Here is a 280,876-nt window from a genome sequence, read left to right on the forward strand (position 1 = left end):
TTTTCACTCTCCTCTTTCACTTTCATCAAGAGGCTCTTTAGTTCTTGTTCACTTTCTGCCATAAGGGTGGTGTCATCTGCATATCTGAGGTTATTGATATTTCTCCCGGCAATCTTGATTCCAGCTTGTGCTTCCTCCAGCCCAGCATTTCTCATGATGTACTCTGCACATAAATTAAATAAGCAGGGTGACAATATACAGCCTTGACATACTCCTTTCCCTCTTTGGAACCAGTCTGTTGTTCCATATCCAGTTCTAACTGTTGCTTCCTGACCTGCATACAGGTTTCTTAAGAGGCAAGTCATTTTACAATATACAAATATCAAGTCATTCTGTTGTATACATAAAACTAATACAATGCTATGTATCAATTATAGCTCAACAACAAAAAATTATTGCAACAGCATAGAATTTCTTAAGTTTGGTAGTTTTTAATATATATATTTTACTGAAGTATAGTTGATTAACAATGTTTCAAGTGTACAGCAAAGTGAGTCATACACACATATATTATTTTTCAGATTATTTTCCATCATAGGTTACTACAAGATATTGAATACAATCCCCCATGCTATATAGTAAGCCCATGTTGCTTGCTGTGTATCTATTTTATATTTAGTAGTATTTATCTGTTAATCCCATACTCCTAATTTATCTCTACCCACTCTTTCCCCTTTGGTAGCCATAAGGTTGCTTTCTATGTTAGTAAGTCTATTTCTGTTTTATAAATAAGTTCCCTTGTATCATTACTTTAGATTCCACATATAAGTGCATATCATATGCTATTTATCTTTTTCTGTGGGGCTTACTTCACTCAGTATGATCTCTAGGTTTATTCATGTTGCTGCAAATCACATTATTTCATCCTTTTTTATGGTTAAGTAATATTCCATTATATATATATTGTACCACATCTTCTTTATCCATTCATCTGTCCATGGACATCTATGTTGCTTCCATGTTTTACCTATTTTAAATAGTGCTGCAATCAACATTGGGATGCATGTATTTTTTTGAATTAGTTTTGGTCTTTTTCTGAATATATGCCCAGGAATGGGGTTGCTTGATCACATGTCACTCTGTTTTCAGTTTTTAAAGGAATCTCCATATGGTTCTCCATAGTGGCTACACCAATTTATCTTCCCACCAATAGTGTAGGAGGATTCCCAAGCATAGAAGAATTTTATAAGCATGATGTCAAGTAAAATAAGGCCAGACACAAAAAAATTCATACTAAATGACTGTATTTACATAAAACTCAAATAGTAGGAAAACTAATCTAAGGTATTAGAAGTCAGGATAATGGTACTACTAGAGAGGAGGGAGGGGTTGAATATGGGCAAGAGAGTGGCTTCTAGGGCACTGTGTGTGCTCAATCACTCAGTTGTGTCCAGGTCTTTGTGGCCCCATGGCTGTAACCCACAAGGCTCATCTGTCCATGGAACTTTATAGTCAAGAATACTGTGGTAGGAAGTGGTTGCCACTTCCTACTCCAGTCTAAGGCATTGGTTATGCTCTATTTCTTGATTTGGGTGGTGGTTACATGGGAGTGTCTACTTGTGATAATTCATCAAGTATACACTTATGACTTAGATGTTATACTTCAGTGAGAAGGTTTGTTTGAAAAGCATAAATGGAATAATATGCATGAAAGTGCCCAGCTAACTACCTGCCATTAATAAGTACTCAATACATATGTATTATTTACTATTTGTCATTGGACTCACAGTAATCCAAGTCCATAGGAGGCACTTTGTCCATCTATCAAGTCTACAATTAATCACCTACTGAACTATGTATATCAAATCCCTAATGACTATACAGTGGAAGTGAGAAATAGATTTAAGGTGATAGATCTGATAGACAAAGTACCTGATGAACTATGGATGGAGGCTTGTGACACTGTACAGGAAACAGGGATCAAGACCAACCCCACGGAAAAGAAATGCAAAAAAGGCAAAATGGTTGTCTGAAGAGGCCTTACAAATAGCTGTGAAAAGAAGAGAAGCGAAAAGCAAAGGAGAAAAGGAAAGAAATACCCATTTGGATGCAGAGTTCCAAAGAATAGCAAGGAGACATAAGAAAGCCTTCCTCAGCGATCAATGCGAAGAAATAGAGGAAAACAACAGAATGGGAAAGACTAGAGATCTCTTCAAGAAAATTAGAGATACCAAGGGAACATTTCATGCAAAGATGGGCACAATAAAGGACAGAAATGGTATGGACCTAACAGAAGCAGAAGATATTAAGAAGAGGTGGCAAGAGTACACAGAAGAACTGTACAAAAAGATATTCATGACCCAGATAATCACGATGGTGTGATCACTCACCTAGAGCCACACATTCTGGAATGTGAAGTCAGGTGGACCTTAGAAAGCATCACAAAGCTAGTGGAGGTGATGGAATTCCAGTTGAGCTATTTCAAATCCTGAAAGATGATGCTGTGAAAGTGCTACACGCAATATGCCAGCAAATTTGGAAAACTCAGCAGTGGTCACAGGGCTGGAAAAGGTCAGTTTTCATTCCAATCCCAAAGAAAGGCAATCCCAAAGAATGCTCAAACTACTGCACAATTGCACTCATCTCACATGCTAGTAAAGTAATGCTCAAAATTCTCCAAGCCAGGCTTCAGCAATATATGAACCATGAACTTCCAGAAGTTCAAGCTGGTTTTGGAAAAGGCAGAGGAACCAGAGATCAAATTGCCAACATCCACTGGATCATCAAAAAAGCAAGAGAGTTCCAGAAAAACATCTATTTCTGCTTTATTGATGATGCCAAAATCTTTGACATATTTGGATCACAATAGACTGTGGAAAATTCTGAAAGAGATGGGCATACCAGACCACCTGACTTGCCTCTTGAGAAACCTATATGCAGGTCAGGAAGCAACAGTTAGAACTGGATATGGAACAACAGACTGGTTTCAAATAGGAAAAGGAGTATGTCAAGGCTGTATATTGTCACCCTGCTTATTTAACTTATGTGCAGAGTACATCATGAGAAATGCTGGGCTGGAGGAAGCACAAGCTGGAATCAAGATTGCCGGGAGAAATATCAATAACCTCAGATATGCAGATGACACCACCCTTATGGCAGAAAGTGAACAAGAACTAAAGAGCCTCTTGATGAAAGTGAAAGAGGAGAGTGAAAAAGTTGGCTTAAAGCTCAACATTCAGAAAACTAAGATCACGGCATCCGGTCCCATCACTTCATGGCAAATAGATGGGGAAACAGTGGAAACAGTGTCAGACTTAACTTTGGGGGGCTCCAAAGTCACTGCAGATGGTGATTGCAGACATGAAATTAAAAGACGCTTACTCCTTGGAAGGAAAGTTGTGACCAACCTAGATAGCATATTAAAAAGCAGAGATATTACTTTGCCAACAAAGGTCCGTCTAGTCAAGGCTATGGTTTTTCCAGTGGTCATGTATAGATGTGAGAGTTGGACTATAAAGAAAGCTGAACGCCAAAGATTTGATGCTTTTGAACTGTGGTGTTGGAGAAGACTCTTGAGAGTCCCTTGGACTGCAAGGAGATCCAACCAGTCATTCCTAAAGGAGATGAGTCCTGGGTATTCATTGGATGGACTGATGCTGAAGCTGAAACTCCAATCCTTTGGCCACCTGATGCGAAGAGCTGACTCATTGGAAAAGACCCTGATGCTTGGAAAGATTGAGGGCAGGAGGAGAAGGGGACGACAGAAGATGAGGTGGTTGGATGGCATCACCGACTCGGTGGACATGGGTTTGGGTGGACTCCGGGTGTTGGTGATGGACAGGTAGGCCTGGCATGCTGCGGTTCATGGGGTCCCAAAGAGTTGGTCATGACTGAGTGACTGAACTGAACTGAACTATGTATACAGGGTACAGAATGATGCACAAAACAGACATAATTCTCGACCTCAGAGAGTGTAGAGTCTGATAGATGAAAAGAGTCATTTTAAGAATTAACATAAAACAATGCATAATTACAAACTGCAATGAATGCTATAAGAAAAAATCAATAGGGAGAACTAATTTGAATTGAGGAGTCTCTGAGAGAGTGGCGTATCTTTATGATTGATTACTGAATCCTAGGACAGCAAGTCTTCTCCACAAAGCACTTGAAAATGTGTCTATACCAATCAAGGCGCATTACTCCTACTAGTTATTATGGGAAAGGTCAATAAAAATCCACACTTCTTCCTCAAAATGCCAGGAAGTATCTAAGAAGTGAGGAAAGTGAAAGTGAAAGTAGCTTAGTCGTGTCCAACCCTTTGTGATCCCATGGACTATTGGAATTCTCCAGGCCAGAATACTGGAGTGGGTAGCCTTTCCCTTCTCCAGGTGATATTACCAACTCAGAGTTTGAACCCATGTCTCTCACATTGCAGGATGATTCTCTGCCAGTTGAGCCACAAGGGAAGCCCAAAAATACCAGAGTGGGTAGCCTATCCCTTCTCTAGCAGATCTTCCTGACCCAGGAATCAAACTGGGGTCTCCTGAATTGCAGGCAGATTCTTTACCAACTGAGCTATCAGGGAAGCTCAAGAAGTGAGGAAATGAAGGATAAAGGCAGAAAGGCATATGGTTAAGAACATGGACTCAGGAGTCAGACTGTGTCCAGGTAACAGTCAACCCTAAGTCTGCCACTTACTTACAGTGTGTTCTTGGGCAAGTGACTTAACCTCTCTATGCCTCTGTTTATGCCTCTGTTAAAAATGCTGCAGAGCGACATCCTTGGTGGTCCCAAGGCTAAGACAATGGGCTCCCAACACAGGGGGCCTGGGTCCAATCCCTGGTCAGGGAACTGGATCCCACATGTCATAACTGAGAGTTGGCATGCTGGAACTAAAGATCCCACATGCTGCAATCAAGACCTGGTGCAGCCAAATAAATTTTTTTTAAGTTGCATAAAATCTCAGGAAGTTCACTAACTAGTCCTGCACATGGGTTAGGAACTCCTTTCTAGAGATTCCTTACCCTCAGACAAAGAGGTCAGCTCATAGTCTGTAGAAAGGCTGAGTGAGACCCAGCAAAAAATGATTACTTTTCCAAGGTCACTTAGTTTCTGTTAGGAAAGGCAGTCTTGGGCATGCAGTCTTCCAACCTCCACTCAGCTACACAAGAACAGACCTTGGGCCTTGAAACACTTCATTACCAAGAGATAAAGAGCCCATGAGCCTATGTTGGACTTATTACCCTGTGTGGGACCATCTTCCCCTGTTTCAGACTCAACGCATACTCCTTGGTTCTGCTTAAGTATGTTCATCATATGATATCTGGCCCACTGCTATATCTGTCCCCTGCAAGGACAGATACAAGGTCCTTCATTCTGTGGCACAGGAGGAGTGCATGTGGACCAAGGCCCTATGTCACTTGTCACTGGCTTCCTGACCTCCCACTCTGAGCTTCCAAATCTCTGATTTTGTCTCCCTAGGCATAGAATCCTGCCTCCTGAGAAATGTGTATGCAGGTCAAGAATAAGAGAAATGGACATGGAACAACAGACTGGTTACAAATTGGGAAAGGAGTACATCAAGGCTGTATATTGTCACCTTGCTTATTTAACTTACATGCAGAGTACCTCATGAGAAATGCCAGGCTGGATGAAGCACAAGCTGGAATCAAGACTGCTGGGAGAAATACCAATAACCTCAGATATGCAGATGACACCACCCTTACGGCAGAAAGCAAAGAAATAAAGAGCTTCTTGATGAAAGTGAAAGAGGAAAGTGAAAAAGTTGGCTTAAAACTCAACATTCAGAAAACTAAGATCATGGCATGCCATAGTCCCATCACTTCACGGCAAATAGATAGGGAAACAATGGAAACAGTGAGAGACTTTATTTCAGGGGGCCGAAATCACTGCAGATGGTAACTGTAGCCATGAAATTGAAAGATGCTTGCTCTTTGGAAGAAAAGCTATGACCCTAGACAGCATATTATAAAGCAGAGACAATACTTTGCCAACAAAGGTCCATCTAGTCAAATCTACAGTTTTTCCAGTAGTCATGTATGGATGTGAGAGTTGGACTATTAAGAAAGCTGAGTGCCAAAGAATTGATGCTTTGGAACTGTGATGTTGGACAAGACTCTTGAGAGTCCCTTGGACTGCAAGGAGATCAAACCAGTCAATCTTAAAAGAAAATCAGTCCTGAATATTCATTGAAAGGACTGATGCTGAAGCTGAAACTCCAATACTTTGGCCACCTGATGTGAAGAACTGACTCATTGGGAAAGACCCTGATGCTGGGAAAGACTGAAGGCAGGAGGAGAAGGAGACGACAGAGGATGAGATAGTTGGATGGCATCACTGACTCGATAGACATGAGTTTGAGCAAGCTCTGGGAGTTGGTAAAGGACAGGGAAGCCTGGTGTGCTGCAGTCCATGGGGTCTCAAAGAGTCAGACATGACTGAGAGACTGAACTGATGAGGCACAGAATATATCAACTTACTTCATTGTTAAATCCCTGGGAGACCATTCAGGTCTGAACCCATAAATCTAAATGGTACACAAATCAAAGCACAGAGTAACCTAAAGATTCAGCACCACCCCAGGACACACCATGCTGAGTCATGACTGCACCTAGGTGCTGCCAGGAACTGAGGATCCACTGAAGGTGCCCAAGCTTTGAATAGTGGTCCGGAACAAAGCCTTCAATAGGGAAGAAGAGCCAGTTTCCCAAAACCAGTCAGAATCACCTTGTAATTAAATCTAATACCCATTCTACTTGTCCCACTGATCCACATGAAAGTGCACACTGCTTTCAGTAATCCTGACACTGATGACAGACTGCAGTAGCTCAAGAATTCTACTAATTAAGAGAAAAGTGCCCTTATAGACCATCTCCCTGTAGAGATGTGTAGTCTTTATCCAGATAAGAATATGGCTTTGGCACCTTGTTTTATTGAACATCATCCTGCCTGACACCTGCCCTCTGGTTTGTAGAGTAGGAAGCTCCACCATTCTTGGCTTTGCTAAGAACCAGCATGCTGGTCTCATCCAGGACACTCCTGCCAGGAATGATGTTGACAGATGACTGTGTTATTGTTCAGTCACTCGGTCGTGTCTGACTCTTTGCAACCCCATGGACTGAAGCATGACAGGATTCCCTGTCCTTCACTATCTCCCAGAGTTTGCTCAAACTCATGTTCATTGAGTCAATGATTTCATCTAACTATCTCATTCTCTGTTTCCCCCTTCTCCTCCTGCCCTTGATCTTTCCCAGCATCAGAATCTTTTCCAATGAATCGGCTCTTCACATCAGGTAGCCAAAGTATTGGAGCTTCAGCTTCAACATCAGTCCTTCCAATGAATATTCAGGGTTCATTTCCTTTAAGATGGACTGGTTGGATCTCCTTACAGCCCAAGGGACTCTCAAGAGTCTTCTCCAGCACCACGGTTCAAAAGCATCAATTCTACAGTGCTCAGCCTTCTTTATGGTCAGCGTGTAAGAAGCACTAATTCCCACTCCTCAATTAGCACAAATTCTACCCTTGGCCTGAGCTAAATCCCAAGAAGGCCATATACGGAGACCACATTCGTCTATGCTTCAGAATTGCCCTCACTGAGTTATATTTTAAAGTCACATGCCCAATTTTTTTTTTCATTTATTTTTATTAGTTGGAGGCTACTTACTTTACAATGTTGTAGTGGGTTTTGTCATACATTGACATGAATCAGCCATGGAGTTACATGTATTCCCCATCCCGATCCCCCTCCCACCTCCCTCTCCACCCGATTCCTCTGGGTCTGCCCAGTGCACCAGGCCCGAGCACTTGCCTCATGCATCCAGCCTGGGCTGGTGATCTGTTTCACCCTAGATAATATACATGTTTCCATGCTCTTCTCTTGAAACATCCCACCCTTGCCTTCTCCCACAGAGTCCAAAAGTCTGTTCTGTACATCTGTGTCTCCTTTTCTGTTTTGCATGATTATCATTACCATCTTTCTAAATTCCATATATATGTGTTAGTATGTTGTAATGTTCTTTATCTTTCTGGCTTATTCACTCTGTATAATGGGCTCCAGTTTCATCCATATCATTAGAACTGATTCAAATGAATTCTTTTTAATGGCTAAGTAATATTCCACGGTGTATATGTACCACAGCTTCCTTATCCATTCATCTGCTGATGGGCATCTAGGTTGCTTCCATGTCCTGGCTGTTACAAACAGTGCTGCGATGAACATTGGGGTGCAGGTGTCTCTTTCAGATCTGGTTTCCTCGGTGTGTATGCCCAGAAGTGGTATTGCTGGGTCATATGTCAGTTCTATTCCCAGTTTTTTGTTTGTTTGTTTGTTTGTTTAGCATATTTTTTAAATTTTTTTTTATTAGTGGAGGCTAATAACTTCACAACATTTCAGTGGGTTTTGTCATACATTGACATGAATCAGCCATAGAGTTACACGTATTCCCCATCCCAATCCCCCCTCCCACCTCCCTCTCCACCCGATTCCCCTGGGTCCTCCCAGTGCACCAGGCCTGAGCACTTGTCTCATGCATCCCACCTGGGCTGTGATCTGTTTCACCATAGATAATATACATGCTGTTCTTTCAAAACATCCCACCCTCACCTTCTCCCACAGAGTTCAAAAGTCTGTTCTGTACTTCTGTGTCTCTTTTTCTTTTTTGCATTAGGGTTATCGTTACCATCTTTCTAAATTCCATATATATGTGTTAGTATGCTGTAATGTTCTTTATCTTTCTGGCTTACTTCACTCTGTATAATGGGCTCCAGTTTCACCCATCTCATTAGAACTGATTCAAATGAATTCTTTTTAAGAGCTGAGTAATATTCCATGGTGTATATGTACCACAGCTTCCTTATCCATTCATCTGCTGATGGGCATCTAGGTTGCTTCCATGTCCTGGCTATTATAAACATTGCTGCAATGAACATTGGGGTGCACGTGTCTCTTTCAGATCTGGTTTCCTTGGTGTGTATGCCCAGAAGTGGTATTGCTGGGTCATATGGCAGTTCTATTTCCAGTTTTTTAAGAAATCTCCACACTGTTTTCCATAGTGGCTGTACTAGTTTGCATTCCCACCAACAGTGTAAGAGGGTTCCCTTTTCTCCACACCCTCTCCAGCATTTATTGCTTGTAGACTTTTGGATAGCAGCCATCCTGACTGGCATGTAATGGTGCCTCATTGAGGTTTTGATTTGCATTTCTCTGATGATGAGTGATGTTGAGCACCTTTTCATGTGTTTGTTAGCCATCTGTATGTCTTCTTTGGAGAAATGTCTGTTTAGTTCTTTGGCCCATTTTTTGATTGGGTCATTTATTTTTCTAGAATTGAGCTTCAGGAGTTGATTGTATATTTTTGAGATTAATCCTTTGTCTGTTGCTTCGTTTGCTATTATTTTCTCCCAATCTGAGGGCTGTCTTTTCCCCTTGCTTATAGTTTCCTTTGTTGTGCAAAAGTTTTTAAGTTTCCTTAGGTCCCATTTGTTTATTTTTGCTTTTATTTCCAATATTCTGGGAGGTGGATCATAGAGGATCCTGCTGTGATTTATGTCGGAGAGTGTTTTGCCTATGTTCTCCTCTAGGAGTTTTATAGTTTCTGGTCTTACTTTAGATCTTTAATCCATTTTGAGTTTATTTTTGTGTATGGTGTTAGAAAGTGTTCTAGTTTCATTCTTATACAAGTGGTTGACCAGTTTTCCCAGCACCACTTGTTAAAGAGGTTGCCTTTTTTCCATTGTATATCCTTGCCTCCTTTGTCGAAGCATGCCCAAGTTTTTAATACCCATCAAATAACAACTCCCACTCACATCCTCAATTTTGGTGAAAACTGCAAGAAACAGACAAGTGGAAAAAAAAAATCACTGCTTTGGTTGTCAAAACGCAGTTGAGAATTTTGTCCATTTCATCATGAAGTGAACACCTTTATAAAGCCCCACATGAGATGTATTTTTTTAGAGTTTAAACCTAAGAAATGCTTTATTTTCTCATAAAATGGATGACAGTTTGTGACAGTGGATGACAGTTTACTTTACAATCATGAGGACCATATTTTGGAACTGACACCAGAAAGCCTCAAGTATAATAACAGCAATTGCACTGTTGGTGTCTTTGAATTCTTCTTTTTCCTTAGTTATAATTTTCTACTTTAAAAAATTGCTAGTTTATTTTTTATGAGTTTTACTACAAATAGCTTTAAATCTACCTGAAGAGGCTATACATAAATAAATACTTAAAAGGAAAGAATAATTTTCTCTCAAATATTATAAATAGAGAAAAAAGACATACTCTAGTTTATATACAGTGATATATATTTCCAATTTTACAACTGCTCAGTAACAGGACTATGTTTATCAAAACTTAAATTAGGATGGAGGAAGAAAGATCCAAGGACACTGAGACATCAGTCAGAGATGTCACACTGCTTCAAGCAGGAGCCTAAATTTCACATAAAGGACCCAAATGCAACTTCCACTAGCCAAATCCACTCTGTTCTTAGAGTCAGTTTAACCCCACCAGAAGTTGCAATCCTGATCAGTCAGTCAATAAGTAGTTGTTGACTACACACCATGGCTCTACACTCAGCAACTTTCAATCCTTTTGTGGAACAAAAGAGTAAGGAAAAACAAATGAATAATTAGTGATGGAATTCAACACCATTTCAAGTATTGAGTTGTTAAGAACAACAAAATTTGACTTCTACACCCAAGAAGCTGACAATATAATTCAGGAGATAAGATGTGCTCAGGAAACAGCTAGAAAATATGCAGTGATGAAGGTCCAGATAAGGTATCATCATTCAACTTTTGCCAAGTGCCTCAGCACATGCCTGGCTACACACAACAGAGACAATTGGTATAGACATTACTAACAAGGGCAAGATTATGATACTTAAAAGCACTATCATAGTTAGAGTTGCGTCGTATAGTCAGAAACCCCTAGCCATATTTTTTCTATTTAACCCCAGATTTTTAGAACTCACATAGCACTGGTTTTTACATAATAATGTCTTTAATAAGAGGGAAAAAAAGAATCACTAATTTATTCATTCAATAAATATCTACTGCATGTGTCTACAACCTAGTAGGCACTTTCTAGGTGTTGGGAATAGAGCAATGAACAAAACAGACCAAGTCATGCCCTCACAGAGCCTATATTCTAGGCAGAAAAATAGAAAATAAATAAGCAACTATATAGTATGTTAGCTGGAATCAGTGTGAGGGAGAGTAGAAAGCCAAGTGAAGGAGTGGGCAGGAAAAATGAGTGTGTTGTCATAAGCAGGATGTGGGGGGGGGGGGGGGGAGTTGCAGGAGGTGAGGAAGAGAACCAGACTGTGGCCACTAGGGGAAGAGAATTCCAGTGGAGGGAACAGTGTGTGCTAAGGCCCTGAGATGGGCTTGCCTAGTGTGTTCAAGGAGCAACAAAGAAGGCAATGTGGCAGGAAGAGGGAGCAATACTAGACACAGTGGAAAATGAGGCCAAAGGCAGTGCAGCCTCAATCAATCATATCACCAGAGAATGGTCTCAAGGAGAAAATGGAGTTCAGGCAGAAGGAAAGTCAGCTCATGCTCTCAGGTCAAAGGGAGCACCATGAACAAAGGCTGGGAGGCAGGGAAGAGCGCAGGGAGCATGTGTAGCCCTGAGAGCCTTGTGTGTGAAGTCAGTCAGACTCCCGATGTGATGCGTGAGGCATATAGCTAGTGGTAAGCTGCTGTATAGGGCAGGGAGCTCAGCTTGGTGCTCTGCGATGACCTAAAGGGATGGGATGGAGAGGTGCGAGGGAAGCTCAAGAGGGAGGGAATATATGTAGACATACAGCTTCCTGGTGTCTCAGATGGTACAGAATCAACCTGCAATGCAGGAGACCTGGGTTCGATCCCTGAGTTGGGAAATGTCCCCAGGAGGAGGGCAAGGCAACCCACTCCAGTGTTCTTACTTGGAAAATATCTTGATTTCTTGGGCTTCCCTGGTAGCTCAGATGGTAAAGAATCTGCCTGCAATGCAGGAGACCAAGGTTCGATCTCTGGGTCAGAAAATTCCTTGGAGAAGAAAATGGCAACTCACTCCAGTATTCTTGCCTGGAGAATTCCATGGACGGAGGAGCCTGAGAGGCTACAGTCCATAGGGTTGCAAAGAGTCAGACATGACTGAGCAACTACCATACACATAGCCAATTCACGGTGTTGTGCAGCAGAAACTAATACAACACTGTAAACAATTATGGTGGTGGGTTAGTCACTAAGTCATGTCCAACTCTTGCAACCCCGTGGACTGTAGCCTGCCAGGCTCCTCTGTCCATGGGATTCTCCAGGCAAGAATACTGGGCTATACTCCAATTAAAAAATTAATTAAATTTTAAAAGTTTTCAGATGTGAGTAAACATGAGAGAAGTTTGAATGGTGGGCAAGGGCCTGTGATGAGAACCAGACTCAAGCCTTATTTCTCGGGAGATTTTCAGAAAGCTCTCGGGCAGGGGTAGCAGCCCCAGCACTGTCATCTCCACTGGGATCTGAGAGGGTCTCCTCTCCAGGCACCGCTTGGGAAAAGAAAAAAAAAAGTAGAAAGAAAATAGAATGGTTTGATGAAAAGACAGAATTCTTCCATATGCGTTTGGTGGCATATATTGCCTATAGGAGCAATGAGGGTCCCAAGAATGTTAAGGCTGCTGCTGATACTTCCAGGAAACATCACAAAGATTTTCCTCTGCTCTCTATAAACCACTGAAGGAGAAATGGAGGAAGATTTCAGAGCCAAAGCTGAGATCAGCTGACTAGGTACTACCACCTCTGAAGGGACGACTTCTTCCTGGAAAGCAGAACACGAGAACACCCGAGGGGCAGGGACAGTGCGGCATAAGGCCGGTGAAGAGGCGACACAAAGGCGCTTTTCATCACCATGTTTCAGTTCTTTGAAGAGAGTCTGAATAAATGTTAATTCCTTTGGATCAAGCTTAAAGCTTCAAGTATTGTCAAAATCCAGGGGACAACAGTTCAGTTTCCCACTGGGTGAGGAGCAGTGGTTTTGAAACAGAGAACCTGGATCTGTTCCTAACTTTGTAACTAACTCTACTGCAGTAAAATGCTGTAAATCATTTCTCTCAAACAATAAGATTTTAGTTAACTATTCCTCACCAGCACACACACACACACACACACACACACACACAACCATATAGGCTTGCGGGGAGGGCGAGTAAGATCAAACAGAAGATATAGTTTCTGGTTCAAGAAGCATACAATCTGCTTCAGGAGACAAGGCTAAATCAAAGGGGGAAATATGTGGAGATCTGTAATCCATATCCTTCTTGGTTTCCTCTATCCATAAAGATGAACAGGCAAATATATATATATATCTAAAAGAAAAACACCAAACTGATCACAGTTTTTACCCCTGAGAAGGGAGAAATAGGACCAGGAGGAATGGTACTTTCAAATAAGTCTTAGAATGAATAAGTAATGTTTTAATGTTTTCAAGAATCAAGAATTTATACACTGTGTTTAAATAAAAATTACTTTGAGCCTTCCACCATGTGAGGACACGGCAAGAAGATGGCCATCCGAGAACCAGGAAACAGGTCCTCACCAGACACCAAATCTGCCCATGTCTTGAACTTAAGACTTCCCAGTCTCTAGAACTGTCAGAAACATATTTATGTTGTTTATGAACAAAAAAATTTACTTTGAGATCTGCAATGACATAAACATGTTTAAGCCATGAGAAAGGAAATCATACCCCTTACTGACTTGTTTTAAAATCCTTAACAATCACAGTTACAGAAATAGTTCCTCAAATATAAGAAGAGTATTAAAAAGCAGAGACATCACTTTGCCAAAAGTCTGTATAATCAAAGCTATGGTTTTTCCAGCGGTCATGTACAGATGTGAGAGTTGGATCATAAAGAAGGCTGAGCACTGAAGAAGTGATGCTTTCAAATTGTGGTGCTAGAGAAGACTCTTGAGAGTCCCTTGGACTGCCAGGAGATCAAACCAGTCAGTCCTAAAGGGAATCAACCCTGAATATTCACTGGAAGGACTGATGTTGAAGCTGAAGTTCCAAAACTTTGGCCACCTGATGGGAAGAGCTGACTCATTGGAAAAGACCCTGAGGCTGGGAAGGACTGAAGGCAAGGGGAGAAGGGGACAACAAAGGATGAGATGGTTGGATGGCATCACCAACTCGGTAGACACAAATTTGAGGAAACTCTGGGGGATAGTGGAGAACAGAGGAGTCTGGCATGCTATCATCCACGAGGTTGCAAAGAATCAGACACAACTTAGCGACTGAACAACAACAACATAAGGAAAGTCAGTTAAATGTACCTATTGTTTGGTCACTGAGTTTATGATCTTCTATCAAGAAAAACACAAGGATAAGGATTTTCTGACTTTTCTAATTTCTGATCGAGAAAAGTTTGACTGACTGAGCTGAGCAAGGACACATCAGGAATCTCGGCATCCCCCTCATCCTCCCAGTTCATTCCTGATTAAGAACATGTTTGGGGAAGTCTTAAATTCTGTAATTACTGGCCCAAGTGTATTTAAAGGAGCCTCATTCAGATGGAACAAAAGCTTCACATTTCATCATGCCAAACCCCGTATTTAACATAATAACTGGGATTTGTACTGAGCTTTTCCTCAGATGAGCTTAAACCACACCACAATACAGCATTCCCTTGAGCCGCAAGGTACCCTAGGCACACACCCAGGAAGTGATGACCACTTGATCTTGCTGCTGAGCTTCAGAGAGATTTCTTAAATTGTTGGACGTAGCATAGCAAGCAAGGTTAGAATGGGACGGGAGCCGGGTGGGCTGCCGTCTATGGGATCACACAGAGTCACACACAACTGAAGTGACTTAGCAGCAGCAGCAGCAGGGTCCCAGGAGGCATTTAGAGACCTCAGTGCCAGGGGGCATGACCGTATCACTATAAGGTTGTCACAGAAAGAGCTATGCTTACAACATTGGACCAAGGACTCTGGGTCAAAAAATGTCGTCTCCATAGAGGCAGGGTTGAGTAGAATGCAAGCAGCATGGACCCCGGGAAGCAGTCCTGGGCTGAAGACCAGCTCCCCTGCTGTGTGACAGGCTCTCTATCCCTCTAGGGCTGGCAGAGTGGGCACTCAGTAAACGTCACTGTCCCTTCTGATAGCAAGAACCAGACATGTTAGTTAACAATGTGCTTTGCTTTTATTTTCCCTGATAGAAAATAATAAATTTTTGATCAAGAGGATGAAAGAGAAGACCAGTATGAATGGAGATTTCAAATATTCTGGAATGAATAGGGTGGGAATGAGGAAGTAGAAGAGACAGAAGATAAGAAAGGAAAGGAACAAAAACGACAACAACAACAACAACAAAGATTGAAAGGTTGAAAGGAGGGGAAGACGAAAGGAAAACAGAAAAGAGACCATCAGAGTATGAGAAAGATGGAGAAAGGAGGAAAGCAAGAAGACTCCAGGCAGGGACTTCCTTGATGGTCCAGTGATTAAGAATCTGCCATCCACAGTACACTCTTTGACATAAATTACAGCAAGATTCTCTCTGACCCACTTCCTAGATTAATGAAAATAAAAACAAAAATAAACAAAAAGGACCTAAAAGAACTTAAAAGCTTTAGCACAGCAAACTAGAAACAAAATGAAAAGACAACCCTCAGAATGTAAAGAGAATGTAAATGTAAAGAATGCCTCTTTACAAGAGAAAATAATTGCAAGTGAAGCAACTGGCAAACAGTTACTCTCCAAAATACATAAGCAGTCCATACATCTCAATATCAGAAAAACAAACAATCTAATCAAAAAAAGGGCAGAAGGCCTAAACAGACATTTCTCTAAAGAAAACATATAGATGGCAAATAAACACATGGAAAGATGTTCAACATCACTCATTATTAGAGAAATGCAAATCAAAACTACAATGAGGTATCACCTCACACTGGCCAGAACAGCCAACATCAAAAAATCTACACACAATAAATGCTGGAGAGGATGTGGAGAAAAGAGGGAACCTTCTTATACTGTTGGAGGGAATGTAAACTGATACAGCCCTTATTGAAAATGGAGATTCCTTTAAAAACTAGGAATAAACCTACCATATGACCCAGCAATCCCACTACTGAGCATATACTCTGAAAAGTGTTAGTCACTCAGTCATGTCCGACTCTTTGTGACCCCATGGACTGTATGAGAAGCCAGCCAGGCTTCTCTGTCCATGGAATTCTCCAGCAAGAATATTGGAGTGGGTAGTCATTTCCTTCTCTAAAGGATCTTCCTGACCCAGAGACTAAAACTGGGTCTTCCCACGTGGCAGGCAGATTCTTTACCATCTGAGCCACCAGGGAAGCCCTGAGGAAACCACAATTCTAAAACTCACACGTACACTATTGTTCATTGCAGCAATATTTACAATAGCCAGGACATGGAAGCAACTTAGATGGCCATCGATAGATGAATGAATAAAGAAGTTGTGATATATATATATACAATGGAATATTACTCAGCCATAAAAAAGAACTAGTTTGAGTCAGTTGAGGTGAGATGGATGAACACAGAGCCTCTTAGAGTGAAACAAGTCAGAAAGAGAAAAAACAAATATAGTATATTAACACATATATATGGAATCTAGAAAAAATGGTACTGATGAAACTAGTAGAGAACAGATTTGTGGACTCAGCAGGGGAAGATGAGGGTGGAACGAATTGAGAAAGTGTCATTGACGTACATACACTACCATGTGTAAAATAGTTAGTGGGAAGTTGCTAAATAACATCGGGACCCCAGCCTGGCACTCTGTGATGACATAAAGGGGTAGGATAGAGGGAAGGGAAAGAGGTTCAGGAGGGAAGGGTATATATATATATATATATATATATATATATATATATATATAAAATTACGACTGATTCTCATTGTTGTCGGACAGAAACCAGTGTGAACTTGTAAACCAATTTCCCACCAATTAAAAAAATAAAAATTTTTTGAAATAAATTAATAAAAACCTGTCTTCCAATGCATGTAAGAGGGTTTTGGTCCCTAGTCAGGACACAGACAATAAATAAATCCCTTCTTAGAATTTCCATTAAAAAAGAGAGAGAGCGACAACCCCAGGCGTAAGATAATCCAAACTCAGAGTCAAAGGAGGTTAGAGCACGTGCATCAGCGCCAGCAGCCCCAAGACCACACACAAAACCCAGAGGCAGCACGCCTGGCTGCCAAAGGCTGATTTGCCAAGAGGGTGGGAAGACATTTACACAAGGAAGTTCCTTCAAAAGCAAGAATTATTTGTATTACTGTTATTAATCACCTCAACAATGGTAACTCATGGCCACAGGAAGCACGCTCAGCAGATCCCTGCCCTCCACACACACAAGGTCAGCAGCTTCTCCACAGTCATGTGGGGAACATGGCCTGTGTGAGGCTGGGGGGTCCAGCCACCCCCTCATCCGCCTTCAGTAGCCAGGAAACCCCTCAGCCCATACGTGGGAGCCCTCTGAATGGGGGCATAACATAGTTTTCTACACACATTCAAAAATAATGAAATATTATTAAGTCAAGTATCTGGAATGCCTCTTTACAAAAACCTTTTTTGTTTTGCTTTATTTTGCTTTAATAAAAAATATATACTTTCTGCATTCCCAGAAATAAACTGCACAGTGTGTGTGCGCTTAGTCACTCAGTCAAGTCCGACTCTGTGTGACCCCATGGACTGTAGCCCACCAGGCTCCTCTGCCCATGGATTCTCCAGGCAAGAATACTGGAGTGGGTTGCCATGCCCTCCTCCAGGGGATCTTCTTAATCCAGAGATCAAACCCACATCTCTTTATGTCTCCTGCATTGGCAGGTGGGTTCTTTACCACTAATGCCACCTGGAAAGTCCCTGAGCCACCAGGGAAGCCCCCAAATTGCCCAGGGCTACAGGCATATTCACCTGCAAGGATATCAAACCAGTCAATCCTAAAGGAAATCAGTGCTGAATATTCATTGGAAGGACTGATGCTGAAGCTGAAACTCCAGTACCTTGGTCACCGACTCATTGGAAAAGACCCTGATGCCTAATGCTGGGAAAGATTGAAGGCAGGAGGATGAGATGGTTGGATGTCATTACCAACTCGATGGACATGAGTTTGAGCAAGCTCTGGGAGGTGGTGCTGGACAGGGAAGCCTGGCATGCTGCAGTCCATGGGGTCACAAAGAGTCGAACATAACTGAGCAACTCAACTGTACTTAACAGGCACATTCAAGGGAGAAACTGAGAAGAATCGACATTTCATGTTTTTGCTACAGACTTTGTGAAAAAATTCAAAATGTCTTTACTACACACAACACAGCAAGTCACATAAGTGACTTAAACCAAATTGGAGGTAAAACAATTTGGGGTCTAGGTCTGTGATTCATTATGTTACTGTGGGTAACATAACATACAACCTCTTGTGTTCTCAGTCTGTCCTTCTGTGAAATGGAGATGAAAGTGTCTGCTCTTCAAGCTATTCTCAACATCAGTTTAGCTAGCAAAAAAGGATCTATTATGTTCCCCAGAAAATAAATTCACCTGTACTTACTTTAACTGATTTTATAGTTCTTATCAGCCTGTCATATCCACAAGACAGAGGTTTCTTTAATACAGTTTACCTTGTGGTTGTTGGGCTTTCCAGGAGGCTCAGTAGTAAAGAATCCGTCTACCAATTCAGGAGCCGCAGGAGATGCAGGTTCAATCCCTATGTTGGAAAGATCCTCTGGAGGAGAAAATGGCAACCCACTCCAGTATTCTTGCCAGGATAATCCCTTGGACAGAGGAGCCTGGTGGGTTACAGTTCATGGGGGTCACAAAGAGTTGGGTGTGACTGAGCACACACACATACACACACACACACACACACACACACACACACACACCCCTTGTAGCTGTTAAGATTAATGAGGACTAGATGTTTCTAAAAGAAGTCTACAAAATTTCTGCAATAAAGATAAGCAGAAATTCTTTTTATTGTCATTAAACATTCTGTGAGAGTACATCCACCTATACATAATTTCTTTAGAAACCAGGGAGCAATTTGTAAGTTGGTGAAATTGAAAATAGTTTTTAATAATAATGAAAAACTCCTTCCTTCCAGGCTTATGATCCTTAAAGTGAATGAGTGAGTGTTGTGTGCTCAGTAGTGTCCAACTCTTTGAGACCCCATGGACTGTAGCCTGCCAGACTCCTCTGTTTATGGGATTTTCCAGGCAAGAGTGGAAATGCTGGAGTGGGTTGTCATTTGCTTCTCCAATGCTGGAGTGGGTTGTCATTTGCTTCTCCAAGTTAAAGTGAATATAACCTAAAGAAAAGGGTCCCAGGTTTGCAAAATTCCATAAAAGCAGTGAAAGCACAATAGACCACCAACACTGTAGCTCATAGATTCTCTCCTGGGTCCAACATTATGCTGCTATGATCATCAAAAATAAATGTATTCTCTGTAGTCCACCTTATGCTTTGATGGCAGATGAACACAGAGAGGGGGGTCATGAGGAGCAGAGTCAGCAGCAGAGGGAACAGGCCAGGTGGGAGTTAAGACAGACAGTATTTGTGTTTATCACCACATGGCAGCAAGCATCAAATGTAATCGACACTTCAATCGCATCAAAGCCAAACCAAATGTACTGTTGCAAACTGTGCAAGAGACCTTGTTTGGGACTGAAATGGTTCGGATTAAGAATGCACATACTTTATTTCATCAGGAGATGAAGCCACTGTTGACTCACAGAATTTTTCTGGAGACCAGTTCAGCACATTGACAGCACATTCTGATGAGGCTATGGTCACACAGTGGGTGTGAGATGGAGCTGTCCCTCAGGGGCCAAGCTGTACAGACAGAGAATACAAAACAGGAGTGGTGTTCAAGGAAATGCTGAGATAAAAGGCCCGCTGGAGAAGAAACAAGTGGAATGGGGTTTGGTTGACCATGAATCAGTCCATTATACACCTGGGGCGTTGTCTGCAAAAGACGTCTAGCTAAAAGGTGCAATTAAAAACCCCTATATAAGCACTGGGATCCCTGAACCCAGTATCACAAGCTCTCAGCCTGAGTCCTCCATTTCTCTTGGCAACTCAGGTAAGTTCTTCAAGAAAAAAATCTATTTCTGTTTTTCTAAGAGTTTTCTTTTCTTGGTACTCTCACACAGACAAACTGTGCTGTTGTAGTTTTGCCTTTCTGGAGAATTCTATGACACTGCCAACAAAGACATGTTCTTATTAGAATGAGAGGGACAAAATCTTAGTGTATTCTGCTAAAAAGCTAATATTTTGAGAATATTCCTCTATTGTCTTCAAGAAGGATGACATCTAATGGACCGTACCTATCTTGGCCTCCAATCATTGCTTGGTGCCCACTATTGGGCTTGAACGTGACAACCCTGTATCTTCTCTTCTAGCCACTGCATCCCTTGAGGAAAGAAACTGTTTCTTATTAATCTCACATTTCTAGAACACACCACAGCAGTGGCACAAAAGAAATAGTTAACAAATGCTTGTTGAAATGGTTAATTCATCCCTATCGCTATCATAAAATCTTCTGGCTGCCAAAGGACCTCAGAGCTCAGGTAGTCAGTGACTCTTGAAGTTGCATCAGAATCAGCCAGGAACAGTTTAAACGTAGACTCCAGGGTCCCACTACTTACCCACTGAGTCACTATTTCTGGAGGGAAGACCTGGAGTCTTCATGTCTCTAAAGGTCCCCCCTGGTGATCGTTTCTTTTAAATTTGACTGTGTCAGGTCTTAGTTATGGGGTATAGTTCCCTGACCAGGGATCCAACCCCAGTTCCCTGAACTGGGAGTTTGGAGTCATAGCCACTGGACCACCAGGAAAGTCCCTCTTATTGGTAAAAGAAAAACCATAGCTTTGACTATATAGACCTCTGTTGACAAAGTGATGTCTCTGCTTTTTAATACTCTATGTTTGTCATAGCTTTTCTGCCAAGGAGCAAGCATATTTTAATTTCATGGCTGCAGTCACTGTCTGCAGTGATTTTGTAAGTGCAAGTGTTAGTCGATCAGTCATGTCTGACTCTTTACCACCCCATGGACTGTAACTCACCAGTTTCCTCTGTCCATGGAATTCTCCAGGCAAGAATACTGGGGTGGGTTGCCATGCCCTTCTCTAGGGAATCTTCCTGTCCCAGGTATCAAACCTAGGTCTCCTGCATTGCAGGCAGATTCTTTACCATCTGAGCCATCAGGGAAGCCTAGAAATTTTGGAGCCCAAGAAAATAACTGTCACTGCCTCCACTTTTTCCCCTTCTATCTGCCATGAAGTGATGGGCCTGGACACCATGATCTTAGTTTTTTGAATGTTGAGTTTTAAGCCCCTCTTCTTTAACCCTCATCAAGAGGCTCTTTAGCTCCTGTTCACTTTCTGACATGAGATTGATATCATGTGCATATTTGAGTTTATTAATATTTCTCCTAGCAATCTTGATTCCAGTTTGTGATTCATCCAGCCTGGCATTTTGCATGATATACTCCACATATGTTAAATAAGCAGGGTGACAGTATACAGCCTTGTACTCCTTTCCCAATTTTGAACCAGTCATTTGTCCCAAGTTTCATTCTGTTACTTCTTGACCAGCATGCAGGTTTCTCAGAAGACAGGTAAGGTAGTCTGGTATTCCCATCTTTTTAAGAATTTTCCAGTTTGTTGTGATCCACACAGTCAAAGGCTTTAGTGTAGTCAATGAAGCCGAAGCGGATGTTTTTCTGAAACTCCCTTGCTTTCTCCATGAGCCAACAAATGTTGGCAGTTTGATCTCTGGTTCTTCAGACCCTTCAAAACCCAGCTTGTACACCTGTAAGTTCTTGGTTCATGCATTGCTGAAGCCTAGCTTGAAGGATTTTGAGCATTACCTTGCTAGCATATGAAATAAGCCCAACTGTACCACAGTTTGTAATTCTTTGGCATTGCCCTTCTTTGGCATTGGAATGAAAACTGACCTTTTACAGTTCTGTGGCCACTGGTTAATTTCCAAATTTGCTGGCATATTGAATACAGCACTTTAACGGCACCATCTTTTAGGATTTGAAACTGGAATTCCATCACCTCCACTAGCTTTGTTTGTAGTAACACTTTCTAAGACCCACTAGGCTTCACATGCCAGGATGTCTGGCTCTAGGTGAGTGGACATATTTTTCCCTTTCTCCCTTGCCTTTCACTTCTCTTCTTTCCTCAGCTATTTGTGAAGCCTTCTCAATTTCTTTTCTCGAGGGTGGTTTTGGTCACCACTTCCTGTACAATGTTATAAACCTCCATCCATAGTTCTTCAGGCAATCTGTCTACCAGATCTAATCGCTTGAATCTATTTGTCACTTCCACTATAAAATCATAAGGGATTTGATTTAGGTCATACCTGAATGATCTAATGTTTCCCCTACTATCTTCAATTTAAGCCTGAACTTTGCAATAAGGAGCTCATGATCTGAGCCACAATCAGCTCCAAGTCTTGTTTTTGCTGACTCTATAGAGCTTCTCCATCTTTAACTGCAAAGAACATAATCGATCTGATTTCAGTACTAACCATCTGGTGATGTCCATGTGTAGAGCCATCACCTGCATTGTTGGAAAAGGATGTTCGCTATCACCAGTGTGTTCTCTTGACAAAACTCTATTGACCTTTGCCCTACTTCATTTTGCACTCCAAAGCCAAACTTGCCTGTTATTCCAGGTATCTCTTGACTTCCTACTTTTTGTATTCCAATCCCCTATGATGAAAAGGACATCATTTTTTGGTGTTAGCTCTAGAAGGCCTAGAAGGTCTTGTAGGTCTTCATAGAGCCATTCAACTTCAGCTTCTTCAGCATCAGTGGTTGGGGCACAGATTTGGATTATTGTGATGTTGAATGGTTTGCCTTGGAAACAAACTGAGATCACTCTGTCGCTTTTGAGATTGCACTCAAGTACTGCATTTCAAACTCTTGCTAACTCTGAGGGCTACTCCATATTTTCTAGGAGATTCTTGTCCACAGTAGTAGCTACAATAGTCATCTGAATTAAATTTTCCGATTCCCGTCCATTTTAGTTCAATGATTCCTAAGATGCCAGTGCTCACTCTTGTTGTCTCCTGCTTGACCACATCCAATTTACCTTGATTCACAGACTTAAAATTGCAGCTTCCTATGCACTATTGTTCTTTACAGCATCAGAATTTACTTTCACCACCAGACACATCCACAACTGAGCATAATTTCCACTTTGGCCCAGCTGCTTCATTCTTTCTGGAACTTTTAGTGATTGTCTTCCACTCTTCCCCAGTAGCATATTAAACACCTTCTGACCTGGGGGGCTCATCTTCCATATCTTTTTGCTTTTTCATACTGTTCATGGGGTTCTCACAGCAAGAATACTGGAATGGCTTGCCATTCCCTCCTCCAATGGACCACATTTTGTCAGAACAACTAATGTGTCCATCTTGGGTGGCCTGGCTAATAGCTTCACTGAGTTACACAAGCCCCTTCACTATGACAAGGCTGTGATGCATGAAGGCGTATATATTCTAGGCACTAAGATAAATATAAAGTATATATGATATGGTCCTGGTCCTCACAGACCCCAATCTCTACAGGTGTGAGAAAAGAAACAGCAATTAATATACAATGTGACATGTATCATAATAGGATTAAGTATAAAGAAATAGATAATTTAATGCAGATGATTCTCTTGACCTGCTTTTTACTTCCTGATCAGGTAGTACAGTGTTGACAGCCCTTCCCATTAGCACTATCCACAGGGGATGGAAACAGAAGCTGTATATCTTCATTCCAGGTGACTTCCATGCAGTGCATTCATGACTACAGAGCCAAGGGATCCTGTTCAGTTTCTGTCCTCTTCTGTTTAGGGATCATAGTAAAAGCATTATCATTGCAAGTGAAATATTGGGTTGGCAAAGAAGTTTGTTTGGGTTTTTCTGTAACATCCTATGGAAAAATCCAAATGAACTTTTTGACCAAACCAATACAAACTAAAAATGCCAAATTTCACAAATTCCCAAAGCCAGCTATACAACTGAAATTACAAATAGGCCAGATCTTTACATTGTAATCTGCTTCCAAGATATGGAGGAAGAAGAGATACGAAACAAGTTGGGAATTCTTCGTCCTATTCCAGGTACATTCCAGTTGGCTAAACAAGATGACTCACTGTCTTCTGAGAAGCATCATCAGTATCATTGATGCTTTCCTCTCTAATGCAAAGAGTGATGGAGACTATCAGAGGCTGAACAAGACAGAACTTAAGAAACTTCTCCAAGAAGAGTTTGGAAATACTCTGGAGGTAAAAAGGACCATCTTCTTTGTTACTTGGGACTTTTATTGGATCCAATGGCATTACCCTCTCTTGGTTTTCCTCCTACTGGTCCAGCTATTTCCTCTAAGGATTATTTCAAGTTCCTGTCCCTCTGTCCATTACTTAAGGCTTGATATTCTCTGGGATTCTCTTCTCACTTCACGCATTCTCCTCAGTAATTTCGCTAACACTCTTTGTTTGAACCACTGTCTGTATGTTGAAGATTTCAGTCACTTCATCAGTTCAGATCTCTCTCCTGAGCTTCAGATACATTGAGCATCTCCCCTGGACATTGCATTTAAATTTAACCTTTGCAAAACTCTAAGGTTTGATCCTGGTCAGTTCAGTTCAGTTCAGTTCTGTCGCTCAGTCGTGTCCGACTCTTTGCGGCTCCATGAATTACAGCATGCCAGGCCTCCCTGTCCATCACCAACTCCCGGAGTTAACTCAAACTCATGCCCATCGAGTCGGTGATGCCATCCAGCCATCTCATCCTCTGTTGTCCCCTTCTCCTCCTGCCCCCAATCCCTCCCAGCATCACGGTCTTTTCCAATGAGTCAGCTCTTCGCATGCTCCTGGTCAAACCGGCCAATTTCTTCTACCTGTGATATATCACAGAGATGTCACCAAAGCAGTTGGATGTATAAGTATGGAGCTCAAAAGAGGGATCTGGTCCAAGGACAAAAATCTGATTATCATTTTCTGATTGATGGTATGAAACCACAGGAATGCATGATAATGTTAAAAACAGGGTAAGAACAATGTCCACAACTAAATTCTGAACAACTCTAATATTTAGAGATGAAGTAGAAAAGGAGAAATGAAAATAGGAAATGGAAAGGGAGGTTAGAGATATAAGAGGAAAACCAGGAGAGTAGGATAGTCATGGAATCCAAGAGAAGAGAATGTTTCTAAAAGAAAAATTAATTATTTGTGCTAATTGAAGCTGAGAGGTCAAATAAAATATGGGTTGAGAAGGGTCCATTGTGTTTCGCATTAAGGAAGACACTTGGTGTGGTGGTAAATGTAGATGCAAGAATGACACTACAATATTGTAAAGTAATTAGCCTCCAGCTAATAAAAATAAATTTAAAAAAAAGAATGACATGGATTGAAGGGTGAACGAAGGGCAAAGAAGTGGATACATTTGCAGATAATTTTCATGAAGCTTGGAGATAAATGATAAGAAAAGATAATGGATGGTAGACAGAAAGAGATGTGGAATATAGTATATAAGAAGATTTTTTAATATGGCAACTAATAAAGCATACTGTTACAGTAAGATAACCAGTGAATACGAAAAGATTTAAAAGTCAAGAGAAAGAGGGATTATGAGAAGCAATTCAGACTTCTAGACAATAAAGGGAATTAACTCCAGAGCACACATAGATGGATTTGTCTTTGACTGAAACAGGTGAACTTCCTCTAATGTCTTAGGAAAATGATGAGAGAGTTCTACTTTGGTGACTTGTACCTACTTTTGAATATGAAAGAGTCTTCAGTAAGAGTTGGAGAGAAAGGCATTAGTGATAAATATATAATAAATATATAAATAGATAATAAAATATATTTAAATATTATGCTTTTGTAATACATCTTAGGAATAAATACTTTATTCACTGTGATTCCAAATTATGAAACTATACATAATACTGTCATGGAATATTATTAAGGGAGGCAACTAATTAAAAAAACAAAAAAATAGAAAACAGAAAGTTCATGTGTCCCTTAAGAAATTTTCTAGGTAACAAAGAAGGAATAAGAAAAAAAACAATAACAAATGATGAATATACTACCTATTTTCTTGTGTCTCCTTCTTTTCTTTTTCTTTCTTTCTTGTTCTTTTCTTCTCTCACAGGAATCAAATAATTCTGAGACAACAGAAAAAATCCTCCAGCATCTGGATCAAGATGGTGACCAAACATTTGATTTCAGTGAATTAATCTTGCTCATATTTGCAGTCACAACAGCCTACTACACACACATAAAACCTCTTCTCTACCCCAAAATAAAAGGAAGGGAGAGAAGATCTGTAATTCAAGAAAAGCAAGTAACAGAACTAGAAGGCAAGCAACTGCAAAAAGAAAAATTCCAAGAGAGAGATCAAGGCGAAGAGTCCCCCAATGTGCAGAGACATAAACTGAGAGACCAGAGACCAACACCCAGTGATGAAAAGAGTCATGGAGTGAGAGACCAAACCCTAACACCAAGGGATGAGAGGAGACTCCAAGTAAGAGACGTGAGACCTGAAGTTGGAAATGATGAGAGAAGCCAAGACAGGGAGCAGAGACCAGCTCCAAGAGAGGATGAAAGGTTCCAACAGAGAGACGAGATACCTTCAACAACAGATGATGAGAGCAGTGAAGTAAGAGACGTGAGTCCAGATCCCAAGAGTGAAGAGAGACACCGCCTTAGGGAGCAAAGACCGCAACCCAGGGCTGATGAGAGAAGACAAAGTAGGGACCAGAGACCAACTGCAACAGAAGACGAGAGACTGAGAGTGAGAGACCAAACCCTAACAACAACAGATGAGAGGAGACTCCAAGTAAGAGACGTGAGACCTGAAGTTGGAAATGATGAGAGAAGCCAAGACAGGGAGCAGAGACCAGCTCCAAGACAATATGAAAGGATCCAACATAGAGTCCAGATCCCCTTATCAAGGGATGATGAGAGAAACCAAGGGAGAGACCCGAGTCCTGAATCCCAGAATGATGAGAGACATCACCTTAGGGAGCAAAGACTGGACATCAGGGGTGATGAGAGAAGACAAACTAGGGACCAGAGACCAACTGCAACAGAAGACGAGAGCCTTGGAGTGAGAGTCCTAACACCAAGGGATGAGAGGAGACTCCAAGTAAGAGACGTGAGACCTGAACTTGGAAATGATGAGAGAAGCCAAGACAGGGAGCAGAGACCAGCTCCAAGACAGGATGAAAGGATCCAACATAGAGTCCAGATCCACTTATCAAGGGATGATGAGAGAAACCAAGTGAGAGAACTGAGTCCTGAACCCCAGAATGATGAGAGACATCACCTTAGGGAGCAAAAGCCAGAACCCAGGAGTGATGAGAGAAGACAAACTAGGGACCAGAGACCAACTGCAATAGAAGATGACAGATTTGGAGTGAGAGATCAAACCCTAACACCAAGGGATGAGAGGAGACTCCAAGTAAGAGACGTGAGACCTGAACTTGGAAATGATGAGAGAAGCCAAGACAGGGAGCAGAGACCAGCTCCAAGACAGGATGAAAGGATCCAACATAGAGTCCAGATCCATTTATCAAGGGATGATGAGAGAAACCAAGTGAGAGACCCGAGTCCTGAATCCCACAATGATGAGAGATATCGCCTTAGGGAGCAAAGACTGGACATCAGGGGTGATGAGAGAAGACAAACTAGGGACCAGAGACCAACTGCAACAGAAGATGACAGATTTGGAGTGAGAGATCAAACCCTAACACCAACAGATGAGAGGAGACTCCAAGTAAGAGACGTGAGACACGAACGTGGAAATGATGAGAGAAGCCAAGACAGGGAGCAGAGACCAGCTCCAAGACAGGATGAAAGGATCCAACATAGAGTCCAGATCCACTTATCAAGGGATGATGAGAGAAACCAAGTGAGAGAACTGAGTCCTGAACCCCAGAATGATGAGAGACATCACCTTAGGGAGCAAAAGCCAGAACCCAGGAGTGATGAGAGAAGACAAACTAGGGACCAGAGACCAACTGCAATAGAAGATGACAGATTTGGAGTGAGAGATCAAACCCTAACACCAAGGGATGAGAGGAGACTCCAAGTAAGAGACGTGAGACCTGAACTTGGAAATGATGAGAGAAGCCAAGACAGGGAGCAGAGACCAGCTCCAAGACAGGATGAAAGGATCCAACATAGAGTCCAGATCCACTTATCAAGGGATGATGAGAGAAACCAAGTGAGAGACCCGAGTCCTGAATCCCACAATGATGAGAGATATCGCCTTAGGGAGCAAAGACTGGACATCAGGGGTGATGAGAGAAGACAAACTAGGGACCAGAGACCAACTGCAACAGAAGATGACAGATTTGGAGTGAGAGATCAAACCCTAACACCAACAGATGAGAGGAGACTCCAAGTAAGAGACGTGAGACACGAACGTGGAAATGATGAGAGAAGCCAAGACAGGGAGCAGAGACCAACTCTAAGACAGGATGAAAGGATCGAACATAGAGTCCAGATCCATTTATCAAGGGATGATGAGAGAAACCAAGTGAGAGACCTGAGTCCTGAACCCCACAATGATGAGAGACACTGCCTTAGGGAGCAAAGACCGCAACCCAGGGCTGATGAGAGAAGACAAATTAGGGACCAGAGACCAACTACAACAGAAGATGAGAAACTTGGAGTGAGAGTCCTAACACCAAGGGATGAGAGGAGACTCCAAGTAAGAGACGTGAGACACGAACGTGGAAATGATGAGAGAAGCCAAGACAGGGAGCAGAGACCAGCTCCAAGACAGGATGAAAGGATCCAACATAGAGTCCAGATCCACTTATCAAGGGATGATGAGAGAAACCAAGTGAGAGACCCGAGTCCTGAATCCCACAATGATGAGAGATATCGCCTTAGGGAGCAAAGACTGGACATCAGGAGTGATGAGAGAAGACAAACTAGGGACCAGAGACCAACTGCAACAGAAGATGACAGATTTGGAGTGAGAGATCAAACCCTAACACCAAGGGATGTGAGGAGACTCCAAGTAAGAGATGTGAGACACGAACGTGGAAATGATGAGAGAAGCCAAGACAGGGAGCAGAGACCAACTCCAAGACAGGATGAAACGATCGAACATAGAGTCCAGATTCCCTTATCAAGAGATGATGAGAGAAACCAAGTGAGAGACCCGAGTCCTGAATCCCAGAATGATGAGAGACACCGCCTTAGGGAGCAAAGACTGGAACCCAGGGCTGATGAGAGAAGACAAATCAGGGACCAGAGACCAACTGCAACAGAAGATGACAGATTTAGAGTGAGAGACCAAAGTCTAACACCAAGGGATGAGAGGAGACTCCAAGTAAGAGATGTGAGACCTAAAGTTGGAAATATTGAGAGAAGCCAAGACAGGAGGCAGAGACAAGCTCCAAGACTATATGAAAGGATTGAACATAGAGACCGGATCCCCTTATCAAGAGATGATGAGAGAAACCAAGTGAGAGACCTGAGTCCTGAACCCCAGAATGATGAGAGACACCCCCTTAGGGAGCAAAGACTGGAACCCAGGGGCGATGAGAGAGAACAAATTAGGGACCAGAGACCAACTGCAATAGAAGACGAGAGAATTGGAGTGAGAGATCAAACCCTAACACCAAGGGATGAGAGGAGGCTCCAAGTAAGAGACGTGAGACCAGAAATTGGCAATGATGACAGAAGCCAAGACAGGGAACAAAGACTAGCTCCAAGACAGGATGAAAGGATCAAACATAAAGTCCAGATCCACTTATCAAGAGATGATGAGAGAAACCAGGTGAGAGACTTGAGTCCTGAACCCCAGAATGATGAAAGACACCACCTCAGGGAGCAAAGATTGACCTCAACAGAAGCTGAGAGACTGGGATTGAGAGACCAAGCTGCAGCACCAAGAGATGACAGGAGTTACCAAGTGAGAGATGTGAGACCAGAATCTGGGAATGATGGAAGAAACCAAGATAGAGAGCAGAATCCAGATGCAAGATTGTATGAAAGACGGCAACAAAGAGACAACAGTATCCCCTCTTCAATGGATGATAGAAGACACCAAGAGAGAGACCTGAGCCCAGAACCCAATAATGATGGAAGACAGGAATTAAGACTAGAACCCACGAATGGTGTGAGAGAAGAGGTTAGAGAGCAAAGGCCACCTTCAGGAAGGGATGAGATTCATCTCAGAGGCAACAATGAGAGCAGCTCTGGAAGAAGGCTATCTGTTAGGGAATCCAACTATGAGACAAAAGAGAAGTTAGGGAAAGTACAAGATCTAAAGCATTTTCCCAAGCAGGAAAAAGCTGATCTTGAAGGTCTAGATCCTCAGGAGTCTGCATTCACCAGAAAAATTGGGCCAATAACCTGTGAGGTATACTTTTTTTCCAAACAGAACGGTAACTGGTTATGTTACTGTTTGCATGATCCATCAGGAATTGGAAATGCAGGAAATAAGGAAATCACTTATCCAGATTTGGGGATGTTTAAGGATCACAAGAGTGGAGGAAGCTATGTCAACTCCCCAATCTGGGATCCAGAAGAACAGCTGCACCAAAATGAGGAAGAAAGACGGAAAGATAGTGATGATGACCAGCAGAACAAATCTGGCAACCACAAGTCTGAGAAGAGCTCTGAGGTCTCAAGTGAGTCTAGCTCCTCTGAAGATTCATCTTGAAGTCACTTCCAGATGTTCCAAGAAATTCGTTGATTGAGCTGGTTGATTTAGGATTCTTGGCTTTTTCTTTTTCCACATATCTCAGACATCTAACTGTAATGTGTAATGGGTGGAATTGCTCAACTTTTGGTTTCTGGGCCTCTAACATCTTTAAGGAATTGCTTATAGTGGAAAGAATTAAATATTTTATAATATCCTCCAATAACTCTATGATTTTAACTTTAATGAATAACTCTCAAAGCTAATCTGAAGGGACTGCCTATTCAAATTATAAACCTTGTAAAAATTAGCAATAAATAATTAGCAAGCATTCATTTCTCCTTGGGTTTCTTCTGTTTTTGGAAATTTGTCATTCTGATGTTGAAACTGAGATCAAGTATGATAGTCACAGCCTCTAGAACAGGATCTATTTTTCACTCAGAAAATATGTGTTCTTTCTTCAATTCATTCAGTAATATCCATTATAATATTCATACTCACCTATTAGAGCCCCCCAAAAAGCCAAAACAAGTCCTGCTCTATGCTTCTATGAAAGAAACCTCTAAAACAAACTAAACACTCTGAACACTCAGTCTAAATGCTAAAGGAGGAACAAAATAGACTGTGTAAATGAGAGTAAATGAAGGACAGGTCACAATATTAAAGTCAGATCAATACAATTTAACATGAAAAGCAATATACGGGGGCTTCCTGGGTGGCTCAGTGGTAAAGAATCCACCTACCAATGCAAGAGCCATGAGTTCAATCCCTAGGCCAGGAAGATACAACATGCCATGGAGCAACTAAGCCCATGTGCCACAACTACTGAAGCCTGCACACCTTAGGGCCTGTGCTCCACAACAAGAGAAGCCACCGCAATGAGAAGCCCAGCACACCACAGCTACATAATAGTCCCCACTCACTGCAGCTAGAGAAAAATCCATGCAGCAGCAAAGACCCAGCACGGCCAAAAACAAACTAATTAATTAATTAATTAAAGTATTTTTATTATTTTATTTTTCAGTGGGTTTTGTCATACATTGACATGAATCAGCCATAGAGCTACACGTATTCCCCATCCCGATCCCCCATCCCACCTCCCTCTCCACCCGATTCCTCTGGGTCTTCCCAGCCCACCAGGCCCGACCACTTGACTCATGCCTCCCACCTGGGCTGGTGGTCTGTTTCACCACAGATAATATACATGCTGTTCTTTCGAAACATCCCACCCTCACCTTCTCCCACAGAGTTCAAAAGTCTGTTCTGTACTTCTGTGTCTCTTCTTCTGCCCTGCATATAGGGCCATCGTTACCATCTTTCTAAATTCCATATATATGTGTTAGTATGCTGTAATGTTCTTTATCTTTCTGGCTTACTTCACTCTGTATAATGGGCTCCAGTTTCATCCATCTCATTAGAACTGATTCAAATGAATTCTTTTTAACGGCTGAGTAATATTCCATGGTGTATATGTACCACAGCTTCCTTATCCATTCATCTGCTGATGGGCATCTAGGTTGCTTCCATGTCCTGGCTATTATAAACAGTGCTGCGATGAACATTGGGGTGCACGTGTCCCTTTCAGATCTGGTTTCCTCAGTGTGTATGCCCAGAAGTGGTATTGCTGGGTCATATGGCAGTTCTATTTCCAGTTTTTTAAGAAATCTCCACACTGTTTTCCATAGTGGCTGTACTAGTTTGCATTCCCACCAACAGTGTAAGAGGGTTCCCTTTTCTCCACACCCTCTCCAGCATTTATTGCTTGTAGACTTTTGGATAGCAGCCATCCTGACTGGCGTGTAATGGTACCTCATTGTGGTTTTGATTTGCATTTCTCTGATCATGAGTGATGTTGAGCATCTTTTCATGTGTTTGTTAGCCATCTGTATGTCTTCTTTGGAGAAATGTCTGTTTAGTTCTTTGGCCCATTTTTTGATTGGGTCATTTATTTTTCTGGAATTGAGCTTCAGGAGTTGCTTGTATATTTTTGAGATTAATCCTTTGTCTGTTTCCTCATTTGCTATTATTTTCTCCCAATCTGAGGGCTGTCTTTTCACCTTACTTATAGTTTCCTTTGTTGTGCAAAAGCTTTTAATTTTCATTAGGTCCCATTTGTTTATTTTTGCTTTTATTTCCAATATTCTGGGAGGTGGGTCATAGAAGATCTTGCTGTGATTTATGTCGGAGAGTGTTTTGCCTATGTTCTCCTCTAGGAGTTTTATAGTTTCTGGTCTTACATTTAGATCTTTAATCCATTTTGAGTTTATTTTTGTGTATGGTGTTAGAAAGTGTTCTAGTTTCATTCTTTTACAAGTGGTTGACCAGTTTTCCCAGCACCACTTGTTAAAGAGATTGTCTTTTTTCCATTGTTAAAGTATTTTTAAAAGTGATAGGCGAATCCATTTTTATTGTTGAAGGGTACGATCTATCATGAAAATGTGATTATCATTCAATCAATCGACAGCTATTTTATTGAGAAACTACTATGTGTCAGGTACTATATCCTGGTATTAAAGATGAGCTGAAAAGTTGAAAGTGTTAGTTGCTCAGTCGTGTCCACTCTGTGCGACCTCATGGACTATAGCCCACCAAGCTCCTCTGTCCATGGAATTCTCCAGGCAAGAAGACTGGAATGGCTAGCCATTACCCTCTCCAGGGGATCTTCCCAACCCAGGGATCAAACCCGGGTCCACCACATTGCAGGAAGATTCTTTATCATCTGAGCCACCAGGAAAGCCCCAAGATAAGCTGAAAATAAGAAAAAACCTCTAGTCATGGAGCTAACATTCTAGTGAGGGAAGTCTTGTGTCAAATGTGCCAAATAATATGGCACAAATAAAAATAAAAAGAAGCTGGAAATATAAGGCAGAACAGACAGAAAAACAATAGTAGTACAGACATATCTTTCTTCATCTTTAGCAGGAAAATAGAAAAAAAAAGTTCATAGAAAATTTGTTTGAAGCAGTAGTGAAGAACATGAACTTTGTAGATAAGCCAATCTGGGCTTAATTTCTGACTCCATCATACTAGCTTTATGATGTTGGACAATGAAACCTCTTTAAGTCTTAGTTTCCTAATCTGTAAAACCAATTTCATAAAAATATTATGTGTTAAATGTACTTAAATGTTTCATACATTGCCTGACATATAGAAAGTGCTCAATAGATGTTAGCAATACTATTTTTTTTATTATTTTTGATCTAATAGGTACATATGAACTCTACACACTTTGGAAAATGCATATATTTTAAGCACCTACAAAAGGTTTATAAAAGCGAACCAAAGATAATTAAAACGGTGATAAACTCACATCTTTGATGATAATGCTATAGAGCTAGAAATTGATAATAGATGATTATATCAAAGATATTTGGGATTTTTTTAAGCACTCAAAATAACTCAGTTTAAGAAAAAACATGCAACTGCAATTAAGATAACATTTTTAAATAACAATAAAAAGAAAACAAATATTAAAATCTATAACTACAGCCTTAAGCACTTTATTTACTTAACAGTAAAAAAAAATGAATAAACTAACCACTTAATTCAATAAACTAAAAAATTAAGACACAAAACAAACCAAAAAAGCAGGAAGAAGGAAAATACAAAGAAATAAGTAGAAATTCATGACTAGAAGACAGAATAGCCAATTAATTAATACATGAAAGAATCCAAGATATTTGGAAGATCATTAAAATAATTAAGAAGGAAAAAAGATAATATACATTTGGTGAAATCAAAAACATTGGCTACAAATATAGAAGAGAGATGAGTTGTAACAACTTTATTCTTAAAAAGATAGAATAAGAAAAGAAAGGAGAGATGGAGGGAAGAAAGGGAAAGAAAAAAGAGCAAAGAAAGCCTGGGGAGAGGGGGCTGAGGAATGGATGATTTCTCTGGGAAAACTGATTCCCAGTGAGGTATAACCATAGAAAAAAATTCAGAAGATTGTCAAATAATCACACTCTCAGAAGCTCCAGGCAAAACTGTTTCTCAGGTAAAACTGCTTTTCAGGTTTCAAACAATCATGGAATAATAATTCCCACATGATTTAAACCATATCAGAGAATACAAACATGAATAGTGCTTTATAATTTTTTTCAAAGGTAGCATAACCCCAAAAACAAAACCCCAGAGCTCCCTGAAAACTACAAATTTATAAATACAGACAAAAATTCCTGAATAAAATTCTAGCCAAAAGCAGTTTTCCTTTTCACTTGGATGCCATGAAAGAATAATACATGCTGTCAGGTAAAATTCACTTCAGGAAGATACATATATAATGGAATATAATATATAATATTAACATATACCCTAATATACATATGGTAAGGTTTCTGCCTAGGAAATTTAAGAGAATGAACTGAAAAACCATTAGATCTAAAGTTTAGTAACACATTATAGAGTAAACATACCAAAAAAAACCCCATCAACTTCATAATAACAATAACATGATTCACTTAGGGGTAAAGCATATGAAATGTGTCTATGATATAAAACTGTCCTAAAGCACATAAACTCCAATACATGAAGACTTGTTTTGTTCTTGGATGGGAGGCCTCATTGTTAAAAGATGACAATTATCCCCTTATAAGTTTATACCTTGAAAAGGAACTGTGCAAAAATAATATAATAATATACTTTTAGAACTATACAAAAGTGATTTAATATTTATCCAGGAAATATAGAGGCAAATCAAACCAGTGAATCTGAAAGGAGGTCAACAATGAATACTCATTGGAAAGAATGCCGCTGAAGCTCCAACACTTTGGTCACCTGACGTGAAGAGCCGCCTCATTGGAAAAGACCCTGATGCTGGGAAAGATTGAGAGCAGGAGGAGAAGGGGGTGAAAGAGGATGAGATGGTTGGACGGCATCACAAATTCAAGGGACATGAGTCTGAGCAAACTGGGGGAGACAGAGAAGGACAAGTTCAGTCACTCAGTTGTGTCTGACTCTTTGTAAATACTTTTTGTAAATACTCTTTGTAAATACTTTGTAACTGACTTAGCTTGGTGTGCTGCAGTCCACGGGGTCACAAAGAGTCAGACAGGACTGTAGACCAGAGATTCTACAGGGGTGAGGATGTCCCTATCTTATTCTTTACCCACACCCACCTAGGCAATTACAGGCACTCATTCAGTATCATTACTGTAATGAATGAACTCTAACTTCTCTCCCTATTCCTGCTGTCCAAACCCTCCTCCAGCTGCTCCATGGAGTCTTTGCCTTCACCCAGCTCAACCTGCTCACCCATGATATATTGTTAGTCAGTAGCTCCTTAAAAGTCACCTTAGAAAGGACCCCATCTGGGAGGCGTGTGGGCCTCAAAATTTCAAGCCTGGGGCTTGTGCGCCACCTAATGGTGACTGACTGCAATGTTGCGAGTATCATCATCAGTCAGTAGGAAATGCAGAAAGGACCTCTCGCTTCACCGCCCTGGCCCTGGGCTGGCAGGGAGAGATGACATCGTGTGTCCCTTATTGGAATTGCAAACAGACAAAAGATGCTCACTTTCCATTCACCTGTAACTGAGGTTGTAGGCCGGACAGTGCTTTACAGTTCTTAAACCCAGATCCTTGAATTCCTACTACATTTCTTTATTCTAAGATATTGTGGATTATAAGAGGCACCGCTGGTTTAAAAGCAGCAGTTTTGTTAGGGGTTAGGGGGAGCATTATATTAAATGTGCATTTCAATTCTAAAACACATGAATTTCAGCGATATTGTAACATATGAATAAATGTAGAATGTGGCAGACATATAGAATATCTCTTGATAGGAAGAGTGGTGTCCACTACAGGCTTTGTGTTCATTTCAGCAGCTATGATTCTGTTCATGATCACAGCCAGCTCTGGAGGGCAAGTGTTTCAAAAATCACTACCCAGAGGAGTCCCACTGCCAGCCATCTGTTGAAAAATGAAGAAAATTATATGGAAGGACAGACCAAGATAGAACTACAAAAATGACTTCTACCAGTGGAGTGATGCAGTGCTAACTGACAGTTACTCATGTGTTACGGACCACAGCTGTAGGCTAAGAACTGCCTTACCAGCTCCCATCCTGAGACTTCCTGAGTCCCGCAACTTGTTCAGCAGGTAAGTTTAGAGCTAGAAATGAACACCCCACCCCATCCCACCTTCTGGGTGGGTACAGGCTCAGGAATGCGAGTTAAAAGGGAGGGAGTGTTACTATAATAGCAAAATATCTCTTTGAAGTGGAGTTGCTGAGAAAAATGTCTTGACATGAGTTCAGGATGGAAGGTAAGTTCTAGGGGGTCCACCTAAGTGATAAAAGATGACTGATAAACTGACACTCATGAAAAGAGAAATCTGGGTTTCTTCCAAGAGGGAAGCAGAAAAGAGGGAGGAGTCCACAGGTGTGAGGTGTGATATATCCTTTTTCAGGACCCCCAAATCTACACTAAATCACAGATGCTGGTGTGGATGGTTTTTTGGTATAAATGTAAAAAGAGGTTGAATTATCTGTGTCAAGGAATAAAGTAGGAGGCAGCCATGAGAATACAAACCTTGGGGATACACAGAGGTCACCCAGAAGGCTTGGAATTTCTGCTGGCCAAAGTTTAGTGTGGGGATGGTTCTAGTTAATTTCATTCAGTCCTGAGAGTCAGACCATTTCTAGCTGACCTATGGGCAATACAAGTCAAGGGCTTCTGCAAACCTTCACTGTCCTCGATTCTGTATCTTTAAGCCAAGCTGACCTGCCCATGGACCTAGCCACCAACAGCAGCAAGACAACAAAGAATAGCACCCCTGACATTAATTAATAGGCATGGCTAGAACCCCCTCGGGGTTCACAGGTGGCGCTAGTGGTAAAGAACCCACCTGCCAATGCAGGAAATGTAAGAGATGTGGGTTCGATCCCTGGGTCAGGAAGGTCCCCTGGAGGAGGACATGGTAACCCACTCCAGTATTCTTGCCTGCAGAAGCCCATAGGCAGAGGAGCATGGCGGGCTACAGTCCATAGGGTCGCAAAGAGTTGGACACAACTGAAGCTACTTAGCACGCACACACAGAACCCCCTCACTGCTTCCATTCTGATCCAGGAACCCTGTCTGTTGCACTTCAGCTTGATGTCCTAATTTCCAACCTGCCCCTGTCCTTTAGTCTTGGTGTAGTATATTTCTCAGCTATGACTCCTACCAACCCAAATTCAACCCTCTGATTCATTCGCTAGTATAACTGATTTATATCTAGTGTAGCTTAAACCACTTAACCTTGAGGGAAATCTAACTCCCAAGACCCCCATGAAGTGGAGTAGGGAGTTATGACTACACATGTTATTCCAGTAAGTCACACCAAAGATTCTCACGTGGGATCTGGGACCACCTAGATCCTAAGCCCCTAGCTGATAAGTGAGACTTCTTAAGATGCTTAAGATGCAGACTCATGACCTCCTGAATTAGAATCTCTGAATGTGCAGCCCAAGCATCTGAATCATCAGCAAGCTCCAAAGGTAAGTCTTATGTACACTGAAGTCTGAGAACCACCCTCCCAAACAAATGGCATATACTTAAGTGGAGACACTGTCACAGTTAGGGACTGGATGCTCTTGGCTAGCTAGACACTCCAATCAAATAGACTCCAGTTACACCATGCGGCCATTAGAAATAAGGAGGCAGAGTATTCAGTGATATGAAAAGGTATTTACAATGTCATTGTTGCTGTTGTTCAGTCGCCAAGTCAAGTCTGACTCTTTGTGGCCTCATGGACTATAGCATGCCAGGCTCCCCTGTCCTTCATTATCTCCCCGAGTCTGCTCAGATTCATGTCCATTGAGTTGGTGATGCTACCTAATCATCTCATCCTCTGCCGTGCCCCTTTCCTTTTGCCTTCCATCTTTCCCAGCATCAGGGTCTTTTCCAGTGAGTAGGCTCTTTGCATCAGGTGGTCAAAGTATTAGAGCTTCAGCTTCAGCATCAGATTTTCCAATGACTATTCAGGGTTGATTTCCTGTAGGATTCACTGGCTTGATCTCCTTGTAGTCCAAGGGACTCTCAAGAGTCATCTCCAACACCACAGTTCAAAAGCATCAATTGTTCAGTGCTCAGCTTTCTTTATGATCCAACTCTCATATCCGTAAATGACTATTGGAAAAACCAGAGCTTTGACTATACAGACTTCTGTCAGCAAAGTGATGTCTCTGCTTTTTAACACTCTATCTAGGTTTGTCATAGCTTTCTTTTCAAGGAGCAAGCATCTTTGAAGTACATGGCTACAGTCACCATTCACAGTGATTTTGGAGCTCAAGAAAATAAACGTCACTGCTTCCACTTTTTCCCCTTCTGTCTGCCATGAAGTGATGGGATAGATGCCATGATTTTAGTTTTCTGTATGTTGAGCATCAAGCCAGCTTTTTCACTCTCCTCTTTCACTTTCATCAAGAGGCTCTTTTTTTGCTCTTCACTTTCTGCCATTAGAGTGGTATCATCTGCATATCTGAGGTTATTGATATTTTCCCCAGCAATCTTGATGCCAGCTTGTGATTCATCCAGCCTGGCCATTTCATGTGATTTACTCTGCACATAGGGCTTCCCTGGTGGCTCAGTGGTAAAGAATATGTCTGCCACTGTAGAATACACAGGTTCAATTCCTGGGTCAGGAAGATCCCCTGGAGAAGGAAATGGCAACCCACTCCAATATTCTTGCTGGAGAATCCCACGGACAGAGGAGCCTGGCAGGCTGCAGTCCATGGGGTTGCAAAGAGTTGGACACAACTTAGTGACTGAACAACAATAACACTCTACATATACGTTAAATAAGCAGGGAGACAACATACAGCCTTGTCATACTCCTTTCCCGATTTGGAACCAGTCAGTTGTTCCATGTCTGGTTCTAATTGTTGCTTCTTGACCTGCATACAAATTTCTCGGGAGACAGGAAAGGTGGTCTGGTCCTCCAATCTCAGAATTTTCCACAGTTTGTTGTGATCCACAGTCAAGGGCTTTCGCGTAGTCAATGAAACAGAGGTAGATGCTTTCCTGGAGCTCTCTTGCTTTCTCTATGAGCCAACAAATGCTGGCAATTTGATCTCTGGTTCCTTTGACACTTCAAAATCCAGTTTGTACATCTAGAAATTCTCAGTTCACATACTGCTGAAGCCTAGCCTGAAGGATTTTAAGCATAACTTTGTTAGCATATGAAATGAGCACAGTTATACAGTAGTTTGAACATTCTTTGACACTCCCCTTCTTTGGGATTGGAATGAAAAAACCTTTTCCAGTCCTGTGGCCACTGCTGAGTTTTCCAAATTTGCTGACATATTGAGTGCAGCACTTTAACAGCATCATCTTTTAGGATTTTTAAGTAGCTCAACTGGAATTCCATCACCTCCACTAGCTTTGTTGGTAGTAATGCTTCTTAAGCCCATTTGACTTTATACTCTAGGATGTCTGGCTCTAGATGAGTGATCACACAATCATGGTTATCCAGGTCATTAAGACCTTTTCTGTATAGTTGTTCTGTGTATTCTTGCCACCTCTTCTTAATATCTTTTGCTTCTGTTAGGTTCTTACCATTTCTGCCCTTTATGGTGCCCATTCTTGCATGATATGTTCCCCTGATCTCCAATTTTCTTGAAGAGACCTCTAGTCTTTCTCATTCTAATACTTTCCTCTATTTATTTGCATTATTCTATTTCTTTGCCTTCTTATCTCTGCTTGCTATCTCTGGAACTCTGCATTCAGTTGGGTATATCTTTCCCTTTGTCCCTTGACTTTCACTTCTCTTATTGCTCAGCAATTTGTAAAGCTTCCTCAAACAACCACTTTGCATTCCTGCATTTCTTTTTCTTGGGGATGGTTTCGTCACTGCCTCCTATATAATGTTACAAAACTCCATCCATAGTTCTTCAGGTGCTCTGTCTACCAGATCTAATCCCTTGAATCTATTCATCACCTCCACTGTACAATTATAAGGGATTTGATTTAGGTCATACCTGAATGACCTAGTGGTTTTCCCTACTTTCCTCAATTTAAACCTGAATTTTGCAATAACGAGCTCATGATCTGAGCCAGTCAGCTCCAAGTCTTGTCTTTACTGACTATATAGAGCTTCTCCATCTTTGGCTGCAAAGAACATAATCTGATTTCAGTAGTGACCATCGGGTGATGCCCATGTGTAGAGCCGTCTCTTGTGTTGCTGGATAAGGGTGTTTGCTATGATCAGAGTGTTCTCTTGACAAAACTTTGTTATCCTTTGCCCTGCTTCACGTTGTACTCCAAGGCCAAACTTATCTGTTATTCTGGGTATCTTTTGACTTCCTATTTTTGCATTCCAATCCCCTATGATGAAAGGGACAACTTTTTTTTTTTTTTTTTGGTGTGCAGATGGTGATTGTAGTCATGAAATTAAAAGACGCTTGCTCCTTAGAAGAAAAGCTATGAACAACTTAGAGAGCATATTAAAAAACAGAGACATTATTTTGCCAATAAAGGCCTGACTAGTCAAAGCTATGGTTTTTCCAGTAGTCACATATGGATGTGAGAGTTGGACTATAAAGAAAGCTGAGCACTTAAGAATTGATGCTTTTGCACTGTGGTGTTGGAGAAGACTCTTGACAGTCCCTTGGACTGCAAGGAGATCAAACCAGTCAATCCTAAAGGAAATCAATCCTGAATGTTTGTTGGAAGGACTGATGTTGAAGATGAACCTCAAATACTTTGGCCACCTGATTCGAAGAACTGACTCATTGGCAAAGACCCTAATGTTGGGAAAGATGGAAGGCAGGAAGAGAAGGGGATGACAGAAGATGAGATGGTTGGATGACATCACCAACTCAATGGACATGAGCAAGCTCTGGGAGTTGGTGACAGACAGGGAAGCTTGGCATGCTGCAGTCCATGGGGTCACAAAGAGTTGGACATGACCGAGTGACTGAACAGAACTAGATGGTGTTGTAGATCTTTGTAAGACAGGTTAACTTCAGCTTCTTCAGCATCAGTGGCTGAGGCACAGACTTCAATTACTGTGGTGTTGAATGGTTTGCCTTGGAAACGAACAAAGATCACTCTATCATTTTTAAGGTTTCACTCAAATACTGCATTTTGAACTCTTTTGTTGACTATGAGGGCTACTCCATTTCTTCTAAGGGATTCTTGCCCACAGTAATAGATATAATGGTCATCTGAATTAAATTCACCCATTTCCTGTCCTTTTTACTTCCCTTTCACTGATTCCTAAGATGTCAGTGTTCAATCTTGCCATCTCCTGCATTAACCTTGATTCACAGAATTAACATTCCAGATTCCTACGCACTATTGCTCTTCTCAGCATCAGACTTTACTTTTACCACCAGACACATCCACAACTGAGTGTCATTTCCACTTCTGCCTAGCTACTTCATTTTTTCTGGAGCTATTAGCAATTGCCCTTCACTCTTCCCCAGTATCATACTGGACACCTTCTGACCTGAGGGACTCATCTTCCAATGTCTTATCTTTTTGCCTTTTCATACAGTCCATGGATCCCCTTCATGGATCACAGCCATGTCACGGCAAAGGGGTTTGTGTAACTCAAGCTGTGAGCCATGCCATGCAGGGCCACTCAAGACAGATGGGTCATAGAGGAGAGTTCTGACAGACACGGTCCACTGGAGGAGGAAATGCCAACCCATTCCAGTATTCTTGCCTCGAGAACCCCATGGACTGTATTTACAATGTATAGTCATATTAAAACAATCAAGGGTTATCCCATATCTGTGTGAAATAGTAGTGTTCACATGTTATGCATAGAACACAAGTTGGGAAGAACACACACTGAAAAATTAACCTGGATGATAGAATTGTATGTTTCCTCTCTCACTCACTCCTTCACTCCCCCTTTCTTTCTTTCTTTCCTATCTGCAATTTCAGTATTTTTGCAACAGGTACCAAAGTACATATGCATAATGAGATCTCTGTGAGAGCAGAAACTTTGTTTCGTCCCTGTTAATCTTTGTGCCCTAGAAAAGACTCTGGCATGGGAAGGTCCTTGATATGTACATGGTGAATAAATAAGTAATAGAGAAATTAACTTTTAAAGAAATTCCAAATATGACCTAACTTAACCAACCTTGAATACAGATATGATTTCTGATACCAGGTTACTATACTATAAATAAATGGCTTTGGCTGAGGGTGTTTGCTGTGTGCTGGGTGAATTCACAATTAAACAGTGATGTTGCTTATATATTTGTAGTTGACACTTTGAATGAACACATATTCCATTTATGAAGTAGTGTGAACAGCATTTAACATTTAACAGAACAGATCCACAAGGTCACATACCTCAATGGGCAGGCCACATGAAACAAGCGCAGAAACAGGCCCGCGGGATTTGGTCATCGGAAGGCCTTTTTCAAAAAGTACAGTAGCATGATGATAACAAAGCCAAATTTCATAAATTTGAGAAAATGAATGGAGCTGAGAGAGAGCAGATATCACATGAACACTACTCACATATAGACATATAATTAAGAAATAAAGAGAGGAGAGTAGGGAGGCCAGTTATTAAGTGAGTGTCTGTTGACGTCAAAACTACTCTTCTGCACACTTTTGGGAGTCAGGCCTGGGACTCTACTTTGCAGCTGAATCCCAGTTACCTCTGCCAATGGAGACCTTAGAAGGAGACCAGAAGAGGAGAGGAACTTACTTCTATCCGTGGTTTCCGGGTCCCCATAGCATTATGCCAGCTTCATTTCTTCACCTGGCAGGGTGGTTTCCCCACACAGGAACTCCATATTCGCAACTGAGAAGCCCTGCAGAAGGAATATGAACTAGCTTGGGTGTTGTTCTCCAAAGGCAGCTGAATCCAGTGTGCAGTTTTCTCAACCTCACAGAACCAGCAAGAAGCACCTCTTCTCAGAGGCTTAAGTCTCAGAGTCCCTCCTCCAGCTTTCTGATATTTTCAACCTCTCCCCTTGGAAATTAGTTGTGGGGGTAACTGCTGGTTCCTGAAACTGCTCCTCTCATATACCCTAGAGTTCTCTTTACTCTTTAAGTTACCTAGTTAATGAGTCTCTCTGTTGAAGTCTTTCTGTTAAAATAACTGGTATGTAACAAACAACCCAATCAAAAAAATGGACAGAAGAATTAAATAAACATTTTTCCAAAGAAGACATGCAGATGGCCAATAACACATAAAAAGGTGCTCAACATCATTAATTATTAAAGAAATGCCGATCAAAACTACAACGTATCACCTCATACCAGTCAGAATGGCCACTATCAAAAAGTCAACAAATAATAAATGCTGGAGAGGTTATGGAGAACGGGGAACCCTCCTACACTGTTGGTGGGAATGTAAATTGGTGCAGCCGCTATGGGGAACAGTATGGGAGTTCCTTAAAAAGCTAAAAATAGAGTGACCATATGACCCAGCAATCCCATGCTTGGATATATATCCAGAAAAGACGAAAACTCTAATTCAAAAAGATACACGCACCCCAGTGTTCATAGCAGCACTGTTTACAATGGCCAAGACAAAGAAACAACCTAAGAATTCACTGCCAGATGAATGGATAAAGAAGATGTGGTACAAATATATAATGGGATACTACTCAGTCATACAAAGAATGAAATGATGCAGCAATATGGATGGACCTAGAAATTATCATACTAAGTGAAGTCAGACAGAGAAAGACAGTATCATATGACACTACTTGTGCGCAGAATCTTTAAAAATAACACAAATGAACTTTTTTGCCAAAACAGAACAGACTCACAGATAAATATATGGTTACCAAAGAAGAAGGGGGTTTGATAAATTAGTAGTTTGGGATTGACAGATAATACAACAAGAACCTACTATATTGCACCAAGAATTATGTTCAATATTTTGTTACCCTATAATGGAAAAAAATCTGCTATATACCTGAAATTACCACAACATTATAAGTCAACTAACTGTACTTCCATTAAAAAAAATAGTAGCTCATGTATTTTTACTTGTCGGGGAATATTTGACGGGAGGATTCCTACGTGCTGTTTCTCATAAATCCTCTGTTCCTTATCAGCTTCTGCCAGAAGCGAGTAGAACTGCACGCAGCTCTCAGGACTGAGGTCAATTGCGTGAGACAGGCTTGGGTCTCCTTTAGTAAAACATTCTCTTTATGACAAAATTACTTAGTCTTGACCCCCCTTTCTTGAGATATGGATTGTCTCCTGACCTTGTGACCATTATTATCCTTTGTTCCCTCGGTAATAGTTATTGTACGTTTGGTTTTCTGATCTTTATCATTGTCGTAAGAAACTTCTTGTACCACAGCCTATATATACTCACAGAAAAATCATTAAAACACCTTTGCTCCATCAGAGCTTGGGTCCCTGTGTCTTTCTTTCTCTCTCTCTCTCTCTCTCTTCCTCCCTCCAGCTCTCTCTTTCACTTTCTTATGGCCGACTCCGGACCGCCAGGTCCCAGTCCATTAAAGGACCCCAACATTTACCTGCTGCCTGATACATAGGAGATAATGGTTTCTTAATATATATTGACAAAGCTAGAGTGTAAGTATAGACTATGATAAAGGAGCCCCTAGGTAGAGGGATCAAAGAAACAGCAAACAGGAGAAAAACTATGGTCAAAGTCAGAGAGTATACAAAAGAGGCAGGATCAATCAAGGGCAGGAGGGGTGCTAGCCTAGAAGTGAAGAGGGGTAAAGAGGTGAGGATGGGTGTGGAGGAAGATATGTTTGTGAATGGCAGAAGTGGAGGAAACTGTGCCTAAGAGTCTTGTTTTTCTTCCAGAATTAGGAGGAAAACGCCTCTGCAGGGGTGGGAGGATGAGACGAGAGAAGCATCATCAAATGTGGAGAGGTCCCTGAGGATAACGGGGAAATTTACTAACCAAAGACAAGCAAAGTGATTGATAAGAATACAGGCTGAAGTGGGAAGAATAGGATCCATGACTCCTTGCTCTTCCTCACTGTGCCCAGCCACGGCTGAGGGGGTGCAGCGAGGGTACACGATGATGAAGCTCGTGTGGGTACTGTTGGACAGACAACCACTTCAAGACACAACTGAAGCTGAGACTTTCCTGGTGGTCCAGTGGCTAAGACTCTGTGTTCCCAATGCAGGGATCCTGGGTTCAATCCTTGGTCAGGGAACTAGATCACACAAGCCACTACTGAGAGTGTGCATGTCACAGCTAAAGATCCCGCTTGCTGCAGCTAAGACCCAGCACAGCCAAATAAATATATATTAAAGCAAAAGACAAAACAAAGACATGACTGAATGGAAATGAGACTGTCATTGACTGAATTGCTCAGGTAGTCCATGGAGTTGGCCTGGGAGGTCAGGAAAAGAGGCCTAAGTGTACCTGACAGACAGACAGGTGAGAGGGTCAGGGACTCCATGAGCTGAAAGCAGATGAGGAGGTGAGGCCCACCTCAGCTCTTGTAAGACCACAGTGTTGGCATCTGAACTAATGACACTTGCCACCCGGGAAAGAGGACCATTCCTCCTTTACATACATGTCTGATTTCTTCCCCAACAAAACCTCCAGATACTGGGAGAATAAAAGGAAATTATGTCAGACAAACATTGGGTTTTGTTGTAAGCTTTAAAGAAAAGTACACTTTACATTTTGACTTTCCTTTTTCAGCAGCTGTATCTATTTGCAAAGATTTCTTATTCTTTCCTAGAGTTCTTTTAAAGAACAAAGGGAAGACTGAATGACTTTTTTTTTTAAGTAGAATAAAGCTCATTGAGTCTTCTAATTACCATATTGGGTCCACTGGACCATTTTAGAAAGTAAGCTATATTTTGGATTCCCAGGTGGTTCAGTGGTAAAGAATACACCTGCCAATTCGGCAGACACAGGAGACACGGGTTTGATTCCTGGGTTGGGAAGATCCCCTGGAGGAGGAAATGGCAACCCACTCCAATATTCTTGCTGGGAAAATCCCATGGGCAGAGGGGCCTGGCAGGCTACAGTCTGGTTGGACATGACGGAGCACACACGCATAAGCTACATTTTGAGGTCTTAGTGATCATATTTTTTCTCTATCATGAAACATCTCAAGATATGAGAAAACAGGAATGACAGGAACACTAAGAAGACACCACAAGGGTGAAACAAATCATTGTGAAAGCATCTGTAACAAACTTCAGTTTTCACAGGCAGTACCCAAAGCATTGCATCATCTCTCAAAAAGTTATTTTTGAAAGTTTCTATGTATGCTGCTGATTTGTTTTTAGCTTTTCTTGAGCACAGCTGAAAAGTTAGAATTTTTCATTTTGTTCACCTAGTGGCAAAGAGGAGAAAACTGGCAAAAGAACAAATCTCACAACTATCACATGAACTAAAAAATAAATGTGAAGAGACCCACAACAAACTCTCTAATGACCACAGCAAAATTTATCATATAAGTGATCACATAAATTGATCATATAAACTGGTCATAATCAATTTCTAATGGCAACCCACTCCAGTACTCTTGCCTGGAAAATTTCATGGACTGAGGAGCCTGGTAGGCTACAGTCCATGGGGTCGCAAAGAGTCTGACACGACTGAGCAACTTCACTTTCACTTTCACTTTTCATCATAACCTTAGACTTTGCATCTTCAGATGACAATAGTCCCAGTGAATTTACTCAAGCTCAGGGATAAATGCCTGGGAGAGCAAGACATGGTCTCATTGAGATATTGTTACCTCACTGGTTACCAGGATTTATTCTGCTGCTCTGGTTGGATAGGTGGGTGCTGACTGCCCTCCTCACACCTTGGTGTCTGCCTCTCCCAAAACTGAAAGCTGGGTAGTGGAAGATGGCATTCCTGACAGTAAGAGAGTTATTTCATAAAAGGAACACAAGTAGCTATCCTCCCTCTAAATAAGCTTGCAGGAATCAATAAGTGAAGAATGTTTCTAAGAGCAAAGAGAAATATAGTATTTTCATCCAGCTAGTTACTCAACAAGAACTGTGTCACACAATATTATGCATGAACCTTACTCAACCATTTTGCTAAAAAGACATGTGACATTATTCTTTCACCTCATATTTATGCACTAAAATTTACTTGATGTATTTGCCATATCGATGCTGAAGGCAGGTGCATATAACAAGGCAACTGGAAAGAAATAGTTGATACAGAAATAAAAAACATTCATTGGATTGATCATTTGGTATTTATAAATATAAAAATGAAAATATTTTGCAATTATGAAATAAAGATGATATACATATGTGCCTACATATGTGTATGTGAATGTATATACACATCAAACATACCCACACATACAAATATATATGTGTATCTTCAAATCCAGGAAAATAGGGAATAAATGGGTTTGCTATATCTAATAAAGATATTTTCACTATTTTCTTATTCTTCTATAAATTATAAAATGATTCAAAAGATAGATAGACAGATAGACCACTCTGGACCCAGATGGTAAATGGTGATAATTATTTCTCCTAGTATATTAAGGTTTTAAGGCCTCATATGATTCCTATAATTTGACAGCTTCTTCTAGTTGAAACCTGTAATGAATTAGGTGTGTCCAGGAAATAAATTAGGTATGTCTGCCCCACCCTCCCATCACTAGCTCTGCAACCCAGAGTAACTCCAACCCTGAAGTCACAGGCCTGCCCCCTTCTGAGATTGTGAACAATGAAGGCGGATGGAGATCATGAGGTACAACAGCCTTTCTTTCTGGCAATGTCTGGGGCAGGACTTCCTGGCATTTTTATAGCCTTCAAGTATTTGTGACAACAGGTGGTGCTCACATCTCTAAATTATTAGAGTTCTGGCTACCAAGGTGTCCCAAGTCAGGAAATCAAGTGGAGCCCGACAGAGCCCAAACACCTCTAGGGCTGAGACCACTGAGCCCTTAGCCACCCCCCTCAGGGGCCCACCCCACCCCTCCCCATCCACCCACAAGCTCTCCAGAGAGATAAAGAAAACTGCAACTCAGACTTTACATGCTCCTGAGTCACTTCCTGGGTAGCGGCTCTGAGCCTCTCTCCTGCCCCAGGCCCCAAATCCTGCATGAGCAAACGTAATTTTTTCCACTCGGACCATCAAAACCACCACAGCTTCCGGTTCACGGCTAGATCTCTTACTGATCAGCTTGGCTTCGAAGGGAGAGACACAGCAGCAGGTCTTCCTCCGTAGAGAATAAAATCAGGAGACAGACTTAGAGTGTTCCTCTCAGCTCCTGATTTATGGGACCAGAGCAGGAGGCGCTGCAGGCACTCGGCCCTGCTTTGCCCAACCCCCCTCTCCTCCCCACCTCACACCTACTCTGTTCCTTGCTGCATGTTCCAGCACAGGGTATAGGCTCAATAAATATTTACTGACTAAACAATCTTTCCATCCCCACAACGTGAGCCTGTTTAACAGAGTTTCTTTCCTGTTTTTTCCTGTTTTAAGTTTGCCACTGAAAAATGCATGCTGCCTTGCTCTAAAAGAACATATACTTTTCTTTCTTCCTCTAAAGAGCACCCACCAAACCACAAGGAGAGGCCACACTCTGGATCTTAGCTGGGAAATCACAGATCTTTCTAGCAGCAGGGACTTGACTAAGAAACTGGTCATTCCTGTTCCTGAGGCTGACTGATATTTTTGCTTTGGCTTCTGATCAAGGGTTGACTAAGCAACAGAGAGGGATTTTGCCAAGAGCCAATTCCCTCACTGTGGAGCAAAAGGAGTTCTCTATGCTGGGCTGGAAATGAGGAAAGGGTGCTGAAGGAAGCCAAGCAGAACCAAAGCAACATTACCAGCGGGCTCCAGAAATGCCTCACATCTAGGAAGAAACACAAGAATGCACCGCTGCAGTTAACCCCTTTGATTCCATTTCATGTTTTATGTCTCAGCTGACTTGCTGATCCCCAGACCTAAGAAGTGACTTGCTTTCTCTATCAAAAACTACTAACCCATGAAGGACAGTTTTGCAACATCTGTCAAAAATGTAAGTGCTCCTATCCAGGTAATCACTGATACTACGTCCAAGAATTTCTCCTCAGTTATGCCTGTATGTGTACGGATTTCTGGACATTTCTTAAGGAAAAAATGAAACCAGCTAACTGTCTTTCAGGCTTCCCTGGTGGCTCAGATGGTAAAGAATCTACCTGCAATGTGGGAGACCTGGGTTAGATCCCTAGGTTGGGAAGATACCCTGGAGGAGGCCATGGCAACCTATTCCAGTATTCTTGCCTAGAGAATCTCCATGGGCAGAGGAGCCTGGGGGGCTACAGTCCATGGGGTCACGAAGAGTTGGACACAACTGAGCAACTAAGTACATGCACATAACCATCTTTCAGTAAAAGTGCACTACTAGACATTTGATATTATACCTGCACTATAGAATGCTATGCAATAATTAAGAAGAAAAAGATGGAAATATATGCACTGATATGAAAAGATGTCCAAAACAGATCATTAAGTGAAAACAAAGGAAGTAGTGAATGATTATATATAGTGTGACACCTTATATGTAAATCAAACAAAATAATTAATGGAAAAAACCTCAAAAGACAAATTACAAGGGTATTGGGTGTAGAAGGAACAACCAGCTTTTGCTTTTCACTCTAAAGCATTATTGGAATTTTTAATAATAAGCCTGCATTTCTTTTTCTAATAATAACAATGAGTTTTAAGAGAAAAGATTAAGACGCACATATATAGACATATACACAATGTCTAAGGAAAATATCATAAAGTGTTGAAGCACTTGATCTGACAAGTTTATAGAGGGCTGGATTCACTATCACACAAGAAAAATATAAGATATACAGACACTATATGCACTCATCTGCTCATTTACATATTCAAGGCCAAAACTGAACTAAATGTTAATTAAAAAAAAAAAACCAGCAACACTTAAGATATGGCCTCCTCTTCAAGGAGCTTATAATTTCAACAGGAAGAGATGCACATGTAGATAAATAACTGCCTGCAACTGTCAAGGACTTCAGAGTACTGTGGAGACAGTGGTCAGCTCTACCGGATGGAGAGAGGAGGGGAGAAACCAGCAGGAGTACCTTCAGAAAGAAAGGGCTGCTCTGTTGAGTCCTAAGATGAGCAGGTATTTGCAGTAAATCCAGAAGACCTAGTTCTAAGCCTGCCTCTCTCCTCACCAATCTGTGCAACCCCTCTGAACTTCAGGGTCTTCAGCTCTAATAGAATCAGCTCCAAGATTCCAACCCAGAGAAAATCATTCATTCGCCCAACAAATACTTACTGAATATGGTTCAAATAATAGAAACCTTTGAAATAATAAGAACCCAGAGGGACCAAAGTCATAGGCATGTCCCATCTTTTTTTTTTTTTGTCCCATCTTTTAATTCAGGCAGCAACCGAAGTTAACTCCACGTTTGATCAGTGGAGGAGAAAGAGGAGAAATTCTCTCCTCTGGAATCTAGAAGTTGTTCTCTTTCTGCCCAAGGCTCAGATGTTCTGTGTAAGTTCAACTGTTGATAGGTTGCAGGGCAAAGGAGGTGCAGAGAAAGGAAAGCCAATTCCAAGAACAAGCCACTTTAGTAGACACTGCAAAATACACTCAACAGAGAGGCTACACCTCCTATGTTTCAGCAATATTCAAGTCTGCAACTGCATATTAGTTGGTGAAGATAGTGCTTGAAGTCTGAACTTTAAGAAATTGTCAACACATTCTAAGATTTCACAGTAAGAGCTTTGAATATCAAGAAGGGATTGATGTGGATCACATGAGGGAGGCAGTAAGGCAAAGAGCATGTACATAAAAGTTCAGAGAAGTAAGCCAACTCAAGATTACAAAGTAGAAGATCAAGACAGCAAGTATCCTTTAACCACACCTACTTAAGTTTAGTCAGATTCCTAAGAGAGACAGAATTTGTTACCATCAAAATTACACCATATTACTCTATTACTTATATATTTATGATTAAGTTAACATTGTTAAAACTGTATATGTAAAGGAAAATATAGACAGAATACTCTTTGACATAAAGTGCCACAAGATCTTTCTTGATCCACCTCCTAGAGCAATGAAAATAAAAACAAAAATAAACAAATGAGACCTAATTAAACTTAAGAGCTTTGCACAGCAAAGGAAATCAGAAACAAGATGAAAAGACAACTCTCATAATGAAAATATTTGCAAATTAAGCAACTGACAAAGGATTAATCTCCAAAACATAGAAGCAGCTCAACCAGCTCAATATCAAAAAAATAAACAACTCAATCAAAAAATGGGTGGAAGACCTAGATAGACATTTCTCCAAAGACATACAGATAGCCAATAAACATATGAAAAGATGATCAATAGCACTAATTATTAAAGATACGCAAATCAAAATTACAATGAAATATCACCTCACACGGGTCAGAATGGCCATTATCAAAAAAACCTACAAGCAATAAATGCTAAGAGGGTGTGGAGAAAAGGGAACACTTCATGTACTGTTGGTCGGGGTGTAAATTAATACAGCCACTATGGAAAACAGTATGGACGTTCCTTAAAAAACTAAATATAGAACTACCGCATGACCCAGCAATCTCACTACTGGGCATATACTCAGAGAAAACCATAATTCAAAAAGATACACGCACTCCAGTGTTCACAGCATCACTATTTACAACAGCCAGGACATGGAAGGAACTTAATGTTCATCAACAGAGGCATGGGCAAAGAAGATGTGGTATATACACACCATGAAATAGTACTCAACTATAAAAAGGGACGAAATCGGGTCATTTGTACATATATGGATGGACCTAGAGAGTATCATACAGAGTGAAGTAAGTTAGAAAGAGAAAAACAAATATCATATATTAACATATATACGGGGAATCTAGAAAGATGGTATAGATGATCTTATTTACAAAGCAGAAAGAGAGACACAGACGTAAAGAGCAAATATACAGACACCAAAGGGGAAAGGGCAGGTGAGAGGAAGTGGTAGATTGGGATTGACACATATACACTATTGATACTAAGTGTACATTATTTAGAGAATTAATGAGAACATACTGTAGCACAGAGAACTCTACTTAATGCACTGTAGTGTCCTGAGTGGGAAGGGAGTCCAAAAGGGCAGGGAAATATATATATATATGAACGGCTGATTCATTCTGCTATACAGTAGAAACCAACACAACAGTGCAAAGCAAATATCCTCCAATAAAAATTAATTTTAAAAAACGGTATATAGGGTTTTCTAAAGTGTGAGTTCAGTCATTCTCATCTTCAGTTAAAGCAAATAAGTAAGTTCCTGTGGGGAATATTTACTTGAGTTGAGTGCACCCTTCTGACAGCAACTTAAGACCCTGGCTCCTAGAACAAGAAAAACAGGTAAGAAGATCCCTTAGCAAGGCTTACTCCTTCCAGAATGGGCCACGTTTTAAATAAAAAGGGAGTAGATATTCATGATGATTATTTTCCTTGGATCCTGAACATCCCAATCACAATCAGCCATCTTCCACTGCAATTTCTTGAGGGAGATGGGCAAAGTCCCTGTTATAAAGCATGAACCCCCAAATCCCATATAGAAATCCCAGAGAGTAAGTTGAGCTAAACAATAAAATTCCTTTCAGGCTTTAAATCTTTCCTCACTTTTAGCCTTGTCCTTGATATCTAACTAATTCATCGACAAAAAGAGTAAGACACCAGAGAAAGCACTAAGGAAATACTGTTATTTCCACAGGGCACCCCAGTTCCAGTTGTCTATTGCTGATAACAAACAACTCCAAAACTTGGTGGCTTATAAAGCAGCCCTCCTCTGCTTCATATGGTGTTAGCTAGGCAGTCTGACTGAGGCGAGAGGGCCCATTTCCAAAATAACCCACTCACACGCTGGCTACTTAGTGCTGGCTGGTGGGTCCTCTGTACATGGATCTGTCCAGGAGGCAGCCTGGGCTTCCTCACCAGTATGGTGGCCAGGTTCCTTGAGTAAGCATCCCAAAACAGAAGCAGGTGAATTCCACCTTTTAACATCAAGTCTCAGAAGTCAAAGAAGGTCAAGCGCCAAAGAAACAATGCTTTCGAACTATGGTGCTGGAGAAGACTCTTGAGAGTCCCTTGGACAGCAAGGAGATCAAACCAAGCATTCCTGAAGGAAATCAACCCTGTCTATTCTTTGGAAGGACTGAAGCTGAAGCTCCAATACTTTGGTCACCTGATGAGAAGAGCTGAATCATTGGGAAAGACCCTGATGCTGGGAAAGATTGAAGGCAAAAGGAGGAAAGGGTGGCAGAGGATGAGATTGGTTGGATGGCGTCACTGACTCAATGGACAAATGTTTGAGCAAACTTAGGGAGACAGCGAAAGACAGGGAAGTCTAGTGTGTTGCAGTTCATGGGGTTGCAAAGAGTCAGACACGACTTAGCTACTGAACAACAACAGGTCAGAAATATATAGAGTCACTTCCAAGGTAGTCACCACACACTCTCCCAGGTTCAAGGAGAGAAAATATAGATTCTACCTCTTTTTTTAATTTTTTAATTGAAGGAAAATTGCTTTACAATGTTGTGTTGGTTTCTGCCATATAACAACAAAAATCAGCCATAATTATATCTCCTCCCTCTTGAGCTTCCCTCCCCACCCCACCCCAGGTCATCACAGAATGCCAGGGGAGCTACGGAGAAAAAGGAAAAGATCCTACCTCTTGATGGGAGGAGCGTGAGAGTCACACTGAAAGAAGAGCTTGTGGGAGGGCAGATAGTGTTATGGCCATTTTTGGAAAATACACTCTCCCAACACAACCACATAACACCCATTCCATCCTTAAACAATTTGTCTCAGCTAAGTGAGGTAATTCCATGCCTTTGGCCGTCTATTTGTACAGGGCTAGACAGGCCTAACCCATCTGGGGCAATGAGATTTAAGAGAGCCCTGTCCAGAGTTTCTGGAATAGAGAAGCAAGTTTCTTCCTGAGATGTGAACAAGGAAATGCATACCCTGTATGTTTCACCTAGGATTACAATGGTAAGGTGGATCATGGGGTAAAAAAACAGAAGAATCTCATCCCCTCTTACATCACTAAGCTGTTGAATCAGTCAGCCCTGGAGCCTCTTCTGCTCCAGGGACTTCCTGTTGTAAAGTCAAAAAATAATTTCATGGTTCTTTAAACTGTCTTAAGTCAACTTCCTGTTATCTTCACCCCTAAAGCACCCTAACTCATACATTTTTCTCTAAAGCCTGGGAACAGAGCTGAACGAACCTGCCCACTCTTAGGGTTTCCAAGAACCGGAGGGTAGGGGTATGGGATTTAGGGAAAGATGAAACAGAAGGAAGTCTCACTACACAAAAATGTTAAACCATTGAATGCAGACCACAAGAACCTTTAAATTCTTCATGTGTCACATAAAAGTCCTCCTGCCTACTACTAACCCACCACACCATGTCCTAGACCCAGAGTATTAGTAGGGGAAGGACTCACTGCCACTTAGGGTGAGTGGGTTGTGCCTACCCCCACCCCCCACAATGGAATTATTGTAGACCTGGTCCTCAAGAAGTAGACAGTGTAACAGTAAAAAAAAAAAAAAAAAAAAAGTGGCACGTACTTAAATAGCTATAATTCAAGATAGGCTGTAACACACGCCACAGAAAAGTTCAGATAAAGGGCTGTGGTAGATCAGTGAAGGGACAGATCCTTTTTAGTTGGAAGATATAAGTAAAAGGCTTCCTGGAAAAGGTTCTTTATGAGTTAATTCTTCGTACAGGTAGAATTTGGACATAAGACAGAGGAAAACATTCCAGACTAAAGGAAGGGAACACAAGAAAAAAAGTCATTAAGTGGGAAATTGTGGGGCTCCTAAAGACTGGAAGATATTCACACTGTGACTGAACACTGACCAGTCACGACAGTGGCCAGGATACCAGGATGGAGCAAGTCCCAGAGATGCTCACTACTCCATGTATTAATTCTTAAGTTACTTGATTATGGGAATCATGTGACCCAGGAGAGGGACAAGTGACTGGGGCTTCAGGTGAATGGCACTCAGAGATTCAGGCAAGAGGAGAGGACATTCAGCAACTGGTAGAGAAGAACACCAATGTTTTAACAACTAGTGTGAATGAACCAGTGAGAAATGGTTAGAGGATCAACCCTGCCTACAGACAATAGTGAAAGTTCCCACTTGACCAGAGTTTGCAGTGAATGAAAGGAAATAATGAAAAAAACAGCTGGAATTAGAATTTCCTCTTGAATTCGAAGAAGAAAAGTTTGGACAAAAAACTGAACGATACAGATTCACTGAGACTATTTTGATGACACATTCAGATCACAATGGATCAGACATGGGTCTGATATGGTGTGGCCTCCTAGGAGTAGAAATGGAACATACGTGCAACAATTTGCTGTGGGACATTGTGAAAGAGAAAACCTCTCAAGTCTGCTAACAGCAGTTGTGTCGCAGGAAGGGGGAACCCTCCCAGGGCCCGAAACTGGGCTCTTGTCTAACACTCGGAAATGAATTGTCCGAGGAGACACGTGTGCTGACAAAGCAAGAGATTGTACTGGGAAAGGGCACCCGGGTGGAGAGCAGTAGGGGAAGGGAACCCAGGAGAACAGCTCTGCTAAGTGGCTTGCTTGGTGATGGGATTAGTTTCCGGGTTGTCCTTAGCCAATCATTCTGACTCAGAGTCCTTGCTGGTGGTGCACGCCTTGTTCAGCCAAGATGGATGCCAGAGAGAAGGATTCTGGGAGGTGGTTGGACATGTGGTGTCTCCTTTTGACCTTTCCCGAACTCTTCTGGTTGGTAGTGGCTTATTAGTTCCGTGTTCCTTACCAGGACCTCCTGTCATAAAACAACTCATGCAAATGGTTACTATGGTGCCTGACCAGGGTGGGCCATTTCAATCAGTGTGCTTCCCCTAACAGTTGGAGACTAAAAGCAACTATGTGGAGGACTTCAGTGGTTTCCAGCCACCAATCTAGAAGAATGTGAAGGAAAATGTAGATGTGTGTAGACAATGGAGGAAGGCAGTGAACTTCCACCAGCTTGCATAGAACTCTATGTCTGCTCTGATGATGCCACTACGGCAGTACAAGTGAGGGAGTTAGTGAGGGCCAGCAATCAGAGGCAACAGGAAGTGAGAAGAGGGAAGGACTTGAATGATAACAATAGTAACAGCCAAGATTTGCAAAGCAGAGCCTAGAAGCACACTTTCATTTACTCCACGTAGCAATTAACACTGGTATAACACAGCACCATTTGAAGAGCCCTTTTATATTTATTATCTCCATAATTATTATCTGCATTTTACATATGAGAAAACTGAAGCTCAGAAACAAACAAACAAAAAGTTTATCTAGGGAGAGGGCTAAAATTCAACTCAGGCCTTTAGATTCTTTGTCCAGCACTTCCATATATACCACAGTGGCCTCACAGATTGTGGGGTCATTCCTTAATATTGTAAATGTGGCCTCAGTGCTCTGGGCAGGAGCTGTTGATTATGGGGGAAATCAAAGGATCTCCCCTGACAGTTCTTACCTTCAAGAGGTAAATCTTCTAGCCTAGGACTTAAATTGGAAGAGCCTCATCCAAGAGACTGAGGGCACACCTTCTGATGCAGATGGCTCAGTTTTTAGAAGGATCCCACTCCTGTTTTATTAATCAAATTCAATATGAGGATCCTCAAAGGTAAGAGCCATGATTCTTTTTTTTTAATTTTGTATCCTCAGACCCTAGCAGAGGGCCTGGTACTCAATAATAATTTATATAAATTTAAGACTCTTAACAAAAAATAGCTAGCAATCCTTCCCCAGAAGGAAAAACAAAACAAAGAGTTAGTAATTCTTGGGGCAATTATTTACCATTGTCCTCAAAGTTAAATTACACAGAATTAAACCAAACTCAGCCCTTACTCTGAAATCATACTATTCATTCAATCCCATGAACACGCACCAGTTGTTACTACGTGCAAATGGCTATGAATGACACAAGGATGAACATGATACATCCATAATTTCCAGGAACACACATGCTATCAGGAAAAAAAATTTATTAACATAAAACCCTTTAATATACAACAGAATATTAAATTCCTCCCCCCACAAAAAAATAAATTACAAAATATTATGGGAGGATAAAAGTGAGTGGTTGAAATCAGAAAATCTTCATGAAGGAGGAGCTTCATTGAAGGAGCCTAGAATTTCGTCAGAGAGAACTGAAACTAAGGATGTTTCAAAAGCAGAGAAAGCTTGAGCAACAGCCAAAGAAGAGGACCTTTGGGTGGTAAACAGTGGTTCCATTTGCTAAAGCATAGAGTGTATAAAGGAAAGTGGTAGATGACACTTTGAGACCCTTTTTTACAGTCTTTCAGTGTCCTATACCTGTTTCACATCAGACATCATAACCGGCTTCACACCTTGCTCTCCACTGTACCTCCTCTCAGCATTCTAGATGAGCTCAGCACTGACAAGTCTCATCCACCCAGCCCCCTACCCTCACAGCTTCTTGACCTCCTTCCTTCCTGCTCACTCCAAATACACTGCAGTCAGCACAAGGCCCTAAGCCATGCTTGCATTCTGCTATCATAAGAGCTCTACCCACAAATTACTAGACTCATTGGAAGTTAATATTATACCAATAACTTCTTATGGGCTTCCCAGATGGCTCAGTGGGTAAAGAATCCACCTGCAATGCAGCAGACTCAGGAGACGCTGCTTGGATCCCTTGGTCAGTAAGATCCCCTGGAGGAGGGCATGGCAACCCACTCCAGTATTCTTGCCTGGAGAATCCTGTGGACAGAGAAGCCTGGCGGGCTACAGTCCATAGAGTCAGATACAACTGAGCACGCACCCAATAACTTCTTACATGCCCAGCTCTCTCCATCCCTCTTCTCCATGTAACTTGTCCTTTGATTTTACGGAGAAATTTTTTGTGCCCACTGACCTTCCATGTCCTTGTTCCCTTCTTTTTCTTTCTGTACTGAATGCCCAATCAAGTGGATTCTTGTCTCACCCACACCCTCAACTCCTTCACTGCCTTATCCTTTTGTTACACCCATTCTGTAAAATTTTAACCCTAAATCCATTTCACAACCCTCTCTTGGATCCAATAAGTAGAGTTCTAAACATACCAGGAGAAAGTCATACAGCCACATAATCACAACCATGGGTATTTGAGTCACTGCAAAATTATAACTTCCTAAGCTTTTGTACCCACTCTACCATCTGAGTCAGCTCCTGTTACCATTTCCCTCTGAGACCATTGAGAACCTCCTCAATTCTCCTACTCAAGAACCTACTCAAGGATGTCCTATGGCCACTGTCAAGGATGTCCTTACCTCCCACTTCATGTGCCAACAAGGTTATCCAGAAAGATAACCCTCTGCAGCCCTCCTAAAGTTATGGTCCTTCTATAGCCTCACTGTCATTTACCCCCTTTTCCACTCTTTGGAGTAATTCATCTGCCATAGCTCCTCTGAGACCTTGTTCTATCATTTGTATCCTCTCAACCTTACACATATGCCTTCTCATTCTGGCAACTCCTGCACAGCCTGTGAACTCACTCAAAGTGTTTATGCTTTCAAATCCTCCCTTGGTTTCAGATCCCTTTTGACCACACTCCAATTCTCCCTTCATAGTCAACCTTCTCTAGTAAGTAATCCATACTCCCTGTCCCCGCTCTTCATCTCCCATTCATTCCTCAGTCCACAGCATTTGGTTTCCCCTCCCCTACACTAAAATTGCTCTGGCAAAGGTCTCCAAGGATATAAATGCCAAATCCACTGGACACATCTCAACCTTCACTGTACTCTGTCTCTCTGAAGACTTTCACCTTGCTGACCACCCCTCCATCTTGAAAGTCTCTCTTCCATGGACTTGATGACACCAGAGAAGGCTCTGAGTCGCCTCCCCAGTCATTTCTCTTTTCTGTCCTACGGTGGATCATCTTCCTCCTTATTCTGTAAGTATTGGTTAAAGTCACATAAGCTAGGTTGAACACCATCAGAACGGAGACTTCACCTGCCTTGTTCACCATTGTAGCGGCAGTGCTCAGGACAGCTCTGCACACTGTTAGGGGAGACCCTCCTTACATAACCACCTGATGCATGTACTGGGTGCCAGGAGCACTGGAGTAAGTAGGATACTGGCTCTGCCCTCAAGTAGCTTGCTGTCTAGTGAGGAACATAAGTAAACAGAAAATGACAGTAGATTATGGTAAGAATTATGACACGAGGAGCTAAGGGAGAACATATAATGGATACAGGACATTCTGAATTCCTCCAGCTTTGAATTGTGACAACACATGTGAAGTTGTGTCTACGAGAGAATCTCATTAGAAGCTCAGCACCCAAGATGTTTACAGAAGACTGGTCACATAGGCATACTCTCTCCACGTGTGTGTGCTCATTCAGTTGTGTCCAGCTCTTTGTGACCCCATGGACTGTAGCCCGCCAAGCTCCTTTGTCCATGGAATTTTTCAGGCAAGAATACTGGAGTGGGTTGCCATTTCCTACTCCAGAGGACCTTCCTGACCCAGGTATTGAACCCACATCTCCTGTTCTCACTAGCATGTACCAAAAAACTCCATACTCCCAGAAAGAAAGCAGGCGCTTGGCATAAACTACATTGTTTGTACCAATAGTTTAGGCATAATGAGGGAACAGATGGAAACCCTCCTTAAATCCAGGTTCTAAGATGCCAGCCAAAATCCAGCCTTGAAAGCAGGCCTTTCCAAGGACAGCAGTCTTAGGCTGTTTTGTTAGCTTTCTCTCTTTTTTTTTTTCCGTAGATACCTAGCACTCTGTTACAGAAAGACGAATGCTTAGGAAAGATGATTTCTAAGTTGTATGAAGGATAGATAATGCTATGGACTTAATTATGTCTGTCCCCATACACACACAAAAAATATCCATATGTTAAAGCCCTAACCCCTAATTTGACTGTATTTACAGACAGGGTCTTAGGAGGTAACTACAGTCAAATGATTAAATGCTTAAATGTCATATGAGGGGAGTCCTAATTCAGTAGGACTGTGGCCTTATAAGAAAACGAAAAGAGAACTCTCTCTCTCCACCATGTGAAGACTCAGTGAGAAAGCAGCCATCTGCAAGCCAGGAAAAGAGTTGATGAGGAACTGAATCAACTAGTACGTTGATCTTGCTTGGACTTCCAGCCTCCAGAACTGTGAGAAAATAAATTTTTGTTTAAGCCACTCAGTCTGTGGTAGTTTGTTGTCAACAAGCCAACTAAGGTGAGAAAAAGACTATTGCAGACAGACAGATAGATGTGCAAAGTTCCTGAGGTGAGACAGAGAGATTTGAAGAGCTGTAAGTAAACGTGACTGTTCCCAATCCTATTCTCTCCTAGGGTGATTTCACCCCTTTTCCAACCCCCCGCTCCCCCGCATCTAAGCAGAGGCCAAATTCGATTACCATTGCCTTCTCAGTACCTGGCAATTCCCTGCCCCATCTCCATGGCCCTCTCGCCTTGATTATTGCATCTGTATCTTTATGTTTCTTGCCTCTAGCCTCTTTCCCCTCAGTACATTTTCTATACTTCCCAAAAGATGAAGTGGATCAAGTCACTCTCCTGCTTTAAAATCATCAGCGGTTCTTGATAGATAAACTTCAGGATACAATTCAAATTTCCAAGCATAGCCCTTAGTGATCTGACCCTTCTCTCTCCAGGCTCAATCCCACAGCTCTGGCCTCACATTTACCATTGCCCCATACACTTGATCCAAATGGTGTAACTCAGACATTAGTTCCTGTGTATGTATTGCTGGTTTGATCACAATTGCATTTTTTAATTGTGGTTAAATATATATAACTCAAAATTTACCATCTTCACTATTTTTTTAGTACATGGTTCTATGGCAATAAGCACAGATGACCCTCAAACAATGTGGAGGTTAGGTTTCAACCCTCTATCAGTTGAAAATCTGAATACTGGTTCCCTGCATCTGCACTTTCTCCTATATCCATGGCTCATACTTTCAAAGATCCAGCCAACCACAGATCATGTAGTATTGCAGTATTTACTACTGAAAAAGTCCCGCACAAAGATGGATCTGCACAGTTGAAATCCTCCTTAGGTGTTCTGTCATATATTCATATTGTTGTGCAACCAGTCTCCAGAACTCTTTCATCTTGGCAAAACAGAAACCCTATATCCATTAAACGGCAACTCCTTTCTTCCCTCTCTCCAGCCTTTGTCAGCTGTCATTCTACTTTATCTCTTTGAATTTGATTATTCTAGATACCTAGAGGTTCCCTGGTAGCTCAGCTGGTAAAGAATTCGTCTGCAGTGCAGGAGACCCCAGTTCACTTCCTGGATCAGGAAGATTCCCTGGAGAAGGGATAGGCTACACACTCCAGTATTCTTGGGCTTGCCTGGTGGTTCAGCTGATAAAGAATCTTTCTGCAATGCAGGAGACCTGGGTTCGATCCCTCAGTTGGGAAGATCCCCTGGAGGGCATGACAGCCACTCCAGTATTCTTACCTGGAGAATCCATGGACAGAGGTGCCTGGAGGGCTACAGTCTATAGGGTTGTAAAGAGTCGGAAACAGCTGAACAACTAAGTATACACAAAGCCCAGGACTACCAACCCACCTGCAGGTACTGAGAATACGCATAAGCTTCACCCCTGCTACTTAAAAAAAAATTATTTATTCATTCATTTGTTTATTTGGCTGCATCAAGTCTCAGTTGGGGCATCCAGGATCTTCGATCTTCATTGCAGTGTGGGGGATCTCTAGTTGCAGTATGCAAAATCTTTCAGTTGTGGCATGTGGAATCTAGTTTCCTGACCAGGGATTGAACCTGGGCTCCCTGCATTGGTAGCATGGAGTCTTAGCTACTGGACCACCAGCAAAGTCCCACCCCTGATTACTTTTGCACAAGCCATTATGAAAGCATCCCTCTGAAGACACTGCTCTACGTTCTAAGCATTTTACATAATTACATCTTCATCTTTAGTAAGTAGTAGAAGCATGTACCTCTATTATCTCCACTTTATGGATGAGGAAACTGAGGTACAGAGCAGCTAAATGACTTGCTAGAGCTCATACAGATAAGATGTGATACATATCATACTGTACTGACTTCAACTGTGCCCATCTACCTGATGAATTATTTATTTATTTTACAGCTGGTGAATTCTTGTTCATCCTTCACTATCCAACTCAAGCATCACTGTCTCCATGACACTTTCTCTGCTCCTCCAGAGTTAACCACTCACTTCCTTCCCGGCAATACCATTGTGCCTTGGTCACACCCCACAATTATGTTTATCTAATCTGTCCATTTAGGAACAAGCCCAGCCCTGCACAGAGCTCAGGTTGCACATAAGAATTACCCTGCACCTTAGAAGTCCCCACATTTATTTCCTGAATAAATTGACTAATCTGTACCTCATTTTTGTCTCTTGGTATCAACTTACCAGCCCTTACTCATCCTCAGTTCCTTGCTTGCATTTGGCCCTTCACTTGGACACACTGTTTACCAATGTTGCCAAATCTACTTTGCTTTCCATCTTTCCTGAACACTCCCTCTTTTAACAGAAAATCCCTTTCATCATGATGCTGGGGAGTTGCTACCACAGGCAGCCCTCACTGGTCAGAGTTGATCCACCAACATGGTTCTGGACAATTCATATTTATTTGATTCAGCTCTTTTCTTTGGTTTCACTCAAGCTGCTTCATGGGACAGGGGAGTTACTGAAAGAATAGAGGCCTTACCTGAAATCAGGAAAGCTAGACAACTAGGTTCAGGAAGAACAAGAACACTAATCTGCACAGTCTTTCCAAATGTCATAGCATCTACTTATTTATGGTGTCTGCTTCTTCATAATTTTTATTTGTCATGACCTCATGATTCTCTCCATGCAAATGTTCAGCTTCAGCTCTTCTAAGTGCCTAATTTGTATGTGTTTCTAATTTCAGTTTTCCAAAAAGCTGAATGGTCCCAGCTCACTATTTCATATCATGTAATGATATATCCAATACTGTCCATTCTGTGGACTGGCAGTCCTTGAGCCTAGAGCTAAACTCAATCCAGTCAGCTATGACAGTGGGCACAGGGTCAATCATGCAAAAATTTACCAACTGGGCTGGACTTTCAGCAGAGGGGGATAAACGTGTTTAAGGTGTTTTCCCTTAAAGAAGAGTGTGATAGGGGAAGTCTCATGATTCAGGTATAGAATAATTTAAACTAATGATTCTTTAATATTTTTGATCATAGATTTTTCTGAGAATCAGATGAAAGCTATGAATCCTCCCCGAGAAGTTCTCTTAGGCAGAAAATTTTACACATACCTTTGGGGTGTATGTGGATCCCAGCATCCATCCATGGAACACCCCTCAATATACTGTAGGTCTGAAGTCAATCCATGTGCAAGCATGTAAAGTCGCTTCGGTCACGTCCAACTCTTTGCCACCCTTGGACTGTAGCCTGCCAGGCTCCTCTGTCCATGGGATTCTCCAGGAATGCAGGAAAGATGGCATGCAAAGAATACTGGAGTGGGTTGCCTTGCCCTCCTCCAGGAGATCTTCCTGACCCTGGTATGAAACCCGTGTCTCCTGCATTGCAGGCAGATTCTTTACTGCTAAGTCACTGGGGAAACCCCAAAGTCTATCCATAGACCACCTCAAAGGCAGGCAGGCACTAATATCACATTTGTATTTGTATCCCTTGTGCCTAGCACTGAGCTTGACACAAAATAGTTTTCAAAAATAATTTTTTAATAAATAAATTGAAGAATTCATTCATTGATAAAGGTTTTTCAAAGGCAGATAGAAGTTAAATTTGGATTTTATATAAAGGACATTGGAGAGTCATCTTGTTTGGTTCTTTCACTGTGTTTCATTTTTAAGTAAGCAACTAACCAGAGCTGTACTGTAGGGAAATGTGTTTTTAACAGTCAGTAGAACAATCGGAGGGCAAGAGACCAATTAGAAAACTGGAGGAAAGAGGGAATGAAAACCTAAACTAGACCCTGGAGGTGGGATATAACCAGATCCAAGAGAGAGTGTAAAAATAAAACTGATGGTACCTAGGACTGGATAAGAGTTGGGGGTAAGAAAGGTATTTAGAGTCAAAACCTGGCTCCAAAACTCTCCAGTCAGGAGAACAGAAGAAAGTATCATTAGCAGAGATAAGGAGGACAGGAGAAAAACAGACTCAGGGAAAACAAGTATCTCTTGAATTGAGTTTGAGGCTCAGGTGAGACTTTCAAGTGGATTCAAGAATAATTAAAACTGTGGTCTGGTGTAAGTAAGAAGAGATGAAGATCTCTTCAGAAGTGACCAGCTGAGGCTGCAAAAACAGAGATGTCATGTCAGGAAGCAGTTTACACAATGCCCTGCAACGCTTTATCTTTTCCTTCGCATCTATTTCAGTTTTTGAAACCCTCTCAAAACCATCATTTTATCTGATAGTCATAACAATCTTGTGAAATAGGAAAGGAAAGGGCATCTACTTTTACAGGTGAGGAAATGGAGGCTCAGAGGATTGAAGGGTTTTGCCAAAACTGTTGCCTTGAAGTAATTACAGATACCGGCTTCCCTGGTGACCTGGTGGTAAAGAATCAGCCTATCTACACAGGAGACGTTCCATCCTGCGTCTCCTCAACAGATAGGAGCCCCTGGAGAAGATGCCCTACAGAAGGTAATGGCAACCCACTCCAGTATTCCTGCCTGGGAAATGCCATGGACAGAGGAGCCTGGCGGGCTACAGTCCATGGGGTCGCAAAAGGGTCAGACACGACTTAGAGGCTAAACAACAATTACAGATCCAGGATCAAAATCCAGAGCTTCTGATTCTTCATACAACTCCGTTGCCGATTGCACAGAGGTAAGACCCCGACTTGCACGGGTCAGTAGTTTGCGTTCGTACTGCACCGTTGCAGTACTTTGGGGTGTAGGGCCTTGCTTTAACTCTTAATCGGTTTATAGAGACGTTTGAGACAATGATGCTCCAGTTTGCACAAGCCATCACCGTTTAGTCCGTTAATTACATCCAGTGTGAAAGAATAGACAGCCCTGGTTTCTAGGAAACAAGTACTCTGCAATTATGGCCAACGTCCCGAGTTGCTAGTCTTTTAAAGGAATCGCTCCGCCTTTAGGAAGCCGCAGAAATAGCTGGTAAGTTCGTACATGGAAGACCTGTGGACTTGAACAGATTTCCCAAAGACCGCTACGCCAAAGTTTAAATTCAGAAAAGACCAACATCTTCACAGTTCACAAGACAGGGAGAGAGAGATTGTGTTAAGGCTCAGTGAGGACAATGGGGTTTTGTGTGAGTTTTAAGGTGAAACTGCGCGTTTGGCAAAGAAAGGCGACCGCGACGAGCCCGGATCCGCGGGCGGGCGGGCGGGGCGGAGGAGGGGGCGCGTGAGTCAGGCGGGAGCCGCGCGGGGCGGAGCCGGGTGGGGCCGCCCGGAGGCCCGGACCCGGCCCGCCGCCCAGTGCCCGCCGCGCAGCTCCCCGCTCGCATCCGCGCCCTCGCTCCTCTCCGACATGGTAAGCCGCGCTTTCTACTTGTCTTCCTCTTACATGAATATTTCTTTCATGGAAATTCCTCTTAAATGAAAATTACAGCCACGGCATACTTTTCACCAGGCTTGATCTTTGATTTTTGAAGTGGTCGTGGCAGGAAGCAGAGCAGGACAAATAAATCTACCGGAGGGAATCAGAAGAGCAGATGGAAGGAAGAAGCCCTAAATTATACCTGGAATCACAGCCTCGGGGCAGCAGCGGGAGGCTCTTGTTTTTACGCCGAGGTCTGGGGCTGGGAGGAAGTGGCCTGCGAGCCACGCCCGGCGCGGAGCCCCTCGCTCGGCGGGAAACGGGGCGAGGGGGTCCGGCCGGTGCGGGAAGCCCCTGGCCGCCGGGGCCCGCGGAGCCCGGGGTGCGACCTAATGACTGGGGCGGGGGGTGAATTCTGTGTGGTGGCTCCAGTTACATATAGTTACAGAAGTAGAGGTCCGAGCCCTAGAGGGGAAATCGGAGTTTCTGTAAACGACGGGCAAGCGGCCAAGACGCGGAGACTGACTGAAACTGGAGCCCGGCCAGGAATGTGGGAGGGCCCCGGCTCCGGGAAGCCCCCTCCTCCTCCCCTCTTCCCTCCAGCCCACCGTCTTTTTAGGCGCTCCTCCGTCTCCTGTTTTTCTTCTCTCAGCTCCTGCCAGCCCCACTCTGAACTCTTTCTACCTGCATTAATCCACCCCCCCCCAAAAAAAATCTGCCTCTTCCTTGGCCTCTCTTTCGCGGAGTCAGCAAAGTTCCGCCCGCCTGCCAAGTGGGGTTCTCTGCGCCCACGAGCTCCGAGTGGATTTTACGTAAATACTTGAAAGAAAAGCAAAGGAAGAATAATACTTTGAGAATTATATGAAAATCAGACTTCACCATCCATATAAGTAAGGTTTTATTGGCACACGGCCACGCCCATCCATGCGTTCTCCGTGTGGTTCCTGCCCTGCTACAAAAGCAGAGTGATGGAGGCCAAGTGGACCACATTGGCCTAATATATATCCCGTCTGGCACCTACAAACATGTTTGCTAACCCCTGCTTTAGTGTCAGTCTGTATCCTCGACTGCTGTTTCTTTCTTCTTTCCACGCTAAAGTGGGGAACCAAAGTCTCGAGGAACCTAGAAAAGGCAGACCCAGCACCACCAAGTGGCGAAGGCCTGAAATGGCTGCCCCGGAAGAAAGAGAATGCCACCGCGACTCCTTGGAAGGAAAGGGAGCATGAGTTAAGAATGAGAACTGCAATACTGGTTTTTTCAAGTGTTACTTTTTTTTCTTTAACCTTCTCAAATGAGTGTTTAGCACGCATTTTTTACTAACAAGCTCTTTCACAGCATCCATTTACCATGCTGTTTTCTCCTTCCTCTCATTGTTCCCATCGAATAGAACCATGGGGAGCAGTGATGGGAGCACTGGCCTCCATCCAGGCAGGAGGTCGCTTTCTCTTCTCCTTCAGTCACTGATCCAACTTGGGCAAAACTTTCCTGTCTCTGGGCCTCTCTGCCGGGGAACCCTCTCCAAAGTCCCCTCCAGCACTACAAATTTTGTAATTCCACTTAGGTAATTTGATATTTGTGGTTTTTTCTTTTGTTCTGAAAAATTACCTCTGGGAAGACATGCACGGGTTTTAATTTTCTCCATGTAGCTGATAGCAACAGATTTCAAGGAGAAAAAAAAAAATCAGTCAAGATTGATGTTAAGGAGAGAAAAAAAGGAAAAGCCATTGAAACTGGAAAATGAAACCAGTCTGAGTTATACAAAGAAAAGGGTCAGAGGATACTTCTGTAGGTCTAGAAAAAGATCACAAAGCTCTGGCTCCTCAGCCTGGAACGTTCTACCCTATCTGGTGTGCCCTCCCAGTCAACCTTGTTCCTGTAATCTGATGTGTTAGTTAGACTGTGAGATTGCAGTCCTGATAAGAAAAGCTGTTGTGCAAACACATCTGTTTCTAGGCTGTGGTATTTTGTTTCTAACCAAAACTCTGAGGCTACCAACACTTTTCTTACCTATAGAAAAAGTTCTGACAGCGTGACTGCTGGGGAATAATCCATCTCCTATAGAGTTCTCTAGACCCCACCTCCAGAAAGGGCTTTATAGATGTTCCAGGATGCAGTGAGCACCAGGCTAGGCAGTTAAAACACCTGGAGAGACTGAAGGAGGGAAGGAGAACGGCAGTTGTGCACGTCAGTCCTTCTTAGCATGTAAATTATGCGCCCTGAAAGCCTCCAACTCTGGGCTCCAGGGAGTCCATCCTAAGAACAAATTAACGGGATAAGTGCTACGTTGCGAAAGTCACCATCACTGATAACCTCCAGAGCGAGATAAAGCCTTGGAGGAAGGGTGTGGCCATCGAGTTTTCCAGGAAGTCTTCAGTTCCTGCTCTTATCCACCAGGGGGAGCCCACGAGTTCCTCGCGTCTGGGGCCCCAGGAGCTGGCTGGAATGATGGGCAGAGTATGACAGAATTTCCTTGAAGACTTCCCTTGTAAGGAAAGCAGAGCCCAGAATAGGATGTGAATCTCCTGCTCCTTCTGGTGCAACCACACCTGTGGTTCAGCCCCATAAATGCCATAGGAGCTGTGTGAGTGGCAACCTTGATCAAAGTCCCCATATCAACCTTCTGGTTTGAAGTGACCAGAGAAGTTCCACTAGCTTTTCCTATGGGAATTAGTGGCATCTGGGAATAGAAGAAGCAAGGCCAAGGGTGCAGGAAGCAACCTGGAGACTGAGATTCTAGAAGTAGCTCTGCCATGTCAATTCCCTTCTCACGCCTCAGGGTAACTATACTTTTAGTTTTCTTCTAGAAAATGTATGAGTCCTGAGAATTCAGTATTCCTTTAAAAGAAATGCCATTTCACTAATCACAGTAACCACAGTAACCTCTATATATTATTTTGGAAAATAGGGAATTTTTTAATCTATACACAATGCTTGGTGGGTTGCATATTTATGGGTATATAATAAGCGTATATTTACCCACACATTCTAAAAGTATCAGCAAACCCTGTCACCTCATGCTCCTCTAGGCAGTCTACTGCTTTCAAGTATACCAGCATGCTCACTGATTTTCACCTGGAATAAACAGGAGGCAATACAGGGAAGAAGCTCACAGAATGTGACTTTCTGTGGTTGTCTTAACCCCTTAGCCCCTAAACAATGACCTATCTTTTAGGAAACTGCTTCGACCCAAAATGAAGAGATGAGATCCTCTGGAGTGTTCTCCAGCACCCTGCTCTTGATGTCCTCCCCTTATCTGAATCCTGAATTTTTTTTTTCCCCCCAAAGGCAAAAGTATCCAGCCCTACGGAGACTGAACGATGCATCGAGTCTCTGATTGCTGTTTTCCAAAAGCATGCTGGAAGGGATGGTAACAACAGCAAACTCTCCAAGGCCGAGTTCCTAATCTTCATGAATACAGAGCTGGGTGCCTTCACAAAGGTACTGGTCCCAGCCCCCAACCCCAAACTACAAGACTCTGGCAGAACGGCTAGCTTGGAATGAAGGACAGCAGCTGAGCCCCCAGGGCTGAGTGAGCTCCAAATGGCTATTAAAGGATCTTTTCTTTTTTTGAATAACATGGGATCTAAAGATCAGAGTTATCAAACTGTACATAACATAGGGAACAGTGATTTTTTTTTCATTTAAGGAGATGGTTCACAAAAATGGTAAATGGAGTAATAAAAGAGTTTTCAAATGTTGTTCCTCCACCCCAAAGCCACTAGGGTAGCCCTGTTCAGGAGAACTTTCTGTAGTGATGGAAGTAATATTCTAAATATTCTATATGTGCACTACTAGATATGGTAGCCAGTAGCAATTAACAGACTGATTTTCTAAGTTAATTAAGTAGCTGTATGTAACCAGTGGATGTAAGTGTGTGTAGGTGTTGGGGTTTAGGATGAGTGGAGGATGAGGCTGATTAAGCAGGCCCTGCGTCAGCTGCTGTCCTCTTTCTACCTCAGATCACTCCACTTTTATGTAGTTTGTATATTGGAGTTGCATGCGACACTTAGAAAAAGTTTTCCACTGATATAAAATTGAGTAATCCCCAAATGTAACAGAAAGAACCCTGGACTAGAAGCCAGAAAATCTGAGTTTGAGGGAATTCCCTGTTAGTCCAGTGGTTCAGACTCTGTGCTCTCACTGCCAAGGGCCCAGCTTCAGTCACTGGTTGGGGAACTAAGACTCCACAGACTATGAGGCACAGCCAAAAAATAAAAAAAGTTTTTTTTAAGTAAATGGTTAATTTAGAAGGAAAAAAAAGCTGATTTGACTCCTAGGTCTTCTGCTTAGGCCAGTCACTTCATCTGAGTCTGTTTCTATGTCTGACAAGTGGGAAAATTAGAGACGTTACTTTGCCAACAAAGGTCCGTCTGGTCAAGGCTATGGTGTTTCCAGTGGTCATGTATGGATGTGAGAGTTGGACTGTGAAGAAAGCTGAGTGCCGAAAAATTGATGCTTTTGAACTGTGGTGTTGGAGAAGACTCATGAGAGTCCCTTGGACTGCAAGGAGATCCAGCCAGTCCATCCTAAAGGAGATGAGTCCTGGGTGTTCATTGGAAGGACTGATGCTGAAACTGAAACTCCAATACTTTGGCCACCTCATGCGAAGAGTTGACTCGTTGGAAAAGACCCTGATGCTGGGAGGGATTGGGGGCAAGAGGAGAAGGGGACGACAGAGGATGAGATGGCTGGATGGCATCACCGACTCAATGGGCATGAGTTTGAGCAGACTCCGGGAGTTTGTGATGGACAGGGAGGCCTGGTGTGCTGCAATTCATGGGGTTGCAAAGAGTCGGACACGACTGAGCGACTGAACTGAACTGAACCCTGTACCTCATACTCTTGTGAGAATAAAATGTAAAAACATTTTTAAAAGCATTTTAGAAAGAACAGTATAAAGGTACTAATGTCATTATGTCATTATTGTTATTATCTTTGCAGAACCAGAAGGACCCTGGTGTCCTGGACCGCATGATGAAGAGATTGGACCTCAACTCTGATGGGCAGCTAGATTTCCAAGAATTTCTTAATCTTATTGGTGGCCTGGCCATTGCTTGCCATGAATCCTTTATTAAGTCCGCCTCTGGCCCGAAGTAAACTGGAGGAACCTGTGGGCCTGGCCTCCAGACCCACTCCCTTTCTTTCCAGCCTCTCAGCTATCTGCTCTTCACAGCCCCCACATACCCTGAGCCCAGCACACCCACCTACCCAGGCAGGCCACTCCTGTTAGTAATAAAACAATATTGTTTTTTAAAACACACACTGGAGTCAGTAAATTTGTGCAAGAGTTGGGGAAAACTGGGAGGAATATAAATTAGATTGATGGGAACAGTTACTAGAAGTTGCATCGTAAATAGTAAAAATGTATCTTTGGAGTATACATAATCATGACTAATGATACCAACAGAATCATCTCTAAATTACTCAGCCTGATAGATGTCACTTGTTGTCACTATTCACTCATTGTCTACAACCCTACTACAGGCACTGTCAGAGGCTCCAAGGATACAGTCAGCAAGACAGATACGGCCCTGCCTTCACAGAGGTTACTTTTAGTTGAGGGAAACAATAAATGGATAAACAAAGGACTATGAGTGTACCCAAAAAAAGTTGTCTTTCTGAAAGCCAAATTGAATTCTTTTCAAAAACTTGATTAGGAAAATTCACTGACGATCACTGTGGTTGATGTAAGTGTCGCTGAGACAACTGTAAACAAATGTGAAAAACCGCAAAAATCTAAAAGCATCATTTCTTCAGAATGCCTCACAAGTATCTTTCAATTCCTCCACTTAAAAAAAAGGAACTAGAGCTCCCTTGGTAGCTCAGGGGTAAAGAATATGCCTTCCAGTGCAGGAGACATGGGTTTGATTACTGGGCCAGGAAGATCCAACATGCCACAGACCAACTAAGCCTATGCACCACAATTAATGAACCTGGGAGCCACAACTACTGAAGCCCTCATGCCCTGGAGCCTATGCTCCACAGCAAGAGAAGCCGCCACGATGAGGAACCTGAGAACTGCAGCTAGAAAACAGCCCCCCTCACTGAAAGTAGAGAAAAACCTGTGCAGCAACAAAGACCCAGCATAGCCTAAAATAAATTTTTTAAAGGAACTGAAATTTATTGAGTGTGATTTATGCAAGAAAGGCAGTATAGCAGAATACTGGTAAATGTAAGTTTAAATATTTAAAATATCATTTTTATGAATACCCATTTTAACTGCATTTTTTAATTTTTTTTTTTTTAGTAAACCAGCCAACTACTGGTCTCTACCCTTCAGAAAAGACAGCCTCTACCATTTCCCAATACACTTTTTCTTTCTTCTCCCTGCCTGTTTGATCTCTTCCACTCCTCTCTCTACCCATAGTTTTTAAAGGCAAACTTGTTGTCACTCCCTTGGTTAAAACCAAGCATTAATTCCTCTTAACATGCAAGATGAAATCCACAGTCATCTTGGGGTGCCCAAGGGCCTTCAGGGTGTGTCCCTACCCCCTTCTGCAGCCTCATTTCTGCTTCTCTAGCCTTGCCAAACACTCCTGAACTGATAGCTAGTGTTGTGCCTCTGTCCCTTCATAATCTCTTCTTGCGGCCCTGAAAGCCCTCCCGCCTGTTTCTCCTTGTTCTGCAGAGCAGCGTCTCTGTAGTGTCGCCTCCCCCGAGAAGCCTCCCCTCCCCTCCCGTACCACAGCTGGTTTGGATGCTCTTACTCTATGCATCCACCGCACTCTGTTCTCACCTCTGTCAGCACTTACCACTCTGAACTGTAATGGTGCTTTTGCTTGTCTGTCTTCCCAGACTTGACTTTGAACTCAACAACAGGGACCTAGTTCAATGCATAGAGGAGCCTGGCAGGCCACTGTTAAGGGATCAACAAAAGTCAAGAAAATGACTGAGCACAACAACACGTCACTAATAACTAGTGTGGTGCCTGGCAGATGGTGGGTCTGAAAAGGTAGATAATGCTGTAAAATCTGACATGGGACACTGCGTGTCAGAGTTCCCACAGGTAACATGCATGTTCACCAGGGTCACTGAAGGAAGTTTAATGAGACTGTTAACCAAGGTGTGTTCCAGGACAAGAGAAACACAAGTGATGGCAAAGCACCAGGACTAGCAAAACTTGGAAGCTGTTACCGTGGGTCTGACTGGGCAAGGCAGGGAACAGTTCCTGGAAGCTACGAGAGCCGTGGCCAAGGGAGAGGGTCCCCGCAGATGCTGTGGCCTTTATTGGAGAAATACAGTTACTGTCAGACCATAGGAGGAAGGGGGGAGCCACGGGGATACATACCAATATCTCTCTCCTCTCACCTTCTGATCTTCAGCAGTGCCTCCAGTGGGACAGCCCAACTGGAAGGTTGAGCAGGGCAGAAAAACAGAGAAAGTGAATCTGGAGGGGCAAAGAGAATATCCATCACATCGTAGAAAGGTGAGATCAGTATTTCTGTACCACACAGTTAACTGCTGTGAGAGAAGTTGAGGATAAAGTGCCAACACTCACACAGATAGATATGTTTTAACATACATTTTTATTTTATATTGAAATATTTTTTATTGTGGTTAAATTTACCTAACATGAAATTTGACATTTTCACCATTTTTAAGTATACAGTTCAGAAGCATTAAGTACATTCACACTGCTGTGCAACCTTCATTATTACTCATCTCCAGAACATTTCCATCTTCCACAACTGAAATCCTATACTCACTGAACAATAACTCCCACTCCCCTCTTCTCCCATCCCTGGCCACCAACATTCTACTCTCTGTATCTGAATTTTATTACTGCAGGTACCTCATATAAGTGGAATCATAATATATATATATATATATATATATATATATATATATTTGGTAACTGTCTTACTTCACTTAGCATAACATTCTCAAGGGTCATCTATGTCATGTGTGGCACATGTCAGAATTTCCTTCCTTTTTAAGGCTGAATAATATTCCATTGTACGTTTGTTGTTTAGTTGTTAAGTCATGTCCAACTCTTTTTCAATCCCATGAACTATAGCCCACCCAGCTCCTCTGTCCATGGGATTTCCCAGGCAAGCAAAAGGGAGTGGGTTGCCATTTCCTACTCCAGGGGATCTTCCCAACCCAGGGATCAAAGCCACATCTGCTGCACTGGAAGGCAGATTCTTTACCACTGAGCCACTAAGGAAGCCCATATATCTATATTACATTGTTTATCCACTCACCCAACAATGGACACTTGGATTGCTTTCACCTTTTGGTTATTGAAAATCATGCTACTGTAAACACGGGTATACAAATATATGTTAGAGTGTCTGCATTCAACTCTTTTGGATTATATACCCAGATGTTCTCAGGTGGCACCAGTGATAAAGAATCTGCCTACCAATGCAGGAGACATAAGAGACGCAGGTTCTATCCCTGGGTCAGGAAGATCCCCTGGAGAACAGCATGGCAGTCCACTCCACTATTCTTGCCTGGAAAATCCCACAAAGAGTAGCCTGGCGGGTTACAGTCCATGGGGTCCATACAGTCCCAAAGAGCCAGACACATCTGAGCATGCACACGAGGAAAAGAAAAGGAATGGAAATTCTATGTTTTATTTTTTAAGAGCCACCATACCATCTTCCCCAGGAGCTGCACCATTTTACATTTCTATCAGCAATGGACAAGCAAAGTCCAATTTCTTCACATCCTTACCAACACTTGTTATTTTCTGATTTTTGTTTAATAGTTAACCTAATGGGCATGAAGTGGTATCTCATTGTTTTTATTTGCTTTTCCCTAATAATTAGTGACACTGAGCATCTTTTCATGTACTTATTAGTCACTTAAATATCTTAATTAGAAAAATATTTGAGTCCTTTGCCCATTCTTCCCAACTTTAGTGAGATATAATTGGTATACAAAAAACTGCACATAATTTACATATACAATTTGGTGACTTTGTTCATTTTTTAATTGGGTTGTGTGATATTTTTTATACTGAATTGTAGGAGTTCTTTAGATATTCTGTATATTAATCCCTTATCAGATACATGATTTGCAAATATTTTCTCCCATTCTGTAGGCTGCATTTTCACTCTATTGATAGGGTCCTTTGACACACAAAAGTTTTTAATCTTGATGAAACTGTAATTTTAATTTTGAATGTATCTATTTTTCTTTTATTGCCTGTGTTCCTCATATCATATCCAAAAAATCATTGCCAAATCAAATGAAGAATTTTTTTAAAAGAAAAGAAAAAAAAATCAAGCAAAGATCCATTCCTTTTTAGGAAGATTTGGGTCATGATGTTAGGACTTTTGTCAAGGTGGGGATAGAGCAGATATAGCAAGCCCCTTCCTACTGAAAAGAAAGCTAGATAAAATGGAACCCCCTCCAAAAAAATAGTTTAAATACTTAGTTGAAAAATCAGAAAGAAGAATATCTAGATCCCCAAAGCAAAACAGGAATGCATAGCTGTAACTGTGCCAGATATGAGGTCATGTGAACCCAAACTGCAGAACAGGGACCAAGCTCTTAGCTAAAGGAGATAAACCACTGAAGAGTTGGCCTAACAGTGATGAAGACTGAGAAACTCAGCTTGCCCCCCCCCCAGATAAACAGAAGGAGCCACAGGGGGAATAAAGTCATCCGAGAAAGGACAAAATGCCACACTTGTGCTTCCTGGAGGCATGGGACTCAAACACACACTGCTCCCTGATACAGAATTTCCAGGTTAAAAAGTGCTCCAGAGCAGTAAACACAATATAAAACCCCAGGGATATGCAAACCACCTCATGGAAACAACTCCAGCCATTGGGGGGATTTCCACAGAAGATAAATCCCACTAAAATGAGTTCACAAATATTATACTGCACACACAGGACTCTCAATACATGTAACAGATAAGAAACTTTGCACCCAAGTAAAGAGAGCAATGTGGAACTGACTTGAACATGAGAATGTTTAAAATATTCAAATAAATAAAGGCGGGAAGTAAGGTATATAAACAAGAATAGGGGGTACATGAAGAAGGAAAAAAAAAAAGAAGCAAATACAGATTCTATAAGTGAAATATATAGTCATGCAACTGTATAAAAGATCATGAAGTTGAACGTTGCACCAGTTCCTGGCCCTGCTGGGGTGACAAATGGGAGGATCTGTCCCCACGGGCTACACCTCACGGAGACCTTGCTGATTCACCGCACCCACCCACCTCACAACGACCCTATTGTATTCTCCACAAACCTGGTGAGAGAGGTTTTGGGAATTTGAGCAGACTGGGGAGGACCACACCTGTATAGCAGGAGCAATAATTCATGCTTTGTCTCTCTGCTCTCCCTAATCTCCTCAATCTCCCTCAGTCACCAGTGAAAGCATTCCTGGATGGCCACAGTCAAGAAAGAAGACTCAGAGAGGAAGGCAAGTCTGTACTGGCTGGGAACTGGCTCTCAGTGTAGAGAACTCCCCGTGAGAAAAGGAAGCAGGGGCGGAGAGGAGCAACGGTCATTCTGGATCTTCACCCCACCTCTCTCAGCTGAGAATGCAACCCACGCAGCGAGAAATGTTGCTCTTATCAGATTCATGTTTCATCCTCACAGCAGCTTAGGGTCAACGTCATGTTTAAACGTGATGTATGGAGTCACCAGAATTCGTGGTAGGAATACCAAACAAAGATGACTTCGGGAACGTTGCAAGCCCAGTGCACAAAGAGATTCACTTCTGACAGAAGAAGAAAACCAAAGGCGAAAGTTACAGAAGGTGTACATTAACGTCAAGTCCACGGCAGAGGTTGCTTCATAAACCCGAGTGATCCTCTCCTCATTTCATCACCATTAAACCTCCTGAATGGACGGCTGGAAGTTTTGGTCTCTCTCTACTGACCTCTGAGGAGGAGAGAGGAACTAGATATTAAGTTCAATCACCAATGGCCAGTGATTTAATCAATCGTGCCTATGTAATCAACTCATGATAAAAACCCAAAGGACAGGGTTTGGAGAACCTCTGGGCTGGTGAACACAAGGAGAGAGGAGAGGGCTCTGAGAGGACACAGAAACTCTTTCCTGCAAACCTTGCCCTATTCATCTCTTCCACCTGACTGTTCCTAAGTTATGTGTGTGTTAGTTATTTGCTCAGTCGTGTCTGACTCTATGCGACCCCATGGACTAGCCCTCCAGGCTCCTCTGTCCATGGAATTTTCCAGGCAAGAATACTGGAGTGGGTTGCCATATTCTTTTATAATAAACCAGTAATCTAATAAATACAATGTTTCTCTGAGTTCTGTGAGCCACTGTAACAAAGTGATGGCACCCAAGGAGGCGGTGGTGGGAACCTCCAGATTATATATAGCCAGTCCGTCAGAAGCACAGGTGACAACCTGGACTTTCAATCGGCTATGAAGTGAGGGGAAGGAAGCAGTCTTGTGGGACTGAGTCCTTAACCTATGGGGTCTGACCCAGTCTCCAGAGAGACAGTGTCAGAATGGAGTTAAATCATAGGACACCCAGCGTGCCAGGGAATTGCTTGGTGGTATGGGGGGGGGAAACCCACACGTAGTAGCTGGTGTCAGAATCACTACCTAGCATCTTCTAAAAGTGAACAGTGGGATTGTTTTGTTGTAGCTATTTAGTATCATTTATTAACTCTTGGATTTAAGCTTATTACGTATGTTTCCATTATTCTCCTTATCAGTGCTCATATTGTCTCATGTTTGGCTAGTGGGAGTCCTTTGCTGCTGCTGCTGCTGCTGCTAAGTCACTTCAGTCGTGTCCGACTCTGTCCGGTCTCCGTGAGGTGTAGCCCGTGGGGACAGATCCTCCCATTTGTCACCCCATAGACGCCAGCCCACCAGGCTCCCCTGTCTCTGGGATTCTCCAGGCAAGAATATTGGAGTGGGTTGCCATTCCCTTCTCCAATGAGTGAAAGTGAAAAGTGAAAGTGAAGTCGCTTAGTTGTGTCCGACTCTTAGCAATCCCATGGACTGCAGCCTACCAGGCTCCTCCATCCATGGGATTTCCCAGGCAAGAGTACTGGAGCGGGGTGCCATTGCCTTCTCTGGGGAGTCCTTTGAGTTGGGTCCTAAGTCCCTATGACATGGCCCCAGTAATCTTTGATAACTTCCTTCTCCCTGGTATAAGATGTTCCTAGCTCATCTAGTACATTTCTTACACCAGACGTTTTTCCAAGGATCCCTTCTTCCTTTTAACAACCTCTCATCCTTTTTGTTTCCTTTGCCAACTCCTTTTCTTGTACCTTAACTCAAACTCAGGGACTGTCTTGATGGTTCAGGTGCTAAGACTTCATACTCCCAAGGTAAGGGGCCCAGGTTCCATCCCGAGTCATAAAACTAGATCCCACAATGCCACAGCTAAGATCCAGTGTGTTGCAACTAAGATCTGGCACAGCCAAATAAATAAATAAATAGTTTTTTTTTTTAAAAAGACTCAAACTCAGCCTTTGACCTTTTACGTCCTTTTACGTCCCTACAGTTTCTCCCATCAGTGAAAGTCACAATTGGTCACACTTCAACTAGCACTCCATGTTGGTCTACATTTGTGCACTCTTAACAAGAATAAGTTCTTCAACCTGGTTCGTCAGCCTTCCGCTACCTCTGCACCTCTGGTATTTCTTCCTTCACATGGAATTCAATTTGACATGATTCAATTTAAATTTGCTGAGTGCCTTCCATGTCCTAAATGTCATATGCTTATTGTTGGCATTGATGGTAATAATTCTAATAGCTATTAATTTTTATTAAGTATTTACCATGTATCTAACAGCTTTGCATGCATCAGTTGCTCAGTCATGTCTGACTCTTTGCAACCCCATGGACTGTAGCCCATCATGATCCTCTGTCCATGGGATTTTCCAGGCAAGAATACTGGAGTGGGTTGCCATTTACTCCTCCGAGGAATCTTCTCGACTCAGGGATCTAACCCAAGTTTTTTGTATTTCCTGCAATGGCAGGCAAATTCTTTACCACAGTGCCACCTGGGACTTTACATACATTATATCTTAACAATTATTTCTCTTAACAATTCTATAATATACTCACAATTATTAATGTCTATTTCATGGAGTAAGATACTAAGGCACAGAAAGACTGAGAACCTTCCCCAGGTCTCACAGCAAATAAGAGGCAAGGCAGCTCTGTCTGACTCCATATGATGGTTAATTTTATGTGTCACCTTGACTGGGCCAAAGGGATGTCCAGAGAGCTGATAGAACATTATTTATGGTGTGCTGTGAGGGTGTTTCTGGAAGAGATTAGCATTTGTATCAGGAGACTGAGTAAAGCAAAAGGTCCACCCCACTGTGAACGGGCAGCAGCCCATCCCTGAGAGTCTGAGTAGAACAAAAGGCAGAAGATGGCGAATTCACCCTTTCTGACTGAAGCATCCACTTCTCCGGCTCTCTGACTTTGACTCTCGTGGTACTCTGACTTCCAGACTCAAGTGGGGACTTAAAACATCTATCCTCTGAATTCTTGAGCCTTTTGTCTTGGACTAAATTATAGTACCAGCTTCCCAGGACCTCCAGCTTGCAGACAACATATCATGGGACTTCTCAGCCTCCATCACCTCCATCAGCCATTTGCTATAATTAATTTCCTTCTATTTGTATCCATATATCCTTTTGGTTATGTTCCTCTGGAGAACTCTGACTAATACACTTCCAAACCCTATCTTAACCACTAATCCATTTGTTTGTTTCCCTCCCCTCTGTTTGGCCTAATTCCACATATTCTACAAAACTGACCTCAGGTCTCCTGTCCTCTAAGAAGCCTCTCTTCGCACTCTGACCAGTGTGGCTCATCTTCTCCCTAAACTTCTTCACTACCAATGAGGCATTCAGAACACCCTGTATGCAGTTTCGCTCCACTCAGCTGCAGATTCTGATTCCCTGAGTCTGGGGTGGAACCTGAGACTCTGCATTTCTAACAAGCTCCCAGGTGATGCTGCTGCTTCTGGTCCATGAACTATATTTTAAGTAGCCAGGATATAGGAGACATACACACGTATTTTCATCAAGTATACTTACTAAAACAAGAACAACAGTTATCTCTGGATACGTTCTTCTTACTTTCTATCTTAGCTGCTCTACACAGCATGCAGGATCTTAGTTCCCCGAAAAGGGGTTGAACCTCTTGAACCCATGCCCCAGCAGTAGAAGCATGGAGTCTTAACCACTGAACCATCAGGGACATCCCCCCTTTTTTTAAATTTATATATTTCTATATTTTTCAATTTTCTATCAATGGATACAGATTATTTTTATAATCAGAATGATGTATATAAGTATTAAGTTCACAATGATTCTCACAGTATTCAAAATAAAGCTTAAATCTCTTCACTCAGCTCCAGTAGCTCTTTGTGATCTGGCCCTTTGCAGATTCTGTGTCTTAATCTCCGGCAACTCAGTCTGGATACACTTTCTGCATACCCACAAAACCTTCCAAATCATTTGTAGTTCTCTAGACACTTTTCCCTACTCTCTCATCCCCCCACCTTCCTCTGACTCATCCTTCAAGTTGGTGTCAAGTGGCTGCCTCCTTCAGGAAGCGTCCCCCAACTCCACCATCTCTGCTCTCTGCTCTGCGCAACAACCAGAGACATGCTGGCCACAATACTTTTCACCTCACATGTTGCTTTGTCCACCTTCCCTGCTAGACTGGGGTCCCCCAAGCAGAGACTATCTTCATTTCTATATTCTCAGCATTTAGATAGTGCCAGGCGTGTAGCTGGCACTCAGGAAGTTTCTGAATGGATATACAAAAATGACTTCCAAAATGCTACATGTGGACTTACCTGGTGGCACAGTGGATAAGAATCCACCTGCCAATGTGGGGGGACATAGTTTCGATCTCTGGTTCAGGAAGATTCTACATTCCACGAAGCAACCAAGCCCGCACCCCACAACTACTGAGCCTGCACTCTAGAGCCCGAGAGCCACAATGACTGAAGCCTGGAGCCTATACTCCACAACAAGAAAAACCACTGCAATGAGAGGCCCACGGACTATAACCAAGAGTAGCTCCCGCCTGCCACAGCTAGTGCAAAGCAACGAAGACCCAGCAAGGCCAAAAATAAATAAAATTTAAAATGCTGTGGGCTTCCCAAATATTGTTCTTATTATCCTTACTTTGAAGATGAAAAAACAAACTCAGACCACGAGGTGACTTGTCCTAAGTTTCAAAGCTAATGAATGGGAGAAACTTGGTTACCATGAGATTTATATATGCATCTTATATATGATCTCTCTATATATCTATATGATCTCTTAATTTCAAATGCATTTTAATAACCCTATATTTTTACTCCCCTCCTGCTGTGATTATTGTTTTTGACATTTTATTTTATATCTTTTTGTTTCATGTATCCTTTAACTATTTATTGCAGATATAGATGATTTTACTACTTCTGTCTTTTAACCTTTCTACTAGCTTTGTACATGATTGATTTACTACCTTTACTATATATCCACATTTACCAGTGAGTTTTTTTTTGCTTTCATAATTTTTACATTTCTAGTTGTACCTTTTCTTTTTTGCTTAGAGAAGTTCCTTTGACATTTCTTGTAAAGCTGGTTTGGTGGTGCTCAACTCTTTTAGTTTTTGCTTGTCTATAAAACTTCTGATCTTTCCACCAAATCTGAATGAGAGGCTGGCTGGGTAATGCATTCTTGGTTGGAGGTGTTTTCCTTTCATCACCTTAATTATACCATGCCACTCCTTTCTGGCCTGCAGAGTTTCTGCTGAAAAGTCAACTGATGGCCTATGGGAGTTCCTGTTGTACGGAACTTGTTTTTCTCTTGTTGCTTTTAACAGTCTCTCTTCATCTTTAATTTTTGCCATCTTAATTACACTGTGTCTTGGTGTGGTCCTCTTTGGGTCATCCTGTTTGGAACTTTCTGTGCTTCCTGGACCTGGACGTCTGTTTCCCTTCTCAGGTTAGGTAGGTTCTCAGCTATTAAGGCTTCAAATACATTCTTTGCCCCTTACTCTCTCTCTTCTCCTTCAAGGACCCCTATTAGTACATTTGTCTCAAAAGGTCCCTTAAGCTGTTCTCATATCTTTTGGGGATTCCCTGGTGGCTCAGATGATAAAGAATCTGCCTGCAAACCTGGGTTCAATCCCTGGGTTGGGAAGATCCCCTGGAGAAGGCAATAGCAACCCACTCCAGTATCTTGCCTGGAGAATTACATGGACAGAGGAACCTGGTGGGCTACAGTCCATGGGGTAGTAAAGAGTTGGCCACAACTGAGTGACTAACACACACACTGTCATCTCTTTTAATTCCTTTTTTCTTTTCTCTATTCAGCTTCTGTGATTTCCACTACTATCTTTTATCTCACTGATTCATTCTTCTGTATTATTTAATCTAACTATTGATTCTTTCTAGGGTATTCTTTTTACTATGCTTATTGTATTCTTCATCTCTGTTAGTTCTTATTTATATTTTTTCACACTTTATTTAAAACTTCTAACTTCTCACTGTGTTCCTCCATCCTTCTTCCAGGTTCTTTGATCATTTTATGATCACTACTTTGAACTCTTTGTTGAATAGATTACTTATCTCCACTTCACTTAGCTTTTCTGGAGTTTTGTCTTATTTATTTGTTTGGAATATATTTCTCTGGTGCCTCATTTGCCTAATTTGTTGTTTATATTTCTATGTATCTGGTAGGTTGGTTATATTTCTCAACCTTGGAGATGTGGCCTTTTGTAGGAAATGTCCTATGAGTTTCGGCAGCACATTCCCTTCTGGTCACCAGAGCTATATGCTCTAGGGGTGCCTTCTATGTGGGCTGCGTGGCGGCAGACTACCATGGGCAATCTGGCAGGCACGGCTAGACCCTGATCCAGTGGGCTGCCAGGCCCAGCCTTGTGTGGAGGCTGCTGACTGCTGGTTGATGGGCTGGGTCACAAGGCAGCCAGCTGCAGAACCCCAGGCTGGGGCGGGGTTGGCCCCTGGGGTAGTGCCTGCTCGCTGGTGAGTAGGGCTGGATCATGGGGTGGCTGGCTGAAGAGTTCAAGGTATCTCAGCGCTAGTGTTGGCTTGCTGGTGGGTGGGGCCAAGGCCCAGGGGTGTCTGGTTACAGGGCCCTGGGGGTCCTAAAGCTGGCATCAGCCCGCTGATATCCAGTAGAGCCAGATCCCAGAACCTCTGGTCGAGGGTCCCGCTGGCCATGTTGGCCAGCTGGTAGAGATGGCTAGGGCCCAGGGAGCTCCCAGGGCCTGTTCTGGCCTGCTGATGAGTTGGCCGTGTCCTGCCATGGCAGACTGCAGGTCTGCAGTGGCTCTGGGGCTGGTGTCTGCCGGCTGATGAATGGGGTTGGGGTCCAGGGGATGTTGGGGCTGGTGCCTGCCCCCTGGTGTGTGGGGCCAGGTCCTAGACCAAATGGGAGAACCAGAATTCAAACCTCAGTTTTCTAATCCTCTTTCTACTTTATCTCAACTACTTTCATTAAATACAAACAAGAAAAAAAATACCTCACCCTATGCTGGATCAAGTAGATGGAGAGTTGTTTCCTAAGAGTGATGCCAAGAGCTCAGCTTCTCTATACATGGATGTCCAATCAAATCTCGAAGACAGGGTTTTGGGTGAAGTAGAAGATAGCTTTACTGCTTTGCCAGGCAAAGGGGAACACTGTGGGCTCATGCCTCAAAACAATGTGTCCCAACTTGGGGAAGATAGCAACAAGTTTTATAATGTGTTCAAAAAGGGCGTGATCAGCTTGTAGACATTGTTCTGATGGGCTGGTGGCGAGCTAAGTAGGAGTCAGCATCGTCAGCCTTCAGGTCAACTGGTCTGGGGTCTACATGACTGTGGCCAGCCTACCGTCCTTAATCATTAACTTCTCCCACCTGGAAGAGGTTTCAGTATCTGCAAAATGACTTGAAGATGTTGTTGTGTGTATCCATTGATGGGGAAGCAGGACCTTGCCCCAAAGCTGCTCTTGATTATTTATTTCTCTGCATACCCTCCCTTCCCTAACAACTGCTTGAATCTGCCCATTGGAACTCAGGGAAGGTCTCGTAGGCTGAATGAAGGTTTCTGCATTGGCAGGCAGGTTCTTTACCACTGAGCCACCAGGAAAGCCCTTCTTAACCTTAGGGCATGCCAGTCTGGGCCAGGACCACTCCTCTCAGCAATTCGAGTTTTCTGTTGTTTGCACTCTGTGCCTTGTGAGACCTGTTACGTGGGCAGGGATCCAACCTGGGCCACGGTAGGGAAAGCCCGGGATCCTAACCACGAGGCCACCAGGGAATTCCTTCAGCAACCCATGTCGACCCACGATTTACACTTCCTGCCAACATCCACCGAGGGTCAACATTCACTGTATTCTGTTCAGAATACAGAACACGCCAAGACAAACCTCTGTCCCCAAGGATCCCATAGGCGCTGAGGGAGACAAACAAGTGCACAATTTCTAGATGCTGTAATGAGTGCGATGAGTTGCTAAGGGAGGACCCCAGTTGTGGGGGTGGAAGGTGGGCAGGGGAATTCAGGGAGGCTTTACAATGAAGATGATATATGACCAGAACCTGGAGGGTGTCTGGTTCTGTAACCAGTCAGTACATCTACCTTCTGCCCCCTCTTTGCTCTCTTCTATACTGTCCATCTCCTCGGAGGGGTGTGAATTCCTCAAGCACAGGGAACGTGTCACCTTCATCCATGCATTCCCTAAAGCACCCAGCCCAGCAGCTGCACCCAGCTTTCCAAACACCAGTGTGATGCTCTCATCACACTGCCAGACCCTGGCCTGACCATGAAACATGCCCAGGGAGCCAAAGGGCCATGCCCAATGAGGCAGACAACTGAGACAGCCTATGTCTACTCACTCTCACAAAGCAGGTCACTTCCACTTAGAAATCCCACTGGCAGTTTGTTCATCACCTTCCTTCCCAAGCCAGTGTTTCCTCTCTGCACTGGGCAGGCACCACGATATTCCAGGTGCCCAGGCTGGACAATTCCGGGTGGGTAGTCATGATTGTTCCTCTTCCTCATGCCCTGCAGCTCAGTAGCGGTCGCCCTGAGGACTCTTTCTACAGATTTTTCTCAAATCTGTACTTTCCTGTCTACTCTTACCACCACCATTCCAGAGCAGGCCTGTATCATCACCAGCCTCACCTGCCATCTTCTGGCCCCCATTCTCCCCCACCCCCAGTGGTCAGTGGTTCCACTTCCTGTAGTATAGTTGTATTTACAATTTAAATCTGTAGTCTGGAACTCAAAAGCATCAATAGTCTAGCCCTTATCCCTCACTTTAACCCCTTTTCTAGTTGTACTTGTTGCTTCTCCAGATGTGTCCTGCACACTCGCTGCTCTGTATTTTTATTCATGTTATTCCCCCCCTTGGATTGTCCTCCTCTCAGTGCCTGTTCCACATGCCCCCTTGATACCTAGTAAATGGGAAAGAGACCCACTGTTCAAGACTCTTGTCAAATTCTATTTTCCATGAAGTTATTCTTAAGGATCCTAGCAGAGGGAGATGGCTTTTCCAAATTCTTGCTGGCCTTACTGTCCATACCCCATGCAACACTGGCCACACATACTACCTCCTATCAGAGCTATTTGGGAACATTCCCTTTGTTCCTGGCTAGATTATGGTTCTGTTCCTAAGCAGCTGTCCTTGATGCTGCTCTATCCAAAGAAAAGTGGGGGTGGGTAGTGGCAAAATGGAGGCTTTGACATCAGGCTTATCTGGATTTTATAGGGCCATACATATGCCTTTAGGGAATGTATTATTTAACCTCGCTGAGCTTCCTTTGCTCATCTGAAAACTGACTTAGCAGCTATCTTACAGGGATTTTGTGAGACTTAGAAATAATACATGCAAACCACATTAAATTACTATAATCATAGAGCACATCAGGAGAAGGAGAAGTCGGGATGAACTGAGAGAGTAGCACTGACATACACATATTACCATGTGTGTAAAATAGCCAGTGGGGAGCTGCAGTAAAATACAGGGAGCTCAACTCAATGTTTTGTGAAGACCTAGAGGGGTGGGATGGGATGGGGGTGGCAGGGGAGGTTCAGGAGGGAGGGGACATAAGTGTACTTGTGGCTGATTCACATTGTTGTATGGTAGAAGCCAACACAACATTGTAAAGTAATTATCCTCCAATTAAAAATAAATATAAGGACTTCCCTAGTGGTCAAGTGGCCAAGACTCCGCACTCCTAATACAGGCGGCCCAGGTTCAATCCCTGGTCAGGGATCTAGATCCCACACGCTGCAACTAAGACCCAGTACAGCCAAATAAATAAGTTAAATTTTTAAAAAGTGAAAGTTGCTCCGTAGTGTCCAACTCTCTGCAACCCCATGAACTATACACTCCATGGAATTCTCCAGGCCAGAATACTGGAGTGGGTAGCTTTTCCCTTCTCCAGGGGATCTTCCCAACCCAGGGATCAAACCCAGGTCTCCCACATTGTAGGCGGATTCTTTACCAGCTGTGCTACCAGGGAAGCCCAAGAATACAGGAGTGGGTAGCCTATTCTTTCTCCAGCAGATCTTCCCAACCAGGAATTGAACCAGGGTCTCCTGCATTGCAAGCAGATTCTTTACCAGCTGAGCTGCCAGGGAAGCCAAAAATAAAAAATAAACATACATAAAAAAGAAAAAATAAATTACTATAACCCTAATTGATCTAAAATACTTCTTGGGGTGATTATAAGGAACAATTAAAATAAACCCTGAGACAGAGCTTTGTAGACTATAAAATTATTAAGCTAATTTTTAATAAGCATGACCTGGATTACATTTTTCTTTTTATATGATATGACCAACGTAGACCCCAAAGATAAGCCCACTGATTACCAGGAAGTATATGCTCCAATATCCAGGCTTTCAGAATATCTGTGCTCAAATCTGTTAGAATGAATTCACTTAAAAGCCAACAAATAAAACTGGTTGAATTCTATGTCATAATTCAAACTTTTATCTAAATAGCACCAAACACTAGTTCAACCTAATATCTCTATTTTTATGTTGTTTTTTGTTGTTGTTCATTTGTTTGCATCATGGACACAGAGTTTTACTGTTCCCACTTTTCAAGCCTTGAGAAATGCTATCAAAGGCATGAGAGACTGGGGCAGAGTCTCCATCTAAATCACAGCCTCCACCTCAAGCCAGCTCCATACGTTTCCCAGCACCATCTGCAATCCTTGGGTTTCTAGACACGGCTTCCTGCTCCTTATCCTGCCAGGGCCACTCAGGAGAAAGCAAACCCACTGCAGAGCTACTCACTGTGCAACCACCAGAGGGTCCCACAGCATCGGCTAGGAAGCAAGGACACACCCTCTCCAAGTACAATCTCCACAAGCTTGGATCTCCCCAGGGCCTCACAGCAGCTTCCCCTAGCTGCTTCCAGCCCCGAAAGAGGATTGCCTGGAAACCCCAGAGCTCCTTGCTCGCTAATATTGTTGAGGCGTCAGTTCATACCAAGTAGCCAGTTTCTCACAAGGGGTTTGTGTCACCAGGGGGCCCCACAAAGTCACACTTCTGTGGGGCTGAGACCCCCCCAAGTCACATTTCAGTATCATCTATGAGCAGAGAGTATCTGGGGCCTAAATAACTTTCCCTTCCATAGTGCCCCCAGAACCTCTGTCTGGAACACCACTTCCTCACAAGTTTCAATAAAGAAAACGTAACTGCACGTAAAACTGGCAGACTTCAGTCCACCTTGCAGAGTTCCCCCAACTCTAAGAATTCTTGGGATCCAGACAAGCTGGTGTTCTGTTTTGGCCTGGTTACTTAACTCAAAGTATAGCATCCTTTTTTCTTCTTCCTTTGAAGAGATCTGGAAAATCAAAGCCCCTTATGACTAGAAGATGGAAGAGAAAGGCTATAATTCCCAGGTTTTTTCCTACTGGCTGCCCCAGTACATAACATAGGCAGACCCACAAGTGTGTGACTTATTTTTATTGAGGTTTTATTAAGGTCTCTATTTTGAGTGATTAAAAAGAGCCTGGACTTCAGCTTTACCCAAGCTGAGTGTGCAGTCAGATGTTTTGCAGAAAATTTTCACTTTGGTCTCAGGTTCAAGTTTTCATTCTCAGGATCTGTTAACAAAATAAGCCACTCACTATATACAAATAAATAATATCAGTATTTACTAGAGAATTATCTAGCTTACTTTCAATATACTTAAAAAAAAAAAAAAAGAGAAATAGAAACAGCACAGGATATATCACCAAATTGGGTTTTAATCAACATCCAGACTTAAACAGTGCTGGGAAGTCCCCTGACACAGCACATCTGGAGTCCCGATTAGGAGAAGGTCCCAGCAGCTTGTCCACTCTGTAGGTAAGACTTCAAAGACTGGAGTTCAGGGTTCCCACTTATAATGCCAGGACACAGACTGATATCGTCATCAACCTGTGAGCAAATTGCAGCTCTGGATTCATATTAATGCTGTTTGTTTTGTCGTGTAAAGCTTGGAATGTTGTTAAGTCCAGGGCATGGTTGGCCAGACCCCCTCCAAGGATTCAACAGTCTCGGTCCCCTATCTTTATCTTACTGGTCTTCCCTGGTGGCTCAGACTGTAAAGAATCTGCCTCCGAGGCAGGAGACCGGTTGAATCCCTGGAGAAGGAAATGGCAGCCCACTCCAATCTTGCCTGGGAAATTCCATGGACAGAAGAGCCTGGTGGGCTACAGTTCATGGTGGTCACAAAAAGCCAGTCAGGATTGAGCGACTTTCACTTTTCAATGTTGTTAAGCCCAGGGTATGGTTGGCCTGAAGCAAGGTCAGAGGACTGCTCTGCTTTGTCTCTGAAGCCTGAACAAGACTATCTTTTTAATTTACCTAACATCAGGCCACTCCTGCTAGAGGGCATTCATTCAGTTCAGTTTAGTCGCTCAGTCATGTCCAATTCTTTGCAACCCCAATGACTGCAGCATGCCAGGCTTTCCTGTCCATCACCAACTCCTGGAGCTTGCTCAAACTCATGTCCATCTAGTCGGTGATGCCATCCAACCATCTCCTTCTCCTCCTGCCTTCAATCTTTCCCAGCATCAAGGTCTTTTCCAATAAGTCAGTTCTTTGCATCAGGTGGCCAAAGTATTGGAGTTTCAGCTTCAGCATCAGTCCTTCCAATGAATACTCAGGACTGATTTCCTTTAGGAGGAAAGACCTCTTTGCTGGAGGGCAAGTCCTCTGAAAACCATCACCTTGATCAGCTCAGAGACAACAGTGCTACAGCCGACTGGCTCCTGCTTGTCAACCATCCTGGTGCATTTCAGGTTTTGTACTTATAGAAGAATTGATGTTGCTTATGAAATTTCCCTGCCTTCCAGAGTTTCTAGTGTGATACCATACATGAATAATATCCTGCTGAGGAGCTCAGCAGATCTGTATTTGAAGAAAGTTTCAAGGGGTCCTGCATTCAGAGACATGTAGATCTGGAATCTCCAGGGCTTCCTTTGGAACTCTTCCATAACTTCACTTCTTACACTGCCTTATGATTCTCTCATTCTTCCATCACAAAAGACCATCATTTCTGAGTCATTTCATCATCCTCTGGCCCTGGACTTTCTAGTGTGAGGAGTTCCTTTTGTAGGTTGTTAGGTAGTCATTGGACTGCAAGGAGGTCAAACCAGTCAATGCTAAAGGAAATCGGTCCTGAATATTCATTGGAAGGACGGATGCTAAAGCTGAAACTCCAATACTTTGACCACCTGATGCAAAGAACTGATTCATTGGAAAAGACCTTGTTGCTGGGAAAGATTGAAGGCAGGAGGAAAAGGGGCAGACAGAGGATGAGATGGTTGGATGGTATCACCAACTCGATGGATATGAATTTGAGCAAGCTTCAGGAGTTGGTGATGGACAGGGACGCCTGGCGTGCTGCAATCCATGGAGTCGCAAAGAGTCAGACATGACCAAGCTACTGAACTGAACTCAACTGAACTGAGATAGTCATTCTCTTCTGAGCTTGTGCTAATAAGTTATAATAAACTTTATGTATCTATGAAAAAATAAAGAGACTGGATATATTCAGGAAAATAATTTAAAATAATTAAAAGATCTTGAGAGGTTGGCTCCTACCTTCAGGATGGCTGCACACAAATCAATTCGTATCATATTAACCCACCCCTCAGGGAAGGAATTTGAAGTCTACTTCATGGGTGAGGAAACAGAAAGCATGGAGACTTACTTGCCCTCGGCCCAAAGCAATCATGCAGCACAGCCAGATTTCAACACAAGTCTGTCTGGTTCTAACCCATCCTCCACTTAATAATAATTATAGTTAACAGGAGTGTGGCATTTATGATGTGCCAGGCACTCGCTAAGTATTTACTCATTTATAGTCACAATATTCCTAGGAGGCTGGGATTTCTTTTGAGTCTATTTTCCAGATGAGAGAACTGAGATTTGGAAAGGTTGCTGACATGTTAAAGATCACAAAGCTAATGAGCGGCAGAGAAAATATGATTCACTGCCCAAGCCTGTGTTCTTAACCCATATGTTATGCAGCCAAACTGACTCTCAATATCCGATTCCCCTCCCCCATACTCCTCTTGGGGCAGGCACACTAGCGGATTTCAATTCCCATCTCAGACCAAACTCCTCCCCACGTTCCAGCCTTTAGATATGCTTTTCCTCCACCCAGAAAGCTTCGTCCTAGTCCCTCTCCTATTTGCAACCGTAGTTCCTTTTCTTCTGAGTTCAAATGTCCCCCCTTCAGTGAAGTCTTCCCTGACTTTCTACTTCAATTATTCTCTCACTAAGCCCCTTGTTTTTCCCAACAAGACACTCATTCGGTGAGTCAGTTCAGCCATTCAGTTTAAACTTCACCTCACAACTTATTAAATTTTATATTAGTTTCATTTTATTTGTATTTTATTTGCCTTTCCCACTAGAATGAAAGGCCCATGAGAGCAGAAATTTGTCTGTCTTGTTCCTGACATGTCTCCAGTCAGGAACATTCCAGATATTAATAGGTGCTTTGTAAATATTTAACAGATTATAATCATTAGAATTTGCAGTTAACCTATAGAAGAAAGCAGATGGTTTCCAACCCCAAGCTAAGAGTTCTCTTGTGTTAAAAATAATAATAATGTCCTTCCCTGGTGGGGCAGTGGATAAGAATCCAACTGCCAATGCAGGGGACATGGGTTCAATCCCTGGTCCTGGAAAATCCTACATGCAGCAGAGCAACTAAGCACAAATGTCACAACTATTGAGCCTGTGCTCTAGAGCCTGGGAACCCCAACTACTGAAGCCCACGTGCCCTAAAGCCTATGCTCCCCAACAAGAGAAACCACCGAAATGAGAAGCCCTCACTCTGCAAAAAAGAGTAGCCCCTGCTCTCCACAACTAGAGAAAAGCCCATGCAGCAATGAAGACCCAGAACAGCCAAAAATAAATAAATAAAATTATTTTTAAAAAAATAATAATAAGGGACTCCCTTGGTTGGGGTAGTGGGTAAGAATCTGCTTGCCAACGCAGGGAATGCAGGTTCAATCCCTGGTCCGGGAAGATCCTGCATGCCTCAGCACAACTGAGCCCATGTGCCACAAGTACTGAGCCCATGCTCTACAGCCCAAGAGCTGCAACTACTGAGCCTGCACACACAACTACTGAAGCCTGCATGCTCCAGGTCCCACAAGCCACAAATAATGAGCCCCTAATGCTGCAACTACTTAAGTTCATGCACCTAGAGCCTGTGGACTGCCACAACAGAAGCCACCACAATGAGAAGCCTGTGCTCTGCAACTAGAGAGTAGCCCCTGGTGTCCACAACTAGAGAAAAAGCCTGCATGCAGCAACCAAGACCCAGCTCAACCAAAAATAGTAAATAAAGTAGTGTGTACCTGTCAAATAAATAAATTTACAAAAACAAAATAATAATAATACAGAACTTCAGCTTCTGCTGCTCCAAGAGATATGTTAGGACAGGAATCACAGCCTTGGTGGAGTCCTCCCAGTGTCCCAGAAGGAAGTCTCAAAGATGTTTGCCCACAGTTCCCACAGGAGAGACCTCGGGCCACAGAACAGCCCTGCTTGGCCTCCTTAAAGCTTCTCTGCCGGGAGGGATCACAAAGAAGCTGATCTGCTGTCTGAAAACTGCTGCATGCCAGGGCCAAACAGATGCCTTCATTCTTCGTCATCACCCCAGAAGATGAGTGTCTATCCCTATTTTAACTGTTAGGAGACTCAGGTTCTGAACAGTGAATGACTTCTCCCCAGAGGTGAGATGACTTCCCCAGAGCCACGCGACTGGTAAGCCATTCTTTGATGGCTCCTTGTTACCTTTAGAAATGAGCTCCAAATTCTTTAGCAATAACCAAGCAGGACCCTATAGGGCTTTCCTGGGACAGACCCCCTTCCCGCCCCCATGTCCTCTGCCTGCCTCGTGTTTGTAGAATAGCTGTCATCTCCCAGGCCTCCCCTGAGTCACAAAAGCCTGGTTCAAGAATTGAGGATTGAAAGGACATGAACACATACTGGCAAAAACAGTGGTTGGGGCAGAACTGATAAGAAGTTAAACAGTAAGTCAGCCATATGACACTCACAGAATCTTTAGTTCCTCTCTGAAGTACCTTGATAACAGTATCTGATGCACATTTCCCGAGCTGTTTTACAGATACTGAAACCCAGCCCCTCCCCTCCACCCCACCACAAGGAAAGGCATTAGCTGCTTGATGACCATGAGCACTGTAGCCCCCAGACCTACTGGAACCCAAGGACTGATAATGTTAACCCCTGTGACATGGCCCTATTACCTCACCTTACCTCACCGTCAAACAAACAAAGAATTGTGCACAAGCCAATCACACAGCCTGTGACTCCCCGCCCTCACCGTGCCTTTAAACCTGCTTCCCTGACTGCTCCACAGACAGGGAGCTCAACTTGGTGCTCTCTGATGACCTAGAGGGGTGGATGGGGGATGGTGGGAGGGAGGCTCAAGAGGGAGGGGATATATGTACACATATAGCCAATTCGCGTTGTTGTATAGCAAAAACCAACACATCGTAAAGCAATTATACTCCAACTAAAAGTAAAATTTTAAAAAAAATGCTTCCCTGAAACCCATGGTAGAGTTCAGGTTTTTTGAGGATTAGCTGCCCTGGATTCCTTGTTTGAAACCTTACAATAAATGCTGCACTTTTCTCTGCTACAACCTGGAGTCAGCAGATTGACTTTACTACACATGGGCAAACAGACCCAAGTCTGGTTCAGTAATAAGCAAAGCAAACCAGGTGACCCCAGAAATGTACCTCCTCTTGGGACTCACCCCCCTCCAAGGCCCTCAGGGACTTTGCATTCTCCCCATGCAGGGGCAGTTCCTGGAACAAACAGGATACCTCACAACTCCATGCCCTGGCACATGCTTCTCCCTCCTATCTGCCCCCACAGAATGTGGTTAGACCCTACTTGTCCTTTAAGATCCATGTAAACAAAGAAAAAGGACAGAGTCTGATAGGAATCTTTCCTAAGAAAATAAACATGTGGGCAAAGCTATTTATTCAAAAGCAGACCTTTTATATTTAATTATTACTTATGACAGGATAACACTGCTAACAACCTACATGTCAAAAAATATGGGAAATGTTTAATAAATTATATTCCCCTATTGAGGGTATACTAGTAAAGCCACGGGCTTCCCTTATAGCTCAGCTGGTAAAGAATTTGCCTGCAATGCAGGAAACCCCAGTTTGATTCCTAGGTCAAGAAGATCTGCTAGAGAAGGGATAGGCTACCTACTCCTGTATTCTTGGGCTTCCCTTGTGGCTCAGCTGATAAAGAATCTGCTTGCAATGCGAGAGACCTGGATTCAATTCCTGGGTTGGGAAAACCCCCTGGAGAAGAGAAAGGCTACCCACTCCAGTATTCTGGCCTGGAGAATTCCATGAACTATAAAGAGTTGGACACGATTGAATGACTTTCACTTTCACTTTAGTAAAGCCACACAGCGGAGGTGGGGGGAAGGCGGAGGTCTGTTGTTTTATTTTATTTTTTTTCCCAGTTGCTCAGCATGTGGGATCTTAGTTCCTTGACAAGGATCAAACATGCAACCCCTGCACTGGAAGTGCAGAGTCTTATCCACTGGACCACCAGGAAACTTCCTGTTGTTTTGTTTGTTTTGGGGGTTGCTAGCAAAAAGTCTTGACCAGGCAACTGTAAACTGATGGTTCTCAACTGAACTGCTGTAGAGGACTGGTGTGACTCCTTCCTAGGGCTCCATAATTGATGAATAAAGTTTCCTTTTGTTACAACTATCATTCAAACCCTTAATACCATGTTTGAGCAGACAGAATGGTGACCTTTGCTGCCCATAGTTTCTGTGTGGTGCCGGGCGCAACTTGATGCATGTGAAGAAACAAAGAAACTATGCATTTGCCAGACTTGCCAGAACTTGTCTCATGAGTATCTGAGCTTGATCAGGGCACTAAAAGGGTCTACTTAAACAGTGTCACCATGATGCTGAAAAGTGACCAGTATAATAGTGTGATTACTATACATGCCACTTAATCTTTTGAGTATGCTGCCAAAATACCAGTGTTCAAAAAAATGCCACCCTGTCCCGTTCTAACAAATACATACCCAAATTATGAGGCTCTTTCTCACCCACAAAACTAGTCAGATGAAAATGTTCTTGGTTAGCTGGTGGTTTTCCTCCACTCAGTGATTCAGGGACTCAGGCTCCTCCCAGCTGTGGCTCCTCTACCCCTAGAATTTCGGAATTCAGAAGATGGAGAAAAAGAACATGGGAAGCCATCTCTTAACCCCTTTGGCCTGCAGGTGACACCCATCACTTCCAGCCCCATTCTGCTGATGACTAGTCACTGAGTCACACGAAGAGCAAGAGGTGCTAGGAATATAATCTCTGGCTCAGCAGCCTCTTCTCAGCAGCACCTCTACAGTGTGACGGGAAGAACACATTTCTGGCGCACACACTGCCCTCTTTGCTGCAACCACAGACGCAGGAGTTGAGAACCACTGGGAGGTGGATTTCGTCGCTATGTGACATGGAGAACTGGGAAAATACCCAATATTGCCTCATTAGTAGAACAACATCCCCTGCTCCCAGTATTTCCTACGCTGGAATGTGCGATGGGCCTGATGGAGAACATGAATACCACCTCCTCTTTGTTCTAGGAACCACGTTGTCTCCAATCTGCTCCCATTCTTCTGGTGGCCATTCAGTCTGCTCCTCTCCCCACATCTCCTCCCAAACCCCTACCACCTTACCATCCTTGGTGGGCAGCTCTGCCTCAAGCACTAGTCCCTGGCCTGATCAGCTGTCACTCGGAAAACAGCTGGCTCTGTTAACCTATGGTTTATAAAGGATAACCACCTTCTGGAGAAAGAACTGCATGGGACCACCTCTCCTAGAGAGAGATGAAGGGCATGGCAGGTGCTTAGAGCTTTATGGATCTACCAGTACCTAGAGTAAAAAAAAAAATGTCACAGGAGGGCAGAGATAGTGTCTAACCTGCAACCATTTTTAAATGCTTTATTTACTTTTGGCTGCATTGGGTCTTCGTTGCTGCACACCGGCTTACTCTTGTTGCTCTCTGTGGTCTTCCCACTGAGGTGCCTTCGCTTGTTGTGGAGCACAGGCTCTAGGGCATGTAGGATCAGTAGTTGTGGCACACAGGCTTAGTTGCTCCGTGGCATGTAGAGTCTTCCTAGACCAGGGACCTAATCCATGTCCCCTGCATTGGTAGGTGGATTTTTTACCACTAGATCACCAGGGAAGTCTATCCTGCAACCATTTTTACCACTATACTTTCAGCACTTAGCACAGTGCTTTGGAAACCCAAGTTCCATCCTTATTGTGAAGCTGTAGCCACTAAGTCCTGGGAGCCCTGAGAGTCTGGCTGGCAGGCCAGAGCAGAGAGTAAAGGAGCTACAGTGTAATCGAATGCAGTGGTTTCTTGGTGTCCTTGTAGGTACTGGTTCCAGAAACTTCCCCACATACCAAAATCCACAGATGCTCAAGTCCCTTATATAATATGATATAGTATCACATATAACCTACACACAACCTTTGGTGTACTTTAAATCACCTCTAGATTTTTTTTTTTTTTTGAACTTTTTATTTTGTATTGGGGTATAGGCGATTAACAATGTTGTGATAATTTCAGATGAACAGGGAAGGGACTCAGTCATCATATACATTCTCCCCCCTGAACTCCCCTCCTATCCAGGCTGCCACAAAACATTGTGCAGAGTTGCCTATGCTATACAGTAGGTCCTTGTTGGTTATCCATTTTAAACACAACAGTGTGTACATGACCATCCCAAACTCCCTAACTACACCTTCCTTGCCCCCAACCATAAGTTCGTTTTGTAAGTCTGTATCTTTCTGTTTTATAAGTTCATTTTAATACCTAACAGAATGCAAATAATTGTAAAGACTATGTAAATGCTATGCAAATTGTTGTAAATTCAAGTTTGCTGTTTGGACATTTCTGAAATTACTTCTCTGGATATTTTTGATCCATGGTTGGTTGAATCTGAGGATGAAGAACTCTCAGATATAGTCAACTGCAGTAACTCATTGAGTCAAAAAAAAAAAAAAAAGCAATGAGTAAATGAACAATCATGCTCTTGATGACATATAAATAGTAAAGATAAGTTATGGAGCAAAAACAGAATACATAATTTTATAATCAATGTGGTCATAATTTAGGAATTCAATATCAAATGCAAAAAGAATGAATTTGCTTATTTTTTAAACAAATTTTAGCACTTCCTATCCCTTCACTTGGAGAAGGCAATGGCTCCCCACTCCAGTACTTTTGCTTGGAAAATCCCAGGGTGGAGGAGCCTGGTAGGCTGCAGTCCATGGGGTCACTAAGAGTCGGACATGACTTTCACTTTCACTTTCATGCATTGGAGAAGGAAATGGCAACCCACTCCAGTGTTCTTGCCTGGAGAATCCCAGGGATGGAGGAGCCTGGTGGGCTGCCGTCTATGGGGTCGCACAGAGTCAGACATAACTGAAGTGACTTAGCAGCAGCAGCCCTTCACTAAATAACTACTACCCAAGACTTCCCAGGTGGTCCAGTGGTTGCGAATCTGCTTGCCAATGAAGGGGACATGGGTTTGAACCCTGGCCCAGAAAGACCCCACATGTCATGGGGCTACTACTGTGCCCAACAAAGACTCAATGCAACCACATAAATATGAAAAAAAAAAAAAAAAGGAAATACATAAAAATGTTTATCTTTGGTCCATGCATTTACAAGTGATTTTATTTTTCTCCTCATACATTGGTATATTTTCCAAACCTTCTACAAGAAGAATGCACCTTTTTTACAATCAAATTTTAAAGTCATGGTAAATATTATCTTTAAAACATTCTCCATTCCATGGAGACTTGGAGGTGCCTCCTTAATGCTCATAGTGTCTGATAGCATCCTCTACCATTCACTGAGCTCAGTGGATTTTGTTTGCTAATCTATCTTCCAACAAGGCTTGAAGTTGAAGGACAGACTGATTCTTTGATTCCCAAATCCCCAGGCCCTAGTACATACACTAAGCATTCCTAAACACTGCAAATCAAATGAAGGAATCAAGGAGTGCATAGTATAGGAACTCAGATGTTCTCATTCTAAATCCAGATGCATCTTTCCTGGAACTAAAGGGATCAAGAATTTTCTCCACTCTTGACTGTAACCAACAGCCTAGGAAGAGTTTAGGAAGCCTATGGGAAGACTGCAGAACTGCCCCACGTTCAGCACCAGGGTTGAGGAACTCAGTGGAGTGAGAACTGAAATCCGAGTTTTCCTGGCAAGAGCTCAGATTAGTCACATGGAGGCATTTGGAGGATTCCCCAAAACTGCGCATTCCTCAGGGATCACTCACTCCTCCCAGGACCTCCCCTGGGAACAAAGGAAAACCCAAGACTTGGGACTGGGCCCTTTTCCACCAACAGCTGCTAGTAGTTTGCATTTAACCCTTAACCACAATTAAAATAAATGTCGGGGGTGGAGGGGAGTGGATAACACCAGCTAGGAAACCCTTAGGTTTTCTCTAAATTCCTTTTGAAGTGCTTTGAGGACCAAACAGGCCAATTTCAGGACAAAAAAAGGAAAAAAAGGAGATTCTTAAACAAGTTTTAATAATGTCAACTACAGCCGAAACTGAACGCTAGACCAACTGCCACGCACGCTAAGAGGGGTCAATTTCCAGTTCAACCAAGGGTTTGTAATGCCCTGGAGCTATAAAAGCCAAACAGCACCACCACCCCCTTCACTGCGGAGGATAGTGAACTCAGCTTCTCCGAGAACGGGCGGCGGTGGCGATCCCCCGCAGGCCTTGGAACAACCCCCACCCCCCTTCCCAATTTACTTCTTAGTGTATAATCTGAAACCAAGTCTGACTCCTTTGAGGTCTTAAGGACTCCAGGTGCCCCTCCCTACAATATAATCTAGAAAATAATTCCTAGACCTGTAGTTTACAGACGAGGAGCTTACAATCCGGTTCTGGGCCAGCGCGCCCCACCCGCAGGGCGACTGGATTCTTTGATTTCCACACTTACTCGCTAAAAGCAAACCCGAGAGGAAGGGCACGAAAATATTCGAGAGCATTTGAGTAGGAAGAGTTTACAATCTCGTTCTCTCTGGGGGCGGGCGGAGGCCTGGAGCGAGGCTACTCCGCATAGCGAGCAAAGGGTGTGTGCGCTGCGCCCGGGGTGTGAGTGTGGCGGGGGGAGAGGGAGGCGGGCAGGAAGAGGAGGGAGGGGAAGAGGTGGGGTGAGCCGAGGCCCTGACACCCGCCCAGGCTCCTCCTGCCTCCCCCCGCCCCCCACCCACCACCCCCACGTACTAAGGCGCCCTGCCCGCGGCGCTCTGCTCACTGGCCGCGCGTCCCCAGCCGAGCGTCCGCGCTGCGCCTCCTGCCAAGGTGAGTCCTGCCCGCCGGTCCCGGGCGGTCCCCGGCCCCACATCCCGCGCCCGGGGAAATCCCCACAACGGCGGCTCCCGCTGGCCAGGCGGTCTTCGCCGGGCGTCCCAGGTGTGGGGGTGGGACGATGGTGGTGGTCGGGCGTCGGCTGGGCGTGTGGGGGTATCCTCTCCCCCAGCTCTGGGCCACACCCCAGCTGGGCGAGCACCTCCCCTGTCCCTCCCCGGCGCGACCCCCCAGACCCCCGGAAGAAGGAGCACTTGGCCTTTACTAGTACTAAGGTGTCGGTGCCCCGGCGTCTGCTCTCTTCTACTTTTTGGTGTATCTTTCTTTAGACCCCTTCCTGCTTTTTGACTAGTCTCCCCAGTTACCGACTCCCTGTTTCTGGCCCCCTGTCCTGGCCGGCTTGTTTCTTTGTGGGCTCCGGCTGCAGGCTGACTTCTGTCCAGATGTTCGTAGCCTCTTTCTAGCTGGACGGTCCGTGCAGACTCGGAGAGGGTTGGCGGGTTCTTTCCCTAAAGGACACCCTTCTGTCCCTCTCCTGCAAGCTTCAAGGTTGGGCTTCCTGTTATTTGTCTGCTAGACGAGAAGTTTCTCTCTACCAACGGAGGGAAGAAGATCCTATTTGTTTTCCTTATAACACAGTTTTGCTGAGGGGGTGGGGGCGAGCCACCACCTCCAGCCACCACTGAAGTGGGTTTTGCAGTGAAAGGGTTCCCTTCTTGCTATTTTAGTTAAACAAGTGGAACTATACAGAGATAGAGGAAGAGCAAGTTTAATGAAGGATCTAACGCCCCAGATTAACCTGGCCCAGTACAATGAGCTGTTGGTACCTGGACACAATTTGAGCATGGCAAAGGTCTGGTGCTTCGCCCCAGACCTGAATACCGCCCTCTCCAGCCTCGGGCGGTCTCCACCTAACTGAAACCCGGAATCTGCCTTGTTGGGCGGGGGTGGAGGGGCCAGCAGAGCAGCTAGCCCTGTGCCAGGCACCACGGGGCCTGGGCCAGACTCTGGAATACGTTAAGCCCACCCGCATCCCTCCCTTGAGGTTTCTGCAGGGCGTGGTTAGCACAAAGGGCTCCCACTTCTCCTAGTGGAAGCCTGTGACTCAGTTGTGAGACCATGTGGGTGTGGCCTGGATGGTTCCAGACCTTCTCTGCAGATGGTTCAGACAGAACACTCCCTGAAGGAAAAGGGGAACTGTGCCATTTTAGAGGGCATTTTCCAAGAGGAAATGAGTCACACCCAGACAGGCCGGCCATCTGAAGGAGAGGTTTCTTGACTGAACTGTGGTTGAGGACATGTTAGATTGGTAGGGTCATGGCATTTCAGCTGCAGGGTTATCGGCCTGGATGCCCACTGGCAGGCTGCCTCAGCTTTATTTGGGAGGTAGCGCTTCCAATTGAGAGGTCTGCAGTTCCTGCAGATTCTTTTTCCCCTACAGCATGAGTTTCAACCTGCAGCAGTGGACTTATATCCTGCCCTTCAGGTGAGGCCAGGCCCACAGAAATACCCTGTCAGTGATCTTTGCCTCCGGCGTGTTTCATCAAATTGCAAAAGGTGATGCCAGGCATTAGGGCAGGAATGAGTTCACAACTCATCTGAAATTTCTTCAGCCCTACCCCCACAGATTCCTGTCCTGTTTCTATTTAATCATCTCTTCCAAGTGATGTATTTCCTCCCTTGACAGCCAGAAGCTACTTTCTTCACTGCGGTCCTTAATCCACCATTTGGAGATTCTTATTTTGGTTCTTCAGATTTTCTTGACGGCCTACTGGGCATAAAGCACCCTGATTTCTAGGTGATGCTCTTGCCCGGCTTTTCCCGCGTACAACATCAGATGACCCCCTTTCCTCCCATGTCTGGCACCTGGCCAACCTCTCCAGCAGCTACTCTCCAGTGAGGTCAGGCCTTGGGCTGGGTGGAGCTGAGACTGACTGCCTCTTTGCTTTCCACGGACAGCTCTAACCCTGTGACTTTTTTAGAGCACTACCCACTTGGTATGGCCTTGATCCAGTCCAGTCTTTTAAAGTTGAAGGAAACAATGGAATCCTTTCAGAGATAAAAAGTGTAGATTAGCACTCAGACTGCTAGGAAAGCTGATCTTTTTAGAGTCTTAAGCTTCTCATTTTTTTGGGACTCAACAATTTAGGAATCTCACATCAAAAGCAAAAAGAATGAATTTATTTTTAACAATTTCCAGCACTTTCTAGCCCTTTATTAAATAACTACCACCTAATTCAACAGTGGATTTAATAGCTGTTGTCACAATGGCTATTGTTTGCCAGTTCTGGCTGATAAACCTGACAACTCTTCAAAGAAAATTAGATGTACTCTGTTAGGGTAGAGAAGGCTTCAGAGTTCTTCCTGTTGGATTGTATCTGGAACTCTTCTTTTGCTGCTCATTTTCTTAATGGGAAAATTTTGTGTTTGGTGAAAGGTGGGAGAGAGAGCCTGGATTAGATCCATTGCCTCAACTCACTTTTTCTGAATTCCCTTTAGGGATTAAATTCAAGAATGCCTTTGGGGTTCAATTCCCGATCCCATCCCCCACCCCCCCTTTTTTTTTCTTTTTAAAATCGTCAAAAAGAAGGACACCTAAAACACATTTTAGATAACATGTTTGTTTTTACTAACATTCTGCCAATTGTTTTCTGGGTGGGCTGTAAGAAAACTAGGGTATGGACAAGACAGAAGAGATCAGACTTCTTGCTCTTTAGAAATCTCCTTTTTGAAATTATGGCCTGGATCTGGGCATGGGTCCAGAGCAAACATTTGATATTGCTTAGGAGCAGACACTTTTCTAAGGAGGACTCCTACTTCCCTGCTACTTCCAGAAGGATCAAAGTTTCTATTACTGTCAATTTCCTTCTTACTGATTCATTGAGCAGACTCTGAGGGCAGGGTACTAGCTTCTAGGACCCTGCTCCTGGAGCCCACAGTTTAGTGGAGAAAGACACAGAGCACAGTTAACTAGAATTTAGGACATATTTTTAAATAGTATGATCTTAGCTGGTGAACTCCCCAAAGTCAAGCACCTTGGGGGTGGGGGCTGTGGAGATGGGGCCTGCACAAGCCTAGTCATGCAAAGTAGGTGTTCAGTGTAGGTACAGCAAAAATCGAATTCCCACCACTGTAATTAAATTTGTAGAGCCCAGAATTCTTTTCTGAAGAGACAGTCACACAAAGAAACATATGTGAGCATCCACTCTTCAGACCTGTATAGGAGAAACACAGACGTCACAACAAAATGATTTCAGTAAAAACGTGGGTGACCAACAATGAGGCAGTTAGAGCTTGTGGAGCTCACAGTGAGAGAGCAATAAAGAGGGATAAGCCAAAACTAGAGAAAAAGTGTTGGGTGACCAGACCTGTTTAGCAGGACACACCGTTTTCTCCTACACTATGGAATGTATGCTACTGTTCATTCATTGACTACCCCTTTCCAGGCCCTTCCCAGCCCCTTCCCAGCCCTCACCTCCCACTCTGCTCCAGTGGCCAGGGTTTCAGCCCAGACCTGGGTAATCACACCTGCACCTCAGCTCCAGTCAAGGGAATTGCTTGATTCATTCATTCGCTCGTTAGCAACACTATACCACTATTTAGTGGTTTCTAGACAGAACAGAATAATGGCCCTTACCCTTTAGGAACTTAAATCGAGGATGGAGAGGCAGGTAAATGATGAAATGGCAGTAGGTTGTCTGGGGAACAGGATGCTGCTGCCTCTCAGCCCAAGGCCATCCAGTAGAAGTGTTTCCGAGCCAGAAGCTAGAGTACCACCCCTACCTGGGGGTGGAGCTCGTCAGGTGGCTGGAGAACTGGACGCCGCGGGGCGGAGGCAGTGAAGGAAAGATCAACTTTCTGAACTGCTGCTTTAGGAACCAATCCATCTGCCCAGCCCGGATAAGCCACGCCCAAGATGGGAGGGCCTGGCAGGCTGGCTCAGTAGGGCAACCACCACACTCTGGAAGAACTGGAGGGTCCATCCACTAGCCAAGAGAATAGTGTTCATCACACCTTCCCCTTTTCCTTCATCTTACTCTAAAATCAGTGTGATGGCTTCACCTTCAAAACCTAATGACTTGCTCCTAGCCCCGGCCCGTGCCCTCAGGAGCCCTGGTAACTGATGAAGAGGGTGGTCATCTCTGATTTTCAAACCTATTTCTGCTTCCACAACCTTAGATCTCCCGAGTAGCCCCTGTTCTGCATTCTCATTGCAGAAGGTCTACCGAACAAACGGGCTCCCCAGGTGACTCAAATGGTAAAGAGACCACCTACCCATGCAGGAGATGCAGGTTCAGTCCCTGGGTGAGGAAGATCCCCTGGAGAAGGAAATGGCAACCCACTCCAGTATTCTTGCCTGGAGAATCCCTTGGACACAGAGCTTGGCAGACTACAGTCTACAGGGTCGCAAAGAGTTGGACGTGACTTACCTACTGAGTACAAGCACCAGGGAACAAACGGAGTCTGTGCTGGCTGCTGTGACTGCAGCCTACGTGCTAAGTAAACAGCAGAGGGAGATCCAATGGGGGCAGAAAAGCTCCCACAGTGCATAGTAAGCGCAGACCATCCCTGGCTGGGTTTGGAGTGTCCTGAGACCTGAGTGCTCACTCCAGGAAGACGGGTCTCACTCTCTTGAAGAAGGTATTCAAGGGTGGCCAGGACTTCCTCATCTTACAACCTGTATTTCTTGGAAGTTCCTGAAGTAGCCTGTTTCCTGCCTTAGGGGTCCTTTTCATGCTGCATTCCCCTTCTTACTTCTCTGGCTTTGCAGTGCATTTTCCTTCTGTTCTGCCCTGTGAAGAAAGTGAACGAGGTGTCCCACAGCCAGATCAGTTTCTGAGATCTTTGGGCATTGACTGTAAAGTGCTCTGGCCGTAGAGCTTGGGCACAGGTATTTTTAAACCTCTGTGGTGGCCGACTCCTTTCCTGAGATATTTCAGAACTGAAGTGGGATGCCACAGTCTCCTCCCAAAGGTGACTCACTCAGTTCAGTTCTCTTAGTTATCTCTTATGTTGCTGGACTTGCAGAGCCAATCCAGGCGAGGGTGACTCCCTCTAAGCTCCTGCCATGTGAAGCCAGATACTGGCCGTGTCAGGAGAGAGGGGAAAGGATGTGAGTCCTCTGGAATTCATCCCACAGTGGACCTTGGATTTGTTGCTCTCTCCATGAGAAGTCTTCCAGATGAATCATGCCAGATTCTGGCTTATAGCATTCTCTAGAGTAGCACATTCTTTGGCATGCTGATTCCTGTACTTTTCTGGGGATTAAGGGGTAGAACTTTCAATTCAAAGTGTAATTGCTCAATCCTCTTGTTCACCAACTCCACCTTCTCCTCAGTAAAAGATAGCATTTAGGGATCTGTGTTGAGTATGCATATATCTGCAACAGGAACCAGAATGAATGCATGTCTCCAGTTCCTATTGAGACTCTTCAGGAGAAGATGCCAGCCTCCCCTTCAACCACTGCTCTAAACCACGGGTCCTTGTCTTCTGGGACTGTGGACCAGTACCTCCTGTCAGATCAGTGACGGCAATAGGTTAGAAATAAAGTGAACAATAAATGTAATGCTCTTGAATTATCCTGAAATCATCCCCCATCCTCCTTCCCCATCTGTGGAAAAACTATCTTCCACAAAACCAGTCCCTGGTGCCAGAAAGTTTGGGGACTGCTACTCTAAACCAATTGCTGACTTTTTTTTTTCAAGTGGTATATTAGTCTCAATTCAATTTCATCTATTTCCTATCCAGTAGTGATTTTAGTTGGTGTAAGCCAAAGCTACTCTGTTCTTGCTGAAGCATGCCTTCCAATTAAGCAAAATTCACTGGGCTCCTCTTAAGTACCAGGCATTGGGCCTTGATGAGACAAATGCCCCCAGATTATTATACCTGAATATAATGACCTGACAAATCCTTTCCTTTCCTTTAAGCTATTCACAATGAAAAGCTCTTCCTTTCCCACACTGCACCTCAGACTGTGAGAGTAGCTCTTCTGTCTAGTGATGCCAAAAATATATCAGATCCCCAGAGTGATTAGTATATACTGTTATGTGTTCCTTCTCAAGGCTTTGGGTAGCTGGTATTTGGGTAGGGCAACTGATGTTACTACCAAAGATGCAAATGACTTTGTTACGATCAATAACAAGTTCAGAACTTTAGTAAAGAATACAAGGAATTCCCTGGTGATCCAGTGGTTAGGGTTCCTCACTTTCACTGAAGTGGCCTGGGTTCAATCCCTGGCTGGGGAACACAGATCCCACAAGCCATGCTGTGTGGTGCGCGCGCGCGCACACGCACACACACACACACACACACACACAGTGCTCAGAAGATGAAATTCATTTTTAAGCATATTTCTAAACATTAGAATGAGACCAAACAAGGTTACCTAGTGAAGCTTGGAGGGTTGAAATTCTTTTATTAATCAGGCTTGACTGTGGGTGTTGGTATTCAGCCATATCCACATGGAAGAGTCCCATTTACCAGCGCCCACCACCGCCGCCACCAAGAGAAGTGGTGAAACATCCACCGCCACCGCCACCAAGAGAAGTGGTGAAACATCTGTTCTTTCAGTAGGTACTTTGTCAGTTAAAGGAAGGGGCACTGATCTTGCTTTTCCAGATGATCAGAGTTTTCATTCTTCATTATGCAGCCTTAGCAGGCAACTAGATAAAATCCCTCATTCAGAGCACCCATACCTGAAGCGCCTGTTTCCATCATCAGGAGGAAGGCCCCAGACCTGGGGTGAATTGGAAAAGGACTGAACGGATGAGCTCTTCCAGTCATTTTCAAAAGACTGGAAATTCCTGTCACTTAACGTAGCCTTGGGGCCACTATACCGTGTGGGTCTACAGCTACTGCGCCTGTGTGCTCTAGAGCCTGCCTGCGGCAACTGAGACCCAATACAACCAAGTAAATAAATGAATAAAATTTTTTATAAAGTTAATGTAGATTGTTTCTTTACATCCTTTAATAGGTTTCAACAGACTTCACCAAAATGCCGTCTCAAATGGAACACGCCATGGAAACCATGATGTTCACATTTCACAAATTTGCTGGTGATAAAGGTTACTTAACAAAGGAAGACCTGAGAGTACTGATGGAAAAGGAGTTCCCTGGATTTTTGGAAGTAAGTGTTGAAAGGCTCAGAAAGAATCAGTCATCGTGCTTATGGGCCCTGTTTCCTCTCCCTTCCTCTTTCTAGCCCTTCCCTGTGGAAGTCACTACTAGAAAGGTGTTTTCATTCGTTTAGTTATTGAACGTTATTGAGCGCTTTCCTGTTTGTAAGATACTATGGGAGGAAACAGACAGCAAAGAAGACAGAGCCCCTGCTCTTAAGGAACTTACAGTTTGGAAATGAAATGAAACTACACACAAATCACCACAATACGAGGTGTTGAAGGATTCCATCTGGAGTCACTGTGTCCATTGAGACAGAATTGCGGGAAAGAAGGTCTTTCACCAGAGTAATTATCCAGGTTGCCTTGTTGCCCTCAGGTCCATAAACCTGGCATTGGAGGTGCCCTGTCCTGGTCATATCCACTTATGTCCCTTCTTAAATCAAATCCCTTTAGATAAAGACTTTCAAACTTTTTTCTAACACTACTCTAAACAAATGGTGTCAAGTATCTGCTGAATGAGAGCCAAGCATCACTCCAGAAAAATCTCCTTTTCACATTGATGATGCTATGAGAACACAGGAGCACAGTTTGAGTTTATGCCTGCGCTACTAGATTGAAATGCAAACCTTTCTCTGGCTGCTACAACCAGAGTCACTTAAAGAGATCAGTACTGTACGTGGTGTGGAACATTGCATTAGCCTCTAAAGGGTGAAGGGAAAGTGAAAGTGTTAGTCACTCAACTGTGTCCAACCCTTTGTGACCTCATGGACTGTAACCTACCAGGCTCCTCTGTCCATGGAATTCTCCAGGCAAGAACACTGGAGTGGTCGCCATGCCTGTCTCCAGGGGATGAACTTCCCCTGGAGGGATCTTCAGGATCTTCCTGACCCAGGGATTGAACCTGTGACTCCTGCATTGCAGGCAGATTCTTTACCATCTGAACCACTGGGGAGGAGATGGTAAAAGGCAGAGTCCTGCCTCTTATCTGCATAGTAAACAGCAGTAGTTAAGCCCCTAACTCCTAACCCAGTAAACATAAGGTTTTATAGTACATGATGATTTATAGGGTTATCAATATTAGTCAAATAAACAGATAGAAATCATTTAACTTGTATCTTAGAGCTGCACTTACCACAGTGCTATCCTAGAATGAATTAGAGGACACTGTTGCTCTGCTTTCTTACAGTTCTGTGATACAAACCCAGACCAGGACCCTAATTAACACTGGGAAGGTTGCTTCAGCTTTCTGTGCCTCAGTTCAGGCCCTCTATAAAATGAGAGGCTGGACATGATCATCTCCGAGACCACTTTCACTTTCTGTGATCCTTCTAGGCAAGCATAAAATTCAAGGACAAAATGTGCTCATTGTAAACCTGCCCATCACACAAGGAAGCTCTCAGTCTACTTCTAAACACTCGTTAATTGTGTTGTTACATAAGTTAGAAGCCAGGATGACTATCACCTGAGACAAAGACCCTTCCTACAGGCTTTGTGGTTTGATAAAGTGTTCAACACAGTTCTGAACATGGCAGTACAATTTTTTCTAAGCGTGGGGTCATTATTCCAGGCACACCCACAGTGGCTACGTTGACAACGTTTTGTTTCTAAATCTGATCCATTATGTCATCCAAATTGCACTGCTTGTGACCACAGCCAGGAAGCTGGGGTTGAGGCCAGAATTAACTGAAACCCACCAAAAGAGGGAGGCAGCTGCATAGACAGGTTATAGTTGTCTGCTTAGGGCATGCTGCTTACCTTAAAGGCTTTCTGAGCACAGTTTATATAAACATCCAGCACACTTGAGACAGTGTGTGTCAGTTCCCTTACTCAAGTATGCAGTCAACAGGATTCCTAAATGCTTTACTTGAGCCCTTAACGTGGTTGTTTTTTTTTCTTTTTTTTTTTTTCCGGTTGTACCACACAGCATGTGGGAACTTACTTCCCTAAATAGGGATCAAACCCACCCTCCTGCATTGAAAGCACAGAGTCTTAACCACTGGACCACCAGGAAAGTCCCCCTGAACCCTAAATATGGCCCTGTAAATGGCCATATTTACTTCTGGTTGATGGCATGGACCCTACGGGAGAAACTACACTTTCCCACTTCTAAGCATCAACACAATGAAAAGGAGTGATTAAACCAATCACCTATGAAAGCAAGGGAAAAGGAAAAACAAAGGGGATCTTACCTGTTCATTCCAGTTCCATGCATTTGTGCTACGGCATTGAGAGTTGTGGGGAGCTTTATGACTCCGTCACATGTACTACTTTTGAAACATCCAATGTAAAACATCCAGCAAAGAGTATAGGATGACATGGATTGGCCAACTCATTAAGAACAGAAGCAATTTTAGAAACACTCTGCAGCAAGTCCAGCCTCAGTTCTTAGCTGTTACATGGAGGTCCACCAAGGTGTGTAAAGTCACTTACTCACCTGGCTAATATGACATTAAGTCACACTAGGTTGGCCTCAGCTGTGCCAACAAGAGAGGACCAACTGCCTGTCCTCTTTAAATCTAACCCATCCCAGGGTATCATTAGCATTGCTTCAAAATCCACAGGACAAAGATCTGAAATTTACTCCCTAAGTAATCTCATGAGGTCTCTCATAGGAGTTTCTTTTTTAAAGACTTGACCATGCTATAAGGAATTAAAATTTGTTAAAACTGTGGTAACAGACTTTCCTGATGGCTCAGATGGTTAAGAGTCTGCTTGCAATGCAGGAGACCCAGGTTCAATACCTGGGTCAGGAAGATCCCCTGGAGAAGAGAATGGCCACCCACCCCAGTATTCTTGCCTGGAGTATTCCATGGACAGAGAAGCCTGGCAGGCTGCAGTCCATGGTGTTGGGAAGAGTTGAACACAACTAAGCAACTAACGCTTAACTCCATGGTCCATATCTTCCAAATAATTTGTGTGGCAGAGGCCAACACAATAGTGAAAAGCAGTTATCCTCCAATTAAAAAAAATTAAAAGGAAAAAAAATTGTGGTAACAGTTGGGCTGTGAGTAAAGCAGGTCAGATTTTAAGTGGACTGAGAATTCAGAGTCGTGGATCTCCCTTCTCCAGCACTGTATCTCCTCTTTCTAGAAATAGACTATTTCTAGTCCCTGAGTTACACAAAAGAATGCCATGGAAACCTCTTTCCTAGTCTGCAATAAATATGAATTTACTGAAATGCTCTCTCAAAGCAGAAAAGTACATTTAGAAGACCTCCAAATATCACTGTGATCTAAAGCAAGAATTCAAATAATGAGATTATACATAGAGTAGTCAGCAGAACAAAGAAGCTCGTCACTGCAACCACTGACTGACGGTTCTTGCTTCTATTCTTTTTGTTTCAGAATCAAAAAGACCCTCTGGCCGTGGACAAAATAATGAAGGACCTGGACCAGTGTCGAGATGGCAAAGTGGGCTTCCAGAGCTTCTTTTCGCTAATCGCTGGGCTCACCATTGCATGCAATGACTATTTTGTAGTACACATGAAGCAGAAGGGGAAGAAGTAGGCAGCATTGAGCAATTACTCCCACCCTGATAAGAATTCTTATAAAGGGTCACTTAAGGAATCTGCCCCACAGCTTCCCCTGTATAAGGATTTCTGAGCAGATGGGACCCATAGAAAATGTACAAATAAAATCCAACTCCATTTTGAGAAGCAGAGAAAGAAAAGTCAATTAAAGCCAGATAAGCTTTTGATTTTTATATTGCTTGCATCCTCTTGCTCTCAATAAACAAATTCCTTTTTTAGTTCTGAATTGCAGACAGAATGCTTATTCCTTCTTCAGAAATGCTTTTTCCTACATGTCCTTGAGCATCTAGCATAACGAAGAGCTCTTTCCACAGAACCTGCAAGATGAGAAAGCATTCTCTACTCAGGCTTGCAGTCTAACTTCTCAAATTGACCTGCCCTATAGCTGTGTCTAGCTGAAGGACAAAACCTTCAAGGATTAAAAGAACACCCTTCAGGAATATATTCCAACTTTATAATTTCTGAGCATAGTCCTGCCCGGTTAAATCAGTGCCTTTCCAACCAGCGCCCTGTATGCCTGAAATATCTTTAGTCTATTTTTCATAGCAACGTTTCAGCAAACTAGGGTAAAAATAAGTCTATAAGACAACTGATTAAAATCAGACACTAGTGTGATACCCCAGGAACAATATCATATTAACATTTTTTGAGTTGTCATGAGATGCCATGATTGTATTGTGATGTCAAGAATTAATGTAACCATGATTTATATAATAGGGTAGTGCTGTTTTGTTGAAATTGAAATACCAGTACTTATGTCTTGATAAACAGCAAAGTGTTTCTCCCAGTCCTTTCTGTGTCTGTTACAAGCTTCAACAGATATGCATTCCATAGCTATTATTAAATAGCTATACTTATTAATAATATAATACTCTTTACGGAAAGATGAGGTGTGAATTGGCACATGAAATTGTACCAATTAAACAGTTCAATCAACATAATTCTGGGAAAAAGTTCAACATAAGGTCATCCACTATCACCAGGAAATGCATGTAAAAGGGAACGGAATAGTCCAAAACTATCTTTGGTGAAAGGATATCTGTAATAAAATCAAGGTCAAAGATCAAATTCCAACATTTTATTTTGTCTCAGCCAATAAATGAACAAGATAAGACAATGGATAGCTTTGCAGCTACAGAGTTATGTCAGCAGGTTTACAAAGAGGGGTTTACTACAAATATTAAATGGAAGGGGGAAGTTGGCTAGCTAAGGAATTGACTCCAGGAGTGATTCCCGAATTCATGCCATAGATCGGGGCCACCAAGGGAGCTGCTTAGCTCAGGAAGCTGCCTGCTGAGCTGGGACGCCGTTGCTAAAGCTAGCAGCTTCAGAACCACACAACCATGGCTCCACACTACCACATATGGCTCTTCCCACACGTGACTTGGTTCCCACATCCAAGCCTCAAAAGAAGTGGATCTAGTTAGCAGAACCTCAATCCCATCAAAACCCAAACTGCGAGGGAGTCCGGGAAATAAAGCTTCATCTTTTATTTTCCAACCTCTACACACTAGGAGTTGACCTGTTAGTCCACTACACCTACCACAGTGACAATTCTTAATTCTAAGAGAAGTCTTCCAACCTGTAGTTTAAAGATACTTGCTCTAAGACCTCTGAGAGCTACAGGGAATACAGAATCACACTGGCCCTTCCCAGGAAAGCAAACTCTCCATGAGAATGTGTATCAGCTTGGATTTACCCTTTTGGTTTATACCACTTGCTTCTGGGGACAACTGTTCACTGAGCATTGTAAAACGCGTTCAGTTTGCAAACGGGCAGGTGAAACTAGCACAGAGATACTATGGGCTTAGATGCCCCCAAATCCATAGCAAGCTTTCACACTCTAAGCCTCTTTACCTAAAAAGAGAACTATGCCAGCAGAGAGGGCTCTGGGGCTGGGAGAGGAGGTATCATTCTTCACAGTGGATTTGTAGGTTCAAAAAAATCTCTAAAGGAACGCATTATTCCCAGAAGATGGCCTCAGAAACTCTGGCATTCAGAAAAGTGCCAGGAAATCATCTGGGTCACTATATTTGGGGTGTGTGTTGATGAGGAGAGGACTGGAAGGGAAAAGAGACAATAACTGTTTTCCTCACTTTAGCCCCACTACTCAAAGCACTTAGTAGGGAGCTAGGACAGGGAAAATTTTAAGGCTATTCATGGTTTGAAATCCTACATGGCTCTCCATGCCAACGAAAACACAGGGCTCTCACAATCTGACCTGCTGAAACAGCTGTCCAGGCTTTCGGAGCCACAGTCTGATGGCTCCCAGAGGCAAAGCTGCAATTGTGCCAACAGCCATCAAGAGGAACTATCTGGAAAATTCCCCTCATTCTGCCACACAGCAAAGCTGTAAAAGCAGATCCCGCCCCTCTCCACACCCAGTTGTGAGGGAAGAATGGATAGCAGTACAGAAAGCCAGTTTCAAACATGCTGCAGAGCTGACCCTGAAAAATACCTCATGGTCTCTCTTAGCCCCTGATCATGAGCGAATTACCTGTGATTTAATACTTTTCTACTCATCTCAGTGGGAGACCAAGGGCAAGTATATAAACCTCTCTCTCAATTTGACCAATAAAGTGATTGTTCCAGTACCTTCTCTGGCTCTTTAACCACAGAGGAATAGTTGTGAATAGAAATTCAGTCATTTGGCAAATACTCATGAGGGCTACTACCTGAAGGACACCAGAAAATGTTCTGTGGTGGATACAAAGAAGCAGCATGGCCTGCTCAGGGAGATTATAATTGGGTTAAAGTAAACAGATGAAACAGACAAAAAGCTAAAGATTGGCAAAGGTGAGATGTGATGGACACCCTTGGTCACTTTTGGTAAGAATGTAATTTATACATATTCTAGAAGAGGCAAAAGTTGGCAGTAGGCACCAGGATCCTCTGATGTGTTTTCTTGGATCCAATATTTCTATTCTTAAGCATTTCTCATAACAAAGTAATCAAAGATAGTGAAAAAATTCATATGCAAAGGTATATAATGCAGCATTCTTTAGTTAAAACCCCAATATAACCTCCACATCCAGTGATACAGTTTTGGTTAAATAAGTATAGATGTATACGGTATATGATATGACTCAGGAAAACCATGGCTGACGAATACTAAATAAGTTGGAGAATTGCCTATGTAAAGTAAAGCAGACAATAAAACTGGTATATAATGGAATTGTTCCCTTTTTAACATATGTGTGTCAGCACACACTCACAGAAAAAGACCAAAGGAAATAGACCCACCTGTGTTTTAGTTTCCAAGGTAGGAGTTACTGGCTAGGGAAATTGTTGTCTCCAGAAAGAAGTTTATGAGGTTATTTCAACTTTCCTCTCTATACCCTGCTACATTACCTAAATTTTCTACAATTCTACTTTTATAATCTGGGGGAAAAAATTCTAAATAATATTTTTTAAAAAAGCATGTGTATTTATTGAGGGTCTACCATGAGTCAAGATGTGTATGAGATACTTCTCAAGCATTATCTTACTTGGCCCTCATAATAACCCTGTTAAGGTATTAAATAGCCATTTCACAGATGGAAAAACCAAGACTCAAGTAACTCCCTCAGAGTCCCACAGTAAGTTACAATGTCAAGATTTGAACTCAGGTGTTGTCCTTCTTCCTTCCTTCCTTTCTCTTCCTTCCTTTTTATTCTGCAGCTGTATCAAGGTGCCGTTTCAGTAAATTAAATATCACACATGTTATAATATTCAAAGGAGTAAGAGATCATTGTGGGCTCAGCAAGATTAGTCAGAGAAGGGTTTTGTATAAGAGGTAGGATCTTATCTGGTCTTCAAATATTAGAAGAAATTTGGATAATAAGATTCTTACTACAACCCAGGCTCTGTTCTAGTGCTTTATAAATATTAACTCATTGTGATCCCTGGGAAGATCCCCTGGAGAAGGAAATGGCAACCCACTTCAGTATTCTTGCCTGGGAAATCCCACAGACAGAGGAACCTGGCGGGCTACAGTCCATGAGGTTGCAATGAGCCAGACATGACCAAGCACACACACACCTCCCAATTTACTGAAGCAGGTGCTATTACTTTACAGGGGGTTTGACCAGGATACCAAACTGATTAGTGGTGGAGACAGAATTTGAATCTAGACCATCTAAGGTTTTAACCACTCCTTCTGTTGCATCTCCAGACATGGCAATTATAGCACAAACATCCAAACACCTGGGAGGCCGTGCATAGTCCAGCAGGCCTAGAATGGAGTGTATCACGTGAGAAAGTACACATAGGTAGCACCGGAAAGGTAGGGAGTGATAAGTGAATGACAACTGGGAAATACTAAATGATATGAGAAGTAAGGTGGGTGAGGTCACTGGATCAAAAACTCCACAAATCTCAGGTCTGAGTTATTTCTACTCCTTTGGGAGACAGAGATGAGCCTCTTTTTTAAAAGGAGGTAATCAGCAGAAAATGTGTTCTTGTGAACGTTCCACTTTCCTCCAGCTCTCACATTCCAGTCACATTCCAGTTTACAAAAGATAAAGCAGGGTGGGGATTCTTATTTATCTTTCTCTAGCTCTGAGAACTGAGGAGGAAGGAAAAAAAAATTGAGCTCTGACATGTCATGCCAAAACCAAGAGTGTGAGTGAGTGAGTGTTGTGTGCTTATTCATGTCTGACTCTTTGCAACCCCATAGACTATAGCCTACCAGGCTCCTCTGTTCATGGGATTATCCTGGCAAGAATACTGGAGTGGGTTACCATTTCCTTCTGCAGGGGATCTTCCCAACCCAGAGATCAAACCCACATTTCCTATGTCTCCTGCACTGGCAGGCGTATTATTGTTTGTTTGTTTGTTTGTTTTTACTACTGAGCCACCTGGGAAACCAAAACTAAGAGAGGGAGATGATCAAGATGATGGAGTCATAAGGTCTGGGTAAGAAAGCCACTTCCATAGAACATGAAGTCACCTTGTGTTCCACCAAAATTCCCATTTATCTGAAAAATGGTATGTTCACTGACTGCAGCTATCCAATATTTTTTTAGGGCAAAGTATGGAAGAGGTTATATAGAAGTAAAAATAGCCTGTTATTAAAGTTTTAACATTTTTACATCATAAGATTGAATACCAAAAAAAAAAAAAAAAGATTGAATACCAAAAGTGGAAAAATAATACCAATTAACTCTCCGGACACAGAACTTGTGCTGCTCAATGTAAAAATCCTATTTGTCACATTAGGTACAGCAGCTAATCAATGACTAGACCTTGCATTTTGGGTTCTTCCTGCAAAGGTTCAGCCTGTTCCTTTCAAGCTCTTCTAGGCACATCCATCAAGACTCTGATGAACATTAATAGCACTTAGCCTCAAGCCTGTTTTTCTAGAAGGAGGAGGGAGATGATTCAGCTTCGGTCTCTGCAGGGAGCACTCTATTCTGCCCTACCCCATCCTGGATGAGTCAGCACACAGAGTCCAGTTTCTTGACCTTCTTACAAATTTTACAAATATTGAAATTTCCTTTCAACGATGTGCTTTAAAACACTGCAGGAAATAGTAAATGACAAAGAAAATGGTCACTGGCCTACAGAGTTTACAGATTGGTGGGGCAAGTGCTGTTCACATCACAGCAACAAGACAGTGTGTGTGTGCTGTGTTCTTAGGCCCTCAGTCATGTCCGACTGTTTGTAACCCTTTGGACTGTAGCCCACCAGGCTCCTCTGGCCATGGGGTTTTCCAGGCAAGAATACTGGAGTCACAGCTCGAACCTATGTCTCTTGTGTCTCCTGCACTGCAGGCGGATTCGGTGGTTAGCTCTGAGGGCTAGGGGTTTCATGGAGGAAGCACTTTGGCCAGAAAGGTCTGAGAGGAAGATCTGTTTGAGGCAAGGAAGGCTGGGAAGAGCAGAGAAGAGGACACAGAAAACGAGGAAAAGGCAAGAAGGAACAGCGAGAAGCCTGGCAGAGTCGTGACCTGGGACGGGAGTGCTGTCAGATGGAGCAGCGCATGGACCTCCGCACTGCTAATGGGGTTGGGGGTGGCTGGTAGGATCGATCAAGGTAGGAGAACAAGGGAGTGGTATTTCTGCACAATTAATGTGACACAAATGACAGATGTGGGAGAGACCAGAGACCTGCTGACTAATAGTCTACTACTCACTGGACTGTCACGAAAAACTGAGGAAGATCTCAATGTGCTGGTGTGGAATGGTCTCCAAGACACAGTATTGGAGTCAAAAAGTACAGAACAATGTGTGTCTGTCTGTCTATATGTCTATTAAACAACCATTTGTGGACAAATAACAGGGGAGAACATATGCATACAACTACTTAAATATGCAAAAAACATATCCTAAAAGAATATACAAGAAACTGCATGCTTTCCAGAAAGAACAGGATGGCCAGTGGAACAGGAACTGGGGAGGAAAATATTTATGTGTTCTTTTGCATCATTACAACTTGAGTCCATGTAGAGATACAAAGAATTAATAAAATTCTCTGCTTTTAAAAAATATTTCAAAGAACTTTCCTATCTTTATAGTAAATCTGTATTGTTCTAATAATCAAAGCTTAATATTATTTTTTTAAGGTGTGAAGTGCATATTGTAATAATCAGAGTAAGAACAGTTAAGGAGTAAGACTAGTATACTTGAGGCAAGAATGTAAGAATGAGGTGGATGCACATAGACAGAAGGACATCAAAAGCAAGGATGTGTATTGGAATTGAAGAAGAATTTATTCTTCAAAAGCCACTCTTCACATTGTATTCATACAGTGAACAGCAGGTAATTAGGATCCGTTAAGGATCCCCTGGTGGCTCAGATGGTAAAGAATCTGCCCACAATGCAGGAGACCCCGGTTTGATCCCTGGGTGGGGGAGATCCCATGGAAGAGGAAACGGCTACCCAACCCAGTATTCTTGCCTGAAAAATTCCATGAACAGAGGAGCCCAGTGGGATATAGTCCATGGCATCACAAAGAGTCGGACACAACTGAGTGACTAATACTTTCACTTTTCACTTTCAAGGATCCCCTTAACCTGTGCTTCTTCACACTATAGCCAGGGATTTTGGGTGAAGGTAAATGACAAAGTTTCTTCAAGTTATAGTTTAGGGACTTTCCTAGTGGCCCAGTGGTTAGCACTCCATGATTCCACTGCAGGGGACACAAGTTTGATACTTGGTTGGGGAACTAAGATCCCACATACCACACAACATGGTCAAAAAAACTTTATATGTCATAGCTTAAGTAGGGAGCACTCTTCTGGAACGCTCACGTTACTTAACGGTGTCATGTAAACTTTTTTTAATATTAAAACAGAGCATCATTGTAAAACACAGAACTTCTAAGAAAATTTCCTTCTACAGGGTGTTCCTTTGGCTACCCTTTTTGGATACCATCCCAACACACACACAGACACACACACACAGGTGTTCACTTTGCTCTGCTATGACCAGCACTTTTGAGAACTTGCTTGAGAAATCTATGTTGAGCAGCCAGGCTCACCCCAAGTAATACAAACACCTCCACATGGCAATTTTTCAGATGTTTACACCCCTTCTGTCATTAGACCTCCACCATTTGCCCTAATCCTCCAGGCTCATCAATCTCCCATCTCCCCCATGTCTGACCTCTTTGTTTATGCTCTTATTTATGGCCTGCTCCAGCTTTAGGACTGGGGCAAACTCACACTCTGCATGATAACAACTCTGACTTCCTTCCTTAATATAGATTCTCCCTAACCTATGTTTTCTCAGACCATCCTGTAAAATCTAGAACCTTCTACATGACTGCAGCTTCCTAGGGAGCACCACCCCCTCCAGGCATTCTCAGATGGCAAATCGAGAGGCCAGAACACACACACACACAAAGTCTTTTAAAAATGTAACAGGACTAAGGACTTCCCTGGTGGTCCAGTGGTTAACAATCTGCCTTCCAGTGCAGAGGACAAGGGTTCAATCCCTGTTCAGGATACTAAGGTCTTCTCTACAATGAAGAATATGTGCTCCACAGCTAAGACCTGACACAGCCAAATAAATGAATAAAAATGCAACAGAACTCAATGACTAATTAAAATGGATAGAAAATAGAAGTATTAGACGCTCCTTCAAAATCTATGCAAGCTTAACCCATTGTGGGTGGGGGCTAGGGTGGCAGACTTTCAAAAGAAGCCCAGTTACAATGAATCATTATATAGAAGCATCTGTCTAAACCACATCCTTACTTGGACCTGGCATTAGCCCATCGGCTTTGCACATTTCCTGCTGGGATCTGTCAGCAACATGGGGGTCAGGTGTGTGACCTTGGCTACTCCTATGCCTTCCATTTACACTTCATCAACTATGTTTCGTCTTCTTATCTCTCCTTCACTGGCCTCCAACTCTCAGTCTGGTTTTGCCTTTTCATCACTGACTACTCATCATAGTGGGAACAGCAAGAGGAAGGGGCAAAGGAACTGCTTAAGTGTTCAGAAGATTGAGCGGTCCATTTGACAATACCCCAGAAACCTGGGGGAGGGGCTTGATGATGAGAAGGCTGTGATGAGAACGCTTGGGAGGTACTTGATACAGTACTTAATTTTGGGGGCTCTGGAGTCAAGTGAAACCGAGCTCAAATCCTGCCTGTCATTGTCAACTTTATAACTCATTGATAAGAAAAGGTACCACTCCTTATTGCCAAATTCAGACTTAAATTGAAGAAAGTAGGGAAAACCACTAGACAATTCAGGGTCTTTTCAAATGAGTCAGCTCTTCGCATCAGGTGGCCAAAGTATTGGCATTTCATCTTCAACATCAGTCCTTCCTATGAACACCCAGGACTGATCTCCTTTAGGATGGACTGGTTGGATCTCCTTGCAGTCCAAGGGACTCTCAAGAGTCTTCTCCAACACCACAGTTCAAAAGCATAAATTCTTTGGTGTTCAGCTTTCTTTATGGTCCAACTCTCACATCCATACATGAGGAAAACAACAGAATGGGAAAGACTATAGATCTCTTCAAGAAAATTAGAGATACCAAGGGAACATTTCATGCAAAGATGGGCTCGATAAAGGACAGAAATAGTATGGACCTAACAGAAGCAGAAGATATTAAGAAGAGGTGGCAAGAATACACAGAAGAACTATACAAAAAAGATCTTCATGACCCAGATAATCACGATGGTGTGATCTCTCACCTAGAGCCAGACATCCTGGAATGTGAAGTCAAGTGGGCCTTAGAAAGAAAGCATCACAAAGCTAGTGGAGGTGATGGAATTCCAGTTGAGCTATTTCAAATCTTTAAAGATGATGTTGTGAAAGTGCTGCACTCAATATGCCAGCAAATTTGGAAAACTCAGCAGTGGCCACAGGACTGGGAAGGTCAGTTTTCATTCCAATCCCAAAGAAAGGCAATCCCAAAGAATGCTCAAACTACCACACAATTGCACTCATCTCACACGCTAGTAAAGTAATGCTCAAAATTCTCCAAGCCAGGATTCAGCAATACGTGAACCAAGAACTTCCAGATGTTCAAGCTGGTTTTAGAAAAGGCAGAGAAACCAGAGATCAAATTGCCAACATCTGCTGGGTCATCAAAAAAGCAAGAGAGTTCCAGAAAAACATCTATTTCTGCTTTATTGACTATGCCAAAGCCTTTGACTGTGTGGATCACAATAAACTGGAAAATTCTGAAAGAGATGGGCATACCAGACCACATGACCTGCCTCTTGAGAAACCTATATGCAGGTCAAGAAGCAACAGTTAGAACTGGATATGGAACAACAGACTGGTTCAAAATAGGAAAAGGAGTACGTCAAGGCTGTATATTGTCACCCTGCTTATTTAACTTCTATGCAGAGTACATCATGAGAAACGCTGGGCTGGAAGAAGCACAAGCTGGAATCAAGGTTGCCGGGAGAAATATCAATAACCTCAGATATGCAGATGACACCACCCTTATGGCAGAAAGTGAAGAGGAACTAAAACACCTCTTGATGAAAGTGAAAGAGGAGAGTGAAAAAGTTGGCTTAAAACTCAACATTCAGAAAACTAAGATCATGGCATCTGGTCCCGTCACTTCATGGCAAATAGATGGGGAAACAGTGGAAGCAGTGTCAGATTTTATTTTTGGGGGCTCCAAAATCACTGCAGATGGTGATCGCAGCCATGAAATTAAAAGACGCTTACTCCTTGGAAGGAAAGTTATGACCAACCTAGATAGCATATTAAAAAGCAGAGACATGCTCATCAGCAGATGAATGGATAAAAAAGCTGTGGTACATATACACAATGGAATATTACTCAGCCATTAAAAAGAATACATTTGAATCAGCTCTAATGAGGTGGATAAAACTGGAGCCTATTATACAGAGTGAAGTAAGCCAGAAAGAAAAACACCAATACAGTATACTAATGCATATATATGGAATTTAGAAAGATGGTAACGATAACCCTGTATGCAAGACAGCAAGAGAGACACAGATGTATTGAACAGTCTTTTGGACTCTGTGGGAGAGGGCGAGGGCGGGATGATATGGGAGAATGGCATTGAAACATGTAAATTATCATATGCGAAACGAACCGCCAGTCCAGGTTCGATGCATGATACAGGGTGCTCGGGGCTGGGGCCCTGGGATAACCCAGAGGGATGGGGCAGGGAGGGAGGCGGGAGGGGGGCTCAGCATGCGGAACACATGTACACCCGTGGCTGATTCAAGTCAATGTATGGCAAAACCAATACAATGTTGTAAAGTAAAATAAATAAATCATTTAAATTAAAAAATAAAAAAAGAAAGAAAGAACAATGAAATGGGTAAATAAAACAAAATATCATTCTTCCAAAAAATAAATAAATAATATTAATATAAATATTCATATACAAAAAAAAAGCAGAGACATTACTTTGCCAACAAAGGTCCGTCTAGTCAAGGCTATGGTTTTTCCAGTGGTCATGTATGGATGTGAGAATTGGACTGTGAAGAAAGCTGAGCCCTAAAGAATTGATGCTTTTGAACTGTGGTGTTGGAGAAGACTCTTGAGAGTCCTTTGGACTGCAAGGAGATCCAACCAGTTCATCCTAAAGGAGATGAGTCTTGGGTGTTCATTGGAAGGACTGATGCTGAAGCTGAAACTCCAATACTTTGGCCACCTCATGCGAAGTGTTGACTCATTGGAAAAGACCTTGATGCTGGGAGGGATTGGGGGCAGGAGGAGAAGGGGACGACAGAGGATGAGATGGCTGGATGGCATCACCGACTCGATGGGCATGAGTTTGAGTAAACTCCGGGAGTTGGTGATGGACAGGGAGGCCTGGCACGCTGCGATTCATGGGGCTGCAAAGAGTGGGACACGACTGAGCGACTGAACTAAACTGATTGCCTAATTTCTACTGGCCAGGCATTCTGCTGAGCTCTTAAAATGTTTTGTCTCACTTAATCCTCACAGCAACTCTGAGTTGAGTATTATTATTGTCCCCACATCACCGATGAAGAAACTGAGTGGCAGAGAAGTTAAGTAATTTGTCCATGATCACACAGCTTTTTAAGTGGTAAAGCTGTGATTCATACTAAGTCTGATTCCAAAGTTTATATCTCTAGTCAAATTAAGACAGGGAAGAAGTTAGAAAAACAAATCTGAGAATCAAGTCTAATTTTCTCTTCTTTCTATGTCCAATTTCTCAGTCATGTCCAATTCTTTGTGGCCCCATGGACTGTAGCCTACCAGGCTCTTCTGTCCATAGAATTTTCCAGGCAAGAATACTGGAGTAGTTGCCACTTCCGACTCCAGGGGATCTTCCCAACCCAGGGATCGAAGCTGTGTCTCTTGCATCTTCTGCACTGGCAGGCTGATTCTTTACCACTAGCACCACCTGGGAAGTTCACTCTCCTCATTAGAGACCAACAATCCCAGCCTGCAAGGCAATATCATTATTTAGAGTCCACAATTTTTACGGGTTCAAATTCTGACTTTGCTGCTTATAGGCTCTATAACCATGAGCAAGTTACTCAACCTCTCTGTGCCTTAGTTTTCTCCTGTGTAAAATGGAGACAATAACAGAACCTACCTCATTGGGTTGCTCTAAGATTAAGTTATTAAGAACAACACTTCACATTATATAAATATTGACTATTATTAGCCTTACAACTTTTGCTCAATATAAGTTTAAGTAGGAGAAAAAGAGAAAGACAAAATCCTGGTGGACCAGTTATATGCCAGGGGTTATTACAAAACCACATAATTCATCTTCCAACCAGCAGGTCCCTCCCTATCCTCAAGCTACATGAAGTAACTCTTTGTTGAAAGAGCAAGCGCTTTGGACTCAGAAAGACTTGGGTTCAGCTCTTACTTCACCACCTCCTCTGTGGCCTTGGCAAGCTACGTGACCTCTTTGAGCTTCAGTTTTCTCATTTGTAATATAGACCCAATTATATCCAAGTGGCAGGATTATTAGGGATAAAGGAGATAATTATATAAAATATACATGTTGGTATTTCTTAGCCATATGCAGAGGCAGAAGCAAGACTGTTCATTCTAGCAAAGTGTTGCTCAAGAATCAAAGTCAGACCTTTGGTACCGAGTTGGTCAAACATTAATTAAAGGCAGCCTCTCTTGCTCAATCTCTTCCAAATGACACCGCATATTTGTGACAGTAAAAGTTCTTTCCATTCTAGCTTATCAAGTCATTAATCAAAGGCATAACTAAATTTTAATCACTTTCAGGGCACTTTCTATGGGGAACTTAAGCTTATACCACAGGCAAAGGAGCATCATAGTTTGAGTTCAAAGCAACCTAGGTTCTCCTTTGTAACTTTGAGCAAGTTATTCAACTTTCCAGGGTAACTTAAAAGTTGGGGAAAACAATATCCACCACTAGAGAGTTTGTAATGACTGAATGACATAATATATAACCCATACTGATTCTTCCCTGTGTTTCTCCTTTTAAAATAGTCCAGATATCTCTCTTCACCTCTAAGGTTAATCCCTCCTCCTGTGTTTTGGTTCTCAGCTCCTCCCTGACTTCCAAGAGATTCCACTCCACCAGTCATCCACAGTTTTCTATATCTTCTTCCCATCATCTCTCTACCAGCTCATTCCACTCATTTCCATCAATGTTTATGTGCTTAAATCTTCCTATTAGAAGAAAAAAATACTCCCTCAGATCCATATTTCATTCCTCACCTCCTCCTTCTCAACTCTTCCTGGTCTATATTATATCCACACCACTCTACCAAAAATGCTTTCACTGAATTAACCTACCAAAAACTCCCTCCAATAGATAGGTTTTAGCCTTTAATATATTTATCTTTCAGCAGGATTCACTTTTATTTGGTTTTCCTTTTTTTAAAAGATTCTCCCTTTGGGTTACACAAGGTCAAATTCTTCTGATTTCCTTCCTCCCTCTCAGGTTCATTTATAATATCTCTCATTGGCATCGCCTCTTCTTCTTTAACTGTTGATCTTTCTTAAGGATATTGCAGAGGCCCTCTTCTTTTCCCACATTAACTCTGCCTTGGGTAATTTTATTTACCACACCTCCTTTCCCATTCGGTTACTATCAGTGTAGGAACAACCCCACTTGGATGTACCACAGGCCTCTCAGACTCAGCATAAAATCTACAATTATGAATTTACAGTCTGGCATGTGTCTTCCCTGGTAGCTCAGACGGTAAAGAATCTGCCTGCAGTGTGGGAGACCCAGGCTCTATCCCTGGGTTGGGAAGATCCCTTGGAAAAGGAAGGAGCACTCCACTCCAATATTCTTGCCTAGGGGAAATCCCGTGGACAGAGGAGCCTGGCAGGCTACAGTCCATGGGGCTGCAAAGAGTCGGACATGACTGAGGAACTAACACTTTCACTTTCATGGTCTGGCACGTAAGAAGCTTGGAAGTCACCACTTCATCTTAACAAGCAAAAAGCTGAACTAACTGAAAAATCAACAGCTCTTCTTAGATCCACAGGAGAAGTCAGATCACAGGGAAAACCACTGCCCCCCCAAACTGGATAGGTCAATAGGAGAATACAGAGAATCACAACTGACTACAACAGAAAAGTCCATAAAAATCAGTGTCAGAGTAGGAAAATCTGAACTGTAACTGACAAACTGCTGGAGGCTCAATGTGGGCAAGGCTGAGAGACAAAAACTCCAAGGAGGCCCAGGCACTGGGAGGCCCCAACACTTCTAAAAAGTTTACCTCCTGAAGTTCCACCAGGTTCTCACCATGAATGTTGGAGAAAACTCCCAAAATGCTTCCAGCAGGGGGAAGAGAAACAGAACCATTATGAAATATTCCAGAGTATTCTGTTTTTCTTAACAAGGTCTGTCCTCAGAAAAAACTATTAAACCAGAGTTTTCTGGGTTTTATCAGAGCCTAACTGACCTGAGGGAAGGGAAATACCCATCTCTAGCTGACTCTAGCCTTCCACAGTTAAGAGAAGGAAATGCTAAACTTTAGCCTACTATAGCCACCCTGTCCCACCTAAAGGGAGGTAAGAAGGAACGGAGAAGTATGTGTAGAGTTCACAGTTTAGGATCACAGGCTCACTAAAAGACTGAGACTAATCAGGACTACAGAATGCTTCCCCTCCCCCCCCACCCCCACCTTACCACTACACTGAAAATAAAAGTGATAGTCACTCAGTCATGTCCAACTTTTTGCGACCCCATGGACTGTAGACCCCAGGCTCCTCTGTCCATGGGATTCTCCAGGCAAGAATACTGGAGCAGGTAGCCATTCCCTTCTCCAGGAGATCTTCCCAACCCAGGGATCCAACCCAGGTCTCTTGCATTGCAGGCAGATTCTTTACCATCTGAGCCACCAGGGAAGCCTACATTACTAAAGGCTTATTTCCTTTTACCTAGTACATCATATCTGGGCATCAGGAAGAAATTATAAGACAAACTAAAAACCAAAAAATACAGTGTGAAAAGACAGAACAAGAATCAGAACCAGACAATCTAAAAGCACTAGACCCAGATGTTTCAGTGGTGAATCCTATCATATACGTAAGGAAATCACCAATTCAGAATATAGAAGCAGTGGGAATACTTCCTAACTCATTTCAGGAGGCCAGCATTACCCTAATATGAAGACCAGACAAAAGCATTACAAGAAAACAAACTACAGACCAATATATCTCATGAACACAGATTCAAAAATCTTCAATAAAATATAGCTGACTGTTGAACAACACAGGTTTAAACTGCACAGGTCCACTTAGGCCTGGATTTTTTTTCTAATAAATATATGCTACGGTACTACATGATCCACAGTCAACTGAATCCATAGATGTGGAACTACAGATACAGAGAGCTGACTGTATAAAGTTAAACATAGATTTTTGACTGCGGGGATGGTTGGTGCCCTTAAGCCTCATACTGTTCGAGGGCCAACTATATTAGCAAATCAAACTTAACAATGTCTAAAAAGAATTATATACAATGACCAAGGCAGATCTATCCCAGAGAGGCAAGGTTGATTCAGCACTCAAAAAATAAGTAATGTAATCTACCAAATCAGGTTAAAGAGAAATAAAATCACTGATCATATCAATACATACAGAAAAAGCATTTGATAAAAATCTAGCACCTATTCATAGCAAAAACTATCAATAAACTAGGAATAGAGGGGAATTTTCTCAACTTGACAAAGAACACCAACCAAAAAACCGTATACCTAATATGCTTAATGATGAGAAACATGGAGCTTTCCCACAGAGATCAAGAATAAAGTAAAAATGTCCCCTATCACCACTGCTTTTCAACATCATATTGGAAGTCCTAGCTAATGCAATAAGCCGAGAAAAGTAAATAAAAGATATACAGATTGGAAAGGAAGAAATAAAATTGTTTTTGTTTGTAGATGACATAATCATCTATGTAGAAAATCCAAAAGAACTGACAAAAAAAAAAATCTCCTAGAGTTAATAAGTGATTATAGCAAGGTTGCAGGATACAAGGTTAATATAAAAAAGTCAATTGTTTTCCCATATGCCAGCAATGGTATGGACCTAACAGAAGCAGAAGATATCAAGAAGAGGTGGCAAGAATACATAGAAGAACTACACAAAAAAGATATTGACCCAGATAATCACAATGGTGTGATCACTCACCTAGAGCCAGACATCCTGGAATGTGAAGTGGGCCTTAAGAAGCATCACTGCAAACAAAACTAGTGGAGGTGATGGAATTCTAGTTCAGCTATTTCAAATCTTAAAAGATGATGGTGTGAACGTGCTACACTCAATATGCCAGCAAGTTTATAAAACTTAGCAGTGGCCACAGGACTGAGAAAGGTCAATTTTCATACCAATCCCAAAGAAAGGCAATGCCAAAAAATGTTCAAACCACCTCACAATTGCACTTAGCTCATACACTAGCAAGGTAATGCTCAAAATTTCCCAAGTTAGGCTTCAACAGTACATGAACTGAGAACTTCCAGATGTTCAAGCTGGATTTAGAAAAGGCAGGGGAATCAGAGATGAAATTGCCAGCATTCACTGGATCATAGAAAAAGCAAGATAATTCCAGAAAAACATCTATTTCTGCTTCCTTGACTACTCTAAAGCTTTTGACTGTGTGGATCACAGCAAACTGTGGAAAATTCTTAAAGAGCTAGGAATACCAGACCACCTTACCTGCCTCCTGAGAAACTTGTATGCAGGTCAAGAAGCAACAATTAGAACTGGACATGGAACAATGGACTAGTTCAAAATTGGAAAAGGATTACGTCAAGGCTGTATATTGTCACCCTGCTTATTTAACTTATATGCAGAGTATATCATGTGAAATGCCAGGCTGAATGAAACACAAGCTGGAATCAAGATTGCCAGGAGAAATATCAATAACCTCAGATATGCAGATGACACCACTCCTATGGCAGAAAGCAAAGAGGAACTAAAGAGCCTATTGATGAAGGTGAAAAAGAAGAGTGAAAAAGCTGGCTTAAAACTCAACATTCAAAAAAACGAAGATCATGGCATCCAGTTCCATCATGATGGGGAAACAAAGGAAACAGTGAGAGACTTTATTTTTGGGGGCTCCAAAATCACTGCAGATGGTGACTGCAGCCATGAAATTAAAAGACACTTGCTCCTTGGAAGAAAGGTATGACCAACCTAGACAGCATATTAAAAAGAAGAAACATTACTTTGCCAACAAAAGTCCATATAGTCAAAGCGGTTGGTTTTTCCAGCAGTCATGTATGGATGTGAGAGTTGGACCATAAATAAGGCTGAGCTGTGAAGAATTGATGCTTTTGAACTGTGGTGTTTGAGAAGACTTTTGAGAGTTCCTTGGACTGCAAGGAGATCAAAGCAGTAAATCCTAGAGGAAATTAGTCCTGAATATTCATTGGAAGGACTGATGCTGAAGCTGAAGCTCCAAAATTTTGGCCACCTGATGCGAAGAGCCAACCCATTAGAAAAGAACCTGATGCTGGGAAAGACTGAAGGCAGGAGGAGAAGGAGGTGACAGAGGCTGAGATGGTTGGATGGCATCATCAACTCAATGGACATGAATCTGAGCAAGCTCTGGGAGATGGCGAAGGACAGGGAAGCCTGGAATGCTGCAGTCTATGGGTTTGTAAAGAGTTGGACACGACTGAGCAACTGAATAACAAATACAAGCAATGAACAAGTGGAAGTTGAAATTAAAAATATAATACCACTTACAATAGCACCCTCCCATAATTAAATACTTAGATATAAACCTAACAAAATATGTAAAAGTTCTATATGAGGGGCTTCCCTGGTGGCTCAGTAGTAAAGATCTGTCTGCCAGCACAGGAGACATGAGTTTGATCCTGGTCTGGGAAGATCCCACATGCCGCAGAACAGCTAAGCCCGTGTGCCACAGCTACTGAGGGCCTGTGCTATAAAACCCATGCTCCATAACAAAAGCTACTACAGTGAGAAGCCCACACACAACTACAGACTATCCCTCACTTGCCACAAGCAGAGGAAAACTTGCACAGCAACAAAGACCCAGCAGAGCCAAAAATAAAAAATTAATTTTTTAAAAAAGATCTATATGAGGAAAACCATAAAGTTTTGATGAAAGAAATCTATTTCTGTTTTGTAGATATGTTAACCCATGTCATATTTTAGATTCCATATATAAGTAATATCATATGGTATTTGTCTTTCTCTTTCTGACTCACTTCATTTAGGAGAGGACATTTGTTCTTAATGTCTGTCCCACATTGTATGGTACCACAGTTTTCCTACTGCCATGAAGAATCTTTTCATTTGCCTCAGGGTTGCAGCATATAAGCATCTACTTACCTTACCCTCGCCCCTCCCCTGCCCCAAAATAGATTGAACAACCTTGTATGTCTGTACATTTCTGTATTCCATCACAAAAGAAAATTATTTCCTTATAAAAGGGCTAGCAAAAAAAAAAGCTTTTTAAGGACATATAAAGAACTTTTATTCAAAATATTCAGAGAACTCTTAAATTCAACAGTAAGGAAACACATGTAGCCCATTAAAAAATGGGCTAAAGACTTCAGTAGATATCTCTCTAAAGAATATCTATAGATGGCAAATAAGCATATAATAAGATGCTCCACATTATGTGTCATTGGGGAAATGAAAATTAAAAGAACAATGAGATATTAGTCAGCCATTTAAAAAATTGAAATAATGTGATTTGCAGAAACATGGACAAACCTAGAAACTGTCATACCTGAATGAAGTCAGACAAAGAGGAATATCATGTAACATACCTTATAAGTGGAATCTAAAAAGAAATGTTACAAATAAACTTACAAAACATAAACAGACTTATAGAGAACAAACTTAACGGTTACCAGTGGGGAAGAGTGGAAGGAAGTGATAATGAGGGAGTGTGGGATTGACATGTACACACTACCATACTTAAAATGGATAACCAACAATGACCTACTGTATAATACAGGGAACTCTGCTCAATATTATGTAACAACCTAAATGGGGAAAGAGTTTGGAAAAGAATAAATACGTGTATATGTATAACTGAATCACTTTGCCGTACAGCTGAAAGTAACACAACATTGTCAATCAGCTCTACTCCAATATAAAATAAACAGTTAAAAAAACAAAAACAGTGAGATACCACTACACATGCACTAGAATGGCCAAAATCCAGAACACTATGATAGCATCAAATGCTGACAAGCATATAGAACACCTGGAATTCTCATTCATTGCCATAGGAATACAAAATGGGACAGCTACCCTGGAAGACAGTTTGGAGGTTTCTTACCAAACTAAGCACTTTTAACATACAATGCCCTTTGGTATTGACCCAGAGATGTTGAAAAGACTAATGTCCACACAAAAATCTGCACATGGATGTTAATAGCAGCTTTATTCATAACTCACAAAACCTGGAAGCAACCAAGATGCAGGTGAATGGATAAATAAACTATGGTTTATCTAAACAATGAAATACTATTTAGCTTTTGTTTTAAAGCTATCAAGCTAAAGACACAGAGGAAACAAATGTATATAAGTAAAAGAAGCCAGTCTGAAAAGGATACATACAGGATGATTCCAACTGTATCTAGAAAGGGCTGTAAAAGATCCATGGTTGCTAGAGGCCAACGGGTAAGGAGGGATGAACAGATGGTCACAAAGGGCGGTGAAACTAGACTGCAAGACACTATCATGGTAAATACATGTCATTATAAATTTTCCCAAACCTATAGAATGTACTCCAACAATGAATTTTAATGTAAACTATGGACTCTGGGGGTAATGATGCCTCAATGTAGGCTCATCAGGGTAACAAATTTACCACTCTGGTAGGAGTGTTAATAAAGGGAGGAGGAGGCTGTGTGTGGATGGAGGCAGGGGTTATATGGGAAAACTCTGTACTTTCTACTCAATTTTGTTCTGAACCTAAAACTGCTTTAAAAAATAAAGTCTAAGTTTTTTTTTGCCATATCATGTGGCTTGTGGGGTCTTAGTTCCCAGACCAAGGATTGAACCCAGGCCCTTGGCAGTGAAAGCAGAGTCCTAACCACTGGGGGAATTCCAAATTTTTTTTAAAAATCTATAATCATCATTTTCCCTACCCTAACCCACACCACATATTTAAAAATCTGATCTTTTACTAAGTCCTTGGTTCAAACAATAAGATTCACTTGGGCTTACTGAAGCAGGAAGAAAATTTTTATTAAAGGAACTCTTAACTCATCTACTTCAGTTTTGTAACACGCCAATCAACCCTCTCCATTAAGCTAAAGTGAGCTTTCTAAAATGCATTCCTGGCACTTCTCTGGTGGTCCAATGGCTAAGACTCCGCGTTCCCAAGGCAAGGGGCCTAGGTTTGAGCCCTTGTCAGGGAATTCGATCCCACATGCTGCAACTACGACCTGGCACAGCCAGATAAATAAGTGTTTTAAGTGCATTACTAAAACCCTGCAATAGATTTCATTTGTTCTTGGGGCAAAGTTTAGACAGTTAGGAGATGCTGTGAGTGCCCTGCTCACAACCCATTGGCTCACCCCGGATATCGCCGACAAGCCACTCCCAAACAGGCAATGATTTTATGTCTCTCGGACTGCCTGAGGACATTCTCAGAGAAGCTAGGGCAGGTCCTCAGGGACAACCTCCAGCCCACAAAGGACAAGAGTGCTGGGTGAATGGCCCTTCTTCCTCACATCACATCACTGTGACAGCTAAGGGGCATGCCCTACATGGCCTCTCAGGGGGCTCCAGCGGCCATGAGCGTCAACTGCCCAGAGCAGTACCCTGCAGGTTAACACAACCTTTATAGGCTTTCTTCCTTCTTTGTTTTACTTCCCCATTGCTTCACCATGCTTTTTGGAACCACTTTCCAAATAAACTACTTCCACCCAAACCCTTGCCCCAGTTCCAGCTTTTGGGAACTATCCAACCTAAGATAGTGCCCTTACATGATCTAAAATTCCCTTCATCATCAGGGCCCTGCTTCCATTTCCAACATTAGCCTTTACCACTTCCCAATCTGCACGGTGTTCTCAAGATGCAGAGAACTTCTTTCAGTTCACTTCATGCTGTCACTCTTCTAGGCCTTTACATGTTCATTCTTCTCCTAGAACACTCTATCTTCTACTCTTCATCTGACTAACTTACTACTCAACCCTGAAATATCTGCTTAAATATCACTTACTCTAGGACGCCTTCCTGAGTTTCCAAGTTCATGCTTTGTGTTCCTTCTATCTGCTCTCAAGTCATCCTATGCTTCCCAAATATAGCATTTATTATATGATTTTGTAAGTTTCCTTAGTTTTTCTGCTTCCACCAGAACTCACTAAATTTCAGGGGTACTTGTTCTTTATTGCATCAGAACAAACTACCACAGTTCTAAGTCCAAAACAAAACTTTATGATTGGGCCCAGCACATGACAGTTGCCAAAAAATATCCATGGAAATGGAAAGAATTTGAAACAGTGCTCAAAACAAGTTACAGGGTAACGTAGCCAAACTGTCAGAACACAGTTCAGAAAAGGAGCACAAGATGCTGTAGTTCAACTTCCTCCTGATTGTCATCTGAGTCACTCTGAGGAACACAGGATGGACCAACCTCCAACTCCAGAAGTCATGGAGACAGCTTTCAATAAATATGACACAAATTATGTAGATCTATGGATAGCATCACTGTCAAGATAATTTATAATTCATAAACTGATTTACAGTGAGCCTTAATAAGTTAGCAGCAGGCCCTTAAGATCCAATAATGAATTTCTGTAATTTACAACAGATCAAACAGGCTGTATCAGAATAGGTTAACTGCAGCGTCAAACAGCAAAATAAAGTCCACTCAGGCCTGGCAGCTCTCCTTCAAGTGGTGACTCAGTGACTTCAGTCAGCAAGGGGGAGGAGGGAAGAGGGAAGACAGAGAGTATGAAGGAGCTCACATCTGATATTTAACTGCCTTTGCCCTGAGGTAAGCACATTCCCTTCCACTTACATTCCTCTGCAAGTACCAGTCACATGTTCCAACCAAGATACAAGCTTAGAGACTTGCTAATGTAGCTCCTGGCTGGGAACCTGCTCTCCAACAACTGTCCTAGGCCATGGGAGAGAAACACAGACCTTTGGTGGTCACCTAGCTGCCTCTGCCACAGGAAACTGAACTGTAGCGACAGCACCTTCTTCGTATTAAACGGAGACAGAGTCAAAGATGGACATCGCTAGCTTCTCTCACAAGGACTCACAACATTCTCTACTCTTGTAGATTTCCCTGTTTCTAGTTTCACGCTGTTCTACCCCCACCTCCACTTTCCATTGATCATACAGTGTCCTTTCAGAGTAGTTGCTCTAAATTCACACCTACCCCATTTAAATCACACCAATGGCTCTGAAGTACTTTTAGGATGAAGTGCACCTTCCTCAGCATGACATCAAAGGCCCACCAGGGACTGGCTTCAGCCTACTCCTCCAGTCTTGTCCCCTGCCACTCCTTCTCTCATGAAAGGCTCCAAACTACCTGCAGTTCCCCCAAAGCACCAGGCAACTTCGTGCCTTCATGCTTGTGCGTCCATCTGAAATGCCCTATCCCCTTGTCCCAGAGCACACTTATGTTACTCTTCAAGATTCTTCCTCTGTGAATCCACATTCCCCACCCCACCCCAACTATAGTTAACCATTTTTTCCTTTGAGCCATCACTTTTCTTGGCACATACATTAACCATCACTACACTACAACTACTTGCTTTAAACATCTATCCTACCTACTAGACTGTGAACTTCTTAACTTCAGGGCCCAAGTCTTTTCATGTGTTTTCAGAGCCTACAAAATATCCAATATGTATCAGGAGCTCCATAAAATGTTTGACAAATGTGTTAATGCATGTATACACATGTGAAGGAATCACAAGTCATGCAGAGTGAATCTTGAGGGATGACATTCTTTTGCTGCTTATAGAAGCCAACAGATGAAGATATTATTTCCAAGCCCATAACTATGCCTCTGGGGCCTCTAATTTCAATGAAGCTTGTGGACTAACTGCATGAACAATTTCATTCTGATTTCAGATTCAACTGGGAAGTCAAAACAATATTTTCTCATTTTCGCTATAAATTTAAACCAAACATGCAAAACAAACTCAGACACCGAGATGGAACAGCAAGCAGGAGGGGGTTCCTGTCCAATGAGACATCAGCCCAATAGAAAATCTATGTCCAGTCTCAACAGCTTTCTGTGGATGAAGATGGATTCAAAGTTTGTTTAGCTTTTTTATTTTTTTTAATAATTAGAACCAGATGAAAATAGGTGAGGTGGTTTTATTAAAGAACTTTTTATGGAAAAAATGAATATAGTTGGCCATCTGGTATTCACAGGTTCCACATCTTCGGATAAGGAGGGCCAACTGCACTAGGCCATTTTATACCAGAGACCTGAACATCCTCAAATTTTGGTCTCACTGAGGGTCCTGGAACCAATCCCCCCATGGATGCTGAGGGACTACTATATTCACACATTTCCTCAATTAAAATGTCAATATTTATACCAAAAATAGAAGTGCTCTACATATCAGAAGACAATGACTTAATATAACCTCTCCTAACCTGCCTAGCAAACTTTGATATAAATCATGCATCATAGTTTCAATGCTTGAGTCTAACTATATATTCACAGTCCCATCCTACATGGCTCAGTCCGGTTAATTTTATTCACCAGGGAGATGCTAGGAAATAACATTGATTAGGATGTAATATATACATTGTGTATATACAGTATATACAATATATACATTGATTGAGATGTTAGGTGTTTTATATTATATTTTTTCAGTCTCCCCGTGTGTTAATTGCTTAGTAACATCCAACTCTTTGCAACCCCATGGACTGTAGCCCGCCAGGGTCCTCTGTCCATGAAATTCTTCAGGCCAGAATACTGAAGTGGGTTGCCATTTCCTTCTCTAGAGGATCTTCCTGACCCAGGGATAAACCAGGTCTCCTGCATTGCAGGCGGATGCTTTACTACCTGAGCTACTAGAACCTGTGAATACCAGACGGCCAACAATGTTCATCTTTTCCATAAAAAGTTCTTTAATAAAACCACCTCACCTATTTTCATCTGGTTCTTATTATTTAAAACATTTAAAATTTAAACAAACTTTGAATCCATCTTCATCCACAGGAAACTGTTGAGACTGGACATAGTCTACTTTGTTTATATTTACTATCTTTTTTAATCTCCCTAACAACCTCACAAGGAATTCCAGTAAATCCCAGACAGGTTTTAGGCTGCCCAGCACCTAAACTTGCAAATGTTTGAGGAATTCTCTATCTTAGGAGTCTTGCTGGAGGCAGCTTGACTTCCTCTAAAATGATGGAAAGCCAGGTACTCACTTTCTAAGACTCCCTTACAACTAGGAAGTTAGTATGAGACCTGTGTCACCAATACAGGAGATGTAAGAGACACGGGTTTGATCCCTGGGTCAGGAAGATCCCCTGGAGGAGGGCACAGCAACCCACTCCAGTATTCTTGTCTGGAGAATTCCATGGACAGAGGAGCCTGGCAGCCTACAGTCCATAGGGTCACAGTGAACCAGACACGACTGAAGTGACTTGGCACACACACATGTACCACCTATCAGATGGAGTGATCCAGTCCTGAGTCAGAAGCTAGTGACCCAGAGAAACAGCAACAATGAAGAATCTCTGCTAATTAAATGATTTGTGTGGTCACATGGAATATAGAACCAATGAATGGATAATATGACAGCCAAAACAATCATCGACCAACATGAGCAGTATGGGGAATTCCATTCCAAGGACTGCATAAAAGAGTGGTTTCTTCTTATGTCACTGGACAGAACGAAGACAGTAATAAGCACAAATTCTTACATCTTACCCACATGACATACACTGATATCCAAAACTATAAAACTTGAAAAATAAAGCTCTCGCGTTTTTTACCACCATTTAAAAATGTTTTTAAAAATAAAACTTGTATCTCTTACTGCCCCAACACTGAGACAGTAAAAAGACACACAAAGTTTGATTCTGTGGGTCACCAGATTATATGTTTAATTCATGGCCTTGCAAGACCTTTTGTGTGATATTCAGGGTACTGTGCATAAAGAATTTAACCCTAAGTACAGGCATACCTCATTCTATTGCACTTTGCCTTATTACACTTCACAGATATTTTATATATATATATATATATATATATATATATATATATATTTTTTTTTTTTTTACAAATTGAAGGTTTGTGGCAACCTGCATTATTAGAGGATAGTTAAAATTTTTTAGCAATGAAGCATTTTTAATTAAGATATATATTTAAGATATATATATATATAATTAAGTCTTTTTAGACATAATGCTATTGCATACATTACAATATAGGGTAAATAAAACTTTTACATGTACTGAAAAACCAAAAAATTTGTGTGACTCAATTTATTGTGATATCTGCTTTATTGTGGTGGTCTGAAACTGAACCTACAATATCTCCAAGGTATACTGTACTGGAATTGGGAAATATGGTATCATTTGGTCATCTCAGAGCACTCAAAAAACTCACTCACTGAATCATCAACCAAAGCTGCCACTCCCTCTTTGTCCAGTCAGACTTGTTGCAGCCTATCCTGATGATTCTGTCATTTGAGTGAGGCACCATGCAAGGAGAAGCCAGTTCATCTCCTACAATCAAACCACACTGTCCCACACTGAACACATGTGCTGAAGTGCCAACTACAAGGTCAGACTCTGATGCCACTGGTGAAACAGGCTTTGTGCCTGTTATTCAGTTCTTAGAGATGGTTGACCCTGAATATTAGGAGGAAGTAGGGATGCTGCTACATAATGAGGCTGGAAAGGGGACTGCTGGATCCAGGAGATGCTTGGGGATAACTCCTAGTACTGCCATGATGTCCAATGATCAGAATGAAAAGATACAGATAGGATTGCCGAGGGCTTGAATCACCAGGAGTGGAGGTCTGGGTCACACCACCACTGTTTGAAGAACATCAGGGGACTTCCCTGGTAGTCCAGCAGTTAAAACTCTGTACTTGCACTGCATGGGGCATGGATTCGATCCCTGGTCAGGGAACTAAGATTCCACATACCATGTAGCCAAAAATTAAAAAAAAAAAAAAAAAGAACATCAGTTTGCCAAGATAAGAGGATGTGGAATAGGGGAATGTCGAAGTCAAATATTTACTTTGGCCTTGTGACCTGATGCAGCATGTGGAATATAGCATTTATTCAGTGTTTCTTTCTTACAATGATATATATATATATGTATGTAAATACATATTTAAATTAATTTTCTCTTTCTCTCTCTTACTTAGGATATGCTGTTAATGATTAACTTTACAACTCAGCCTATAACATTAAGGAACATTGAGATGGGATCTTGCCAGACCTGAAGAAGGGATGGACACCACCTAGAGAGCTTGAATGTGGAGACAAGCAGGTGAGACTTCTGCATGAAACTTTTCACAGATGAGACTTCCCTTAGGGAAGAAGTGAGAGCATTTTAAATTATACAAACTATAGCTGCATTCAGCTGAATAGGAGAAATTTTTCTTTTGGAATATAAATATAGGGAAAAGGAGGTAGGTCACTGTTGGGCTACCAAAAGGATGGACTCCAGTCGGAAATATTTTGGGGATTTTGTTTTTTGAGATTTTTGGTTGTTTTGTTGTTGTTGTTGTTGTTTCAGGGGGGTGGTGTTTGTGGGGTTTTTGTGGGGTTTTTTGTTTGTTTGTTTGTTTGTTTTTTGGGTCATGTGGCATCTGGATCCTCTTCCTGTATTTGGAAATTCTCCACTCTTGGGAGTTTGGCTGAATGGGCAGAGCCACCTCACACTACTGACACTGAAACATTACACACTTGATTTCTCAGATTCCGTCACTGCTAAGAGTAGCAGACCACCTAAGTTCTCCAAGCAGACATGCCTTGCCCCAAGCATTGATTTGGAAGTTAGTGACACTAGTTAGAGACTGCAGAGAATCCACTGAATCAGTGGCAGGGCAGGAGGGCAGCAATCCTGAGAGGTGCCAGCTAACATCCACTGTCAGCAGCGTCAGTGTCTGGACACTGCTGTCCCCACTGGACCAGTTCTGTAACATACTTCCCCTGAAGTCCTGGCCCCTGCCTGGCCTCCCCTGTTCCTATGGATTTTCTTTTCTCTAGATTTCACGAGTTATCCAATACCGTTTTAATAAATCCCTATGGGCTTAACTGTGCAATTAAATATGTAGCTGGTTTCTGTTGTTATAAACTAAGAACTCTGGCTGATACAAGTGGATATTATCTCACTTCCCCCATGTGGAAATCAAAACTTTAGAGAAGCTAAGTGACCTACAAAATAAGATATAACCCAGGAGTGGCAGGGCTGGGTTTGAATCTAGGCCAACTGGGCTCTCTCATCTGTGCTCTTCCCACTGTGGCACACTTCAATATGCAGAACTGAAATATTTCAAATCAAAGACACTGTTAAGTTAAAGCAGAGAAAGTCATGCACAATATTTTAATGGAAGATCAGGATAAATTACTGTTTTCCAGCAACATTTTCCAAATTCCACTTATCAGTATCAACCACCAGAGTGGAAAGCCACTGGAATGCAATATTTCCATCCTCTTCAAAACAAACCTGTTTCCTTTCCCTGCCAGAGTGTGCCAGAAAAAAAAAAAAAAAAATGTTCCAAGAAAGCCAAGAAAAAGGCAAAATATAGTATCTTTTTTCTTCTTGCTATAAAGTGGAAACCATCTTTGAACAATTAATTAATTACTATATAATTAAGGGACATAACTCCAAGGAGAGTCAGATTCCTCTCTGCCGTTAAACAATTGTGTGAGTTGCACACACTCCAAGTCAACAAGACCAGCCCTTTGCCAAGAACACGGAATTGGCTCCATGCCTGTTTTGATTAGAACAACACCCTGCTTCTTCCTTCCAGAGATCTTTGGACTGGTTGTGTCTCGTACAGTGGGCACCCAATAAATGCTTACCGAACAAATACGTCTTCGCCATCTGTAAATAAGAGTTCAAAGCCTTGTAACCTGGAGTTCAGTTTTTAAGTACATGGAGGATCTGAAAAATAGAAATTATTTTCATCTTTTTTAGAGCTTCTTTCATTCACTTTTGTCAATGCTCCAAATTCCATTTCTTTATGTTGTTAGTGCTTAAGAAGATGAACTGGAGGCAAATTAAGCATAACCAACAGGGTCAGACCTTCCTTCTAAAAAGGATTCTAACCAATACAGTATACTAACGCATATATATGGAATTCAGAAAGATGGTAGCAATAACCCTATATGCAAGACAGCAAAAGAGACACAGATGTATAGAACAGTCTTTTGGACCCTGTGAGAGAAGGCGAGGGTGGGATGATTTGAGAGAATAGCACTGACACATGAATATTATCATATGTGAAACAGATCGCCAGTCCAGGTTCAGTGCATGAGATAAGTGCTCAGGGCTGGTGCACTGAGATGACCCTGAGGGATGGGATGGGGAGGGAGGTGGGAGGGGGGCTCAGGATAGGGAACACATGTACACCCATGGCTGATTCATGTCAATGTATGGCAAAAACCACTACAATATTGTAAAGTAATTAGCCTCTAATTAAAATAAATAAATTTTTAAAAATAGAAAGGATTCTAGAGAAGCAGAGAATCCATGGGACAGTGATGAAAAGCTCTGCCCAGAAGGGAGGGTGTTTTCAGCCTTTATTGCTTACTCTCAAAGAATATACACTAATAGAATTAGACATGTTATTTTCTTATTTTGTTCTTGCTCTTCAGTCACTAAATCGTATCCTACTCTTTATGACCCCTTGAACTGCAGCATGCCAGGCTCCTCTGTCCTTCACTATCTTCCCGAATTTGTTCAAATTCATGTCCATTGAATCAGTGATGCTATCTAACCATCTCATCCTCTGCCACCCACCACCTTCTCCTTTCACCTTCAGTCTTTCCCAGCTTCAGGGTCTTTTCCAATTAGTCAACTCTTTGCATCAGGTGGCCAAAGTACTGGAGCTTCAGTTTCAGCATCAAAAGAAAGACAACGACCTTTCACTCTCAGAGTCTGGGATTCCCTTCTACCTACTCTGGGAAATCATTTAGATCAGATAAACATTTTCATCCCCTCCAGGATCAGTATGCAGTTATTCTGAAAATAAACTTTAGAACTACCCTGTACCACAAACTCCCACTCCTGTTTCTTATCTTTTTAAAAAAATCTTCACCTGGAGGCAGAGTGCGGGCAGAATAATGCCTTGTTCCTCACACACTCCCCAACCCCATGTCCTCATTCCAGTGCTTGCAACCTATGAATATGTCACTTCACACAGAAAAAGAGACCTTAAAGATGTGATTATGGTTAAGGATCTTAAAATAGGGAAATTATCCTGGATTATCTGGGTGGGCTTCATTCTATCACAGTAGTCCTTAGAAGTGAGAAATCTTCTTGGCTGTGTTAGAGAGAAGAAAGGGAAGGAGAGATCGGAAGGGTAAGGGAGACTCAGCCTACCATTCCTGGCTTTGAACGGAGAGGTGTCTGGAACAGCCCTCAGCTGACAGTCAACAAGGATTCAGGGATCACAGTCCTACAACAGCAAGGAACTAAATTCTGTCAACAATCCAAATGAGGAAGGAAACAAGTCCCCCCTTAGTGACTCTAGAAAGGAACGCAGCCTGTGGACACCAGGATTTTAGCCCCATGAGAACATGTCAGACTTCTAGAGAACCATAAGATAATGCATCTGTGGTGTTTAAACTGCTAAGTTTGTGGTAATTGGTTACAGCAACAATAAAAAATGAATTCAAGACATAAGCCACCACCTGAGATCTAATTATTCTTTGCCTGTCCCAGTTCACTTTTAGAAACAAGGATTCAGGCAAGCCAAGGGAAGTGAGTCGGCTTTTGTTGTTGCTATTATTTGCTTCTTTTCTCATCTGTTTGCCTGACCAGCCCTGCCTGCCTCTGGAGTGAGTGCTCACATCTTCTTTCCTGTGTGAAATTCCTCCCGAATGAGTGGGCCACCAGGTTGTGGACTGATCAGTATCTGAGCTAATAAAGAAGGCAGTTTCTCCTCAGTGAATCACAGAATGTTGGAACTAGTTAGGGGACAATCCTACTTAGTGAAGTAAACAGATGCCCAGTTAAAATGATTTCCTTGGGGGAATACCCGATGAGCTACTTCAGACCTGGGACTCTGAAACCAGTTTTTTGGCTTTCAGTTTGGATCACGATTTCCATCACACTGGTGATTCAAAGAATCAGCCCTGGATGTGCATAAAATCATGAGAGAGCTTTTAGGAAAAAACAGGGATGCCAGGTCCCCACCCAGGGGATTCTGATTCAATTGGTCAGCAGCAGGGTCTAAATCAGTATTATTTTTTAAAAGCTCTCCTGTTCTAACGTGCTTTACATCAGGCCTCTGAATTTTGGCCCCATCTCAGTGCACACTGAATTCTACTAAAAGGTCCAGATGAATGATAATTAATGTCCAATGTAAGAAAGAGACCAGAACCAGTGTTATTCCTGGTTACACAGGGTTTCGCTAGATACAAAGCAAAAGCAAAATGCTTAATTGGATTTCACATGTTCTTCTCTAAAAGAAGTTCTCTTTTTCCTCGTGCTCATTTACCTTGTGAGAGAAGGCTTTCTGCCACCTGGAATGTTTGACAGCTGACTCCATTTCCAGCCTGGGATCCTATGCTGTCACTGTATCTTATTCCTCTCCACGTCTCTCGGAATTAAACACCGTCCTCGAACCTCAGTCCCAGGGGCCGACAGCCCTCTCCTGGTCACCTATGGCCAACAGAGGACCTCCCCACACTGTGCTAGGCCTGTAGCCAGCCCTCGTCCTCCTCCCCAGAAGGTCTGCTACTGAAACTTGGCCCATGCCAAGATCAGGTTGTTGGTGTCCACCAAAGTGGCGCTTGTACACAGAAAGAGATTATTAGCAGACGCTTTGATTTTTAAGATTAACATTTGGTTTATCAAAGTTAAATTTTAAAGCCTAGTATTTCTAGTATAAACCTTGATATTTTAGATATTAATCAAACAAAATTCAACAATCATTTTTAAGATGTGCTTTCACAAATTAATTAAATGCCCTTAAGATGGCAACCCACTCCAGAGTTCTTGCCTGGAGAGTCCCAGGGACAGCAGAGCCTGGTGGGCTGCCGTCTATGGGGTCACACAGAGTTGGACACAACTGAAGTGACTTAGCAGTAGCAGCAGCAAATAGTATAAAACTGACTTTGTAGATTTAGTATATTTTACTTTTAATTTTTTTTCTATTAATGAGACCTTTCATTTGGCTCTCAAGTCACTATAATATAATGCCAATTCATCATATCTTTTGAACCTAATAGAATTATGTTGTAAACTTTTGCACTTTATTGCTTAAGTTGGCAAATTCTGTCAACTCTTCAGCAAGGCCGTAACTCACACATTTTTAAATAGCCTCCTTTGGATCCCACACGGCTCTCTTGGTTTTGTTTGACTCTGTAGTCTTTAGACTCTGTGCCACTGACCACCCCCCCCACCACCACCACCATCATAGGCTAACAGCACCCACACCAGTGCCTTGCCTTGTACTCAGTTTTTGACCCTCCTTTAGTGTTAGCTGCTCAGTCATGTCTGACTCTGTGTGACCCCATGCACTGTAGCCAGCCAGGTTTCTCTGTCCATGGGATTTTCCAGACAAGAATACTGGAGTGGGTTGCCATTTCCTTCTCCAGTGGATCTTCATGACCAAGGGATTGAACCCAGGTCAGCCACATTGCAGGTAGAGTCTTCACTGTCTGAGCCACCAGGCTGGTGGAAACACCCCTTCCTAGACCAAGTTCCAGTGCTGGGACCCGACCTCTGCATGTTACTCTTCTTTATCTTTCTTTATTGCACTCTCCCTGTTCTTTACCCACCCATCAAGTCTCATCTCAGATCCCACCTGCCTTCACCACGGTCCAGGGTGATTCCTCTCTCTTCCACACATGTGCCACCATTGCTGATACTATTCATTTTATATTACCTTGCACCTCATATTATTGCTAGATAACTTTTCCTGCTATTTTTTTCCCCTGTCTTTTCTTGCCTAGATTAGAAACTCTTAGAAGGTAACAGCTGTGTTTCAGAGCATTTGTATCTCTGCTTCTGGCCTAGCATGGTGCCTTGGGCATGATGACAGCTGAGTAAGACCCAGAGGGCATGTGTAAATTCTGCTCCTGCCCAATAGGCTATGGATGGTCAATGACAATTGAGCAGTATTAATTTAAACGAACCCATGGCAATTGAGATCCATGGCACATTCTTATCAGGGGCTAGCATGGCATTCTGCTTCTCAGATTTCTGGCTGCTGATTTACTGACTTCAGCCAGCTAGTAAATTTCAGACGAGTCATATCTGGTACTGATTTTCCATCCTGAAATTACAATGCCTGTAGTTGTTCAAACACTTCTGTCTGAAAAATCTCCTCCCATGTGCCTTACTCCTACTGAGAAGAAAATGCTGAATAACATATTTCAGCATGCCTTACTTATGGACAATGAGTATGTGTGGAGAGGCAGGAAATGAGAGAAGCAACTCACAATTCTAGGTTTAGTTGTGTCAGGACTACATGGGAAAACAGACCATATTTTTATCAAAACTAAGTTTGCTGTTCCTTGATATATGCAGAAAGGCAAAAGAGTATCAATAGTTCCATCTATCCAGAGGAAGAAAATAGAAGAAAACATTCACACGACAAATGAACCACGTGTACAACCAAATCCCCAGACCTGAGATGTCTCTGATTTACTGCAGGAAACAGGGGAGTCTCTCAATTCAACTATTGGTCTGGCTGGCGTGGTTTTAATTGAAAGCAGTTGCCCTCCCCACCCAGCCCCAAGAATGACTCATCACCTGCCCCCCAGGCCAAGTGTTTTACAAAATATTCTGCATCACCATGGCAACAGCCAAACATCTGCCCTCACTCGGGTGTGGTTAGACTGAATACTACTGCCTTTTTTTTTTTTTTTTTGGTATCTGTTTGACTAGTTATAGATTTGAAATAATAATCACAGGAAGAGGCCATGTGGTACAAGAGAGCTGTCACCATAGCAGTGCAAGAAGCAAAATGAAAAGGAGACCCAAAACAACACAATTAATTTTTTGTTACCAAAAATAAATAGGTAATAACTTTTAAATTCTGTTAACAAAATGTATGTCTCTCCTGTGACATTAGCCACACATAACACCGAACTACCTGAGGAAGATGGGAAATAGAGATAATGATAGTTACTGAGGTTTTACTATGAGGCGTCCTAATCCTCACAGCATCACTTATTTTTATTCCTGTTTTACAGATGCAAAATCTGAGACACTCGGAGATGAAGGTTACACAACAGGTAAATTACAGAGCAAGGATTCAAACTCTGAAGTCTGAGCTAAGGACCCACCCTCATAACCACTACATCTGATTACCACAGGTGAAAGGAAGATCCTCATGCGTCTTCTGGCTGTGTTATTTGTTGATTTCTTTTGCCAACTAAAGTTAAATTATTTCAAGGCTTTGAAGACTAAAACAGGATAGATTTCTAATTTGTCAGTTAGCTGATAAACAAGCAAAAACTGAGGAAGTGGTAGAGTAGAGACCCAGCTGGTAGGATGGACATGTTCCACTCACAGATGCATGGAGAAAGTTCTGTTTGCTGCTAATCAACCTAAATTCCTCCTTATGCTTGGCATCATTACTGCTCCACACCCAAGGATTCCACCCAATTTGACCAGGCATCTTACAAACCCAGCCCACATCCCGAGGGGGCTTCTGCTGGGGATGGATCAGCACAACTCCACCGCCATGACTGGAAACACAACCCACAGAACCTATCCTACCAACAGAGGGCCATCGGGGACACCCATGACAACCTAATGCCCTGAAGTAAAGTTCTCATTTGCCAGAACACCCCTCTCACTTCTTGAATTGCTTGAACTCAAGACAGGGCTACTAGCTTTGGGTCCAGAGCCATTATTTGAGAAGATAAAAAGGGAGGCAATGACCACATTCATTTAATGCTCAGCTAAGAGATCTGGTTGAACCTAAATTCAAATGCCAACTGGGGATTAAATGGAATCACTTTTTTTAGGCATTGAAGTAATTTAAGCATTCTGACATTGTTGGCTAGCAGTTTTCTTAGACCTAATTCAGATCATGAAGCAACTATGGGCTTAATGCTTTGTGCTGTGTCATAATGCAAAATGGTTATGCCACAGAAGCAAGGGCATTAACCTATTACTGTGAGACCTGTCCTGGAGAGGTCAGCAACCTGTGATTGCCAGAAATTCGTCTCACCATTACAGTGCACACCCTACAGCGGGCCTGTTCGAGCTCATCACCCACCTCGGCAGTTGACTGCCTCTATGGACTGGGTAAGTTACTTTATGCTCTGTCCCTCAGTTTCATTACTCAAAATAGGGGGATAGTAATACCTCCTACCTTTTTAGATGGTTCTGAGGATCAGGGACACTAACTCACACCAGGTGCTCCCTGGACACCCTGCCACACATTTCAGTCTTAGATTTAAGAACTTTGTCGTTCAGTTGAGCTTACTTATTTCCTTCTGAGCTCAGTCTGACCCCTGAGATATGCTTTGTTTGGAAGGTCAGTTTGTCTGCTAACTGGGAGTGTGTGTGCATGGGCTCAGCCACTCAGTTGTGTCCAACTCTTGCTATTCTATGGACGGTAGCCTGAGAGGCTTCTCTGTCCATGGGATTCACCAGGCAAGAATACTGGACTGGGTTGCTATGCCCTCCTCAAGGGGATCTTCCCAACCCAGGGATAGAACCCTTGTCTCCTGCATCTTCTGCACTGGCAGGTGGATTCTTTACCATTGTGCAACCTGTGAAGCCTATGAATTGGGAGGACACTGTATAAGAAGAGGTCTTTTAAATTTTATCAATTTGTCTCTCTTTTGCTCATGTTTAGTTTTTCTAAAGTATTTACAGCCAAAGGGGCCTCCCCAGAATATCGGAGCCCTAAAAGGGCAATGTAAGAGCTGCAAGAGATGTGGATTTGATTCCTGGGTTGGGAAGATTCCCTGTAAAAGGAAATGGCAAACCACTCCAGTATTCTTTCTGGGAAAATCCCATGGACAGAGGCTCTCGACAGGCTACAGACTGTGGGGTCACAAAGAGTCAGACACAGCTGAGCACACACATACATACATTAACAGGGCAAAGTCTAGCACAGTTTCTTTTCAAAATCCTGTGATTCTGATCACAGTCCCAACCAAGCACCTGGATCAAGTTCAAAGGGCAGTGGAGTAGGGCAGGAGCAGAGGGGTCAGACGGATTTCAGAAAAACAAACCATAATGTTTCTTTGCTGTGAACTCACTAATGCAAGAATGGCCAGCTCTAAGGAATGGGACCCGATCCCCACTGTTTTTACTCACAACACTCTTCAGTGAGAGGGGTGCACGCTGCCATCAACATTCTCACATTTCTTCAGAATTCCTACAAAGAATGGATCTAATGTAACGGTCTGGGGGACGATGCGGGAGGGCATGGGTACTTGCCTTGCGGTTTCATTTACAACAGCAAAAAGATTTGCTTTACTTAGCGGCATATTTACTTATTTGCTTGCACAGCCACGGAGCAGGTTCTCATGAGGAGAATGAGGGGCCAATGTCCCCCAAATCGCTCCTTGATTACTGCCACTTCTCTCGTTTCCCACTCTATGGCAAAGTGGTAAATTATTAATACATTAAGAATGCGCATCAATTATGCTTTAAGGGTATTTTGAGAATTTCCTATATTCCCACGCTCCCCTTCCCCACCAAGATCAATGAGGCATCCTGGAATATTTCAAAACTAGGTTTTGTCTAGATGTGTTAGAAAAGGGAAAAGGCAGGCCATAGAAATGCTATTTGACCAGAGACATTCTCCTGATTTTAAGAAATTCCTCTTGAATTTTCAGCTAAATACCCCAATATAACAGGCATGTCTCATCCACTAGCTTGAAACGTTTCTCAAGAATGGGCCTAAAACTGCTAAAACTAGTAAGATCATGTATGCTCCAGTTCAGTAACAGGAGTTCGTGGGAGATGGGACTTTCAGTAACTTTGCTTTACTGGGCTTTTGCTTCCCAGCTCCTCGACACAGGAAGGGCTGGACATACAATGACTGTTACGGTTTCTAGGTACAGGTGTGGTTAAGATGTTCTGCATACCAGGTGGTGGCTAACTCAAATGCCTTGGAGCTGGTAGATAACAAGACAGAGTCCCTGGGGTACATCCCCAACTCAGTGCTGCTTTATTGCTGCTGTGTAGGAAAAGCAGGGGATTTTTAGACATTCCCACGTTTTCACAAGAAGGCAGAAATTCAGAGTGTTGTGCAAAATCTCCTGAATTTTAAAGTTGGCAAATTGCTAAAATGTTTTTCAAGGACAGCATGGATGACCAAATAGGTAATTCACAACCTCTGACCATAGCAGACACCCTGGAACATTTGCACCTGACCTTTAAAGGTTTGGTGACCTTGGAGCACTCATGATATTACTTTAGTGTCCCATGTTATTATTTGTTTGGGTACCTAAAGGCTTGGCTATTATACATCCATTATCTCATTTCATCCCCCACAATAACACTGATTTAGGGACTAGTGCTATTTCCATCCCCAGATGAGAAAACTTAGTCTCAAAGAGTTTGAGTAACTCACCCAAGGTCCCAAAGCAAATCCACCTTGGGGATTTGTCACGGGGCAGTCATGCCCTCCAGCATGGGGCTCTACTGGCACCTTGGGCCTAAAGTCCTGGAACTCCACTGAGCCCACTCTCAGACTAGGGGTATTACTACATTCACATTCCATGTGGTAGGATGTCGACCACTCCAAATACAAAATTTATTTAATTCTTCTCCTTTAGTAAGAGTGTTACAGCTTTGCAGTGTTATGGTTTTGCCAGTAAATATCTAAAACTAGTCATTCAAAAAGCTACTGTGAAGCAATTTCATGCCATGCATCCAAATGTCTGAACTTGTGAAATTTGGCATACAGAATGCTATGAGAGGCTGCCAAACACAAGCAGGAATAAGAGGAAAGGTAAAGCATGGAGCACTACTGGATTTTTCTTTTCCCATGATAGTAGTGAGAACTAGAGACTGTAAAGGGGGTGGAAAAATCTGTGTGGAATTTTACCAGAGCCAGTTCCCTTTTTTTTTAAAATTACTTATAACAGTAAATAGTTACCAAGCAACTGTAACCAAGCTACTACATCATGATGAAAATACAACACACACACACACACACACACACACACACACACACACACACACACACACAATATTTCCAATGAATGGCCCCTGATTCATTTTCTCCAATCCTTACTACCATCACTCACAGATCTGCAGTAGCTTTGATATCATCATTCCTTCCAGTGAAACAGAGGGAAAGAAAAAGTGGTGTGACTGTGGTATGTGTGTGTGTGTGTGTGTGTGTGAGAGAGAGAGAGAGAGAGAGAAATGGGCAAGACAGTTAGAAAGGGAGTCAAATATTTTGATCAATTATCCCAGCAGCAGACTTAGTCACAATAGGTTAGGATCATCTGATAAATTTTAATGGGAATCACTATTATTTGGGGGAAAGTGATTAAAGACTGAGCAGCCTCTGCCATAAAGCAGTGGGGTGCAGTGGTTACTCACAAGGGCTCTAGCACCAGACTGCCAGGTTTGGATTCAAATTTCTTTACTTACTAGCTAGGTTTTCTTTTCTTTTTTCTTTCCTTCTTTCTTCTTCTTCTTTTTTTTTTTTTTTTTTTCTTTTTTGCCTTTTGGTCATGTCACAAGGCTTATGGGATCTTAGTTCTCTGACCAGGGATTATACCAGGGCCCTCAGCAGTGAAAGCATGGGGTCCTAACCTCTAGGCCACCAGGGAATTCTCTAGCTAGGTTTTCTTGAATGCATTGCCTAAACTTGATAAGTTTTAGTTCCCTATCTATAAATTGGGAGTAATAATAGACTCTACATCATAGGGTTGTTGTGAGGATTAAGCAAGTTTAAATGGATTAAAAATTTAGAACAGTGGATGGCACATAATGAGAACTCAACAAATATCAACTTTAATGTTATCACCTCTCCCAATGAAAAACACTGGTAACTCAAAAATGCTGATCATTGGTGTTTCTCATCAAGGATGATGTCACCACTAGTCTGGGAAATTCACAAGTGAGATGTTCTGTTTTGTTAGGCTTTGGCTCGGTTGTCACAATGATTGGCAAGCACTGCCAACACTCAATGGGTAGGGTTAAGGTTGGGGTTAGATACTAGACGCTCTACAATTAATGGGTCAGCACCATGGTGAACTGCCTCACATCCTACACAGCTTTATATATCCTCCCAGTCTTCATGTAGGTTAAAAAAAATTTTTTTTATTATCTGAACCTGAAGCCTAATTCCATTTTACATATAAATGCAAAATATTTTTCTGCACAGCTTAAATATTACTAAATTTTCCAGGAACACAACTATCATGTAAATCAAGGGAAGTTAAACTTCTTGTTGCTCAAACCCTTCCCTAAGAATAGTTGTTCAGACCCTTCCAAGGAATAGTTCACATTTTGCAAAATTAGATGACCAACAATAATTTAAGTCATCAGCATACCTGTGTCAACCAGTATCTGTAGCTATCGGAATCACAGGGCTTCTATGTGTACTTGGGAGATTCCAACTCCATCATGATGTCGTCCAACAGAGCTACGTCTGAGAAATTACCTATTGGAACTGATAGTAGTTTTTGTTTTTCAATTTTTTTGTTTTTTAGTGTATTATTATAAATTACTTCCCTTTTATTTCTCTTCTACATGACTCTTTGAATATCAGATTCTTTTTTTTAGGTTATGCATATAGATGTTATGCATGCATGCATGCTAAGTCATTTCAGTCACGTCCGACTCTTTGTGACCTTATGGACTGTAGCCTGCCAGGTTCCTCTGTCCATGGGATTCTCTAGGCAAGAATACTGGAATGAGTTGCCATGCCCTCCTCCAGGGGAAATTCCTGACCCAGGGACCAAACCCATCTCTCTTGTGTCTCCTGCATTGGTACGCAAGTTCTTTACCACTAGTGCCACCTGAGAAGCCCCTAGATGTTATATTATCTATGAATTTTGTTTCAGGAGAGTAAAGGGAGTAAAAGTATTTGTTATGAAAGGGAATGTTGGACCATAAGTGATGGAAGAACCATACTCACAGAGCCCACGATTTAAAGAGAATTCATTAACTGACAGATTATGTAAATAACAAATTCTTTAATCTAGTTGATAGATGCTAAGTATGTCAACTATGTTGGTAATTGATGTAGCAGACAGAATAATGGCCCCTACCAAGATGACCACATCCTAATCCCCAGAATCTATAAACATGTTAGATAACATAACAAAGGAGAGTTAAGATTGGAATTAAGGTTACTAATCAGCTGACTTTAAGCTAGGAATTATTCAAGTGTGCCCAATGTAGTCACAAAAGTCCTTAAAAGTAGAAGAGGGAGGCAGAAGAGTGAGAGTCAAGGAAGATGTGATTATTAAAGAAAGTTACAGACAGATGCAATACTGCTGGCTTTGAAGATGAAAGAGAGCGGCCAGGAGCCAAGGAATGCAAGTAGCCTCTAGAAGTTGAAAGGACAAATAAACACATTTTTCCCCTGAAGCCTCTTGAAAGGAACACAGTCCTGTCAACTGAGGAGGCTGACAGACTACAGTCCAAAGGGTCATGAAGAATTGGAAACAACTGAAATCACTTAGCTCACACAGCTTGCAGGATCTTAGTTCCATGACTAGGGATTGAACCTGGGGCCCCCACAGTGAAAGCACTGAGTCCTAACCCGCTGGACTGTTAGAGAATTCTCCATTTGATTTTAATTCAGTGTCCCTCACCACCCCCCACCCCACCACCTAAAACCAAAACCAACAAGCACCTCCTAGCACTTAGTACTCTTCTCTCTTGGTAGTAATTATTTATTTTAGAATATCGATGCTGCCATTGTATTGCATTTAACTTACATGTATAGAGACAATTTTTATACACATATCTCTTAAAATTTTATTTATTTATTTTTGGCTGCACTGGGCCTTCATTGCTGCATGGGCTTTCTCTAGTTGCAGTGAGTAGGGGCTACTCCCTACTTGTGGTGTGCAGGTTTCTCATTGGAATGGCTTCTCTTGCTACAGAGCATAGGCTCTAGGGCACATGGGCTTCAGTAGTTGCGGCTCATCTGCTCCAGAGTATGGTTCAGTAGCTGCGGCACACAGGTTTAGTTGCCTCTCGGCATGTGGGATCTTTCTGGACCAGGGATCAAACTGGTGTACCCCTCATTGCAAGGCAGTTTCTTAACCACTGGACCACCAGGGAAGCCCAAGACAATTTCTTTTACTCAATTTATTTTAATTGGAGGATAATTACTTTACAATATTGTGATGATTTTTGCCATACATCGACATGAATCAGCCACGGGTACACATGTGTCCCTCCATCCTGAACCCCCCTCCCCACCCCATTCCTCTGGGTTGTCCCAGAGCACCGACTTTGGGTGCCCTGCTCATCTATTTTACATATGGCAATATACATGTTCAATGCTATTCTCTCAAATCATCCCACCCTCACCTTCTCCCACCGAGTTCAAAAGTCTGTTCTTTACAACTATGTCTCTTTTGCTGCCCTGTATGAGGGCAAATTTTAAGACAAATCTGAAGTTCTTAAAAAGAAGAGAAAGAGAATCCTCTGAGTGGTTGGAACTTGGCACTTTCACTGCTAGGGCAGATTCAGTCCATGGTTGGGGAACTAAGATCTTGCAAGTGTGTGGAACAGCCAAAAAAAGAAGAAAAAACAGAGAGAAATAATCTAAAGGTAAGGGGGAAAAGGTAGGGAGAAGAGTAAAATGCAATTATGGTGAACAGGATTAGGAAGAAAGTTGAAAGAGCATGAAAACAAAACAAAAATATAAAAAGAAAAGGAAGAGAAATGTGGTGGGAAAACAGCAGGGAGCAAAGTGAAATATCTCCTCCTTCCATCTGTAAGGTTCACTGCCTTTTATTTCTGCCCCTCATCTCCACACACAGAGCAACACTCCTGGTCATGGTACCCTTTGGCTGCTTTCTGAACCGTGCTGAGTCTTAAGGTTCAATAGGGCTTCCCTGGTGGCTCATATGGTAAAGAATCTATCTGCCTGCAGTGCAGACCACAGTTCGATCCCTGGCTCAGGAAGATCCCCGGAGAAGGGAATGGCAACCCACTCTAGTATTCTTGCCCGGAGAATCCCAAGGTCAGAGGTGCCTGGCAGGCCGCAGTCCATAGGGTAGAAGAGTCGGACAGGACTGAGTAACACTAATGCTCAATGGGCCTCTGATGCCCCCTGCAGGTCCTCAAGGCTAACTGTTCACTCTCTTGCTCTCTCCTTTAAGGTAATTTATCAGATGAAGATTAAATACCTATATCCTGCAATGCGATAGAACAACTACAGGCTTCCCCAAGTGTATGTTTCCAGGAATGATATTGAGATTATGCCTTGGAATTACCCATGTCTATTAAATGAGAGATTTTGCAATGATTTATGTTGTCAAAAAGAACTGAGTTCAAATTCCTGCTCTATAACTTACTAACTGTATGATCTTGGGAAAGTTCATACATCTCTTGAAGCTATTTCTTCACCTTTAAAATGAAGATATCAAGACTTACTTTATCAGTTGCTATGAGATAATTAAGTGAGATATTATGAACATAAAGTGCCTCATTCAATATCTAGTACCTGGTAGCTCCCCAATAAATGGTAGCTTTTACTACCTTATTTTAAAAACAAAAACAAGCTTCCCTGGTGGCTGAGCTGGTAAAGAATCCGCCTGCAATGCGAAAGACCTGGGTTCCATCCCTGGGTTGGGAAGATCCCCTGGAGAAGGGAATAGCTAGCCACTCCAGTATTCTGGCCTAAAGAATTCCATGGACTATATAGTCCTTGGGGTCGCAAAGAGTTGGACACAGTTGAGCAACTTTCACTTTCAAAAAGAAAAATAATACGTTAAGATCTCTATATCCATTGATATTAGAAACCAAGGAAATGTAAATAAGAGTCTTATGTTCTTTATTCTTCTTCCCTCTATCCTCCTCCTCCTCCTCTCTCTCTCTCTCTCTCTCTCTCTCTCTCTCTCTCTCTCTCTCTCTCTCTCTCTCTCTCTCTCTCTGCCCTCTCTGTCCCTCTATGCTAGGGGCTTCTCTTGTGGCTGAGACAGTAAAGAATCTTCCTGCAATGCTGGAGACCCAGGTTCTATCTCTGGGTTGGGAAATCTCCTGGAGGAGGGAATGGCAACCCACTCCAGTATTCTTGCCTGGAGAATTCCAAAGACAGAGGAGTCTGGAGGGCTACAGTCCATGGAGTCACAAAGAGTCAGACACGACTGAGCGACTAACACATTCCATAGTAAGGATGGTTATGGTTTCTGTGATTTCTGCTCTGAAGTGAGGAATTCTGCAGGTAGAGCCCTTGCTTCCTGCAGCTGTCAGCTCCCCTGTGAGAAAGCACTGTCTTCAATGTGACTCAATTTTCTAGGAGGGCCCTTAGAACTTTAAGTACTTTTGTCTTGCAGCCTTAGAAACTTGGCAGACCTACAGACTTTTCACACAATAGATTCCTATGCCTTGGAACCTGCTTTCTCCGACCATAATCCCACTGTGGGGAGCACACAGATACTGCTAATTAGCTACTCTCAATATAGCCACTGGCAAAGTAACCCAAAGGCAACAATTCAGAAATCCATACCCTCTGCTATTCCATGAGATTTGACGGGGACAAGCACTGTAGTCCAGGTTTCAAGGAGAGCTAGCTAGGATAGGCATTTCTGAGCTAGTTTAAACTGCTGAACATACTCCACTATCCTTCAGCATATTTAGTCTTGCCATCGATACAAGAATTGGAGAAAGACAAGAGGAGCATCTTACTGCTCTTTTTTTTTAATTGGAGGATAATTGCTTTAAAATGTTGTATTGGTTCCTATCATACAACATGGTGAATCAGCCATATATACTTATGTTCCTCCCTCCTGAGCTTCCCTTGCACCCCGCGCTCCATCCCACCCCTCTAAGTTGTCACAGGGAACTGGGTTGAGTTCCTTGTGTTATACAACAACTTCCCAGCAGTTATCTATTTTACATGTGGTAATGTATATGTTTCCATGCTACTCTCTCAATTCGTCCCACCATCTCCTTCCCCCACTGTGTCCACAAGTCTGTTTCTCAGGGTCTGCCTCTCTATTCCTGCCCTGCAAATAGCTTCATCAGTATCATTTTTCTAGATCCCATATGTGTTATTATACAATATTTATTTTTTTCTTTCTGACTTACTTCACTCTATAACAGGCTCTAGGTTCCTCTACCTCACTAGAACTGACTCAAATTCATTCCTTTTTATGGCTAAGTAATATTCCATTGTATATATGTGCCACAACTTCTTTATCCATTCATCTGTTGATGGACATTTAGGCTGCTTCCATGTCCTAGCTATTGCAAATAATGCTGCAATAAACAGTGGGGTTCATGTGTCTTTTTCAGTTATGGTTTTCTCAAGGTATATGTCCAGTAGTGAAACTGCTGAGTCATACTCTTATCCCCCTTTTTACAGAAGAGGACAGGGTCCCCAAGATCTCATTTTATATATTGATATATGTTAGTTCTTATATACCCAATTTGGAAACCAAAAAGATTAAATAATGGAGCAATCTTTCTCTGTGTAAGGCCCAGCAGACTAAATTTTGAAGTTCTTCTAAGCCCCTAATAAAACAGTGATCATCAGCTAAATGTACAAACTATTAGGTATTGAGATAAGCATACCTCTTAGCTTATTGAGGAAAATTAGCCTTAAAGTACATTTGGAAATAATGGTGTATAAAATTTTCCTAACTCCTCAAAGGATGTTTCTAATAGCCAAAAATTTTACCTACTGGCCAGAGATTCAGAAGATTCACAATGGAAGGATTAAATAATGTATAATATATAAACATATTAATTGCTATTTTGTATACATGACACTAATATAATATTAAAAATCAATTGTGCTTCAATTTTTTAAAAGGAAATGGAAGAAATAGGTAATTATCTAAATATATTTGTGGCAGGCAGACTAGTAGGTCCTGATAGGTATCTACATTTAGTCCCCAGAACCTATGAATATGTCACCCACATGGCAAAAGAGATTTTGTCAGATGTGATTGCATTAGGGATCTTGAAATGAGACCGTGGGTTGTCTGCCTGGGCTCAAGGTAATCACAACAGTCCTAACATGTGAAAGAGGCAAGCAGAACAAGCTAAAGGAGTTGTGAAGACAGACAGGTTGGAATAAGTGAGTGAATAAGTTCAGTCACTCAGTCACGTCTGACTCTTTGCAACCCCATGGACTGCAGCATGCCAGGCCTCCCTGTCCTTCACCTACTCCTACAGTCCACTCAAACTCATATCCATTTAGTCAGTATTGCCATCCAGCCATCTCATCCTCTGTCGTCCCCTTCTCCTCCTGACTTCAATCTTTCCCAGCATCAGGGTCTTTTCAAATGATTCCATTCTTCACATCAGGTGGCCAAAGTATTAGACTTTCAGCTTCAGTGTCAGTCCTTCCAATGAATATTCAGGACTGATTTCCTTTAAGATGGACTGGTTGGATCTCCTTGCAGTCCAAGGAACTCTCAAGAGTCATCTTCAACACCACAGTTCAAAAGCATCAATTCTTTGGTGCTCAGCTTTCTTTATTCAACTCTCACATATGACCACTGGAAACACCATAGCTTTGACTCGACAGAACTTTGATGGCAAAGTAATGTCTCTGCTTTTTAATATGCTGTCTAGGTTGCCCATAGCTTCTCTTCCAAGAAGCAAGCGACAGTCACCATCTGCAGTGATTTTGGAGTCCAGAAAAATAAAGTCAGTCACTGTTTGCACTGTTTCCCCATCTATTTGCCATGAAGTGATGGGACCGGATGCCATGACCTTAATTTCCTGAATGTTGAGTTTTAAGTCAACTTTTGCACTCTCCTCTTTCACTTTCATTAAGAGGCTCTTTAATTCTTCACTTTCTGCCATAAGGGTGGTGTCATCTGCGTATCAGAGGTTATTGATATTTCTCCTGGCAATCTTGATTCCAGCTTGTGCTTCATCCAGCCTGGCATTTTGCATGATATATCCTGCATATAAGTTAAATAAGCAGGGTGACAGTATACAGCCTTGGCAAACACCTTTCCCAATTTAGAACAATACTGTTGTTCCAGTTCTAACTGTTGCTTCTTGACCTGCTTACAGATTTCTCAGGAGGCAGGTCAGGTGGTGTGGTATTCCCATCTCTATAAGATTTTCCACAATTTATTGTGATCCACACAGTCAAAGGCTTTGGCATAGTCAATAAAGCAAAAGTAGATGCTTTTACGGAACTCTCTTGCTTTTTCAACGATCTAGCACATGTTGGCAATTTGAGCTGTGGCTCCTCTGCCTTTTCTAAATCCATCTTGAACATCTGGAAGTTTACAGTCCATGTACTGTTGAAGCCTGGCTTGGAGAATTCTGAGTGATATCCAATTGCTGGCTGGGGGCCCAAACCGAGGAATGCAGGCACCCTCTAGAGGCTGGAAAAGGCAAGGAAACAGATTCTCCCCCCCCCCAAACCTCCTGCCCTGCTTACATCTCTATTTTAGCTCTGTGAGACCCATTTCAAAGCTCTGACCTCAGAACTAGAAGATAATAAATTTACGGCATTTTAGGCTACTATGTTTGTTTGCTTGTTACAGCACCACAGAAAGTATTTTGGCTATTAAAGTTACTGTGCAGTTTTCATGACAAAATATTGATCAAGGTGAAAGTGTTAGCCTTTCAGTTGTGTCCAACTCTTTGTCATCCCATGAATGTAGCCCTCCAGGCTCCTCTGTCCATGGAACTGTCCAGGCAAGAATACTGGATACGGTAGCCATTCCCATCTCCAGGGTATCTTTCCAACCCAGGGATTGAACCTGAGTCTCCTGCTTTGTAGGAGGATTCTTTACTGTGTGAGCGACCAGGGAAGCCCATATTGATCAAAACTGTCAGCAAATTCTGTGATGGTCTTTTCGTGTGTGCTCAGTGGTACTACAGAGGTTTCTCAGACAGCGCAGTGGTAAAGAATCCTCCTGCCAATGCAGGAGAATCAGGAGACACATTCAGTCCCTGTGTTGGGAAGATCCCCTGGAGGAGGAAATGGCAATCCATTCCAGTTTCCTTGCCTAGAAAATCCCTTGGTCACCACTCCAGTTTTCTTGCCTGGGAAATCCTGTGGACAGAGGAGCCTGGTGGGCTACAGTCCATGAGGTTTCAAGAGTCGGACACTACTTAACGACTAAACCACCACCACCACCATAGAATTCCCTCATGAGAATTTATGTACAAATCCATGTCTTAAGGTCCCAGTACCAGAAACCGGTAAGCTGTTTCTAAGCAGAGGATTATTTTTTAAAACTCTTTCAGAAGTACATAAAAAAAAAAAAGAAATACATAATACACATCACATTGATACATTGTCAAAAAACACAGAACTACAAAGAATGATCCCAAATGTAAATTATGGACTTTTTTGATGTTAACACTACTGGTTCATCACTTATAACAAATGTGCCACTAATGCAAGATGTTAATAGTAAGAGAAACTGGAGGAGAGGAAGTGTGTGGGAACTCTCCGTAGTTTCAGTTCAATTGTTCTGTGAATCTAAAACCTCTCTAAAAACTAAAGGTCTTTTGTCAAAGTATACGATAATAAAGTATACACATAGGAGATTCTGGGAAGATAGCTGCAGCAGCATAGCTTTTCAATCCCCTTGAATCCTCACATAAAAACCGAGCAACTAGAAAGCAAAACTAAACACTATGAATATTCACAAGAAAACTTCAGTGATAAATTATCCCCGTGAACCCCCAGATGAAGGCAAGCGGGGACAAATCAATAATCCAGTGCTGCACCGTATCAGCATCAATATAAGAACAGAGAAGAAATGGGGCAGTGTCTGATGCAATCAAGAACGGAACTCCAAAATACCAACAGGTACAGAAGGCACAGGTGAAATGGAGGGTGTAAGGGACACCCGTAAGGACTGAGGGACTGGGGCAGTCTGGTTCCTATGAACTCTCGGAACTCATGTCCCAGGGCTTCCCTCCAGAACAGGACCGCCAGATGGAGAGGAAATTCAGGGAGGAGAATCAAAATTGAGCAACTACTAGAGAGAAAGAGAAAGAGAGAGAGAGGCAAGGTCCTGATCAAAGTCCAGGAGAACAGATACGGCAAATCTCAGAAAGCAGGCTTCATATTTTAATATTATACCAAAACACAGAGGAAGCTCTGTGAAGTTATAAAAGTGTCCCTGCCTTACTCTAAAGTCAAAGAAAAATACATAAAAGTCAACAACAAAAAAGGATTTAGGTTGAATGCTCATGAAGTTGTTATGTCAAAAAAAAAAAAAAAAAAAGACTAAGGAGCAAATTAACACCCCTATAAACAATAGTGTGTCCAGAAATACGTATCCACAAAACAGATCAAAACTGTAACCTATCATTTCAAAATGACCTGTAAGATGTTAAGAAGTGGAACATCAGGGTAGAACACTACCAGCATCTTTGTAGAGTCCCAAGTGTGCAGGGGGTGTGTGGGTGTGTGTGTGTTGTTAGACTGTCCTTCTTGGTGTGTAGGAGCTCTTCATACTTAAACTCCTTCATCAGATGTGTTTTTGCAAATACCCCCTTCCACTCTGAGGCTTACCTTTTCATTATTACTACTGGGATCTTTCAGTTAATAAAAATTCTCAACTATAATGAAGTTCAACTTATCAATATATTTCCTTTATGGTTTGTGATTTTTGTATTTTGTCAAGGAATATTACCTCTATGGTCATGAAGATCTTCCAGGTTATCTTCTCAGTGGGGAGCTGGGGTCATTCTGGGTGAGGAGATGGCAACCCACTCCAGTATTCTTGCATGGAAAATCCCATGGACAGAGGGGCATGGCAGGCTACACTCTATGGGGTCATAAAGAGTCGGACACAACTGAGTGACTAAACAACAACAGTCATGAAGATCTTCCAGGTTGTCTTCTAGAAGTTTTACTGTTGTACCTTTCATGTTTATATCTACAATCCATCTGGAATTGATTTTTGTGCATGAGATATACTGGGGTCAAGGCTCTCTTTTTATTTTCCATCAGCTATGCAATGGATATAGCACCCTTTCATAAAAAGATCATATTTATTCTCCCAGACTGCAGAGACACCTTCATTGTAAATCAGGTGTCCACATATGCGTGGGTCTGTGTCTATGCACTCTGTTCTACTGCATGAGTCTTTCTGTCTATCTCAAACCTAATACACCCAAAATTGAATTCCTGATCTTCTTCCCTAAGCCTGTTCCTCTTACTGTCTGCCCCGTCTCAGCTGTGGCCAATTCGATACTTCCAGTGACTCAGGCCAAAATCCTTGGTATCACCCTGACTTCTTTCTTTCTCTCATACTCCACTTGTAATTCATCAGACCCTACTGCTTTAACATGCAGTTACATCTGGAATAACTACCTCTACCACTCCCACCCTGGTCCAAGTCAACATCGCACTCATCTAGACTACTGCAATAATTTCCTAACTGGTCACCCTGATTAGTGGTACCTGATTGGATGTAAGGCATGGGAGAGAAGGAGGAGTCTGTTACCATCCAGGATTCTGGGTATGGATGGCGGGAACTGCCTTCCAAAGTGGGAAAGGAAAGAAATTGATTTGGGGGCAGAGGGAAGAAAATCACCCTTTCAGCCTCTTCTCTATCTAACAGAAAAAGTAATACTGTTAGGCTAGCTCATGTAAGTCAGATCATGTCCTTGCTCTACTCATAACCTTCCAACGGTGCCCCATCTCTCCCAGTGTAAAAGCCAAAGTCCTTACAACGACCAACAGAGTTCTTTGCAATTTAGCCTTCTAGCCTTCCTAGCTCTTTTTATGGACTTCACTAACCTTGATGTAGCCACAGTAGCCTCTTTGACGTGCCTTGAAAAACCAAGCCTACTCCCACCTCAGCCTTTGCATTTACCATCTTCCCAAATACCTGAATGGTTACCTCCTTCCTTTTCATCAAGTCTTTGTTAACATGTCATCTTTTTAGGGAGGTTTTACCCTGACTAGCCTATTTAATTGTAATCTAATCCCCATTCTGGTACTTCCTATCAGCCTTTTCTACTTTATCTTTCTCCTTAATTCTGATCACCTTCCAACTTTGAACTCCACAAAAGCAAAGTTGAGAAAAAACAAGCCAGCATTTTATAATGAGAACCATACAACCATACAATGAGAATCTTCTGAGGAATGCATCATAATAATAACACCCATAAAAGACTTTAAAATATTTTTGTATATTTTTTTCACTGCTCTAAGCCTAGCACTCAGAAGAGACCTTGATATATAGTAGATGTTTAATAAACACTTTATTGAGTAGACTCAATACATGAATGAATGGATGAACCAAGCACATCTTAAATATTGCCAACATTTAAAGGTTTAATAAAAGGGGATGAACTTTCAAAGGAGACAGAAGTAACAACCAGAGATGGAAAAAGACCTAAGTGAGTCTAATACCCGGACATAAAGGGAGTTTCCTGAGTGACAGAGTATCTTTTGTTATTCATAACAAGCCCTTTTTCAACCTTACCTGAATTTATACTAGTAAGGTTAGTGAAGAGTATTACTCGCAGTAGAGACCCTAAATTATCTTTAGAATTGGGGAACCAACTCTGTGATTAGAGTTTGGAACTCTCAGTCCACCTGCTGACCTCTAGAGAGGGAGAGGTATTAGAGGTTGAGTTCAATCACCAGTGACAAACGAGTTAATCAGTTGTGCCTATATGATGAAACCTCAAGTAAAAACTCTGACAAGGTTTGAGGGAGAGCTCAAGTTGGTGAACTTGATGTGCTGGGAGGGCATGGAAGTTCTGTGCCAACACTCATCCACCCTCTCACCTCTACCCCAGACCTTGCATTTGGCTGTCTCTGAGTTATATCCTTCACAATAAAATTGCTATGGAAAGTATATGCTTTTCTGAGTTTGTGAATTACTGGATTGTGGCAGGGTGTGCAGGGAGGGGGGCATGAGACTCTCTAAATTTATAATTCATCCAGGCAGAAGTGGTGGTAAGCTGGGCACCCCATTTGCAGCCGGTATCTGCAATGGAAGCAGTCTTGTGGAATTAAGCCCTTAATCCAAGGTGTGTACTGACTCCAAGCAGTGGGAGTTTTCATTGAATTAAATTACTGAACACCCAGTTGGTATCAGAAAATTGGAGTATTGATCATTATTTGAAAAACCAAAACAGTCATGAGGGGACAGAATATGTTTGAACCCAGCCTTTGTACCACAATGTAGTTAAAGAGTAATTAAGTTTGCCAGATCAGGCCACATGAACAGAAAACAGGGCAAAGGATAGGTGTCCCAAAATTTAATAAGAAAGTAAGTTATTCCAAGGACTTTCCTGGCAGTCCAGTGGTTAAGATACTGTGCTTCCACAGTACAAGGTGCAGGTATGAAGTCTGGCCAGGCAATTAACAGCATGCATGCCACGTGGCACAGCCAGAAAGTTTTAAAAACAAAGAAAATGATTGCACAAAGAGGAAAATTTCCAGAGACATACAAATTAAACTTGGATGAGATAATGCTGAGGAAACCAAGAGAAAAGGAAGTTGAAAGGAAAATAATCAATACTGTTAACTGCTATGAAGAGATTAAATAAGAGAAGGCTGGACAAATATCTACTGAATTTAGTAGCCATGAATGACAATTCAAAGAGTACCTGGGGCCTGAACTTAATGAGTTAAAAAATTTGTCTGTTTCTCCCCTTGGGAACTGTGGCTGTGGTAGAAAGAGAAGGGGTAGCAATGGGATAGTCTTATAGGAATGAGGGTTTCTACTATCATTATTGATTGTTCAATATTGGGTGAAAGAGGCTTGGGCAGGTTTAAATGGATTTGGGCCAGATGTCAGTTCAGTCGCTCAGTTGTGTCTGATTTTTTGCAACCCCATGGACTACAGCATGGACTGCAGCACACCAAACCTCCCTGTCCTTCACCAACTCCTACAGTCTACTCAAACTCATGTCCATTGAGTCGGTGATGCCATCCAGCCATCTCATCCTGTTGTCCCCTTCTCCTCCTGACTTCAATCTTTCCCAGCATCAGGGTCTTTTCAAATGATTCCATTCTTCACATCAGGTGGCCAAAGTATTGGACTTTCAGCTTCAGTGTCAGTCCTTCCAATGAATATTCAGGACTGATTTCCTTTAAGATGAACTGGTTGGATCTCCTTGCAGTCCAAGGAACTCTTAAGAGTCATCTCCAACACCACAGTTCAAAAGCACCAATTCTTTGGTGCTCAGCTTTCTTTATTCAACTCTCACATCCATATATGACCACTGGAAAAACCATAGCTTTGACTCGACAGACCTTTGTTGGCAAAGTAATGTCTCTGCTTTTTAATACGCTGTCTAGGTTGGTCATAGCTTTTCTACCAAGGAGCAAGTGACTTTTGATTTCATGGTGGCAATCACTATCTGCAGTGATTTTGGAGCCCAGAAAAATAAAGTCAGTCACTGTTTGCACTGTTTCCCCATCTACCTGCCATGAAGTGATGGGACCGGATGCCATGACCTTAATTTCCTGAATGTTGAGTTTTAAGTCAACTTTTGCACTCTCCTCTTTCACTTTCATTAAGAGGCTCTTTAATTCTTCACTTTCTGCCATAAGGGTGGTGTCATCTGCGTATCAGAGGTTATTGATATTTCTCCCGACAATCTTGATTCCAGCTTGTGCTTCATCCAGCCTGGCATTTTGCATGATATATCCTGCATATAAGTTAAATAAGCAGGGTGGCAGTATACAGTCTTGGCGTACTCCTGTCCCAATTGAGAACAACTCTGTTGCTCCATGTCCAGTTCTAACTGTTGCTTCTTGACCTGCTTACAGATTTCTCAGGAGGCAGGTCAGGTGGTGTGGTATTCCCATCTCTATAAGATTTTCCACAATTTATTGTGATCCACACAGTCAAAGGCTTTGGCATAGTCAATAAAGCAAAAGCATATGCTTTTACGGAACTCTCTTGCTTTTTCAACAATCTAGCGGATGTTGGCAATTTAAGCTCTGGCTCCTCTGCCTTTTCTAAATCCATCTTGAACATCTGGAAGTTTACGGTTCATGTACTGTTGAAGCCTGGCTTGGAGAATTCTGAGTGATATCCAATTGCTGGCTGGGGGCCCAAACCAAGGAATGCAGGCACCCTCTAGAGGCTGGAAAAGGCAAGGAAACAGATCCTCCCCCCAAACCTCCTGCCCTGCTTACAGCTCTATTTTAGCTCTGTGAGACCTATTTCAAAGTTCTGACCTCAGAACTAAAAGACAATAAATTACATCATTTTAGGCATAACAAACATGTTTGTTTGTTTGTTACAGCACCATAGGAAAGTATTTTGGCTATTAAAGTTAATGTGCAGTTTTGGTGAGAAAATATGGATCAAAGTGAAAGTGTTAGCCTTTCAGTTGTGTCCAACTCTTTGAGACCCCATGAACTGTAGCCCTCCAGGCTCCTCTGTCCATGGAACTGTCCAGGCAAGCATACAGGATACAGTAGCCATTCCCATCTCCAAGGGATCTTTCCAACCCAGGGATTGAACCTGAGTCTCCTGCTTTGTAGGAGGATTCTTTACTGTGTGAGCGACCAGGGAAGCCCATATTGATCAAAACTGTCAGCAAATTCTGTGATGGTCTTTTCGTGTGTGCTCAGTGGTACTACAGAGGTTTCTCAGACAGCGCAGTGGTAAAGAATCCTCCTGCCAATGCAGGAGAATCAGGAGACGCATTCAGTCCCTGTGTTGGGAAGATCCCCTGGAGGAGGAAATGGCAATCCATTCCAGTTTCCTTGCCTAGAAAATCCCTTGGTCACCACTCCAGTTTTCTTGCCTGGGAAATCCTGTGGACAGAGGAGCCTGGTGGGCTACAGTCCATGAGGTTTCAAGAGTCGGACACTACTTAACGACTAAACCACCACCACCACCATAGAATTCCCTCATGAGAATTTATGTACAAATCCATGTCTTAAGGTCCCAGTACCAGAAACCGGTAAGCTGTTTCTAAGCAGAGGATTATTTTTTAAAACTCTTTTAGAAGTACATAAAAAAAAAAAGAAATACATAATACACATCACATTGATACATTGTCAAAAAACACAGAACTACAAAGAATGATCCCAAATGTAAATTATGGACTTTTTTGATGTTAACACCACTGGTTCATCACTTATAACAAATGTACCACCTGGTGCACTAGGAAGACCCAGAGGGATCGGGTAGAAAAGGAGGTGAGATGGGGATTGGGATGGGGAATACATGTAAATCCATGACTGATTCATGTCAATGTATGACAAAACCCACTGTAATGTTGTGAAGTAATTAGCCTCAAACTAATAAAAATAAATGAAAAAAAATAAAATAAAAACAAATATACCACCAATGCAAGATGTTAATAGTAAGAGAAACTGGAGGAGAGGGAGTGTGTGGGAACTCTCCGTAGTTTCAGTTCAATTGTTCTGTGAATCTAAAACCTCTCTAAAAACTAAAGGTCTTTTGTCAAAGTATACGATAATAAAGTATACACATAGGAGATTCTGGGAAGATAGCTGCAGCAGCATAGTTTTTCAATCCCCTTGAATCCTCACATAAAAACCGAGCAACTAGAAAGCAAAACTAAACACTATGAATATTCACAAGAAAACTTCAGTGATAAATTATCCCCGTGAACCCCCAGATGAAGGCAAGCGGGGACAAATCAATAGTCCAGTGCTGCACAGTATCAGCATCAATATAAGAACAGAGAAGAAATGGGGCAGTGTCTGATGCAATCAAGAACAGAACTCCAAAATACCAACAGGTACAGAAGGCACAGGTGAAATGGAGTGTGTAAGGGACACCCGTAAGGACTGAGGGACTGGGGCAGTCTGGTTCCTATGAACTCTCGGAACTCATGTCCCAGGGCTTCCCTCCAGAACAGGACCCCCAGATGGAGAGGAAATTCAGGGAGGAGAATCAAAATTGAGCAAGCACGAGAGAGAGAGAGAGAGAGAGGCAAGGTCCTGATCAAAGTCCAGGAGAACAGATACGGCAAATCTCAGAAAGCAGGCTTCATATTTTAATATTATACCAAAACACAGAGGAAGCTCTGTGAAGTTATAAAAGTGTCCCTGCCTTACTCTAAAGTCAAAGAAAAATACATAAAAGTCAACAACAAAAAAGGATTTAGGTTGAATGCTCATGAAGTTGTTATGTCAAAAAAGAAAAAAAAAAAGACTAAGGAGCAAATTAACACCCCTATAAACAATAGTGTGTCCAGAAATACGTATCCACAAAACAGATCAAAACTGTAACCTATCATTTCAAAATGACCTGTAAGATGTTAAGAAGTGGAACATCAGGGTAGAACACTACCAGCATCTTTGTAGAGTCCCAAGTGTGCAGGGGGTGTGTGGGTGTGTGTGTGTTGTTAGACTGTCCTTCTTGGTGTGTAGGAGCTCTTCATACTTAAACTCCTTCATCAGATGTGTTTTTGCAAATACCCCCTTCCACTCTGAGGCTTACCTTTTCATTATTACTACTGGGATCTTTCAGTTAATAAAAATTCTCAACTATAATGAAGTTCAACTTATCAATATATTTCCTTTATGGTTTGTGATTTTTGTATTTTGTCAAGGAATATTACCTCTATGGTCATGAAGATCTTCCAGGTTATCTTCTCAGTGGGGAGCTGGGGTCATTCTGGGTGAGGAGATGGCAACCCACTCCAGTATTCTTGCATGGAAAATCCCATGGACAGAGGGGCATGGCAGGCTACACTCTATGGGGTCATAAAGAGTCGGACACAACTGAGTGACTAAACAACAACAGTCATGAAGATCTTCCAGGTTGTCTTCTAGAAGTTTTACTGTTGTACCTTTCATGTTTATATCTACAATCCATCTGGAATTGATTTTTGTGCATGAGATATACTAGGGTCAAGGCTCTTTTTTTTTCTCCTTCAGCTATGCAATGGATCTAGCACCCTTTCATAAAAAGATCATATTTATTCTCCCAGACTGCACAGACACCTTCATTGTAAATCAGGTGTCCACATATGTGCGGGTCTGTGTCTATGCACTCCATTCTACTGTATGAGTCTTTTTGTCTATCTCAAACCTAATACACCCAAAATTGAATTCCTGATCTTCTTTCCTAAGCCTGTTCCTCTTACTGTCTGCCCCGTCTCAGCTGTGGCCAATTCAATACTTCCAGTGACTCAGGCCAAAATCCTTGGTATCACCCTGACTTCTTTCTTTCTCTCATACTCCACTTGTAATTCATCAGACCCTACTGCCTTAACGGGCAATTACATCTGGAATAACTACCTCTACCACTCCCACCCTGGTCCAAGCCAACATCACGCTCATCTAGACTACTGCAATAATTTCCTAACTGGTCACCCTGATTAGTGGTACCTGATTGGATATAAGGCCTAGGAGAGAAGGGGGAATCTGTTACCATCCAGGCTTCTGGGTTTGCATGCTGGAAACTGCCTTCCAAAGTGGGAAAGGAAAGAAATTGATTTGGGGGCAGAGGGAAGAAAATCACCCTTTCAGCCTCTTCTCTATCTAACAGAAAAAGTAATGGTTAGGCTAGCTCATGTAAGTCAGATCATGTCCTTGCTCTACTCATAACCTTCCAACGGTGCCCCATCTCTCCCAGTGAAAAAGCCAAAGTCCTTACAATGACCAACAGAGTTCTTTGCAATTTAGCCTTCTAGCCTTCCTAGCTCTTTCTATGTACTTCACTAACCTTGATGTAGCCACAGTAGCCTCTTTGACATGCCTTGAAAACCAAGCCTACTCCCACCTCAGCCTTTGCATTTACCATCTTCCCAAATACCTGAATAGTTTGCTCCTTCCTTTTCATCAAGTCTTTGTTAACATGTCATCTTTTTAGGGAGGTTTTACCCTGACTAGCCTATTTAATTGTAATCTAATCCCCATTCTGGTACTTCCTATCAGCCTTTTCTACTTTATCTTTCTCCTTAATTCTGATCACCTTCCAACTTTGAACTCCACAAAAGCAAAGTTGAGAAAAACCAAGCCAGCATTTTATAATGAGAACCATACAACAGAATCTTCTGAGGAATGCATCATAATAATAACACCCATAAAAGACTTTAAAATATTTTTGTATATTTTTTTCACTGCTCTAAGCCTAGTACTCAGAAGAGAACCTGATATAGAGTAGATGTTTAATAAACTCTTTATTGAATAGACTCAATACATGAATGAATGAATGAACCAAGCACATCTTAAATACTGGCAACATTTAAAGGTTTAATAAAAGGGGATGAACTTTCAAAGGAGACAGAAGAAACAACCAGAGGTGGAAAAAGACCTAAGTGAGTCTAATACCCAGACATAAAGGGAATTTCCTGAGTGACAGAGTATCTTTTGTTATTCATAACAAGCCCTTTTTCAACCTTACCTGAATTTATACTAGTAAGGTTAGTGAAGAGTATTACTCACAGTAGAGGCCCTAAATTATCTTTAGAATTGGGGAACCAACTCTGTGATTAGAGTTTGGAACTCTCAGTCCACCTGCTGACCTCTAGAGAGGGAGAGGTATTAGAGGTTGAATTCAATCACCAGTGTTAATCAGTTGTGTCTATATGATGATACTCAAGTAAAAACTCTGACAAAGGTTTGGGGTAAAGTTCAAGTTGGAGAACTTGATGTGCTGGGAGGGCATGGAAGTTCTGTGCCAACACTGTTCCACCCTCTCACCTCTACCCCAGACCTTGCATTTGGCTGTCTCTGAGTTATATCCTTCACAATAAAATTGCTATGGAAAGTATATGCTTTTCTGAGTTTGTGAATTACTGGATTGTGGCAGGGTGTGTAGGGAGGGGGGCATGAGACTCTCTAAATTTATAATTCATCCAGGCAGAAGTGGTGGTAAGCTGGGCACCCCATTTGCAGCCGGTATCTGCAATGGAAGCAGTCTTGTGGGATTAAGCCCTTAATCCAAGGTGTGTACTGACTCCAAGCAGTGGGAGTTTTCATTGAATTAAATTACTGAACACCCAGTTGGTATCAGAAAATTAGAGTACTGATCATTATTTGAAAAACAAAAACAGTCATGAGGGGACAGAATATGTTTGAACCCAGCCTTTGTACCACAATGTAGTTAAAGAGTAATTAAGTTTGCCAGATCAGGCCACATGAACATAAAACAGGGCAAAGGACAGGTGTCCCAAAATTTAATAAGAAAGTAAGTTATTCCAAGGACTTTCCTGGCAGTCCAGTGGTTAAGATACTGTGCTTCCACAGTACAAGGTGCAGGTATGAAGTCTGGCCAGGCAATTAACAGCATGCATGCCACGTGGCACAGCCAGAAAGTTTTAAAAACAAAGAAAATGATTGCACAAAGAGGAAAATTTCCAGAGACATACAAATTAAACTTGGATGAGATAATGCTGAGGAAACCAAGAGAAAAGGAAGTTGAAAGGAAAGTAATCAATACTGTTAACTGCTATGAAGAGATTAAATAAGAGAAGGCTGGACAAATATCTACTGAATTTAGTAGCCATGAATGACAATTCAAAGAGTACCTGGGGCCTGAACTTAATGAGTTAAAAAATTTGTTTGTTTCTCCCCTTGGGAACTGTGGCTGTGGTAGAAAGAGAAGGGGTAGCAATGGGATAGTCTTATAGGAATGAGGGTTTCTACTATCATTATTGATTGTTCAATATTGGGTGAAAGAGGCTTGGGCAGGTTTAAATGGAAATGGGCCAGAAGTCAGTTCAGTCATGTCCTACTTTTTGCGACCCCATGGACTACAGCATGGACTGCAGCACGCCAAGCCTCCCTGTCCATCACCAACTCCCAGAGTCCATTCAAACTCATGTCCATTGAGTCGGTGATGCCATCCAGCCATCTCATCCTGTCGTCCCCTTCTCCTCCTGACTTCAATCTTTCCCAGCATCAGTCTTTTCAAATGAGTCAGTTCTTCTCATCTGGCCAAAGTATTAGCGTTTCAGCTTCAGCATCACTCCTTCCAGTGAATATTGAGGACTGATTTCCTTTAAGATGGACTGGTTGGATCAGCCAGAAGTGGAGAGTACTTAACGATAGGTGCCATGCCCACAGCTCAAGAATCTGGTCAAAAAATAGGCTGAAAAGTTTTTAGTTTTATTTTTATAATTTTTGTGTTGTTAAATTTTCTTAGCATGTACAATTGATATTGTCTCTGTATTTTTCTTTTAAAAAAAAGGTGCCCAAAAAAGAAAGATCCTTATTTTTAAAAACAATTCTTCACCCCCTAGCTGCTGCCCTCTCCCCTCCTTGGGGCAAGCTGTCTGAAGAACAGTCTGTTCCTGATTGCACGCATCTATTCACAGGACTTCCTGGTGGCTCAGTTGGTAAAGAATCCCCCTGCAATATGGTAGACCTGGGTTCGATTCCTGGGTTGGGAAGATCCTCTGGAGAAGGGAACGGCTACCCACTTCAGTTTTCTGGCCTGGAGAATCCCATGGACAGTGGAGCCTAGCGGGCTACAGTTCACGAGTTGCAAAGAGTCAGACACAACTGAGCAGCTTTCATGCATACATATGTTCACTTTCTACTCATCCTCCATGCCCTCCAGTCTAGCCTCCGGTGGCACTTCATCTAAATAGCATTTGTTGAGGTCTCTAATATGTTCTGTGTAATTAAATCAAAGGGCATTTTGAGGTCTCTCTCTCTCAAATTCCTGACTCTTTTATTTGCTCACTAGACATTTCCACAGGTACGTCTAAAACAGAGCTCACCTTTCTTCCCTCTGCCCCCAAACATTTCTCCTTTCCCCACTTTGAAGGGTACCTTTCACCATCCCCCATCCAAGCTCAGAAACCAAGTGACACCCTGATTCCTCCTGTCTCACATGCCCCAGGTCTCATCCATTACCAAATCCCTTCACTCCCATCCATCCCCACAGAGTCTCAAATGTATCCTAATTTCAGTACAATTTTTTTTTAAGATTTTTTTGACCATTTTTTTTAAGTCTTTATTCAACTTGCTACAATATTGCTTCTGTTTTATGTTTTGTTTTTTTGGCTGTGAGGCCTCTGGGACCCCAGATCCCTGACCAACCAAGGATCGAACCCACACCCCCAACATTGGAAGGTGAAATCTCAACCACTGGACTGCTAGGGAAGTCCCAGTTCCAATACAATTCTGATGGTCTCCAACATGATCTTTACGAAACGCCCATTAAACAATGTCACTGCTCTGCTAGCAGTCCTCCTTGGCTCCTGCTGCCCAGAGTCCCAGAGTAAACCCCCAGCATGTCATTCATAGTACGGGTGGTAATGGTCCTTCAGGATCTTGAAGGGCCTGCCTGCTGCTGCAGCCTCATCTCTCGCTACATCCCAGTTCTAACCGTGCCCAAACCCCACAGAAACTGGTAGTAGTTCCCCAACTGAGTGACCCGATGCTGTCCTCTGGCATGGAGGGTAACACCTGGACACACTGCACTTGCAGTGTCCTCTCCCACCTCATTCCTGGGCCAACTCCTGCCCCTCGTGACTTAACTCAGACATCACTTGCTCAGAGATTCAGTAACTCACACAGGGACAGTATTAATGTTAATCTGTTGCAGCTTTCCTTTTCAAGACTCTTAGGCATTTGAGTTAGTGTCTAATCCTAAAAGGTTTTATACAACAGGAAAGAAAGTATGGCCCATAGTAAAGCTACAACTAGGAAGCAGATTTGTTTCCTTAGTAACATGTGGGTGCTTTAAAACTTGTATAGTATTTATAAATGGTACCTTTTGTTACTCACGGCATACCAAGGCAAAAATAAACTTTCTTAAAACTTAATTCTGTAAAGAATGCTGCTTATCCAATTCAGCAGACCCCACTCATTACCAGAATCTTTATCTAATACTTAGATCAATCCAGGTGTCTACATAGCAAATTTTATAGGAGTCTTTAACTCTGAATTCAATGCAAGTCATGTTGAAAAACACTGACCCAGCACTCTGCAATGAGAATGACAGTAAATCCTTCTTAGGAACGCATTATAATATCCACAAAACCCTACATTTGATGATAGTACTAAAAGATATAATTTTCTCCAGGTGTTCTAACTATAAAATAGAGATAATAATGGTTATTTCACACAATTATTCAGATGATTAAGTAAAGAGAACTTACTGGAGATAAAAAGTTGGGAGCATCAGAGTAAGGTGTTTAAATTGACAATTGATGAGAAAAGAGAGTGAGTTGAGAGAGAGAAATAAAAAGTCCCAGCCTACTTTCCAAATGTTTCCCATTCATTTTTTCATTCAACAACTATTTTCTGAGTGCCCAAGGTCAGTTACTGTGGTAGGCACTAGGGATGCAGGAGTGAGCCAAAGAGACACAGAGAAAGCTTACAGTCATTTGAAGGAGGCATAGAAATATACATTTACCTGTAAACTATAATAAGTACTTTAAAGATAAAGTTCCAGCTATTATGAGAGAATGTAATGAGCACCACATTCAGATTAAGTAAGGCGTTGTATGTAAAGCACTTAGCAGAGTGCACATAGTAAACACTTTAGTCAAGGAAAGCCTCACTAAGAAAGCGACAGTTAGGGACTTCCCTGGTGGTCCAGGGGTTGGGACTTCGGCTTCCAATGCAGGAAGTGGGGGTTCGACCCCTGGTCAGGGAGCCAAGATCCCACATGCCGTGAAGACAAAAAACCAAAACATAGAAGCAATACTGTAACAAATTCAATAAAGACTTAAAAAATGGTCCACATCAAAAAAATCTTTAAAAGAAAGAAAGTGACAATTATGCAGCCAGCAAAGGATTAGTTGGAGTTGGCTAGGTAGTGAATGGGATGAAAAAGCACCGTCAGCTGAGGAACACATCCAAGAAGGCCCTGAGGCAGGACAGAGCCTGGAATGTTCCCAGAACAGAAAGGAGACCTGGACAGTGAGAGGGTAACAGGAAGGAAGGCTAGGAGTCTCCAAACAGAGGGAATAGGTTGCAAGTGTCAGATGGTTTTTTATCTCTCTCTTAAGCGGCAGGAGGAAACAAACTACAAGTGTCAGATTTTTTTCCCTTTTCTATACAAAATTAAAAGGAGGTTTCTCTTAAAATTCTGTGTTGCCATGACAACACCTGGTTCCACCTGAACTTAACTTTTCCTCAAACGTTGAGCTAACCATTGTATTTTTCTTACGGAAATGTTTTTCATTAAGCTATGTTAATGAACTATGTATTTACCCTGGACTCTGTCTTCAAGTTGGTTCTGCCTAAGACTCAGAACCGACTTGACAAACCACTATATGAGTATGTTTTACTCATACAATTGTTTCCCTATGCTAATGAAACCATATATTTGCTTGGAAACCTGCCTTTCTTCAAGATTCATGTCAATTGTTTTATGGCCTGAGATGATTCACCTTGTGTCGATGTTATTTCAAAACGCATGCTCTGGGTGAAGGGCCTGGTGCCACTCTGAGTCTCGAGACATTTCCTTTCTCTAATTAGCAGACTGCTAGTAGCCAAAGCCTCTGACTGTGTGGATCACAATAAACTGGAAAATTATGAAAGAGATGGGAATACCAGACCATCTGACCTGCCTCCTGAGAAATCTGTATGCAGGTCAGGAAGCAACAGTTTAGAACTGGACAGGGAACAATAAACTGGTTCCAAACAGGAAAATGAGTACGTCAAGGCTGTATATTGTCACCCTGCTTATTTAACTTATGTGCAGAGTACATCATGAGAAATGCTGGGCTGGAGGAAGCACAAGCTGGAATCAAGATTGCCAGGAGAAATATCAATAACCTCAGATATGCAGATGACACCACACTTATTAAGAAGAATTAAAGAGCCTCTTGATGAAAGTGAAAGAGGAGAGTGAAAAAACTGGCTTAAAGTTCAACATTCAGAAAACTAAGATCATGGCATCCGGTCTCATCACTTCATGGCAAATAGATGGGGAAACAGTGGAAACAGGGGCTGACTTTATTTTGGGGGGGCTCCAAAATCACTGCAGATGGTGATTGCAGCCATGAAATTAAAAGACACTTACTCCTTGGAAGGAAAGTTATGACCAACCTAGACAGCATATTAAAGAGCAGAGACATTACTTTGCCAACAAAGGTCTGTCTAGTCAAGGCTATGGTTTTGGCAGTGGTCATGTACAGATGTGAGAGTTGGACTGTAAAGAAAGCTGAGTACCAAAAAATTGATGCTTTTGAACTGTGGTGTTGGAGAAGACTCTTGAAAGTTCCTTGGACTGCAAGGAGATCCAACCAGTCCATCCTTAAGGAGATCAGTCCTGGGTGTTCATTCGAAGGACTGATGTTGAAGCTGAAACTCCAATACTTTGGCCACCTGATGTGAAGAGCTGCCTCATTTGAAAAGATCCTGATGCTGGGAAAGATTGAGGGCAGGAGGAGAAGGGGACGATAGAGGATGAGATGGTTGGATGGCATCACTGACTCAAGGAACATGAGTTTGGGTAAGCTCCGGGAGTTGGTGATGGACAGAGAGGCCTGGCGTGCTGCAGTTCATGGGATCGCAAAGAGTTGGACACGACTGAGTGACTGAACTGAGTAGCTATATAACATTCAACTAAAGACTAGCAGGGGGGCACTCTTTCTGCCCCCTTCTGATGTCTATGTCAGAAGCTTGCTCTCTTTTATACTTCAATAAAACATTATTACACAATATCTATGAGTGATCAAGCCTCGTCACTGGCCCTGGATTGAATTTTTCTCCTCCAGAGGCCAAGAATTCCAGCATCTTTCATGGCTCAGCAATAACCTTTCAATAGCTACAAAACAATAGTTGGGAAGTGATATTTTCTGGGCTTCCCAGGTGCTCAGAGGTAAAGAATTTGTGGAGACTTGGGTTCAATCCCTGGGTCAGGAAGATACACTGGAGAAGGAAATGGCAACCCACTCCAGTATTCTTGCTTGGAAAATCCCATGGACAGAGGAGCCTGATGGGCTACAGTCCATGGGGTCGCAAAAGAGTCGGACGCGACTTAGCAACTGAACAAACAATACTACCTTCTACCCAGCCACCCAAGGCAGAAATCTCCCTTTCCCCCATATGATTAAAATCACTTTAAGAATCACACAACAGGAACTTCCCTGGTGGTTCCGGGTTAAGACTCTACACTCCAAAAGCTGGGGGCCCAGGGTTCAATCCCTGGTCAGGGAACTAGATCCCACATGCTGAAACTAAGAATCTACATTGTAAAAGAGCCCTTGTGCTGCAACTAAGACCAGAAGAAACCAAAATAAATAAACAAATATTAAAATACACACACACACACAATTCTAGATACTGTATCCAAATAGTAACAATGCAAATGGATTGCATCTACCTGAAAATTAGCCTGCAGTCTGTTTTTAACCTCCCCTCTCATAGACACCCTTCTCCTGCTATGTACTCTCACCCATCTAACATCTCACTTTGGTGGACTGTCCTGGGAATAACAATTCAAGAATACATTCTTTCTGAGGAAGAGTCCTATAATAGCAAGTCAGAGAGAAATTCAGCAAGAAATATTAAATAAGGCAGCATTTTTATTGTCATCCAGGATACATATGGGCTTCCCTTGGTAAAGTTGGCTCAGTTGGTAAAGTGGCTCAGTTGGTAAAGAATCCACCTGCAATGTGGGAGACTTGGGTTCAATCCCTCGGTCGGGAAAATCCCCTGGAGGAGGGCATGGCAACCCACTCCAGTATTCTTGCCTGAATAATGCCCATGGACAGGAGGAGCCTGGAGGGCTACAGTTCATGGGGTGGCAAAGAGTCGGACACAACTAAGCGACTAAGCACAGCACACTTAGGCTACATATAAACGCAAGGTTCAGAATTCAGTTTAAAATTCAAATGTGAAATTGCTATCTATCAGAAGGATACATATTAACAGCATTACTTGAATTGAAAAATTACAGACTTTTTCTAATAGAAAGATTGATTTCCCTGACCAATTTTCCAATGAAGATTGACTTTACCAATTAGTTCATATGGCAAACATTTTCCAAAACTTAAGTGAGCTTAATCTGCAGCACTAAGATTTTGACAAAAATATAAAGTACATATTCATTATATAATACACAAAAAATATAAACCTTATAAATATTTATGAGACAAAATTTTAATATCAATTTTAAGATGTATGAGAATAAACAATTTTTCAAAATTATTTTATTTTTTATTTTTTTCAAAATCATTTTAAGGTTATTCTAGCAAAAAACAAAAATGTGAAGACATCTGGCTTACAAGATTAACTGAAAAGTATATGCTAAGTGCATGGAATATAGTGGTATGGAATAAGGAGAAGTCCAAGGTGATTCCTAGATTTACAACCAGGAAATATAAATTTGAGATTAACCCAAAATTCATATATGTTCACATAGAGAATTGATAACAATGCAAATAACTGCTGATGAGGGAAATTAACTTTGCCTTGTGTATTTGCAATTGTCCTGTGTATTTGCAATAATTTGCAATTATTGCCTTGTGAATTTATATTTATAGTAACAAATTCATTTTAGTGTATCTGATTTTACATTTACATATTTTCTCTTTGAATTCTACTTTAAAATAGTTATACATCTTATTGGTTCCCTCATTATATAATAAGTATAATAATTTAAAAAATTCATGTATGTTCATAGTTCGTTAAGGTACCTCTTAAATATTTTCCATTATACTTTTTATTTCTGGCCACACCATGGGGCTTGTGGCATCTTAGTTCTCCAACCAGGGATCAAACTCTAGGCCCCCAACAGTGAGAACACTAAGTTCTAACCACTGAACCACCAGGAATTCCCTACTTTATTAAATTTTGGAGGAGATGGTATATATGGTATAGAGGTGGAAAACTTTTCCCTTCTTCCTTTCTGGATAACCTAATAATTAAATTGACATAAAGCAGATGAACAGGAGAGAAACAAATTTCATGCATAAGGGAGCCCCAAAGATATAAAACACAAAGATATGCAACAATTGAGGCTTATAAACCACCCTCAGCTAAGGAGAAGAGGGAGGGGTCTGGGGTTTCAAAAGGGAGGAAGACAATTCACAGAAAGATGAGAAGAGCAAGTGCTTGGTAAGCAACTGTTTGCCATAACAGGTAGCTAAGTCTCTCTGATAAAAAGTTATCTTTGGTATTAGCTCTTTTTCTGCCATCAATCTAAATTCTTTTAGGCAGTTAAAGGGAAGGTAAACAGCTCTTTCAGAGTCTGTTGGGCCTTATCAACTCAAAATAATTCACATGCCAAAGTGGTATATTTTGGAGTCACATATTCTGCTCCTCCTCAGTGGTGATACTGGAAATTTTGGAGATCTGTGAAGGTCTTAAAATTTAACTTTCAAGAATATCTAAGGTCCACTATAGCTTACCCATTCACAATAATTCTGACTTCTGTTTTATAAAGAGGTCTAAGTTGCAGTTTTTAAAAATGCAATATAAAAGTTAACCAGAGAGGGAGAAAAAAGTTTACCAGGAAATAAGGCACCCAGTCTTAAGTTAAAAATTAAAGGACTGACTTGTGGTCCAAGATGCAGTTTGTTAACTGGATTTACCCTTTTACCTTAAATAACTCTGATCCCGCCTCACTCCCTACAAAAATCACCACCAACCACCACACAAAATATATGAAACAACAATTTTCAAGATACTGGACATCTGCCATAAAGAACAGAGATCCCTGAGAGACTGGAAGCAATAAAGAGAACTGTGCAATTAACTTCAGAGGGTTCCCAGGCTACTGCACAGGGGAGGGGAACTCAGGGGAACCTGTGGGAGTCTCTGAGTTGAGGAAATGCAGCTGAGAGTATGGGGAACCCAAGGTGGCTAGTGTCTGTGGGACAGAGTGCTAGAGAGGAGAGACCTGTACAGAGAAGGAACTCTGGAGATCTGCAGAGGATATTCCAAATATTGATTGGTGCCTTTGTGTGAGGAAACTATCCCACAAATGCTGGGGAGAGAACTATTGAGAGAATGAGAGTAAACAGCATTCAGCACTCACAGAGAACTGGGAAGACAGCCTGTTCCCAACAGCTTATACTGGGAAACCTCATGATTCATAGGGCATTGGGTAGAGTATTCAACAGTCTTTCTTCAGTAATGGGAAATAGTTAGCCCTTGACTAATGGTTCTCAGTGAGGGGAAATTGTGCTCCACTCCCCCAGGGAACGATGTCTATATCTAGAGATGTTTTTGATTTGTAAGGACTAGGGGCAAGGTGATACTAGAATTTTAGTGGAGAGCCAAGGATGCTACTAAATACCTTGCCGTGACCAGGACAGCCCCCTGACAACAAAGTATTACTTGGTCCAAAATGTCAGTAGTGCTGAGGCCGAGAAACCTTGCTGTAGACACAGCACTGCTCTTGTCCTTCCTAACAGACCTTACAAGCAAGACTCAAAAGGATCATAGAGTTTCCAAGTAAATTACCTGCATCCCAGAGCAAAGCTCAAGCTTTATAGGACTACAAAACTGTGGTACTTGACAGGGTAAAATTCACAATGTCTGGTATTCAATTCTTCCTCATTTAACAAAGATTACCAGGCATGAAGAGGTGCAGGAAATAACAGCCAATCGAAACCAGTCAGAACTGACACAGACATAAGAAGCGGCATAAAATGACATTAAAAGTTATTACACCTAAATTCTATAAATTCAATAGGTTAAGCAGAGATATGGCAGATATAAAAAAAGACCCAAATCAAATTTTTAGAGATAAAAGTTACTATGTCTTAGATGAAAAATACACTGGATGGGATTTAATAGCAGATTACATATTTCAGAAGAAAAGATTCATTAACTAGAAAGTATAGCAATATAAACTATCCAAAATGAAACAGAGATAAGAGAATTTTTAATGACACTCAAGAAGAAAAATACATCAGTGAGCTGTGAGACAATGTTAAATGGCCTAATATGTAAGTATTTGGAGTCCTTAAAAGAAAGGGGAAAGAGGAGAGAACTGAAAATATAGCTGAAGAAATAACAGCCAAAAATTTTCCAGATTTGATGAAAACTATTAATCCACAGATCTAAGAATCCCAATGAGTCCCCAAACACCAGAAATATTAAAAATACATCAAGGCACATCATAACCAAATTGTTTTTTTTTTAAAAAAGACAAGAAGAAAATCTTAGAAGCATCCAGAGAAAAAAGACATCTCATATATAGACAAAAATAAGGATGACATCAGATCTCTCATTGGGAATAATGCAAGCAATGCTCAATATTATGTGGCAGTCTGGATGGGAGGGGAGTTTGGGGAAGAATGTATACATGTATATGTATGACTGAGTCCCTTCAATGTTCACCTGAAACTATCAAAACATTGTTAATAAGCTATGTGAGTGCTGCTTGCTCATCATGTCCAACTCTTTGTGACTCCTCTGTCCATGGGATTCTCCAAGCAAGAACACTGGAGTAGGTTGCCATTTCCTTCTCCAGGGGATCTTCCCAACCAGGGATCAAACCCACATCTCCTGAGTCTCCTGCAATGGCAGGCAGATTCTTTATCCAATACAAAATAAAAAGTTATTTTTTTAAAAGAAATAATCCACGTGAGAATACAGTAGAGCAGTATCTTAAAAATACCGGAGAGGGGGGGAACTGTCAATGTAGAATTCTATACTCAGCAAAAATTTTTCAAAAGTAACAGCAAAATAAAGACATATTCAAACACATGAAAGCTGAAAGAATTCATTACAAAAGTACCCACTAGAAGACCCCCACACTACACACATAGATACATAGTACAAGAATATAAAGGAAGTCCTCAAGCAGAAGAAAATGATACCAGATGGAAATCTGGATCTTCACAAATGAATTGAAGAACCCTGGAAATGACAATTACATGGGTAAATGAATAAGATTTTTTTCTTACTATTTAAAATTCTTTGAAAGATAAATGGCTGCCTAAACAAAATAGTAGCAATGTAATGTGAGGGTTTTTAATATTTTAAAAGGTAAAATGCATGATAAAAAGAGCATAAATGTCATGAGAGAAGAAACAACACTATTGCAAGGCTCTTACAGTAGGAATGGTCCTGCATCTACCAGAGAAATTGAATGTATAGTTAAAAACCCTCCCACAAAGTAAACTCCATGCCCAGGAGGCTTCACTAGTGAATTATACCCAACATTTTTTTTAAAAATGCCAATTCTGCGAAAGTTCTTCCAGAAAATTGAAAAGGGTAATACTTCCCAACTCATTCTATAAAGCCAGCATTATTCTAATACCACAGCTAGAAAAAGATACTATAAGAAAACAAGATTTTTACATTCAAAAATCAATCAGGGTAGACTTCCCTGGTGGTCCAGTGGTTAAGAATCTCCCTGCCAATGCAGAGATAGAGGAATGCAGAGACACAAGTTCCATCCCTGGATCCCTAGTCTGGGAAGATCTCACATGCCGTGGGGCAGCTAAGCCCCCTTGCCACAACTCCTGAAGCCTGTGCACTCTAAGGCCTCCATGCTGCAACTACTGAGCCTGCGTGCCCCAACTACTGAAGCCCAAGTGCCTAGAGCTGGTGTTCTCCAACAAGAGAAGCCACTAGATGAGAAACTCACACATACCACAACAAAGACTCAACACAGACAAAAATTAATTAAAATTTAAAAATCAATCAAGGATGCAAACTAGTACAGCCACTATGGAAAACAGTGTGGAGATTTCTTAAAAAACTGGAAATAGAACTGCCATATGACCCAGCAATCCCACTTCTGGGCATACACACTGAGGAATCTAGATCTGAAAGAGACACGTGCACCCCAATGTTCATCGCAGCACTGTTTATAATAGCCAGGACATGGAAACAACCTAGATGCCCATCAGCAGATGAATGGATAAGGAAGCTATGGTACATATACACCATGGAATATTACTCAGCTGTTAAAAAGAATTCATTTGAATCAGTTCTAATGAGATGGATGAAACTGGAGCCCATTATACAGAGTGAGGTGAGCCAGAAAGATAAAGAACATTACAGTATACTAACACATATATACGGAATTTAGAAAGATGGTAACAATGGCCCTATATGCAGGGCAGAAGAAGAGACGCAGAAGTACAGAACAGACTTTTGAACTCTGTGGGAGAAGGGGAGGGTGGGATGTTTCGAAAGAACAGCATGTATATTTTCTGTGGTGAAACAGACCACCAGCCCAGGTGGGAGGCATGAGTCAAGTGCTCGGGCCTGTTGGGCTGGGAAGATCCAGAGGAATCGGGTGGAGAGGGAGGTGGGATGGGAGACCGGGATGGGGAATTCGTGTAACTCTATGGCTGATTCACATCAATGTATAACAAAACCCACTGAAAAATTAAAAAATTAAAAAAAAAAAAAATCAATCAAGGTAATTTACAATAATAAACAAATTTAAAAAGAAAAAACACATGATCATCTTAATAGATGCAGGAAAAGCATTTGATTAAATCCAACATTCATTCCTAATAAAAATTCAGCACACGAGGAACTTTAGGTAGGATTTCTCCTTATGTTAATAAGCATCTACAACAAACACATAGCTAACATCATGCTTAACAGTGAAAGACTGAATACTTCCCCCTTAAGATCAGCAACAAGACAAGCATATCTGCTTTCATCACTACTATTCAACATTGTAGTGGAAGTCCTAGACAATGCAATAAAGCAAAAAAAAAAACCAGAGCTGTCCAGATAGTAAAAGATGAAGTAAAACTCATATAACATGATCATCTTTGTAAAAAAATCTAAGGAATCTATTAAAAACTTACTAGAACTAGTAAATTAATTTAAAGCTTACAGATATAAGATCAATAAATTAAAAAGTAATTTTATTGCTATATACAAGCAATGAACAATCAGGGATTGAACTTTTAAATGTTCTTAGTAGCATCAATATATATAAACTTCCTAAAGATAAATATGACAAAAGATGTATAAAACCTGTACTACAAATTGCAGCTGAGGGAAATTACAGAAGATTTAAGTAAATGAAGAAAAATAACTTGTTCATAAGAAAACTTGTTTAAAGATATAATTTGTTCATGAGAAGACTCAATTTGCTAAGATAGCAATTCAAAACCCCAGCAGGTTTTTCGTAGATATTGACAAAATTATTCTAAAATTTACATGGAAATGTTGAAAATAATTTCAAGACTAGTCGCAACTCTTCAGGAATCAAGATGGTATGATGTTAGTATTAAGAAAGGTAACTAGATCAAAGGTACAGAATAGAGAATCCAGACCAATACACAAAAGTGGACAACCACAGAATTCCCTGGCAGTCCACTAGTTAGGATTCCATGCTTTTACTGTAGAGGGCAAGGGTACAATCCCTGGTCAGGGAACTAATATTCCACAAGTTTTCTGGTGTGGCAAAAAAAAAAAAAAAGATAATCAATTTTTTGATCCAGGAGCAAGGACAACTGAATTGAGAAAAGAATGCATTTATTCATATAAAGACCTGTGCTCAGAGCAGTTTTATTTGTAATAGAGAAACACTGGAAACTACCTAAATGGTCATTGACAAGTGAATGGGAAAATTGTGGTACATCCAAACAATGAAATACTAATCAATAAAAGGGAATGAATTATTGATACAAGCAACAACATGGATGAATCTCAAAAAAAAAAAAAAGAGTATATACTATATGATTCTATTTAAACCTTGAGAAAATGCAAACTAAAGTGACAGCAGATCGGTGTTCACTTAGAGGGTAGGAGGAAGAGTTTACAAAGGACATGAGGAGGAAACTTGTGGGTGCAAGATAGGCTCACTATCTTGATTGCAATGATGGTTCTATAGGTGTATGTGTTCGTACATGTTAAATCTCTTCAGTCATGTCAGACTCTTGTGTGACCCTACGGACCACAGCCTGCCAGGCGCCTCTGTCCATGCGATTCCCTAGGCAAGAATACTGAAGTGAGTTGCCGTGCTCTCCTCCAAGAGATCTTCCCAACCAGGGACTGAATCCATGTCTCTTATGTCTCCTGCATCACCAGGTAGGTCCTTTCCCAGGGCCACCTGGGAAGCCCTCATAGGTATATATGTGTATCAAAATTTACAACTTGTACACTTTAAATACATGGGGTCTATTTTATGTCCCCATTTAACCTCAATAAAGCTGCTTACAATATTAAAGGAGAATGGTGAAAACACTATTAAGTTTCAAACAGTTGGCTTATTTCATTATAGTTCTATCAAAAACAAGGAAGAAAATATATTCTTTATGTAAGCCACACAAACACCAAAGAAAAACTTTTCCATATCCACAGGCTACCAATTCTATTGCTAGATTGTCATCTTCCCCATCTCCCTGCAAACTCGGCCAGACATTTCATATGTGTTGTCAACATGAATACCTTGGAAAAATACCTGGTGAAGGCTCTAAGTCAGAGTGTGGGTGGCAGGGCCAAATACACTGCTCAGTCAGTTCAGTCGCTCAGTCGTGTCTGATTCCTTGCAACCCCAGAAATCGCAGCATGCCAGGCCTCCCTGTCCATCACCAACTCCTGGAGTCTACTCAAACTCATGTCCATTGAGTTGTTGATGCCATCCAGCCATCTCATCCTCTGAAGTCCCCTTCTCCTCCTGTCCCCAATCCCTCCCAGCATCAGGGTCTCTTCCAATGAGTCAACTCTTTGCATGAGGTGGCCAAAGTACTGGAACCTCGGCTTCAGCATCAGTCCTTCCAATGAACACCCAGGACTGATCTTCTCTACTATCTGACATATGCAGAAGTTATACTGAGTGTAACTGACCTAGGAGAGCTGTTGGTACCTTTACAATCTTAGCAGAGCTGGAGTCTATTTAGGTGTTTTGATGGATTCTACCTACACTGTAATTTATATATATACACTTTTAAGTTATCTGTATAAACTACCTTCTTATTTATTAAGAGAAGTCATCTTGATTTATGGGTTTGATTTATAATGTGCCTCTAGCTGCATGTACCATGTGGAAAGACAATAGGATACTTTGGGCTCTTGCTGCCAAACAAGTATTGAAGCAATTTGTGTGAGTTATTAAAAGAAGTACTACAATTAACCGGACAATTTGGCACCATCCATGCCCTCAGGAAACTGGAGTACTGTATTGAAAAGGAGACAACTTAGGCAATCTGCTTAAATTACAGAACATCAACATTATGCTGAATCATCTTCAGTTTGAGTCATTCTTACACGCTTTATTTCTCAAATTCCCTGTCTCAGAATGGTATACCTTTACCCCCAGTTAATATTGTGGGTTTAAAATACTGGGCATTCTTTCCTACTGAGAAACTGATGGAGAAGTTCACATAATCAAGGAAAACTGTTGTTAAGTCACTCAGTCGTGCCCAACTCTTTTGTGACCCCATGGACTGTAGCCCATTCGGCTCCTCTGACCATGGGATTTCCCAGACAGGAATACTGGACTGGGTTGCCATTTCCTTCAGAGGATCTTCACAACCCAGGGATTGAACCCTAGTCTCCTGCATTGGCAGGCAGATTCTTTATCAACTAAGTCACCTGAGAAGCCCCAATCAAGGAAAACATCTGATTTTTATATAAAGATATTTTAAATAAAAATATTAATTGCTCACACACACACAAAAAAGTAGACTGAGGATCTCTGAACTTAGACCCAAACCCAAAGCCAAGTTTGTTTATCTCTGATAACTCTCTCCTGATGATTCCTCCAGTCCCACTTTACTGTGTGAGTAGTTACAGAGCTGGGTTGGCAGAAAAACTTTGTATGCGGACGTTCTGGGGGTAAGCAATTCTAGTACCCCTTAAGACTTAAAACTAAGACTGTGGTATACTGGTAAATATTTAATAAGGTAAGAAAGGAAAGCCCTCAGTTGCAATATCTGAATGAATACTCCAAATCAGTCAGTTTTAAGCTACCACTGTGATGTGACCAAATGCAATGTTTGAAAGGGGTGCCTGTATTCCCACCATACAAATGCAACAGAGATAAATAACCTCAAGAACACATACAACAGCAAAATGTAGTAAAAATAATTCAGCAGTTTTGTTTTTTACATTCTAAAAGAACTAATAATTTATTACAGAGCATAAATCAAGCTATTGTTGATACTTCATTATATTCCTAAAGAAATATTTAAAAAGAAGTTTCATACACCAGAATTAGAACAGCACTTATAATTGTTTGTGGCTATGAAAAGGCAATCAACTTCCACTTAAAACTGTAGCCAGTGATGAAATATACTTCAAGAACATAAACAGTTTTTAGTATCTAATACTGTCACCAGCAAAGCCCATGAACAATTCCCAGGAAATAAAATCTGGGTAGTAAAATAAAATCTAACATTTTTTTTTTCTTTTGTGCTTAGTCTAGTTTCAGTTGCTCACAGGGTGCCGGTGTGCAGAGATTTTACACCAGGCCCTTCAGACCAGAGTTCCTAGTGCAAAAAGGCTGTGGCCCCACACCTCAGCTCCAGGAACCGTATTCAGAAGCACTGCAAGCAATACTGCAATTCGAGATAGCTATCAGGCCCAGGGCAGAGATGCTGCCCCTCCCCACATCGCCTTCTGAAAGTCTGAGCAGCAAAAGTGGGGGAGGCGCTTGCCAAGAACCCTATGAAACAGTCAGGCCAAACGCCTACGAGGAAGACCCAAGTACTCTAGAGCTGGAGCTCACACCTCTTCATTTTTTTATTTCCTTTGATTCTGAACCAGACTTAATCTCCTACTGGCTCCAAGATACCAGGCAGAAGGACCTTTACTGGGGACTGACTCAAGGGTGTTGTAACAATACCTTCATTTTTTAAATACAACTTGTTAATTGTAAGTTTATAATTTACATGTTAAATAATGGAAGTGTTTAAGAATTGGCTAGCCAAATTCTTACCATTTTAACGAGTCTGTACAAGCCCCGTTTCAACGCATTACTAGCCTGGGGTCATTTTCTCTGTGAGCAGGATACAAGGTAACGTCAAATAACTTCTAACTTAAGTGACTCCTACTGAAAGAGAAGGTCCTGGTGACAAGTAAAACTTGATATATTCTTTTTAATACAACAGTGAAGAAATAAGAGGCCAGGTACAGTTTAAAAGTATGCAGTGTTACAGGGCTTCCCCCTTGGCTTAGCGGTAAAGAATACACCTGTAATACAGGGGACACAGGAGACCCAGCTGGATCCCTTGGTCAAGAAGATCACCTGGAGGAGGAAATGGCAACCCACTCCGGTATTCTTGCCTGGAAAATTTTATGGGCAGAGGAGCCTGGCAGGCTACAGTCTTCGGGGGTCACAAAGAGTCAGATAAGACTGAGTCACTAAACACAAACCCACCCACGGTGTTAGGTGGTGCACTGGGCTTTGAGCTCAGTTATGTCTCCAGAGCTAAGAGATGACTGCATCCTTCAGGTGTTGCTACAATTTCTATTTTTTAAAAAGTCAGACTTAAAGAATTTTTTAGCTCTGCTCCCTTAAAGATGCGGGGGGAGGGGGGGGCGGGTGATCCCCCAGAAAAATATTCTATTCCTACAGTCTTCTGTGTGCGCTCCTACCCGCTTGAGGGCTTAAATCAGCTGCCGGCAGCGCAGTGCTAAGTCTCTTCAGCCGTGTCCAACTCTTTTGCGCCCCCATGGACTGTAGCCCACCAGGCTCCTCTGTCCAGGCAAGAATATTTGAGTGGGTTGCCTTGCCCTCCTTCAGGAGATCTTCCCAACCCAGGGATGGAACCTGCGTCTCTTATGCTTCCTGCTTTGGCAGGCGGGTTCTTTACCACTAGCGCTACCAGCGGCGGGAGGGAGAACTATTAGGAAACCGCACAGAATTTGGCCCTCTAGCAATAGAGGAGGAAAAGACCAGCGAATCCTCACCAGTAGCGCTTAGGTGCCGGGGCTGAGCCCTAGTCGCGGATCCGCACTTCTGGCCTCCTCGCCCTCCCCAGGCCGCGCGGCCGCTTTTGCCTCTCGCCCCTCGCTCCAGCGGCCTTCACAAGTCTTGACAGTTTCCCCGGAAGTGGCTCCGGCGCGGGAGGACAGCTAAAGGCTTTACCGGACTTCGAGCCAGCCTTCACGCCCCTCACTCCCACTGCCCCTCCGAGACCCGTGGCCCCGCCCACCGGCGCGCCAGGCCCCGCCCTCACCTCGCCTCAGTTAAAGAGGAAGAGCTGGCTGGGAGGGTGGGGCAGGTGGGGGGGGGGCGTGTAGCTGCGTGTGTGTCAGCTTTTACCTCAGCTGGCGCGAGCCAGCTCCCTCACTTCTGGGAGCCATGCTGAGGAGCTGCACCGCGGGACTTCGCTCGCTCTGGGCCCTGCGCGGCGGGCGGGAAGGCGTGCCCCGGCTATCGACGGACCTACAACCCGCGCCGGTGAGTCCGGGTAGCCGGGCAGCGAAAATGGGCAGAAGGGTAGGACTTTTTCGTCAGGAACTAGCCTGTGATAAGGGATATGTTCAGCTGTTTATCCCTTTTCTCAGCCAACTGACCTCAGAGTGAAAGCTAACATTAGCTCCAAAACGTATCAGTATCAACAACGTCACCGGATCTTTCAGTCTTGAGAGTCAAGCCATAAGAAATTGGACAGGAGGGTGACGCGGTTTTGAGGCAGTGTGCAGGGTGCTTGAATCGGGTCAGCAAGTCAAAGTATACCACTACTGCTAATAAAGAAGGGTCATGACTTAAGCAAGGTTAATCTGAACCTAAGCAGTCTGGCAAATAACTATTACCTTATACCCTCAGGAGGATCAGTTTCCTCACGTTTAATACTTGTTACAAGATTTAAGTGAGATAAGGCAAGTATGTAACAGCGATGTCTGGCGTTTGTATTAAGTAAATATTGTTGGTGTTAAGTCGCTAAATCCTGTCAGGCTCTTGTGACCCCATGAACTGTAGCCCGCCAGGCTCCTCTGGCCATGGGATTTCCCAGGCAAGAATACTGGAATGAGTTGCCATTTCCTTCTCCAGGAGATCTTCCTGATCCAGGGTTGGAGCCTGCATCTCCTGCATTGGCTTCTTTACCCCTGAACCACCAGGGATGCCCTAAATAAATATTGCCTGTTGGAGAACTGTTTCCTCCTCTATGTACCCTTAGCACTTTCCCATTGTTTTTGTTATTCAGCCACTAAGTCGTATCTGACTCCTTGGGATCCCATGGACACCAGGCTTCCTTGTCCTTCACAGTCTCCCTCAGTTTGCTCAGACTCATGTCTACTGAGTCGATGATGCCATCCATCCATCTTATACTCTGTTGCCCCCTTCTCCTCCTGGATCTTTCCCAGGATCAGGGTCTTTTCCAATGAGGTGACTCTTGCATCAGGTGGCCAAAGTACTGGAGCTTCAGCTTCAGCATCAGTCCTTCCAATGAATATTCAGGGTTAATTTCCTTTAGTATTGACTGGTTTAATCTTCTTGCTGACCAGGGGACTCTCAATAAATAAACATTGCCTGTTCTTATATTCCTATGTTTTGATTCATCGATATAGTCAATTAATATTAATTGAGCACTAACAGTATGCCAGACATCAGTTTCTAATGCTGTAAAGATGAATAAGAAACAACCCTTTCAGAGAGCTCAAGTCTAATTTGGGAGGAAGGAGTACAGAACTTTTAAATATATGAACTATGGGAAGTACTAAGGGTCCATAGAGGAGAGAATAACTCCATTTTGAGCATGAACTAAAAGGTGTTGTACCTTGTTTTTATTTTTTTTCAACTAAATCAACTTTTATTTAGGCATTAATATCATAAGTCATTCCCATGTTACAATTTGAAAACACCAGTACTAAGAGAACAGAGCACTGGATTCAGATAAATAACTCTTTTAGTAATCATTAAGCACTTGAAAACTTTAAAAACAGGTGCAGGTCGGGGAGAGGAGACTCAGCAGGCTTCCTGAAAGGACAAAGACAAGAACAATATCATTTCACTTCAGTATAGCAACCCAAGATTTCTTTATCTACTACTTTATCTATTAGAAAAAATAAGATTTTCTTTCTTATCATTTTCCACTCGCAATTAATACAAATATTTGCTGACTCTCACCAGCTATATCTAAGGAATATCTAAAGATAATAGTTTATAAGGATATTGACTTAACTCTAGATAATTCAATTAAATTGTATTGCTTAAATTGTCCTCTCTGAAGGAGACCAGTTCGGTGAAAATAATTATTTTAGGCTCTTACAGGACATGCACAAATGGATTCCATGCATGATAGTTAAAACCATTTTAACATCTCTGAAAATGTTAAGTTTAAGAATTTTGAAACAATTGCTATACAATACTTATTATTAAGCAGTCTACTTGGATTGAATAATGAAATAATGTTCACCTTGGAAGATTCAAAGTAACTAATAATAATTACAATAAAATTAGCTTCCCCAATTATTTTAATATTAAAAATAATAAAGACAACTAACATATTAAAATATTCAAGTAATAGTAAATGGTGAAAAGTTTTTAGCAAAAAGAAAGGAGAGGCTGGTACCTTTTTGTTTATTTATTTTGGTTGTGCTGGGTCTTTGTTGCTGCGCCCGGGCTTTCTTGGGGTTTTCTCTAGTTGTAGCGAGCAGGGGCTACTCTTGGTTGCAGAGCTCATGCTTCTCCCTGCAGTGGCTTCTTTTGTTGTGAAGCACAGGCTCTAGTATGTGTAGGCTTCAGTCATTGCAGCACACAGGCTCAGTAGTTGTGGCTCCCAGGCTCTAGCATGGGCTTAATAGTTGGATGCACAGGCTTAGCTGCTTCACAGCATGAGGGATCTTTCTGGACCAGGAATCAAACCTGTGTCCCCTGCATTGACAGGCAGATTCTTACCTGCTGTACCACCAGAGAAGTCCAAGGCTGATACTTTTAATAGAAACATTAATTAGTATTATAATGGGATTCTAATGGTATTAGCTGTATGGAATAAGTAATAATTGATGAAATGAGGATTTTTTAATTGGTATTTATTTCCTCGATTACTTAAATTTTTCACTAGAAGTCTAAAAACTTGGGGTTGAGTATACAGAAGAGCATTAAGTATGGGCCATTTATAAGAGCAAAGACCTCAAAAGAGTATTTTGAAGTTATAGGCTCATTTCCAGGCTTGTGCAGAACATGCTTCTCTTTTCAACTCTGGGTTAAAAAATATCTACAAGACTGTGGTTGGGAGCCTCCAAATGGGGCTATTCAGTAGTCATGTTTCTTTCTTCTGGGCCTTTTGCTTTCTGCCAGTTCTTCTCAATTTTCTTGAGACAGGAAATGATACTTCATTCCACTTATTACCATCTTAAGGCATTCAGGATTATCTTGTATTGTATCTTGTATTCAGTGGTTCAGTTTGTATTATTTTACTTAAATTCTTTGTTATAAGTGGAAACCTGACTTTGACAAGAATAAGTGAAAGTCACTCAGTCATGTCCAACTCTTTGCAGCCCCATGGACTCTACAGTCCATGGAATTCTCCAGGCCAGAATACTGGAGTGGGTAGCCTATTCCTTCTCCAGCAGATCTTCCCTACCCAGGAATTGAACTGGGATCTCCTGCATTGCAGGTGGATTCTTTACCAGCTGAGCTACCAGGGAAGTCCATAACAAGGATGTCAGCCATAAATGGCTGGCGATTAGGTTCACCATATTTTAACCACCAGACTGTGTGCTGTGTGCTTAGTCACTCATTTGTGACCCACTCTTTGCGACCCCATGGACTATAACCCGCCAGGCTCCTCTGTCCATGGAATTCTCCAGACAAGAATACTGGAGTGGGTTGCCATGCCCTTCTCCAGGGGATCTTCCCAACCCAGGGATGCAACCCAGGTCTCCAGCATTGCAGGTGGATTCTTTACTGTTTGAGCCACCAGGGAAGCCTAATCCTCTGCTCTCACAGTCAGCGTGTCCTGGTTGAGGAGATGTGTAACTCGCTCGGCATCAAGTTGCAGACATTCACCAGTTTCAATAAAATGCTGATGAATAAAGTCATCTGCTGTTGCTTTCAATTCGGGACAGTCTAGACACTCTGCTAGCACACTTAAACTGAGACAGTTTGAAGCATCAGCTTGTTCTTCCCAAAAATCAACACACAAACTTCCCTGGGGTCCAGTGATTAAGAATCTGCCTGCCAATCCAGGGGACATGGGTTTGATCCTTGCTTGGGGATGATTCCACATGCTGTGGGGTAACTGAGCCCATGTTCTGGAGTCCGCAAGCTACAAGTTCTGAACCCACATGCCACAACTATTGAAGTCCAAGTAGCCCATGCTCTGCAACAAGAGAAGCCATCGCAATGAGAAGCCCTGCTTACCTCAACTAAAGAGTAGCCCCCACTAGCTGCAACTAGAGAAAGCCCACATGTAGCAACAAAGACCCAGCACAGCCAAAAAAAGAAATCAACACACATCTTCTTCACAGGTTCAGTCTGGTACCAGTTTGCTGCATCTAACAAAGACTGAACATTGTTGCTTTTCACAGAAATTCTCATGGTATAAGCAAATCCCACAAGTTATTTGATAATGTCAGGTGCAGCATCTTTGAGTTCTAATTTCAAAGGTCTTTGATTCAAGCATGTGAATTGTGAGCTTTAAGTTTAAAAAAATGACTGGCTGCACCAAGGACAACATAATGAGGAGGTACCTTTTGTTCCTGGACCATAAGAATCACATCACACAATGTTTTCTTTGTATTTATGTAGCTTGTCAACAAGGTTCTGCAGTCAGTTTCTCCCAGCATGATTTCAAGTTGACCCTGGGTATAAATCCCTGGGTAGACTGTAGATTCAACTATAGTTGAGTAGTGAATTTAAATCACTGTTTCTGAATGTTATTCATGATACCCATGAATCCAGCCAATTTGGCAAATTTCTTCTCACTGGGGCTTCTGTTTACCAAATACTGAGGCTGGGAGAGGGCCACTGCAATGCCCTGCCCCACAATGGGCAAGCAGGTCACTGTGGTAGGACAAGGCCCAACTATCCCCTCAAGCTCTCCAGGGGCAGCAACACGGGCTTAATGGCATTTCCCTTAGAACCAGAGCCCAGTCAACTTACTTTTAAAGAATAACAAGTGCAGATCCATTATTAATCCTGTGTCATCACCACCTCAGTGGACATGAACTTGAGCAAACTCCAGGAGATAGTGGAGGACGGAGGAGCCTGGTATGCTGCAGTCCATGAGGTCATAGAGTCAGACGTGACTTAGTGACTGAACCACAACCACCATCTTATACATTGGAAAAGAAAACTGTCCTGTGCTAATCTCACAACAAAGATAGATTCATTTCTTTAATTATATGTTGGTGTCTGGTAGTCTATGTTGAGAATATTTAACAATATTTACAGGCTTTGTAACAGTAGTATTTACAGGCTTTACAAATCATACCTCTTTTGGTTCAGTAACTTAATCTTAAAAGGAGATACATTGAAAAGTTGTAACTTAAGCCCTGCTTGAAACACACATTATCAAACATCTAGCAAGACCTTTCCCCTATTCAGGGCAACAAAAAGTAGTGATTATCCCTAACATTTATCCCTCATGCACAGAGTCTGTGCTGTGAATTTATAGGTGCCTTTACTTCCAAGTATCACTTAGTTCTCATCTCCTTGAACTGAAACTTTCATTATTTTTATTTCTCTCAATATCATAGTATTCATCTGTGGTCCCAAACTCAACATGCCCCAAACTAAAATTAATGGTTCCACTCCTACTTTCCAACTCCTGACATTCACACAAACATTAACAAAAGCCTCCTCTTTATTTTCCTTCTGTCCACTCCAGTCTTCAAACCACAAGTCAGGAATTATCCAAAACTCTTCTACTTTCTCTTCCCCCATGATCAGTCAGTCTCTACAACCCTTGGTCCCGATATCCTAGTTATCTCTTAAATCTTTCTCATTCCTTTCTACTTTCTTCTGGTCAGTTCAGCTTCTGACGATATTTCTCCTGGACCTCTGCAACAGTCTTTTAACTGGTTTCCTTACCATTGCTTCTCACCTTACAATTCATCCTTTACATCAGAGGGAGCTTTCTAAAACCTCAGTTCATGTTACTGCTTTGCTTAAAACTCCTTAAGGCACTCCATAATGGAAAAACTACTTTGTCAATCAATTGGCATGTATTCTTCATGATTCTTTAAAGACTCCTTTTCTTTAAATAGCTTCATCCTAGGCAATAACACTTACGAAATCAAAGTGTGATGCACTTTTTATGTCCTTTTATAATATTCATTTAAAAATACATGTGTTATTGTTGTTGTGTCACCTAAAATCGTCTTTCCTATTGACCTTTTGAAATATTAACCTAGAAGATGAAATTTAAGCTTTCATTAAAGCCAAAGAGCCACTATGGTGTCACCCTCTTCTGTTTTGCCATCCCCATCTTGCTACTGTTCTCTTTGTACCTTTCAGCCATAAAGACTGAAATCCTAGCAGTTTCCCATATTTCTTTGCCTTTGCTTGGAGCAGCCTGCCTGTTGTTTCTTTAGTGAACTTTTCATCCTTTAGAAACCACCTATATCAGTTCTCATCTTTTTGAAGTTTTCCCTAAAAGTCACTTTTTCTGCGTCTGTATCTACTTCTGTTGTAGCATTTTTCACACTCAAGGCTACAAGTACTTGAGGACAGGGTCTAAGTCTTCTCTCTTTATGTTACCTGTACCTGGCCCAGAACCAGAGCATATAGTAGGGCTCAAAAAAGTTTGTTGCAGGACTTCACTGGCAGTCCAGTGGCTAACATTCCACACTTCCACTGCAGGGGACGTAGGTTCAATCCCTGGCTGAGGAACTAAGATCCCACATGCCATACAGTGTGGCCCTAAAAGGGGGGGGGAAAAGTGTTACATTCAGCTGAATCCCCTAGGACTTCAAAGTTAAAATCAGACAGGAGAAACTCCCAAACTCATTCTATGAGGCCACCATCACCCTGACACCAAAATCAGACAAAGATGCTATAAAAAAAGAAAATTACAGGCCAATATCACTGATGAACTTTGATGCAAAAATCCTAAACAGAATTGAACAACACATTTAAAAGATCATACATCATGATCAAGTGGGCTTTATTCCAGGGATGCAAGGATTCCTCAATATATACAAATCAATGTGATACACCATATTAACAGATTGAAAGGTAAAAACCATATAATCATCTCAACAGATGCAGAGAAAGCTTTTGATAAAATTTAACACCCATTTATCATAAAAAAAAAAACTCTTCAGAAAGTAGGCATGGAAGGAAAATATTCAATATAATAAAGGCCATATATGACAAGCATGAAAGGAAAATATTCAACATAATAAATGCCATATATGACAAACCCAGAGCAAACATTATTCTCAACAGTGAAAACCTGAAAACATTTCCTCTAAAATCAGGAACAAGACAAGGGTGCCCACTCTTGCCACTATTATTCAAAGTAGTTTGGGAAGTCCTGGCTGCTTCTCAATCAGAGAAGAAAAAGAAATAAAAGAAATCCAGATTAGAAAAAAAGAAGAAAAATTCTTACTGCTTGCAGATGAAATGAGACTATACATAGAAAACCATAAGGATGCCACCAGAAAGTTACTAGAGCTAATCAATGAATATAGTAATATTGCAGGATATAAAATTAACACACAGAATTCCCTTGCATTCCTATACACTAAGAACACTAAGAATGAAAAATCAGAAAGATAAATTAAGGAAACAATCCTATTCATCATTGCAACTAAAAGAATAAAATACCTAGGAAAATCTACATAAAGAGACAAAAGACTAGTATGCAGAAAACTATCAAACAGTGATGAAAAAAATCAAAGATGACACAAACAGATGGAGAGAGATATCATGTTCTTGGATTGGAAGATTGAATATTGGGAAAATGACTATGCTACCTGAAGCAATCTATAAATTCAATGCAATTCCTATCAAACTACCAATGATATTTTTCACAGAACTAGGACAAATAATTTCACAAATTGTATGGAAACACAAAAGACTCTGAATAGCCAAAGTAATCCTGATACTGAAGAATGAAACTGGAGGAATCAACCTTCCTGACTTCAAACTATACAACAAAGCTACAGTTATCAGGACTGTATGGTATTGGAACAAAAACAAATATAGACCAATGGAACAAGATAGAAAGCCCAGAGATGAATCCACCTACCTATGGGCACCTTATCTTTGACAAAGGAGGCAAGAATATACAATTGAGAAAAGACAATATCTTTAATAAGTGGTGCTGGGAAAACTGGACAGCTACATGTAAAACACTGAAATTAAAATACTTCCTAACACCATACACAAAAATAAACTCAAAAGGGACTAAAGACCTATATGTAAGACTAGAAACTATAAAACTCTTAGAGGAAAACATAGGCAGAACACTCTCTGACACAAATCACAGCAAGATCCTCTATGACCCACCTCCTAGAGTAATGGAAATAAAAACAAAAATAAATAAATAGGACCTACTTAAACTTAAAAGCTTTTGCACAGTGAAGGAAACTATAAACAAGGTGAAAAGTCAGCCCTCAGAATGGAAGAAAACAATGGCAAATGAAACAACTGACAAAGGATTAATCTCTAAAATATATAAACAGCTATTGCAGCTCCATATCAGAAAAACAAACAATCCAATCAAAAAGTGGGCAGAGACCTGAAGCGATATTTTTCCAAAGAAGACATACAGATGGCTAATAAACATGTGAAAAGATGCTCAACATTGCTCATTATTAAAGAAATGCAAATCAAAATTACAATGAGGTATCACCTTTCACTGGTCAGAATGGCCATCAAAAAAATCTACAAACAGTAAATGCTAGAGAGGGTGTGGAGAAAAGGAACCCTCTTGCACTGTTGATGGAATATGAATTGATACAGACACTATGGAGAACAGTATGGAGGTTCCCTAAAAAAACTAGGAATAAAACTACCATATCACCCAGCATTCAGGCATATACCCTGAAGGAAACCATAACTGAAAAAGACACATGTACACTCATGTTCACTGCAGCCCCATTTACAATAGCAGGACATGGAAGCAACCTTGGTATCCATCAACAGATGAATGGGTAAAGAAGCTGTGGTACATGTAATAATGGTTATTACTTAGCTATAGAAAGGAATGTATTTGAGTCAGTTCTAATGAGGTAGATGAACCTAGAGCCTATTATACAGAGTGAAGTAAGTCAGAAAGATAAAAACAAATATGTAATAACACGTATAAATGGAATCTAGAAAGATGGTACTGATGAACCTGTTTGCAAGGCAGCCAAGGAGTCATAGATGTAAAGAACAGATTTGTGGACACAGTAGAGAAAGGAGAGGATGAGACAAATTGAGAATAACATCACAACATATACATTATCATATGTAAAATAAATAGTGATAATTTGCTATAAGATTCATGGAGCTCAAATCCATGCTCTGTGACAACCTAGAGGGATGGGATGGGGTGGGAGGTGGAAGGGAGTTTCAAGAGAGAGGGAACATATGTATACCTATGGCTAATTCATGTTGATCTATGGCAGAAACAGCACAATATTATAAAGTTATTATCCTCCAATTAAAAATAAATATTTTAAAAAGTCAGGTGGGAGAGCCCAGGATCAAGGGAGTCATTCTAATTCCTAAAAGTCTTCTATTATCTCTATTGCACTGGTCCATAAAAGGATGCTAGAACTGATCAAACCTAGAGTTTCCTATTTTGAATGAAAACTATAGATGAGGTAAACCCAAATTCACAACTCCAAAGCTTTCACATCCTGTTCTATCTCTCAACTGACAAGTATTGGTCAATACACACTAATTTATGACTAATTGTGTCTGTTATGTTACTTCCAGAATTTACGTACTTTAAAAACTACACGATTGGAACTTAATTCTAAGAAAATAAACCAAAGTAGAGAAAATACCATATTCATAATGTTCCAATGATCCTTTTCATTTAAAGCAGCAAAAAACTGGAAACAATTTACATGTACAATTTAAATAGTTGAGTAAAGTATAGTATATCATTTTAAAGGACTATTCTTCTGCTGTTGAAAATGGTGATAACAGATAAAGGACATGAGAAAGTCAACACGAAAGAATTTTAAGTGATGACGTAAAAGAAAAATTATTTCTTACTGAGATTACAAGTATACTAAGAAAAGTTACAAAAACTTGGAGGAAATATATCAAAATTTTACCATTAGTTATATTAATATGAAGAGATAATAAGTGGATTAAAGTTTTTTTGTTTTTCTTTTTCTTGCCTTACCAAATTTTTTGAGTTGAAAATCTGAAGGGACAAGCCAATCCAAAACCATAGGGAAAACAAAACAAAGGTACAAGTACTAGGCTAGGGAGTGGAGTAGTCTTAATCTTACTTATATTTCCCCTCATGAAGCCAAGACTTTTTATAGCTAGGAAGTGTTTAGTTCCATAGCATTCTTAAGACAGGCTCCCTAAATTCTCACCATTTGACCAGGACCCAACCCTAAGGTGAGCAGAAGCCTGTTTGGCTGGTTATTTCATCATAGTAAGTGTCCCTCCCTGTACCCTGGGTGTAGTCCAAGTGTTGCAGATACTTTGAATCTGAATGACTTGATAAGGGTGACTGGAAGTGCAGTCTTAATGTTCTAGGATTTCTGCACAGTAACTGATTTTCCTTTGTGGTGCCTGTGGACATTTGCTTTGTTCAGCTCCTTTGTAAGCGACACTTTGTCCCTCATCCTCCAGGGCCCCTGTACCTTTTCACCTGCTGCGTGGGCACTGGTGTTGTAGCAGTGCTGAACGCTACAGGGAAATAGCACTGGTGGAAGCTGTGATTATTGTGACTCCAAGAGCTTTCCTCCTCCAGCCTCCTCCTCCTCTTTCTTTGTGTTGTCTTTCTGTTCTCTTTCTGAAAGAACATTTAGGTCTTTCACCAACTCTGTTACATAGTTCAAAAACCTGGGATTAGCTCTGGTATTTTTCCTCTTCCCTCACTCTCCTATATCCAAATAGTCACCAGTTCTGCTTCCTGCACTCATAATTTTTCAGCTGAGTTACTCCAGTAGCTTCCAGACAAGGCCCTCTAATTCCAATCTTAAAATCACTCTCACTATCTTTCATATTGTGACAAAATCTGATCTTGTCACTCCCTTGTTTAAAATCTCACCAAGAGCACTGCAGATACAATTCAAACCAGTTAACTTAATGTGGAAGCGTCTCACAGTCAGGCTTCTCCCCTTGTACTGAAACAACGCCAAACTTCCTTGAGGTCTTGTTTCTTTTATTTATTTACTTATTTGTTGACTGCACTGGTCTTCATTGCAGCATATAGGGCTTCTCTTAGTTCTAGTGCACTATTGCAGGGCTTCTCATTGCAGTCCACTGTCATAATTGCCCCTCGGCATGTGGGATTTTTGTTCCCCAGCCAGGGATCAAACCCAAGTCCCCTGCATTAGAAGGCAGACTCTTAACCACTGGACACCAGGTAAGTCCTGAGCCCTTAGTTTCATCATCTGTAAAATGGGGATATAATTATTACATGCTTCATATGGTTGTTGTAAGGCCCCTCAAAACTGTTTCATGTCTCCTTGCCTTTACACACAATATTCCTTTGCCTACAATACTCTTTCTGTCTGGTTGATTTCTGCTTGTCTAATTGAATCTAGTGAAGATTCAAGTCAAAGGATCCCCTCCCTGATTACCCAGTCTGAGATGAATACCTCTCCCCTGTGCTCTGGCTTCCTGCGTGTTTCCCACTGGTAGCACCTTTTACATAGAGAAAAGTTGTCTGACCTTCATCTTTCTTTATTACCAGTTTCTGGCTCACCTGTGCTTCATTAAGTTTTGAGAAAAGGAAGGGGCTCTGCAGACTTGGGCTTAATACCAACTCTGCCACTAGCTAGTTGGATGACTTTGAACAAATCATTTGTCCTCTCAATCTCCCATTTCTCCTAAGGAGGGAGGCCCAGGTGATGCTAGAAATTTGTTTCCACTTCAAAATGACAAGCTTTGGGGAAGAGGAAAAGCAGTAAGATAGTCTTAGAAAATAGAATATGTTATGAAATCGGATGTACCTTCCTTTACTCTCCTTTTTCTCCTTTTAGAGGTTGTTTTCTGCTGAGAAAGTCATTCATAAGGACTGGGCTCTCCCCAACCCCAGCTGGAGCAAGGACTTAAAACTCCTTTTTGACCAGTTTATGAAGAAATGTGAAGACGGTTCCTGGAAACGTTTGCCTTCATATCAACATAGATCTACTCAAATTAGTGAAGACTTCAAGACCTATTTCCGTGGTAGGAACAGTTACGCTCCCATATAGAATACTTAAATATCAAATATAAAACTAAGAACAGATTGAAGCACTAATTATCACTTGAAAAAGGAAAGAGGAGAGTGCAGGGAGGTTGCTATATTCTCCAGTTTTCTAGGCCAGAAATCTCAATGAATTTTGCAGATTGTGGGAGAGCATAAAGTCTATTGCCATTAATAAGCCTGCCCCCACCATGGCATCATCAACATTAGCAGGAAGGGGCCCCAGAAAACCTCCACCCTCCCACATTCTCATCACCTTTCTGTCTTGAGGCTGTCATCACTAACCTTCATTTACTATTTGCCCCAGTATGTGGCTCTGTCCCCCCAGGAAGCTCAAAACACTCAAGTCACCCCCCCTCCTCATCTCACAGACTCTAAACTCCCATGACAGATCACCCCACCTCCAACATACACACATTGCACTTCCTATCCTCTGTGTGTGTGTGTGTGTGTGTGTGTGTGTGTGTGTTTTAATTAATAGATTTTTTTTAGTAGTAGTTTCAGGTCTATAGTGAAAAGAGTGCAGAGTTCTCAAATATCCCTTACTTCCCTCTGCCAGGTTCCCATTTATTAATATCTTGCCATAGTAAAGTATATTTGTTATGATGATGAAACTGTATTGGTAACATGAACTTAAGTCCATAGTTTACATCAGGGCTCATTCTTTGTGTAATACTTTATGAAGTTTGACAAATATATAATGACATGCATCATACTGAACAGTTCCACTGCCTTAAAAATTCACTGTGTTCCTTCTGTTCATCTCTCCCTCCTCCCTCCAAACCCTTGGCAACCACTGATCTTTTCACTCTCTCCATGATTTTGCCTCTTCCAAAATACATACAGTATGTAACCTTTTCAGATTGTTTTCTTTCACTTAATAATATGCATTTTTAAGTATATTTATTTATTTTTTTCCATAGTACTTATCTCCATAAGACAATGCTTTGTGTTTTTTTAACGGTTTATCTCTCTCACCACTAGACTGTTTGCTTCATAAGGGCAGAGGTTTTTGTATGTTTTATTCCCCACTATAGCTCTAGCGCTTAGAATAGTACCTGGTACATACCTTATACATACTTGTAGGAAGAAGAGAAATAAGAAGGGAAGGAGGAAAAACACGCCAGGAAACCTGCTTAAGATGCTGTACTTGGTTTTTTGTTTCTTTTTTTTACCTAAAATCTCTGCCCTCCTGGAGGGCAAACCAGTTTGCCCTTTGAGAGACAAACCACTAAATAATGAAAACAAAGTAAGTCAGATCGTAATACATGCTGTGAAAAAAATAGATGCACTTTAATAACAACAAAAGAGATTACTCATATAGGAATTGGGAGGAACAATGTACGGCTACCTTTTCTACCCATTGCTTTTTTTTTTTTTTTTAAAGAAAGTTTATTAGCACATATACCTCGTGTATACCTGGGAGATACCCAGGGGAAAGTAGTGAGTAACTCCCCTAAATAGTCTAAGCCACTAGGTTAAATACCACTTCAACTAAAGACAAAAGAAAAGTGTTGGGGATATGAGGCAGTATGGGGAGATTACCAGGAAAAGATATAAGTTGTTGCTTTCTCCCTTGAAAATATTCTCTTGTGACACAGAGTTGTCCTTCTCTTACTAATACAGAGATGGAGATTTCCTTTATATGTAAATTTCTGAGGTTATTGATATTTCTCCCTTGCAAAAAGTTAACCTCAGTTTTGTAATACAAGACAGGTTGGAAGCTTCTCTGGTGGCTCAGTTGGTAAAGAATCTGCCTCCAATGCAGGAAACCTGGGTTTGATCCCTGGGTTGGAAAGATCCCTTGGAGAAGGGAAGAGCTACACACTCCAGTATTCTGGCCTGGAGAATATTGTGGACTATATAGTCCAGTTCAGTTCAGTTCAGTCAATCAATCGTGTTGGACTCTTTGCGACCTCATCGACTGCAGCACGCCAGGTCTCCCTATCCATCACCAACTCCTGGAGTTTACCCAAACTCATGTCCATCGAGTCTGTGATGCCATTCAACCATCTTATCCTCTGTCGTCTCCTCCTCCTGCCTTCAATCTTTCCCAGCATCAGGGTTTTTTCAAATGAGTTAGCTCTTCTCATCAGGTGGCCCAAACTACTGGAGTTTCAGCTTCAATATCAGTCCTTCCAATTCAGGACTGATTTCCTTTAGGATGGACTGGTTGGATCTCCTTGCAGTCCAAGGGACTCTCAAGAGTCTTCTCCAATACCACAGTTGAAAAGCATCAGTTCTTCAGCACAGCTTTCTTTATAGTCCATCTCTCATATCTGTACATGACCACTGGAAAAACCATAGGCTTGACTAGATGGACCTTTGTTGGCAAAGTAATGTCTCTGCTTTTTAATATGCTGTCTAGGTTTGTCATAACTTTTCTTCCAAGGAGTAAGCGTCTTTTAATTTCATGGCTGCAATCACCATCTGCAGTGATTTTGGAGCCCCCCAAAATTAAGTCTGCCACTGTTTCCACTGTTTCTCCATCTATTGCTATGAAGTGATGGGACCAGATGCCATGATCTTTGTTTTCTGAATGTTGAGCTTTAAGCCAACTTTTTCACTCTCCTCTTTCACTTTCATTAAGAGGCTTTTTAGTTCCTCTTCCTTTTCTGCCGTAAGTGTGGTGTCATCTGTGTATCTGAGGTTATTGATATTTTCTCCCAGCAATCTTGATTCCAGCATGTGCTTCATCCAGCCCAACATTTTTCATGATGTACTCTGCATATAAGTTAAATAAGCAGGGTGACAGTATACAGCCTTGACATACTTCTTTCCTGATTTGGAACCAGTCTGTTGTTCTGTGTCCAGTTCTAACTGTTGCTTCTTGACCTGCATACAGATTTCTCAGGAGGCAGGTCAGGTCTGGTATTCCCATCTCTTTAAGAATTTTCCACACTTTGTTGTGATCCATACAGTCAAAGACTTTGGCACAGTCAATAAAGAACAAGTAGATGTTTTTCTGGAACTCTCTTGCTTTTTCAATGATCCAGTGGATGTTGGCAATTTGATCTTTGGTTCCTTTGCCTTTTCTAAATCCAGCTTGATCATCTGGAAGTTCACGGTTCATGTACTGTTGAAGCCTGGCTTGGAGAATTTTGAGTGTTACTTTGCTAGCGTGTGAGATAAGTGCAATTGTGCAGTAGTTTGAGCATTCTTTGGGATTGCCTTTCTCTGGGATTGGAATGAAACTGACCTTTTCCAGTCCTGTGGAAGTTTTCCAAAGTTGCTGGCATATTGAGTGCAGCACTCTCACAGTATCATCTTTTAGGATTTGAAAAAGCTCAACTGGAATTCAGTCACCTCCACTAGCTTTGTTCGTAGTGATGCTTCCTAAAGCCCACTTGACTTCACATTCCAGGATGTCTGGCCCTAGTTGAGTGATCAGACCATTGTGATTATCTGCGTCATGAAGATCTTTTTTATGTAGTTCTGTGTATTCTTGCCACCTCTTCTTAATATTTCTGCTTCTGTTAGGTACATACCATTTCTTTCCTTTATTGTGCCCATCTTTGCATTACAAGTTCCCTCAGTATCTCTAATTTTCTTGAAGAGATCTCTACTCTTTCCCATTCTATTGTTTTTCTCTAGTTCTTTGCATTGACCACAGAGGAAGGCTTTCTTATCTCTCCTTACTATTCTTTGGAACTCTGCATTCAAATAGGTATATCTTTCCTTTTCTCCTTTACCTTTTGCTTCTCTTTTTTTCATAGCTATTTGTAAGGCCTCCTCAGACAACCATTTTGCCTTTTTGCATTTCTTTTTCTTGGGGATGGTCTTGATCACTGCCTCCTGAACAATGTCATGAACCTTCATCCATAGTTCTTCAGGCACTCTGTCTACCAGATCTAATCCCTTGAATCTATTTGTCACTTCCACTGTATAATCATAAGGGATTTGATTTAGGTCATACCTGAATGGTCTAGTGGTTTTTCCTACTTTCTTCAATTTAAGTCTGAATTTGGCAATAAGGAGCTCATAATCTGAGCCACAGTCAGCTCCTGGTCTTGTTTTTGCTGACTCTATAGAGCTTCTCCAACTTTGTCTGCAAAGAATATAATCAATCTGATTTCAGTGTTGACCATCTAGTGATGTCCATGTGTAGAGTCTTCTCTTGTGTTGTTGGAAGAGGGTGTTTGCTATGACTAGTGCATTCTCTTGGCAAAACTCTATTAGCCTTTGCCCTGCTTTGTTGTGTACTCCAAGGCCAAATTTGCCTGTCACTCCAGGTATTTCTTGACTTCCTACTTTTGCATCCCAGTCACCTATAATAAAAAGGACTTCTTTTTTTGGGTGTTAGTTCTAGAAGGCTTGTAGCTCTTCACAGAACTGTTCAGCTTCAACTTCTTCAGCATTACTGGTCGGGGCATAGACTTGGATTACTGTGTTATCAAATGGTTTGCCTTGGAAATGAACAGAGATCATTCTGTCATTTTTGAGATTGCATCTAAGTACTGCATTTTGGACTCTTTTGTTTACTATGATGACTATTCCATTCCTTCTAAGGGATTCTTGCCCACAGTAGTAGATGTAATGGTCACCCATTCCAGTACATTTTAGTTCACTGATTCCTAAAATGTTGACGTCCACTCTTACCATCTCCTATTTGACCACTTCCAATTTGCCTTGATTCATGGACCTAACATTCCAGGTTCCTATGCAATATTGCTATTTACAGAATTGGACTTTACTTCCATCATCAGTCACATCCACAACTGGGTGTTGTTTTTGCTTTGGCTCCATCTCTTCATTCTTTCTGGAGTTATTTCTCCACTGATCTCCAGTAGCATATTGGGGTGTGTGTGTGTGTGTGTGTGTGTATATGTCTAAAATGTATACATTCTTTATTTTTAGAGTCAGCCTTTTTGATTTCTTATTTGCAACACCCTTTGTATGTTCATTCAGCAACTATCTGTTGAGGATCTGTGCTCTACAAAGCATATTCCTGAAACAAGCCAGAGTGCACAGATAGGGTTCCTGACTTCATGAAGTTTATACTTATATTTCTCATTTTACTCATTACCTTTTACTCATGTAAACATATCTTTAGGGAAACATTTGGGGATTGTGATGTTTTGGGGTTGTTTTCTTTTTTCTTTTGGCCATGCTGTGCAACTTGCCGTATCTTAGTTTCCCAACCAGGATTGGAACCCATGCCACCTGCAGTGGGAGCAGAGAGCTCAAACCAGTGGACAGTCAGGGAATTCCCATGATGATTGTTTGTTTGTTTAATGACCCTAACTTGGCCCTTAATGTTGCCTGGCCATCGTATTTCATTTTTCCCTTGTCTACTCACTCTCCTGCTCTCCTGGATGACTGTTTCCTACCTTCTTTTTCTCAAGCCTTACTCTTAGCTGCTCTTGTCTCCTGTTTCATAGAAAATCAAAGCAATCAGAAGAGAATTTCCAAACAACCCCTGCTTCTTCCCTGTATCTGTGCCTGATGTTCTGCTTTGTCCTATGGTGAATGAACTAACCATACTCTTATGATAGGTCAAGCTGTCAATGTGTGTACTATATCCCTTTGGCCTACTTAAGGACATCCCTTCTCTGCTACATCTTTCTCATCAGTGTACAGACATGCCACATCTCGGTTTCTTTCTTTCTGGTCTCTCTTAAACCCTCTCCAGGCAGACTCACTCACACCACTCCATCAGAACTCCTGTCACCGGTGACCTTCATGTTGCTAACCAGTGACCTCACTTAGCTTTTGGCACAGCTGACAACTCCTTTCTCCTTGAACTTGGCTTCCAAGACACCACATTCTTCTACTTCACTGCCTCTTGCCTTTTAGTTTCTTTTGCCAGTTCCTCCTTGTCCTGAAACTTGATGTTAGGGTGCCCCATGTCTCCAACCTTAGTACTCCTTGCTTCACTATACTCTGTTGGTAATCTTATTCAGTCACATGGCTTTAGAGGCCATCCAAAAGATAACTTCCTAATCTAATGGTTGAAATTTAGTGAGTGGGTTCAAATTCCGCTTCCACAATTTAAAGCTGTGTTACCTTGGGCAAGTTATTTTACCTTTCTTTGCCTTAGTTTCCTCATGGCATTTGCTGAGTACTTCAGTATTTGCTGAAGGAATGAAGCAAAAATAAAACCACCTTTACCAAGAAAAATGGTGATTTATAAGTTTCTCTATAGAACTGCCAGTACAGAAAGAAATAAGAATTAACTATTTTACAAATGAGGGGGAAATTTAGCAGTTTGTAGTACTAATTCCATTCTAACTATTGAACACATCACACAATTAATTAAGTATACTTAACCAGTGCAGTCTGCCATCTATGCTAATAGCTCTACTGAAATTTCTTCACTTAAGCCACTAGCAACCTAGTTGTCAAATTTGATGGGCATTTTTCAGTCCTTACTGTGCTGATCTAGCTGTTAATTTCATTCTCCTTGAAATGTTTTGTCTGTTGGCTTTCACAAACCTCTCTGAGCAGTTTTCCCTTTCTCCTTCTGTCCACTCCGTAAATATCAGTGGTTTCCAGGGTTCAGTTCCCACATGTTTCTATTCATCCTTTCATCCAACCTAACTACCCTGTCTTGCCTGAAACTTGACCCTCTCAGACTAGGGAGGAGTTTGAAGTCCTGTCTTCTACCCACAGTTGCTTTCAAATCTTTACTTCCTCTGCTCCTTAGAAAACCCCCATTCCTTTTGAGGTTTATGCCTTCTGACTTTATCACCCTCAACTTCCTCTTCTTGTAGCTGTCATCTACCAACCTTTCCCTCATATGTCAAGCATTTCAGCACCTGGTTAACTGTCTTCCTCTCTACCCAGTTCCATACACCATTCTCGGCAATTCAGTATCCACATCATAGCTACTCGGTTTATTTACCTCCTCATAAACTTTCTTTTTCACAGCCCCAGCAACACGCTCCCTTAGACATCTTGAGCCTTTCATTTTCAGAAAATGCACAACCTCCAAATTCACACATTTAGACATCCTTTTTATGACTACAACCTTTTTCCTACCGGCTTACTTGGGCAAAAGCCCCACAGAAAAAATTATTTGGCCTCATTAAGACTGTCATCTCATTGAGTCCTCTACTTTCTCACTATCTCCATAGCCCTCTTTTATCTGAACTTCTTAACATACTTGTGCAGGATACCCCAGCCCTGGATGAATCTAGCCATTTGCCACCTCTGCACAGGCCCTCACATAGCTGGAGCAAACCACCCCTCAACTCAGAAAAGTTTGGTGGTTGTGATTTGATAGTGTTTCAGTGATCTTCTCACTCATCTTTTTTTTATAGGCTCTCTTGTTTTTCACTTTTATTTATTTATTGAGTTTGGGTTATGCTGGGTCTTCGTTGCTATGTGAGCCTCTCTCTAGCTGTGGTGTGGGCTTTTCTCTAGTTGCATCAAGCAGGGGCTACTCTTTGTTGCAGTGTGCAGGCTTCCCTTGTTGCAGAGCATGGGCTCTATGGCCCACAGGGTTCACTGGTTGCTGAGTGTGGGCTCAGTAGTTGTGGTTCCTGGGCTCTCGATCACAGGCTCAGTAATTGTGGCACACGGGCTTAGTTGCTCCTTGGCACGTGGGATCTTCCCCAGCAGGGATCAGACCTGTGTGCCCTGCATTGGCAGGTGGATTCTTTTACCAGTGAGCCACCAGGCAAGCCCCTCACTTACCTTTCTTATCTGCCTCCTTGAATCCCACTGGCAGAGGTTCTGAATGCAAATTTGATCATGTTACTCCTCTGCTACCTTCAGAGGAGTATTTTTAAAAGACCAGTTCATGTATTTTTAAAAGACCAGTTCTTCTCAGATTTTAACATGAAGGTGAAGCACCTGGGAATCTTGTTAAACTGTAGGTTCAGCTTCAGTAGTTCAGGAATAGAGTCCAAGAGCCTGCATTTCTAACAGACTTTCCCACCATCTTTTTTTTCCCCCATTTTTATGAGGTAACCTCAATGTTTAGTAATCTAGACCAGAAATCCTAAGTAAAAACTTAGAAAGGTTTGATGCTTATCTTATCCTGAAGTCCCAGAATGTCAGAATTGGGACAAACGTTAGGGGTCATTTAGATTTATCTACTCGCTGTATGGATAAAGAATGGAGAAAGGAGCGAATTCTAGGCCAAAGCTAAGTCACAAAAAATTTTCCAACTCCCAGGACAAGACTCTTTCTACTGTGCCATGAGACTGATTCTCAATTTTAAGTTTCTTTGGCCCTTCAAATCATTCAATTTCTCAACAACTGCAAGAATGAACATAGTGTGTGCCTATGTGCCAGTTATTGAGCACATGGAATCCAAAAGACAGGGTGTCTGCCACCAAATGCTCAAGGCATAAATAACAGTCATCCTTTCTTGTCCTCCCCACTTCTCCCAGATCTTCTCATCTCATATCCTTTTTCAAGTTTGTAAATGTAAATTTTGTAGCAATAAAGGAAACAGCATTATACATAGCAAATCATGATGAGCTATAAAAGAAAGCTGAGAGTTTTGGGAATTAAATCTTAAAATGGATATGAAAGAACAAATATGCCCTTTCCTCAGAGCAGTAGTTTTTAGTCTTTACTTTGAAGTTACCTACATTTTGACTCACAACCCAGAACACACAACTTGTGCACTGTTGTATAACTGAAAAATCATATCTAAATGAGTACACTAGTACTTATCCAGGATATATGTGAAGCATGAGTGTTTTTTTTAAGTTTCTTTTTAAAGCCTTACAACCCACTAACTTGATTTCATGAACCATAATGGTTCTGACCCTGAGTTTGGGACTCAAGCATCATAATCACATTGAATATTGGGTTGAACTGGCTCAGTTTCTGATTCAGTGTGATATCTATCTTCTGCTCAGGTTAAACTCATGTCTGCAAGGAAAACTTCTCTACTATTACATTCCTCACTTCCTTTAAATCCCATTAAAACTGCACTTATTTGAAGAAGGATTTCTGTCTATATTATATTATTCCATTTTCCCTTCACATTTATGTACTGTATTTCCTGATTGCCATGTGTTAGTACTTTGTTTTGATTTCATTTATTTTTTAACTGTGTCCAACCAATTCCACAGGAGCAGATATCCTCTATTCTCTTTCTCTGGAACTCTCCCATCCCCTTCAATTTTGCACCTGGTTGGCATTTTAATCCATCATCTATTGACCTGTGATTCTCGCAGGGAACAGATATTTGTCTCTGACATGGTATTTTTCTCATACTTGTTTCTCATGTGCCCATCCATCTGATTGCCCTGCAGAACAAAAGGTTATGAAAGAAGGACGACTATCACAGGTCCAGCTCTTCACCAGAGGCTTTGAGGATGGCCTGGGCTTTGAATATGTGATATTCAGTAATAATGATGAGAAAAGGACAGTCTGCTTGTTTCAAGGAGGTCCTTATCTGCAAGGAGTACCTGGGTAAGAATGATAGCCTAGAAATGTGGCTCTAAGAGAGTATCTTACAGTATCACCTTGTATCAGTGAACTACAATAAAGGCATTCAAGTGGTAATATAGATAGATATATATATTTACTGACATGGATATATATATATATATAGAGAGAGAGAGAGAGAGAGAGTGAGAGCGAGAGCGAGCGAGAGAGATGCAAATTATTGAATGACAAAAGCATAGGACATAGTGCAAGCATATAATTTTAGAGAGTATCATTAACGTGTTAATAATGGCTTGTCACTAGATGGCCTTATAGGCTTCCCTGAAGGTGGCTCATTAGTAAAGAATCCACCTGCAATGCAGGAGATGTGGGCTTGATCCCTGAGTCAGGAAGATTCCCTGGAGGAGGGCATGGCAACCCACTCTAGTATTCTTGTCTGGAGAATCCCATGGACAGAGGAGCCTGGTGGGCTACAGTCCATGGAGTCACAAAGAGTCAGACACAACTGAGCAACTTAGCACACATTCATCTAGATATATGCCCAGAGTGGGATTGCTGGATCATATGGTAACTATTTTTAGGTTTTGTGGTGTTTTTTTTTTCATTTATTTTTATTAGTTGAAGGCTAATTACTTTACAATATTGTAGTGGTTTTTGTCATACATTGACATGAATCAGCCATGGATTTACATGTATTCCCCATCCCGATCCCCCCTCCCCTTATTTTTAGTTTTCTAAGGATCCTTCATATTGTTCTCCATAGTGGCTGTACCAACTTGCATTCCCCCCAACAGTATAGGAGAGTTCCCTTCTCTGACCTAGCAACAGCAGTAGATGGCCTTATAATCTTTAGATTCTTTTTCTTCTGTTTGTCTGCATTTCCTAAATTTTTAAACAATGATGTATATAGTTAGTTTGATAAAAACATAAATTTCCTAAATTGCATTTTAACTTTTTGCTTACTTGTGACCTGATTATTATTAGGTTCTAGCTTTGTTAAAAATACTACAGTATTATGCTATGAACAAAACAAAGGTGAGAAGAACATGAATATAATTTGATATTTAGTACCTTGAACATGAACTATTAAATAAGTGGAACTTTCAGAAATATATTATATGGGATGCTTGGATAATTTTTGTCTCTGAAGGGGCTGTTCTCAGAACTTCTGAATATGTTTCTCATTTCCTCCTGTTGTTCCTAGATTCCTTCATGGAGGTGCCATGGCAACAATGATAGATACTGCTCTTGGTTCGTGTGCAACTATACCTGGCGGAGCTATCATGACTGCAAATCTCAACATCAATTTTAAAAGGTAAATTCATGGGTATTCTTTACTTCTTAGGTGTCATAAGTTGGATTCCCCAGCAGCAGACCCAGAGAAAAGGATTTCTGTGCAAGAGAGAAAGTACTCCCAGAGGAAACTAGCTACGGCACGGGAGAAGGACAGGGAAGGAAGTCACTCAGGGTTAGGCTCTCCGTCCTGCAAAGGGTAACTTCATCCTGAACATGCAGAGAATTCCAGAGTGAAATATGTACCTTGGGATTGTCCCTACCTCAGGCAAGGGAGCTCGAGTCTTCATATTCTCTCACATATTTGTCATAAGAAAAGAACTACCCTGGGACCATAAATTCCCAAGTACTTCTCTGTCACGGTCTTTGAGCAGAGCAGGCTCTAAGAAAAGTATCCAAAAAGCAAAGGGGAAAAAGGATTAAAAGGAATCTGAGTGAAGCACAAAATACCACTACATAACAAAACATAAGTTTTATATAATATTACACAAAGAAATAAAAGGGCAGCAAGAAAAGTTTGGTATCCATCAAAAACAAAGCTCAGCATGATCTTATTTAATTCTTCAATTATTCAGCTATACCTCTACAGTCAATCAAATATTATGGATATTGGCATGAGCATAGAGAAGGAGACCAATAGGGCAGAACAGAATTTAAAAACAGAGGTTAGTAGAGAAGATCTCCAAATAAGTTTCTGAGGGTTATTATTTCACACAGGAGGAAACATGTGGGTAACAAAACATCTCCATATTATACCCCAGAGAGTTGGATGGCTTCTGTGGCAGTCATCAGGGAGCCATGCTTCATAGATTATGGGTTTATTTACTTTAAGTAATACTTATCCAGGTATGTCCTACTCAGGGCATTCTATAGAAAAAGACTCTTCCCTCTAGCATGTAATATTAGTTTATTTCAGGGGTCAGCATAACTTTTTCTACAAATCTTTTATGCTTTCTGGGCCATACAGTCTCTGCAACTACTCAACTCTGCCAGCATAGCACAGAAGCAACCACAAACAATACATAAATAAATGGGTATAGCTGTGTTGCAATAAAATTTTATTTTTAAAACAGGTAGCTGGCCAATGAGACATACTTTGCCAACTCCTGGTCTAATTACCTGCAGACCCAGTGAGAAAAAATTAGAGTCACTTGCCTCCTGGGAGTATTTCTCTTTGCTCCCCACAAGACACACACACACACACACACACACAGGGCCATTTGCCTCCTGGGAGTGTTTCTCTTTGCTTCCCACAACACACACACACACACACACACACCCCAAAAAATTGGAGGCCAGCTGCTTTAACTTCCTCCTCTCCAACTGCCAGTAATAGTAACTTGAAAATAAAAATAACTTAAACAAGATAGAAACTTATGTGAAAGATATCTAGTATGGCAGCTCCAGAGTTGCAGGCTCTTCCCAGCTCATCTTTTCACAGTTCAGAGTGCCAATAGGAGCTGTCATCACATATCCTGCACAGCAGGATTGAGGAATAGGGATAGAGCTGTCTTCTCTCTTTCAAAGAGACTTCCTGAAAATACTGCACAACACACCCATTTAATCTCATTAGCATTAAAGGAGATTGGGAAAGTGGTTCCTTAACTGTCACCCCAATTAAATTCAGTGTCATCAACTAATGCAACTACAGACATTGTTTTAAATTTTATTTATTTTTTGTCTTGGTTGCTGCACGAGGGCTTTCTCTTGTTGCAGCAAGCAGGGGGCTACTCTTTAGTTGCAATATGCAGGCCTCTCATTGCAATGGCTTCTCTTGTTGCACAACATGGGCTCTGGGACACACAGGCTTCAGTTGTGGCTTATGAGCTTAGCTGCCCTGGGGTCATGTGGAATCTCCCCAGACCAGGTATCGAACCCATGTCCTGTGCATTGGCAGGTAGATTCTTAACCACTGGACCACCTGAAAGTCTACAACTATAGACATATTAATAAATCCACACATAAATAATACAATATAAATTATTTTAAATACTAAAACACTAATTAAAAACATAATTGGATTTAACTAAACATCAAATTAGTTTCTTCTAATTATCAAATTATCTCAGTGATTACAAAATCTTATTATTTCATCTACACTTAACCTTGCATTTCCCAGGTGGCACTAGTGGTAAAGAACCTGTCTGCCAATGCAGGAGACATAAAAGACATAGGTTCAATCCCTGGATTGGGAAGATCCCCTGGAGGAGGGCATGGCAACTCACTCCGGTATTCACGCCTAGAGAATCCCATGGCCAGAGGAGCCTGGCAGGCTGCGGTCCATAGGGTTACAAAGAGTTGGACACAACTAAAGTGACTTAGAACACATGCACATTCCCATTTGCACAGAATTTTTTTTAAGTTTGATGCATTCCCTTTTTTTTTAATTTTGTTGTCTCTGTCTTTCGTGTCATATCCAAGAAATCATTGCTGAACCAACATCATGAAGCTTTCCCCCAATGTTTTCTTGTAGGAGTTTTATAGTTTTAGGTCTTTCATATAGGTCTTCAGTCCTTTTCACATTATTTTTTTAATATGTGGTTTAAGGTAAGAGTCCAACTTCATTCTTCTATTTGTGGATATCCAGTTTTCCCAGCACCATTTTTTTAAGAGACTGTCCTTTCCACGTTGAGTGGTTTTGGTCACTTGTAGAAAATCATTTGACCATATATGTGAGGGTTTATTTCTAGGCTTTCTATTCTATTCCATTGATCTATATAGTCTGTCTTTAGCTAGTACCACACTGTCTTGATTATTGTAGTTTTGTAATGTGTTTTGAAATCAAGAAGTGTGAGATTTCCAGCTTTTTCCTTCCTTTTCAAGATTGTTTTGGCTCTTTGGAGTCCCTTGAGATTCACATAAACTTTAGGTGGATTTTTCTTTTTCTACAAAAAATGTCATTGAGGAGAAAACAAGATGGTGGAGGAGCAGGTGGACGTGGAGTATGTCTCTCTCCACGGATACATCAGGAATACACCTTCAGACACAGAAGTGCATGCAGAACACCAGCTGAGAGCAGATGGGAGTACTTGACCAGCGGAAAAGAATATATAGAACCATGCAAAACCTGGTAGGATAAAGGAACTAGGGGGAAAAACAGGAATGTTAGTAGGACTGAACCTGCCCTCAGTGGGTGGCAGAACTGAGACAGGGGTCTGACCCCCACATTGGAGCAGTTATCTGAGTCAGAGGAGAAACATTTAAGGCTGAGAGTAAGACAGCTGATTTGTGGCAGCCTAAATGGAATGAGAATCAGACAGTCCTTGCCACAGCCATACATACCCCAGACAGGGATGCAGGTCCCCTGGAAGGTACAGAGGCTGAGAGCTGGAGTTGAGGGGTTGTGGAGCAATCCCAGGGCAAGGGCTGCTGTTGACTGTGGAGAGACGGATCAAGGGGAGGTGAGGAAGGAGATTGTGGTGGGAAATACCTGTGGAGGAAAGAAGGGCAGCCATGGAAGCAAGGCGATACTGCTGAGTCACACGTAGCAGGTGGAGCCATCACCATAGCCTCTCTCTCTCCCCATACGCCAGCATTGGCAGCTGAACAACAGAGAGGCTGGCCCATCAAACGCCTGATGCACTGAACTACAGAGTAGGACCCCACCCAGGGTGCTCCTTTAAGTGACTGATGTGCCAAACTACAGAGTAGGACCCCAGCCAAGGGGGCCCCTCTATGTGCCTGACGTACTAAACAACAGAGAAGGGCCCCAGGCAAGGGAGCAAGCACTCTAAGTGCCTGAATAGGTGGAGCTACAGAGAAAGACTGGCCAAAGAGGCCTTCTGATCGCCAGCTACAAGAGGCTCAAAAAAAGACTTTGAGAGTGCCATAACTCCTGTGGTGGAGGCAGTTCATGTCCCTGCACACTTGGCGCTGCCAGGGTCCCCACAAGCCAAGCAGCTGCGCCACCTTCACACTCAATTCTCACTGGGGCAGAGCTGCCACAGACAAAAAAAGTCTTGCATCTATGTGCACAGGTTTGCTTCAGTCCTGTCCAACACTTTGCGACCCTGTGGACTGTGGCCTACCAGGCTTCTCTGTCAGGGGGGTTCTCCAACCAAGAACACTGGAGCATATTGGCCAATACTGGTTGCCATACCCTTCTAGAGCACTACATTTCCTGCTGCCCTAGCCACCAACTCCCCTGAGTACCTGGTGCTGCCAGAACCCCTGTGACCCAAGCAGCTGCACCATCTCCACACCTGGCCCTCACAGGGGCAAACCCAAGTCCTCCAGGGCAGCCTCAGGAGCAAACTCCAGTGGACGACCCAAATGTAGAGGTGGAAATAAAACCACAGTTGAAACCCAGAGGCAGTGTGGCTACAGAAGAAGACCCAAAACCTTCCCACCAACTCTACAAGCTGCAGATTAAATCCACACAATCAACTAGGCAGACTCTGTGTCTATGCAGTATATAAAAAGACACTGAGAGCTCCCACAAAAGAAAATGCACTATTTCTGACAACTGTGGACATTGGAGACAAGAACACACAGGAGTAGGACCAGATTAGAATCTGAGCTGCCCGCACAGCAGGTCCAGAGATCTGCACAGTGTTGGAGGGCATCCTAGGGAGGTAAGGTGGACTGTGACTCCCAGAGGGGGAAAGAACTCTTGACACCAATGACTCAAGAAAAACATTTATTATTCTTATGCTTTGACTTGTTCTGTAGATTCTTTTGGATTTTTTTCCTTTTTTTTTTTTTTCTCCCTCTTGCAGTTGTCAATTTTATTGGCATTATGAAATCTAATTAAGCTTCTGAGCTTTTTTTTTTTTCCCTCAGTCACATATTTTATTGTTGTTTTAAATCTCTGCCTCTACATTGGGCTTTTGCAGTTCTGGGGAGTTTTCTTTTTTTTTAATTTCAATTTTTCATTTTTTAAATCTATTACTGTTTTTCTACATTTATTCCTTTGTTTGCTTTTTCTACTGTTCTTTTCCCCTTGCAGTTAAGTTCAGTTCATTCACTCAGTTGTGTCCAACTCTTTGCAACCCCATGGACTGCAGCATGCCAGGCCTCCCTGTCCATCACCATCTCCCAGAGTTTACTCAAACTCATGTCCATTGAGTCGGTGATGCCTTCCAACCATCTCATCCTCTGTCATCCTCTTCGCCTCCTGCCTTCAATCTTTCCCAGTATCAGGGTCTTTTCAAATAAGTCAATTCTTCGCATCAGGTGGCCAAAGTATTGGAGTTTCGGCTTCAACATAAGTCCTTCCAATGAATATTCAGGACTGATTTCCTTTAGGTTGGACTGGTTGGATCTCCTTGCAAGAGTCTTCTCCAATACCACAGTTGAAAAGCATCAATTCTTTGACAGTCAGCTTTCTTTATAGTCCAACTCTCACATCCATACATGACTACCAGAAAAACCATAGGCTTGACTAAATGGACCTTTGTTGGCAAAGTAATGTCTCTGCTTTTTAATATGCTGTCTAGGTTGGTCATAACTTTTCTTCCAAGGAGTAAGCATCTTTTAATTTCATGACTGTAGTCACCATCTGCAGTGATTTTGGAGCCCAAAAAATTAAGTCTGTCACTGTTTCCATTGTTTCCCCATCTGTTTGCCATGAAGTGATAGGACCAGATGCCATGATCTTAGTTTTCTGAATGTTGAGTTTTAAGTCAAGTTTTCACTCTCCTCTTTCACTTTCATCAAGAGACACTTTACTTCTTCTTCGCTTTCTGCCATAAGGGTGGTGTCATCTGCATATCTGAGGTTTTTGCTAATTCTCGCAGCAATCTTGATTTCAGCTTGTACTTCATCCAGCCCAGCATTTCGCATGATGTACTCTGCATATAAGTTAAATAAGCAGGGTGACAGTATACAGCCTTGACGTATTCCTTCCCCAGTTTGGAACCAGTCTGTTGCTCCATGTCAAGTTCTAACTGTTGCTTCCTGACCTGCATACAGATTTCTCAGGAGGCCAATCAGGTGGTCTGGCATTCCCATCTCTAAGAATTTTCTACAGTTTGTTGTGATCCACACAGTCAAAGGCTTTGGCATAGTCAATAAAGCAAAAGTAGATGTTTTTCTTTTTTTTGTTTTTCTGTTTTATTTATTTATGCTCTGTTTTCTTGATCTATTTGTCAGATTCACCGTTTAACTTTTTAAGCCTCTCTATTGTGTATGTGTTTTCTCTTTTATTTTTAAAATTTGCTTGTACATCTATTATCTTTCTTTTTGCTTCTAACACATATCTAAGTAAGTTGTCTAATAAAACTGGATAAATATAATGATATGAAGCCTGTTTTTTATGCCAATCAAGCTTATCTGTGCCTAAATACTAGTTACATTAAGAAAATTATATTCTATAAACAGTTATATTATTTTCTATTTCTCCTTTCTCTTACTTTCTCTTATTAAACAAGGAACTTTTCATTCTAAGGGACAGACCTCTTAATTCACAATAGCTCAAGGGAAAAAGGAACATATTGGCTTGCATGGTGGAGAAGACAGGTATGTCTGGGTGCAGGCATTCAATGATGCCATTAGGAATCTGTGCCTGTGTCTCAGTCACACTTTCCTTTAGATCTTCTCCATCCTTGGGTAGCCTTTCCCAATTTAGTGCCACAGCTAACAGGCAGGCTTGTATCTTGCAAGCCTAGCAACTCAAACAGAAAAAGAACCCAACCCCAAGGGCTCCAGCACAAGTTCCAGGATTGAGAGTCTCAGTTCATGCTCATATGCACAACCGGTCACTGTGGGGCAGGTGGGGGGGCGGGGATGGTCAGGGAGTGTGGGGGAAGAGAGTCACTTGTCAACCCTAGTCGACATACATGGGTTAAAAATGGGACTGAGTCCCCAAAGAAAAGGGAGTGTTGGTGTGTGGATGAGTGGTGAGAGGTAGAACAGATGGATAAACGAAAGGAGCAATGTTAGTAGGAAAGGGAGATGCTGAACAGGCAAGAACACCAAATGTCCCCTGGGTCTTAGTAAATACTGGATTGGCAAAGCTCAGTTTTTTCATCAAGAAGTTCAGGAGAAGCTAATGGGAGCAAAAACTGGACAGAAGGGTGATCAGAGTGTTCATTTCCTTTCCACATGGAGTAGTTCCTTCATCCACATGATGGTACTACAGGAACACAAAACACATCCCCCTTCTCTACTTTGTGTTTCTACCAACTATAATTTTGCCTTTAAAGAGACAACGTTTTTCACTACAGCACTTTATCTCTAAGATTCCCAGAGTTGACTGTAGCCAGTAGACACATATAGCTATATAAATTTAAATATAAATTAATTGAAACTAAACTAATTTAAAGATTTGATTTCTCATTCACAATAGCCATATTTTGAATGCTCAATAGCCATCTCTGGCAACCATGTTGGACAGCTCAGCTGTGGCTCATCATTTCTGCCATCACTTACAGTTCTGTTGGACAGCTCTGACTTAGCACATCAAGCTAATACCAGCAATTTGTTATTAAGTGTCTTTCTAGTGACAGTTACTCTAAAGTGGATTGGGTGAGAAATTTTGATTATGACAGAGAAAATGAGAGAAGCTGACTAGGACCATTCCATGGTCCTATTTTTATTTCTTTAAAGGATTTCAGCTCCCTTCAGATGGGACAGTCCCTGCCATCACAGAGATGGAATCCCTAGTGATCTCTTTGAACATAACCCGCAACAGCAGGCTGGAACTGGATGCCCAGGAGCCACCTGAGCGCAGTTGTGCTTGGGAGCAAGGGAGTGTGAGCGGCTGGTAATGTCAGCCCCACTTTAGGAGCAGTTTATCTAAGACAGTCAGTACCCGCTGATACCCAAGTGTCAGAAATTTCCACCCCTGTCATGCACTTGATCATCTCTCAGTGTTACATAAATCTGATAAAAACTGATTTTTTTTCCTTTTTTATTCTGCAGACCTGTCCCTCTTTGTTCTGTTGTTGTGATAAATAGCCAACTTGATAAACTTGAGGGGAGGAAATTGTTTCTTTCCTGTAATGTTCGAAGTGTTGATGAGAAGACTCTATACTCAGAGGCAACAGGTAAGAACATGCCACTTTCTATTTTAAGTTTGGTCTCAGCTATTTGGGTTTTTTTTGTTTGGGGAGGGGTGGGGTTGGTTTGGTTTGGTTTGGTTTTTTAACCCATGCACGCCCAGAAATTCTTAGTTCCCTGTCATGCAGAGAACAAGCTATTGTTATTCATTGTTTGCCAGTATCTCTCAAAATTATAGTCATGTGCCTTTTGACCCATTTTCAGGATTTTATTCCAAAGGTGTACTAACATGTGTGCAACATTACAACATGTGGACAGTTGCTCTGTTATTGTTTAGTCGCTAAATCTTATCTGACTCAGTTGGGACCCCATGGACCCCCTGCCAGGCTCCTCTGTCCATGGGATTCTCCAGGCAAGAATACTGGAATAGGTTGCTGTTTCCTTCTCCAGGGGATCTTCCCGACCCAGGGATTGAACTCACATCTCCTGCTTGGCAGGCAGATCCTTTACCACTGAGCCACCTGGGAAGCCTCTAAGGTTGCTCTAGAGTTCTAGTATTTGTGCTACTCATGCAATGTTATTTGACCTAGTCAAAGATTGGCCAAACATAGATACCTATCAATAGGAGACTAGGTAAAGAGACTACAGTTCATCCATATACTATATTGTGTGTGCCATAAAAATTATTGTGGAAGAAAATGGCAGCCAACTCCAGCATTCTTGCCTGGGAAATCCCATGGACAGAGAAACCTGGAAGGCTACAGTCCATGGGGTCACAAAGAGTCGGACACAACTGAGCAATTAAACAACAAATAAGAATAGGGGAACTCTTTTGGTATGATATGGAGCTATATGTCATTACTATATTCTGAACGAAAAATACAAGATACAGAATAGTGACTGTATTTATGCTATCATTAGTGCAGAAAAAATAGAGAGGTTCTTCCCATTCTCTTCCCTTTTTCTTCCTTCCATTTCACCCCTTCCTTTCTTCTTAAATATTTCTAAAGCTATTAGGGAGAGTGGGGGTAGGGCGTGGTAGGCTCAGGGGTGAGGGCAGGGTCAGGGGGAGGGATGACTACAACAGCCCATCCTTGTCTAGGAGCCTGAGTGGAGTAAAGGGTGTCGGCCCAGGGCGGTGGCCCAGCACAGGGTGTCTGAGTCTAAGTAGGGGAAGGAAAGAGTCCACGTGGGGAGCAGCATGGGTGTCGGAGCCCACAGGGAAACGGTGGCATCTGCACAGGCTGGGAACCGGACTTCTCACTTCAGAGGAGTCCAGATTCGGAAAAAGTGCAAATGAGAATGAACCCTATGGTCCTGGATCAGAGGTGGAGATATGGACATGGATATTTTCTGTCTTCTGCTCTTGCAAATACTGTTGTAATCAGTAACTTTGTATATTGTCAGCTCTCACAGGGCCTTTGCAGGTGAAGGGTCCTAGAAGCTTCATCTTCAATAGCTTCAGACTTAGAAAAGTTAATTTAGATATCCAATACTTTTTGTTTGTTTTTTTTCTTTTTATTTATTTTAATGGAGCTCAGATTCACATGTTTGGGTTTTGTCAGAATCCTTGATGTAGGATATATACAGTCATTATTAGTATTTACATGAAAGGTAATCTTTAACTTACTCATTCACTAATGTACTTATTTTTTCTAATTTAATAACAAACATCTTGAAATTTTCAATCAAACAAGAACCAGAATCTTAATAATATTATATCCTACCTAATTACTCTTCCCCATCTCATCCTTCTATTTTTCCTTCAGAAGTAACTGTGATCTCGAATTTTGTGGTTTTCATTCCTTTATACCTTATCTTTTTAAGTTTTATTTAGAATATATGTGTGCCTAAGTAATATATTGTTTAGGTGTTTGTTTTTGAACTTTGTAGAAAAGAGATTGTACTGTATGTGCTTTTCTAGGATTTGATTTTTTTTTTCCCACTCAGCTTCATATAACTGAAGTTCACACATATTGTTGCTTCTGTAGCTTGTTCATTTACTGCAGTATAATATCCCATTGTGTGACTGTACCGCAATGAATTTATCTCCTCCTCTAATGGTGGAAGTCTGACTGTTATGAATGGGGCTGCTATGAACATTCTTATTCATGTCTTCTGCTGGTATATATGGGCAAGAGCTTGACCTGTGCTTAGGAGTGGAATTTCTGGCTTGTGGGGTGTAAGAGTGTTCAGCCTTACAGAGGAATGACAGATTATTTTCTCAAGCTGTACAAATTACATTCCCACCAGCAACAGATGAGATTCTCTTGATCCCTATCTTTTCCAACAATTGATAAAATCACGCTTCTTGATTTTTGCCAATCAAATGATTGTAAAATGGTATATCAGTGTGATCTTAAGTTGCATTTTCTTGATATATTTATTAATCATATTTGCCTCCCATTCTGCAAAATTCCTATTTGTTCAACCTCTTTTATTGCTTTTTCTCACTTTTTTAATCAGTTTATAGGAATTTTTTATCTATATTTTTATTAAACTAATCTTTTTGTTGACTGTATAAGCTGCACATATCTCCTAGAATATGTAAGTTGCCTTTTATTTGCTATGTTATCTTTTTATGAACAGAAATTTTTGATGTAAATATAGTCACATTTATTAAATTTTTTTCCTTTACAGAGAATGCTTTTTGTGTCTTGTTTTAGAAATTCATATTTCCCTTAAGTGTAAGGTTTTGCAGGAATGATGGATAAAAGAAACAGGAGGAAGATCATGAATAATTTGAATCCACAGTTAATTTAAACCCCATTCCAGGCTGTGATTTGTGCTTCCTGTCTCACTAAACCTTTCAGTATCATAAAGGTACCAGACGACTCAGTTGTAATTTTACTTCCTTTCACCTTTTTGACTGTCTCTAATGGAAGTGGTAAAGAACCATGAAATGACCAAGAGGTAGACGACTTGGTTACCCAGGAGATGCTAATACAGTATTGTGATAGTCAAAAGTTGATTCTTAATTTAGCTGAAAAATAAGAGTACGCAGATATCCTAAGAGTACCAATATGAATCAAAGTGCTTTTCTTTGTGTGTATTTATATATATATTATATATATATTATTATATATATTAAATATATATATATTTCTACTTAGAGAAGTTTCATCAGGTTAAAGTCAGTTGACTTATAATCATCTCCTTCTGTTTTGTTTAGGTTTATTTATAAAGCTGGATCCTGAAAAAAGTTTAACATAAAAGAGCTTCTGGTGAATTCCATACCCATCTGCCTAAGGCACTGCTCTTGTCATCAACTGTTGAATCCCCATCAGGCAAAACCTGCTAACACGGACCTTCCTAAATAAGTCTTTTGAATTCAATTCCAGGAGCTCCATTTCCACCTTCCAAACTTTTTTAACACAGAGACAATCCCTGTGAGAGTATCAGCAATTTTTTGTGTCTCCTTAGGATGAGTGTCTGGTTCTCCTAAAATCTGAATGGGCTCCTTAAGGTTGCTCAGGCGTGACGTCTGATCCATTGCAGACTGGAGGAAAAATTCATACTGAAACTTTTACCCCAAACTTTGAAATGCCAAAAAACTGTAGAAAGGAATAAATATGTGGGTACATGAGTGTGTGTGTGTGTGTGTGTGTGTGTGTGTGTGGTGTATGCATTTTAAATTACAAAACTAGCTTCGTTGTATCTAAACAAATCCTCTAGGCAACAGTAGAAAACACAACCAGTTTCTATAGAATCAGACCCTTCACCTCTGTTGTCTTGGAGCCTAGGGATTAAACTACTGTACCATTTTAACATAGACTGTGTTACTGTCTCTTACCAGTAGCATGGTTTATCATCACTGGAAGGAGCCTGTATTCATTTCCTAAGTGTCTTAATCCATTTGGACTTCTATAACAAAATACCACAGGCCAGGTAGCTTGTGAAAAACAGAAATTTATTGCTCACAGTTACAATGAGTTAAAATGGAAAGTCCCCAGATCAGGATGCCAGTGTGTTTACCTTCTGATGTGGGCCCACTTACTAGTTCATATCTGGTACCTTCTCACTGTGACCTTACATGGTGGAAGGAGCTGGAGATCTCTCTGGATCTTTTTTTATAAGGGCACTAATCACAATTCTTGAAGGCTTCACCTTAAGCACTTCCCCAAAGCCCTGCCTACTGATACCATCATATTGGGCATTAGGACTTAAACATATGAATTGGGCCAGCCCAGGATGGGGCGACCCAAACATCCAGACCATAGCATTGGGGCTGCCATCATGAAGTACCACACACTAGGTGGCTTAGAACAACAGAAACTCATTGTCTCATGGGTCTGGAGACTATAAATCCAAAATCAAGGTATCAGCAAGGCTGTGCTCCCTCTGAAGGTTTAGGTAAGGGACTATTCCATGCTCTCTCCTAGCTTCTGATTGCCTCATGCATCCTTTGGCTTGTAGATGCATCACTCCACCTTCAGATGGCATTCTCATGTGTGTCTTTGTATCATTTTCCCTCTCTCCATGTTTCCCCTTTTTATAAGAATACCAGTCATATTGGTAGGGTCCACCTTAACAACCTAGTTTTAACTTGATTACCTCTATAAATATCATATTTCCAAATAAGGTTACATTATGAGGTACTAGGAGGGTTAGGACTTCACCATGCCTTTTTAGGGGCAGGGGACACAATTCAAACTATAACAGAACTTTAGACAAGAATAAAAGTAAATTGAGAAACTAATGTTCTAGAAAATATATTCTGCTTCCAGTAGATTGAGTTGAATCTATTGCAGGCAATGGATTCTTTGGGCTTCAGTTTCTTGCTTGCTTTCTCCTTATTGAAAGTTTAGGCTGAACTGAGATCACCATTTTCGAAGGTCAAACTGGTTCAGTATTGACAATTTCCTATGGCTCAACCTAATAACTTAGAAATATCTTTGTGAGGGCTTCCCCAGTGGCTTCCCTGGTGGCTTAGCCATGAAGAATCTGCCTGCCAATGCAGGAGATATGGATTTGATCCCACATTCCTCAGAGCAGTTAAGGCCGTGTGCCACAACCATTGAGCCTGTGCTCTAGAGCCCAGGAGCTGCAATTACTGAGTCAGCGCACTGCAATTACTGAAGCCCACGTGCTCTAGAGCCCATGTTCCACAACAAGAGAAGCCAGCACATTGAAAGGAAGAGTAGCTCCCACTCACCATAACTAGATAAAGTCCTCACACCAATGAAGACCCAGCATAACCAAAAATAAATAAATAAAATTTTTGGAAAAAGAAATATCCTTGTGGTATTTCTTACCTAGCCAGTCATCCATCCACGGGCACAAGATCAGCCGGACTCCTCTACTTCCAGGGGCAACTGATCCTGGGATGGCCAAGTCTCCTGTCCTAGAAGCTCTGTCTCTAGGGCCCACCTGCAGTTCCCAAACTCCAAGAAAAGCCCCAGCAGATGACTCACTGCAGAGGCGAGGCTGATAGTTTCGTCTCCCTAGATATTCATAGAGAGCTTTGTGAAAGTGTCCGGGAGGTGCCTGGGCTTGCAGCTCTGCAGTTTACATGTCTGGCAACAACCACCTTTTCTTTCCAGTCTTCCTTCCATCTAATCCTAGAACTATAGAGACAGTGGACTTTAATGACAGCTCTGTCTCACAGCTCGCTTTCAAGGACACTAGGCATGTTAAAAATGTGAAGCTGAAAGAACAAACCAGCACTGCCATCTGCTTTCACTTAATTAGGACAATCTAGACAGTGAAAATACTTAATCATTTGGTCAGACTTACAAAACTGCTACTGGCTTCCCAGGTGGTGCTAGTGGCAAAGAACCCACCTGCTAATGCAGAAAACATGAGATGAGTGTTGGATCCCTGGTTCAGAAAGATCCCCTGGAAGAAGGCATGGCAATCCACTCCAGTGTTCTTGCCTGGAGAATCCCGTATACAGAGGAGCCTGGCAGGCTACAGTCCATAGGGTCACTAGAATCAGACACAACTGAAGCAACTTAGCATGCACACACAAAACTGCTACAACACACCAGACCTTCATCCAGGGGAAAAGAAGCTAACAGGAAGAATGCCAAATGACTGGTTTTTCTTCTTTCTATCAGATTTGCTCATACCTCCGTTTCTAGCCATTGTGCAGTTTTATTTCTGACGCTGCTTTGTCTATGTCCAAGGTACATGGCAGCATATGAGTGAGACTACACCAAATAACTAAGGGAAAAGCTCAGTAGCTGTTAACACAGGGTTTCCCCCATAGCCAGTAAGGGCAAAATGGGTTCCCTGTTTTGCAACAGACTGTTCCTAGGCTTGACCAAGCCCTGGCATTCTTGCCCTTATCGGACTTTTACTTTGATAAATACATAAGATTGGCAAAATGTGGCTAAACAGGAAGAAGGAAGTAGGTAAGAGCACAATTGTTGCAACCTTCACTCTATTACTAGCTTGCTGTGTAACCCATGCAGTTGTTCTTCACTGCCCATTTCCCCTCTACACTGGATGGAAAATAACATTTTGAATGATTAGGAATAGATGCTGGTCAGTGTTAAAAATATCCTTGAAATATCAGTGCAAACATAACAAGGCAGTGAGTTTTTGCTCTTAACCCCATGCTTCTAAATGTCTAAGAAGCTCAATAAGAAGATAGTCATGTACAGAAATACATTATTGGAGAGAAAAAAAATAGTGGAAAATAAAGGTAACTTTTTTCCTCTAATTGGAAAGTGGATGGAAACAAAGGGAAGTCATGGAAAACTTACTCCTTATTAAGCAACTTCCTGTCTCCTGTGTTGCCCACCCTATTACCTTCTCAGGACCCTGACATTCCCCCTACCCTAGGGAGCTGTAAAGTCAAATTGGTGTCCCACTAATAACCAGCCATCATGGACCCCTAGCAAAACATATTTTTCAGTGCCAACTATAACAGTAGGAACAAGGTAATCTCTTTCAAATTTATATCACTGAAAATAAACCATGGACTTTTCTTCTCAGGAAGGGTTCAAATTTCTTCTGATAGTATTCTTGGTCTTGCACTACTATGGTCAACACAGAATTGCAGAATTGGCTCATTCTTCTTAAGTGTAGATTTAAAATTAAGTGGACTGCAGACAAAGGTGCCACAAGATAAAAGAAATAAAAATACCAAAAGATTAATATCCTTTTTGAATATGGTTACAAACATTCTCAACAAGACAGAAGTAAACTGAATTTCAACAGCACATTTAAAAGATTATATACACCATGACCATGGGGGTTTATCCCAGAAACACAATAGTTCCACATAAGAAAATCAGTCAGTGTAGTACACCACATTAATAGAACAAAGGCATAAAACTACATGATCATCTCAATGATGCAGAAAAGTCATTTGGCAATTTCATGACAAATATTCCAAAAAACAGGAATAGAAAATAACTTCATTAACATAGTAAAGGGCACCTATGAAAAATCCACAGCTAGTATCATACTCAATAATGAAAGACTGAAAGCTTTCCCCTTAAACTCAGAAACAAACAAATGAAAAAGGATTCATACTTTTACTACTGCTATTCTACGTAAAACCGAAGTCCAAGACAGTAACTGAACAAGAAAAATAAAAGGCATCCAAATTGGAAAGGAAGAAGTAAAGCTGTGTTTAGATGACATGGGTTTATACGTAGACAATGCCAAAGAATCTACAAAAAAAACAAGCTATAGCTAATAAATGAATTCAGCAAACTTACAGCGCACAAGACTTCATATAAATTTTAAACTTCTCTGCATCAAAGGACATTATCAAGAAAATCGAAAGGCAACCTATAGAGTGGGAGAAAATATTTACAAATTATATATCTGACAAAGGTTTAGTACCCAGACTATATAAAGAATTGTTAAAACTCAACCCCAAAGGCCCACAATTTAAAAATGAGCAAAGCTCTTGAATAAACATATCTCCAAAGAAGGAATACAAATTGCCAACAAACACAAGAAAGATGTTCAACATCATTGGTCATTAGTGAGTTTCATATCAAAACCGCACTTCAAACTCACTAAGATGACTATAATTTTTTAATGGGAAATGTGTCAACCAGAATGTGAAGAAATGGGAACCCTCCTACATTGTTGGTCAGAATATAAAAGGGTGCTGCTATTATGGAAAAGTTTGGTCGTTCCTCAAAATGTTAAGCACAGAATGACCCAACAATTCTACTCTTAGGTGTATGTTCAAGAAAAATAGAAACATGTCCACACAAACTTATACACAAAAGTTTATAGCCGCATTATTCATAATAGACAAAAAGGTGAAAAAAAAAAAAAACCCAAATGGAAAATAACAAATGTTGGCAAGATGTGGAGAAATTCTAACGCTCATATGATGCTAGTGGGAAAATAAAATAATGCAGAACTATGGAAAACAGTTTGGCAGTTCATCAAAAAACTAAACATAAAAATTACCATATGACACAGCATTTCCAAAGGAATTGAAAAGAGACACACTACAGCCATCAGAGAAGAAAAAGAAATAAAAGGAATCCTGATTGGAAAAGAAGTAAAACTCTCGCTTTTTGCAGAAGACATGATTCCTTACACAGAAACCTCTAGAGATGCCACCAAAAAATTATTAGTGCTAATCAGTGAATTAAAGTCACAGGACATAAAATTAATACACAGAAATTCCTTGTATTTTTATACACTAACAATGAAAAATCGGAAAGAGAAATTAAGGAAACAATCCCATTCGCCATTGCTACAAAAAGAATAAATTATTTAGAATAAACTTACCTAAAGAGACAAAAGTTCAGTTCAATCGCTCATTTGTGTCTGACTCTTTGCATCCCCATGGACTGCAGCACGCCAGGCTTCCCTGTCCTTCACCAACTTCTGGAGTTTACCCAAACTCATGTCCATTGAGTCAGTGATGCCATCCAACCATCTCATCCTCTGTCGTCCCCTTCTCCCACCTTCAATCTTTCCCAGCATCAGGGTCTTTTCCAGTGAGTCAGCTCTTCACATCAAGTGGCCAAAGTATTGGACCTTCAGCTTCAGCATCAGTCCTTCCAAAGAATATTCAGGACTGATTTCCTTTAGGATTGACTGGTTGGATCTCCTTGCAGTCCAAGGGACTCTCAAGAGTCTTCTCAAACACCACAGTTCAAAAGCATCAATTCTTTGGTGCTCAGCTTTCTTTATTCAACTTTCACATCCATATATGACCACTGGAAAAACCATAGCTTTGACTAGACAGACCTTTGTTGGCAAAGTAATGGCTCTGCTTTTTAATATGCTGTCTAGGTTTATCAAAGCTTTTCTTCCAAGAAGTAAGTGTCTTTTAATTTCATGGCTGCAGTCACCATCTGCAGTGGTTTTGGAGCCCAAGAAAATAAAGTCTGTCACTGTTTCCATTGTTTCCCTATCTATTTGCCATGAAGTGATGAGACCAGATGGCATGATCTTAGCTTTTTGAATGTTGAGTTTTAAGTCAACTTTTTCACTCTCCTCATTTACTTCTTAATTAATGAACACTAATGGTTCTGGAACTGCTTAGTCAATTGGTTGTCTTCATTTGTGCAAAATATAGCAGTAAAAAAAAAGAAGTTGTGATACATATACACAATGGAATATTACTCAGCTATACAAACGAATGCGTTTGAATCGGTTCTAGTGAGGTGGATGAACCTAAAGCCTATTGTACAAAGTGACATAAGTCAGAAGGAGAAAAGTAAATATCATATATTAATGCATATATATATATATGGAATCTAGAAAGACTGTACTGATAAATCCATCTACAGGGCAGCGATGGAGATGCAGACATAGATGACAGACTTTTGGACACAGTGGGAGAGAGAGAAGGTGGGATGATTTGAGAGAGTATCATTGAAACATATACATTACCATATGTAAAGTAGATAGCCAGTGGGAAATTGCAGAATGGCACAGGGAATCCAAAGCCTGTGCCAACCTACAGGAGTGGGATGGGGAGGGAGGTGGGATGGAGGCTCAGAAGGGAGGAGACATACATATACCTATGACTGATTCATGTTGATGTATGGCAGAAACCATCACAATATTGTAAAGTAATTATCATCCAACTTAAAACAAAAGACTGCAAAAAAATAAAATTTAATTTTAAAAAAAAGAGACTCTAACAGGACTTATTGTTCATTGTAATATTTTTAAATTTTATTAATATTATTATTATTTTCAGCTGCGTCAGGTCTGAGCTGCAGTGTGCAGGCTTCTCTCTAGCTGTGGCCCGTGGGCTCACTGCTTGTGGCACATGGGCCTGGTTGTCCCGCAGCATGTGGGATCTTAGCTCCCTAACCAGGGATCCAACCTGAATCCCCCACACTGGAAGGCAGATTCTTAACCACTAGGCCTCCAGGGAAGTCCCCCACTGAAGTATTTTTCAAATTGCCAAAAGGAAGAAAACCAAGTGCCCATCAGCAGATAAATGGGTAAACAAAATCCATAAAACAGAATATTATTCAGGCATAAAAAGAAGGAAATTCTGGCACATGCTACAACATGAATGAACCTTGAACATGCTAAGAAACATGCTAAGAAAATACACCAGACACATGAGGGCAAATATTATATGATTCTACTTGTATGAATTATCTAGAGTAGGCAAATTCAGAGAGACAGAAAATAGAATAGAGGTTAAAAGGGGGCTGGAGAGAGTGACAAATAGGGAGCTTTGTTTAATGGGTACAGAATTTCTATTTGGGACGATCAAAACATTTTGGAAATAGTGGTGATAGTTACACAATATTGTGGATGTAATTAATGCCATGAGTTAGTTGTACACTTGAAAGTGATTTAAATGGCTAGTTTATGTTATATATATTATATATATATATATATACCACAACTTTTAAAATTTAATATATAGAAAACGTTGAATTATACTATACACTTTAGTGTGTGAAATGTATGTTAAATGTTATATCAATAAAGCTGTTTAAAAAAAAAGGTAATGCTAACAATGCAAGCACATGTTCCCCCCCACTATCCCCAAGCATAACATTCCTATGAAACCTTTCATAAGCTGAAATAAGGTAAAGGAAAGAAATAGCTTCCTAAGGACAATCTTGCTGGTAAGTTGAGACAAAGCACAGATGCTCACAGACACAATTCAAACCTGTGGCAGCCTGATGCTAAGATGCTGAAATTCCCTGGGAATGAGTTGATGGTCCCACTCGGGGTGTCTTTGGGTACCTGCTGCCTCTAAAAGGCTCACTGCAAAACAAATGTTGAATGCTATTTTTGCTTTTCAACTTTTTTCATGAGAGCAAAACTCCTCTTCAGATTTCTTTCAGTTAGTGAAAAAAGGTACTAATATAGGTCTTTTGTAAGATCAAAGTTGAGTAAAGCAAATTTTTGAAAAGCACACAAAAGAAAACAACAGAGTCATCACTCATATTACCAGGAGTCCTTTGTCAGTCACATTACAAGAGTGAAACAGTGACTGAGGTATTCGGTTTCGTTGACCTCACTTAAAATACTATTACAATAAGGTGTTTCTAGTAAAAGCAAAAATATGATTTTTTATTGATGCCAAATAACTTATTTTAATTGTTTAAAAATTAAGTGGACTGGAAAATGTATCAATTTTGTGTTTTTGCTGTGTTTATTTTGCAAATCTTCTTTAACTTGTTACTCAAGAGGAAATAAAAATTGCCCAAGCAAGAGACTTTGAAGTTTTCATTTTCTTCTACTCCTTCTCAGCCAGTTTCTTCCTAGGCTACAATCATTCTCAATAGCAGAACATTTTCAAACTCATTCAACTTATCTTTGACCCTCAAAAACCTTGCAATACAATGATCTGAATCTTATCAAATTGCCTAATAATCTGACAAAATGATAAGAAACCAGAAAGTTTTCCCACTTATGTCTTAATCTCAATATCTTAATAAAACTACCTAAACTTTTTCCCTGAAGGAAAAGTATTATGAAATAGATACAAACTGGTCTTTTTTTTTTTTTCCCTGTAACACCTTTACGCAACACTATTTAGTCAATTCTGTTATGTAAACAGGGAGGAGGTCAGCAAACTTTATCCAAAAGAACCAGAGGGAAAATATTTTAGGCTCCTTGGTCATACAATCTGTTATAGCTACTTAACTGTGACATTGTAGCTCCAAAGCAGTTACAGGTAATTAAAGTAGACTCCCATATCCATAGGGGATACTTTCAAAGACCCCCAGTAGATGCCTGAAACCTAAGATCGTGCTGAACCCTGTATATACTACATTTCTTCCTCTACATATATACATGTGATAAAATTGGGGCTTCCCTGGTGGATCAGCTGATAAAGAATCCACCTGCAACAAAGGAGACCCCAGTTCAACTCCTGGGTCAGGAAGATTGCCTGTGTAGGCTACCCACTCCAGTATTCTTGTCTGGAGAATTCCATGGACAGAGGAGCCTGGCAGGCTACAGTCCACCCGGTCACAAAGAGTTAGACTTGACTGAGCGACCTTCACTCACTTTATTATGATAAAGTTTAACTTATAAATTAGGCACAGTAAGAGAACAATAATAACTAACAATAAAATAGAACAACTATAACAGTATACTGCAAGAGTTTTGTGAATGTGATAGCTCTCTCTCACAATAGCTTATTGTACAAACTTAATGCCTTTTCCATCTTAACTAAGCATGTCCCTTGCACTCTGGCCATAACTTTCACAGTCTGAGGTGCAACACTAAACTAGCACAAATCTCTTTTTCCTTCCTCACAACTTCATGACAGAAGATGAAGTTCTTCATGGATAGAAGATTCATCCTTACCATCCTTCTTAGCAACCTCAGCATATGATTTTTTTCTTGTCTTTTTAAGTTGAGAAATTTCACCTTTTCACTTAAAGGAGGCACTATCTCTTTGGGAACTCTCTTGGACATATTTGAATTGCCAGAATCACTACTCTTGTGGTGCTCAGTCATGTCCAACTCCTTGCAACTGCATGGACTATATATAGCCTGCCAGCCTCCTCTGTCTATGGGATTTTTCAGGCAAGAATACTGCAGTGGGTTGCCACTTCCTCCTCCATGGTGTGCTCTGGGGATATTTTAAAATAAAATAAGAGTTACTGGAACACAAGAACTATGATACCACGGCAGTGGATCGATAGGTGGAGTGAAATTGAAGATTTATTCTCACTCAGACACTCCAAAGAGGAAGCTAATGGCAGAAACTCAGCTCTGCTGAAGTAAAGAGATAGGATGACCACTCTGGAGGTCAAGAAAACTTCCCTGTCTGTACATCCCCAAGAAGGCTCCTTAGGGGTCAAGAGGACACCACCCTCTTATAAGTGTGGACATGCACCCACAGACCTCTGTATGGGATTCATCTTAGTACACAGTTGCACATGCATCTTGGGGAGGGTCTTAGGACCAGTCAGATGTGAAAAAAGAAACAAGATAACCGGCCAAATGTAAACAAAGGCCCCAGAAGGACTGTCCTATATAAGTGATTAAAATCACCTCTTTACTGCACTCCTTCTCCTCATTAGAATGCCCAAAACCTTTCTCTCTGCCTTGCTTCTTTCTTAAATAAACTATTTCTCTGCTCTCCTACATGTTATGCTGTATCTCTAAAAAATAAACTTTGTACCTGCTTTTACAGTGTTGGCCTCCTTGAAACACTCTTGCTTTCAAATAGGGGAAAGAGCCAGGGCCACTTTGCTTCTGGCCTCTAGTATCTGGTGGCCTGGTGGCTAGGATTCCTGGTTTTCATCCTGGTAGCTGTTATTTAGTCACTCAATTGTGCTCAACTCTTTGCGACTCCATGGATTGCAGCACACCAGGCCTCCCTGTCCTTCACCATCTCCCAGAGTTTGATCAAACTCACGTCTATTGAGTCAGTGATGACATCCAACCAACCATCTCATCCTCTGTCGTCCCCTTCTCCCCCAGCCTGCAATCTTTCCCAGCATCAGGGTCTTTTCCAATGAGTCGGCTCTTTGAATCAGGTGGCCAAAGTATTAGAGCTTCAGCATCATCCTTTCAATGAATATTCAGGGTTGATTTCCTTTAGGATGGACTGCTTTGATCTCCTTGCTGTCCAAGGGACTCAAGAGTCTTCTCCAGCTCCACAGTTAGAAAGCATCAGTTCTGCTGCACTCAGTCTTCTTTATGGTCCAACCCTCACATCCGTACACAACTACTGGAAAAACCATAGTTTTGACTATACGGATCCAGGTTACCCATGTGTAATTCTTGGGCAGGGAAATAAGACCTCTTTGCAGGACCACCCACTGCTGCCTCTCCAAGATCATTTGGTACTGAAACCTAGAAGTTCAAGGTAAACTGCAGGTCTCCCCAAGCTGTTGGCTGGATACTCTTAACTTTCTCTCTCCCGTGCATCTGTGATTTTCTTTCCCACTTTACCTGCACAACTAGGTTTCTAATAGCTTTACCCAATGCTTTAATACCCTCTGCAGGAAAGACTCTGTACTGTTGCTACTGCCAAACCCATTGTGGTCAATATCAATTAGCCTTGACTCCCGTGGTGTTTTCCATTGCAGCCAACTCCAATTACTCCAGAGTTCCCCCTTTTACTCCAGGACTTGGCAGCCTATACACAATAACAGACTACTTACAGACTACTTACTGGGCTGGCCTCTTCCAAGCAGCCTGCCTCCCAGGCATTATATGTTATTTATAAGAAAACTTAAAGGAAAATTTTGCAACTGCTCTGCACTGTCTGAATGTCCTCTCCAGATATGAAAGGAGGATACCTTGTGCAAGGTACCAATAACCTGAGATAATCGGGTTAGAAATCAGCAGGGGTGTAGCAGGTACTTCAAGTCCTGTCAAGCAATAAGGTCAAAGGGAATTCAGGAGACACTCTGAGTCCATTTCATGTGCCTCCTAAATGTATTTAGGACACTGGATTACATGTCTAGAAGCACTCTTTGCTCTCAGTTGCAGGTTGAGATGCAGGAGACATGAGTTCAATTTCTGGGTCAAGAAGATCCCCTGGAGGAGGAAATGGCAACCCACTCCATTCTTGCCTGGGAAATCCCATAGACAGAGGAGCCTGGCAGGCTACAGCCCATAGGATTACAAAGAGTCAGACATGACTGGGCAATTGAGTACAAACACGAGCAGATTACTCAACATGGGAGGATCTTTTTCTAAACCAGAAGAAACATCTCTGGAGTGTGTCCTTAAGAGCTGGAAACTTTTTACTGTTATACTGCCTGGCCTTTACATAAATTGGGGATGGAAAAATGGCCTGAAAATTGATCTCCTACAATTAGATCTTTATCACCACAGGATGGGAAAATGAACTGACGTTCCCTTGTGTTCTAGACTTTATGTCCCTTATCATAATCCTGCTCTATGTGGCTCTCATATACTCAAAAAACCTGAGGAATCAGAAAATCTCTCCTCACATTCTAAATGATTCCCTTTTAACTTCTCCCAACTCTGAGAGGGGGACCAAGCTTCCCCCACTTTGTAAAGTTCCTATACTTCTCCAGATTCTTCTGATCAAACTAAGACCCCCAACTCCACAGAGGAACAATCCCTGCAGGAACAACATTTTATCAGCCAGTCTGCCCCTGTTACCAGGGTCAGTTTGAGCACTATTTAGTCTATATTTTAGCTATGAAACTATGACTACAGAAAGGAAAGATGATTTTTTTTTTGGACAGGATGACCACAATATTGTTCAGATTCCAGAGAAAACTTTAAAATAAAACTTTGTCTTGAAATTGCAAAACTGGTCCTCTTTACATGTCTAATCAGGTAAGGCTAGCTTTTGACACTGTTCTTGTTTTGTTCTGCTGTTAGCCACACAGCATGTGGGACTGTTGTTTCCTAACCAGGGATTGAACCTGCACCCTCTTGCACTGGAAGTGTGAAGTCTTAACCACTGGACTACCTGGGAAGTCCCAGAAAAAGCTAGCTTTTGACATACTTTTTCAGAATTCTGACACTGAAAGAACAAAAATATGCCTAGGAAAAAGCTTGAAGTTAACTCTTACATGTCCTTGAGATACAAACATAGCCCACTTTGCCTAAGACTTCAGCCTTTGGTTGCTTAGTGAAACCTCAAGTCAAGGAGGTGGTGGGGGGTTGGGGAGAGAAGAAAATAGACATTTTAAATTTCACCTAGAAAACCATGATATCTCTCTCTGTATTTATGTATGTCTCAGTATGTGTCTTTGCCCTTGAATAATATTGCTGAGGTTAATTTGTAAATAAGCTCTATTCAATTGGCTTAAAAGAAAAGTAAGCACTCACAAATTAAGCAATTCTAAATACAACAGAGAAACTGAAGATGCTTGGACTTGTTAGACACACGCCTTGTATTGCATTGAGAAAAGAAATTGTGCCTTGAGAAAATGCATGTTTTCTGAGGTTATAGAATATGTTCTTGAGTTTGCTAATCAAAAATTACCAATATGACAAATAGTTCATAATTGCTTTTATATTGGTTTTCACTAGAAATTAAGGTTTTTTAAGGGCTAAAAATTATAATTTGTAATCAAAACCACTGAAGTGACAAGGGAAGCATTTCAGAGTGTAAAGCAGGTAAGATATATGTTTTTGATGAGAGAAGATATAAGGACTGGAGATAACTTGTTGAAGGTGTTAGATAGTTAGAATAGGGAAAAGGAGTCCAAACTGGCGGTGGCTAAAAGACAGGAAGGGAAAAGCCCGGGAAAACAGAGCAGAGGAAGGTCAAAAGGAGGTCCGAAGACCGGAGTGAGGACTTCAGGGAGGACAGCGCTCCTGCCTAAGCCCAATTTGCACAGGACAGGCCCGGGGAGGAGGAAAAAAACATATAAAAAGAGGAGCCAAAGTGCTCTCCCCCTCTCTCTCTCCCATGCATGCGTAAGGTCGCTCACTCACGCTCTCTCTCTCTGTGTGTCTCCCTCTCCCACCCCTCCGCTCTTCTCTTCACGTCTTTGGATCGACGTGTCCTCACGCCTTGAAGATGGATTTTCCTGCTATTATCTAAATAAATAGAGCTTTAACACTGAGCTGTAACACTGATTTATTTAAGAGCTATAACATGGTCTGTCCAAGACCCGAGAGCTGTGACCCGCTGAGGGGGCTTTAAATGTCCATCACTCCAAATTTTTGTTGTGACGAGACAAAGAACCGAGGAGCATACACCCGCCTGACATCTATGGTGCCGTGACTCGGATTTAACCTGGCTGAAAAAACCTCCGCGCGGAGGAGGCCAAGCACAACAGGAGCCCAACTCAGCGAAGCTCCCGCGATAGAAGCAGAAGGCGAAGAAAACCCAGCGCAGGGGAAGGCCCGTCGTGCTGGAAACCGGGACAGCGAAAACGAACTCAGCAGAAAGCCCACATGGCTCAACCTCAGATTCCAGAAGACCTCCAGTTAAGGTAGGAGGTCCTCGCTCCTAAGACTGGAGGAACATGCCTAACAAAATCTTAACTCCTTTACAATCTCTCATTTCTCATTTCCTTGAACCCCCCGTGAACAGGCGGGCAGCAGTGGTGCAACTGAGGGACTCTGGAGAGGCTACTTTTCGGTATGTTCCAAAGACACTACCTGCTGGGCCCCAGTAGCGGTTACCCAAGCTGGTGGGGGTTCTTCTGTCCCTACTCTTCTCTGTGCAAAAAAAATCAGACCAATGAAAACTGTGAGCACCGGTCAGATTTCTAGCAAATTTTCCAACAGGCTATGAAGGGGATTCCTTGGCACGTTTTTCCCACTGCTTTTTCCTCCTGTCCTTCAGCTCTATCCCGGGACTCTGAGCCAGGCCAAAAAGAGGTGGATTTGTTAGGATTCAGAGAAGCACACGCTTCTCTGTGTGGCCATTGCCGAGGGCAAAGGCTTGGGTCTTGGAATGCAACCTGACTAAGTTCTGCGAAGGGGTTAATTTATATGCTAATGAGTGGGAGGATCATCCCAGTCATTGGGAAACCACCCACTCCTCTGTCTTTTGACAGCGCTTTAGAGCTGTTCTGCCACCTCTGGTTATAGAGGCTTATAGATTGGGAATTAAGGTTTACTTGAATTTGGCTTGTCATGTTGGACCCAATTGATTTTAATCAGTATACGTTATGCCCTTGTGCTATGTCATTCTTTCAGAGGTTGTACTCTGCCCCCCTTTCCCTCCTGTTTCATGCTCCTTTCCTCAGCCCCATCTGGGCCCACAATGTTGCCTCTACAATCTTCTAGAGGGATAACCAGAAAATAGCTGGCCTTGGGAGGGAAGTACTGTATAATACCCGACCCCTTAATCCTACCTAGCACTGGCCACACTGGAGATCTAGGGGATACCCAAACTCCAGTCCGGGGGTCCCAGGAGGTCATCACGCCTTGACCTGCCTAGGGATCTGGTCCTTGAAAGGCTGTCACACCTCAACCTGCTTGGAGATCCGCTAGGCCCAAGGATCCCAGGAGGTTGTCATGCCTCGACCTGCCCAGGCAGGGGCCCAATTCTCGGGAGGCCGTCACGCCTCGACCTGCCCAGGGATTTGATCTCTAGGAGGCTGTCACGCCTCATTTTGCCTGGGGATCTGCACCCTGACCCGGGGACGCCTGGCTCTCAGGTTGTGACAGTACTGGATAGGATAAGCTTCAAAAAGCCTATTAGTTTTTTTCTTTTCCTTTTCCTCCCTGTCATAACTGTTTTTCAGATGAGAAATAACCAACCCACTTCCTGGCAGATGCCCTTGAGATGCATCCTTGATAACTGGATGACCCTGAACATACTAGGGTCTTAAAGGAAGCCCGGAGGTATGCAACAGGGCTTCACATGTCGAGTGATAGATACCCAGTAGGGGAAACTGCAGTCTTCTCCTCCGATCCTAACTGGAATTATAATGACCCTGAGCACATCTGGGAAAGGGATCATTTTCTAATCTGTGTGAAGGCAGGACTAAAAGCAGCTCAACAAAAAGCAATTAGCTATGCCTGGGTCTCAGCAATAACTCAGGAGCCCAATGAGAACCCCACTGCCTTTCTGGAAAGGCTAAAAGAGGCCCTCCAAAAGCTTACCAATCTGGACTTAGACTCTTATGAGGGACAGGTGATTTTAAAGGACAAATTCCTGTCCCAATGTGCATCAGGTATCAGAATTAAGTTACAGCAGCTACAGCAGCAGGACTCTGCTGCCTCTTCAGATGAGATGATCCAGACAGCCACCAATACCTTTTTTATAACAGAGAACAGGAGAAGGAGGCCAAGGCCCAGGAGAGGGAGAGAAAGAAAGAGACAAGGAATGCCCAGATGCCGGCCGCCCTCCAGGGAAGCCCTATGGCACAGCCCGATTCCTTGAATGACAAGGCATTAGCAAATGCCTAATCTGTAGATAGGCGGGGCATTGGGCCAAAGAGTGTCCTATCCATGACAAGTCCCCTAGAATGGCTTGCCACAAATGCCATCAACTGGGACATTGGGCAGCACTCTGCCCTTGGGACCCAAGAGCATCAAGGTCAAGTGCCAAGCCTTCCCTCATGATGGTTCAAGAGGACTGAAGCGGCCCGCTCCAGCCAGCCCGCCTGTCACAGATAACCATCACGGGGCTGGAGCCAAGGGTGCAACTGGCTGTGGCAGGTAGGTCCAAGAATTTCTTGGTTGACACAGGGGCTACCTACTCTGTCTTGATCTCCTACTCCGGAGCCTTCTCCTCCCAGACCTGTACCATTTTGGGTGCTACAGGAAAAGCAACTACTAAAAGATTCACCAAGCACTTCTTTGTTGCTGGGATAGACAGATATTCTCCCACCAGTTTCTGGTGGTCCCTGAGTGTCCTACTCCCTTAATGGGAAGAGACATACTCACTAAACTGGGGACCACCCTTGTGATGGAAAGCTTTTCAGCCCCTAGGGCCCTACAGCTTCTGGTTACTACTGAAGAATCCATTACACCTTCTCCAATAGAGAGAGAACAAAGACTATGGGAGGACAAAATTAACCCCCAGGTGTGGGACCAGGGGATTCCTGGATGAGCCCACCAAGCTGAACCGGTCATCATTGTACTCCGAGATCCCACTCGGTTTCCTAACCAGAAACAATATCCTCTCAAAAGAGGGGCTCAGGAGGGACTACAGCCTTTAATAAATAAATTCCTTGCTTGTGGGCTATTGGTTCCCACCAGTTCACTATGTAACACACCAATCCTCTCAGTAAAGAAAAAGGACGGAACCTGGCGAATGGTTCAAGATCTCCGGATCATAAATGAAGCTGTAGTCCCCCTCCATCCCACAGTACCCAATCCCTATGTAATCTTGGGAGAAATCCCACCCAGTGCCAAGTGGTTTACACTCTTGGATCTCAAAGATGCATTTTTTTGCATACCACTGGCTAAAGAATCCCAATATCTTTTTGTGTTTGAGTGGGAAGCCCCAGGAGAAAAACACCAACAGATGACTTGGACAGTATTACCTCAGGGGTTCAGAGATAGCCCCCACTTGTTTGGACAGGCCCTTAGCCGGGATCTCCTAGATCTGAACTTGGGGCCTAATGGGAAAATATTACAATACATAGATGACCTACTAATCTGCTCTCCAGATGAGGAAAATGCCCAACAACATGCAATTCAGGTTCTAAACTTTTTGGCAGAAAGGGGATATAAAGTCTCCCGTGCTAAGGCACAGATGGTCAAGACAAAGGTCACTTACCTGGGAGTTCAGATTACACGTGGGCCCAGGAGGCTGTCCTCTGATCGGGTACAAGGAATCCTCCAGTTGCCCTCCCCCACGACTCAAAAACAATTGCGAGGTTTCCTGGGACTAACTGGGTATTGTAGAATCTGGATACCCAACTATGGTCTAATTGCCCAGCCCTTATATAAAAGCTTAAAGGGACGAGATGATTCAATCCCACTGATGTGGGGAACTCCTCAAAAGAAGGCAGAGGCTACACTAAAACATGCCTTAACTCAGGCACCTGCCTTGAGGTTGCCAGGTCCAAAAAAAGCATTCCAACTTTATGTCCATGAAAGAGAGGGAATAGCCTTAGGAGTGTTAACTCAAAGGTTGGAATCTGAGCCCCAACCTGTAGCTTACTTATCCAAGAGACTTGATCCAACCGCCCAAGGCTGGCCCCCCTGCCTTCGGAATCTTGCGGCTATTGCAATCACGATAGAAGATGCTTCAAAACTCTCCTTTGGGGGCAAACTAATTATTTTTACCAGCCACCAAGTAAAACAACAAATGGAAGAGGCCATTTATGGATGTCTGATCAAAGAATCCTCAGATATCAAGTAATACTGATGGAAAATCCAGGTCTCACTATATCCCCTTGTGAGGTTCTTACCCCAGCCACCCTCCTGCCTATCCCCGAGGGCTCTCTCCCCTTTCTCCTGTCTAGAAACCTTGGACCACTAGACAAAACCCCGAGAGGGATTGTCAGAAGATCCTCTGACCAATCCTGAGGAAATCTGGTACACTGACAGAAGCAGCTTTGTCTTGGATGGAAAAAGAAGAGCCAGATATGCAGTAGTCTCCAGTTTTGAGACCATAGAGGCTAAGCCTCTGCCACCAGGTACTTCAGACCAATTAGCTGAGCTCATAGCCCTGACTCCAGCTTTAGAGCTGGGAAAAGAAAAAGAATAGCCATTTATACTGACTCCAAGTATGCCTTTCTGGTGCTACATGCACATGCAGCTATTTGGAAAGAAAGGGGCCATTTGACCACCTGAGGGTCCCCAGGCAAATATGGTGATCAAATCCTTAGGCTCTTGGAGGCAGTCCATCTGCCCACTGAGGTTTCAGTCTCCCACTGTAAAGGACACCAAAAAGGGAGCACAGAAGTGGCACGAGGGAACCAAGCAGCCGATCAAGCAGCTAAGAGAGCAGCATTACAGAACAATGACCTGATAGGGGTTGCCAGCTTAGTTCCACAGACTAACTTGCCAGAAACTCCTTCATATACTGAAGGTGAGACTGCCGGGAGCCAGCACACGAGATCCCACCCATGACAAGGTCATGAGGAGAAGACCTGACAAGCAAGGCAGATCAGGACTTTAGGAATTTCGAAAAGCTGCCCCGACACTCACCTTAAAGATGATCTCTGTCCTTCTGATGCTTGCTATATTAGACTACTCCCTAATTTCTGTGACACAGGTAGAAGGCCTTCCCCGCTCTCTCTCCAAACAGAATCAACTTAGAACTTTAATCAATATGTCCCCCGGATGGCGGTATCCTATAAGATTATCCAGAATGAAAGGAGTATTTCAATTTAGACCCCTTTGCTGGCATTCTAGCCTGCTTGGCAAATGCGTAATAATGTAACACAAAAATATTATTTTTAAAGTGGTTAGAATTGTTCATTTTAACCAGGAATGCTAAACAGGGGCTGCCTCACCGGAGCTGCAGAGTCTTTGTGTTGTAAACCTTTTAGATAAATTCAACTAATAACTTCTGCAAAAGGACTAACCTTTGTGTTCATTAAAGAATAGATTACAGGAAAATAGCTTTACATTCACCTAGGTCATAAAATGTCAATAGGCTCCGAGGCCAGAAGATAATGTCTAAGACATAAACAAAGAAGTATGCAGAAAACACCCTGGTTTAGTGAAGAACAAGCTGATATAATGTTAAACTATCTTCCCCTTAGAAATGTACTAATTTAGGGTATAAAAGCTACAGTAAAAAATAAAGATTTGCCAGACTCTGCCAGCTGCACCCCTGTCTGGTCTCTCTCTCTCTCTCTCTCTCTCTCTCTCTCTCTCTCTCTCTCTCTCTCTCTCTCTTTCTCTCTCCCTCGCGGACTTGGCCCTATCAAGGCTGGTCTCACGTCTCTCTCTCGCCGACGCCGTTCATCCTGAGGGTACCCCTGGATCCTGCTGAGGCTGGACCCCGGCATTAGACTCTTAAAGCTAAGAGTGAGGGCTTTCAAGAAGATCATATGGGGTGGTTCCAAAAGGAGGGGCTCTTTTTTCTGCCTGGGAACCCCCAATGGAAGTTGGTTAGCTCCTTACATGCCACCACTCATTTAGGAAAAAAGGCCCTCCAAAGATTACTAGAAAGGTCTTTCAGAGGAACAGGCTTCCAAACAACTATAAGACAAGTGGTCTCCTCTTGTCCCACTTGCCAATTAAACAACCCTCAAGGAGCTCAAAGACCCCAGCTGGCCCAGTCCATCCAACGACGTGGGACCTATCCAGGAGAGGACTGGCAGATGGACTTCACCCAGATGCCAGATTCTCAAGGGTATGAATACCTATTAGTCATGATAGATACATTCACAGGATGGATTGAAGGCTTTCCCACCCGAACTGAGAAGGCTGAGGAGGTGGTAAAAAAAAACTGCTCCATGAAATCATTCCAAGGTTTGGTCTGCCCAGGTCATTACAAAGTGACAATGGGACATCATTTACTTCTAAGATCACCTAAGGAGTCTCTAAAGTATTGGGCATTACTTATTATCTCCATTGTGCCTGGAGGTCTCAGTCTTCAGGAAAAGTAGAAAGAGCCAACCAATTCTTAAAATCAGCGATAAAAAAGATAACCCAAGAGACCTCCCTGGGATGGCAGGAGGCTTTACAAATAGCTCTCCTCTGTACCCGTATTGCCGCTAAGGAACAGGTTGGTTTTAGTCCTTATGAGATGCTATGTGGGAGAGCTTTTGTTTATGTCAATGACCTCTTCCTAGATCCAGAGGTTCAGACCCTCCAGTCTTATACCATGGCCATTGGGCAATTCCAACAGGATATACGCTTGTGGGGTATGAACCAGGACCCAAAACACTCTAAGAAGTCACCACTATATGCTCCAGGGACTCAAGTCCTAATTAAAGTCTGGAAAGATGGGTCCCCAAAGGCTTAACTCCAGCCCACATGGAAGGGCCCCTACCCTGTAATACTTTCTACTCCCACAGTGGTCAAGGTGCCAGGACATGACTCCTGGATTCACTACTCACGAGTCAAGCCGTGGAAGAAAACAGAAGAGGACACTCAATACACCTGTGAGCCCCTGGGAGATCTCAGATACCTATTCAGAGCTACAAATGAGTGCCATTCTAATAAACAACCCCAAAATCTGGCCTCTGGGGATAAGATTTCTCAAAATAGCTCTAAAGAGCCAACACAGCTTGACAAAAATAATACTCCAAAACAGACAGGAGATAGATCTTCTGATCTCTGAACAAGGAGAGACTTGAGCCATCCTGGTGATGTAAATTTGAAATTGGCTAATGCCCCTACTAGTCCTTGTTACCCCATACTGATGTTGCTTATGATTGTTCCATGTACTGTCAATTGTCTAACCTGTTTTGTCTCTGCTCAGGTCAACAAGCTACAACATGCGGTGCCAGTTCAACAAAGATACAAAACTACAGCCGACCATGGAAAATATCCCTCACCCTTAAAACCGACACCGCTATGAAGACTCTGAGACCTGAGACTAGCAAGAGGGGGAGGCCCAATACCCCTCACAGTCCCAGTTCAGCAGGAAGTAGCCAGAAAGACCTCGATGCCCCTATTCCCAAAGAATTGGGCCTCCCATCTCTTGAGGGGGGAATGTTAGGTAGTTAGAATAAGGAAAAGGAGTCCAAAATGGCGGTGGCTAAAAGACCGGAAGGGAAAAGCCCGCAAAAATAGAGCAGAGGAAGGTCAAAGGAAGGTCCAAGGACTGGAGTGAGGACTTCAGGTAGGACAGAGCTCCTGCCTAAGCCCAATTTGCATAGGACAGGCCCAAGGGGAAGGAAAAAACATATAAAAAGAGGAGCCAAAGGGTTCTCTCCCTCTCTCTCGCTCCCACGCATGTGTATGCTCGCTCGATCTCTCTCCCTGCCTCCCCCACCCCCCACCCCCCGCGCGCAGTGGGGTGCTCTTCTCTTCACATCTTTGGATCGATGTGTCCTCACGCCTTGAAGATGGATTTTCCTGCTATTATCTAAATAAAATAAAGCTGTAACACTGATTTATTTAAGAGCTATAACATGGTCCAGTCTAGACTTGAGAGCTATAGCACGGTCTGTCCAAGACCTGAGAGCTGTGACCCGTCGAGGGGGCTTTAATATCCGTCACTCCAAATTTTTGTTGTGACGAAACAAAGAACCAAGGAGCATACACTCGCCTGACAAAGGAAATGAGAATAATTTTGTTCTAGAGCCAACTGTATACGGAGGGGGAAAAATAGGACAAGTTAATATAGATCCAGAAAGTGATAAAAGGTTTGTACAAAAGGAGCATTGGGAAAAGAATTTTGTATGTGGTCAGGACTTTCTAAGATTAATTAGGACTAGATTGAATTTAATTAGGTAAAAAAAATTTTGTGATTAATAATAAGCTGGTACCAGAATTAAATTTGGCTTTCTCTCTGTTGAGAGAGCAAAGTTTTCTTGGGATGCTGCTTTTGATAGCAGGCTGCATGAATTTCTTTGCCTTTAAGTAATTTATACTTGCTTTAAAATTTTTTGTTATTTTGGTTATCAGCTAAATAAAAAAAGATTGTCTCCTGATATGTACAGGAATCTCAAAATATTTTGAAAACCTCTAAAAAAGGTTCTCTCTAAAACAGAGAAATCCACCTAGACAAATCTGATGGCAGGCCTTTGACATGGCTTTCTTGCCCTTGGGAATTTAGTTTGAGACTCTTTCTGAGGAATTATACCAGAATCAGCATAGAAGAGCTTATGCAGTCAATAGATCAAACTTATTTTAAAAATGAAAAGCAAAGGAGAAAAGGAAAGATTCCCCCATTTGAATGCAGAGTTCCAAAGAATAGCAAGAAGACATAAGAAAGCCTTCCTCAGCGATCAATGCAAAGAAATAGAGGAAAACAACAGAGTAGAAAAGACTAGAGATCACTTCAAGAAAATTAGAGATACCAAGGGAACATTTCATGCAATGATGGGTTTGATAAAGGACAGAAATGGTATGGACCTAACAGAAGCAGAAGATATTAAGAAGAGGTGGCAAGAATACACAGAAGAACTGTACAAAAAAGATCTTCACAACCCAGATAATCACAATGGTGTGATCACTCACCTAGAGCAAGACATCTTGGAATGTGAAGTCAAATGGGCCTTAGAAAGCATCACTACAAACAAAGCTAGTAGAGGTGATGGAATTCCAGTTGAGCTCTTTCAAATCTTGAAAGATGATGCTGTGAAAGTGCTGCACTCAATATGCCAGCAAATTTGGAAAACTCAGCAGTGGCCACAGGACTGAAAAAGGTCAGTTTTCATTCCAATCCCAAAAAAGACCAATGCCAAAGAATGCTCAAACTACCGCACAATTGCACTCATCTCACATGCTAGTAAAGTAATGTTCAAAATTCTCCAAGCCAGGCTTCAGCAATACGTGAACAGAGAACTTCCAGATGTTCAAACTGGTGTTAGAAAAGCCAGAGGAACCAGAGATCAAATTGCCAACATCTTCTGGATCATTGAAAAAGCAAGAGAGTTCCAGAAAACATCTATTTCTGCTTTATTGACTATGCCAAAGCCTTTGACTGTGTGGATCACAATAAACTGTGGAAAATTCTGAAAGAGATGGGAATACCAGACCACCTGACCTGCCTCCTGAGAAACCTGTATGCAGGTCAGGAAGCAACAGTTAGAACTGGACAGGGAACAACAGACTGGTTCCAAATAGGGAAAGGAGTACGTCAAGGCTATATACTGTCACCCTACTTATTTAACTTATATGCAGATTACATCATGAGAAACGCTGGGCTGGAAGAAGCACAAGCTGGTATCAAGATTGCCGGGAGAAATATCAATAACCTCAGATGTGCAGATGACACCCCCCCTTATGGCAGTAAGCAAAGAGGAACTGAAGAGCCTTTTGATGAAAGTGAAAGAGGAGAGTGAAAAAGTTGGCTTAAAGCTCAACATTCACAGAACTAAGATCATGGCATCCGGTTCCATCACTTCATGGCAAATAGATGGGGAAACAGTGGAAACAGTGGCTGACTTTATTTTGGGGGGCTCCAAAATCACTGCAGATGGTGATTGCAGCCATGAAATTAAAAGACGCTTACTCCTTGGAAGGAAAGTTATGACCAACCTAGCTAGCATATTAAAAAGCAGAGACATTACTTTGCCAACAAAGGTCTGTCTAGTCAAGGCTATGGTTTTTCTAGTGGTCATGTATGGATGTGAGAGTCGGACTATAAAGAAAGCTGAGCACTGAAGAATTGATGCCTTTGAACTGTGGTGTTGGAGAATACTCTTGAGAGTCCCTTGGACTGCAAGGAGATCCAACCAGTCCATCCTAAACGAGGTCGGTCCTGGGTGTTCATTGGAAGGACTGATAAAGGAAAATGAAGTCGCTCAGTCATGTCCAACTCTTTGCGACCCCATGGACTGCAGCCTCCCAGGCTCCTCCGTCCATGGGATTTTCCAAGCAAGAGTACTGGAGTGGGTTGCCATTTCCTTCTCCAGGGGATCTTCCTGACTCAAGGATTGAACCCAGGTCTCCTGTATTGCAGGCGGACGCTTTACCCTCTAAGCCACCAGGGAAGCCCTGAAGGACTGATGCTGAAGCTGAAACTCCAATACTTTGGCTACCTCATGCGAAGAGTTGACTCATTGGAAAAGACCCTGATGCTGGGAGGGATTGGGGGCAGGAAGAGAAGGGGACGACAGAGGATGAGATGGCTAGATGGCATCACCGACTCGATGGACATGAGTCTGAGTAAACTCTGGGAGTTGGTGATGGACAGGGAGGCCTGGCGTGCTGCGATTCATGGTGTGCAGAGTCGGACATGACTGAGCGACTGAACTGAACTGAACTGATTTTAAAGACAAATTAGCCTTGGCTGTGTTTGGTTAAAAAAAAAAGTGGGATAATTTTAGGAAAGAAAATGTGTTTCACTAAATATTAAATTCTAGTTTTATTAATTAAACTCTGTGTTAGTAAGACTCAGTTCTCAATAATTCCTTGCTGTTATGCTATACTGTTACAAGATTTAATTAAATTATTAAAGGAACATTCTAAGTTTGTTTCTAAAGTCTCACTTTTGGGGTAAGATCAGGTACTCCATGATCTACAACCAGGAGATTAACACTGGGGTATGATCATTTAAATTTAAAGGAACATTTAAAACTATACCAAGGATAACTAATCTAGTAACATTAGAAAATTGGCATAAATGCCTTGTGAACAATGCCAGTGTATACAATTTCTCTTAAAGATAAGGACTAGTATGAAACAGACTAAGCCAGACAAACTGAGGATATACTAGGCTGCACCTAATGAAAGATCTTAAAGTCATACTTATGTTATGACCTTACTAATACTGTTAGCTATACTATTTCTTTTTTTTTTTTTTTTTTTTGCCTGTTTTACAAAATTATTGTTTCTTACATTACCAAATTTGTGACTGAGGCTCTAATAAAATGATAATCTATAGTCCCATACAAAATCAATGATTGTAATAGTATAACTATAGATATGGGAAGAAGCAACAAGAGGGAATATTTCCCTGGACCTTAAGAGACTGGTAAGACAGGTGGTCCAGAGATTTTTGGGTACTGCTAACAAGTCGTAGTCCAATAATAGCGTATCGAGTGGCACCTTGGCAAAATCTTCATCAGACCTGGGAATGAACATTCCTAGCACCATGGGACAAAATGAACATAAAATGCATCACCCAAACCGTGGTCAAATTTATGGCCATGACAGAACCCTGCTGATTGAAAACTAACACTTGCCATCTGCTTCTGCAAAGATTAAATTAGGAACGGCTGCAGCTGCTAACCTTCAACATCTCCCGAACAAAGTTCAGAGTAGAGATCAGGAATGAGACACTCTGCACTCTGAAAAAAACTGACAGAACAAGCCTTCAGATAGTTAGATATTTTTAGGTAAGGATTTTTATGAGCCCAAATTCTTGCATCTTCTCATACCCAGAGAGAGACACTAAAATTATTAACAGTGACAGCTGCTTTGGTTTATGTGTTAATACTACATCAAAAGGTTAAAACCTACTTGGATGAAACTAAACAAGTGGCTACAAGTCTCCTCAAAGTGCCAGGTCTAGATTGGGATTCAGGCTTCTGGACTATTGTTAAGATACAGTCATAGATGTCAGTTGTTTTTTGTCTGTCCATCATCCCTTCCTCCCTTGTCTTCTGGTGAAGGAACTCTGCTGACTTGGCAGACATCCCTTCTGGGTTACACGTGATTCCACAGGGGAGGGGACCAATCACACCTCTGGCACTGGGGCAGGCACTTGACCAGCCTAAATCACCTGTGTGAACATTGTATAGACATGTTTATGAGTGTGCACGCATGTATGAGTGTGAGTGTGCATGTGAATGTCGGGGGGGGGGCATGCCTAGTATGTTTGAGTGTATGCACGTGCCTCTGTGTGTGTATGTTCGCATGCCTCTGCAGGTACTAAAGAGCCAGGTAACTCCGGTACTGTAGTTCCCAGAGATGGGGTGGGGAGTGAGGCACAGGGATTCATGGCATCTAGGAGCCAGGCCAACCTGGACTGGCAGAGGGTGCTGTGAAGGGAGCAAGTCTTTCTCTGCACCGAGGAAATCTACACCAAAACTGTTACAACACTGTTCTTTGCTAATGGGGCCACCAAGGCACAGTGGTCATGCCAGGTGTCCACTGCCCGGCATGTGGATGTGCCCAGCATGTACCCAGCTGTGGATAAGAGAGAAGGCCACATCTTAAGCTCCCAAGGAAGGGCCAGGAGCTACAGCAGCAGGAAGGAAGGGACCTCCCAATGGGCTCTTTCTCTGTCTTAATAGAGCAGAACCTAGGGCAGAACTGCTTGGACCACCTGACTTCAAAGATGGAATCCATGGTCAGGCCAGTTTAATATGAAACTTAATCTTTTTACAGCACTCAAAGAATGGAATGCCAGTGTTTCCCCTCAGCCCCCAGAAGTAAGAAGATAGAACCAGATCAGCCACCAGGAAAGGAAGAACCAGTTGTTTTTTTTTTTTAGATGCTAACCATTCTGGCAGAGAACTCCTAGAAAACAGGGTCTTTTCCAGTGAATTAGCTCTTCACATCAGGTGGCCAAAGTATTGGAGCTTCAGCTTCAGCATCAGTCCTTCTGTTATGCCCGAAGTCCGAATCCCCGAGCGGGAAGAGAGAAGGCTTCCAAGACAATTCAATTCGCAGGAAGGGAAGTTTATTACTGACTCAAGCCAGGACTCTCCGCCCACAACCAACGCAGTGGTGCGGGTCAGAGAGCCCCGAGCTCAAGCTGTTACACAAATTTATAGGGTGAGAAGCAGATTGGTTACACGCTTCAAGCAATTTCATTGGTTAATACTTTCGCGCGCGCGGGACTTTCCTGGGGATTTCCGCCCCATTCCTAATTTCCTAATTGGCAAACATCGGTCAGTGTTAAGTGAAAGCTAATTGGTCCTAATTGGCAAACAGTGGTCAGTGTTAAGCGAAAGCTACCTGATAATCTTTCCAAGTAGGAAGGCCTACTCCTAATCTAAGCTGCGTTACTTCTGCTCGCCTCACACTTTCAATGAATATTCAGGACTGATTTCCTTTAGGATGGACTGGTTGGATCTCCTTGCAGTCCAAGGGACTCTCAAGAGTCTTCTCCAACACCACAGTTCAAAAGCATCAATTCTTTGGCCCTCAGTTTTCTTCATGGTTCAACTCTCACATCCATAGATGATTACTGGAAAAACCTTGACTAGACAGACCTTTGTTGGCAAAGTATTGGCTTTGCTTTTTAATATGATGTCTAGGTTGGTCATAACTTTCCTTCCAAGGAGTAGTAAGCGTCTTTTAATTTCATGGCTGCAATCACCATCTGTGGTGGTTTGGAGCCCAAGAAAATAAAGTCTGTCACTGTTTCCATTGTTTCCCCATCTATTTGCCATGAAGTGATGGGACGGGATGCCATGATCCTAGTTTTTTGAATGCTGAGTTTTAAGTCAACTTTTTCACTCTCCTCTTTCACTTTCATCAAGAGGCTCTTCAGTTCCTCTTTGCTTACTGCCATAAGGGTGGTGTCATCTGCATATCTGAGGTTATTGATATTGCGAGATGAATGCAATTGTGTGGTAGTTTGAACATTCTTTGGCATTGCCTTTCTTTGGGATTGGAATGAAAACTGATCTTTTCCAGGCCTGTGGCCACTGCTGAGTTTTCCAAATGGCAAGGGAACTCTAATTGGTAGTATTTGCCAGTTTCATTTATACAACAGAAGCTAGCAAATGCTAATAAGAGTTCTCCTCCTTGCTATGCTGTTCATCGTCACTCAGTCATGTCCGACTCTTTGCAACCCCATTGACTATAGATAGCCTGCTAGGCTCCTCTGTCCATGGGATTCTCCAGGCAAGATTACTGGAGTGGATTGTCATTCCCTTCTCCAGGGGATCTTCACAACCCAGGGACTGAACCCAGGTCTCCCGCATTGCAGGCAGATTCATTACTGGCTGAGCCACCAGGAAAGCCCAAGAATACTGGAGTGGGTAGCCATTCCCTTCTCCAGAGGAACTTCGAAACCCAGGGATCAAACCGTGATCTCCTGTATTGCAGGCAGATTCTTTACCAGCTAAGCTACTTAGCAAGCCCCTCTCCTCCCTGTTAAGAGGTGTTAATCCCTTACCACTTACTAGCACACCACAGCTGGTTCTTCTGTGCACACCCTGCCAGGTCAGGCCTCCTCTATGCTTCTGGGAACATGTCATATCTCAGTCAGAAAAACCTCCAAATTCAACACTCCCCTACAAGATCCAAACAGGAAATGCAGGAGGCAGACAGCAAACTAAATAAGAATCCGACAGGAGTTTTGAATTATGCTGAACCTTCACTGACTTCCCTCTGTTTTCTAATTGCTTATCCTGAGAATCCAGGTCTGGAGAAAAACTTTTTCTCTGCGCTGAGTGTTCTTTGTTCTCTCTGATCTGAGTTCTCAGAGAAGAAGGGCTGTGGCCAGACCCCACATTCAAGGCACTAGCCAAGCACCTTTCCACCTCGCTGGATAGCTGAATTCCCTGCCCACGTGTAGGAAGTGCTCTGTGTCGCAGAAAGAATCCACAAGATGTATGAAATAGAGGGAAAGGAGTTCAAAGGGAGGAAAAGAGTGCTTTCTCCACAATCTTAATTTTTTCTTCCTAGATGGCCTTGGACAACAAGATCCTCCATCCTATACGAGCCATCAGAATTCAACACCTCATGTACAATTTTGCCATCACCATAGATATTCTCCTCAGATATCTTTCTAGTTACGCTCCATCTGTCATACCCTTGACCTCATTATATCTTCTCTTAAATATCACAGCCATTGTCAGATCTTCATTTTTTAAAAAAATTTTCTCTCTCCTCCCTCTCAGCTGGGAAGTGAAGGTAAGCATCTCAACCACTGTCCTTCAATTTCCCTGTATTCCCCTGGACCATGTTGTCTAGTTGAACCTTGGAAATGATCATTCACAGAAAACAAAAGTTATACAAGAAAGAAAGTGTAACTATAGCATATGGCAAGGCTGAGAACAAAATTTACATAATCATAGGGATGTCAGGTTTTGAAAGTTAATTTAATCAAAACCTGCAAAACAACTAAAGCAGGAGGGTGCTTATAGGAAAAATTTCCTGTGTTTCCCCCTTGCTCTCTCTCTCTCTCTCTCTCACACACACACACACACACACACTCCCCTTCCTGTCACACACACACTCTATGTCTGGTGTGGGGGGGTTTCCTCCTCACCAAGCAATTCTCTATGACACCAGATGGATGCTCCATAATTCAATTCTGACACTAACCAAAGTTAAAGTTAGCACAGACCCCATGGGCTAAAGGCTCAGTCCCATGAGACTGTGCCCCACCTCAAATGCCAGTCACCACGTTACTCACAACTTCTGTCTGACTTGGCTACAAATCAGATCTTTGCATGACCGCTCCTCTCCTTAGATTTGATTATTGGCTAGAACAGTTTATCAAATTCAGAAACAGTTTTACATTTATTGGCTTATGATTTATTAAAGGGTATTGTGAAAGATGTAGATGAACAGTCAGATGAAGAGATATGTAGAGCAAGACTTGGAAGGATCCTGCAAAGAGTTGGACACGGCTGAGCAACTGAAATGAACTGGGCATAGGAGTGTGCCAACCTGGAAGCTCTCCAAACCCTACACTTCTGGGGTTTTTATGGAGGCCTCTCAACTGGTAAAGAATCCACCTGCAATGCAGGAGACCTGGCTTCTATCCCTGGGTTGGGAAGATCCCGTGGAGAAGGGAACAGCTACCCACTCCACTATTCTGGCCTGGAGAATTCCATGGGCTGTATAGTCAATGGGGCCACAAAGAGTCAGACGTGACTGAGCAACTTTCACTATCATCATGTAAGGATGATGAATCATTAACTAGCCTCCAACCTCTTCCCCTTCCTGAAAGATGGGAGATGAGACTGAAAATTCCAAGCTTCTAACCAAGGCTTGATCTTTCTGGTAACCAGCCCCCATTCTAAGGCTCTCTGGAGCCCACTCAGAGTCATTTCATTAAAACAAAAGATGCCTATTTGCACATCATTGTCTATACCTAGCTACAATGGAGGCGAGGAAAAGAAACCTTTCCATTGGGCCCATTACTATCCAAAATAAAACCAGGATGTTGATAGAAAAGTAGAAAGGGAAAAGGGATTGGAGAGGTAAGCAATCAGCATTCTCTGGCACATTGATCATTTCCTAAGGTTATGTGTGGCTTTCTGAGTCTGTGTTCTTAACCCTTAAATAAATATGACCCAAAGGTAAAAAATAAATAAATAAAATAAAATAAAAGATGCTCCTATCACCCAGGAAATTTCAAGGGATTTAGGAGCTCTGTGTCAGGAACCAGAGAGTGAACCTAAGGCAATGAAACAAGGATTTCCTTTCCCAGATTCAGCTACTGATTCTTCTTGGAATGACAGTCCCTGCCTTCTTCTCCCAAGGCAACCTTCCTGGGATCAACTCCCAGCCTCCAACACTTCCACCCCATGAATCCTTCTCTTCCCTGCTCCCTTTTCCTCTGCCTCCTCTTCAGTCTGTCTACGTTTTTTAAAAAATTATTTATTTGGCTCCTCCAGGTCTTAGTTGCAGCACGTGGGATCTAGTTCCCTGACCAGGGATTGAACCCAGTCCCCCTGCATCGGAAGCACAGAGTCCTAGCCATGGGACACCAGGGAAGTCCCCCATCTATCCTTTCTAAGATTCCTCTTTTCTCTCCTGTCTCCTCCTCAAGTCTCATCTTCCAAATCAAGTATTGCACATAGAGGCTGGCAGATTTGACAGACCTTTGTTGGCAAAGTAATGTTTCTACTTTTCAGTATGCCGTCTAGGTTGGTCATTTTTCCAGTAGTCATGAGAGTTGGACTATAAAGAAAGCTGAGCCCCGAAGAATTGATGCTTTTGAACTGTGGTTTTGGAGAAGACTCTTGAGAGTCCCTTGGACTGCAGGGAGATCAAACCAGTCAATCCTGAAGGAAATCAACCTGAATATTCATTGGAAGGACTGATGTTGAAGCTGAAACGCCAGTATTTTGACCACCTGATGCAAAGAACTAACTCATAAAAAGACCCAGATGCTGGGAAAGATTGAAGGCAGGAGAAAGGGATGACAGAGGATAAAATGGTTCGACAGAATCATCAACTCGATGAACATCGGTTTGAGTAAGCTCTGGGAATTGGTGATGGACAGGCAAGCCTGGCATGCTGCAGTCCATGGGGGTCTCAGAGTCGGACACAACTGAGTGACTGAACTGAACATGGAGGCTGGCAGACAGAATGAAGGAATGTTCAGGATTGCGGAGGCCTGGGGCAAGCCAGAGGGCACAGGGCATCCACTCCAGCCCGTGGCTGCTACACAGGGATGAAGATATCCTGTTGCCAGATCTTTCCACTTATCTGGAGGTCTGTGGCCTTCTGATCTCTATGAAACTCCTTGTTTTTAAATGTTGGCAACTAGTTCAAATATTTATGGTTAGACCCAGAGACTGAATCAATCAAAAAAACTGAGTTCCCCCAGTCCCTGAAGAAGTTTCATTCAAACCTTGACAAGAGATGAGGAAAATACTTATATTCTAGTCTTGTAGAGCAACTAACTACAGAAGGTGGGATAAAATCTTTAAATTTCCATGTTTATTCTGGTGAATTAAAATCTGGGACTTTTAGTTGGAAATTGGTCGTTTTAATTCAGTAGAAGAAATACCGCCACCAAAAAGATTTCGCACCCTTGCAGACTGAGCACCTCTTCCCCGCTCCCCGACTCAAAGCTGGCTCTTCCCTAGGCTTGTCATTGACAAAACCTCTGCTGCGCTGCTCCCCATCTCACTCCCAGCACTGTCTGCTGCCAAAACTCCACCAACATACACAGATTCTCCATCAACAACCTCCAGGCAAGGATCAGACCTCCCTTTCCTTTCCGGGAGTATTATTGGGTTCTTCCCAGAAAAGTTCCAGGGCAACTCTCTGAAGTTTCATATACACTATCCTATTTCATTAAGTCCTCTTTTTCTCCTTTAACAAATATTTCTGAACTGAGGCTAGCCTTGCTCCGCATTCATGCCCAAGCAGCACCTGCCTCTCCCTAAGGGCTGGATGGGGCTTTGCACCAGCTAGGAGCCCCAAGCATCTGTGGGTGTTACATCAACCAGCCCAGCCTTGCCTAATCATCTGTGGTGGCAGCTTGCTAATAAAAGCCTGAGACAGAGAGGAGAGAGGCTTGTCTGAGAGGCAGCTGCGCCAACAGCACCAAGAAGCAGCTGGAAATCCCTCACTGGCCTCGCTGCTACAGCCCTGCAGCTCAGCGCTCAGTCATGCTACGGACAGGCTTCCAGATGGCAGTGATACTTGGTCACCATGGAGCTCTTCCTGGTCTCACCCACCTCCTGCCCAGATTCAACCCTGCCTCAGCCTTCGGATCCTCCACGGAGACCCTGGTGAGTGAGTTCTCAGTTCAACCAAATGCACAGCCTTCTGGAGCCCAAGGATATAGTTGCTGTTGTTGTTTCATTGCTAAGTTGTGATTCTTTGCAACCCCATGGACTGTAGCCCGCCTGGCTCCTCTGTCAATGGGGACTCTTCAGGCAAGTGAGCTGTCATTTCCTTCTCCAAGGATCTTCCTGACCCAAGGATCAAACCCAAGTCTTCTTCATTACAGGTGGACTCTTTACCATCTGAGCCACCTAGGGACCAACCCAAATCTCCTCTTCCTAGATCATGGCCAGGGTAGGTGAGCAGCTTGTTAGGAGCTATTTGATTTGGCAAAGGAAACCAAGTAGCCCAGGTCCCCAACGAAGACCACCAGGTTACTTTCCTCCTGATCTGAATCTTGTGTGGCCACCAATCACTTTCCTCTGACGGGGCTCAGACTGTTGGGACATCCCCAGGAGAAGGATGCTGTGTGCGGCCTTAGCAAACAACTGGCCTGTTGCCCACGGTTGCAGTTGGTGCATGAGCATCTGGTGCCACAGAGGACTCCTCTTCATCCCATAGAAGGTACTGCACCACTGCAGGTGCCCAAAACATGTTTCAAAAGAGCCCCTACTCCCCAGTTCCCCATTTTTACTCACTTCAGGGTGAGCACAGCTATGGACAGAGCCGAAGTAGCCCCTGAAGTGAGTAACAATGGTCCTCACCTGTGGTTCCACTCCCACCCCCACCCCCCGCCCCGAGGTAGACAGTTGCTCAGAATGAGCTCTGAAGTTCCCAGGTGGCATTAGTGGTAAAGAACCCACCCACCATGAAGGAGACAAAAAAGACGCAGATTCAATCCCTGGGTTAGGAAGATCTCCTGGAGGAGGGCACAGCAACCTACCCCAGTATTCTTGCCTGGAGAATTCCATGGACAGAGGAGCCTGGCGGGCTACGGTCCATGGTGCCGCAAAGAGTTGGAACCAACTGAAGCAACTTAGCACACACAGAAAGAGCTCTAGTCCAACCACCAGCTCATGTGCTCATAAGTTTGGCAACCTTAGCCATATTTCCTCAGTTTTCCCATCTGTACAGTGGGGCTAATACTAGCCATTTTCAGCCTCAAGGAATAGCTCCAGGTGGTTTTCACTTTTGTTCTTGTTTGGCTGCGTTGGGTCTTAGTTGCAGCACGTGGGATCTTCTTTGCGACATGCAGGATCTTTTATTCCAGCACTCCGACTCTCTAGTTGTGGCACAGGTTCAGTACTGCGGCGCACAGGCTTAGTTGCTCCTCAGCATGTGGGATTTTAGTTCCCTGACCAGGGATTGAACCTTCAATCTCTCCATTGCAAGGCAGATTCTTAATCACTGGTCCAGCAGGGAAGTCCCTTCTCAGGTTTTAAAGCAAGGCAATTATATTGCACCATCACAGAGATGCTGCCTCTAATTGTCAGCCCCAATGCCTTTCCTTCCCTTCCTTTGCACATTAGTGTCCCCTAGCCTGATAGCTCAGTTGGTAAAGAATCCACCTGCAATGTGGGAGACCCGGGTTCGATTTCTAGGTGGGGGAAGATCCACTGGAGAAGGGATAGGCTACCCACTCCAGTGTTCATGGGCTTTCCTTGTGACTCAGGTGGTAAAGAATCCTCCTGCAATGTGGGAGACCTGGGTTCGATCCCTGGGTTGGAAAGATCCCCTGGAGAAGGGAAAGGTTACCCACTCCAGTATTCTGGCCTGGAGAATTCCATGGACCGTATAGTCCATGGGGTCGCAAAGAGTCGGACACAACTGAGTGACTTTCACTTTTCCCCTTGCCTGGTCACTCTCAGGAGTCCCCAAGGGCCATTTCTCTCAACCCTGACAGAAGGGATTGAGGAGCCCAAGAACCCAGGAGCTGGGTTACATTAGGTACAAATCCCGCAGCCCAAACTATGGGCCACCTTCCAGAAAGCCATCTAGTCTCCCCAATCTTTCCTGCCCAGGTCTCAAGATTCTGTTGGGAGATGACAGAGAGTAAGAATTATGCCCTCCCCAATGCCAGCTGGGGTCCAGACATGCTGAGCCTGTATCATGAATTTCTGGAGAAGACCAAGACCGAAGGCTGGGTCAGATTGCCTTCCTTCAGGTCCAACAGAAACCACATCCAGGGGTTCAAGCTCCCACTAGAGTCATCAGCTAACTCAGGTAAGGCCTGGCCTGAGAGCAGCCCTTGGCATGCACATGAACCAGCCCACTGGAATCAGTTCGGCCAGCCCCTTTTCCGGCAGCCAGGGACTTTTCAGGAGGAAACTCACAAGCTCTCTGCAAGTTCTCAGCCAGAAGTTCTTTCTGGCAAGTCCACCCCTCATGCTGCAGCCCCAGGCACATGGATGAGGAGAGCATCCTCTCAGACCCCGCCCCCTACTCCCCTCCTCGTGGGGGATGAGAGCATGCCCAAGCAACCGCCTCTGCTCCCAGCCCAGAGTGCACCCTCCAGAGAACTGCTGACTCAGCCCTCCACCCATCTGCCTCCTCACCAGGGATACTTGCCTTACTGTCAAGCCTTATCCCAAGTCCTCCTCCCCGCCCCACAAAGGTCTGAGGATTCCCCCTTGCCCACTGGAGACCTTCCACACCATCCCTGTTCTGCTAGGCCCAGAGACTCCTGAAACACCCACAGGTCAGAGCAGTAGACCTTTCCACTTTGATCTCTCTGCATGTGCATGGACATGGACAGGTTAACATGTCTCTCTCACTCACATCTGTGTTCTTCCAGCCAAGTGCCGACTAGATGGTCCATTCAGTTTATGGAAAAAACAAAGTTGCATCGAAAATTTTTGAAGATTTTGGTTTTCATCCAAGAAAGATATGGTTCTTATAGTCACCTTGAAGGGAAAAAAAAAAATCAGAACTTTGTGGGATTCATTTGCACTTATTTTTCTGTTCCATATTGTTATTTTAAACAGTATGTGTATTAAATGCCTTACATTTTAATTTTCAATGTTTAAGGTCTCGTAAATTCTGACTTGTCTATGACCCTACAACTACTCTCAGCCAGAGAACTTCATAAATGTTTCTTCCTCAAGATTCAGGGCTCCCAGAGGACAGGGATGTGTCCCCCTCAGACCCAGGTCTCCAGAGGACAGGGCTGTTGTCCCCTCAGACCGAAGACCTTGAGGACAGGTCAGTGCCTCACTCTCCAGTTGAAGACTTCCCAAGAGCAGAGCCCGCGTGTCCCTGGTTCTCTCCTCAACAGTGTGCCAGAGGCCAGCTCCATCTCTGCTGCTGAATGACTGACCCTGCCTCCTGACTGGTCCCCCTGGCCTCACACACTCCCTCCTTCAGCTGTGTCACCGCCCATCTCTCCCCAGACAAAAGTGACTCACGCCTCTTCACCAGGTGTATTGAAAGGGAAGGACAAGGCTACGAGTATGTCATCTTTTTCCAACCATCTGAGAAGAAGTCCATCTGTCTTTTCCAACCAGGACCCTACCTGGAGGGGGCCCCAGGGTAAGATAACGGGCTAACCCTGGTGGGGGACATCTTTGACTGCTTCCTGGGCTTGGCCAAGGGGGTGGATTGGGCTCTACCAGCCTCTGGGCTCTGTACCTCTCTCTCTGGAGTTTGGTGGAGAGTGGGAGGCACTGGGCTTCAGTCTCACGGTGTCAGATGTGGAAGGATATTCTGTCATCTGGTTCAGTCCCCATTGGGCAGACAAGAGACAGTCTCCTTATTCCAGGCCTGGGAATTTTCCAGCAAAAAGGGGCCTTAGAAGCCACTCTGAGAAGGGTGTAGTGGACTCAGAAGATGACAAGATCTGGAGTTAAGGGCCAGACTTCCAGTCCTCCTCTGCCACTGCTTGTATGAAGACCCCAAGCAAGCAAGTTAACCTCTGTCTCCTGGCCTTCAGTCTCCTGGAAAAGGAAATGGCAACCCACTCCAGTATTCTTGCATGGAAAATTCCATGGACAGAGGAGCCTGGTGGGCTACAGTCCATGGGGTCACAAAGAGTTGGACATGACTGAAATGACTTAGCATGCATGCACTTCAGTCTCCTTCCCTAAATCTTGGGGCAGTAATATCTACCTCCCAGAATAGCTGAGAGATATTATATGAAGGGCCTGTGTGTATGTACTCATAAACCATAAAGCACAATACAGCTATCAGGCTATCTCTCCAAACTTCACCTTTGCCTGGTAGGCAAACTGAGGCGCATGGAGGTAAGTGATCTTGCCCAAGGTAGAACAGGGAGTTAAGGTCAGATCCAGGACTCTAACCCAGGAGGTGGGACTCCAAGTCCATTGCTTCTTCTGTACTCTGCTGCCTCCAAACTGGGAAGGGACCCAGGAAAGAACTCACACTGGATGTAAATACATTCACACTGAACATAAATACACACTCAGACAGGTCCTGAGCCTCTTGCTTAAGGACACTGGGTCCACGTCACCAGGTCCATGTTTGTCTGCCTTCTTATCCCTGTTCCTGCTTTAGACAGCCACTGAAGGCTAACTGTGGGGTCAGAATTCTTGCAAGGGAGAGGAGAGAGGGGAGGGAAGGAGAAACTTAAGGGTCCCAAGACCTTAGAGAGACTGAGTTGCAGTTAAACAGAATTCAAAGAGATTATTAGATGTCAGCACCTCTGCAGGCCACAGATTCCGACTGCAGCCCTTTCGTCCCCTTGGCCATCCTGAAGGTATCTTCCATGGGGACTTCCACATGAGTGTGTGCAGACACTGGGGGACTAGGTCAGAGCTCTACCCAGGCCACGGGTCCCCTCCCTTATGAAGAGGAAACCCCCCAAAGAGGCAAGGATAGGGTGGAATGTGGCCTTTGATTTGGGGGCTCATGGAAGTGGGGCTGGAGAGGCAGAAGAAGAACACTCAACACTGAGGCTAGAAGACTGAGGGGGTTCAAGAAGGGATCAGCACTGAATTAGAAACACCCAGGTCAGTCTACCTCCTGTGTAAGGAAAAGTCTTGTACTTCCTGCTGTCTTTCTTTCCTGGGAGCTTCTCACTCTCACACAAAACACTTCCCTTCTCACACTTTGGTCAACAAATGGCTGGAAGCTCCCCCAACACCAAGCAATTCTCTGTGACACCAACTGGGGGGTCCCACAATAGAACACTGTCTACCTAGAGATAGTGTCAGACCCCACAGGTTAAAGATTCAGTCCCACAAGACTGCTTTTACCCTTCTTCAGATGCCAACTGCAAGTGTAGGTGCGCAGGTTACCCACAATTTCTGATCTGGCAGTAACTGGTGGTTCCCAGTACCCTTTCCTCTAGTTGGATGAATTTACTATAACCATTCACAGAACTCAAAGAAACGCTTACTTATGTTCCAGTTCAGTTCAGTTCAGTCGCTCAGTCATGTCCGACTCTTTACGAACCCATAAACCACAGCACGCCAGAAATCCTTGTCCATCATGAACTCCCGGAGTTTACCCAAACCCATGTCCATTGAGTCGGTGATGCCATCCATCCATCTCATCCTCTGTCGTCCCCTTCTCCTCCTGCCCTCAATCTTTCCCAGCATCAGGGTCTTTTCAAATGAGTTACCTCTTCGCATCAGGTGGTCAAATTATTGGAGTTTCAGCTTCAACATCAGTCCTTCCAAAGAACACTCAGGTCTGATCTCCTTTAGGATGGACTGGTTAGATCTCCTTGCAGTCCAAGGGACTCTCAAGAGTCTTCCCCAACACCACAGTTCAAAGGCATCAATTCTTTGAAGGTCAGGTTTCTTTATAATTCAACTCTCACATCCATACGAATTCCCTGGTGGCTCAGACGGTAAAGTGTCTGCCTACAATGTGGGAGACCTGGGTTCGGTCCCTGGGTCGGGAAGATCCTCTGGAGAAGGAAATGGCAACTCACTCCAGTACTCTTGCCTGGAAAATCCCATGGATGGAGGAGCATCCATACATGACTGCTGGAAAAACTATAGCCTTGACTAGACGGACCTTTGCTGACAAGGTAATGTCTCTGCTTTTTAATTTGTGGTCTAGGTTGTTCATAACTTTCCTTCCAAGGAGTAAGTGTCTTTTAATTTCATGGCTGCAATCACCATCTGCAGTGACTTTGGAGCCCAAAAAATAAAGTCAGCCACTGTTTCCCCATCTATTTACTATGAAGTGATGGGACCAGATGCCATGATCTTAGTTTTCTGAATGTTGAGCTTTAAGCCAACTTTTTCACTCTCTTGTTTCACTTTCATCAAGAGGCTCTTTAGTTCTTCTTCACTTTCTGCCATAAGGGTGGTGTCATCTGCATATCTGTGGTTATTGATATTTCTCCCAGCAATCTTGATTCCAGATTGTGCTTCTTCGAGCCCAGCCTTTCTCGTGATGTACTCTGCATATAAGTTAAATGAGCAGGGTGACAATAGACAGCTTTGACATACTCCTTTTCCTATTTGGAACCAGTCTATTGTTCCATGTCCAGTTCTAACCGTTGCTTCCTGACCTGCATACAGGTTTCTCAAGAGGCAGGTCAGGTGGTCTGGTATTTCCATCTCTTGAAGAATTTTCCACAGTTTATTGTGATCCACACAGTCAAAGGCTTTGGCATAGTCAATAAAGCAGAAATAGATGTTTTTTTGGAGATCTCTTGCTTTTTCAGTGATCCAGCAGATGTTGGCAATTTGATCTCTGGTTCCTCTGCCTTTTCTAAAACCAGCTTGAACATCTGGAAGTTCTCTGTTCACGTATTGCTGAAGCCTGGCTTGGAGAATTTTGAGCATTACTTTACTAGCATGTGAGATTAGTGTAATTATGCAGTCATTTGAGCATTCTTTGGCATTACCTTTCTTTGGGACTGGAATGAAAACTGACCCTTTCCAGTCCTGTGGCCACTGCTGAGTTTTCCAAATTTGCTGGCATATTGAGTGCAGCACTTTCACAGCATCATGCATCTTTTAAGATTTGTAATAGCTTAACTGGAATTCCATCACCTCCACTAGCTTTGTTCATAGTGATGCTTTCTAAGGCCCACTTGACTTCACATTCCAGGATGTCTGGCTCTAAATGAGTGATCACACCATCGTGATTATCTGGGTCGTGAAGATGGTTTTTGTACAGTTCTTCTGTGTATTGTTGCCACCTCTTTCTTAATATCTTCTGCTTCTGTTAGGTACATACCATTTCTGTCCTTTATTGAGCCCATCTTTGCATGAAATGTTCTCTTGGTATCTCTAATTTTCTTGAAGAGATCTCTAATCTTTCCCATTCTATTGTTTTCCTCTATTTCTTCACATTGATCACTGAGGAAGGCTTTCTTATCTCTCCTTGCTATTCTTTGGAACTCTGCATCCAAATGGGTATTTCTTTCCTTTTCTCCTTTGCTTTTTGCTTCGTTTCTTTTCACAGATATTTGTAAGGCTTCTTCAGACAGCCATTTTGCTTTTTTACATTTCTTTTTCTTGGGGATGGTCTTGATCCCTGTCTCCTGTACAGTGTCATGACCCTCCGTCCATAGTTCATCAGGCACTCTGTCTATCAGATCTAGTCCCTTAAATCTATTTCTCACTTCCACCGTATAATAATAAGGGATTTGATTTAGGTCATACCTAAATGATCTAGTGGTTTTCCCCACTTTCTTCAATTTAAGTCTGAATTTGGCAATAAGGAGTTCATGATCTGAGCCACAGTCAGCTCCCTGTCATGTTTTTGCTGACTGTATAGAGCTCCTACATCTTTGGTTGTGAAGAATATAATCAATCTGATTTCGGTGTTGACCATCTGGTGATGTCCATGTGTAGAGTCTTCTCTTGTGTTGTTGGAAGAGGGTGTTTGCTATGACCAGTGCCTTCTCTTGGCAAAACTCTATTAGCCTTTGCCCTGCTTCATTCTGTATTCCAAGGCCAAATTTGCCTGTCTCTCCAGGTGTTTCTTGACTTCCTACTTTTGCATTCCGGTCCCCTATTATGAAAAAGACATCTTTTTTGGGTGTTAGTTCTACAAGGTCTTATAGGTCTTCATAGAACCATTCAACTTCAGTTTTTTCAGCTTTAATGGTCAGGGCATAGTCTTGGATTACCATGATATTGAATGATTTGCCTTGGAAATGAACAGAGATCATTCTGTCATTTTTGAGATTGCATCCAAGTACTGCATTTCAGACTCTTTTGTTGACTATGATGGGTACTCCATTTCTTCTAAGGGATTCTTGCCCACAGTAGTAGATGTAATGGTCATCTGAGTTAAATTCACCCATTCCAGTCCATTTTAGTTCGCTGGTTCCTAGAATGTCGATGATTCACTCTTGCCATCTCCTATTTGACCACTTCCAATTTGCCTTGATTCATGGACCTAACATTCCAGGTTCCTATGCAATATTACTCTTTATAGTATCGTACCTTGCTTCTATCACCCAGTCACATCCACAACTGAGTCTTGTTTTTGCTTTGGCTCCATCCCTTCATTCTTTCTGGAGTTATTTCTCCACTGATCTCCAGTAGCATATTGGGCACCTACCAACCTGGGGAGTTCTTCTTTCAGTGTCCTATCTTTTTGTCTTTTCATACTGTTCATGGGGTTCTCAAGGCAAGAATACTGAAGTGGTTTGCCATTCCCTTCTCCAGTGGACCACGTTCTGTCAGACCTCTCCACCATGACCCGTCCGTCTTGGGTGGCCCCACATGGCATGGCTTAGTTTCACTGAGTTAGACAAGGCTGTGGTCCATGTGACCAGCTTGGCCTGTTGTCTGTGATTGTGGTTTCAGTCTGTCTGCCCTCTGATGCCCTCTCTCAGTGCCTACCGTCTTACTTGGTTTTCTCTTACCTTGGACGTGGGGTATCTCTTCACGGCTGCTCCAGCAAAGCGCAGCCGCTGCTCCTTATCTTGGACATGGGGTATCTCCTCTGGGCTGCCGCTCCTGACCTTGGAAGTGGGGTACTTATGTTTACCAGTTTATTAAAGATATGGTAAAGGATGAACAGGCTTCTGTTAGAAAACGCCGCGGGAAGAAAGAGCCACCTCTAAGGACTGGTGGTAAAAGGCCTTTAATGGGCGGTCGCTCTCGGGCAGAACTCCCGGGGAGGGGCGGGTGAGCGAGGAGACAAAGGGAGTCTTCGAGGAAGGAGAGGTGGGGAGAGGTTTTATAGCCCGGGCCGGGCGCCCAGGCCAGGTCTTTCTATGTAAGGAAGAAAGCGCGGGCTAGAGCGGCGGTGGGTGTCCAAGGGCTCTGTGTCGGTTCCTGATCGGACCAGGCTGCAGGGGGGGTCGGTCCCCGGAAGTTTAGCCAGCCTCCGGAACTTGTCTGCGACACTTTTCCAGGGGCATGCCTCAACATACCCGACCTTTCATTCTGGCCTTTTTGCTATAGGACAAGGGGCGCCGGTTCTCTCTGGCTTCTTCCTGCTGAACGGGGGCGGCGAGGGGTAGGGTGTGGCCGGGATGGCAGGGAGCGTTTGTTGGAAGCCCTTGGTACTGCTGTCGCGACACCATCAGCTGGACCGTGTTGAGCCGTTGTTTGATAAAGGCCAAGAGCCTGATCTCCCAGGGCCAGAGGCTGAGTTGGCCCTTCGTCGTCTGTCGGTTGTGGCAGGACCCGGTCTGCATGTTTTCTCAGCAAGGATCGTAAGAGGGAGAAGAGGGGGAGGTACCCCGCGAGTGGGGGAGCCTCTCCCTCTGGGAGGTGAGTCAGGAGGTAGGGCCTGCCTTAGAGCAGTTTAAAAGGGGTCAAACCTGTTTTGGAGTGTGGTGTGGTGCGAATGCGAGTGAGCGCCAGAGGGAGGAGGTCGACCCAAGACAGCCGCAGTTCTGAGGCAAGCTTGGTCAGGTGTGTCTTGATGATGCCGTTTACCCGCTCTACCTTGCCTGACGATTGGGGCCGATAGGGGATGTGGAGATGCCAGACGATGTCCAGGGCCATAGCCACCTGCTGGGAGATCTGTGAGATGAATGCAGGCCCATTGTCAGACTGGAGAGAGTTTGGCAACCCAAATCTGGGAATGAGATGGGTCGTCAAGACCTCTGCCACCGCCGCTGCCGTTTCTCGGGCGGTGGGGAAGGCCTCGACCCATCCTGAAAAGGTGTCTACTAAGACCAGCAGATAGCGGTAGGTTCGATGTCTGGGCATGTGGGTGAAGTCTATCTGCCAATCCTGCCGGGCATATGTCCCCTTAGCTGGTGAGTCTCTTGTGGGGGTTGGAGTCCTCCTTGAGGAGAGGTGGAAGCACATGTTAGGCAGGAGCGGTGGACAGCATATATGGTCTGTCTGAGATGTAGGGGAGAAAAGACAGGGCTGAGAAAGGAAAAGAGAGCCCTTGGTCCGATGTGGAGGGTATTGTGGATTTGGGATATTATGGCCTTAGCCTGGCGCTCAGGAAGCACCGGTTTATTATGGAGTAATATCCATCCCGACGAGTGCCTCTGAGCCCCTTCCTGTGCCAGCAAGGCTCTGGCTTCTTTGCTGGAATAATCGGGGTTGAGGGTGAATCTCAAAGTCAGCAAGGGCTCGGGGCTTGTTGTAAGATGATTTGTCAAGCCACTTGGTCTGCCATATTATTACCCAGAGCGACAGTGTCTTGAGTATTTCGGTGTCCCTTGCAGTGTATGATAGCGACCTCTTTGGGCAGGGATAAGGCATCTAACAGTCGAGTAATGTGGGGGGGGGGGGGCATTATAGATGGGGGATATTTTAGTGGTCAGGAAGCCCTGCTCTTTCCAGATTGCCGCGTGAGAATGGGCAATCAAGAAGGCATATTTGGAGTCTGTGTAAATATTGGCCCTTTTTCCTTTTGCTAGGTGTAAGGCTCTAGTTAGGGCTGTTAGTTCAGCTTTCTGAGAGGTCGTCCCGGGTGGCAAGGGCTGAGCCTCCAGGACTTTTCGGGTGGTTACCACAGCATAAGCCACGCTTCGTTCCCATCAGGATCTCGCTTTGAGCTCCCATCGACGAACAAAGTTAGCTCTGGATCTGGTAGAGGTTCGGAAAACAGGTTGTGAGGTGGTTGCATAAGGGACTCAAGGACCTCTGGGCATGAGTGGGCTGGGGGTTTTGAGGAAAGGGGGAGGGAGGGCAACGAGGAAAGCAGGTTTAATTGTGGAGAACGACCCACAGAAACTTGCGGATTGTCCAAAAATACCAGGTGAAACTGCTGGAGCCTGGACTTGCTGAGGTCAGAGAGAAATCTAGAGGCTAGAAGATCACCAAGGCGATGAGGTGAGAAGATGGTCAGGGGTTGACCATGAATCAGCTTTTTAGCATCAGCGTACAATGTTGTCGCTGCTGCTAGTGTCTGCAGGCAGGGGAACCATCTCCTGACTGTGGGGTCAAGTTGTTTGGATATGTAAGCAATAGGCAGCAGTTCGGGGCCAATCGGCTGCACCAAGGCTCCAAAGGCTATCCCTCCCTTTTTATCAGTGTATAAATGGTATGGATAGTTGGGATTGGGAAGAAAGAGAGGGGGTGCAGCCAATAGGGTTGAGCGTAAAGCGTGGAAGGCCTGAGCCACTTCGGTGGGGGAAAGACAGTGGTCCTGTGGGAGTCTCTTTAGCGGTGGCATATAGGGGTTTGGCCATGGTGGCGTAATTTGGGACCCAGTGTCGGAAGAATCTCGTCAGTCTTAAGAAGGACAATATCTGGTCTCCGTTGGCCGGAGGGCAGAGGGACCTGAGGAGGCTACACCGATCTGCTGTCAGGGCCTTAGTGGTAGGGGTGATTTGGAGGCCTAGATAGACAACAGAAGTCTGAGTCAGTTGAGCTTTGGATTGTGAGGCTCTGTAGCCCTGGGAACCGAGGAAATTAAGAAGAGTCGCAGAATGTTGTTGGGAGGTCTCTTCTGAGGGGCTGCAGAGGAGCAAGTCATCTACATACTGGAGGAGGGTGCTAGGACGGAGCGAGCATCTGGCCAGGTCCCGGGACAGAGCCTGCCCGAAGTAATGGGGACTGTTTCTGAACCCCTGAGGGAGTACGGTCCATGTGAGTTGTGTGGTCAACTGGGTGTCGTGGTCAGTCTAGGTGAAAGCAAAGAGGAATTGGCAGTCGGGGTGGAGTGGGATGGTAAAAAAGGCATCTTTGAGGTCAATAACGGTGAAATGAGAGGTTTTGGGAGGTATGGAAGAAAGGAGGGTGTAGGGGTTGGGGACAAGTGGATGGGCAGGGACCACCGCCGCATTGATTAGGTGGAGATCCTGCACTAGCCGATAGTCTCCTGAAGCCTTTTGAACAGGGAGGATGGGCGTGTTGCAGGGGGAAGTCATGGGGATCAGGAGACCCTGTGCCATGAGGCGGTCGATGATGAGCCTTAGCCCCCTGAGGTTACAGGTAGACAGAGGAAACTGGGGCTGGGCTGGGAAACAGGTGGGGTCCCTTAGCCGGATGAGGACGGGAGGGTGGTGCCGAGCCACCACCGGGACTCGGGTGTCCCAGACTTCAGGATTAACAGAAGAGGTTGGAGGGTCAACAAGTAGCATTAGGAAGGCCCCTGATGTGGAAGCCGATTCTGGAGTTAGGTGAAGAGTGGCCTTTAGCTTAGCGAGAATATCTCTTTTCAAGAGAGGAGTGGGGCAGGAGGGGATGGCCAAAAAGGAGTGGGTAAATAGGCAGGAATTTAACTGACAGGATAGTGGTTGGGTTTGGAGCAGACACGAGGGTTGGCCGTCAATGCCCATAACCGAAACCTGGGAAGGACGTAAAGTGCCCCCGAAAGAGGAAAGGACCGAATAGGTAGCCCCCATATCAACTAGAAAGTTGATAGACTTACCCGCTACCTGGAGCGTTACCCTGGGCTCGGCTTGGGTTATCGGGGTTCCCGAGTCGGGGCGGCGTCAGTCATCGTCGAAGCTCAGCAGCTCTAAGGCCAGAGCAGGGCAGGAGGTCTCCCTGGGGCGCTCTGGTCTCCAGCCCCTAGAGGTCGGGGCCCGAGAGGCCTGGGGACAGTCACTAGCCCAGTGTCCTCGCTGTTTGCACAATGGGCACGGCTTGGAAGGAGGCTGCAGATTGGGGCACATCTTGGCCCAGTGTCTTTCTTGGCCACACTTGAAGCAGGCCCCCGGAGGGGGGTTTTGGGGCCCTGAGCCCGCTGCCAGCCGCAGGGCCGCTACCAAGGCCTGGGTTTGCTGGTTTAGGAGGCTTTCTTGAAATTCGGCCTTTTGCTTGAGCCTTGCCTTTCGGCTGGCCTCAGCAGTTTTTTTTTATGGGCGTTGTAAACCTTAAAGGCCATTTTTACCAGGTCTCGAATAGGGGTATGAGGGCCGTCCTCGGCCTTGGCCAGCTTTTTTTGGATGTCAGGTGCGGATTGGGAGATAAAACGATTGGCCAAGGTAGCTGCCCTGATGGGAGACTCAGGGGGCAGTCTAGTGTATTGAACAACGGCCTCAGTCAGCCGATTAAGAAACATGGCTGGGTTTTTATCGGGACCCTGAGTCACCTCATCTAGTTTGAGGAGGTTTACAACCTTATGAGAGGACATTTCCATCCCATCGAGGATGCACTTTATCATATAGCGTAACCGCAGCTGGCCGCCACCCCCTTCCTGGTAGTTTTAATCAGGGTCGGTGTCAGGAACTGCCTGAGCTCCCGGGGGGATGCTCGAGGGAGGGGCTGGCACAGTGCCGCTGATTGGCCTGAGCCCTGGCTACCGTCTAAATGGCCTGCCTCTCTTTGGGAGTAGTGGTAGACCCCAGGATGACATATATGTCCTGCCATGTTAAGGCATAGGCGCAGGTCAGACTAGTAAACTGCTTAATGTACTGAGTGGGGTTGGAGGAAAAGGATCCCAGTTTGGCCTCAATCTGTGCTAAGTCCTGGAGAGAGAAGGGGACGTGGATCTGGGCCAGGCCGTCGGCTCCGGCTACTAGTCGCAGAGGGAGTAGCGGGACTGGAGAGGGGGGAGGGGAGGCTCCTGGAGGGTTGCTATGGGAGTGAGAGTGGGAGCTAACCGGAGAAGTGGAGGGAGTGATGGGGGAAAGGGGAGGGTATAAGATAGGGTAAGGGGCCGGAGGATCTGGGGCCGGCGGTGGAATCTCGGGGGCGGGAGCAGGAACAAAAGAAGCCGGAGGGGGCAGGAGGGGCCGGAGTGGAGGGGGAGGGGGTAGGAACCGGAGAGGAAGGGGTGGGACGAGAGCGCAATGCCCCAAAGGCCTGAACAAAGGGGACCTCAGACCATTTTCCTGTTCTCCGGCAGTAATTATCTAAATCACGGAGGACGTCAAAGTCTAATGTCCCTGTGGCTGGCCATTATGAGCCATTATCTAGGGAATACTGAGGCCAGGGCTGTGAACACAGAAAAGTGAGCTGCTTGGGGCGGATATCTCACTTTGGTCTTAGAGTCCGCAGGTTAGCCGGCAGGAACTCTAAGGGGGTGGAGTATTGGGGATCGGGTTTGGAGGCTGTCTATCCCATGGCGACCATGGGGTGTGGAGGCAACCCCCGCTGTCTGAACATCTTCGGAAGAGTCAAGGGGAGCTGGAGGTCCGTGTAGTCGCGGGGAACGTCTTCCTCACGACCACAGGGACCCAGAAAGGCCGAAGCCGGAGGTCTACTCAGTCGTTTAGGATGTCTCCCTCACGAACTGGTGACCGGAGAAGGCAGAAGCCGGAGGCCGAAGCCAGAGGTCTACTCAGCCGCTGGGGACGTCTCCCCACCAGCTGGTGACGGGGAGGGCCCAGTAAGTGCTCACCCGTTACGGGGCCCTAGGAAGTGGTCGCCAGGGAGGGCAGGCCCCAAAGCCGAAGGGACTTACTCCGTATCCTGCCGTCCGGGGGGTTGGTCTGTCGCCTGGGTCCAAGGCTTCCGCGGCGGTGGAGCTCGAGGGGGCCTCAACGGCGAGTGCCGGGGGGGCCCTCACCTCGGGCCCCACGTTTGGGGCGCCAGATGTTAGAAAACGCTGTGGGAAGAAAGAGCCGCCTCTAAGGACCGGTGGTAAAAGGCCTTTAATGGGCGGTTGCTCTCGGACAGAACTCCCAGGGAGGGGCGGGTGAGCGAGGAGACAAAGGGAGTCTTCGAGGAAGGAGAGGTGGGGAGAGGTTTTATAGCCCGGGCCGGGCGCCCAGGCCAGGTCTTTCTATGCAAGGAAGAAAGCGCGGGCTAGAGCGGCGGTGGGTGTCCAAGGGCTCTGTGTCGGTTCCTGATCAGACCAGGCTGCAGGGGGGGTCGGTCCCCGGAAGTTTAGCCAGCCTCCGGAACTTGTCTGCAGCACTTTTCCCAGGGCATGCCTCAACATACCCGACCTTTCAGCTTCCCTAGTAGCTCAGTCGGTAAAGAATCTGCCTGCAGTACAGGAGACCCAGGTTCAGTCCCTGTGTGAGGAAAATCCCCTGGAGAAGGAAATGGCAATCCACTCCAGTATACTTGCCTGGAAAATCCTGTGGACAGAGGAGCCTGGCGGGTTACAGTCCATGGGGTCACAAAGAGTCAGACACAACTGAGCAGCTAAACCACCACCAAAGGATGAACAACCAGATGGAATAAGTCTGTAAGAGAAGGTCTGGGAACACATCCTGAGTGCAAGAGCTTCTGTTCTTGTGGAGTTGTGGCGCATCACCCTCCTAGCGTGGATGTGTTCGCCAACCCATACTAACTGGAATTCTTATGGAGGCTACAACACATAGGTATGATCCATCATTAACTTCATTTTCAGCCCTTCTCCCTTCTCAACAGAACTAGAGGTTGTGGGGGCGGGACTGAAAATTCCAAGCTTCTAATCATGGCATGGTCTTTCTGGTAACCAGCCCTCAACCAGGAGAGCCCACCCAGAGTCACCTTGTTAGAACAAGAGACATTCCTATCACACAGGAAATTATGAGGGTTTCAGGAGCTCTATGCCAGGACCCAGGGGCAGAGACCAAGATCCCCTGGAGAAGGCATAGGCTACCCACTCCAGGATCCCTGGGCTTCCCTTGACTCAGATGATAAAGTATCTGCCTGCAAAGCAGTTCAATCCCTGGGTTGGGAAGATCCCCTGGAGGAGGGCATGGCAACTCACTCCAGTATTCTTGCCTGGAGAAACCCCATGAACAGAGGAGCCAGGTGGGCTACAGTTCATGGGGTCGCAGAGTCTGGCATGACTAAGTGACTAAGCACAGCACAGCATATATACATATTCTATTATCTTACAAGTACCCGTCCAGCCCCACGGCAATGAGGCAGGGTAGAATAACTGACCAAGAGCTACCCTGAAGCATCTTCACACTTGCCACTGGGTCCTGGGCCCTGAACAAAGAGGGAGGAGCAGGCTTACTGTTCTTCAACTACAACTCTTCCCCCATTTCAAGTCATGTGGGAAGGGAAGTGGCTTGAAGCGTATGTGAAATTTTATAAACATTATCTCATTTGATCTGATGAGACACAAATTATTTTTATTCACAATTCACAGTGAGAAAACTAAGGCTTAGAAAGGTTTAGCAACTTGCACAAGATCAAACAGATAGTGAAGGTGGAGCAAGGAGTCAAACCAGGCGGGTGTGGTTGCGTGGCCCCCAGTACTTTCCACCAAAGGGAGCAGAAGCAGGGGGGTGTGGGAAGCCTGCTGATGGCAGGCACAGCAGGGTAACCCGTGATAGCCCATCAGGGAAGCTGACCTGGTTGGTGGAGAATCGGCATCACACTGTTAAAAGTCAGAAATAGGAATCTCTTTCGAGTTATCTGCTTTCTAAAACTCGGTGCCTTTCTATTTCCCCCAACTTAACCAGCAATGGAGCTTTGGCATGAAGAAAGTCAGGTTACACAAGTTAGAACGAGAATTTGCACCCTTTAAATAAAGCAAGTGTGTGCAGCATCTACTGAAGCTGGCTCTCAGCTTTCCACAGGCAGCACCGCTCTGGAGTCCATCTTGTCATCACTGAATAGGTCCTAGGTCAAGTGTCATGGTTACCCATCAAGAAAATGTGGGTTCAACACTGGCCATAGTGACTGGTGAGGTGAGAGCTGCCAAAGGTCACAGTTTAGAGACTAAAGCCCAAAAGTTCAGGGGCTTTTCCATCCCCTGAAGGAGTGCACCTTTCCAAACTAGGGTGATTGCTACCAGCAGTTAGGCGATGAATCAGACAAAAGGTTTCTTCCATTCATTCTATCAGAAAAAAATTTTTTTCCTGGTGAAACACAATAATGGCATCAGTGGTTGCTAACACAGGCTGTAGTAGTAACATGAAAGAAAAACCAGCTGATTTTGACTGGTTTCACCAGACAGGCTCCAGATCTATTTCCTTTCTTTTCCTGGGGAAAGATGGAAGTGGTGGTGGTCGGGGGTGGGTTTTTGTCCCTGGCCTTACTCCCTGCCCTCTCCCCCAGGTTTGCCCATGGAGGGTCCCTGGCAGCCTTGATAGATGAGACCTTTTCTAAAACTGCTTACCTGTCTGGAGAGGGGCTGTTAACAGTAAATTTCAACATCAAGTTCAAAAAGTAAGTATGGGGTACTACCCTGGCAGTCCAGTGGTTAATACACCTCACATCCCATGCAGAGAGTGTGGGCTCAATCCCTGGTCAGAGAACTAAGACCCCACATGCTATATGGTGTGGCCAAAAAATTAAACAAACAAACAAAAAATCAGGTTGTTTTTTTTAAAGTAAGTACAGACCTTTGGGGTGTTGGCCATTGAGGGGGCAGTTGGGGCGCAGAAGACCTGTCATGTTCCTTCCCCAGCCACACAGTCCCTTGGTCCCCTAGCCAGATCAGAACCTCTGCCATGCAACTCTGGTTGCTGGCAGATGGGCCCTGATCCAGGAGCCACTTAAGTCCTTGAGACAAGGTAAGATGAAGAGAAGTATGAGGGAGGACAGAGAGTTGAGGGGCAGGGCCCAGGGGCTTACATGAGTGGGGCTAAGCCACCTCCTCTCCCAGCTTGATTCCCCTGGGCTCTCTGGCTGTGCTGAACGTCAACGTGGAAAAGATCGAGGACCACAAGATATACCTGTCCTGTGTCACCCAGAGCAGAGACCAGCTGACAGTTTATGCTAAAGCCTCAGGTAAGAGGACCTGAGCCCCAGCCCCTGGCCCTGTCCTGCTGGAGCCATGCCCAGAACAAACAGAAGGGGAAATGCTAAGGATCCAATCCCAAGGTGGGCTCCAGCTCTTTAGAGTGGGATTGGGACCTGCTGTACACACAGACAAAGTGAGGAAAAACCGAATTAAGACTTTTTTTTTTCTGTATATGAGTGGCCCAGTATGTCTCACAAAGACAGGACCCAGGTACTGAGTAACTGGGTACCAAAGCTCTGAGCACCCCATCAACTCCTGCCATCCATGCTTTGGCCCCTGCCATTTGGCTCACGCTTCTCTTGCAGGCACTTTCCTCCAGATGCAGCTGGAAGAGGATTCATCTCAACACTAGACACAGTGCCTTCAGGAGAGCCTACCGACGACCACCTTGCCTACCGGGGACCCCCCACAGAGCAGGGGGGTGCCCCAGAAGTAACGGGTGAAGTGAGGGAGGGGGTGCTTCCCTTGCATAAATAAAGTCTCACAGCCCTGTTCTCAGTCCAAGACGCTCCTATAGTTGAAACTCAAAATTCTTCCGGGGCCTCCCACATACCCACTTTCCCATTCAGCACCCAGAGGAGAGGTGTACTGAGGCCTGCCAGGCGCTGGGTGAGGCGCCAGGCACATAGTGATGAAAGATAAGGCCCGTGGCCTCAGCATGCACGGCGCTGGGCGGGGAGCACAGCACCCCGTCAACTCCTCCCACCCCACCGAAGCCCCGGTTATGACACAAAGGGAGGAGGGGTCAGTTTTACTCTAGGAAAGCAATCAGAGGTTTTCTAGAGGAAGCGGTGCTTGAACTGAGTCTCAAAAGTTAAGTGGTGTCCACCAGGCAGGCAGGGGAGAGGAGGATATTCTGAACAGGGGGCAAAGACACAGTGACTTTGGAGAACAGCAAGGTGTTGAGTGGGGCAGGAGTTTAGCAAGAGAGAAGGGGGCAGGGCGGGTGCAGGCCATGGAAGGCACCTTAAACGGTGCAGTGGAGCTTGAACTTTGTCTTGTAGGCAACAGGGATCCTTTAAAGGGTTTGGGCTGGGGCATGGCATAAAGTTTTGTTTTTTGGAAAGATGACTCTGGCGACAACAAGAGGTCAGCAAGACTAAAGATGGGAGCACTGGTTAGGAGACCCCTGTGGGGCTCCAACAAGAGACAGTAAGGACCTAACATGGTTCAAAGCAATGAAGAAGATGAGAGATATGAAAATGTTGCAAAGAGTACAGTTTCTGGCTTGATGGTTCCAGGTGGCATCACTGGGCATAGAGGGAAGCAGGTCTGCAGTGGAGGGAGATGCTGAGGTCAACTTCACACAAATTGAGCTTGAAGTACCCATGGAACCTTCACCACAAGGGGAGCAGCAGCAGGAGCCCTGGATATTATCATTTGGAACTCAGAATTGATTCATACTGACTCAATCTGTAAGTCATCAATATAAAAACTGACATGGAATCCCACGAAGTGGATTATGCAGAATGAAAGTGAAGAGGAGCCAGGGAACATGAGAGGGACAAGATGAGACAGGAAGGAAGGATGGGGAAAGGGGCCAGTGACGGAACATGTGGTCACACTAAGGCTTAAAGCAGGGACAGAGAATCAAACACCCACTAAGGAGGCCAAGAATAGGACAGGTGGGACCCCCGTTAGATCAGTAGTATCAAATGCTATAGAGAAAGCAAACAAGAATTAAAAAGAGGCCTTTGGACTTGGCAGTAAGGAAGGTGGTGGTCTTTTTTGCCAGGAGGTAGGAGTAAAATCTAGATTGTGGTAGATGAAAAACTGAATGGGAATGACAAACTGAATTGGGATGAGTCTTTCTAGAAATTTTGTTGCTATTATGTTATTTAAAGAAAAAGAGTTAAGTGTATTGAGGAGAAAGATGTCATCTTGCAGAGTAGCCATCTGGTCTTAGAGATGGATCAAGAGCACAAATGGAGGGACTTCCCTGGCAATCCAAGGGATTCTTAACCAAGAATCCACCTGCCAATGCAGGGGACATGGGTTTGATCCCTGGTCCTGGAAGATCCCACATGCTGAGCGGCAACTAAGCCTGTGGGCCACAGCTACTAAAGCTCTGGAGTTCACAGGTGGACACAAGTGGAGACAGAAGAACATCAATGTGACTCTGAGACCAAAAGGAAGGAGTTGGAGGGTGGGACAGAGAGGGATTAGAAGTTGACAGGGATTAGAGGTTGACAGGAGCACCTTGACTTCCTCAGTGAGATAGGAGGCAAGGCCACCAGTGGGGAAAGGGGTCTGGAGGAAAGGCAATGACTTGCATAAGCCACAGTGAGGATCAGGAAAACAAATTGACCGATACGCAGCGCTAAGGCATGCTGAAGGCCCAGGTACTGGTGAAAGGTAGGCCTCTGGAGTGGCACCGACCTGGAGTGAAAGGAAGGTGTGAACCAGCCAGCAAAACCAAGGGGCCATGGCAGATGCATCAGGTGAGAACAATGGTAAAGGAGAAAAAAGACTGATATGGTTGGTGGACATTTCTAAATAGGAAAGGTTTGATGTGAGAACAGCTGTGTCATTGTTCAGCCGCTCATTGGTGTCCAATTCTTTGTGACCCCATGGACTGCAGCACGCCAGGCTTCCCTGTCTGTCACCAACTCCCAGAGTTTGCTCAAACTCATGTCTATTGAGTTGGTGATGCCATCCAGCCATCTCACTTTCTGTCATCCCCTTCTCCTCCTGCCTTCAATCTTTCCCAGCATCAGTGTCTTTTACAATGAGTCAGCTCTTCACATCAGGTGGCCAAAATATTGTAGCTTCAGCATCAGTTCTTCCAATGAATATCAGGGTTGATTTTCTTTAGGATGGACTGGTTGCATCTCCTTGCAGTCCAAGGGACTCTCAAGAGTCTTCTCTAACACCACAGTTCAAAAGCATCAATTCTTCGGCACTCAACTTTCTTTATAGTCCAACTCTCAATCCATACGTGACTACTGGAAAAACCACAGCTTTGACTACATGGACCTTTGTCGACAAAGTGACATCTCTGCTTTTTAATACGCTGTCTAGGTTGGTCATTGCTTTTCTTTCAAGGAGCAAGCATCTTTTAATTTCGTGGCTACAGTCACTGTCCACAGTGATTTGGAGCCCAAGAAAATAAAGTTGGTCATTGTTTCCGTTGTTTCCCCATCTATTTACTGTGAAGTGATGGGACTGGATGCCATGATCTTAGTTTTTTGAATGCTGAGTTTTAGGCCAGCTTTTTCACTCTCTTCTTTCACCTTCATCAAGAGGCTCTTTAATTCCTCTTTGCTTTCTACCATAAGAGTGGTGTCATCTGCCTATCTGAGGTTATTGATATTTCTCTGATAAGTCATGTTCAACTCTTTGCAACCCCATGGACTATAGCCCGCGAGGCTCCTCTGTGTATGGGATTTCCCAGGCAAGAATACCAGAGTGGGTTGCCACTTCCTTCTCCAGGGGATCTTTCCGACCCAGGAATCAAAACCCCGTCTCCTGCGTTGGCAGGCAGATCCTTACCACTGAGCCACCCGGGACACCCTTTATTACGTATGGTGATGCCAAATGCTGAAACAGATAAAGCTTTGCATCTCCATAGTCTAACCCTTTTTGTAAATAAACTGTAGTTTTCATTAATATTAGGTCTAGTGTTTGGTTTTTAGCAGTCATTCAGGAACCTGACTGACAAAAGCTCTGTCATCTTCAACATGCAATTTCCAAAAATCATCCTGGGTTGATGCCTAGTTGCCAAATGAGAGAAGAGAGAATCACAAGGAGGTTTTCAGAACCAAGCCTCAAAGTGTCTCCTCAGTCACAAGACTCCACCAAACTGCAAGGGAGCTTAGCTGGAAAATATGGTCTAACTCCATGTTGTGGAAGAAAGGGAAGCCACCACTGTCTCCGTTTGAAAGGAGAATCAGCAGAGGAGGGTGAGTCTGTGTCCAAACTCTCATCCTGCCAAGTAAAGAATTCAAATTCAAGGGTTTGGGGAAAATGAGGTTTTTGTGGCATGGAACAGGGTCAGAGAGTTGGACACAAACCAGCAGTGGTGGGTAGATCAGGTTCTCTTTCTAGCAACTAGACCACAAACTTCCTAAGCCATCAGTCTTGAATGACAAGCAAAATATCAGTTGACATGGATTTGAAGGGACTTGATCCAGTGCCTTCCAAAAACTGGAGATTTACTAGAAGCCACAGCCAGAAACCTTGTGGCAGCTCTTCCCTCCCCCACATATTCACATAAAAATCCTTTCTCAGGGACTTGCCTAGTGGTCCAGTGGTTAAGACTCTGCACTTCCAATGCAGTGTGCATGGATTTGATCCCCGGTCGGGGAACTAAGATCCCACATGCTGCATGGCACAGCAACAAAACAAAACAAAACACCCTTCTCTTGTGCTTTCACGGCTGCCTTTGAAAACCAATTAAACCCAGAGTCTAAATCAGTGTACACCAAAAACCTATTGTCCTTTATTCATGGTCAGGTCAGTTCAGTTCAGTCGCTCGGTCATGTCCAACTCTTTGCAGCCCCATGAACTGCAGCATGCCAGGCCTCCCTGTCCATCACCAACTCCTGGAGTTTACCCAAACTCATGTCTATTGAGTCAGTGATGCCATCCAACCATCTAGGGCCTAATCTTCATTTAAACACTTCCAAGAGAAGAAGGGAAATATATTCCATCTTTCCCATACAGTCAAGAAAAGGAAGAAAACCAAAACAGTTGTATTTGGAAACTCAAATACAACTTGCTTCTTTCTTTTCTCACTTGGCAACTGGATGTCAACACTCAGGATGACTTTGAAAGCCAAGTGCTGAGGATGGCAGAGGTTCAATACACCCTGTCACTTCTCTACTGGGGCCAGTTTCTAGCAGAAAACAAGATTAAGCTGAAAAAACATACAGAAGTAGCAGGGTCTCAGGCAAGACCCACAGCCAGGCTGGGAGTGACAGCCTTGATTGGAAAAGGCCTGAAGGGCAGGCAGGGATCTCAAGAATGGAAATAAGATCGCCAGCTGCTGGAATGCTTCTCTAGCATTGAGAGCATTGACAGATGCCTCTCTTCTCACAGAGGGCCAAGTATTGCAGCTTTCTAGGCAGAAACAAGGGGAAGTGCCACCTCCACACTTTAAAAACCAATTCCATGTGTAGTGCGTTCATCTGGAATGCAACTACTACTCAGGTAGATAGGGTGGAATCCAACAGGCAATCCAGGCAAATGTGATAGCTTATTCTGCTTGAAGCAAAGGATATGTGTTCTCCAAATATCTGAATCAAGGGCCAGGAGAAACCAAAGAGTGAATAAAGCAATTATAAGACTAACCAGTTCAGAAAGCAAGAGATAGCAATAGCTCATATTGCTGGGAGCCAACACACGAGATCCCACCCATGACAAGGCCATGAGGGCGAAAACCTGATGGGCAAGGCAGATCACGTTTTCAGGGATTTCGAAAAGTTGCCCCCGGTGCTCACCTTAAAGATGATATCTGTCTTTCTGATGCCTACCTCAATAGACTACTCCCTAATTTCTGTGACACATGCAGAAGGCCTTCCCCGATCTCTTCCCAAATAAGAATCAATTTAGAACTTTAATCAATAAGTTTCCCAGGTGGTGGTATTTTATCAGATTATACAGGGTGAAAGGAGTGTTTTAATTTAAACTCCTTTGCTGGTAGTTTGTTAGCCAAATGCATTTATGCCCTTGGTACTAATATGCATGATTGCTTATAATATCCTAATCATAAAATAGCATAAAGAACCTGACTATATAAAAGCCCCAATAGACATAGAGCCTTTTTGAGGGGTGAAGGAGTCCTATTAGAAAACATAAGAAAAATTATTCTATAGGTGGTTATTGGGTTGACATTTGCTTGCTGTGTTTTGCTTGCTGTGTTTTTGCTTTTAATGTGCTAAGGTTGTGTTATAGAAACCATTGTTAATATAGTTAAAGATCTAGAGAAATAAGAACTTAGCCCTAGTGTGGTAACAATGAGATGGTTGTTAATTGTCAGCCAGGAGTGCTAGGCAGAAGCTGCCTCATCAAAGTTGCAGAGTTAGTGTGGGGTAAATTTCTTAGATAAATGCAACCGACAACTTCTGCAGAAGGATTAATTTTTGTGTTAATAAGGTTATACTTCTACTCTGTACTGTTGCCCTATGAGACTGCTACCTTTCAGTTAAGGTCATCATAGAAACAGAAAATAGGTTTACATACACCTGACTTGCATAAAATGTTAATAGGCCCCAAGACCAGAAGATAATGTACAAGACTCTCATAAACAAAGAAGTATGCAGAAAACACCCTGGTTTCATGAAGAACAAGCTGATGAAATGTTAAACTATCTTCCCCTTAGAAATGTACTAATTTAGGGTATAAAAGCCACAGTAAAAAATAAAGCATTGCCAGACTCCGCCAGACTCTGCACCCCCCATCTGGTCACTCTCTCTCTCTTTCTCTCTCTCTCCCTTTCTCTCTCTCTCCCTCGCAGACTTGGCCCTATCAAGGCTGGTCTCACGTGTCTTCTCTCTCTCTCTTGCCGACGCCGTTCATCCTGAGAGTACCCCCTGGATCCTGCCAAGACTGGATCCCGGCATCATATCAGCTCCCCCTAAGGTCCTCCTGAAACTAAGATCAGAGAGTTAGGTCATTCATCAAGGGTCCTGGGTGAGGAGCCAGAGCTACAAGACATCGTATATCACCAATCCTATCACCTGCCAGTACCTGCAATGTGCGCAGGTGGCCAAGTTATGCTGCCTGAGGCCACTGCTCAAGGACACGGGACAATTTAGCCCAAAAGCCCAGGAAGTCTTGTCGTCTGCTGACCTGGAAGAAACGCCTCTCCCCTCTGTGTCTCTTCTTCTGGCTTGAACCCAGGGAAGCACTCTGTACTGCCCAGTCCTTTAAGTGTTATTCTACAGTGGCACTGGCAAGAAAAAGGAGGTCAAGGCCCCAGGTCACCTATAAAGTTCTTGAGTGGCAGCAATGGTGCTGGAAGGGGCGGGAAGCCACACTGTGGGTCCTCATTCAGGAAGAAGCTCTGCTTAATGATGAAGACCCCTGGAGTACAAGAAAGAACAGAGGTTCTTTAAGATAGAAGATCTGGATTCTAGCCTCAACTCTGCTACTCTTTGGCACATCATTTCTTTGGGGGTCTGTTTCCTGCTCTATAAAAATGAAAGAGTAGATGAGGTGACCTCCAAGTTCCAGGTGTGACGTCTTATTGTTCTAATTAAGTCAACTTTCAGCTCCCTAGTGTGCCAGTCATTTGAGTGATTGCTCTCAGATCCCCACCCTTGTCCTACTCTGCCTTGGACTGCAGAGGCCCAGTGCCTGCAGTCTACATTTCCCAGTCTCCTTCGTCATCGGCTTTGAAAGGCTCTGGTGGCAGACTGGAAAGTGGGAAGTCGGGAAACGTAAGCGTAGTTCTCACCCTTTTCTGTTCTGAGAGGAAACTCAAGTAGTGGCGGTGTCTCAATGATTACAGATCCTGCTAGACAGCCCTCACCTTCCTACTTTGCTATTTTTGTTCTTCCACCGCCTTGGTGACAGGTACCCTGTGATAAATGCTCTCTGTTGAACCACCTAACTGCCTGCAACCCCATGGACTGTAGCCCACCGGACTCCTCCGCCCATGGGATTCTCCAGGCAAGAATACTGGAGTGGGTTGCCATTCCCTTCTTCAGGGGATCTTACTGACCCAGGGATAGAACCTGGATCTCTGCGTTGCAGGCAGATTCTTTACCATCTGAGCCACAAGGCTATAAAGCGGGCCCATAATACTGTCCAGCAATCACCCTGCGGTTTTGTAGATCATTCACTCTCCTGACTTCCTAGGTGACTGTTTCATTCCTGGTCCCCTCTACCCAAACCCCAAGCACCACCTTCCTCCCCCATCATCACTCTCACCTAAAGACCTTGTTTCCTGTGACACTGAGAAATTAGAAGTATTCAGAGATAGCAAGCCCCCACCACCATATCTCTCCACCTACTGCCTCTACCAGTTTATTCCACTTCCTCTCCAGTAATACTGTGGGCGAACTGTTCATATGCAGGCAAGGGACCACCCTTAGCTCTATTCCTTAGGCGTGACACCAATTTCTTCTAGTCTACTTGGCAACATTGCTCCAAATATTTTCCTTTGTCTCATCTGCATTATCATTTTCCTTTTCTATTTGATTTTTTCCATAGGCAAACATATTGTTTCTGTCATTTAAAATATTTTCTCTTGATTCTACTCCCTCTCTGGTGACTGCCCCTCTTTCTCCCTTTGAGCAAACTCCTCCAGAGAGTTGTCTTCACTCTCTTTCTCCTATTCTTTCTTGAGCCCACTCCAATTAGTATTTTGCCTTCACCACTCCAAGAAATTGCTCTTGTCAAAGGTGCCAATGACCCTGCAGATACTACATCTAATGGTCAAGTCTCAGTCCTTATTTTATCAGACCTTGCCACAGCATCTGGCATAGCTGCTTCCTCCTCCTCTCCCACTCTGCTGGGGCATCCAGGACTCAGTTGTTGGATGGCTTTTCTTTTCTACCTACAGTTCATCAAGTCTTCTGACTTTAAATTCCATTTACATTTCTCTTTGTACCCACATTTATACTTCCAGTCTGGGCCTCTCCTTGAGCTCTGGATTCATATATCTACCTGCTTACTCTCCATTATTAAAATTATTTATTAAAAAATGTATTACATCTCCATTTTTAAAATTATTTATTCTTAATTGAAGGATAATTGCTTTATAATATTGTGTTAGTTTCTGCCATACATCAACATGAATCAGCCATAGCTATACATATGTCCCATCCCTCTTGAACCTCCCTCCTACCTCCCACCCAATTCCATCCTTCTAGTCAGTATCTCCATTTAGATGTCTAACAGATATCTCAAGTTAACTGATCTAAAATTGCTGCTCAGTCGCTCAGTCGTGTCCAACTCTTTGCATCCCCATGACTGCAGCACACCAGGTTTCCCGGTCCTTCATCATCTCCCATAGCTTTCTCACGCTTATGTCCATTGAGTCAGTGATGCCACACAACCATCTTGTCCTCTATCATCCCCTTCTCCTCCTGCTTTCAATCTTTCCCAGCACCAGGGTCTTTTCTAATGAATTAGCTCTTCACATCAGATGGCCACAGTGTTGGAGCTTCAGCTTCAGATCTAAAATTGAGCTCCTATTTTCCCCCTCAGCGAATGGCAACTCCATTCTTCCAACTGTTAGAGCCAAAAACCTTGGATAATTCTTTCCCTTTAGATAAGGATGGGTCCATCATGAAATCCTGTTGATTCTATCTTCAGAATATAGCCAGCAACTGACTACTATGATGCTGATCGACGCCCCAATCATCTTGCTCAAAGATTATTTCAGTATTATCTGTTTTCCCTACTTACACCCTTATCGCTCTCATTCTACCCTCAACACAGCTGCCAGAGCAACCCATTTAACGCATAAGTCAAGTTGTTTCACTCCTTAGCTAACCACAAGGAAAAGCTAAAATTGTTACAGTGGCTTCAAGCCCCATAAGATTCTGGCCTTACTATCTCTCTAAGGTCATCTTCCCATCATTCATTCTGTTCCAGCTACACTGGACTCTGCCTCCTTAAACACTCCAGGCATGCTTCTGCTTCAGGGACTTTGCATTTCAATTCCTTCTGCTTAGAATGCTTTCCTTTCTCCTTCCTTCATATCATTACTGAAATGTTACATTCTCAAGGTGGCCATCCTTGACGCTACTATTTAAAATTGTATGCTCTCCTGATACCATGATCCTCCCCTACTTTAATTTTCTCCCCAACACTGATTTTCATCTGAAAAGCTGTATTTTTAACTAATTTATTTTTGTCTATGGTCTTTCTTCTTCCACTAAAGTATAAATTCCATTTGGCCAGAAGATTTCTCTGTTTTCTCACTGCTATATCCTCAGAGTCTAGTACACAGTACCTGGCATGTGGTAGGTAGTCAATAACTATGGATGGATGAATGAATGAAACTAAAGAATCAAACTTCCCTGAATCCTACCCTTCCTCTGGACTTGTTATCACAGAAGACAAAAATGTCCTTATTGTCAAGTAAGATTGAATTGGGGTTTCTGTTTTCATACTTGTAGCAGAAGTCAATCTAACTGATACACAAGTGCGACCTTTTTCACTCTTTTACTTTTTTTTTTTTTTTAATTTCTGTTTAGTTCCCTGGGTCTTCTATGCATGAGCTTTCTCTAGTTGCAGCAAATGAGGGCTACTCATTGCACTGCATGGGCTTCTCATGGCAGTGGCTTCTCTTGTTGCAGAGCACAGGCTCTAAGTGCATGGGCTTCAGTAGTTGCAACACAAGGGTTCAGTAGTTGTGGCACATGGGCTTAGCTACCCCTCAGATTGTGAGCTCTTCCTGAACCAGGGATGGAACCCGTGTCCCCTGAATTGGCCAGTGGACTCTTAACCACCGTACCACCAGGAAAGCCCCTATATGTGATCTTAATCTTCATGCTAACTCTGAAGTTTAGATATTTCCTCTCCATTTTTCAGTTGAGAAAGGAGAACTCCTGAGAGATTAAGTTACATGCCAGAGGTCATACAGTTAGTAAGTCCCAGGGCTCAAATCCCAACCTGACTGATGCCACAGCTGCGAGTTCTTAGCTGCAGCACTCCACACAGACCACCGTCCCCAGAAACGACACCAAGGCTGAGCTAAGTCAGAAGCCTTTGGATTGGAGAGTCTAGGTGCTGCCAGTCATCTCCATAAAGGAAACATTTGCTCCCTGAAGACTCTTAAGTATCAGATGTCAAAATAATAATCTTGTTCATTTCCTGAATTTCACAATTTGCCTTGTTGCTGTCATTATTCTCTGTCTGCTTCCCCCTTCTATGTATCCCCAGCATTTAACACAATGAAGGGATAAATGAACTAATTCAGATACAATTCTGCTTGAAGTGAAAATGTTAGTCACTCAGTCGTGACTGACTCTTTGAGACTCCATGGACTGTAGCCCACCAGGTTCCTCTGTCCATGGAATTCTCCAGGCAAGAATACTGGGTGGGTAGTCTTTCCCTTCTCCAAAGAATCTTCCCAACCCAGGGATGGAACCCAGGTCTCCCGCATTGCAGGCAGATTCTTTACTGGCTGAGCCACCTGCTTAATATCATTCATTCATTCACAGTCCTGATTGAGCATCTGACTTGTTCTAAGCGCTGTCTTCATGATGCTTATAGTCTACTAAGGGAAGAGGATATTAAACAGTCACACAAATAAGTCACACACACAAAAAAAGAAACTGTGAACAAGGACATAAGGGAGAAGTACGGGGTACTATGAAAACAGACAACAGAATGTCCTAATTTCAGTGGGATAATGTCAGTGAGGACCTCCAGATCTGAAGGCTGAAGGGGAAGTGGCCCTCGAAGAAGACTGTCCTAAGTAGGGAATGAAGGATGGTGAGTGTTCCTGAACTACAGCTGATGGTCTCATCTTGCCAGCGGTGGCCTGTGTTTCCTAGAATCTGCCTTCAAGGACAGGAAGGAAGGGGGAGACACTATGCTTACAGTTTAACACACATCTGACAAGCCTGACCTCTACTCACTGATGGAAACAGCTCTGTCCTCAGTGTCTCTATGTCCAGATATTTCCAGCTTGGTCACTTTTCCCTGGTCCAGTGTAACTCAAAGAACTAGTCACTGCAGTCACTGGGATGTCTCCAGAACTGAACAGTGGGGGCCAAGGCAGGATTCCAGCAGGCAGGGCTTTGCAGAAGTTACCGTTTGTGTGGTCAGGGCTGTGGGTTTCACCTAGGAGGGTTGGGTGGAGCCCGGGTAGCATTAAGGGATGGAGGCCACTGCTAACGAATGGCTGTCTCCTTTTTCGCAGCAGCCCTCCCCAACTCCCAGCAGAGAAGGCCCCAGGGCACAGCGCTGGCTTGCTGCTAGAAACCTGAAGGAAGGAGTTAAGAAGGCCGGGCTGATGGACGCAAAGACAGGACTGTGTTTATCCAGGAAAAGAGGTCGTACGTAGGCAACGGAGGCCCCTGCCAGCTCCTCCCAGGACTGGGCTG

General features: G+C 42.8%; 5 protein-coding genes and 1 long non-coding RNA gene across 7 annotated transcripts; 5 read left to right on the forward strand and 1 right to left on the reverse strand.

Annotated features, from left to right (window-relative positions):
- Positions 1-24,108: 24,108 nt before the first annotated feature.
- Positions 24,109-30,652, forward strand: LOC136176735 (trichohyalin-like). The gene is made up of 2 exons (XM_065947311.1): positions 24,109-24,249; positions 26,120-30,652. Exons 1-2 carry the CDS (start codon positions 24,109-24,111, stop codon positions 30,650-30,652), a joined length of 4,674 nt encoding a protein of 1,557 aa, XP_065803383.1.
- A 35,243-nt stretch (positions 30,653-65,895) lies between these two features.
- On the forward strand, positions 65,896-71,288 carry S100A11 (S100 calcium binding protein A11). The gene is made up of 3 exons (XM_065903962.1): positions 65,896-66,022; positions 69,314-69,466; positions 70,970-71,288. The coding sequence occupies exons 1-3, from the start codon at positions 66,020-66,022 to the stop codon at positions 71,123-71,125; spliced, it is 312 nt and encodes a 103-aa protein (XP_065760034.1). The 5' UTR covers positions 65,896-66,019; the 3' UTR covers positions 71,126-71,288.
- Positions 71,289-98,725: 27,437 nt separating this feature from the next.
- On the forward strand, positions 98,726-109,747 carry S100A10 (S100 calcium binding protein A10). Its single transcript, XM_065903989.1, has 3 exons — positions 98,726-98,868; positions 105,848-106,000; positions 109,337-109,747. The coding sequence occupies exons 2-3, from the start codon at positions 105,869-105,871 to the stop codon at positions 109,496-109,498; spliced, it is 294 nt and encodes a 97-aa protein (XP_065760061.1). The 5' UTR covers positions 98,726-98,868; positions 105,848-105,868; the 3' UTR covers positions 109,499-109,747.
- Positions 99,037-184,516, reverse strand: LOC136145577 (uncharacterized). Of its 2 annotated transcripts, none has more exons than XR_010658808.1 (3): positions 184,321-184,516; positions 137,399-137,480; positions 99,037-104,387 (listed from the first exon to the last, which is right to left on the reverse strand). It is a non-coding gene; the product is annotated as an uncharacterized lncRNA (long non-coding RNA). The 2 variants fall into 2 exon arrangements; XR_010658809.1 differs by lacking the exon at positions 184,321-184,516 and adding an exon at positions 183,347-183,455.
- Positions 184,517-184,621: 105 nt separating this feature from the next.
- THEM4 (thioesterase superfamily member 4) lies at positions 184,622-220,480 on the forward strand. Its single transcript, XM_065903975.1, has 6 exons — positions 184,622-184,813; positions 196,474-196,660; positions 205,895-206,054; positions 207,235-207,345; positions 215,187-215,311; positions 218,437-220,480. The coding sequence occupies exons 1-6, from the start codon at positions 184,715-184,717 to the stop codon at positions 218,475-218,477; spliced, it is 723 nt and encodes a 240-aa protein (XP_065760047.1). The 5' UTR covers positions 184,622-184,714; the 3' UTR covers positions 218,478-220,480.
- A 30,393-nt stretch (positions 220,481-250,873) lies between these two features.
- On the forward strand, positions 250,874-269,220 carry THEM5 (thioesterase superfamily member 5). Its single transcript, XM_065947440.1, has 6 exons — positions 250,874-250,996; positions 252,953-253,154; positions 254,321-254,459; positions 268,181-268,291; positions 268,731-268,855; positions 269,174-269,220. The coding sequence occupies exons 1-6, from the start codon at positions 250,874-250,876 to the stop codon at positions 269,218-269,220; spliced, it is 747 nt and encodes a 248-aa protein (XP_065803512.1).
- Positions 269,221-280,876: the final 11,656 nt, after the last annotated feature.

Source organism: Muntiacus reevesi, chromosome 1, assembly GCF_963930625.1.
Source record: "Muntiacus reevesi chromosome 1, mMunRee1.1, whole genome shotgun sequence".
In the NCBI taxonomy this organism is placed as follows: Eukaryota; Metazoa; Chordata; class Mammalia; order Artiodactyla; family Cervidae; genus Muntiacus; species Muntiacus reevesi.

Coding starts and splice junctions, on each gene's coding strand:
- LOC136176735 (XM_065947311.1), top strand. CDS start 24,109: ATGACTCACTGTCTTCTGAGAAGCATCATCAGTATCATTGATGCTTTC. Junction 24,250..26,119: donor AGTTTGGAAATACTCTGGAG/GTAAAAAGGACC, acceptor CTTCTCTCACAG/GAATCAAATAATTCTGAGAC.
- S100A11 (XM_065903962.1), top strand. Junction 69,467..70,969: donor AGCTGGGTGCCTTCACAAAG/GTACTGGTCCCA, acceptor TTATCTTTGCAG/AACCAGAAGGACCCTGGTGT.
- S100A10 (XM_065903989.1), top strand. CDS start 105,869: ATGCCGTCTCAAATGGAACACGCCATGGAAACCATGATGTTCACATTT. Junction 106,001..109,336: donor AGTTCCCTGGATTTTTGGAA/GTAAGTGTTGAA, acceptor TTTTTGTTTCAG/AATCAAAAAGACCCTCTGGC.
- THEM4 (XM_065903975.1), top strand. CDS start 184,715: ATGCTGAGGAGCTGCACCGCGGGACTTCGCTCGCTCTGGGCCCTGCGC. Junction 196,661..205,894: donor CTTCAAGACCTATTTCCGTG/GTAGGAACAGTT, acceptor ATTGCCCTGCAG/AACAAAAGGTTATGAAAGAA. Junction 206,055..207,234: donor TATCTGCAAGGAGTACCTGG/GTAAGAATGATA, acceptor TGTTGTTCCTAG/ATTCCTTCATGGAGGTGCCA.
- THEM5 (XM_065947440.1), top strand. CDS start 250,874: ATGCTACGGACAGGCTTCCAGATGGCAGTGATACTTGGTCACCATGGA. Junction 253,155..254,320: donor AGAGTCATCAGCTAACTCAG/GTAAGGCCTGGC, acceptor ATCTCTCCCCAG/ACAAAAGTGACTCACGCCTC. Junction 268,292..268,730: donor TTCAACATCAAGTTCAAAAA/GTAAGTATGGGG, acceptor CTCCTCTCCCAG/CTTGATTCCCCTGGGCTCTC.